This window comes from Melanotaenia boesemani, chromosome 9 (genome assembly GCF_017639745.1).
Source record: "Melanotaenia boesemani isolate fMelBoe1 chromosome 9, fMelBoe1.pri, whole genome shotgun sequence".
NCBI classification, from domain to species: Eukaryota; Metazoa; Chordata; class Actinopteri; order Atheriniformes; family Melanotaeniidae; genus Melanotaenia; species Melanotaenia boesemani.
The window spans coordinates 8,686,012-8,946,080 of NC_055690.1; the positions used below are offsets into that span (position 1 = coordinate 8,686,012).

General features: G+C 40.7%; 3 protein-coding genes, 7 non-coding genes and 2 pseudogenes across 10 annotated transcripts; 7 read left to right on the forward strand and 5 right to left on the reverse strand.

The window, feature by feature from the left end:
• Window positions 1-7,239: 7,239 nt before the first annotated feature.
• On the reverse strand, window positions 7,240-7,418 carry LOC121646783 (annotated as a pseudogene).
• A 7,328-nt stretch (window positions 7,419-14,746) lies between these two features.
• Window positions 14,747-14,928, reverse strand: LOC121646781. Its single transcript, XR_006011718.1, has one exon. It is a non-coding gene; the product is annotated as a U2 spliceosomal RNA (small nuclear RNA).
• A 28,360-nt stretch (window positions 14,929-43,288) lies between these two features.
• Window positions 43,289-43,467, reverse strand: LOC121646767 (annotated as a pseudogene).
• A 151-nt stretch (window positions 43,468-43,618) lies between these two features.
• Window positions 43,619-43,690, forward strand: trnap-agg. Its single transcript has one exon. It is a non-coding gene; the product is annotated as a tRNA-Pro (tRNA).
• A 1,258-nt stretch (window positions 43,691-44,948) lies between these two features.
• On the forward strand, window positions 44,949-45,020 carry trnap-agg. Its single transcript has one exon. It is a non-coding gene; the product is annotated as a tRNA-Pro (tRNA).
• Window positions 45,021-46,290: 1,270 nt separating this feature from the next.
• trnap-agg lies at window positions 46,291-46,362 on the forward strand. The gene has a single exon. It is a non-coding gene; the product is annotated as a tRNA-Pro (tRNA).
• Window positions 46,363-47,631: 1,269 nt separating this feature from the next.
• trnap-agg lies at window positions 47,632-47,703 on the forward strand. Its single transcript has one exon. It is a non-coding gene; the product is annotated as a tRNA-Pro (tRNA).
• A 1,270-nt stretch (window positions 47,704-48,973) lies between these two features.
• On the forward strand, window positions 48,974-49,045 carry trnap-agg. Its single transcript has one exon. It is a non-coding gene; the product is annotated as a tRNA-Pro (tRNA).
• Window positions 49,046-50,315: 1,270 nt separating this feature from the next.
• On the forward strand, window positions 50,316-50,387 carry trnap-agg. The gene has a single exon. It is a non-coding gene; the product is annotated as a tRNA-Pro (tRNA).
• A 4,659-nt stretch (window positions 50,388-55,046) lies between these two features.
• fat3a (FAT atypical cadherin 3a) lies at window positions 55,047-182,239 on the reverse strand. Its single transcript, XM_041994271.1, is given in 30 exon segments — window positions 55,047-56,405; window positions 74,026-74,139; window positions 75,912-76,624; window positions 78,459-78,612; window positions 78,796-79,042; window positions 79,318-79,548; window positions 82,117-82,271; window positions 82,434-82,568; window positions 84,471-85,272; window positions 86,111-86,308; window positions 87,772-87,915; window positions 90,406-90,543; window positions 98,241-98,455; window positions 101,343-101,732; window positions 103,264-103,497; window positions 103,691-103,844; window positions 103,991-104,187; window positions 107,045-108,416; window positions 108,513-108,722; window positions 108,724-111,242; window positions 111,332-111,542; window positions 113,662-113,937; window positions 114,993-115,132; window positions 128,749-128,959; window positions 129,401-129,715; window positions 133,906-133,967; window positions 135,933-136,256; window positions 146,635-149,961; window positions 155,262-155,323; window positions 182,201-182,239. Coding segments are annotated over 28 exon segments (13,767 nt in total). The 5' UTR covers window positions 149,945-149,961; window positions 155,262-155,323; window positions 182,201-182,239; the 3' UTR covers window positions 55,047-55,809.
• Window positions 182,240-197,332: 15,093 nt separating this feature from the next.
• On the forward strand, window positions 197,333-229,700 carry kcnj13 (potassium inwardly rectifying channel subfamily J member 13). Its single transcript, XM_041994286.1, has 3 exons — window positions 197,333-197,604; window positions 221,248-221,810; window positions 227,522-229,700. Exons 2-3 carry the CDS (start codon window positions 221,294-221,296, stop codon window positions 228,094-228,096), a joined length of 1,092 nt encoding a protein of 363 aa, XP_041850220.1. The 5' UTR covers window positions 197,333-197,604; window positions 221,248-221,293; the 3' UTR covers window positions 228,097-229,700.
• Window positions 229,701-236,287: 6,587 nt separating this feature from the next.
• On the reverse strand, window positions 236,288-250,955 carry efhd1 (EF-hand domain family, member D1). Its single transcript, XM_041994289.1, has 4 exons — window positions 250,247-250,955; window positions 244,836-244,983; window positions 241,646-241,780; window positions 236,288-237,802 (listed from the first exon to the last, which is right to left on the reverse strand). Exons 1-4 carry the CDS (start codon window positions 250,528-250,530, stop codon window positions 237,668-237,670), a joined length of 702 nt encoding a protein of 233 aa, XP_041850223.1. The 5' UTR covers window positions 250,531-250,955; the 3' UTR covers window positions 236,288-237,667.
• Window positions 250,956-260,069: the final 9,114 nt, after the last annotated feature.

A 260,069-nucleotide genomic window follows, 5' to 3' on the forward strand; every position in this document is an offset into this window, starting at 1 on the left:
TAAAACCTAATTAAAAGGTTAAAAAACAGCTATACAGATAAAAGCAATATACAGTGCACATACGTTAAAACTGGTAAAAGAACAGTGCTACTTTAAACTTTTAAAACATAGTTTCAAAGGATAAAAAAGAAGGGGAAGGGTGCAGCCCCCAGAAATCAGGTTCTGCATCCCTCTTGTCTGCAGGAGCGGGTGGGGGGGGGGGGCCCTTGTACCTACAAACGGGGCCTCCCCACCCCTCCAAACATTTGGTCTCTCGGGCCTCCTGTCTTGTGCTCAGGGGGGATCCCCCCCTTCCTGCTCCTTCCCTCCATCCACACCCGGAGGGCCAGGCCGCTGCTGCCTCGACCTTCCTCGTGTGGCTCCGGCTCCCTCGTCCGAAGAGGCACAGGCGATGCTTCTTCGCAGCTGCGTCCTAGGCCTGCTGCCTGCAGATGTTATTTCTTTTATCGTTTCTGCTGCCATCCGGATCACAGCTGCTGGGGGGATCTGCCTGTGCCTCCTTACCAGCAAGTTCCTGGAGGTCCAAATGGCGTCTTTTATGGCAGCGAGGGTGAGCCACTGTTTAGCATACTCCTCTTTGCTAACCTTTCCTTGGTGGCCCACCCCGTACAGCACCCACTGTACTGAGAGGACCTCCCTTGCTGGCAAGTTCGGGAATTGCAGGGAGCCGGCTGTTGCCCACAGGTCTACGGCAGCAGTGCACTCCCAGAGCAAATGTCTCACCGACTCTGGCGCGCCACAACCAGGTCGGGGACAGGTTGCGGTCGCTGACATGCCCCGGGAGTGCATGACGGCCCTGACCGGGAGGATCCCATGAGCCACCATCCACGACAGGTCCCGGAGTCTGTTTGGAAGGGCGGGGTGGCCCACGTTGCGCCAAACGGTAGAAGGCTCACCGAGGGTGAGACCGCGCACTAGACACACCGGTTCCCGCTCCTGCACACAAGAAACCATAGCACGGATGATTTGTAAGAACATGCACATCCTCCCCCTCCAATGTAAAATCCTTTAAAAACTTTTGTATAAAAGCATACATGGGTGGTAAGTTAAAAGACACGGGTACTTTGAGATTCACCGGTATTATTTTCAGCCTTCTTAAGTAGGATCCCATCCAGAACCCCGTCATTGCTGCCGACTTGGGGTTTCTGGAGGGATCCGTGGCCTGTCTAAGATGAATTGCAACATATCTACACCCAAGAAACAATTTCAGGTCTGGGACTCCTTTGCCACCCTTTTCTTTTGGCTTTTTCATTTCCTCCCTCCTTAGTTTCTCGCACTTTGAGCCCCACAAGAAGTGAAAAATGGCTTGATCCAGTTCTAAAAACACTCTCCTTGATGGAATAAAAACAGCACTGATCGATAAAAGCAAAGGTAAAATCACTGCTTTTATGATTAAAACCTTCCCTTCTATCGTCAGTCCTCTCAGTCCCCAGTAACCCAGTCTTTTCCTAACTTTCCCTAATACATCCGTCCAGTTTTTCTCCCCACCCCCCTCTTTGTCAAACTTAATACCAAGTATTTTTGTTCTGTCTGGGTCACTGTCAGTGGGAGTCCCTGGGTCTCTGTTGGATTCCATGGTCCGTAAAACTGCACACGAGTTTTTCCTCTGTTCAGTTTTGAGCCTGAAGCTTGCCCGAACCAGTCCGTTACGTCTAAAGTCCTATTTATTGATGACATATCGGTACATAGTATATTTACATCGTCCATATATAATATTACCTTATTGGTCATTCCTCCACTCCCAGGGACTCCCACACCTTGGATTCTTTGGTCCCTTCTCAAGCCTTCTGCCAAGGGTTCTATACAGGCAACATAAAGGAGGGCAGATAACGGACAACCCTGAAGGACACCGCAGTTTAAATCCACTGCTTTTGTAAGAAAACCGTTAACCACAAATCTACTGCTAATGTCTCGATAGAGCAGTCCCACCCAGTCCACAAATCTAGCTGGAAACCCCATCTTTTGCAGTACCTGGAACAGGTACTGGTGCGAGACCCGATCAAAAGCCTTCTCGAAATCTAAATTTAGGACTACTAACCGAATGTTTCTGTCTCTCGCATAACAGATGGTATCTCGGATCAGTATGAGGCTGTCGGTGATCTTCCTCCCGGGAACGGCGCAGGCTTGATCCGGGTGAATCACGTCTCTTAAAACCATGGTCATTCGTGTTGTTAAAAGCTTGCTAAAAAGTTTGCAGTCTACGTTTAAAAGTGTGATTGGTCTCCAATTTTTTAGGTCAGTCCTGTCTGTGTCTTTGTGAAGAAGCGTCACTATCCCTACTCTAAAACTGTCCGGAAGTCGGCTAAGAGTTTCAAATTCTTTAAAAACAACAAGCAAATCTGGTGCTAAAATGTCCCAAAAGGTCAAATAAAATTCCAAAGGGAGCCCATCGAGCCCAGGGGCCTTCCCTTTCTTAAACGTTGCTAAACATTTCCCGAGCTCAAAAGCTGTAAAATCCTGTTCCAAGGCCGCAGTCTTTGTTATTGTCTTTTCTATGTATTCCAGTACCTCATTTATTATTTCCTTGTGAACACTTTTTTCTTTGTATAAGTTTCGGTAATATCTTTCAACAGTTTCCAGCAGTTCTTGTGTATTATTTGCACTTTCTCCATTTTCTTTCTTTAACTTTACAAAACCTCCATCCTTATTGATAATCCTTTTGAAGAAGTACCTGGTGCATTTTTCACCTTCTTCGAGTTCACGCTCTCGGCTTCTTAGGATAATACCCCTGGCCCTTATATCTGCTATGGTTTTCATTTCACGCTTTAAATCTTTTATTTCTTCATTGAAATTTATCCCCAGTTCCACTAGTTTAAAGTATCGTTGTAATCGTCTTTGCAGCCCCATCATGCAATTTTGTTCCTTCGCTTTCTTTTTTTTACTTATTTTTTTAAAAAAAGTCTGGGTCCTTTCCTTCACCATCTCCCACCACTGTGCACGTGTGTTGTATAGGTCCTGAAGGGTCTGCCAGTCCTGATACTGCTCCCTGTACTGGTCGACGGTGGTTTGGTCCTCCAACAGGGAGCAGTTCAGTTTCCACAGACCACTTCCATAAGTCACACCCGAAGTTAGTGACAGCGTGCAGGATAGCATGAGGTGATCTGAAAAAAAGATAGGTGTTAATCTAGCATCACTTATCTGGCAGTCACGTGTAAAAAGGTAGTCTATACGAGAGGCTTTGGTGCCGTCACCACTGTACCAGGTGAAGCCCTCCTCTCTGGGATGCATTTTTCTAAAGCAGTCAGTCAATTTAAAGTCCTTACATATATTTTGTATTAAAACTGATGATTTGTCTACTTTCAAACCCTCCCCCGCCCCTCTTCTATCCTTATGGCTTAGAATGCAGTTTAAGTCCCCCCCGAAAACCAGTGGTGCCCTCCCCAGCATGTGGGGCTGCAGCTCCTCCAGAAGGTCATACCTGTCATTTTTGTCGTTAAAACCATAAATATTTAAGAGCTTAAAAGTCTGTCCCATAAAAGTCAAATACGCTAAAAGTGCCCGACCATCTCTCACCACAGTGCTTCCCTTCACCATTATCCTAGGGTTTTTTATTAAAATGGCCACACCGTCGTTTTTATTCTCATTTGATCCACTCCAGATAGAGGGATATGGCCATTTCTGCTCCATCCTCTTATAATGTTTCTGGAAGGGTAAGCCACACTCTTGTAACAAAATCACGTCGGAGTTATAGGACTGTAGACACGATAAGACCATTTGTGCTCTCAGTTCTGACTTTACACTCCTCACGTTTAATGTTGAGAGGGTGAGAGTCATTAATAGAATATGGAAAAGGTATGCCATTTGGGGAGTTTTGTTTACAGAGAGAGACAGAAGTAACCATTCTACGTTGCCAATACAGTTCTCTAAGTAATCTCCTGTGAGCGGAGCTCCTCTTTCACCTCCTCAGTTGGGAGGGAAGTGGTTTCAGCTCCACCCCCCCTTCGAAACCTTGGTGTGGGTCTCTGTTGTAAGGCGTAGTCCATTTTATTGTTTTTCGGGGTTGATTGTAGAGCTAGTGTTAAAAAAGAGACCTCGTTTGGAGAGTCAGGGGGGAAGACTCTGGTATCCCCCGCAGACGAACTATCTGAAGAGATACCTGTCCTTCCCCTCTTCTCCATTACAATAGGAGAGTCCGAAGACAACTCTGACACCGGCCTCTTATTTTGCTGACCCTCTGGAGGAAGGGCTTCATCACTATCATCTTGTGCTTCTTCCATCTCACACTCCATAATAGCTCCACCATTTGCCTGCATTTCCCCCTCTCCACTCTCTCCACTTGAGCTGGTTGTGGAAAGGGTTTCTGCAGGCTCCTCCTCCTCTCCCGCCTCACCTGATGGTTGTCCACCAATCTCCTCTCTTGGCGGGAGATTTGAATTTTCGGGTCTAGCTTCCTTAATTAGCTGCTCAACTAGCTCCAGCTGTCCTCCATCCTGATTCTTTTCCTTTCTTTCCTTTTTCAGTTTGTTGGCAAACGATTTTGGGCAATCCCTGAAGAGATGGTTTATTTCCCCACAGAGATTACACTTTCTGCCATTGGTACATTCCTCAAAGGTGTGCCCAATTTCTCTACATTTTCCACAAAACGTTTTATCACAAGCTTCTACCAGGTGCCCATGCTCACCACACCTGCGGCAGAGCTTGGGCTGTCCCTGGTAATGAATGTAGCCTCTGTTTTCGCCCAGCACTATCATATTTGGTAGGTGCTTCAGGCCCTGGAAGCCCAGAGGGTCTTGCCATTGTTGTATGGGGACCCTCCAGGCACAATTCCAGATGCCGTCCGCGTCCCTAACCTTGGTAGCCTGGCCTCTGACAGTGCAAAATCTTCCCAACCATATACATATATCGTCTGCATTTACCGTTTCATTGAACATTTTGACGATAACTGTTTTATAGCTATTGTCGGTTAGTTTCTCCACGTTAAATGCAGAGAATTGGGTCTTCACATTCTCAATCCTAATCCAAAATTCGGTCAACATAGCCGCAGAAACAAAACTTACGTCAAAACCTTTGCTGGATGGTAAAGTCAGTATACAATTTAAATCTTTTGGAAGAAAGTTTAACTCTTTCTGTATAAACTTTCTGGAAAAGTCTAGCCTTAGACATCTCATAAGATTTACCCTCTTCTTGTTTGAAAAGGAAGCGCACGCTGTGGTGCCTCCTCATGCCGGCAAAGTTAGCCGACATGGTGGAGGCACCACAAACTCAAAAAAAAGAAGTGAAACACACACACACAAAAAGAAGTGCTCAAAGAAAAACTTAAAAGAAACTTACCTTCCGTTTTCCTAAAGAAAAGAAGCTGTTAATACAAAATTAATGTGCAACATTACAACAAAGAAGAAACAGAATATAGCTGCTGAAAACACACAGTTTTCAAATTGCTTACAACTACTTATGAGCTGCAATAATTTAAAACAAAGGTTTCAGCACCAAATATCCTCCTCAAGTTCTGGCAAAACACATAGCCACAAGGCTAAAATTTCACCACCCAGGGAGGCGATCCGCTAGTCTTAGCCAAAAGGCCGAGAAGCGATAATCTTCCCCTGACTGGCACCAGACTCCCTTTTGTGGGCACGTAGCGCACTTGTGTCGGTGCCCTGTGTTGCCACTGGGAATGGCTAATTTGCACATCCGCCCATCCAGGCAATGCAGCCAGCGCTCCTTAATACGGGGGGGGTTAGGGAATGCTGAGTCCTCGTGGACAGAAATGAACGGGCAAGTGCTGCCGGTGTATGCAAAGTCGTGACGATGGACTTGTCACCATTTCAAAAGGGCTGCCGTCACGTTTGAGCTCATAACTCCCTTATTCTTGGACCAAAACATTCTGGAGTACCAGCGGAACGTAGTGAAATGCTTGACCCTCTTTCAAGTGTTTCATGCTGGAGTACCAGCGACACAATAAAGTATTTCAAGTTTCCACTAACCTCCACTCACTTTTATTCATTTTTAGAATTTTGTTCTAGAGTACCAGGGGCCCAAACGGGACTGTATGAATTTTTCCACACTCTGTTACTGTTCAAAGTGTTTCATTCTGGAGTACCAGGGACACAACAGTGTTTATTGCAGTTTTCCACTCACTTTTAATCATTTCTAATGTTTCATTCTAGAGTACCAGGGGATCAAATGGGACTTTGTGTATTTTTTCAAAGTGGTTCACTGTGGAGTACCTGGGGCACAAAGAGAACTTGGTGATATCTCAGTCATGCTTTGTCCAACGTATATGAAACTTTTCCCACATGTTCCCCAACATCCCATGAGTAGATCCTGTGGGTTCCAGCTCAATCCGTGGAGAAATAAGCCAGTTATGGCCTCTAAACGCCGCCGAGTTCACCCAGGCGTTCCTCCGCCTTCTCCCCGCGGCAGAGCACTCCCATCCCGGCCAGAGTGCGCTGCGCGGGTCGATCAGACAACTTTCGCTCATAACTCGCCGGCCGTTGGTCAGAAATTTCTGAAACTTTTCACACGTCTTCCTCAACATCCACAGAGTGTGTCCTGTCAGTTTCGGCTCAATCTGTTGAAAAATGACCAAGTTAAACCGCTGTCCACAAACCTTACCTGACATCCAATAATAAAGTCTTAGACTTGGAAAGTTGGGTTCAATCTGTCATAAACCAGCCATACTTCATGCTAGGCTCCCCAGATTTGTACCAGTTGTCCATTGTCAACCCCTCTATATGTGTGAGAGGCTTGACGAAAATCAGACAAAGTACAGTACAGTTATGGCATTCTGAAAACAGGTGTCCACGTCTAATACTTGATCATTGAGCCTCATAACTCGGTCATACTTGGATCTACAAAGCTGAAACTCCAGATCTAGACTCATGAAGCTCCAGTGAGTGTGTGATATCGATTTCAGCTCGATATCTGTAAAAATGACCACTTGATGGATGCTGTCCACAAACTTGACCTGACGCTACAATGTTAAAGCCTTAGACGTGTACACTGAATGTTTAAACAGTCATAACTTCTCCAAATGTGAAGCTAGAAGAGTGAAACTTGAACGTGTGGTTCCTTGCACCATGCACAACAAGTGTGAGGAGTCTGGGGTTGATCAGACAAGCAGAAAAGCATCGTTAAACTGGACATGTCTCCGTTTGAAGATGGCGGCCGTCACGTTTGAGCTCATAACTCACTTATTTCTGGACCAAGACAGCTGAGACTTCACAGACATGTTCATAGACAGCCAATGACTGCGTGTCTCCCTCTCCATGCAGCATGTTTGCAATTCTACAGCAATTTTGAAGAGTGCGCACCGCTCCTGGCAGCACTGCAACGCCAGGTCGATGCATGGAGTGAACGGAGCGAGCTCCTCGTTCAGACTCCCATTCCCTAAAAATCCATTTAATACGTAGCCCTCACATGGAGGACATATCAGATATTAAACTGATAAGAACAGATTTTTTTCTTTCGTAAGACTTTATTTACACATTGTTTCAACATTTACATTTACTTCACACATTATTTTACCCATTTCACGCATTGCCTGTATATTACTAGGAAAATCCATTCTTGATCTGTAAAACCTAATTAAAAGGTTAAAAAACAGCTATACAGATAAAAGCAATATACAGTGCACATACGTTAAAACTGGTAAAAGAACAGTGCTACTTTAAACTTTTAAAACATAGTTTCAAAGGATAAAAAAGAAGGGGAAGGGTGCAGCCCCCAGAAATCAGGTTCTCCATCCCTCTTGTCTGCAGGAGCGGGTGGGGGGGGGGGCCCTTGTACCTACAAACGGGGCCTCCCCACCCCTCCAAACATTTGGTCTCTCGGGCCTCCTGTCTTGTGCTCAGGGGGGATCCCCCCCTTCCTGCTCCTTCCCTCCATCCACACCCGGAGGGCCAGGCCGCTGCTGCCTCGACCTTCCTCGTGTGGCTCCGGCTCCCTCGTCCGAAGAGGCACAGGCGATGCTTCTTCGCAGCTGCGTCCTAGGCCTGCTGCCTGCAGATGTTATTTCTTTTATCGTTTCTGCTGCCATCCGGATCACAGCTGCTGGGGGGATCTGCCTGTGCCTCCTTACCAGCAAGTTCCTGGAGGTCCAAATGGCGTCTTTTATGGCAGCGAGGGTGAGCCACTGTTTAGCATACTCCTCTTTGCTAACCTTTCCTTGGTGGCCCACCCCGTACAGCACCCACTGTACTGAGAGGACCTCCCTTGCTGGCAAGTTCGGGAATTGCAGGGAGCCGGCTGTTGCCCACAGGTCTACGGCAGCAGTGCACTCCCAGAGCAAATGTCTCACCGACTCTGGCGCGCCACAACCAGGTCGGGGACAGGTTGCGGTCGCTGACATGCCCCGGGAGTGCATGACGGCCCTGACCGGGAGGATCCCATGAGCCACCATCCACGACAGGTCCCGGAGTCTGTTTGGAAGGGCGGGGTGGCCCACGTTGCGCCAAACGGTAGAAGGCTCACCGAGGGTGAGACCGCGCACTAGACACACCGGTTCCCGCTCCTGCACACAAGAAACCATAGCACGGTGATTTGTAAGAACATGCACATCCTCCCCCTCCAATGTAAAATCCTTTAAAAACTTTTGTATAAAAGCATACATGGGTGGTAAGTTAAAAGACACGGGTACTTTGAGATTCACCGGTATTATTTTCAGCCTTCTTAAGTAGGATCCCATCCAGAACCCCGTCATTGCTGCCGACTTGGGGTTTCTGGAGGGATCCGTGGCCTGTCTAAGATGAATTGCAACATATCTACACCCAAGAAACAATTTCAGGTCTGGGACTCCTTTGCCACCCTTTTCTTTTGGCTTTTTCATTTCCTCCCTCCTTAGTTTCTCGCACTTTGAGCCCCACAAGAAGTGAAAAATGGCTTGATCCAGTTCTAAAAACACTCTCCTTGATGGAATAAAAACAGCACTGATCGATAAAAGCAAAGGTAAAATCACTGCTTTTATGATTAAAACCTTCCCTTCTATCGTCAGTCCTCTCAGTCCCCAGTAACCCAGTCTTTTCCTAACTTTCCCTAATACATCCGTCCAGTTTTTCTCCCCACCCCCCTCTTTGTCAAACTTAATACCAAGTATTTTTTGTTCTGTCTGGGTCACTGTCAGTGGGAGTCCCTGGGTCTCTGTTGGATTCCATGGTCCGTAAAACTGCACACGAGTTTTTTCTCTGTTCAGTTTTGAGCCTGAAGCTTGCCCGAACCAGTCCGTTACGTCTAAAGTCCTATTTATTGATGACATATCGGTACATAGTATATTTACATCGTCCATATATAATATTACCTTATTGGTCATTCCTCCACTCCCAGGGACTCCCACACCTTGGATTCTTTGGTCCCTTCTCAAGCCTTCTGCCAAGGGTTCTATACAGGCAACATACAGGAGGGCAGATAACGGACAACCCTGACGGACACCGCAGTTTAAATCCACTGCTTTTGTAAGAAAACCGTTAACCACAAATCTACTGCTAATGTCTCGATAGAGCAGTCCCACCCAGTCCACAAATCTAGCTGGAAACCCCATCTTTTGCAGTACCTGGAACAGGTACTGGTGCGAGACCCGATCAAAAGCCTTCTCGAAATCTAAATTTAGGACTACTAACCGAATGTTTCTGTCTCTCGCATAACAGATGGTATCTCGGATCAGTATGAGGCTGTCGGTGATCTTCCTCCCGGGAACGGCGCAGGCTTGATCCGGGTGAATCACGTCTCTTAAAACCATGGTCATTCGTGTTGTTAAAAGCTTGCTAAAAAGTTTGCAGTCTACGTTTAAAAGTGTGATTGGTCTCCAATTTTTTAGGTCAGTCCTGTCTGTGTCTTTGTGAAGAAGCGTCACTATCCCTACTCTAAAACTGTCCGGAAGTCGGCTAAGAGTTTCAAATTCTTTAAAAACAACAAGCAAATCTGGTGCTAAAATGTCCCAAAAGGTCAAATAAAATTCCAAAGGGAGCCCATCGAGCCCAGGGGCCTTCCCTTTCTTAAACGTTGCTAAACATTTCCCGAGCTCAAAAGCTGTAAAATCCTGTTCCAAGGCCGCAGTCTTTGTTATTGTCTTTTCTATGTATTCCAGTACCTCATTTATTATTTCCTTGTGAACACTTTTTTCTTTGTATAAGTTTCGGTAATATCTTTCAACAGTTTCCAGCAGTTCTTGTGTATTATTTGCACTTTCTCCATTTTCTTTCTTTAACTTTACAAAACCTCCATCCTTATTGATAATCCTTTTGAAGAAGTACCTGGTGCATTTTTCACCTTCTTCGAGTTCACGCTCTCGGCTTCTTAGGATAATACCCCTGGCCCTTATATTCTGCTATGGTTTTCATTTCACGCTTTAAATCTTTTATTTCTTCATTGAAATTTATCCCCAGTTCCACTAGTTTAAAGTATCGTTGTAATCGTCTTTGCAGCCCCATCATGCAATTTTGTTCCTTCGCTTTCTTTTTTTTACTTATTTTTTTAAAAAAAGTCTGGGTCCTTTCCTTCACCATCTCCCACCACTGTGCACGTGTGTTGTATAGATCCTGAAGGGTCTGCCAGTCCTGATACTGCTCCCTGTACTGGTCGACGGTGGTTTGGTCCTCCAACAGGGAGCAGTTCAGTTTCCACAGACCACTTCCATAAGTCACACCCGAAGTTAGTGACAGCGTGCAGGATAGCATGATGGTGATCTGAAAAAAAGATAGGTGTTAATCTAGCATCACTTATCTGGCAGTCACGTGTAAAAAGGTAGTCTATACGAGAGGCTTTGGTGCCGTCACCACTGTACCAGGTGAAGCCCTCCTCTCTGGGATGCATTTTTCTAAAGCAGTCAGTCAATTTAAAGTCCTTACATATATTTTGTATTAAAACTGATGATTTGTCTACTTTCAAACCCTCACCCGCCCCTCTTCTATCCTTATGGCTTAGAATGCAGTTTAAGTCCCCCCCGAAAACCAGTGGTGCCCTCCCCAGCATGTGGGGCTGCAGCTCCTCCAGAAGGTCATACCTGTCATTTTTGTCGTTAAAACCATAAATATTTAAGAGCTTAAAAGTCTGTCCCATAAAAGTCAAATACGCTAAAAGTGCCCGACCATCTCTCACCACAGTGCTTCCCTTCACCATTATCCTAGGGTTTTTTATTAAAATGGCCACACCGTCGTTTTTATTCTCATTTGATCCACTCCAGATAGAGGGATATGGCCATTTCTGCTCCATCCTCTTATAATGTTTCTGGAAGGGTAAGCCACACTCTTGTAACAAAATCACGTCGGAGTTATAGGACTGTAGACACGATAAGACCATTTGTGCTCTCAGTTCTGACTTTACACTCCTCACGTTTAATGTTGAGAGGGTGAGAGTCATTAATAGAATATGGAAAAGGTATGCCATTTGGGGAGTTTTGTTTACAGAGAGAGACAGAAGTAACCATTCTACGTTGCCAATACAGTTCTCTAAGTAATCTCCTGTGAGCGGAGCTCCTCTTTCACCTCCTCAGTTGGGAGGGAAGTGGTTTCAGCTCCACCCCCCCTTCGAAACCTTGGTGTGGGTCTCTGTTGTAAGGCGTAGTCCATTTTATTGTTTTTCGGGGTTGATTGTAGAGCTAGTGTTAAAAAAGAGACCTCGTTTGGAGAGTCAGGGGGGAAGACTCTGGTATCCCCCGCAGACGAACTATCTGAAGAGATACCTGTCCTTCCCCTCTTCTCCATTACAATAGGAGAGTCCGAAGACAACTCTGACACCGGCCTCTTATTTTGCTGACCCTCTGGAGGAAGGGCTTCATCACTATCATCTTGTGCTTCTTCCATCTCACACTCCATAATAGCTCCACCATTTGCCTGCATTTCTCCCTCTCCACTCTCTCCACTTGAGCTGGTTGTGGAAAGGGTTTCTGCAGGCTCCTCCTCCTCTCCCGCCTCACCTGATGGTTGTCCACCAATCTCCTCTCTTGGCGGGAGATTTGAATTTTCGGGTCTAGCTTCCTTAATTAGCTGCTCAACTAGCTCCAGCTGTCCTCCATCCTGATTCTTTTCCTTTCTTTCCTTTTTCAGTTTGTTGGCAAACGATTTTGGGCAATCCCTGAAGAGATGGTTTATTTCCCCACAGAGATTACACTTTCTGCCATTGGTACATTCCTCAAAGGTGTGCCCAATTTCTCTACATTTTCCACAAAACGTTTTATCACAAGCTTCTACCAGGTGCCCATGCTCACCACACCTGCGGCAGAGCTTGGGCTGTCCCTGGTAATGAATGTAGCCTCTGTTTTCGCCCAGCACTATCATATTTGGTAGGTGCTTCAGGCCCTGGAAGCCCAGAGGGTCTTGCCATTGTTGTATGGGGACCCTCCAGGCACAATTCCAGATGCCGTCCGCGTCCCTAACCTTGGTAGCCTGGCCTCTGCAAAATCTTCCCAACCATATACATATATCGTCTGCATTTACCGTTTCATTGAAAATTTTGACGATAACTGTTTTATAGCTATTGTCGGTTAGTTTCTCCACGTTAAATGCAGAGAATTGGGTCTTCACATTCTCAATCCTAATCCAAAATTCGGTCAACATAGCCGCAGAAACAAAACTTACGTCAAAACCTTTGCTGGATGGTAAAGTCAGTATACAATTTAAATCTTTTGGAAGAAAGTTTAACTCTTTCTGTATAAACTTTCTGGAAAAGTCTAGCCTAGACATCTCATAAGATTTACCCTCTTCTTGTTTGAAAAGGAAGCGCACGCTGTGGTGCCTCCTCATGCCGGCAAAGTTAGCCGACATGGTGGAGGCACCACAAACTCAAAAAAAAGAAGTGAAACACACACACACAAAAAGAAGTGCTCAAAGAAAAACTTAAAAGAAACTTACCTTCCGTTTTCCTAAAGAAAAGAAGCTGTTAATACAAAATTAAATGCAACATTACAACAAAGAAGAAAAACAGAAATATAGCTGCTGAAAACACACAGTTTCAAATTGCTTACAACTACTTATGAGCTGCAATAATTTAAAACAAAGGTTTCAGCACCAAAATATCCTCCTCAGTTCTGGCAAAACACATAGCCACAAGGCTAAAATTTCACCACCCAGGGAGGCGACCGCTGTCTTAGCCAAAAGGCCGAGAAGCGATAATCTTCCCCTGACTGGCACCAGACTCCCTTTTGTGGGCACGTAGCGCACTTGTGTCGGTGCCCTGTGTTGCCACTGGGAATGGCTAATTTGCACATCCGCCCATCCAGGCAATGCAGCCAGCGCTCCTTAATACGGGGGGGGTTAGGGAATGCTGAGTCCTCGTGGACAGAAATGAACGGGCAAGTGCTGCCGGTGTATGCAAAGTCGTGACGATGGACTTGTCACCATTTCAAAAGGGCTGCCGTCACGTTTGAGCTCATAACTCCCTTATTCTTGGACCAAAACATTCTGGAGTACCAGCGGAACGTAGTGAAATGCTTGACCCTCTTTCAAGTGTTTCATGCTGGAGTACCAGGGACACAATAAAGTATTTCAAGTTTCCACTAACCTCCACTCACTTTTATTCATTTTTAGAATTTTGTTCTAGAGTACCAGGGGCCCAAACGGGACTGTGTGAATTTTTCCACACTCTGTTACTGTTCAAAGTGTTTCATTCTGGAGTACCAGGGACACAACAGTGTTTATTGCAGTTTTCCACTCACTTTTAATCATTTCTAATGTTTCATTCTAGAGTACCAGGGGATCAAATGGGACTTTGTGTATTTTTTCAAAGTGGTTCACTGTGGAGTACCTGGGGCACAAAGAGAACTTGGTGATATCTCAGTCATGCTTTGTCCAACGTATATGAAACTTTTCCCACATGTTCCCCAACATCCCATGAGTAGATCCTGTGGGTTCCAGCTCAATCCGTGGAGCAATAAGCCAGTTATGGCCTCTAAACACCACCGAGTTCACCCAGGCGTTCCTCGGCCTTCTCCCCGCGGCAGAGCACTCCCATCCCGGCCAGAGTGCGCTGCGCGGGTCGATCAGACAACTCTCGCTCATAACTCGCCGGCCGTTGGTCAGAAATTTCTGAAACTTTTCACACGTCTTCCTCAACATCCACAGAGTGTGTCCTGGCAGTTTCGGCTCAATCTGTTGAAAAATGACCAAGTTAAACCGCTGTCCACAAACCTTACCTGACATCCAATAATAAAGTCTTAGACTTGGAAAGTTGGGTTCAATCTGTCATAAACCAGCCATACTTCATGCTAGGCTCCCCAGATTTGTACCAGTTGTCCATTGTCAACCCCTCTATATGTGTGAGAGGCTTGACGAAAATCAGACAAAGTACAGTACAGTTATGGCATTCTGAAAACAGGTGTCCACGTCTAATACTTGATCATTGAGCCTCATAACTCGGTCATACTTGGATCTACAAAGCTGAAACTCCAGATCTAGACTCATGAAGCTCCAGTGAGTGTGTGATATCGATTTCAGCTCCATATCTGTAAAAATGACCACTTGATGGATGCTGTCCACAAACTTGACCTGACGCTACAATGTTAAAGCCTTAGACGTGTACATTGAATGTTTAAACAGTCATAACTTCTCCAAATGTGAAGCTAGAAGAGTGAAACTTGAACGTGTGGTTCCTTGCACCATGCACAACGAGTGTGAGGAGTCTGGGGTTGATCAGACAAGCAGAAAAGCATCGTTAAACTGGACATGTCTCCGTTTGAAGATGGCGGCCGTCACGTTTGAGCTCATAACTCACTTATTACTGGACCAAAACAGCTGAGACTTCACAGACATGTTCATAGACAGCCAATGACTGTGTGTCTCCCCCTCCATGCAGCATGTTTGCAATTCTACATCAATTTTGAAGAGTGCGCACCGCTCCTGGCAGCACTGCAACGCCAGGTCGATGCATGGAGTGAACGGAGCGAGCTCCTCTTTCAGACTCCCATTCCCTAAAAATCCATTTAATACGTAGCCCTCACATGGAGGACATATCAGATATTAAACTGATAAGAACAGATTTTTTTCTTTTTCTTTTTCAAGGTTTTATTGTACATTATTTCAGCATTTTACATTTGTACATTTTTTACCCATTTTACGTATTTCCGTACATTACTATGGAAAAAAGGAATCCATTGTTAATCTGCAAAACTCTTTTTAAAACCTAAAAACAGCTTTACAGTTAAAAGCAATATACAAAAAAACAAATACGTTAAAATCGGTAAAAAACAGTGCTAATTATTTCTTTAAAACCTGGTTTTAAAGGAAAGAGAATGCGGTTTCCAAAAAATCAAGCCCTCCAGCTCTCTTGTCTGCAGGAGCGGGGGGGGCTTCTGTTTTACAACGGGGCCTTGTCCACCCCTCCAAACAGTAGGTCTCTCGGGTCTCCTGTCTTGTGCTCAGGGGGGATCCCCCCCTTCCTGCTCCTTCCCTCCATCCACACCCGGAGAGCCAGGCCGCTGCTGCCTCGACCTTCCTCGTGTGGCTCCGGCTCCCTCGTCCGAAGAGGCACAGGCGATGCTTCTTCGCAGCTGTGTCCTAGGCCTGCTGCCTGCAGATGTTATTTCTTTTATCGTTTCTGCTGCCATCCGGATCACAGCTGCTGGGGGGATCTGCCTGTGCCTCCTTACCAGCAAGTTCCTGGAGGTCCACATGGCATCTTTTATGGCAGCCAGGGTGAGCCACTGTTGTACATGGTCCTCCTTATTCTCGTTTTTTTGGTGTCTCACCCCGTACAGCACCAGCTGTGCTGAAAGGACCTCCCTTGCTGGTAAGTTCGGGAATTGCAGGGAGCCGGCTGTTGCCCACAGGTCTACGGCAGCAGTGCACTCCCAGAGCAGATGTCTCACCGTCTCTGGCGCGCCACAACCAGGTCGGGGACAGGTTGATGTTGTTGACATGCCCCGGGAGTGCATGACAGACCTGACCGGGAGGATCCCATGAGCCACCATCCAAGACAGGTCCCGGAGTCTGTTTGGTAGGGCGGAGTGGCCCACGTTATGCCAAACCGCCGCGGCCTCCCCTAAGGTGAGGCCTTGTACTGGACACACTGCTTCCCGCTCCTGCACACAAGAGATCAGAGTGCGATGGTTAGTAAAAACATGCAGATCCTCTCCTTCAAGTCTAAAATCCTTTAAAAACTTTTGTATAAAAGCATACGTTGGTGGTAAGTTAAAGGATACGGGCACTTTGAGATCTACTGGTATGATTTTAAGTCTTCTCAGGTAGGATCCCATCCAGAACCTTGTCATTGCCGCCGACTTGGGGTTTCTGGAGGGATCCGTAGCCTGACTAAAATGAATAGCAACGTATCTACATCCCAGAAATAGGTTGATGTTTGGGACTCCTTTTCCTCCTTTTTCTTTTGGCTTTTTCATTACTTCTCTTTTTAATTTTTCACACTTTGATCCCCATAGGAAGTAAAAAATGGCTCGGTCTAGTTCTAAAAGGCTTCTCCTAGGAGGAATAAAAACAGCACTGATCGATAAAAGCAAAGGTAAAATCACTGCTTTTATGATTAAAACCTTTCCTTCCATCGTCAGTCCCCTAAGTCTCCAAAAGCCCAGTCTTTTCTTAACTCTCCCTAACACGTCTGTCCAGTTTGTCGCCCCACCCCCCTCTTTATCAAATTTAATGCCTAGTATTTTCTGATCAGTCTGAGTCACCGTCAGTGGGAGTCCCAGAGTCTCTGTCAGTCGCCATGGTCCGTAAAACTGCACTCGTGTTTTTTCTCTGTTTAATTTTGATCCGGAAGCCCGCCCAAACCAGTCTGTCCTGTCTAGGGTCCTGTTTATGGATGGCATGTCCGTGCACAAGACACTTATGTCATCCATATATAGGATGACTTTGTTTGTCAGTCCCCCACTCCCCGGGACTCCCACTCCCTGGATTCTGTCATCCCTTCTCAAGCCTTCCGCCAAGGGCTCTATACAAGCAGTATATAGGAGGGCAGATAACGGACAACCCTGACGGACACCGCAGTTTAAATCCACTGCATTTGTAAGGAACCCATTAACCACGAATCTACTGCTAATATCTCTATAAAGCAGTCCCACCCATGCCATAAATCTGGCAGGAAAACCCATCTTTTGCAGTACCCGGAACAGGTACTGGTGCGAGACCCGATCAAAAGCTTTCTCAAAGTCTAAATTTAGGACTACTAGCCGGATGTTTCTGTCTCTCGCGTAACAGATGGTGTCTCGGATCAGTATAAGGCTGTCGGTGATCCTCCTCCCGGGGACAGCACAGGCTTGATCCGGGTGAATCACGTCCTTTAAAACCGTGGTCATCCGTGTTGCTAAAAGTTTGCTAAAAAGTTTACAGTCTATATTTAGAAGCGTAATAGGTCTCCAGTTCTTTATGTCCGTTTTTTTCTTTGTCTTTATAAAGGAGCGTCACTATCCCTATTCTAAAACTGTCTGGAAGTCGGTTAAAAGTTTCAAATTCTCTAAAAACAAACGGGGCCTCCCCACCCCTCCAAACATTTGGTCTCTCGGGCCTCCTGTCTTACACTCAGGGGGGATCCCCCCCTTCCTGCTCCTTCCCTCCAACCACACCCGGAGAGCCAGGCCGCTGCTGCCTCGACCTTCCACATGGTGCTCCGACTCCCTCGTCCGAAGAGGCACAGGCGATGCTTCTTTGCGGCTGTGTCCTAGGCCTGCTGCCTGCAGATGTACTTTCCTTTATCATCTCTGCTGCCATCCGGATCACAGATGCTGGGGGAATCTGCCTGTGCCTCCTTACCAGCAAGTTCCTGGAGGTCCAAATGGCGTCTTTTATGGCAGCGAGGGTGAGCCACTGTTTAGCATACTCCTCTTTGCTAACCTTTCCTTGGTGGCCCACCCCGTACAGCACCCACTGTACTGAGAGCACCTCCCTTGCTGGCAAGTTCGGGAATTGCAGGGAGCCGGCTGTTGCCCACAGGTCTACGGCAGCAGTGCACTCCCAGAGCAAATGTCTCACTGACTCTGGCGCGCCACAACCAGGTCGGGGACAGGTTGCGGTCGCTGACATGCCCCAGGAGTGCATGACGGCCCTGACTGGGAGGATCCCATGAGCCACCATCCACGACAGGTCCCGGAGTCTGTTTGGAAGGGCGGGGTGGCCCACGTTGCGCCAAACGGTCGAAGGCTCACCAAGGGTGAGACAGCGCACTAGACACACCGGTTCCCGCTCCTGCACACAAGAAACCATAGCACGATGATTAGTAAGAACATGCACATCCTCCCCCTCCAATGTAAAATCCTTTAAAAACTTTTGTATAAAAGCATACATGGGTGGTAAGTTAAAAGACACGGGTACTTTGAGATTCACCGGTATTATTTTCAGCCTTCTTAAGTAGGATCCCATCCAGAACCTTGTCATCGCTGCTGACTTGGGGTTTCTGGAGGGATCCGTGGCCTGACTAAGATGAAGTGCAACATATCTACACCCGAGAAACAATTTCAGGTCTGGGACTCCTTTACCTCCCTTTTCTTTTGGCTTTTTCATTTCCTCCCTCTTTAATTTCTCACACTTTGAGCCCCACAAGAAGTGAAAAATGGCTCGATCCAGTTCTAAAAACACTCTCCTTGATGGAATAAAAACAGCACTGATCGATAAAAGCAAAGGTAAAATCACTGCTTTTATGATTAAAACCTTTCCTCCTATCGTCAGTCTTCTAAGTCCCCAGTAGCCCAGTCTTTTCCTAACTTTCCCTAATACATCCGTCCAGTTTGTCTCCCCACCCCCCTCTTTGTCAAACTTAATACCAAGTATTTTTGTTCTGTCTGGGTCACTGTCAGTGGGAGTCCCTGGGTCTCTGTCGGATTCCATGGTCCGTAAAACTGCACACGAGTTTTTACCTGTTCAGTTTTGAGCCTGAAGCTTGCCCAAACCAATCCGTTACGTCTAAAGTCCTATTTATTGATGACATATCGGTACATAGTATATTTACATCGTCCATATATAATATTACCTTATTTGTCATTCCTCCACTCCCAGGGACTTCCACACCTTGGATTCTTTGGTCCCTTCTCAAGCCTTCTGCCAAGGGTTCTATACAGGCAACATACAGGAGGGCAGATAACGGACAACCCTGACGGACACCGCAGTTTAAATCCACTGCTTTTGTAAGGAACCCGTTAACCACAAATCTACTGCTAATATCCCAATAGAGCAGTCCCACCCAGTCCACAAATCTAGCCGGAAACCCCATCTTTTGCAGTACCTGGAACAGGTACTGGTGCGAGACCCGATCAAAAGCCTTCTCGAAGTCTAAATTTAGGACTACTAACCGAATGTTTCTGTCTCTCGCATAACAGATGGTATCTCGGATCAGTATGAGGCTGTCGGTGATCTTCCTCCCGGGAACGGCGCAGGCTTGATCCGGGTGAATCACGTCTCTTAAAACCATGGTCATTCGTGTTGTTAAAAGCTTGCTAAAAAGTTTGCAGTCTACGTTTAAAAGTGTGATTGGTCTCCAGTTTTTTAAGTCAGTTCTGTCCTTGTCTTTGTGAAGAAGCGTTACTATCCCTACTCTAAAACTGTCCAGAAGTCGGTTAAGAGTTTCAAGTTCTTTAAAAACAACAAGCAAATCTGGTGCTAAAATGTCCCAAAAGGTCAAATAAAATTCCAAAGGGAGCCCATCGAGCCCAGGGGCCTTCCCTTTCTTAAACGTTGCTAAACATTTCCCAAGCTCAAAAGCTGTAAAATCCTGTTCCAAGACCGCAGTCTTTGTTATTTTCTTTTCTATGTATTCCAGTACCTATTATTATTTCCTTATGAACACATTTTTCTTTATATAAGCTACGGTAATATCTTTCAACAGTTTCCAGCAGTTCTTGTGTATTTTTTGCACTTTCTCCATCTTCTTTCTTTAACTCTACAAAACCTCCATCCTTGTCGATAATCCTTTTAGAGAAGTACCTGGTGCATTTCTCACCTTCTTCAATTTCTCGCTCTCGGCTCCTTAAGATAATACCCCTGGCTCTTATTTCTGGTATGATTTTCATTTCACGCTTTACATCTTTTATTTCTTCATTGAAATCCATCCCTAGTTCCACTAGTTTAAAGTATCGTTGTCGTCGCCTTTGCAGCCCCATCGTACAATTTTGTTCCCTTGCTTTCTTTTTTTTACAAATTTTTAAAAAAAAAGTCTGGGTCCTTCCCTTCACCATCTTCCACCAGTGTGCCCGTGTGTTGTATAAGTCTTGGAGGGTCTGCCAATCCTGATACTGCTCCCTGTATTGGTCGACGATGGTCTGGTCCTCCAACAGGGAGCAGTTCAGTCTCCACAGTCCGCCTCCAAAAGTCACACCCGAAGAAAGTGATAGCGTGCATGACAGCATACGGTGATCTGAAAAAAAGACAGGTGTTAATCTAGCATCATTTACCTGGCACTCACGTGTAAAAAAATAATCAATACGAGAAGCTCTGGTACCATCACCACTGAACCAGGTGAAGCCCTCCTCTCTAGGATGCATCATTTTAAAACAGTCCGTCAACCTAAAATCTCTACATATATCCCGCAATAAAACTGATGATTTGTCTATTTTAAACTCCTCCCCCGCCCTTCTTCTATCCTTACGGCTTAAAATACAATTAAAATCCCCCCCTAAAACCAGTGGTGCCCTCCCCAGCATGTGGGGCTGCAGATCTTTTAGAAGGTCGTACCTGTCATTTTTATCACTAAAACCATAAACATTTAAAAGATTAAAAGCCTGTCCCAAAAAGGTCAGATGTGCTAAAAGTGCCCTTCCGTCTCTCACCACAGTGCTTCCCTTCACCAGCACCCGAGGGTTTTTCATTAAAATGGCCACTCCATCATTTTTATTTTCATTTGACCTGCTCCACAGGGACGTGTGCGGCCATTTTCTTTCCAATTTTGTGTATTTTCTTTAAAAAGGTAGGCCACATTCTTGTAATAGAAATACGTCTGATTTTTTTTAATTTAAAAAGGATAAAACAGTTTGTGCTCTAATTTCCGACCTTACGCTCCTCACATTTAGTGATGAGAAGGTGAGGGTCATGAGTATGGTAGTATAGTAAAAGTATAACATTTTTTTTTTTTGTTTATCTCACATAAGGCATTTTACTTATAAAAGGCAATACCTATGTTATTTCATGTGAGCGAAGCTCTTCCTTGACTTCCGCAGGTGGGGAGGGGAGGGGTTCAGCTCCACCCCCCTTTCGGACTCTTGGAGTGGGCCTCTGTTGTAAAGACCAATTCATTTTATTTTCCTTCGGGATTGATTGTAAGGCCAGTGTTAAGAAGGAGACCTCATTTGGTGAGTCAGGGGGGAAGATTCTGGCATCTCCCTCAGACGAGCTGTCTGTCGAGATGCCAGTTCTCACCCTCTTCTCTATTACTATTAGAGAGTCTGAAGACAACTCTGATAACGGCCTCTTATTTTGCTGGCCATCAGGATGTTCCTTCACTATTCTCTTGTGTTTCTTTTATCTGATGCTCCATCACAGCTCCCCCCTCATGCTGCATTTCCCCATCCTCACTTGAATTGGTTGTGGATGAGGGATCTGCAGGCTCCTCCCCCTCTCCCACCTCATCTGAAGACTGTTCTCCAATCCCCTCTGTTGGCGGGAGATTTGAAATTTCTAAACCAGGCTCTTCAATTAGCTGTCTAACGGGCTCCAGCTGTCTTTCATTTTGTCTTTTAACCATTTTGTCCATTTTCAGTTTATTAGCAAAGGATTTAGGGCAATCTCTGAAGAGGTGATTTCTGTCTCCACAGAGATTACAAGCTCTGCCATTCGTACATTCCTCAAAGGTATGTCCCACTTCTCTGCACTTTCCACAAAACGTTACCTCACATGCCTCTACCAGGTGCCCATGTTTGCCACACTTGCGGCAGAGCTTGGGCTGCCCCTGGTAGTGAATGTAGCCTCTGTTCTCACCCAGTACTATCATATTTGGCAAGTGTTTCATGCCCTGGAATCCCTGGGGGTCCTGCCATTGTTGAATGGGGACCCTCCAGGCGCAATTCCAGATGCCATCCACGTCTCTTACCTTAATAGCCTGGCCTTTAACAGTGCAAAATCTTCCCAACCATACGCATATGTCCTCTGCATTTACCGTTTCATTGAACATCCTGACAATAACAATAACAAATAACAAAGGTTGCCAACATGGTGGAGGCACCACAGGCTCAAAAGGAAGAGAAACGTAAAACTAGAAAAGCAGCGTTTTAAGATATCTAAATTTTAAAAAAGCCTTAAAAATTACTTACCTTGCACCAGACTTTCTTTTGTTACCTAAGAAACAAAAGGCAGTTCAAGCAGTTTTACAAACAGTAATACAAAAAGGAAATATAGTGATAACTGGAACAATATTTTAAATCACCCACAGCTATGTTCTTGCTGCAATGATTGAAAACAAAACCCCAGCACAAGTGATATCCTCCCAAGTACTGGCAAAAATATAAGTCACAAGACTAAAATTTCACCTCCTAAGCAGGCAATCGCTGTCTTAGCCAAAAGGCTGAGAAGCGATAACCTTCCACTGACTGGCACCAGACTCACTTTTGTGGGCACGTAGCGCACTTGTGTCGGTGCCCTGTATTGCCACTGGGAATGGCTAATTTGCACATCCGCCCATCCAGGCAATGCAGCCAGCGCTCCTTAATACGGGGGGGGGGGGTTAGGGAATGCTGAGTCCTCGTGGACAGAAATGAACGGGCAAGTGCTGCCGGTGTATACAAAGTCGTGACGATGGACTTGTCACCTTTTGTCTTTCACTAGATTTATCACAGATTTTACAACACTCCTTCCTTCAATGCTAAAATTCTTAAAAACCCATATATTCCTTGCTTTCCAAATTGTATCTTTTGTACAGTTAACAATAATCCACCAACAATAAATATTCCCTTCCGGTTCTTTTTCTTGACAACCATATACAATTTTTTCGTAGGATAATGGGCATTTTTGTAAACTTTGAAGCCATGTATTCATAGGACGCCATACTCCCCTAGCAAAAGAACATGTCCAAAAAAGGTGTTCAATTGTTTCATCATCGCCACATGACGGCCTAGGACATTTAGGGCTCCGTGTTAGATTTCTTTTTTTTCAAAAAACCAGTGTCCGTAAACATTGGTGTACTATGTACCACGCTAGATCCTTATGCAAGTTGGATAAGCTTTTACAATTTATATTTCTCCAAGTTCTTACACATTGTTCTTCGGTCAGTTTTCCTATTGGCGTTAGTCTTTTTAAGTCATATAATAACTCCTCTATTTTTTTCCCTAGTTAATATTTCAGCAGGGATCTGAGCAAAATCAGGATGCACTTTTTTTTAGAAACAATTCATAAATTTTTGGACAGTCCTCCGAATAAGGAGTGTCCAGTTTTACCCTTACACCCCATTTCCTCATTATTCCTCTCCCTACCCAAAATTTTGCAAAGTGAGCCCACACTAGCTCCGTTTTTTCCATCAAGCAAGCTTTAAGTATAGGCGTCAAGAACATCGCATTTAATTTGGATTCTATTTCAGGTATACCGCTCTTCCTCCTTTCTCAAGCGGTTTGTACATAATTCCTCTTTTTATTTTCTCTTGTTTTGTTCCCCAAATAAAACAGTAAATCATTTTCCTAAGGGAAGCTATTACTTTATGTGGTGAAGGTTGTTGCAAGTTGTGCTATTGTGGAAATGACTTCTGTTTTAATTACTAAGACTTTCCCGAATAATGATAGTTCTCTGTCTTTCCCCTGATACAGTTTGCCTTGTAGCCTTGGTATTTTATCCGACCAATTTTTGATCTCCATATTTTTGCCTATTTGAATTCCTAATATTTTAATAAAATCCTCTTTTTCAGTGAGTCCCTGTGAGTTTTTTGTCTCTCTCCAATTGAGGTATAAGACCTCACTCTTATGTTTATTTAGTTTGGTGCCTGACTCCAGGGAAAAACATTCGCTCAGCCTTAGCGTCTCCTGAATAGAGTCATTGTTTGTTAAAAGAAGGGTTACATCGTCCATGTATAGACTTAACTTGGCTACATCTCCCCTGCTACCTGGGGGAGATAGACCTTTTATACTTGCGGCTTCTCTTAGAGCACATGCCAATGGTTCCATGGCTAAAACAAACAGAGTGGGGGAAAGAGGGCACCCCTGCCGCACTCCTGATTTTATTTCTAACGTATTTGTAAGGGAACCATTTATTAATATTCTACTTACAGCATTGTCTTGAAGAAGATTTAACCATTTCCTAAAAGTCCCATTAAAACCAAAAGTGTCCAGGGTTCTTTCTATGTAATGATGGCTTATGCTATCAAAAGCTTTTTCCAGATCTAAACTCAATATACACAGAGGTAGATGTCTTTCGTCACAATATAGAAATGCGTCTGTAACTAAAGCTAAGTTATCTGTTATTTTTCGGCCTGGGACCGCACAAGTTTGCTCCTTTCCTATTAACTGACTGACAATTTTTTGCAATCTGAAAAAGAGTGCTTTTGATAAAATCTTTGTGTCCACCCCCAGAAGGGACAGTGGTCGCCAGTTTTTGAGATCACTTTTGTTTCCTTTTTTAAAAAGTAAAGAAATCACCCCAGTACGCATGGATAGAGGTAGTGTACCTTTTTGGAAGGATTCTTTATACATGTTTAACATGGGTTCTTGCAATTGGTCCCAAAAGGTAACAAAAAATTCTTTAGGTAATCCATCTAGTCCAGGTGTTTTATTGTTTTCCATGCTAAATAAGGCTTTTGTCAACTCTGTTATTGTTAAGTCTGCTTCCAAGGATTCTTTCTCTATTTTTTCTAATTTAGTTTTTACCTTAGAAAGGAAAAAGTTAATTTCCTGTTCGTCTACATGTTTATCCCCATATAATTGGGAGTAAAAAGCATGAGTCACCCTTAATATATCCCTGGGTTCCGAAAGGGTGTTCCCAGTTTCATCTATTAACGACTGAATAGAATTTTTTGGGCGGAGTACTTTCCTGAAAAAATAATTTGTACACTTTTCATTTTCTTCTATATATTTTTCTCTGCTTCTTATCAAAAACCCTTTACTTTCCTCATTTAGAGCTGCCATTATTTCAGTTTTTTGTCTAGCGATCTCTTCTGCTGTCAGGTAACCTTGTTGCAGAAGTTCATAGTTTCTTTGTAGTTTTGCCTGTTTTCTATTTATCCATTCCTTCTTTTTTTGTACAATTTTTGCTCCTTCTTTTTTAAAAAAGGTTTTAGTTCTGTGTTTTAAGTCTTCCCACTGTAACCCACGTGACAGGTAAGTAACACTAGGCCAGAACACTCTAGGCTTGTAAGAGGGAGTGAAGAATAAGAATTGACACCGATTGAGTAAGAGCAAACGCAGAGGTAAGTTTTAAAGATGTCACTTGTATTAACACATGAATAATAAACAGTTTTTCAAATATGGCCGGCCTTCAGTTTTCCTATTTAAAGTGTCTCTTGTAAATCGGGTGCACCCTTCAAAAAAAAAAGAAATAAAATTGTCCCCTTTATTCACTCTGAGTCTTTCTCAGTCCTACCACACCGACAGGACGACGACAAGGAGGGAAAGAGGGTCCTCTTCAGTCCAATCCAGATGTTCACATGGGTGGCTCGCCATCTCCCATTTGGGAGAGCATCCAGAATCCAGGGTTTCCAAAAAACCCAGCCGGGAAAGAAAATAATTGAAACAGGTAAGGTTCTCAGGGTCGCTCCTCCGTGGTCCTCCAGACGCTCAGGTATCGGCCCAAAACAGTTCCCTTTCCTCCACAGTTCCTCAGAATGCACAATAGCAAGTATTTCCGGACTTTTCCAATTCCAACTTCTGTCTCTGTTCTCGTGCTCCACAGCTCAGTGCTCTGCACGCGTGTGTCTGCGCGTCTCTCTAACCCGCAGCAAGGGGGTGGGACATGAGCCGGTCTCTCCAATAGAAGTTCAACTACACTTCCATGAGCGAATGGGATTTCTTTCCTCTCACAGAAACACTGTTAAACGGACAGAGTAGACCTCTGGGATTAAATTAATAAATATAAAAAAATAAATATAAGATGAAATAAATACAACCATTAGTAAATGAATTAGACTATGTTCAATGAAAGAAAAAATAAGAAAACAAAATATTTATAACCCTTATAAAATATTTTCTTCTACTGAGGTAAGTAACAGGTTCTTGTTCTTTTTTTTTCTAACAGGTTACACTCTCCCCCTTTAAAACGTATGCACGTCCCGCTGCATGCTTACAGGGCTGCTGGGTAATAGCTGTCTGTTTTAGCTCTATGGGGATGTTTGTTAACCAATCCCTACTAGAATTATCATTTAGGGAAGTGGTGAGGGCGGTGCTCAACCCTTGAAATAAGGAGGTAACAACAGAAACTAGGGGGTTACCCAACTCAGGATAGTGAAACCTACGTGCTGGCCCACGCTGTCTGAGTGATCTCCTAAGATGAGTGTCTGTTTCAGTTTGTGTGTCTGTTTCAGTTTGTGTGTCTGTCGTCTCTTGGGTTGGTATCTCTGCATGATCTTTCACTTTTGGTTCTGTAAGACTTCCTTCTGAAGCTGTATCATGCAAGTCTCCAGGTGAATTATAAGCTTCCACCTCAAGTAGATTTTGATTTTCCCTTTCAGATATGTTCTGAGTCTCCATTCCAGGTGAGTTTCCTGTTCCAGTTTCAGGTGAGTTTCCAGTTTCCTCGTCAGGTGAGTTTTCAGTTTCCCTTTCAGCTATACTGACATGGTAGGGCTGACGTTTTGCTGGGTCTTGATCCTGATTACTTGGGACAGGTACAGGTGCTACACTGTTTTTTGGCATTTCATACACCTTGACAAACCTCCTGTCTTGAACGTTCGGTAAAGTAGCAGTTGCATACCAGTCATCACATGCGTCACAATCTGTATCAAAGGGCTCTTCATCTTGTTGAATGGCACTTTGCTGCCTTGTTCGGGGTCGTTTTGGAACGCTCTGCAGGTTTTGTTCCTCTCTCTCAGTTTCAGGAAGGAACCCACAAGGCAGTAAAAGGTCCCTATGTAGCGTCCGCAGTGGGCCTTCCTCCCTTTCTGGCTTCACAGAGTAGACAGGTAAGTCCCCCATTCGCTTGGTGACCACATAGACCGTGGACTCCCAGCGGTCTGCCAGTTTATGTTTGTTGCGGAGACGAAGGTTTCGGACGAGGACTCGATCCCCAACATCCAATGTAGACTCTCTGACAACTCTATCAAATCGCCTCTTGTTTTTTTTCTGCAACCTTGCGAGAGTTTTCAATGGCGACCTGATAACTTTCTTCCAGGTGAGATTTCAGGTTCCTTACATACTGAGAGTGTGAACTGGGCTCTATTCCTTTGACTGGTAACCCGAAGGCTAAGTCTAAGGGCAGCCTCGGTTGTCTACCAAACATCAACTCATATGGCGAGAACCCGGTGACATCATTCCTCGTGCAATTGTAAGCATGAGTGAGAGGTTTGACATGGTTTCGCCACTGAGTCTTCTCTTTGTCTTGAAGGGTCCCTAACATGCTGAGGAGTGTTCGGTTATACCTTTCGACAGGGTTACCCCTGGGGTGGTAAGGGCTTGTTCTCACCTTACGGATACCAGCTAATGCACATAGCTCCTTGATGGTGTGAGACTCAAAGTCTCTACCTTGATCGCTGTGCAAGCGTTCAGGAAACCCATAATGAACCAAGAAGTGTTCCCACAAGGTTTTTGCAACGGTACTAGCTTTTTGGTCTTTGGTGGGGATGGCTACAGCATATTTAGTGAAGTGGTCCGTAATGACTAGGATGTCCTTAGTGTTGTGGCTGTCTGGTTCTAATGAAAGAAAATCCATACAAACCAGCTCCATTGGTCTATTAGTTTGGATATTAACAAGCGGGGCAGCCCTGTCTGGCTGGGTCTTTCTCCGAACACACCGCTCACATGTTTTCACCTTCTTCTCTACCTCTGCGGCCATCTTTGGCCAGTAGAATCGTGCTCTGGTAAGTTCAAGAGTGCGCTCAATCCCTAAGTGCCCCATTTCATCATGGAGATTCCTGAGCACGATGGGCCTTAGGGAGACAGGGAGTACTAGCTGAAAAAGAGTTTGTCCCTCACACTCCCGTGTCCGGTACAAAATTCCTGACTTCGACTGAAGCCTCTTCCATTCCTTTAGGATCAACCGTTCCTCAGGAGAGTCTGCGGTGTGGCCTGCAGGTAAGTTTTTGGACTCCACCAGCTTGATAACTCTGTCAAGGACAGGATCTTGTCTTTGAAGTTCTCTGAGGTCAGATTCAGTGTACTTAGGTACTGTGGTGGCCCCATCATGTGATTCATCTTCCTCAAAGACAGCAGGGATTGCATCTGCTTGGATGGCAAGAGATTCAACATAACCATAGGAAGGTGAGAGCTCTTGAGCCTGCTTCACAGTATGTCTTTGACAGGTAGCTACAACTGTCTCTGGGGCTACATGTTCAAACTTGCCTATGGATGTTAATAGCTGGGAAGTGAATCTGTCAATCCTTTGGCTCTCTTCCTGCGATGCAGCATCATTTTCCAGGGCACCATGGTGTCTCCTTGACAACCCATCCGCATCCGCGTTCTGCTTACCAGCTCGATACTTGATGTTAAAAGTAAAGGTTGATAGTGCGGCTAACCAACGGTAGCTTGCAGCGTCAAGCTTGGCTGTGGTAAGTAGGTATGTCAAGGGGTTATTGTCTGTGATGACAGTAAAGGAGTTTCCGTACAGATAGTCATGAAACTTCTCCGTGATGGCCCATTTAAGGGCCAAAAACTCGAGTTTGTGCGCCGGATATCTGGCTTCACTGCAGGAGAGTCCTCTACTCGCATAAGCAATCACACGCAAGTTCCCCTCCTGCTCTTGATATAAAGCAGCTCCCAATCCTGTTGTGCTGGCGTCCGTATGGAGCACATAAGGAAGCTTAGGGTCCGCATAACCAAGGACTGGGGATGATGTTAGCTTGTGTATGATTGTCTCAAAAGCCTGTTGACACTCAGTATCCCAGCGTTCACCGAAGGGCTCTTTTGGACTGTAGTACTTCCAATCACTTAGACCAACCTTGGTTCCCTTCCGCCGTGGAGGATATCCAGTTGTAAGGTTGGTCAAGGGCTTCACAATCCTTGAGTAATCCTTGACAAATCTCCGATAGTAACCGGAGAAGCCTAAGAAGGATTGGAGCTCCTTTAAGTTCTGTGGTCTTGGCCAGGTTTTCAAGGCTTGAACCTTTTCAGGGTCAGTTTTCACTCCATCGCTGGAAACAATGTGGCCCAAATAACGCACCGAAGTCTGAAAGAACTTGCACTTATCGGGTGAAAGTTTCAAGCCATATTCACTAAGACGGTTGAGTACATGGGTGAGCCTCGTCTCATGTTCTTCAAGAGTGTCTGAAAACACTATGAGATCATCTAGAAAAACAAGGACCTCCTTTAAATGGATGTCACTCATGCATTTCTCCATGAGCCGTTGGAATGTGCTCGGAGCATTTGTGATTCCCTGGGGCATTCGATTGAACTCCCAGAATCCAAAGGGGCATACAAAGGCAGTTTTATGCTTGTCACTTTCATTCATCTCGATTTGATAGTACCCAGATTTCAGGTCCATCACGGAAAACCACTTTGACCCAGCGAGAGCGGAAAATGACTCCTCCAGGTTTGGTAATGCATAGGAGTCTTTTATTGTTTGCAGGTTTAATTTTCTGTAGTCCACACACAAGCGGACATCGCCATTTTTCTTCCTCACCACCACGATGGGTGATGAGAATGGGGACTCTGATTCTCGAATTATGTCAGCATCAAAAAGGGTTTGAAGGTGTTTTTTGACTGCTTCATAATCTCGAGGATGAATTGGGCGAGGCCTCTGTTTGATTGGGGTCTCATCCTTTAGCTTGATGTGGTGTTGGGTTTTGGTTGCATGACCAAAGTCAAGATCATGTTGGGCAAAGACATGAGAAAAGCTATTGAGCTTTGTTGTAATTCTTGCTTTCCACTCCTCAGGAAGAGAAGGACCAAAATCAAAGCTTTTCTCTGGAAGATCTGCCTCCGCCTGCTGAGAAGAGCACTCGACAACAGGCTTCTGAAGCTCCTTATCAACCACATGATGATTCTCGATGACAGCATCTATAACAGTCAGATCTGCGATAATGCAGTTGGTAGGTAAAATTATGTCACGTTCGGTTTGATTTCTAAGGAGAACAGGCAGCTTGTCGGAGCCACGCTCGGGTAAGGAAATGAGACAAGATTCCACAAACACACCACCTGGCAGGTTGGATCTGGATGGTTGCTCTAACAGGCCATATTTCTCTGTGTTGACTGAACTGACACACATATAGCCTTCAAGCAGCACTTTTTGTTTTGCTGGGAGGACTTTCTGTTCTCTCCCTCTTAGCTTCACAAAACCAAGCTTTCCACTCGTTGCCTGTTTTCTCCTCAGTTGCAGGGTACGAAGAACCTGATTGTAACCATGGCAAGGTGAGCTATGGGAAAATGAGGAGTCCTCACAACACTCATCAAAGAGAGGGTCTAGAGTGTTGGTGCCAATTAATAATGGAACACCACTATTTGACCGAAGATCAGGAACAATTAAAGCCAAGGTTGAAATTTCTGGCTCAGTCTCAAGAAGGGCTTTCGGGAACTTGAGGTCAACCTCCACATATCCCAGATAAGGAACAGGTTGGCCATTTGCTCCTTCAACTTCGAGGATGTCGCTGATGGGTTTGATAGGACGATCAGACAGGTGGGTCTGATAAAAGGACTCAGCCACTGTGGTGACCTGTGACCCAGTATCGAGCAAACAACTGCAGTCCACTCCAGCTACATTTACACTGGCTGTACATTTGCTTCCTACAAGATGTTTTGGCAATTTTCTTTCTTGTGTGATTCGGTGGGAGTAAATTGCAGGGTTTGGTTCGCTTGTAGATGGGGGACTTTGTGGTTGCTTGGCTTCCATTTTCCCCTCAATGGAAACCGGTTCTAGTTTAACCCAGGCATGGTAGGTGAGCCATTCTTGACTCCCCAAGCACGCTGTCTCTCCTTTAACTCAGCTTTTTTGGCCTGTACAAGGGTGGGATTAGGCATGTTGTTGCACGTGGATGCTATATGGCCATCCTCACCACATTTAAAACAATACCATGGCTTTGGTCTCACCATGGCTGTCATTTGCTGAAGCTGTCCTCCCGGCTGGGTATTTTTTGCCTTTTGTTTCTGTTTCATACTTGCTGTGGTTTCTTTTTTTTCAGGATTCTCTGGACTGCATGCACTGAGTTTTGCAACTTGAACCTGAAGTTCAGCGATCTGCTTCTGGATGTCTTTGGTCATAGCCAAAAAAGCTTGTTCTGCTTTCTGTGGCGCTCCAATATCCTCGGTGTAGGTTACATGTGCAGCCTGCACATTGGACATGACTTTAGGCTTGGCAAAACCAAGGTGCTGTTTCATTCTACTCGCTTTGTTAGCCTGTTTTTCTTCTTCCGTTCGCAGTAAGAGAAGAAGCTCTGCAAACGACGGTGGCTTTGTCTTGAGCTGCTCAAGCTGGAGACTGGTGATGAGGAGACTGTCCCAACACCCACGGCAGAATTGCTTTAGGAGTTGCTTGTCAGCATCATGAGCAGAAATTCCTCCTTTCGTGACCACATAGCTTAAGGCTGTATGAAGTTGCTGCAGGTAATCTGATGCTTTCTCCCCAGCATTTTGATTATGGTTCAAGAATCGTGCAAAAAGTTCATCCCCATCTTCAACTGTGGCATAAGCAGAATCAAGTAAGGTCAAGTACTCTTTTGGTGAGGTTTTGGGCCCTAATGACTTGATTATGTTTGCTGCTGGAGATGAAAGACTTTCAACAATTTTCCTCACCACTTGGGAGTCAGGAACTGACGGATCATTCAAGCAGAACTCCACACTGTTACGCCAGGTGTCGTAGTCGACCTCGAAGGCTGGCCGAGGAAGTCGCCCTGAGAACTGTTTAAGTTTACAAGGAGAATGAAGGTGGGATGAGATTTCACTGCTCCTGACAATGTGTTCAACCACAACACGCTGCACTTCTGGTGTGCTGAGTTGATCTGAAGGTAAGTGATAAGGGCTAGCTCTTTCCCTTCTTGGAGAGGGAAGATCTTTTACTTCCATGTCAATCTGGGGTCTGTTGGGAGTTTGACTCATCTCGCTGGGGGCGCTGATGAAGCTAGGGGCAGTAACTTGGATATCACTTTGCGTAAGGGGCGGATCAGTTCCTTCAGGATTTCCACCGGTCTCAGCGGGGGTTTCAGTTCTGATGGATTCACTGATCCTAGCCAGCTCCTTACGGAGGATATCTCCAAAATCCTTGCCGCTCGTTTTAGCCAAGTCTTTCAGCCCAGAGAGGTAAGTCTCTGTCACACTGGTACCCACATCACAAGCATAAATGCTAGCAAGACTCTGCACATGGTGGATAACCTCAGGTTCGGTAACACATGGTCTTCGGTAAGGTAAGCCAGTGGCTTCGAGGTCTTCTATAGCACTACCATTCCAAAACTCCACAATTGCCTGGGTAACAGGATCTGTGGTAGGTACTTTGATTATTCTAGAGACAGACCCATATTGCTTCAGAAAGTCAAAGATCTCATTGTCAACCTCAGTACTGGTTAATCCACTGATTAAAACAGCATTTGGGACTTTCACACCCTCTTTCACAATGATATCCATCTTGTTTTGTTTGATTTTTTTTTTTTTTTCAAGGAAAAAATGAAGTCAATGAACTTGAAATTAATTGTATGAACACAACCAAAATACCTGAAGGTGAATTTCTTTCTCCAAAAAAAAAGCACTCAATTACTCAAAAGGTGTCGAACTAACCTGCTTATGAGTGGAAATATATTAATTAAATCTCTCCAGCTCCTGGCTGGCTCGCCAAGTTTTTACAGTGTAACCCACGTGACAGGTAAGTAACACTAGGCCAGAACACTCTAGGCTTGTAAGAGGGAGTGAAGAATAAGAATTGACACCGATTGAGTAAGAGCAAACGCAGAGGTAAGTTTTAAAGATGTCACTTGTATTAACACATGAATAATAAACAGTTTTTCAAATATGGCCGGCCTTCAGTTTTCCTATTTAAAGTGTCTCTTGTAAATCGGGTGCACCCTTCAAAAAAAAAGAAATAAAATTGTCCCCTTTATTCACTCTGAGTCTTTCTCAGTCCTACCACACCGACAGGACGACGACAAGGAGGGAAAGAGGGTCCTCTTCAGTCCAATCCAGATGTTCACATGGGTGGCTCGCCATCTCCCATTTGGGAGAGCATCCAGAATCCAGGGTTTCCAAAAAACCCAGCCGGGAAAGAAAATAATTGAAACAGGTAAGGTTCTCAGGGTCGCTCCTCCGTGGTCCTCCAGACGCTCAGGTATCGGCCCAAAACAGTTCCCTTTCCTCCACAGTTCCTCAGAATGCACAATAGCAAGTATTTCCGGACTTTTCCAATTCCAACTTCTGTCTCTGTTCTCGTGCTCCACAGCTCAGTGCTCTGCACGCGTGTGTCTGCGCGTCTCTCTAACCCGCAGCAAGGGGGTGGGACATGAGCCGGTCTCTCCAATAGAAGTTCAACTACACTTCCATGAGCGAATGGGATTTCTTTCCTCTCACAGAAACACTGTTAAACGGACAGAGTAGACCTCTGGGATTAAATTAATAAATATAAAAAAATAAATATAAGATGAAATAAATACAACCATTAGTAAATGAATTAGACTATGTTCAATGAAAGAAAAAATAAGAAAACAAAATATTTATAACCCTTATAAAATATTTTCTTCTACTGAGGTAAGTAACAGGTTCTTGTTCTTTTTTTTTCTAACAGGTTACACCACCATTCACCCACTGAGTCATATAGAAAAAGTAGGGAAAGCCATTGTTGTAATTTTCCTTTATATTTTGTCACAATGAACTTATTCTTGAGAAGACTAGTATTTAGCTTCCAAGGGCCTTTTTTAGCTCCAAGAGTTCCTGGTAAGGAAAGAGTAGCTGTTAGTTTGTTGTGATCTGAAAATGGTGCTACCTCATTTTTGGCCTCGATTGGTAATATTCCTTTGGTTATGAAAATGTAGTCTATGCGTGAAAAACCCTCCCGTTTGACCAGGTATGAATCAAATTATCAGGGTACAAGTCTTTAAAGACATCTTTTAAATTACAGTTGGACATTAAATTTTTCAAAGTATATGAACTTGCGTCCAGTCGGGATGCTATGGATGTACCTGTTGTTCTATCCTTCTTCTCCATTATGCAGTTAAAATCACCCGCTATAATGACTTCCTTTGCACAGCAAATATAAGAATGAAGCATTTGAAGCAAGGTTATCCATTCCTGCAGGTCATTAGGCTCGTACACGTTAATAATTCTAAAGGGAAAACCATTTTTTTCCAGATCTACCAACATCATTCTACCATCCATTATTATCTGAGTTTTTTTAACAGACAAAAAAGTATTATTCATAAGGATGGCTACTCCTGAAGCTTTGTTTTTATTATCACCCGACCAAAAGGATTGGCCACAAGGCCATCTGTTTTGGTAATTAATATAACTATTCTTGAAGGCTATATGACATTCTTGTAACAAAAAAAGGTCTCCTCCTTCTGCATGCAGAGTTGAGAGAATTGATTGGCACTTTATAGGATCATTTATACCTCTTATATTAATCGACACTATTTTTAGCGTATTCTGGTTATTTGGAAAGGGTTGTTGTATATTTATTATTTAGTAGTTTTTTTTTTTTTTTTTATTTCAGCAAGGATAAAAACTCATACATCATGCAATTTTAAGGATATTTAGCTTTTTTCATTTTCTTTTTTTGTGTTTTCCAAAAATCCACACTGTCCGTTTGTGAGTCGCTAATTGCGGCTTCGCTACTTTTCATCATTGTCATTTCTGAGAATACCATTATGTTTTCAGGGTCTAAGTATGGGGTCGATTCAGATGGGGGAGGCCAGTTACCTTGTATGTCCAAATCCTCACCGGGGGAACCAGACGATGCGGGACGCGGCCGTCTCCATTGCTCCTTTGGTGGGGAACGAATGAACGACAAAGAAGACTTTGGTTTTCCCTCTTCGTTCTTTCTGTTCGGGTCAGTAAGGAGAGTGTGGGGAATTGGTAAATCCACAGGGGTCTGGTCATCAAGCACGAGGTCCATTATCATTAAGTCCAACAAGTCTCTATATTCCTTCAAAGTTGTTGGGGGGGTAAATTCCCTCTAATTTGATAATCTTAGGGTTTTGTTGCCTTTGCTTCTGATGTTGCCTGGTCCTGGGAGTTGAGTTCAGGAGTGGGGGGAAGAGGTCCGGCGTAGGGGGGGGACGGTCCTTCTCCTGCTTGCAGAAGATCCTTTACCTCCTGGTCCGTTGTCGTTGCGGGCTGTGGTATCTTTGTAGTATCCGGGAAGTGCCTCGCTCCTTCCGTGTCATTCTCCTGCTGGCTTGTGGGTGGAAGCTCGTTAGTGGACATCAATTGCAGGATGTCCTCGTCTCCACTAATCTCGTGCAGGTGTGGGTTTTGTCTGTCGCTCACCCTTTGTCCCTCATCCTCATCAATCTGTTCCCTTGCTTTATTGGCATATGATTTGGGGCAGTTCCGAAAAGAATGTGTGTCCGAATTACATAGGTTACACTTTTTTGGTAAAATACAGTCTTTTGTGGCATGTTCTGTACTGCCACAATTTCTGCAGTAGGTCAAAGTGCTATTTGACACCAGCTGAGATATAGAGCCACACTTTCTACAAGTCTTTGGCTGGCCTTGGTAAAAAACATAGCCTCTTATTGCCCCCAAGTTGTATCGTTTGGGGCAAATGATTAACGTTGCCAGTTGTTCCGTCTACTTGTAATTGGATAAAAAAAATGTCTTGCGCCAGTTTTAATTCTATCTTGGTCTCTTAATTCCATGCCCTTTAGAACTTTATACCTTAATGACAGCCAGGTGTGAATGTCCTCCATGCGTACCTGTTCCGAGTACATAATCACAGTGACAGATTTTGGTTCTCTTTCCGAAAGCGGGGTCATCGTCATGTTCTTTAGATATGGTTTGGAGTCCTTTTGAGCAGTGAATGCTTGAATGCATTTTTCAAATAGGTTGCGTGAAGAGAAGACCACCTCAAAGGATTTCTTTCCAGGAAAGGCAAAAATGAAGTCCAGTTGTATTGGTGTAAATCCCAGTCTGTTTTGAATAACGTTTCTGCTGAATTGTAAACGGTCCATTTCAATATCTCCTTGCAGATCAAGCGCACTGCATTCCGCGTGGAACCAGTGAAGTTAAAGGCCATCTCGTTGCAGCCGATGCAAACTCTCTAGGCAGAAAAAACCCAAACAACCACTTTTTCACTTTTTCAGGTTTTTATTGTTCCAGTCACAAAGTTCAACAAAAATTCCATCGGTCACATAATTTCAAAAACAACGACAAAGGGATTTTCTTGGCTAACTTTACATAATCAGGACTACCCAAAAGTCTTGCTGAATTTTCTTAAAACTAAGATAGATAATGAAAAATTAAATATTTAGGTAAAGGCAATAGATAAAACCAAGGAGGCCTGTGCTTAACTTTGCAAACCAGAGCAAAAAAAAATAAAATAATAATAATAATTAAAATGTTATAAGATATATACAAAAAAAAAGAAAAAAAAAAAAAACAGGCCACACATTTGGAAGAAAAATGGGCGAAAAAGACATTAATCAAGGATTTTGAAGAGGTTCCGCATATTTACAATAATTCAAACTCTATCGGTAACTTCCATTTTGAATACCTTTCTTTTTTTGATGTACATATCTTATCCCTGGTCATATATTCTTTAACCATATAAATTATAGATTTTACCACTGACTCTTCAGGGATTCTAAATTTCTTAAAAACCCAAATGTTTCTTGCCTTCCATAAACCATCCTTTACACAGTTTACTACAATCCACCAACGGTAAATATTATTGTACATTTTCCGTTCAGTTCACCATACAAGATTTTTTCATAAGACAGGTGAGTGTTATACATTCCTTGTAACCAAGTTGACATGAGGACCCACACTCTCTTTGCAAAGGGGCATGACCAAATAACGTGATAAACTGATTCGTTCTCCACAAAGAGGTCTAGGACACTGGGCACTACTTGTCAGATCTCTACTTTTTAAGAAGGCTCAGGTTGGTAGACATTGATGGACCATATACCAGGCCATATCTTTATGCATATTGTTTAGCAGCTAACAATTTACATTAATCCATGTTAATTCACACTTTTCTTTAATATATTTCCCCACTTCTGTTAAAGTTTGTGTGCAGTATAGTTTACCCTCCACTTTTTGTCTTGTGATTTGTCCTGACGGAATCTGCGTCAGGTTATGTTGTAAACTCTTCTGTACCATCTTATAAATATTAGGGCAATCTTCTGCGTAAGGAGTGTTTAAACTCACCCTTTTTCCCCATTTAAGCATGATTTGTCGTCCTGTCCAAAACCTTGCAAAAAAGGTCCATGCCGGCGTATTTTCTTTTTCCAGGCAAGCTTTAAGAATCGGGGTTATGAACATGGCCTTTAATTTAGAACCAATTTCTGGGGCCTCTCTTCCCCCCGTTTCTAATGGTCTATACATGATTTCTCTTTTCAGTTTCTCATGTTGGCTACTCCATATAAAACGAAATATTATTTTCCTCAGTGTGGCTATTGTCAAAAATGGTGGAGGAAAGGTAGCTGCTAGATGGGCCAATGATGCCACGACTTCTGTTTTAATTATCAAGATTTTGCCCAACAGTGATAGTTCCCTTTCCCTCCATCGATATAATTTCCCTTGTATTTTTGGGAGTTTAGAGTTCCAGTTTTTTGCTTCCATGTCTTTTCCTATGTATATTCCCAATATTTTTATAAAGTCTGTTTTTTCTACTATGTCCCTTGTTTCTTTAGTTTCCTTCCAATTCAAGTACAGTATTTCACTCTTTTGTTCATTTACTTTCATACTAGATGCTCTGGTAAATTTTTTACAGACCCTCAACGTCTCCTGTATAGAGATGTTGTCCGACAATAAGAGTGTTAGGTCATCCATACACACACTTAGTTTTACCTCTGTTCCTCTACTACCTGGGAGAGTTAGTCCTCTTATCCTGTCATTCTGTCTTAAAGCACAGACCAGCGGTTCAATGGCTAAAACAAATAGGATCGGGAAAAGAGGGCATCCCTGCCGTACTCCGGATTTTATATCCAGCGGTGCTGAAAGGGAACCATTAATCAAGATTTTACTTATACAACCTTCAAACAGAAGGTATAGCCATTTTTTAATTCCTTTACTACAAAACACTTTTTCTAATGTTGCTTTTATATATTTTTGGCTAATACGGTCAAAGGCTTTTTCGAGATCCAGACTAAGAATGCCAAGCGGTAAGTTCCTGTCTTGGCCGTACAAGAAAGAATCTCTAACGAGGGCGAGACTATGTGTTATTTTGCGCCCTGGGACAGAACACGTTTGTTCCACACCTACTATCTTCTAGATCACGTCTTGCAGACAGAAAAATAGAGATTTTGCCAATATTTTTACATCAACTCCTAATAAGGTTAAAGGTCTCCAGTTTTTTAAGTTACTCTTTTCTCCTTTTTTATATAATAAAGATATCACGCCGGTGCGCATAGTTAAGGGCAGGAGGCCTCTAGACCGAGATTCTTTATGTACCTGTAGTAAAATTTCTTTTAATTGGTCCCAAAAGGTAAGATAGAACTCTTTTGGGAGCCCATCTAATCCTGGTGTTGTATTATCACTCATGCTTCGTATTGCTTGGGTGAGATCTGCCGTATCCAATTCTTGCTCTAATAACTCTTTATCATCCTCTTCCAGTTTGGCTGTTATTTTTGAAAGAAAGGAGTCTATCTCGCTATCTTCTACGTCTTTATCTTCATATAATTTTGAGTAAAAGGAGTGAGCCTCCAAAAGGATCTCCTGTTGGTCTGTAACCTCTTTTCCTTCTGAATCATTTATTTTCATAATTATGTTTTTTGCACGGTGTACCTTTTTGAAAAACTGGTACATTTTTCATTTTCTTCTATATGTTTCTCCTTGCTTCTTACTAAGATACTCTTGCTGTCTTCATTAAGTGTCCCCATCATTTCCGCCTTTAATTTTGTTATATCCTCTGCAACAGGAAAACCAAGTTGCAAGAGGTTATAATATCTTTGTAATTTAGCTTGTTTTCTCGAGTACCGTTTCCTCTTATACTCCACCAGTTTCATTCCTTCTCTTTTAAAAAACCGTTGCGTTCTAAGTTTCAGGTCTTCCCACCATTCACATACAGAGTCATACAAAAATTGTAATGACAGCCATTGTTCTAACTTGGCTCTTGTATTTTTCAACCACATGAGCATTTTTTAGAAAACTGGTATTCAGTTTCCACGGTCCCGATTTTATCTCATAGCCATCCGACAATATAAACCTACCTGTCAACTTATTATGATCAGAGTAAGGTACTGGTGCATTTTCGACTGTAATTGGTGTAATGCCATTAGACACTAATAAGAAGTCTATCCGCGATAAGGAAGTTCCATTAGTCCATGTATAGCCTGGGTTATTTGGATACAGATGTTTAAAGGAGTCCTTTAATTTACTGTTTCCTATCATTTTTTTCAATTCATAAGAACTTGCATCTAGTCGTGAAGTTGAAGACCTTGTGGACATTTTGTCCAATTTTTCTAATACACAATTAAAGTCCCCTGCAATAATAGTTCCTCTTCCACAGCACATATAAGGTTGAAGTGTTTTTAACATTACCAGCCGTTCTTGTAAAACGGCAGGACAATACGCATTAATCACTTTGAAATGGATACCATTCATTTCCACGTCAAGCAGTAATAATCTACCGTCCACAATTCTCTGAACCATCTTTATTGTCAGTAGGTTGTTATTTAAAAGGATAGCAACCCCCGAAGCTCTGTTATTATTGTCTCCAGACCAGACTGATTGGCCATAGGGCCATCTATCCTGAAATTTTGCATAATTTTCCATGAAAGGTAAATGACACTCTTGTAGCAAGAAAATGTCGCCTCCATTAACATGCAATGTTGAAGAAATAGTTTGACATTTTACAGGGTCATTAATGCCTCTTACATTCACAGACACAATTTTTAAGGCGGTATTGACACTCAGTTGGGATATAATGTTTTAGAACTCATTGAGCCAAACTAGACCCAGTGAAACAATTGCCAAATTAAGTTAAGGGTTTTTTTACCCTCTTCCTTTTCTTTTGTCTCCTCACAAACACACCGTCTGATTTTACTAGGACATTGTCCATATCATCATTAACCATCATCATAGTCGTTTCTGAGAAGACTGCGATGCTCTGTGGGTCCAAGAAGGGGCCAGTGGTGGATGGGGATGGCCAATTGCCCTGCGAGTCCTGATCCTCCACAGGTGATTCGGATGACATGAGGCGTGGACGTCTACGTTGGCCTTTTGAACTGAGACCAGTTAAGGGTGGGTTTAGTGCTTCCTTTACCTTGTCAGCAATCTCCTCTGAAGGGGGAAACAGGGATGAGTTCTGGGGGGGTGGGTCTTCCAGGTTCTGTGTTTCAGGAATAAGATCTGCCATCATCGTATCCAAGAAGTCTCTGCACTCCTTGGTAGTCATTGGTTGAAGTATTCCTTTAAACTGGTCCTCCTGGGTCTCCTCTGCTGGCTTCCCAACTGCACTAGACATGCAGGGAGAAGACGCCAATGTGCGGGATTCTCAATAAGAGTGGAAGGGGGAAACTCTTCCGTCTGAAGGGAAATGCCTCTGTCATGGTCTGTCATCGCTTTTATAGTTGGGGGAGGAGTTTCCTCCTCCATCTCCTCCTCCTGTTGACTCGTAATTGGGGCCTCGTTGATTGGGGCAGCTGTTCCTCATTATCCTCAATTTCAGCATTGTCACCAGCTGATTGTAATTGTTGCCCATCTGGTGCATCTTGTGATTCCACTGCTCGGGCTTTGGCTTTGTTAGCATATGATTGTGGGCATGACCGAAAAGAGTGCGTTTCTGATAAACATAAATTGCATTTCCTGGGCAAAATACAGTCCTTTGTTGCATGCTCATTACTATTACAGTTCCTGCAATGAATACTGGTAGAAGCCGTGGCCAATTGTGACTGAGAGCCACATTTTCTACAAGTTTTTGGCTGTCCAGGGTAGAAAACATAACCTCTTATTGCCCCCAATTGGATAATTTGGGGTAAGTGAATAATGTTCCCAGTGTGTTCGTCTGTCTGTAGTTGGACATAGTTCCAATTCCATCTTGGTCCCGTAACTCCATGCCTCTTAAAACTTTACATTTCAAGGCTAGCCAGGTTTGAATGTCATCCATTCTTACCTGTTCTGAATACATGATCACAGTCACGGCCTTTGGTTCCCTCTCCGATAGCGGGGTCATTGTTATATCCTTCAGGTAGGGTTTAGAGTCCTTTTGAGAATTGAAGGATTGAATGCAACTCTCAAAAAGGGCGTGCGTAGCAAAGATCACTTCAAAAGTCTTTTTCCCAGGTAAGGCAAAAATGTAGTCCACTTGTATTGGCTTAAATCCAAGTCCTTTTTGGATAATCATCCTACTGAACTGTAGTCTATCCATTTCTGCATCTCCTTGCAAATCAAAACGTACTGCGTTCCGCCTGGAACCAGTAAAGATGAAGGCCATTTTTATATCCGATAAGTACTCTACAGGTAGAAGATAAGCCAAACAACCACTCAGGTGATCATGGTGTCTCCCCTGCCAGGTAAGTATGACTTGGACTGGCAGGAGACAGAGAGCTCCTTCCCGGGTGCTGTGCCCTGGCTGACGGAGCTGCATTGTGCCCCCTGCTGGAAAAAGCAAGCGGCTCTCCGCCCACGCCATCTGGCCCTTCTCCATCATCCTGTTTAGCTCCTGTCCCTCTATTTTGTCCTTCTTTTATTTTTCCTGTTTTGATTTTTTTTCTGCGTTCATGTACTTTGGCAGGGGTGCCAGGGTTTGTTTTAGGGCTAGGTGGATAGATGCAGCTATCAATATCATCGATAACAGGACCAGTATTGGCATCCATTGATACCGGCATGATGAGGTTGATATTTTTCCTTTACAGAGTGCTTCGTGGGGGGGCAAAAAAGACAATGAATGAAACAAGACAATGAATGAGAGCCAACCAAGAGTAGGTGTTGCTTTCGTTGAGCCAATTTGCAATCTTGACTTTATTTTTCTTTCAAACAATTGTGTAATGTAAATTTAAAATATTTTTAAAATAAAAAAGGAATAACAACAAAAATTCTTTTATAACATAATCTAGTTCACAATAGCTTCTAGTGCTTCCCTCCCAAGTGAAAGCGATCTTTCAATATTCAGTTTTTCCAGGGATTTTTGTTCACAACAACAAGGGGGTTTTTTACAATCATGAGCTCAAAGGGACAAAAAGGAAAGAAAAAACCATAAACACAAAGACATGAGAAAAACGTTTTCCTCCTTATGGCGATAATCAATAGCCTTAGCTCGTATCATTAAAGGAAAAATGAAAATGTTACAACACAAAAATGTAAATTTAAATATTTTAAATTGGGAAAGCAAAATAACGACAAAATTCCTTTGTAGCATAATTCGGTTCAGAGTATCTTCTAGTCCATTAGTCTTTTGGTAGTTTCCATTTATTATACAGATCTTTTTCAGTTCCACCAGTTTTATCTCTTGCTATGTATTCTTTGACTAGATTTATCACAGATTTAACAACACTCCTTCCTTCAATGCTAAAATTCTTAAAAACCCATATATTCCTTGCTTTCCAAATTGCATCTTTTGTACAATTAAGAATAATCCACCAACAATAAATATTCCCATCCGGTTCGTTTTCTTGACAACCATATACAATTTTTTCATAGGATAATGGGCATTTTTGTAAACTTTGAAGCCATGTATTCATAAGAAGCCATACTCCCCTAGAAAAAGGACATGTCCAAAAAAGGTGTTCAATTGTTTCATCATCGCCACATGACGGCCTAGGACATTTAGGGCTCTGTGTTAGATTTCTTTTTTTCAAACAAACCTGTGTCGGTAAACATTGGTGTACGCTAGATCCTTATGTAAGTTGGATAAGCTTTTACAATATATATTTCTCCAAGTTCTTACACATTGTTCTTTGGTCAGTTTTCCTATTGGCGTTAGTCTTTTTAAGTCATATAATAACTCCTCTATCTTTTTCCTGGTTAATATTTCAGCAGGGATCTGAGCAACAACTGGATGTACTTTTTTTTAGAAACAATTCATAGATTTTTGGACGGTCCTCCGAATAAGGAGTGTCCAGTTTTACCCTTACACCCCATTTCCTCATTATTCCTCTCCCTACCCAAAATTTTGCAAAGTGAGCCCACATCGCATATAATTTGGATTCTATTTCAGGTACCGCTCTTCCTCCTTTCTCAAGCTGTTTGTACATAATATCTCTTTTTATTTTCTCTTGTTTTGTTCCCCAAACAAAATGGCTACTTTCCAGCTAGCATGCTGCTTTACCCCCCGAGGCTTTGTCTTTGGACCATGGAACTGAGGGGAGAGCGCGAACACAGTCCCCCACTACCAGAAATTATGCAGTCGAGATTACCACATTTGGGGAATACGCAAGGGTCAGCACGGCCGGTTTCTGCGCTTATGTACTTTGGCAGGTGTGGCAGAAGATTGCCCTAATATTTATAAGATGGTACAGAAGAGTCTACAACATAACCTGACGCAGATTCCGTCAGGACAAATCACAAGACAAAAAGTGGAGGAAAAACTATACTGTACACGAACTGTACACCTGGTTCATTATGCCATTGTTTCATGTTGTTTTAAATCGGTCGTCCGCGCTCATCTGTGCTCTACATGGGAGGTCTCTTGGCTCGTTGGTCTAGGGGTATGATTCTCGCTTAGGGTGCGAGAGGTCCCGGGTTCAACTCCCGGACGAGCCCCTTTGCTTCACAGCGGTTCTGTTCATTGTGTGGAAAAAGTACAAACGTTTGAGAAACCAGTGAAAAGGCGTATGTAAATTTGATCTTAGCATTCATCCCTGTGTTAAGTTCAGTTCTTACAAGTACTTTGTCATGCAAGAGTGTGTTTCCAAAGCTACCACAGAGAAAATGTCAATGTCAGCAATCTCTCCAACTCAAAAAGCTTTGTCACCAAAGTAAATGCCAAACAAAACGGCGTGCTCACTAAAATGTCGATTCTTTTCAAGGATTTCCTAGATGAAAGAAAGGTAATTTTAGGTCTGCCATTTGACAACAGCATTGGTATTAAGATGGAGATGCATAAGCCATGCTTTTGATACAGTCAAGTTAAAGGCCTGTGGTGAATAACCAGTGGACAGAGAGCTATTAAAATGATTGTGCACAAAAGTGACACTATGGGTGTGAGAAGTCCTGTCCTGGACCTCCTGGAAGTCCTGGGTGAGCCCAATGCTTGCTGATTAAGACGCTGCTGTGTTCATGATCAACTACGTTATTAGAGCAGTGACTCTCACAAAACACTGACATTCTTCTGCTAAGTTTTCCTACAAAGCTGGAAGGCTCTCCTCACAGTTTCTTGCCACTCCAGATCAGCTTTTCTTTGTCAGACATTTGCCATCAGAAACCAACAAACTAAACAAACGCAAACGTGCAGCAAATCAACAAAAAAGTCCAATTAAACATGATAATTACTGACATGGAACACTCCCAAGATTGTGGGGAAGTTGCCTAGCATCCAGCAAGATACCTCAGTGGAGTACCGAACTGGCTTTCCCGGAGGGGGATGTGCTATGTCGGAAAAGAAGCAGATCAAGATCTCTGGAGCAAAGCACAGGACGTCTGGGTGGGCAAGACAGCTTTGGTAGGGACAAAGACAATAGAGAAACTGCCACTTGGTGAAAGTTTGGAGAGTACTGATCCAGTCGGGTGGAAGGTGAAGGTTCCAGAAACCTCATACAAAGGGCTTTGGTAGGCGTATGGGCAATGGGTAAGTGGTTGACATCCTTTGATCCCAGCCACTAGCCCTCGAATATTTTCCTATCTTTGTGCTCAACCTAGCTGACAGCTTCTGTGCTAAAACCATTTCCAGCATACAAAGTCCGTCTTTGTTGTTGCTTTCTTTCTTGATTTAATTTTCACACCTGGTTTATTATGCCATTGTTTCATGTTGTTTTTAAATCGGTCGTCCGCGCTCATCTGTGCTCTACATGGGAGGTCTCTTGGCTCGTTGGTCTAGGGGTATGATTCTCGCTTAGGGTGCGAGAGGTCCCGGGTTCAACTCCCGGACGAGCCCCTTCGCTTCACAGCGGTTCTGTTTATTGTGTGGAAAAAGTACAAACCGTCGTACAAACGTTTGAGAAACCAGTGAAAAGGCGTATGTAAATTTGATCTTAGCATTCATCCCTGTGTTAAGTTCAGTTCTTACAAGTACTTTGTCATGCAAGAGTGTGTTTCCAAAGCTACCACAGAGAAAATGTCAATGTCAGCAATCTCTCCAACTCAAAAAGCTTTGTCACCAAAGTAAATGCCAAACAAAACGGCGTGCTCACTAAAATGTCGATTCTTTTCAAGGATTTCCTAGATGAAAGAAAGGTAATTTTAGGTCTGCCATTTGACGACAGCATTGGTATTAAGATGGAGATGCATAAGCCATGCTTTTGATACAGTCAAGTTAAAGGCCTGTGGTGAATAACCAGTGGACAGAGAGCTATTAAAATGATTGTGCACAAAAGTGACACTATGGGTGTGAGAAGTCCTGTCCTGGACCTCCTGGAAGTCCTGGGTGAGCCCAATGCTTGCTGATTAAGACGCTGCTGTGTTCATGATCAACTACGTTATTAGAGCAGTGACTCTCACAAAACACTGACATTCTTCTGCTAAGTTTTCCTACAAAGCTGGAAGGCTCTCCTCACAGTTTCTTGCCACTCCAGATCAGCTTTTCTTTGTCAGACATTTGCCATCAGAAACCAACAAACTAAACAAACGCAAACGTGCAGCAAATCAACAAAAAAGTCCAATTAAACATGATAATTACTGACATGGAACACTCCCAAGATTGTGGGGAAGTTGCCTAGCATCCAGCAAGATACCTCAGTGGAGTACCGAACTGGCTTTCCCGGAGGGGGATGTGCTATGTCGGAAAAGAAGCAGATCAAGATCTCTGGAGCAAAGCACAGGACGTCTGGGTGGGCAAGACAGCTTTGGTAGGGACAAAGACAATAGAGAAACTGCCACTTGGTGAAAGTTTGGAGAGTACTGATCCAGTCGGGTGGAAGGTGAAGGTTCCAGAAACCTCATACAAAGGGCTTTGGTAGGCGTATGGGCAATGGGTAAGTGGTTGACATCCTTTGATCCCAGCCACTAGCCCTCGAATATTTTCCTATCTTTGTGCTCAACCTAGCTGACAGCTTCTGTGCTAAAACCATTTCCAGCATACAAAGTCCGTCTTTGTTGTTGCTTTCTTTCTTGATTTAATTTTCACACCTGGTTTATTATGCCATTGTTTCATGTTGTTTTTAAATCGGTCGTCTGCGCTCATCTGTGCTCTACATGGGAGGTCTCTTGGCTCGTTGGTCTAGGGGTATGATTCTCGCTTAGGGTGCGAGAGGTCCCGGGTTCAACTCCCGGACGAGCCCCTTTGCTTCACAGCGGTTCTGTTTATTGTGTGAAAAAGTACAAACCGTCGTACAAACGTTTGAGAAACCAGTGAAAAGGCCTACGTAAATTTGATCTTAGCATTCATCCCTGTGTTAAGTTCAGTTCTTACAAGTACTTTGTCATGCAAGAGTGTGTTTCCAAAGCTACCACAGAGAAAATGTCAATGTCAGCAATCTCTCCAACTCAAAAAGCTTTGTCACCAAAGTAAATGCCAAATAAAACGGCGTGCTCACTAAAATGTCGATTCTTTTCAAGGATTTCCTAGATGAAAGAAAGGTAATTTTAGGTCTGCCATTTGACGACAGCATTGGTATTAAGATGGAGATGCATAAGCCATGCTTTTGATACAGTCAAGTTAAAGGCCTGTGGTGAATAACCAGTGGACAGAGAGCTATTAAAATGATTGTGCACAAAAGTGACACTATGGGTGTGAGAAGTCCTGTCCTGGACCTCCTGGAAGTCCTGGGTGAGCCCAATGCTTGCTGATTAAGACGCTGCTGTGTTCATGATCAACTACGTTATTAGAGCAGTGACTCTCACAAAACACTGACATTCTTCTGCTAAGTTTTCCTACAAAGCTGGAAGGCTCTCCTCACAGTTTCTTGCCACTCCAGATCAGCTTTTCTTTGTCAGACATTTGCCATCAGAAACCAACAAACTAAACAAACGCAAACGTGCAGCAAATCAACAAAAAAGTCCAATTAAACATGATAATTACTGACATGGAACACTCCCAAGATTGTGGGGAAGTTGCCTAGCATCCAGCAAGATACCTCAGTGGAGTACCGAACTGGCTTTCCCGGAGGGGGATGTGCTATGTCGGAAAAGAAGCAGATCAAGATCTCTGGAGCAAAGCACAGGACGTCTGGGTGGGCAAGACAGCTTTGGTAGGGACAAAGACAATAGAGAAACTGCCACTTGGTGAAAGTTTGGAGAGTACTGATCCAGTCGGGTGGAAGGTGAAGGTTCCAGAAACCTCATACAAAGGGCTTTGGTAGGCGTATGGGCAATGGGTAAGTGGTTGACATCCTTGGATCCCAGCCACTAGCCCTCGAATATTTTCCTATCTTTGTGCTCAACCTAGCTGACAGCTTCTGTGCTAAAACCATTTCCAGCATACAAAGTCTGTCTTTGTTGTTGCTTTCTTTCTTGATTTAATTTTCACACCTGGTTCATTATGCCATTGTTTCATGTTGTTTTTAAATCGGTCGTCCGCGCTCATCTGTGCTCTACATGGGAGGTCTCTTGGCTCGTTGGTCTAGGGGTATGATTCTCGCTTAGGGTGCGAGAGGTCCCGGGTTCAACTCCCGGACGAGCCCCTTTGCTTCACAGCGGTTCTGTTCATTGTGTGGAAAAAGTACAAACCGTCGTACAAACGTTTGAGAAACCAGTGAAAAGGCGTATGTAAATTTGATCTTAGCATTCATCCCTGTGTTAAGTTCAGTTCTTACAAGTACTTTGTCATGCAAGAGTGTGTTTCCAAAGCTACCACAGAGAAAATGTCAATGTCAGCAATCTCTCCGACTCAAAAAGCTTTGTCACCAAAGTAAATGCCAAACAAAACGGCGTGCTCACTAAAATGTCGATTCTTTTCAAGGATTTCCTAGATGAAAGAAAGGTAATTTTAGGTCTGCCATTTGACAACAGCATTGGTATTAAGATGGAGATGCATAAGCCATGCTTTTGATACAGTCAAGTTAAAGGCCTGTGGTGAATAACCAGTGGACAGAGAGCTATTAAAATGATTGTGCACAAAAGTGACACTATGGGTGTGAGAAGTCCTGTCCTGGACCTCCTGGAAGTCCTGGGTGAGCCCAATGCTTGCTGATTAAGACGCTGCTGTGTTCATGATCAACTACGTTATTAGAGCAGTGACTCTCACAAAACACTGACATTCTTCTGCTAAGTTTTCCTACAAAGCTGGAAGGCTCTCCTCACAGTTTCTTGCCACTCCAGATCAGCTTTTCTTTGTCAGACATTTGCCATCAGAAACCAACAAACTAAACAAACGCAAACGTGCAGCAAATCAACAAAAAAGTCCAATTAAACATGATAATTACTGACATGGAACACTCCCAAGATTGTGGGGAAGTTGCCTAGCATCCAGCAAGATACCTCAGTGGAGTACCGAACTGGCTTTCCCGGAGGGGGATGTGCTATGTCGGAAAAGAAGCAGATCAAGATCTCTGGAGCAAAGCACAGGACGTCTGGGTGGGCAAGACAGCTTTGGTAGGGACAAAGACAATAGAGAAACTGCCACTTGGTGAAAGTTTGGAGAGTACTGATCCAGTCGGGTGGAAGGTGAAGGTTCCAGAAACCTCATACAAAGGGCTTTGGTAGGCGTATGGGCAATGGGTAAGTGGTTGACATCCTTGGATCCCAGCCACTAGCCCTCGAATATTTTCCTATCTTTGTGCTCAACCTAGCTGACAGCTTCTGTGCTAAAACCATTTCCAGCATACAAAGTCTGTCTTTGTTGTTGCTTTCTTTCTTGATTTAATTTTCACACCTGGTTCATTATGCCATTGTTTCATGTTGTTTTTAAATCGGTCGTCCGCGCTCATCTGTGCTCTACATGGGAGGTCTCTTGGCTCGTTGGTCTAGGGGTATGATTCTCGCTTAGGGTGCGAGAGGTCCCGGGTTCAACTCCCGGACGAGCCCCTTTGCTTCACAGCGGTTCTGTTCATTGTGTGGAAAAAGTACAAACCGTCGTACAAACGTTTGAGAAACCAGTGAAAAGGCGTATGTAAATTTGATCTTAGCATTCATCCCTGTGTTAAGTTCAGTTCTTACAAGTACTTTGTCATGCAAGAGTGTGTTTCCAAAGCTACCACAGAGAAAATGTCAATGTCAGCAATCTCTCCGACTCAAAAAGCTTTGTCACCAAAGTAAATGCCAAACAAAACGGCGTGCTCACTAAAATGTCGATTCTTTTCAAGGATTTCCTAGATGAAAGAAAGGTAATTTTAGGTCTGCCATTTGACAACAGCATTGGTATTAAGATGGAGATGCATAAGCCATGCTTTTGATACAGTCAAGTTAAAGGCCTGTGGTGAATAACCAGTGGACAGAGAGCTATTAAAATGATTGTGCACAAAAGTGACACTATGGGTGTGAGAAGTCCTGTCCTGGACCTCCTGGAAGTCCTGGGTGAGCCCAATGCTTGCTGATTAAGACGCTGCTGTGTTCATGATCAACTACGTTATTAGAGCAGTGACTCTCACAAAACACTGACATTCTTCTGCTAAGTTTTCCTACAAAGCTGGAAGGCTCTCCTCACAGTTTCTTGCCACTCCAGATCAGCTTTTCTTTGTCAGACATTTGCCATCAGAAACCAACAAACTAAACAAACGCAAACGTGCAGCAAATCAACAAAAAAGTCCAATTAAACATGATAATTACTGACATGGAACACTCCCAAGATTGTGGGGAAGTTGCCTAGCATCCAGCAAGATACCTCAGTGGAGTACCGAACTGGCTTTCCCGGAGGGGGATGTGCTATGTCGGAAAAGAAGCAGATCAAGATCTCTGGAGCAAAGCACAGGACGTCTGGGTGGGCAAGACAGCTTTGGTAGGGACAAAGACAATAGAGAAACTGCCACTTGGTGAAAGTTTGGAGAGTACTGATCCAGTCGGGTGGAAGGTGAAGGTTCCAGAAACCTCATACAAAGGGCTTTGGTAGGCGTATGGGCAATGGGTAAGTGGTTGACATCCTTGGATCCCAGCCACTAGCCCTCGAATATTTTCCTATCTTTGTGCTCAACCTAGCTGACAGCTTCTGTGCTAAAACCATTTCCAGCATACAAAGTCTGTCTTTGTTGTTGCTTTCTTTCTTGATTTAATTTTCACACCTGGTTCATTATGCCATTGTTTCATGTTGTTTTTAAATCGGTCGTCCGCGCTCATCTGTGCTCTACATGGGAGGTCTCTTGGCTCGTTGGTCTAGGGGTATGATTCTCGCTTAGGGTGCGAGAGGTCCCGGGTTCAACTCCCGGACGAGCCCCTTCGCTTCACAGCGGTTCTGTTTATTGTGTGAAAAAGTACAAACCGTCGTACAAACGTTTGAGAAACCAGTGAAAAGGCGTATGTAAATTTGATCTTAGCATTCATCCCTGTGTTAAGTTCAGTTCTTACAAGTACTTTGTCATGCAAGAGTGTGTTTCCAAAGCTACCACAGAGAAAATGTCAATGTCAGCAATCTCTCCAACTCAAAAAGCTTTGTCACCAAAGTAAATGCCAAACAAAACGGCGTGCTCACTAAAATGTCGATTCTTTTCAAGGATTTCCTAGATGAAAGAAAGGTAATTTTAGGTCTGCCATTTGACGACAGCATTGGTATTAAGATGGAGATGCATAAGCCATGCTTTTGATACAGTCAAGTTAAAGGCCTGTGGTGAAATATAACATGCCTCAGAAGACAGTAATGACAACCATTATAACAATGGATGGAGAACAAATGATGGGAGATGAAGATTGCAGAAACAGAATGGAAAGATTATTGAAATGGAGAACGTTTCTAAAGCTCCGTTTCCACTGATGGGTGCTGGTTGGGGCAGGTTGGGAACGCATTTTTTTGTGTTTCCAAACCGAAAACTAGGTAGGGTACCCTAATTTCTGACCTAACCCATCCTGCTTTGTTGGGACTCCTCCATTGGGATACCAATCTAACCAACCCAACCCGAAAGGGTCGAGTTTGACACATTGCAATCTGTTGATTGGTTGAGAAAAAAAAGTCACTTCCCGTGCGACTTGACATAAACACAAAGCAAGTATAGCTCTTAGTATACCGCAACATATTTTCTTTTTGTTGATTAAGTCTCCATTTAAAATGGCATTACGAAGCACCACCAAGACGAAAGAAAACACAAAGTGTTGGATGAGCGCCGTTCTCCTCCTTTGTTTCTGAGTTGGGTTTTGTTTATTATGGGGGTATTTTTCTATCTTTAATCAAGAGCATAATTGATTGCTTTGAGAGCAAGACTTCCGGCTTTCATGCTCAAAAATCATCTTGCTCACTTTCAAAACTCTGCTCTCACACTCAGAAAGTCCTTATAAGTTATAAAGTTCTGCCCTCTTTGAATTTTAAACTTGGCACCATGAATGAAAAGGACAGTACAGGAAAAGAAACCCACCACCAGAGACCAATTGTGTAAATGGTGTGATGAGAAAAGAAAAAAAATAAAAAATATATATATATATATATATATATATATATATATATATATATATATATATAAATAAAAAATTACTGTATCAATCCAAAACTGTTTACTGGAGGGGACTTTCTGAGTGTATGCTCAGAGTTTTGAGAAAGAGCAAGATGACATTTGAGCGCGAACATTGAGCAAACATTTACACTCTTGATTAAAGATAGTAAAATACCCCCATATTTATACTTTAAGAAGGGTGCTGGCATCATGCTGTTACATAGCTGAGGCATCTTTTGCTACCTGATTGATACTCCGCCTCTTCAAGTAAGGTTACAGTTAGCTGTGAGAATGCAACAAGAATACAGTTTACAAACCATAGCCACACTCTTACAGTCTCATCCCGACCCGCAACCGCTGGTGAAAACTAGGCTTAGTTACATAGGTATATGTAACTATACAATAGTTTAATTATTATTATTATTATTATTTTTGTAAAAGTAATTACAACTGCAGTGATGCAGACTCTGCATCGGTCTGGAAGCTGAGCAAAAAGGCAAAGCGGTCAATCTCCGCTCCTACCCTCAACTATGGTCATGAGCTGTGGGTAGTGAGCAAAAGAATGAGATCGCGAATACAAGTGGCCAAAATAAGTTTTCTCCGTACGGTGGCCGCACTCTTCCTTAGGGATAGGATGAAAAGCTCAGTGATCCGGGAGGGGCTCAGAGTCACTACTCCTCCACATCGAGAGGAGACAAATGAGGTGGCTCGGGCATCTGGTCAGGATGCCTCCTGGACGCCTCCCTGGTGAGGTGTTCCGGGCAAGTCCCACCAAGAGTCAGTGCATTTATGCATTGAGAGAAGCCAGATGAGGTGTCTTGGGCATCTGGTCAGGATGCCTCCTGGACGCCTCTGGTGAGGTGTTCGGGGCATGTCCTACCGGGAGGAGGCCCCTGGGAAGACCAAGGACATGCTGGACGGACTCGGCTGGCCTGGGAATGCCTCGGGATTCACCCGGAAGAGCTGGTGAATGTGACTGGGAAGATGGAATTCTGGGTTTCCCTGCTTAGGCAGCTGCCCCTGCAACCCGACTTCGGATAATGAATGGATGGAGATTTACAACTGATTTTGATTACATGAAATAATGTAAGTGACTTGTAAAAGCCTTAAAATGTGTAATATTATGCACTGAACAAATAAAACTTTGAAAATTGGGCTGTGGACAAGTGATATTTCGTTATATTTTCTGACCTGTGAAATTAAGACACCACATTGTTTTTATTGCTCATTAAATTTATACACACTGGTTTATTTTCTTACACAGCTTGTCTTATAAATAAAATAATACATTCAAGATTAAATAAATGTACAAAAATAGTCCCCATAACCATGATCCAAATTTTACAAATCTAGGTGAAATATTTGCTGGGATGTAAGATTAGAATGACAATGTGCACAAATATTCAGATAGAATTCACATGGATAGAATGTTTTAGGTGATGACCTTAAGCAATGAGGGAGAGGCAAAATAAAAAAAAAATGGAAATAGATGTAATTCAGTAGTCTTTACATATTAAATATAACATTCAAACCCCTAAAGAAAAAAAGACTCATCAGAATTGCATTGTCATATTTACAAAATTTACATTTTAATGACCAGCCATTCACTGTATCAGGATTTTTAAAAAAGCATATTTTCAACAAAAACAGGGCCCATTTGTCTCAAAGGGTCCTGTCCATAAAATTGTCACCTGCACTTGGATAATAAACAGACAAGTGGAGGTAAACTGATGGGCATCAACTCAGACTCTGGGCTGATAAAGCTTTTTGTCAATGGTTTTTAACACTGGAGAAATACTGCTTTTAGATTTTGGTGTTTAAAAAATAAAGATACTGTGTAAAAGACAGCTCATGCCTTTTTAAATATTTCTTTATATGGCATATGGTATTGGCAAGTTGACGATATATAGGTCACAAAACAACAGACCTGCTACTATTCTGCCAATCTAGGGTCAGGGTTTGAACTTTAATTTCTTTATCTTGCTTTTATGGTTTATTTAGTTTAACATAAAAATAAATATTGTAAAACATAAATATTGAGGTTTCAGATTATATTTCGTGTTTGACATCATTCTATGGACTGATGACTTATAAATGTTAAAAAATTTAGGAAATTGGGCATACTGACAACATCTATGAACATGCATGGAGTTGGCAGTGACATGTAAGAAAGTGTTGCAACTTCAAGTCAGTGTGACTTACCAATGTTTAGGGGAAAATTAAGTAAACTTTCTAACAGCAGACTATAGCAGCAAGCATATTCCATGTTTTAAAACAATTGTATTTTAATTTCAGCCAGGTGAAAGTATTTCAACTGCAGTTATAAAAAATTTTTTTTATTTGTTTAATTAAAAATTCATTAACTCATTAATTCATTCAATTATTTATGAATTCACCCTATCTATCTATCTATCTATCTATCTATCTATCTATCTATCTATCTATCTATCTATCTATGTATCTATCTATCTCTGTTGTGCCAGTTTTGTGTGCTCTAAACCCCAGCCCTTATTGAAAATCAAAAATATTCTTACTTTTAAACTTTGGGCTCAAGCTGGCATCTGGATTTTTGCCAGTGTAATATTTCACTGTGTTGTTTCTGGAGTATGTACATCATCATTTCTAAGCCAAGCTTTCTATATCTATAAAATTATTTTTCTTTTCCCTTTTTGTATGGGATAAGTTAAGTGTCAATTAAGATGTGTGTGTACAAATACCCGTGTGTGCATACTGTTCTAAAGTTACGCAAAAATAATAAAGAAATAAATAGTCATATGAGTTAAATCATATGTGAAATGTTTGGCGATTATTTTGTATTTTTTAAAAAATCATAAAAAAATTACAACTTAAAATAAAAATAGTAAATTCACAGCTTCACTTTGCATTTGTCACTGTTTAAAAAGCTGTAACATTTTGAATTATATTCAATTCGATATACACAAAACATTTTATATTTTACTCAATCAGGAATTTACAAATGTTTTATTTCCGTTTAACTTTAGACGGACATGCACACACATCTCATCTTACTCCATACTTGTTTTCTTTGGGTTTAGTTTCCACAGGGCTGTGAACTTTAACAGGATACAAAATGATGTAGTGATGAGGTCATGACATACAGTCCAACACAAAGAGGTTGTCTCATTTCTGTGACATCTAAGCTAAATGTGAGAGCTGAATCAGTATCTTTGGCTAAGTCACATTACTCACTTTTAAGCCAAAATGAACTCAAATTTAGACCAGACCTATTTACAGTTTTTTTAAGCATCTTTTAAACAAATAAAAGAAAAGAAAAAGAAAAATCCAAAGCGTTGGATCAAGTTTCTCCTCCTTAGACTTGAACAAATAAATAAGGCTATTCACTAAATGCTTGTTTGTTTTTCAATCACAGTTTAATTTTGACGATCATTATGGTTAATGCTCCAAAGCACAATGCATCACATGAATGAAATGAAAAATACTGTATTTATCCACAAAGAGAAACTTTAATGTTTTTTTTTTTTTCTTGTTTTTTCTCATAAGGGGAGGCTAAAAATTTTGAGAAATCAACATGAAATGGCACATTTTAGAAATGTGAATTAAGTTCAAAGTTTCAAACGGTGAAATATGAACATGAGCTCCTTCATCTTTAATATGCACGAATTGAAATTTGAAGTAGATCACAGTCCCCTGCACCACCTCCACATGGCATCTAGCATAAAGTGATCGTCATACCTGCAGAAATGCAGAATGTAAATAAAAGTATATTCCCTGTTTAACTGTTAATCATTTCCCCACCCTTGCTATATGTAAAGTGAAGTGAATTCTACAAAGCAGACAGAGGTTTAGATCATGGTCTGGTACATTTCTTCGCTTGGTCTGTGTACTGCATTGAAACATATTCAAGTATTCAAGTCTCTTCTGGATTATTCTTCATGTTTACATTCTATATCAAATCATTTCAACATTACAAGTAAATCCCCATTATAAGTAAAAACAAAATGCATTTGTTGCTCATGGTATGATGAAATTTCTCATAACACACATTTTCATGTCAGGACATAGTTGCATGGGACAATAGTATCCATGAAATGTCCTTTTTTTTGTGTGGCTATATTTTTTTGTATAGCTGGAGCATTATGAAGCATTGCCGATAAAATCTTTCTTCCCTTTCATTTGCTATCTGAAGCACTGACATGCTCCTTTGGTCCCACTGCACATGTATGCCTGCTTGCACATTTACACTTCAGTCTGTTGCTGTGAGTCAGTGATAATCGTTGCTCCCCGATGAAGATCAACATTTTCAAAATCGTTGCTACGTTCTGAGTCCAGTTCGCAAAGCACTGACATGTCAGAGGCTGGTGATGAGCCAACTGACAGGCGCATGTTTAGCCACAAAGATTCAGCAATGTCCCCATTTACTGGCATTACCCCACCTACTGGAGTGGTAGGTAGCTGGTGGGGAGGCAAGTATTGGCTGGGGTGAAAGTGTAGCCTCGCATGCTCATGACTCATACTGCTAGAGCTAAGGATGCCCTCCTTTGATATCTGGAGATTAGTAAGTAGTGGCTTATAGGGCTCAGGATATTCCTCTCCTGTGGGCAGTGGAGGTGGAGACTGGTCTTGGCTTAGAAACTCCTCATGGTGAGGAGGATAGTCACTGTCAATGTCACAGCCTCCCAGGTAGTAGTCTGATTCCAGTTCATGGCTGCCTCCTCCAAGGCAAGAGGTTGAGCCTACTGCATCACTGCCAGGACCTGTCTTGTAGCTCTGCACTTCTTCAGTGTCCAAAAGCTTTGTGCTTGGCATCCAGTCCGATGTGTCCCAGTGATATGCTGGACAGCAGAAAGAGTATATGGTTAGCAACAATCTTAACAATAAAAATATCAAGTCTCCATAGTCTCACTACAGCAGAGGTATTAAAAACTCTGGTCCTCAAGGGACGCTATCCTGCAGGTTTTTGTTGTTTCCCTGTTCCAATACACCTGACTGAAATAAACGGGTCATTGTAAAGAATGTGACAACAAGCTGATGGCTCCATTTGATTTGAATCAGGTGTGTTGAAGCAAGGGAAACAAACAAACAAAAAAAAAACTGCAGGACAGCGGCCTGTGAGGACCAGAGTTTGACACCTCTGATCTACAGTATGGAGATGTGCAACAAACATGCAGTCATAAAGAATCAGGAAATTTAGCCACAGTAGCATCAACATTACACAAAGCAAAAACTCACAATTAGGTTTGATGGCAAACCTAACCTCAATAAACTTCTACCAGTTAAACATATTTGGTTTTAACCGTCAAACATGTCCCTTAGTTGATTTCTGAATGAAGCTGGTAAGGAACAACCTGAACAGAAAACATTTTAAGACTGTGAAAGAGTGTGTGACATGCAAAACAGGACTCTTTAAGGATCTGCATGCTTCATGACTCAAGCCACATTCAGTGGGAAAAAAAACAACAAAAACAAACAAACAGAAAAGACCAGAAGTTAACTTTGTTTAGTTTTAGGAATATATCTTATCTGCTTGTTTTTTAGTACGGCTTCTCTCTAGGCTCTGAAAAAGCTTCGTCAGTCTACAATGCAAAACATAGCAGTTCTACACAGTGCCAATTCCAAAGCTCCAAACCTTTATCTTTAAACATAGTGAAATGCTTTTATTTAGCATCATATGAAATTTGGTAGAAAATGTTACTTTTTGGTCAGAAGGACACAAGGAAACAACTACCCATGAGAAAACAACAATGTTCACTCTTTTTATTTACTTGGACGAGAAAACACTGAATCCTCCATGAAATTGCACCTGTTGGTTTTCTAGTGTGTAGTTATTGCTCCTGTGATTTTGATAGTTTTTTTTTACTAGTATGTATTATATTTCTAAGTTCCTCTTTTAAGATGTTAAACTATGTTGGCTTGGCCTAGTGGTTTTTAGGATTATTTTTTGTTTTTTGTGTCTCTATCATGTCCGCAGCGCCTTTTTGGGTCTGTGCTGATCTGGATAAAGGAGGGTTGGAAGTTGAGACACTCAAAAGACAAACAATGACATTCATATATATATAAAAAACAATCAATTAAAAAAAATTAAGTGTTTTTTTTTTCATATTTCGGATATTTTTGATTCATTTTTAGTGTTTCCCTTGACATTTTTCCACTCTCCTACAGCGTTCAATAGAATTGTTATGCTCCAGGCAGATTATACAAATTAGGCTATGATATAATTTAGCGCCCTTTAGTGACTTTTGGGGCAGCCAATAGTGCTGAGGAGAAAACTAGCTAGCTTCCTAGTCAGCACATATCCACCCAAAGTGGCTTTTTTGAAGGCTAAATATTGTTGAGGTGCTAGCACAAGTAAGTAAAATTTATGTTCTGGTTTGAACACCAACGTAAAAACATAAACCAGACTGCAAACATTTCATTGTCATTGCATGCGTCCAAACATCACTGGCAAATACAATGAAGCACAGGCCATTGTAAAAAATACAACCTCTGGACTGGGTCAATGAGTGTTTGAGCAGTCAGGGAAACTGAAGAGCACATTTAAGGGAATTTCAAGGTCTCAAAAGGGTGAGGGTCCATGCCACATCATAATGCCTCTGTGTCCATCAAGGTGGACAGTCTGCACTAGTGTCATCTGTACTTTACTAAATAAGTATGAGTGCATAATCCAAGCTTTGGCTGAGATGGTAGCGAGTGAGTCTGATGTAGCGGGCAAGACACAGAGGCTACATGAGACATTTAAGCAGAGTTGTTGTTCTTGGTCTTGTGTGTGCTTTGGTGATAACAGGAGTTGTAGGTTTCTAACCTGTCCCTCCAGAGCAGAACAAAGAGTACAGATGACTGGCTCCCATGTAACTATTTCTTCACTGAACTCGGGCACACTATCCCTCTACCACCATTTAAATCCCTCCTTAAACTATTCTTCTTTGAGAAAGCCTTTGGTACTGTTTGACATCACAAATCAGACATTGAACAGTAAACATCCAACTTATCCAACTTACTTTATCTCTTCTTGTAAAGCATTGGGAATTTTGCTATGAAAAGTGCTACACACATAATGATTTATAAGATGGGCGTTGTTCAGGGTCTGAAGCCACCCTTAAATGTTAAGCTTATTTAAAAAATATGACTTCATTGATTTCATTATTGGCTTTAATGAATGTGGTGTTAGTGATTGCTCAAGCTTTGCTCAGCAATGTGTGGAACACAGTGAAGTTTCCCATTTGAAGTTCTGGCAGCCAAATCCGATCTGTTTATAAATTAAAAAAAAAAAAAAAAAAAAAAAGGACATAAGAAATGAAAAAAAGAAAACAGAAGGCATCTTCTATTCATGAGGCATCTCTAAGGCATCTGTAAGACATTACTAATATGTTTTACAGATAAAACACTTGCTAACTGTTTTAGTAAACGCTGTTTGAGTATGATGTTGAGTTCTGTTATTGTTGGTTTGCTCTGAAAATAGAGTTCAGTTTGTTCTGCAGTTTTTATCATTGAAAAGAAAAAGTGTAAATAATCATCACTGAATCGCTTCTGTCTCCCGTATACAGCCTGAGACAGGACAGGGCCGAAGTGGACAGGGCTGTCTGCTGCGGATGTTTCTGAATGATTTAACAGGAAGTCCGACCCTAAAAAATGAGTTTTGTTATGCAGGTCATCAAAACAGCTAAAATGAAGTTATTCTGCCCATTAAAGAGGACCTGGTACTCCAGAGACAAATAAGGTGAAGCAGATGTTTGGAGAAAGAGATTGAAAAGATCCAGACCAAGAAGCAACTCCTTCCACCAGAGGTTCTGATTTAGTTAACAAAGCCACAGGACCAGACAGATGACACTAAACAGCAGCCCACGAGGATGTGCATCTCATCACTTTTCATGGCAATAATGAAGGAGAAGACAGGCCAGATAAGTTTGGAGTTTATGTAGACTAAATAAAGAATTTGATACTTCTTTGCATTTCCATCTTGTCAGATTTCACTCTGAGCTTTGAATTCTCTCCTGGGTTATTCTACATGAAAGTAAAACTACAGAGTTAAATCATTTCCTGGTTGAATCAGTCTGCAGAGCAGCGATGGTGACCTCCTGGTTGGATCTTGGCTGGAGCCCTTTTGTGTGGACTTTGTGTTCTTCCTGTGATGTGTGATGCGACTGACTTCCTCCTACTGTCCAAAAAAAATCAAATTGGTGCATAACTCTAAGAGTGAGTATGAGTGACCCCAAATAGTATAAAGCAAGTATAGAAAATGGACAGATGAGCAGACCTGCAAGTTATCTAACAGAAAGTGGAATTAGGTATGTGTCTGTTAAAACATTTAGCGATTAAATTATCCCGAAGAACTCAGCAGGACTATGAGGTCATGGTACCTTTCCTCCATGTCCCACACAGGTTTGTGTATTAAATGACAATAACTGGAACATAACAATAACTGCTCTTCAATGTTGCTTTTCACTTATCATCATCATCATCATCATCATTATTTCACCACAGGCTGAAAGGAGCAACTGCTTATGTCATCTCCTGAGGGCTTAACAAAAAAAAAAAAAAAAAAATCCTACTTTGTGTGGATCGCTGCAAACTCTTGTCATTTGAAAGTGACAAATTACAGAGTAGTAATATACTCTCCTTTATAGACTGAAAAATGTTACTGTAAACTTTCTGAAGTCAAAATGGACTTTTTTTTATGACCAAAACTGGGAAAGTATGTACGCCCCAAAAATATTTAGATGTATGCAACTCATTTTTCTTGATACATCACAACTGACTTGGAGGTGAGCGCAGCTCCAGGATCGCCTCGTCTCCTCCCATTAATAAGTAAATAACAATAAATACATGGCATGCTTTTACCCTTAGCCCAAAATACAATGAGAAACACACCATAAACACGTAAAAAGAGTAGATTTTAACAGAATATGAAACTAATGTGGTTGAATCAAAGGTGGAGGAAAGATAAAATAGCACATGCACACTTGTAGCGTATTGAAGATGGGTATGCAGAGCTTACAAACTGTTGCAGCCTCAGGAGGAGGTTCAGAGATTATCCATCATCAGATAAACTTTCTTACTTACTGCCAACACATTGAAGAAAAAGTGGAAACTAAGCGCAGCGTCATGGACACGCTGTCCACAGCTATAGGCCTGAAGGTGGACATGGACAAGGTCAGTATCTCCACTGCAGCTGCTAAAGGAACAGCAGTCTGACCGCATTCTGACCAACACTGAGCTGGAATCCCAGAGAGACTTGGTGAAATATGAAATTAGTTAAGATTAAACAACTGACTTAGACTAACCATACATTTAGGAAATCATGAAGTGTTTTGTATTTGTTTTGTTCTCAATCAGTATGATCATCTGACGATGCTGTGTGTATGTGTGTGAGCTTCGCAGCCAGTACTCATTGATGAGTATTAACATCTTTACGTGACTTAAACAGAGAAAACTGATCCTTTGGAAAATTATGTTAAAATGTGGTTTAGTTTTTGTCTGGGTGTAAATCATCAGAGCAAATGTGTGATTTTTTTAAAGTCCATTTTGACTACAGAAAGTTTACAGAAACATATTTCAGCGTATAAAGAAGCGTTTCAGTACTTTGTAGTTTGTCACTTTCAAATGAGTTCAGAGTTTGCACGAGGTTCGATTATTCTCACGGCAGGTAAAAAAAATTTGCCTGGCAGTGCACACAGATCCACGCAAAGTTGTTTTTTGTAAATACCGACGTGTGCATAAAACAAGGCGGATGGAACTTATGGATGCGTATGCGGCATTCATGCTTTTTTTTTTCACTTTTTCTTTATTTTGAGATTTTTAGAGACCTTCATATAGCAGTGGAAGAGACATAAACATGGGCTGAGAGAAGACATGCAAAACCCAAAGGTCAGAACTAAAACCTGACTCAGTTGTGATCAGAACTTCAAAGTCCAAAGCTCAATTGGTTGAATTGGTCCACATTTTCACTTGGTTGTTGATTGTTTTAATTCTACATTTGGGTAAATGGTTAATATCATATTTGTTGTGATGAGACAAACTTAAAAAAACAAAAAAAAAAAAAAACAAAAACAAAACTTTAATGTAAAGTGACTAAGAGATATCAACAGGCTATTTTCTATTAGTGCTGGACTTTTCCAGACAGCTGACACCGTATGCCTAGCTTCTGTTATTATTCACATCACAGATATTGAACTGAATTTTGTGACTCACATTAGCTTCTCTAACAATTTAAAGCAAAACTACAAGGGTTGTCATATTTTTTGACAGAGGCAGTCTGTTTGGAGCTAATGACTATTACCAAACCAATTCTTTGCATCCTGAAAGCCAAATAAAGATCTTGTATTTCGGAAAACAGAGTGACATAAACTCTACACTGGTTTAGAAACAACAGCTGCTCACATCAGGGTCAGAAGGTAGGATTATTATGACCGGCAAGATCAAGTATAATTTTGTGACCTTCAAGTTTATAAAAAACTGGGTAAGTGTGGGATCTAATCCACCTAACCCTAAGAAGTTAAAACAGTATAGAAGAAAACCTCTGTATCGAGGCAGCAGTGTAACGGCGGATTATTGTTGCGCGGCGTCTGCGTGCAGTTGGCCACGGCGTAGCTGACACTAGAGCATAGGGGTGTGCTTCGTTTTGGTGTTGTGTTGCAGTTTCTCCTCCTAACCTGAAGATGGCACCAGGGGTGGTATCGGGCAGTAAACTCACCAGGTCGGTGTTCTTTTGATGGTTTACTTCAGTTCGGTAGGTATTTTCTGTTTTAAAACTACAGTGGCATCCAGTATGATTGAGTGTCTTTATTAGCTTGTGGAAGAAAGCGAAGAAATAATTCGATCAGCCTGTCATCAACTTGATCCACTGGTTATTGTTTTTAAAAATAGTGGTTACCACACAAATTCTATTCTATTCTATTCTATTCTACAGTCATTTAGCAGACGCTTTTATCCAAAGCGACTTACATTTGAGAGGAAGAACAACACAAGCATGAATTCAAACAAGATGGGACGTCATAATTAAGTGATAGTCAGACCGCTTTTGAGTCCAGTTGGACCCAGGTGCTGTCATGTAGTGCTAGTGCAGTGCATATAATTGTTTTTTTTTTTTTTTGTTTTGTTTTTTTGTTTGTTTTTTTTTTTTTTTTTAAATACAGGATCACGATTTCATCACACAATATCAACTAGGTCATAAGTGCATGATTTCATCACATAATATCAACTTGGGCATAAGTGCATGATTTCATCACACAATATCATCTTGGGCATAAGTGCACACAGCTTCTTCAGTACTTGGTTGAGCCAAAAAGCTGGACAAATCTTTCTGACTCATTTAGTTAAGCTAAATGTGGAAATGCTCCTTAAACAACTGAGTCTTTAGCTTGGTCTTAAAAGTGGATACGGACTCTGCGGATCGGACGGAGTTTGGTAGATCGTTCCACCACCGGGGAACAACAGAGGAGAAGAGTCTAGCTACTGATTTTGCGCCACGTTGTGGTGGGAGCACTAGGCGTCTTTCACTGGTAGAGCGTAAGTTTCGAGAGGGAGTGTAGCTCTGGATTAAGGAGTGAAGGTAGCCCGGAGCCGTTTGGGTTATTGTTTTGTAAGCCAGAAGCAGAGCTTTGAATTTGATGCGTGCTGCAACTGGAAGCCAGTGAAGAGCAATTAGCAGTGGAGTGACATGAGCTCTTTTGGGCTGGTTGAAGACCAGACGTGCTGCTGCGTTCTGGATCATCTGCAGAGGTTTAACTGAGCATGCAGGCAGGCCAGCCAGTAAGGAGTTGCAGTAGTCAGTGCGTGAAATGACCAGAGCCTGGACCAGGAGCTGGGTCGTGTGTTCAGTCAGGTAGGGTCTGATCCTCCTGATGTTGTAGAGAGCAAATCGGCAAGACCGGGAAACCGAGGCAACATGGTCCTTAAAGGTCAGCTGGTTGTCTACCATGACACCAAGATTCCTGGTAGAAGATGTAGGCACTAGTGTGATTGAGTCAAGCTGCACACTTATCTGTGGTGGTAAAGAAGGACTGGCTGGGAAGACAATAAGCTCAGTCTTGGACAGATTTAGCTGAAGGTGGCGATCCTTCATCCATGCAGAGATATCAGCAAGGCATGCTGATATTCGCATTGAGACGGTTGTGTCGTCAGGTGGGAAAGAAAGGAAAAGCTGAGTGTCATCTGCATAGCAGTGGTAGGAGAAACCATGAGAGCTAATGACTGCACCGAGTGAGGAGGTGTATAGGGAAAAGAGAAGAGGGCCGAGCACCGAGCCCTGAGGCACCCCTGTTGTCAGCCCATGTGATCTGGACACGCCCCCTCGCCAAGATACTTTGAATGATCTCCCTGTGAGGTAGGATGTAAACCACGAGAGGACAGATCCTGAGATGCCAAGCTCTAAGAGTTTGGAGAACAGTATATGATGGTTGACAGTGTCAAAGGCAGCCGACAGGTCCAGCAATATAAGGACTGAGGATTGACCAGTGGATCTGGCAAGCCGTAGGGAATCAGTAACTGACAGGAGAGCAGTTTCAGTAGAGTGACCTTGCCTATATCCAGATTGATATGGATCTAACAGGTTGTTGTCTTGGAGGAACTGTGAGACCTGACTGAAGACAGCACGCTCTAGTAATTTAGACATGAATGGAAGCAGTGAGACCGGCCGGTAGTTTTCAGCGAAAAGATCCAGATATCCGGCAAGACGTGATCCCAAACTGACCAATCACAATGGAGTACCTCCGTGTAACCGTCAGGGGGTGCATGTCAGGTCTGGTAGAGGTGCGCGACAAGCCTCTGCGGAGCTATGCCGAGCCTATGGGGGTTACACAGACACTGCGCGACCATAAGACCACTGAGGTGATTATTAGTTGATTGTTTTTTTTATTTATGTTTTCATAAACGGTACATACTGCTAAAATACAATAGTTTCCTACTCAACAAACAACAAAATTATTCTTGTCAGGCTCCCAATATAAAACTCAGAATAAGCCACAGCACCATCATAGACCAGCCCGCAGTTCCATTCTGGCCTACCCAACAGATTAATGACCAATTCTCCAAAGCTTGTTACATATTCCACAAGAAGCGAGAACTTTGTTCTCACAGCTGACCCAATGATTTCATACTTAACGATAAACTTCACGAGAAACTGCATCTGTGGCAGGGCAGTGTTGTGCATGCAGCGGTGTCCGTGTTGTTATATATCACGTTTTCATTTTTGTGCTTTCTCACTACCCCGATTGGCTGTTAATTCAACCTCACATCATCAGAAATCCAGAAATGACAACTTTACGCTTCACACGTTTCCACGCCAACTATGCCCACCTCAAACGTCCGACCAATCACAAAATACTTCTCAGAGGCCCATGAGAAGAAAGTTCTGCTCAACTAATGCGTCGAGATCAAGCCGCAAGACGTCCCTAACCACGTCCGTCAGAACAAAATTACGACATTTTCTTGCTTCTTGAGGAGCATGTAACAGGCCTAAGTGTACATAAATTATTCTAGATTAGAGGTCTCCTACTCCGTTCCTTGTGAGCTACCGTCCCTACTACAACACTAGTAGGGTCTCATACTACAGCACACCTCTGCACAAGCCTGTTAATGACCCAGTGATTTGAGTCAGGTGTGTTGCATCAGGGTAGAATCCAAAACCTGCAGGACAGTAGCTCATGAGAACCAGAGTTGGAGATCCCTGTGTTCTAGATCATCTCACCACCACCGAGTTCCAATAAATTTAACATTGTAGAGATTGCATGTTACTCTAAGCGATATGGTGAAGTATTTTATAAGGGGCCATTTGAGATATTATTCAGAATTACCCTTTCACAGACACGTGAAATTTAAGTTATTCACACATTATACTAAAACCTCTCGTATAGCATACTGAGATCATTCACATATTGTAGCGATATTAGTACAGCACAAGTCTTCATAAAGACTTTGTCTTGGTGTTCTCCAATTTTTTCCTCTTCAGTTTGGTTTGACAATGTGCTCCATTTATTCTACTGTGACTTTCCTTTAAACTGAAATGACTTTCAAGTGAAATTCGTCTCTCACACACACTAGCAGAACACCTTTCATACAGACTAGTGAAATGAGATTTCAGAAATTTCACTGTGAATAATTTTAGTATTATGTATGAAAGCGTTTCAGTGTATGAGAGGTTTCACTATAATGTATGAATGATTTCAGTATGATATACGAAAGGTTTTAGTATAATTTGTGAGTGACTTAAATTTTTTACATGTGTCTGTGAGAGGGTAATTCTGAATAATGTCTCAAACTGCCCCTCATAGTATTTTATCTTCACATGACCAATTCATGTAATTTCTGGCCATAGTGAATGTAAAATGTGGAGACTTAAGGTATTTGCCAAAAAACAAAAAGTAAAATATTCTAAAAGCAAATGTAATTAATGTATGTAAATTTGGAATACTGATCATGGTACCTAGGGCACTAAGACTACTTGCACTCTCCATTTTATGAACTAGTGTTGGCAGTTAACACATATTGGCTTAGCTAGGCAATTATTTATGTTTTTTCCCCCCTGGCTCTGTAATCATACAGCACGATTGATCAGAAATGGAAATTACAACATCACATAATACATGTTAAAGATACATGTTAACCAGAGGTCAGTGATTTTGTAACTAATCTGGTTGAATCACATTAACAATCCCCATGTTTGGAAATCATGGAAAATGTTAGTTTCCATGATTAGTTTCACGTACATCTCACAGCCAGCCAGGTTAGAGCTGTTCTGATGGGCAAACAGTAGGGAGGGAGGAAAAGAACAAGAACTCAGGCTTGTGGGGCCGTATTGGCAACACTTTTAAAATAAATTTAGCCATGGTTTGCAACTATAGTTACTTTAAATGCTATTGGCTTTTTTAAACAAATATGCAAATTCACTATGAGGAGAAATTGCCGAATGAGAGAAACATGGCATTATGACCACATGCATAATATTGAGTAAGGGGTCGTTTATGCTCAGTTATAGATACAGATGGAGATTTCTGTCTGTGTTATGCATTCATGTTGAGCATATTTCATCATATTTTCAGAGAGTTTACAGATACATAGGGGTGCTGCAAATGGAGCAGTACCCCTGGAAATTGTGGGGGCAGTTATGTACTGTGTAACTCACATGCAGACAACATAAGGAACAAAGAAGAAGACTTTATATTATTTATATATGCTGCATCGTTTTTCTGAGAATGGGCACTATGGTGATCTCCTTCACTGTTGCCATGTTTGCTGTTGTATATTGCTATTAAAATGGATGCTGGAACTTGGAGGCTAACTCTGTTCTGCCCCCTAGTGGATGTATTGCCTAACAACCATGCCAACATAAAGCATACATGGGGAGAATGTGGGTGGTGACGTTTGACAACGTTTGAAATGGACGTACCTATGTGTATTTAAAGTGAGCATAAATGTGCATTAAATCCTTACATCCTTCTCAAAAGAGCTCTAACCAGTCAGGTGTGGCTAAACCTCTGAGGCAACCTGTAGTGTCCGATACTGGGATGTTAAAGATATACCTTTTTAACCCTGTGATTTATGTAGTAGGATCTTTGTGGTTTAATCAGATTCCAATAGTTTAGTATACAGGGTGTTTGGAGGCTGAGTGAACATTGTTATGTGTATTGACCCCATTCTGGGCAGGACTTTTGCTTTGCCCACTCCTATCCTGTTCGATAGCATTCTTGAGAAATGGGACGTTGACTGTTAATCATCCATATGAATGCCAAGATGTAAGTTTTCCAGCAGTGTTTCATTCTAACTAGATGAACAAAGTAAGTAACTTTTCTTGTCAGTGAATTTGGTGTAATGAAAAAAATGAGAAAATTGGAAAAGAGGTATCTGAAATTCAACTGGTTGTGGTACTCCAAGGTGTTACTACTGAGCACTGGCATCAGTGGTCTTCTGACATATAAACAATGATTCTTGTAACAAAGGTTCGACTGATTGTTCATTAGGACCTTATAACTGAAGGCAGATTTAATTTAAGAGGAAACCAGTGAAGTTAAAAGTAAAACAATGACTAAATAAAAATATTTTCATGCATTGAAGCTGTACACAAAACATGCGAAGACCCGTGCAAACTTCATTACATAACAACACTGATTAGGGGAGTAGATATTGGGGAGTAGAAAAGTGACTGTAAACCTCTAAACCTGAACAAAACAAAACAGGCAGAGGAATAACACGCAAGCTTATTAACCAGTGATAATGTATGGAGGTATGCACTGTTGGTTATAGCTGCAGGTAGAGACACAGTGGGTAGACAAAATAATTTCTACAAAAAATTTCTGTTAGGGATAAAACCTTTTTTTATTGAAGATTTGATTTTCATTCACAAAGTGTTTAATTTTTTAAGTCTATTTTGCTTTTATTTGTAAATAAACCAGGTAGAAGCTGGATATTGACTTTATTATGAGTTGAAGTTTTATGTAAAAAACTAAAATGGTGAAGAATATTTAATTAGCCAACAGTTTTTCTTCCTGCACTTTGAGTTGTATGCAGGCTTTACTAAATTTCCTACATATAACCTAAAACATGAGCAGGAAAAACATCTACCCCATTACAGTAGACCTATAATATCTGTAATAGTAAGCTGGTCACCGAGGGACTCTGGGTGTCTTTTTTCTACTAAACTTCTTTAATTTTAACAAATGTTAATGTTCATGAGTTCAAACGAAAATAATAAAGAGTGCAGAGAATGCTGAAAGGATTCTGCATTTTCCTAAAGGTAGTGCAGACATGAAAGCTCAGCCTGTCCTTTTCCAGTTAGCATGCAAAGGAAGGTAAATTGAGGTTTTTATCAGAGAGTGCCCAACATTAAACTGCACTGATTAGATTTCACATAAAGTCAGATGGGCTAAAAAAAAAAAAAGGTGACGCAACATTAGCTCCAGACACCTTTTAAAGACGTTGCACTCATATGTAAAATACCAGAAAGATCTTTGGGTTAGACACAAATTAGCAAGCATGCATGCTAGCAAGAGTTTCCACTTCATTCTGTTTTCTGCTGCTTCGCCAATTTGAGGATATCAACTTAAACAACGTTTCCATGGCAAGCTTTTATTATCTTCCCTGTGCTGTAAGCTACACGGCCATCATCATTAGACACGGAGGGGTCTAATCATAAAAATGACTAATTTCTAAGATAGAATATAGTAGTCTAGTATTTACATAAATTTATAAATTTTACTTGAGAATTCAAGTTATTTTATTGGGTGATGAGTTATTTTGTCTACTCATTGCTGGACAGATGGGAAGATGGAAATATGAATAAGTAAGACTGGGACAGAAGGGAGGAAGAATGAGTGTGCTGGTGGTGGGTGTGCGGTGTAATGTGGTAAACAGGAGTGGGGGGCTGGTGGTCACCTTTGCTGTAGGTTTCGCTTTGGTCCATAACTGACACTGTCAGATGGAAAAACAAGAAAACACAGCTGCTTTTAGCAGTGGGCCATTGGCCCTAGTGTTTGAAATGTCAGGATAAAATAAACAAACATGAGTTGTAGAACGTTTTGTACAAATACTAGTAATAAATTCGTCATTAAACAGGGTTCAGGTTTAGTGTTTTTCTCTAAGTTACTTTATAAAGTTCCCATATAATACATTTTCTAATGCATCCTGGTGGTATTTTCATTTTTGCTCTTCAGGGGAAGATTTCTGTGCACTTTCTTAAAGTGTGAGACAAACCTCCAGGACAGTTAGCCAGTGCACTACATATTTGAAAGCTTACTACTTGAATAGCATAGTAAAATGAGTAAAAACGAACTATTATTGCAGACACACTGCCAAGTACAAGCTGACATAGAAACTAAGCATGTAGTTTACACAAATTGCCAAATCTAACAGCCTACAGTATATAAAAAGGTACAAGTTATACTTATAATTCCGATATGTCTGCTAATGTGTTTTTGGTCTACAACAAATTTCTCATCTGAGTGAGTTGTGTTATAAATGCCTTAATCTCTCCAATGTTTCCTCCTTTGCTGAGTTCAGGGTTTCTGTGGGGCTATTTAAGTTTTGAATGAACCCAGTGAACATCCACATGGAACCTTTTTAAAGTGCATTACTCTTCGGCTGGTAAACAACACCCAGCCACCTGTGGTGGGCTAGGTACTATTAAGATTCAAAACTTCTCAATGTGCCTACGAAGAATTGATGTTCTTCCAGCCCCCTAAATGAAACAAACTCTAAGATTTTCTTTAAGGTTTGGCTTAGCTGACCCAAAATGTTGAGCAAAGACTAGAAGTGCAACAGAAGAAACACAAAGAACATGAGACATGGTACCTTCACTTTCAATTGTGTCGACTGCATCATTGACCAGTCGAATGACGGTCACGATGGAGGCTTGTGGAGGGAAACAAGGAGCAGATAAGTTTTTGAAATACAGGCAATCAAAGTTAAAAATGCATGGTGCTGGTCAGGCTTTCCCCTCATATATGTGACAGTTGCTGGCGCTGTCAACAGATACGAATTCTCTGACCTCTTAGTGAATATGATGTGGAACAATTTTGCACACAAGATAGTTTAGTATAAACAAATAAATAAAGCAAATGCAACAATAATGAATTTGAAAAGTAAAGCGAGAAGAAATAAATATACAAAACACTAGCAGATTTTCACCATTTTTTTGTTATTTTAGCGTAGACCTTCTAAGATAACAACAGTGGTCAGTCTTGTGCAGCCATTTTAATAGTAAATATAATCTATTAATCCAATATAATAAAAATTAAACAAAAGAAACTTTGATGTAAGAAAAAATAAAAGCCACAACCACCAACACTATTTTGTGAGGGTGTTCGCTCTAAGACAGGGATCACCAACTCCGGCCCTTGAGGATTGCTGTTCTGCAGGTTTTAGATGTTTCCCTGCTGATGCAAATTAAATGATTCTCCAACAGGTTGTTGTCAAGTTCTGCACAAGTCTCTTAATGACCGATTTATTTAAATCAGGTGTGTTGCAGCATCTAAAACAAACATCTAAAACCTGCAGGACAGCAGCCCTGCAGGACTGGAGTTAGTGATCTTTGCTTTAAGACCAACTCATTCTCACCCCAACACTATCACAAACTGCCTTATTTTAATAACCTTCCAATGTTACAAATTAAGACAGAAAGAAGCCCTTATGTATGAATTTTAAAATGTTTGCATTAGTGTTGTCAAGCTGTGTATTTTAGCCAGACCATAACACATGAGTTGTGGGTTCCCAACTCTTACCAAACAGGTGTACTGCCTAGGCAAAACCTTGTGTCGTTAAACCAAACCATGAAATCCATTGCGTTAAAGGGAATGTAAATGGAAAAATTGAAGCTAATTTCCCTCAAAGCCGCCTGGAACTCAAGTCTGATTATTTGAAGTTTGGGACCCACCAACCCCCCATAAATCTTTATGAAGACTTTTGTTTACATAAGTAAACATTTCAATATAACCATGACCAACACTGAGAGCACTTTGGGCATTTCTCAAAGACCAATGAGATAAAATGGCAAAATGGCAGTATTTGATTAAGAATGAGAATGAGTTGGCAATGAAAAAATCTTTTGGGAGGGGGAAAAAAAACCTTTATGAACCCTGGGGAGTGACTCATTGTACTTATCTTTTTAGCAACATTTGAAAACAGACAAAACTCAAAAAATATTGCCTGTACATACATATTTTAATGTTTTATATTATAAAAACAATTTTCACCCATTCATGCAGTGCTTGTTTTATATAAATGCAACTTTTTTTAAATCATATACACCAATGAGCCAATTGAGGATAATGTTTGGTTTTGTATCCTCACTAAGGGCAGTGAAATGTGGCATGGACAAGCTGGGCCAAAAAAAAAAACTTAAGTTATCTGGGTGAGTGTTCTCCTTCAGCTACCACCACCCCTTACTTTCAACAATTTGGTGAAGAGAAAGCTAACAGAGGTCTGTACTACGAAGCTGGATTTTATCTTATTGAGGTAACTTAAGGGTTAACCCTGGGTTTTCCATCCTATGACGCTGGTACACTTTTTACTGGGGTAAATCACCATGGTAACTTAAGTTGAATGGCTAACCTGCTCTGGAGCAGGTTATGTTTTGGATGTTAACGAATCGTTAGAGGAGCACTTGGGAGAGAAAGAGTTTTTAGGGACAGATGCATCCTTTTGATGTCCCTGATGACGTTCTATACGAAAGCTAAAGATTTTCATCGGATGGACTGCTCTACATTTGTCAGCTGTTGGGCTGCAAACAAATTCCACTGTTTTCATCAATACAGTACAATAAAGACGGTGTGAGAAAAAAAAAAGCCTTGTCACTGCGCGCTGTGAAGAATGTTTTGTACTTGTTCTTGACTTGTTTCCAAGTTTGTTTAGCTCCACTAGGGTTGCTTCTGAAATGAGGTCAATAATAATGGTCAGACATGACAGATCCATGAATTTATGGAACGTACAACTACTCGTGCCGTGATGGTGAGGAATTAATATTCCAACACAAAGCGTGACACAGGGTGCTGAGCCTCAAAAGAACTGAATGGAAAATATAAAGGAAACGGCCCGAAATGTCTGAGCCATAATAACGTGAAATTGAGTGATTAGAGTGCTGTCTGTTTATGTTGTCTTATGAATTAATTTTATATAATCTCAAGAATTTACGCATTAACAGTTGGACATTTTTCTGACAGCCTTCCTTTCTGGCTGTTGCCGTGGCAACAGTGTTGCTTTTGGCCTGGATGATGTGTTTGAATTCTTTGTATTTTTGAAGAAAAATTGTCTGCTCCTCCATGATGAAGCAAGCTGCTCTGCAGGGTTTCTCAATTTCTGTGATTGGTCAGACGCTGCAAACACCACTCCTTTTATGCGAGCGTGCACCTATCGAGATGCAAAATCCTGGGTTAAATTTCCGAATTGATAACAAGCTTCGTAGTACCGCTTATCAGGTTTGTCTGGGTAAGTCAACCCAGGTAACAGAGAGATCTCTCGAGTATGTTAATACTGCTTCGTAGTACAAGTCTCAGATTAGCAGCAACTGAAATAGCCCACAGATTCTTCCCACAACTGTTTTCCCTACAGCTGCACTGCACTCAATACAAGTAATATTCAAAGGGTGATGAGATTACTCCATCTTAATTAGACAAAAAAAATATCTATGAATAATTTGTTCAAATAAAAGATTTTTAAACACAAAATCACTTAATGCAAACATACCATTATTCTACCATCTAAGACTTCCCCTTTTATGAGGGCAGCATTTTGGATAATGTGCTTGCGGTGTAGCTGTTTTTGGAAATAATGATGCAACTCAGGAGTGTGTCCAGAAAAATGTAACTTAAAATCAATAACTGAATGTCAAACTGAACCTTGGTTTCAGGATAACTGTTGAATAACTGTGGAAACGAACACTTTTTTTTACTGAAACCACAACATTTTCTCATCATTGCCTATGTGGTAAAAACTGATCAGCTACAAGTTAGGTTAGACATTCTATGGTTAGATATTTCAATTTCTGGAAATATTGCTATACTTCCTATGATTGGGTAACTTGAATGCTACTGTTCATTGTTTATTTGCCAGAGAATGATGTTTTATAGTTTTTAACTGTGCAGTGCTGATAGCAGCCTTTGCAAGAGGAAGCAGGAGCTAGCAGCAGCCCTTCATGGTAGTTTTGATGGTAGTTTTCTTCATGGTTTGCTTGAAATACCTTCAGCTGCATTTTCTCTAGTTAAAAAAAACTCACTGATTAAACAAGTAAAAAATACTCCCTTTTACAGATTTGTATTCTGGCCTGCAAAAATCACTTTCAGTTTCAGCCAAAACGAACAATAGATTCTGCTAAATAAAATAGCTATGGCTGAACACAGTATCCAGAAATGTAAACTGAAACTGTATAAAGGACGGACACTGTGGACATCTATGGTCAGAGGAGTCCTTGCTTGCGTTTGGGGAAAATGGACATTAAGTCCACATGCCAAAGATGACAAAGACCATAGATTCAGAGGTGTATAATGGAATTATGGAGAGAAAATGCTACAATAAATGCAAAGTATTTTACTGGCAGGTCCATTTTTATAACAGATGGACAATGCCATACGTCATTATTGTGCAACATGAAGAGGATGATCACGCAATGGTGACCACAGAGTGTCGAAGAGTTCAAATAAATTGAAACAGATTCCACACTCCAACAATTTGTATCCCAAAAGATGACAAAGTGTAATTTCCTTGTAAAATGAAGGGTTATGTAACACTAAGATAAACATACCATTGCCACCTGGTCAGTAAAGACACTGAAAATCATTTCTGTTGATAAAGATTTAAACAAATTAATAAATTACAGACTTCGGAAAACATTTCTGTAAAGGAGTTTTGTTGTTTCCTCCAAATAATTCGCACAATTTCTCACAAATTTGACAAACAACGGGAAGCAAAGTTTTAGAAAATAGAAGACACTTGGAACTAAATAATTTTTGCTCTTGCTGTGAGGAGTGGTCTTACCATTGTCGTCGCAGGAGTCGGACCGAAACGAGCTCAGTGACTGGACCTCTGAGTTACTGCCTTTGTTGCTACCTGAGAAACACGTTTCTTCTTCTGCCATGTCAACCATCTTCCCTGCAGGAAGAGATGAGGCGTCACAAGGGCCAAATTTCTAAACAGGCATGCAGAGTAGTACATGCTGGAAAAGTAAAACTGACACCACCAACTGTTGTTTGTCAGACTAATGGCTTTGCAGTAATACTAAACCTTTTCAGCAGCAGGTGAATCTGAGCTACTTAATTCAGTAAATACTTAGTAAATGATCTAACCTTACACACTGCTCAGCAAGAATATTAAAACCAGTGGAAGACATTGTGAGAAACAGTTCTCATTGGGTTATAAAGTAAAGTTCTGTGAGGAAATACACAACTGTGGGAAGGCAGACCCCAGCCCTCGACCAGCAGGGCCAAAAGGATCTATTACTAATGTCGCTGAACCAGCCACTGCAGGACAACCTCAGCTGTTCTTTCTACACAGCCTGACTAGCCAGGCCCCGGTGGAGGCATGAATAGGGCTTATTTAATATTAGATGGGTGATCATATAATGGTTGATCAATGTATCAGTTTATCCAAAGTGTTTATTTACTCCTTCACACAACACTCAGTATTTCTTATTCTGAATATCTATACAATTCTTGTGGGTGGTTTGTTGTTCTAGCATAGCAAGAACACAGTGATGGAGTTGACTGGGATTTTCATTTTAAAAAGCAAAGAAAGTTAGAGAATATTGCAGCTTGTTTTGCTGTGGATAGGTCTTGAAAGATATTCAGCTACATTTAAAGATGCAAGTTTTTTGTGTCATTCATAAGCATTTTAGGCTTTTGGTATTTCATTTTGCACTGCTAACATATCATGCTCAATGGTTAACTTCAGGGTTTTAGGGTAATATACAGAGGGCATTATCATCTTCACATCATTTTATAGCATGAAAAGTAAAAATGAAATATATGCAGTAAAATATTTTGTGAAAATAGATGACTTTACTATTTTATGGAAAATATTAGCTCACTTTGAACTTGATGGTAGAAATACTTCTAAAGAAAGTTTAAAAAGGGGCGACAATAGGCTGGAAAAGACTAATGAAAAACACCTGAAGGAGCATTTGTTAACTGGGTTAAGTGGCAACAGGTCAGTGACATGACTGGGTATAAAAGGAGCATTTTAGAGAGGCAGAGTCTCTCAGATGTAAAGATGGACAAATGTTCACCAAACTGAGACAAAAGAAGAAAATTGTGGAACAATTTTAGAGAAATGTTTCATTTTCAACATCTACTATGTTGTTTATGTTCTATTGGGAATAAAATATGGGCTTATGAGAACTGCAAAACATTGAATTGCTTTTATTTTATTTTATATCTTCCCTACCTTTTTTTGGAACTGGGTTGTACATCATTATATAAACAGCTAATATCAAAAGTTACCATTTCAACATTTTGCTGACAGGCTAGTTGTAGTGATATTATATTACAGTAATCTAATACTAATTACTCACTTTGCCTAAGTATAATCGTGCAGCTCACAGAGCAGACGTCAGCATGCCTTCAGATGTTTCAATTCTAATTTATTTATCCGCTTTGGTGCAGATAGAAATAGTCCAAATCATTTCAAAATACAACTCTTATTTAAATAGCAGGTAAAGTATTTTTTTGTTGCACTCTAAAAAACAAAGTTTTCCATCCGTCCATCCATCTGTCTGTCCGTCTGTCTGTCCATCCATCCATCCGTCCATCCATCCATCCATCCATCCATCCATCCATCCGTCCACCCGTCCATCCATCCATCCATCCATCCAGAAAGAAAGAAAGAAAGAAAGCTACCTACTTTAGCAGGTAGTTGTGCACACTTACCCTCATCGCTGCTCAGAGGGCTCTTGCATATAGAGTCACAGTCTGAGCGACAAGGTGACACTGGTGGTAGGGTTGGGGCCACGGTGCACACCACCAGCCCCATCGTGGTTGTTCCAGTCAGGAATCTCGGTGATTCTGGGTGAAAGGTGCTCATCTCAATGTGCTCCATGATGTGGCCATCTGACACCTTCTCTAGTTCGGACAGTGGGTCTCCTTGGAAACAAGGTCCATAAGCCACTGGCCTAACAGGGACTTGTGGAGGTCCTATTATCCCTGTCCCCACCACCATGGTGGGCTCTATTCCTGGCTCTGAGTACAGGTTTAGATGTTCTCCTGGTGCGCAATGTAAAGTCTTAAATGGTACACAGTTAGCCTTGTTGAGCAGTGCAGCAGTGGCCGGGTCCTGCACCAGAGACAGGTTGCTCCGCGAGTAGTTCTTCTGGAAAACTTTCTTGCGGAAACCGACGAAGACGAAGATGAGGATGATGATGACAAAGAGCACCACAGAGATGCCAATCAGCTCCTCCTTACCGACCACAGCATGACCAGCCTGCATGTCAGGGACAATGACGGGCCGCAGGCTGCAGCGCTGACCCACAAAGCCCGGTGTACAGTTGCAGTAGAAGGAGCCGGGAGTGTTGACGCAGGTGCCTCCATTCTCACATTCACCCTCTGGGTTGCCTCGGTCACATTCATTTACATCTTCCTCACAACTGCAGGATGGAGGGATTGAAAAAAAAAGGGGAAGAGATTAGCGTTATATTACCTCTGTTTTATGCCCTAGCAAGGACAGAAACCCAAAGAGTCAAAAAGAGAAGTAAAATGGTGGTACTATATATTGTACTATGAGACTGATTATATTTTGATTTGACTTTATTTCACCAATAAGTCTAGAAAGGAAACTTGTCTTTCTCTTCTTCACCTATGTGGACAATTGCTCATCTGATCCCCCAAACCCAAATATGCTCTTAAAAGCCTCCAGCTGATCCAAAATGCTGCAGTGAGGGTTCTGATAAGGATTGTCAGCAGAGATCAGAGTTTTTCAGTTTTATCTTTTCTTCACTGGATCCCTGTTAATTCCAGAATAGAATTTAAAATTCTTCTCCTCACATTTAAAGCTCCTAGTGACCAAGCTCCATCGGTCTTAAAGCTCTTAAAGATGACAGAGTTCCATATTTTTTCCAACAGAGCACTTCCCTCTCAGAAAGCAGGTTTACTTGTGGTTCTTCAAGGTTTTAAAATGAGAATAGGAGGCAGAACCTTCAGTTGTCAGACCCCCCTCTGTGGAACTAGCTCCCTCTATGGCTCCAGGAAGCAGACACCCTCTTTACCTTTAAGACCAGGCCTCGGACTTTCCCTTTTGATAAAGCTCATAGTTAGGCCTAGCTTGGTGACCCTCGTCCATTCCTCCATTTTGCTGCCATAGGCTTAGACTGCTGGGAGACGTCCCATCATGAACTGAGAACCTCTTTCCATTTTTGGCTCCCTGCTCTTAATTTGTTCATGTCTGAATATGACATTGGCATCATTAACTAGAATTTCTCTTCTTCTCTTTCAGCAGGTCTCGCTTGCGCTTGTTAACTCTTCAGTCCTGTCCACTCCACCCCAACCGATTGAGAAAGATGGCCGCCCTCCCTGAGCTGAGTTCTGCTGGAAGTTTTTTTTCTCATTAAAAGGCCATTTTTTTTCCACTGTCACCTGTTGGCCAGGTCATGCTAAGGATGGGGAACTGAATCAAAGACTAGATGCTGATGCAATCCGTTAATTTTCTTTAGCAAGGCAATTATTTTCTATGAATTGTTTTTTATGACCACAGTGATTATCAATTGGACTAATGTGAATTTGTTTTAATGTGATCACAATGAATTGGCCTGAATTGACTTGAAGTGCCTTGAAATTACTTTATTGGGAATTGGCTTGTAAAAATTCTTCCCTTTTAAAAATTAGTAGAATTTCTTTTTAGATTCACAAACAGCTACATCAGTTAATAAACACTGATATATTCTCCACACTACGTACAAAATATAGAAGCAGGACCTTTAAACTCCTCTTTGTGTGTGTAGTTCTTGTGGTAAAAGCCAATTCAACTCTAGGAAGAAAAAGTGAGTCATTGCACTCATAGAGCTGTTCTAGGAATGCTCTTCACAGAATTTAGCAACATTTAGTCGCACATAACTGTTTACTGCTAGTTGCTTGTAATACAATAAAATAAAATGTTGGCTTAGCTTCTCACGTAGATTTTCAGGATGCAGAGTTTCTACTTCATAAAATAAAGATTAAATACTATAAACTAAAAGTAGGAAAACAGTGCTTCCTGTCAGATAGATATGAAACAAAGCTTATTATTGTGGGTTTTCTTTGGGACCTCCATCTTTATCCACAGTCCAAAAGCATGCAAATAAGCTTCAATAGTGACTCTGAAGTGACCTTAAGTTTGAGTGCTCATGGTTATTTGCTTTAGTGTATGCATCACAGAGATAACCCAAAGACCAGCCTGTCCATGGTGTACCCTGAATTTTAGATTTGTGTGTTTGAACTGGAACTTACATCAGACCCCTGAAGCCTCTCCTGCAGCTGCAGAGGAACGCGTTGCCGATGGGCTTGCACACACCACTGTTTTGACAAGGGTTGGGAACACACACTGTTACCTCCATTTCACAGGTTCCTCCAGTGTACTGAGGATTACAGCTGCATGTGAACCCTGACAGACAAATAAGACAGAAAGATGGACAAGAATATTGTGTTAATTAAGAATGACATGCAGTAAATGCAATATTTACACACAATAACTCAAATATATCACACAAACACCTGCACACAAGCACACAATGCAAATGCATTCTGAAAAGTTGGGACTGAACTTGCACCCATTCCTATCACTTACCACCAGAGGGCAGACTGGTGCAGGTGGCGCCATTGCGGCAGGGTTGATGCAGGCAAGGGTCAGGGTACAGGATGCAGCCCAGTTTCATCTCAGTCAGTTCAACTACCTCTGCATACTGTAAAGGTTTGTTCTGCACAGGCAGCTCTCTGTTATTAAACATAATAGAGTCCAGACACCCTTGGAATCCGTTATGCACCCACGGGTCCTTCTGGGAGTCTGTAAGGCTGGGTAAGTTAGGAGACTGCACCTACCAAGTGATAGTTAAAAATTTAGAATTAGTGATATGAACAGCCTGAAATGGGCATACATATCGTATATCTATTTAGTACCTCTTCTTATATTTAGAGACTCATTTAGCAGGTGAAGCATCTTATTTAGATGTGCTTAAAATGTTATCACCCTTCGACCACATGTTAAGTTCTGCCATTTAAAAATTGTTATACATTAAATAGATGTTTGAAAGCCAAGGAGCCTGCATAATGTGCAACAAACTGAAAGCTCATTAGAGACTGAGGGACTGACCAGTGCACCAAAGTAGATAGTCCTGTCTCGAGGCAGTGTTTGTACTAATGATGGTATATGCCGTTGTTCAATGTAGCTTTCATCCAGCACCAGGCTACTGAAATTGCGATGTAGCTCCATCGCCACGGTGTGCCAGCTGCCATCATTGATGCGACGACCCAGCCCATCAGAACTGTCACCATCTCCATGGAAATCACAGGCTAGCTGTAAACACAGCTTCCCCTCTTGCAACTGTACCACACACACACACACACACACACACACACACACACACACACACACACACACACACACATACACTTTAATGTATTTAGTCATTTAATCAAGATATTTTTGTCTACTCATGATTCCTATAAACCTCATGAAATTCTATTAACCTCATTTAAGGGAAAGTATAGATCACAACAGAAGTCATTTAACGTTATCTTTCCTATAGAACAGGTTTATACTTTGTCCCTTTAATAAAAAAAACTAAACAGCCTTTTGTTATTTATCTGATTTGCAGGGTGGCTTGTCATTTCTGTCTCTACATAGTGGCACATTTATAATATTCCCTCCTGGCTGAACAACCTAAGTAAGTAGGCAAATAAATAAATACAGACCTTACATGCATACATTCATGATTGTATGTATCATACATACATGAATATATGTAACAGGGCAGAACTCTGCACAACAGTGAGAGCACAGGAGAATTGTAAATGTGTCACCATGTAGAGATAGAAATAACACAACGGTGTGTAAATAAGATTAAAACATGGGACTAGATGGATGGATGGATGGATGGATGTCTTAAGGGAGGATCGAAACTGCCAAAATAAAAAAATAAATATAGAAATATAAAAATGGCTCTATAAACAAATTTATGAGCCAATAAGTTACTCAAAAAATTCCATTAAGAAACCTATTAAAGAGACAAATACATATTTCTTTTTCTTATTTTCAACTATGATGATTGTCCAATAGGTAAGAATCTGACCCAAGGACACGTCTTGAAAGGCCGCCGACGTCATTTACATAAGATAAAAGGAGACAGAAATAAATACGTTTGGAAAAATAGAGAAAAAAATGCAAGATTGGATATAATGAGAATATAAATATGAAAAATAAAAAAAAGTGTCAATAAATAAATAAATAAATAAAATGTGAGATGACAAAACACAAATAAAACATTTTGGAGATAAGAAAAAATAAAAGGAAAATAATACAAAAATAAATACAGGCACAAATGTATAAATAAATTGAACAGAAAATGACTTGAAAAAGTAAATAAATAGAAATATTAACACAAAGTTAATGTAAAACAGTCGAAAAGGACAGAAGAAATATAAAGTTTTCTAATATTTTATAGGTTTTATAACCTATAAAATATATAAAATATTATAAATGTGCCACTATGTAGAGACAGAAATGATAAGCCACCCTGCAAATATGATAAATAACAGAAGGCTGTTTAGCTTTTTTAATAAAGGGACAAAGTATAAACCTGTTCTATAGGAAAGATAACATTAACTGACTTCTGTTGTGATCTATACTTTCCCTTAAGGTTTCTTTTTATAGGTTTCCTAATGTTTTTTTTTATTATTTATTGGCACATCAGTTTGTTTATAGAGCCATTTTTATATTTCATTATTTATTTTTAATTGGCAGTTTTGGTCCCCCACAAGAGAAAAATGCAATAAATCATGAGCTTCTAGTCATGCAGTGGAATAGGTTTAATGATGTACCCACTAGATGGCAGTATTACAGTACAGATAGTGTCCTGCTAACCTTTAAGCTAGGGGTGCCCAGGTCTGGTCCTCGAGATCTACCATCCTGCAACTTTTAGATGCAACCCTTCTCCAACTCACTTGAATCAAATGACTGGCTCGTTACCAGACCTCTGCAGAGCTGAATGACATGCAGATGACATCTTATTCAAGTGTGTTGGAGAAGGGTTGCATCTAAAAGTTGCAGGATGGTAGATCTCAAGGACCAAACATGGACACCCCTGCTTTAAGCGTTCTGAAAACATTACAATTTTATGTTCTGCCCTCATGAATTTTATATAGACAATCAATTAAAATTTTCTGCTTATATTTACTCTATAATGTAAGAAATATCATAACTCTGCTCCTCTTTTGGATTTATTAGGCAAGTTGACATATTAGTGTAATGCAGCAGATTAAACGATCTATATAACACAACCAATATGAGAGAATTTTACTTTCTGCTGTAACATATAACATGCTTCCCCAGCAGGAAGCTTACAGCAATAACAGAGGTACTTGGATACCATTAAAACTGTAGAACATTAACAAGAAAAAAAATAAAAATAAATAAATAAATGGGAATGACATGATTGCATGTTACCAACACAACCAAGCTGCAGGTTTGAAGGTTCAGGTGTGAGTGGTTTGTTTTACTATTTCTTTTTTAATCACTAGTTATAATCAGGTCAGGTGACCATGGCTTTCTGTTTTGATTGGCTGACTTTATAGCATGACCTATAGACTCTTTGATTAGCTAAAGAGATGTTGGTGTAATCTTCATAAATCTGTAATTGACTACCACCTGCCAAAAAACAGAAACATGTTTAGAAAATGCTACAAGACCATGAGTTATGTAAAAATAAGGTACTCTATCAACAAGTAAAAAACTGAAGGAGACTAGATCCTTTCATCTGCCATCTATTGGTTTCAACACTTTCCTTCCCCCACCAACCAGAGGTGATGATCTCAGCAAGTTCAACTCTCTGACTCTCCAGTCTTCTGACTCCAACTTAATGCAGTGGCAGCACAACTATGCATGTTTACGTACCTTGAGAATGATGCATTGCTCTGTCTGCATGTACATGATTACTCCATGGCTCTGCAGTGTCCTGATCCTCAGAGTCAGTTTCACCTCCATCTGCAGCTGGTCAGACAGTCTGTACTTTATGTAGCTGTTGCCAGAGAAACTCAGGGACGAATGGCCTGCAACCAGAACAATGCTTAATGTTAGTCTTCACTACACTAAATGCACTCTGTAGGGACGTTAATGTTTTGTTAAAGGCTGTTATTGCGTTATTATATTCATGCTGACATTTGAGTGATTCTTTTTTGTTTTGTTTTGGGTTTTTTTTATTGGACACACACCTGCACATGCTCCAAGTTTCCCAGGTGGACACTGGCATGCGTAGCGTCCTCTGGTGGCTCCTACTGAAATACATTGCATATCTGCTGGACACAGCTGGTCTTCACACTGTTCTAGCAGAACAGGACAACTGGCATCTGTGTGCACATCCACAGGGTCAGAAAGAAAGTACACTTAACACAACTATCAACTGAGAAAATCTGGGTGTAAAAATAATTTATTCTACTTTGAAACATTTCAAACATATCTGATTTTTTTGTATTGATTTGGAAATCTTTACAAAGTAATTCAAAGAACAGTTTTAAATAGTTTTAATCTGCTGCTTTATTCACCTAGCCTTTAGTGAAGGAAAAATGCTTCATAAGTTTGTTTCTAACTATCTGTCCTCATTTTTCTTGCCTTCAGTCTACTGAGAATTACGTAACCGTTTTACCTTTCTGGAAACCACACTTAGGGATTATGTGCACATCCCTCAGCTGAAAGAGCCCAGCGTCTCTCCCACAAAGTGACAGAATGATAGTTTGTGAAGAACATCCAGGTTATGTAAGTACCATGTTTTAGTTTTAACTCCCTAATGTTAATCAGATGCTTTATTTCCTAAACCTAACAAACTGGCTTTGTAAAGTTTGTATTGAAGCACAAAAATTAAGGAAATTAGTGTTTGGTGAATTATTTCTTTGTTGTAACAACACTTCTTGGCAATAAATCGCAATAAAGTCTGTTTAATTCCCTTTTAAATGGAGCCACATTTGTAATGAAAATGCATTTGTGGGATGAGCAGCAGAGCTGAGTATGTGGGGCACTTAATTTCTTGTTATTATACAAATAATATATTCACACAAATATATACTCAGATGGAAAAGGTGAAGATTCCCCTCTAGCTCAGGAATGAAGTCTTGCTCCAAGTGGAGGAGTTCAACTATTTTGGGGTCTTGTTCATGAGTGTAGGTGGAATGGAGCAGGAGGCTGACAGGTGGATCAATACGCTGGTCTGTCGTGGTGAAAAAAGGAGCTGAGCCAAAACGTAGTGTTCCTGATTCATATTCCTACCCACAGCTGTGATCACGAGCTGTGGGTAGTGACTGAAACAATGAGATCACAGATACAAGCGGGCAAAATGAGTTTCCTCGGCAGGGTGGCTGAGCTCTCTCTTCCAGATAGGGTGAGAAACTCAGTCATCCAGCAGGGAACTGCTGCTCCTCTGCATTCTATGACCACAGTAAAGTGGAAGAAAATGGATGGATGGATGGATGGATGGATGGATGGATGGATGGATGGATGGATGGATGGATGGATGGATGGATGGATGGATGGATGGATGGATGGATGGATGGATGGATGGATGGATGGACAGACTCTTGTTTGGTGTTGTTTATTGGACTGCATGATTGGAGTCTGAAGAAACAAGACTTACTGGCATTACTTCATTCTGTTACCCTCTGTTTTTGGTGCAAAGGATTGTTTGCATTTTCTCCACACTTTGGTTCTAAGACCAACCAACCACCGGGGTTCATGCTGAAAGATGCTGCTAGTCAGGCAACAATCAGACACCTAATTGTACCTTGGGTACCTGAAGCAAAAGTCAAGAGCAGATTGAGTTGTTTGGCATTGCCAGAGAAGATTTGGCAAGTTTTCATGGGCACAACCCATAAACTCAACTCTGCTGCTCATCCTACTAATTTTCTTTACAAATGTTGCTCCATTTAAAAGGGAAATAAACAGACTTCCAAACGTATTGTTAATAAGCTTTGTCACACTAAAAAATTACCTACACTCACTTCCTTACTCGTTGCAAGCTTATTACTTTCAGATGATTAAATGAGCTATAAAAGTTCCCATCCTAATGCAGTAGTCTGCATTTAAAGTTCCATTATCGTTCTTCTCTTGTTCCACATTAGATATGAATAGAGGAGTTTATAAGCAACTGCTGTGGTCTAATCTACTGATCAGCTCAGTTCAGAAGAGCATCCAATGCAGCATTTACAGCTATTAATATTCAGTGTTGGAGAGATACATAGACACATATTTCTGTCACTTACCATTGCACGTACAACGTGAGGTTCGGCGGAAGCGCGGTGAAACGAAGCTGAACCGTGGAGTGCTGTACGTGACCAGGTTGTGAGAATCCAGGATGATATTCTGTTCACATTGCGCTCCACGACACTCCAACCCAGAACAGTTTTTATCCAGGATAGCTGACACTCGGAGCACCTCCTCCAGCTTCCACCGTGATGTGCTGAGCTTCTGGGTGAGGTAAGCTGCCTTATAGTACCCACCTCCTACTTTTTCCACAGTGATAAGCATGTCAAGTTGTTGCGTCCCATCAACTGGCTGTAAGCTGAGCAGGTGCAGTGTGTCCTGCTGCTGAGATTGGGCAGCCTGCTGCATCACCTTCAAAATGCTTTTAAGATGCATTGCCACAAAATTTTGTGGTGCTACACTCTCAAAGCGAACCATTACCGCGTCACGTAGCATCTCGAGTGTTGCCTGCTCCACATGTATGCTCACTGGCACAGACACGACAAAGCGTCCATCACTAACACTGGCATTGAGAAAGTACCTGCCGGCATCTAACCCACCAAGAGCAATGATTTTTCCATCATGAGGACCGATCTTAAATAGACTGCGCTGAGCTGGGGTGGCATGACCGAAAGTCAGTGCATCGTAAGGGTCGGCATCAGTGGCGTGCAGTTGACCCATCACACCTCCAGGAAACTCGTCCTCCATAGTCACAATGTGAATTTCCAGTGGCAGTACCACTGGCCGATGAAGGCTCTCCTCAATGACTCTAACAGTGAGCATGGAGGTGGAGGACAAACAGGGAATCCCAGAGTCCGACACCTGGAGGAGGAGGGACAGCACAGGCCATGAGATAAAACAGATGAGCAACATCATGGACAAAGAGATGATAAACAAGAAGCGCACAGAGTTCAGTAATGTTTTTAAGTAGGTTTAGTTTTAAAGAAGCATTTGTTTAAATAAATTTAAATGAATTGTTTTTGCTTAATCCTCAGAACTAGCCCTGCTGTGCTAAAATCTAAATAGCAATAAAACAATGAGTAGGGCTACAAACTGTCCTCTGATTTCTCCTCCTTACTTTTGCTGTCCAATCTTGCTGAGCACCTCACTGCACTTTTCTCCCTTTCGTAAGAAATCCTCTATTTCATCACTGATGGCTGATAATGAGGTTAAACACTTGATTTTTAGTGAAGAGGGACTTACATGATTTTGAAAAATAGCTGGGACTTATTGTATTAAATATTGTCCTATCAAACACTGGATGTTCAAAGTATTTCTTTTACTTATTTATATCTGTCACAAATTCCATTGAACCTTTGATGTTTTAGAAATTTTCACTTGAGTTTGTTAGAATTTCTTTTTTAAGTATGTACATTTATATACTGTACTGTACATTACTGTACTTGCCACACATACAGTTTGTACGATGTACTGCTTGGTGATTGTCCTTTTTGCTTTTTGGTTAAATTTTAATAGCAAGGGACTTTAAAAACTTTCATGCTTCTCTTTTGCCCTGCATTGAGCTGTTTGTATTATTTTTAAGTGCATCTGTATTTTTTTCTTATATTGTGCAAATAACATTGAAATACTAAACATTAACCCATCATGAGCTCCAGGTAATGGTCCACTTGATGCTTTTCAAACTGATGTTTAACTCTACCTGTATCTGAATAACATATTCAGTAGCCAGGTCCCTTCTGAACACCTGATTGGCCACAAGAGTTCCATCTTTTTCCAACACAAACTCCCCGCCTTCGTTTCCTGACAGGATGCTGAAGGAAAAAGGTGGCCCGTTGTGAGAGGAATCCTGATCGATGACTGAAAACTGCAGAATGCTTGTGCCAATTGGCTTGTTTTCCTGGCAGGAGTTGAAGGAAATGTGAAGAATGGGTAAATTATTACTATATGGTAACATTATTCAATATTTCAACCACAAATAGATTTCAAAGGTTAATACTTAAGGCATAAAAATCTATAAACAAAAAGTTAATCACATTTAGACTCAGACCTCAGGATATAAATTCTGAAAAGAGATTAAAACAGTTAATTGTGAGTATTTAATGATTAACTACTTGTATTTAATGCTGCATCTACTGAAGGTCATTTTCAAAGGTGTGTCAGGAACTAAATTCAAGATTTATCTTGGTCCTTTCCTCGAATTTTCCTCCTTTTTGTTTTGCTCTCCACTAAAATTGTCTTATCTTTCAAGTGTTGACACACTTGGTGATCATAATTAAATCAAACCTGCCCTGTTCAACCGAAAGGACCGTGCATTCTGTTAGTGCACAATCTTTGATGTCTAAATGTTTGGAGGGCAGATTGTAGATATTTGAAATTCATTCTGTACCTTTGCGCATACAGCTATGTGATCACATCTATGTGATTTTGCACATAGTAAAATATTCATGGCTATTTGTCCATGTGCCCATGGATATGGACACATTTTTTGGATTGTCTATTTTTTTTCAGGTTTGGAAAATCAATGTCCAACAAAAATTCCTGTCATCTTTAGACGGAGGTAATCTGCGACATATTCCATGATTCTGAATTTGAAAGAAAGTCCTTGTTCTTAAGTCCAACATCTCCTCATCACAACTCACAGCTAAATCCTGCCTTTGCTACCGGCTCATACCAGAGTAGTCTTGTTTGGACCAAAAGTATTTAATGGGCCAAAAGTCCTGGCTATTAGCAAAGAGGGAGACCCAGTCAAGCCCTGCTAAAGCCCTGGAGGCGAAAGTGGAAGCGCAGTGGCCCTGGCACACACTCGCTTCCCAGTCTTTTGCAGTAATCTGGGTTTAAACTGGGCCTTGGCTCAGCACATATGATTTGCCATTATAGGACATTTAACTGCCTCTTCTACTTTTTATTCAGCAGTATAACCTTTATTTATTTAACCAGGTAAAAAATGTTTGAGAACCAGTTCTCATTTGCAAACATGACCTGGCCAAGAGGCCCCAGCAGGAATAAATAACGTACATACATACAAACATACAACTGTGCATACACAAGAACCACAATACAACAATACAAAAATACACCTAACAACGCAGACTATATAGGCATGTCTTGTAAACGTAACACTCCAATTTGGGCACTGCTCCCTGAATCTGTCAGCAGATGTGTCGAAGCACTGATTCTTCTGGTATGTAAACATGAGCTGCAGAGAAAGAGCCTGCAGAGGCTTTAAGGGATTTAGACTTTGTGCAGATTTACTGTAGTCGAAATTATACTGAACTAAACCGTTTTTCTGAACTAACAGACCACATTGTCATCCTAATTTTAATTTGGGAAAGTCAGATGTTTTCCTTTATTTTGTTTTACCTGTATGACAGTAGTGATGTTAGCTGGGGAAAAGATGGGTGGGTTGTCATTGATGTCAGATATATCTATGTTGACCAGTGCAGTGGAAGACATTGGTGGAACTCCAGTATCCTGTGCTCTGATGGCCAGCGAGTAGCTGGGAACCTAAACAAACAAGGGTAACAATAAAAATATTTAAAATAAAAAATATTTAAAGAATAAACAAAATCTACATCCAGCTGTGATCGCAAATGCATCACTCAGCATTCAGGGTGTTTGCAGAGCTGTTATGTTAATTACACCATAATCAATCACTTTATGAACAAACATCATCTCAGTCATTCATATTTCTGAGCTTAACTATAGCACACTGAACAAAGTGTACAGAATTATTAGGCAAGTTGTATTTTTGAGGATTAATTTTATTATAGAACAACAACTATGTTCGCAATGAACACAAAAGACTCATAAATATCAAAGCTGAATATTTTTGGAAGTTGGAGTGGGGCTTTTTTAGTTTTAGTATCTTAGGAGGATATTTCTGTGTGTGCAGGTGACTATTACTGTGCATAATTATTAGGCAACTTAACAAAAACCAAATATATACCCATTTCACTTATTTATTTTCACCAGGGAAATCAATATAACAACTCAAAATTTACAAATATACATTTCTGGCATTCAAAAACAAAACAAAAACAAATCAGTGACCAATAAAACCACCTTTCTTTGTGAGGACACTCAAAAGCCTGCCATCCATAGATTCTGTCAGTGTCTTGATCTGTTCACGATCAACATTGCGTGCAGCAGCAACCACAGCCTCCCAGACACTGTTCAGAGAGGTGTACTGTTTTCCCTCCCTGTAGATCTCACATTTGATGAGGGACCACAGGTTCTCTATGGGGTTAAGATCAGGTGAACAAGGAGGCCATGTCATTATTTTTTCTTCTTTTAGACCTTTTCTGGCCAGCCACGCAGTGGAGTACTTGGATGCATGTGATGGAGCATTGTCCTGCATGAAAATCATGTTTTTCTTGAATGATGCTGACTTCTTCCTGTACCACTGCTTGAAGAAGGTGTCTTCCAGAAACTGGCAGTAGGACTGGGAGTTGAGCTTGACTCCATCCTCAACCCGAAAAGGTCCCACAAGCTCATCTTTGATGATACCAGCCCATACCAGTATCCCACCTCCACCTTGCTGGCGTCTGAGTCGGAGTGGAGCTCTCTGCCCTGTACTGATCCAGACACGGGCACATCCATCTTGCCCATCAAGACTTACTCTCATTTCATCAGTCCATAAAACCTTAGAAAAATCAGTCTTATGATATTTCTTGGCCCAGTCTTGACGATTTATCTTGTGTGTCTTGTTCAGTGGTGGTCGTTTTTCAGCCTTCCTTACCTTGGCCATGTCGCTGAGTATTGCACACCTTGTGCTTCTTGGCACTCCAGTGATGTTGCAGCTCTGAAATATGGCAAAACTGGTGGCCAATGGCATCTTGGAAGCTTCACGCTTGATTTTCCTCAGTTCATGGGCAGTTATTTTGCGCCTTGTTTTTTCAACACGCTTCTTGCGACCCTGTTGACTATTTTGAATGAAACGCTTGATTGTTCGATGATCACGCCTCAAAAGCTTGGCAATTTTAAGAGTGCTTCATCCCTCTGCAAGACATCTCACTATTTTTGACTTTTCAGAGTCCGTCAAATCTCTCTTCTGACCCATTTTGCCAAAGGAATGGAAGTTGCCTAGTAATTATGCACACCTGATATAGGGTGTTGATGTCATTAGACCACACCCCTTCTTATTACAGAGATGCACATCACCTGATATGCTTAATTGGTAGTAGGCTTTCAAGCCTGTACCGGTTGGAGTAGAACAACATGCATAAAGAGGATGATGTGATCAAAATACTCATTTGCCTAATAATTCTGCACACACTGTAGTGCTGTTATCAAAATCCCTTATAACTTATAGCAATAACCTAGGGCTAACTGCTCATCAATAATGTTTAACGTTAGCTAGTGTGCTAATGTTGTTAACAATCGTCAGCATTGCCCTCTGATTGTGTATCATAACATTAAAACATAACATTTTTCTTATTGAAGATGAACACAAAAAACGCAAAAAGCAAAAATTTGCCCCCAGCCCAGGCAATTAAGACAATACAGTTGTCATAGATACTTGTCGCTTTATCTGATGTAGCAACTAGTAACAACTGATAAAGACGGTAAAGTAGGGGTATCTCATTTCCTAGGGGAATGTTTTCACCCCTTCATCCTTCCCACTTTATTTTAAGAGGTAGGAAAAACAAAGGGTTGGGGGAGGAGTAAAAAAGAGAAAAGGGATTTGGTTAGGTTTAGAGTTAAGCATTCAGTTGCAATGTTTGCCCAGATGAGTGTGTGTCATTGGTGGTTTCGCCTCAGTGAGATGGTTCTGTGGTTCAAATCCAAGCTGGTTCTTTTCTTTGGAGAGTTATTTATCCCAGTGTGCGTGTGGGTTCTCTCCAGGTACTCCAACTTATTCCCACAATCCAAAATCACACACACTGGGTTAACAGGTTGTTCTAAATTTACTCTAAGTGTGAGTGGTTGATTGTGTGTTTTCACCCTCTGATGGAAGAAGGTATAGAAGATGAATGGATGTGTGTGTTTTCTTACTGTCTCTCGATCCAGCTGCTTGTTGACTTTCATAACCCCACTTAGTGGTTCAATGAAAAACTGGCTATCCTGGTCTCCACTGACAATGGAGTAGAGGATGGCTCCGTTCAGTTGACTGTCACCATCCTCGGCTACCAGCTGCAAACACAAACATACAAAGATATGGTGAGAGAAAGTGCCGGAAAAGGGTGGAGTGAATCTACAAGTCGGGAATGAGGTCCTGCCCCAGGTGGAGGAGCTCATAGATCTCGGTGTCTCGTTCACGAGTGTGGCAAGGATGGAGTGGGAGATTGACAGTTAGATCGGTGCGGCGTCTGCAGTGATGCGGACTCTGCATAGTAAAGAAGGAGGTGAGCCAAAACACAAAGCTCTCGATTTACCACGAGCTGTGGGTAGTGACCAAAAGAACAAGATCGCGAATTCAAGTGGCCGAAATTAGTTTTCTTCACAGGGTGGCTGGGCTCTCCCTTAGGGATAGGGTGAGAAGCTCGGTGATCCGGCAGGGGCTCAGAGTCACTACTCCTCCACATCGAGAGGAGACAAATGAAGTGGCTCGGGCATCTGGTCAGGATGCCTCCTGGACGCCTCCCTGGTGAGGTGTTCCGGGCAAGTCCCACCAAGAGGATGCCCTGGGGAAGACCCAGGAAATGCTGGACGGACTGCATCTCTTGGCTGGCCTGGGAACGCCTCAAGATCCCCCCGGATGAGCTGGTGAATGTGGCCGGGGAGAGGGAAGTCTGGGTTTTCCTGCTTAGTCAGCTGTCCCTGCAATCCAACTCCGGATAAGTGGCAGAAAATTGATGGATGGACTGATGGATGGATGGTGAGAAAAAGTCACAATTTACACATCTTATAAGTTGTATAATAAGACAAATGTAAACTCTACCAACTAATCAGTGAATGAATGTTTCCATGGTTACAGTGAACTTCATATTCGCATATATGATTCTAGTCCTTCAGAGATACTTAATAAGCAGGTTATTTTTGTTGTATACCTACATTTGCACAGGTAGGATCATACAAAAATGTTTATGATGAGTATTATTAGAATAGTTCCCATTTTTTGTCTTTTTTTTCTTCCTGTCTCTTTATCATAAATAAACAAACATGTCTTTAACATGACAAAAAGGTGTGCTAACAGGCTGGAAAAACTCATCAGGCGGGCGGGCTCTGTGGTTGGCATGAAGCTGGACTCCCTGGTGACAGTGGCAGAGAGGAGAACACTAAAAAAACTACTGGCTATTGTGAATGATGCCAGTCACCCTCTGCACACTGTCATCAGTGCACTGAGAAGCCTGACCAGTAACAGGCTGCTCCTCCCCAAGAGTAGGACCAGCCGGCTCAGAGACTCCTTTGTCCCCCGAGCCATCAAACTGTACAACTCTGCATTAGTCAGGAGGGGGAGAAGGAGGGGGGAGAGGGAGGTTTGCAGTCCGTCTGATACAACACATGCACAATAACCCATACAAACAGTTGCAATAACTTATACGTGCAATAGTGAACTGGGAATCTGTACCACCTCTACTGTGTGCAATGCTTGTTTATATTGTTTTATTTAACTTATCTTATTGTTATTTATTGCATTCTATTTGTGCTTTTCTTGCACCTTGTTGCCTCTATTTTGCTTTGTACCTGTATATATTGTGTCTTGTGCTTGTCCTGCTTTTTACTGTTGGTGTTGTATTGCTGCTGGTACCCAAATTTCCATGAGGACTCTCCAAAGGGATTAATAAAGTATTTCTATTCTATTCTATTCTATTCTGTTCTATTCTATTCTATCACCAACCAGTTTATGCTTCTTGAATCCTGATCAAAAACGCGTCACTCATCAGTCAGGGTGTTGGCAGACCTGTTATGGCAGAGGTGTCTTTTAAAAAGGAAATTTGACCGATCACTGTTGTAAAGTGCTTGCTAAGTATTAATCATTGGGTTACAGCATAAAGATGGCTTTTTCTTGGGAATTGACACCACATAAAATGAAGACAGCATAAAAATTACAAAAATATGATGATTTATCATTTGAGTTCAACTGTTTGTTCTTGATTATCTCTACCTCTTCTACCAGGATGTAAACAGTCCTTTGCTTTCTCCTGGTCCTCCTAAAATCCACAATCTTTCTTTTTTGTTTTTTTCTTTTCTATTTTTTTTTTTTTTTTTTTTTTTTGTAATGTAGATGAGTTACTTGTCCATCACTGATACACCACACCACTGCAGAGTCAAAATAATACCTTTGACCCAGTAATGGCCAAATAGGGCCACTTTATTTTTATTCTATCCCAACTTCCTTTGAAACCAGGCAGCATTTATTATTTCTGAAACATATCATTTTTATTCAACATTTAGATAACAACATAAATAAAATGGCTGCAGATTGCTAACCAGTGACGCTGTTGGACAGGTGGCGTGTATAAAGATGGAGTAATAAAGAGATGGAACTACTTGTGGTTGCCAGAAATAATCAAATTAGGACTCTTTTGGGTAACTGTAGAGGGTGGGCTGCCATCTAATGTGCTGGCCTAAACAGGAAAAGGAAGAGTCTCCAACGATAATTTAATCTTGGTAGCTTAGCTCCTCCACATCAAGAGGAGCCACATGAGGTGGCTTGCACTTCTGGTTTGGATGCCTCCTGGACACCCATTTGTTGAGCTGTTCTGGGAATGTCCAACTAGGAGGAGACCCTGAGGAAGACGCTGGCAGGACAAGTCTCTCAGCTGCCCTGGGAACACCTCAAGACCCCTCCGGATGAGCTGGAAGAAGTGAGTGAGGGGAGCGAAGTCTGGGCTTTTCTGTTTAGGCTACTGCTCTCGAAGATGAGGATGGATGGATGGATGGATGGATGGACGGACAGACGGACAGACGAATGGATGGATGGATAAATGGATGGATGGATGGATGGATGGATAATAATATAATAATAATGCATTTTATTTCTTGGTGCCTTTCAAACACCCAAGGTCACCGTACACAAAAATAAAAAATAAATAAAAAGACAATAAAAACATAAATTACATAAGAGTTAAAAGAGATAACGGACATTGATATAAAAATTACACAAAACAGTCAGTATACATGGGTTATAGGGAGTATGCCAGTTTAAACAGGTGGGTTTTGAGTGCAGATGTGAATGATGGAAGGGAGTTGATGTTCCTAATCTCGGATGGAAGTGAGTTCCAGAGCTGGGGAGCAGAGCGACCGAAGGCTCATGGTAGAGAGACGGGCAGAGGGAACAGTAAGGTGAATGGAGGAGGATGACCTGAGAGCACGGGAGGGAGTGGCAATATGGAGGAGATCAGACAGATAAGGAGGGGCCAGATGGTGAATACCTTTGAAAGTGAGGACCAGTAACTTATAGTTAATTCTGTATTTTATTGGGAGCCAGTGGAGTTGTTGAAGGACAGGGGAAATATGTTGAAAGGAAGAGGTGCGAGTCAGGATACGAGCAGCAGAGTTCTGGAGAAGCTGCAGTTTCTGAAGTGATTTATTGGGAAGACCGAAGAGGAGTGAGTTACAGTATTCGATGCGGGATGTGACAAGACTATGGATAAGGATTGCAGCAGCATGTGGAGTGAGTGAAGAGCGTAGACGATTGATATTACGAAGGTGGAAGTAGGCAGACCGAGTAATGCTATTGATGTGGGCTTGAAATGATAGGGTGCTGTCGAGAATGACGCCGAGACTCTTGACCTGAGGGGAGGGGAAAATGGTAGAACTGTCAATGTTGATGGAGAAACTGTGAGATCTGGTTAGAGTGGAGGGCGTGCCGACAAGTAGAACTTCAGTTTTATTGCTGTTGAGTTTGAGAAAATTGGAGGAGAACCATGCTTTAATTTCCTGGAGGCAGTCGGAGAGAGAGGAAGGAGGAAGAGAGGAGTGCGGTTTGGAGGAGATGTAGAGCTGGGTGTCGTCTGCGTAGGAGTGGAAGTTGATATTATGTTTACGGAAAATGTAGCCAAGGGGGAGAAGATATGTGATGAACAGAAGGGGGCCCAGGACTGATCCCTGGGGTACACCGGCAGAGACAGGGAGTGACTCTGAAGTGTGGGTCTTGAGTTGAATAAACTGTGTGCGGTTAGAGAGATAGGAGGAGAACCAAGTGAGAGGAGTATGAGAAACACCAAGGGCTGCCAGTCTATTGAGGAGGATGTTGTGTGAGATGGTGTCAAATGCTGCACTGAGATCTAAGAGGATGAGGATTGTGAGAAGACCGGAGTCAGCCGCCATCAGCAGGTCGTTGGTGATTTTTAGCAGAGCAGATTCTGTGCTGTGAAAAGGACGGAAGCCAGACTGGAATTGTTCATAAAGGTTATTGTTAGTGAGGTGTTTGTGGAGCTGAGAGGCGACAACCTTTTCCAGAATTTTGGAGAGAAAGGGAAGATTAGAAATGGGACGAAGGTTATTGAAGTCAGATGGATCAGCACCAGGTTTTTTGATGATCGGAGTGACAGCAGCAGTCTTGAAGGCTAGTGGAACATATCCGGTGGTGAGGGAGGAATGAATGACGGCAGTGATGTGAGGAACCAATGAAGGGAGACAAGCTTTGACGAGCAGGCAGGTGGAAGGTTTGGATTTCAGAATCAGTTCAGAAATATCAGATGGGGATGGAAGAGTGAAATCTGAGAACGGGTGTGGGATAGAAAGAAATGGAGGTAGAGGGTCTGTGATGGAGACAGCAGTTCCTCCAGTGGCAAGCTGTTGATGGATGTCAGAGATTTTAGAGGTAAAGAAGGACAAAAGGGAACTGCAGACGTCAGTTGAGTAAAGATGAGGAGGGAACATGTCCGGAGGTTTGGTGATATTATTGAACAGTGAAAAGAGAGATTTGGAATTTCCTTCATTAGAGCAGATTAAACCAGAATAGTATGTGGATTCTACTGAAGCAATACAGTCCTTATACAGAAGAATGTGGCTATTGTACATGTCCTTGTGAATGGTGAGTCCAGTTTTCTTGGAAAGGCGTTCAAGCCGGCGTCCTTCGGCTTTAAGTTGGCGCAGGGCAGGAGTGAACCATGGAGCAGAGCGGGAGAAGGAGACACATCTGTGTTTCAGTGGAGCAAAGATGTTTAGAAGGTTCTTGAGGTTGCCATTGTACTGAGAAACTAAATTATCAGGAGTGGAAACATTGCAGGGAGTTGGGAGGTTATTTATGGCAGAAGACAGTGTGTCAAGATTGATATCCTCAATTTTCCTGAAGGAAATTAAACGGGGAGGGTGGGTTTTATAAAGAGACACACTTATTTTAAAGGAGATTAATTTGTGATCGGAGAAGGGAATGTGATGGGCTATAGAATCTGTGGGAATTACACCAGAGCAGCAAACCAAGTCCAGAATATGATTTTTGGAGTGAGTAGAGAAATTTATATATTGGTGCAGTCCAAAACTGTTTAGACAGGAACCAAAGTCTCTGGAAAGAGGATTATTGTCCTTGTCCATATGAATGTTGAAGTCACCAAGTATTATCAGATTTGGAGAGAGTGAGGATAGATGGGCCAGAAGAGCAGCAAAGTCATTCAAAAAGTCCTTGTTGGATTTAGGTGGTCGGTACACAATACATAGAATAATAGGAGATGAACCAGAGAGTTGTAAGGCCATGTATTCGAATGAATTAAGCGCCAGAGCCTCAAGTGGCTTTACTTTCCACTGCTGGTGGTGAATCATCGCGAGACCACCCCCCCTACCGGAGCCGCGAGGTTTACACATGTAAACAAACTCAGGTGGAGCGGATGAGTTCAGATGAATAAAGTCATTGGGCTGTTGCCATGTTTCAGTTAAACAGAGAAAATCCAACTTACAGTCCGAGATGAGATCCTGGATGAGATCCCCCTTGTTTGTAAGAGAACGGATGTTGAGCAGACCGAGGTGGAGTGTGGTGACGGGGTTAGCCGACCTAGCCAGGCGGGCTAACACAGCATGATCAGCTGCACGGCAAATCCTCAGATTCCCGGGATTCACCCCGCGCCGATGGAGTCGAGGAGAAGAGGAGCGGCGGGGTTGGCCCACAAAGCCAGCGACAGGTACAAGGCAGACATCAGGAGGATCCAGGGAACGCCAGGGCACCGCATACGATCCAGATCCCAGTTGGAAAAGCGAGGAGAAGCGAGCCAGGGATGTCTTAAGCCTCACCAGATGACCACCGCGTTTGCCGCGTTTGCGGGAGCGTCTCTGCCGCAGGAGGAGGGCCGACGCCCTGAACAGGTGAGCCGGAATGCCCGATAGCAACGGGGGGAGAGTTGTATGATGGCTGTAGCAGACCGTTGATGGAACTCCAGCATTATACTGAAGTTCCAGAAGAAACTTACGATCATACATCATCAGACATTCCGAAAGAAGTGAGCCCAAGCATAAAATCAGCAAAAACTTAAACCAAAGGGAGAGCAACAGACGAGCAGCCACGTACACCGGCGCCATCTTTCCTAACAAAAAGGTAACTCAATACCAGCTGGAGGATGGATGGATGGACGGACAGACGGACAGACGAATGGATGGATGGCTGGATGGACATATGGATGACGCTTAGTATAGTATTTTATTCGCCCTTTCCTTAAACACCAAGGAGACAAGAGGCCCAAGTGGATTTGTCCACAGTTCCTACAATGACCACGCCTGTGTTTTCCCATATGGGTATTAAGTTGGTTCTGACCGGGTTTCAGCTGGGGCCCATTTTGTTGAGGGCCTATGTGGGGCACATATTTCTAAAAAAATATGGGCCCTGTTTAATTTTTCCCTGTTTATGGACATGCTAGCTGGACATGTTACACATATGTAGTCTCTAGGTGATTTCCACATGGGTCATCAGAATCCACTCCTTTACTAGTGGTCCTAGGCTTTGGGCAGGATGCAATGAAATGGCTCATTTCATCACAGTAGATGCACTTTCCAGACAAGGTATCAGACAGACCCAGATGCATAGGTTCTGAGGTTAATGCTGTGGCAACTATGGCAAGATCTCCTGAGAAGAGAACAGACTGCTCTTTCTTTATGTCTCTCTTCCCCATTTTGTCTCCATCAAAATGCTTTTTATTCATCAAATGATTTGAAAATAATGGAGGGTTTTAAAAACTATGCTCTTTATTACTCTTCATTCAAGACTAAAGGTGTAACAAAGACCTAACAATCATACAATATGTTTTAAATAACAGTTAAACTTGGTGGGGTGAGCGGATAAAAGGTGGAAATAAATCGGGAAGACATTACAAGGGTTAAGAGGTTGTTAATATTTTTGCAAGAAAATAAAGAGGCTAAGGAGGTCTGTGTATTGCAGGGGTGCCCAAGTTCAGTCCTCGAGATCTACCATCCTGCAACTTTTAGATGCAACCCTTCTCCAACACACCTGAATCAAATGACTGGCTCGTTACCAGGCCTCTGCAGAGCTGAATGACATGCAGATGACATCTGATTCAGGTGTGTTGGAGAAGGGTTGCATCTAAAAGTTGCAGGATGGTAGATCTCGAGGACCGGACTTGGGCACCCCTGGTGTATTGAGAGTTGCTAGCTCATCATTAATTTGATAATGGCACAAAAACACTACTGGAACACTAATTTCTAAAAGCCTTTCTAGCCTAGTCAACTACTAGCAGTGCAAGCTTTATTGCAAGGCCCCCGACAACTCCCTTAACATAGGTTTACCAGACATTTAATAGATGACCAAGAATGTTCCACCTCATGACTTAACCACTGCTTCAGTGGTCCAATAAAGTGGGAAAAAAGATACATCCTGGATACCTGGGTACCCCCAGAAAGATTTAATAAAAGGACCAACACTTACACTTCTGCACCACTTCAATCCTCAGGCTTCAGACTTTAATGAAATGAAAACCTGACTCATTTTTTTAACTTACCTGTAGTACAAATTCTCCAATGTTGGCATTCTCCGACACCACTGCTGTGTACAGGTCATGACTAAATATTGGTTCGTTGTCGTTGACATCTGTTAGGTTTATGTTCACTGTAGTAATGGCAGTCAAAGCTGGCGTGCCGCCATCACGAGCTTCCACTGTTAGGAAATAGTCTCTGCAGGTTTCGTAGTCCAGAGGCTGGGAAACTAAAATGGCACCTGAGTAAGTGTGAGGAGACAGAGATAAAAAATAAAGAATTAAATGCAATATCAAAAACTAGAATTAAAAAAACTTTAAAACTTCTGACAAATGGTTCATTTAAAGAGTTAAAGTAAGGCATTCATTCTTTTACTAGAGTCTGGCAAAATCATCATCTGAGTAACAAACAGATTTAGAGGTTATTCACTGCAGGAAAAAAAAGAAAGAAAAAAAAAAGCATTTAATGTAGGAATGTAGTCAGTGTAGGGACTTGAATATGCATTTTTAGTGTTAATTTAATTTCACTGAAAAAACGAACATGTCATGATGATATGAAGTAATCTGTTTATCATCAATAAAGTGATAATCTTGTAAGGAGGAAGGGAGAATTCTGGAGAGGCAAGAAAAGAAACAGTGAAGGCTTAGTTACTTTTTGGGGGGTAACTGAAAGAAATGAAGGCCACAGGGGTTGGACACAAGGCAAGCGCAGAAAAATGGTCATGTGATTGGGTGGTTATTGTACCTCCCCATTACATTTCTCAATCAGAGCCAGTCCATGACAAGATAACAGCAAAATGCTGAATTTCAAGCTTTAGAAGAATAAAAAAAACAACAATGGATAATATCACGGTAGTGATGTAAGTCGTTTTCTTACAGTCAGTGTTTGCTTTACAGGAATCACCCACTCCGGTACTCGAGATGTACCATCCTTAGTGTTTAGTGTTTCCCTGGTAAAGCACACCTGATTCAAATGAAAAGGTTTGCAGAATAGCACCTCTGAACACACAACACATCCATTGAAACCTTGAAACACCGGGTGCCACTCCTGCCAGCTAAGAACAGGAAATTGCGGCTACAATTCACACAGACTCACCAAAACTGGACAATACAAGATGGAAAAACATTGCCTTGTCTGATGAGTCTCTATTTCAGTCCCACATTCACATGGTAGGGTCAGAATTTGGTGGAAACACCATGAAAGCACCGATCCATCCTGCCTTAAATCAGTGCTTCAGGCTGCGTCGGACACACCACAGCACTCAGACTGCTGTAGTAAAGGTCTTTAATGCCATCTGCTTGAGCACAGATAGCAGAAACATTTCAGTCCCACTACTGCTAGATTTAAGTGCTGCATTTTACACAGTCAACCATAACATCTTACTAGACCGGCTGAACTGGGTAGAACTTTCTGGCACTGCAATTAATTGGTTTGAGTCCTATTTAAAAGACAAGGACTGCTTTGTGTCTATAGGTAACTATGAATGAATGAATGATTTTTTATGGTCATTGCACAACAATTACATCAATAATCATTGGCAGTGAAATTTTTAGATCCTATGCTCTAACAATGCTAAATCTGAGCAAACTAAAATAACCTGAGGCGCTCCCCAAGGCTCCTTCCTGGGGCCACTGCTGTTCAACATCTACATGTTGTCACTAGCTCAAATGATGAAAAACAACTAAATTGGTTACCACAGTTATGCTGAAGACACACAAATCTACATAATGATCTCACCAGGAGACTACAGTCCGATCCAAACTATGAATAACTGCATTGATCAAATTAAAGCCAGATTTTCATTCAATTAAATGAAGACAAAACTGAAATAATAGTTTTTGGAGCCAAGGAAGAAAGATTAAAGTCCAGTACCCAGGTTTAAACAGCTAAGGTTGAAACCAACAACCAAGAGAGAAATCTGGGAGTATTCATGGACTCAGACCTGAATTTTAGCAGTTATATTAAGACAGCTGGGAAGTCAGCCTAATATCACTTAAAGAAGGATTATAGGACCGATGACTCAGCAGGATTTAAAAAAACTTGTCCATGCATTTCTCTTTAGTGAACTGGACTACTGTGATGCTGTCCTCACAGGTCTCCCTAAAAATCCATCAGACAGCTGCAGTTAGTCCAGAATGCTGCTGCTCGAGTCCTTAATACATTCAGGATCTTCTGGTTCGTTATGAACCAACCAGATCACTCAGGTCAGGTCTACTTTGTGTTCCAAGAGTCAGAACTAAACGTGGAGAAGCAGCGTTCAGCTTTTATGCTCCTCACATGTGGAACAAACTCCCAAAAAACTGCAGGCCCAACGTGGCCTGGTTTAACCACTACAGCCTACCTGAGTATTGTTGCTGACCATGTCCATCCCTTTATGACCATAATGTAGCATCCTCTGATGGCTACGTCCAGCAGGATAATGCAACATGTCACAAAGCTCAAATCATCTCTAGCTGCTTTCTTGAACATGACAATGAGTTCACTGTACGTCAACGGCCTCCACAGTCACCAGATCTCATCCAATAGAGCAGCTTTGGGATGTGGTGGAACGGGAGATTCTCATCATCGATGTGCAGCCGACAAATCTGCAACTGTGTGATGCTCTCATGTTGATATGGAGCAAAATCTCTGAGGAATGTTTCCAACACCTTGTTGAATCTAGTACTCCAAGAATTAAGGCAGATCTGAATGTAAAAGGGGTGGACTTGATAAAGTGAGTGTAGATTTCTGTAACCTAGAGAGGGTGTTCCTCTACAACAAAGATTTTTGATGGATTTTTTATCTGAGCCAGTGAACAACAGTCTAAGTGACATGAGAATATTGCCCTAATGTCTTTGACACAAACAAAACTTTTTAAGATCTCATATCATCAGTGCTGCGGGTCATGAATGACATAAAGATTTTAGTTTTACTGAAACCTGCTAAATAAAGGTGTATACCCTTTATATAGCCTTTAGAAGCTCAGCCACGAAGTTCCACAGATGGAACTGCAGCCTGAAGGACTTCTACAAAGACCAGAATTCAGGGTCTAAATACTATAGCAGAATAATAAATTTGCTCCCCAAAATGAACATGTCTTCTGTTCATCATTAGAGTCGACAGTATAGTCAGCACACTTCCTCACTTACCAGTCAGTGGGTGGATGTGGAACTTTCTGTGCTCGTTGCCTGATCTGAAACTGTAAGTGATCTCAGCATTGGTCCCGATATCTTTGCTGGCAGCGTACACTCTCAGAACCTCGGTGCCTACTCGCACATCCTCCGGCACCGTAGCCAGCTGATCCCGGTGTTCAAACACAGGTGGATTGTCGTTTATGTCCAGCACGGTTATTGTGACGTTGACCAGTGAGTAGAGGGGCAGTGGTGAACCCTGATCAGATGCACAAACGGTTATCTGATGAGTCGGCTGGACTTCACGGTCAAGAATGTGTTCCAGGGCAACTATGCCTGTGAACTTGTCGATTGAGAAAAACCCTCCAGCGGAGTCAGCAAGGGAATAAACCACCAACCGACCTGGACCTGCTGCACAGACATAAGAACAGAATCACATCCACATTAAAAGTTCAATATGTCTGAAAGGAAATTATTTCTAGATAAGCATTTGTCTCATTTTGTCATGTCTCTGAAGGGAAACAGACAAAAATGGCAATTTAATTCAATTTTAGATGACACTACACACTTTTTCTATTAAAAAACAAGTAGTAGTATGAGTCTGTTTAGCTCGGGAAACAATGCACACTACTTTATATGACGCAAGTTTAGCATGTGACTAGACAGATGCTGCTGTAGACAAGTAGTTTATTTCTGAGGTTATCAACAGACGTTTCCTTGTGTTAAGGATGAGAAGTTCCCAGGTGGCTTCATACTGTCAGAACGACACACACTGTGGTCTCTCTTCATTACCCACCATAGACCATTACCATTACGTGACCATTACCTGATCAAGATATGTTACCAGGGCAAGATACTGCATGTCTTGTCATATTTTCCTTGTCTTTTAAGTTTTGGTTTGGTTGTTAGTCTGTTTTCATCATGTTTTTTACAAATTTACCCATGTTTCACTAGTAGTCTTAGAACTATACCCTCCCCCTCCCTTCACAGTCTCCCAGTTATTATTATTGTTATTGTTGAGTCATAAATGCTGTAATTTCTAAAACGCCCCATCGTTATTAAAATTTCTTTACATTTTTGTATCAAAATGTCCCCTTTAGAATGTCTCAGAGGCATCTCATTGTTAGTATGCAGCCTGTATAATTCTATGTAATATATAACATGACATGTTCAGTGTGCTGATAAACATTCTTCGATGTAAAGGCAGCTTTTCTAACAGTTTTTAATCAGTCAGTATTTAAATTCAGAAAAAAAGCCTTTGGATGAGGGATGGACTTTGGAAACATATTATTTTGGTCAAATTACATCTTAGACTCATGTAAATATAAAACCTATCCAGTTTCAAATTTTAGTGAGGTTATTGCTTTTTATGGTCAACTGTGAATCTTACATATTCTAGATGTTTGTGTGTTATATACATTACTTTTTGCAAGAACCAAACAGCTTTGGATAAAGGTGGTGCACATTTATACAGAGACATTTAGAACCTAAGGAGGTTTCTTGGACATACTTTTTAAATCACATATAGTGTTCAGAGAAACATGCATGTGCTCAATAAGCTTCCCTTTTTATTTGCAAGCTATGACTTTCTTTTCACTTTTTACTTGATCTTGTTTTAAGTTTGACCAACCAGAAGGCAAAGCAAGAGCGAAAAGAATAGCAAATAAGGCAGACATGCAACCCAGCAGCCAGAGATTCCTTCAGGAAGTTCCAGGGAGACAGACAAAACAACAGCCTGCAAGCTAAACAAGCATTAGGGGATCCTGATAATAGGGAATTACAGTAGTCCAGTCAAGAAGCATTAAATCAATGGACTGAAACAAAATCTGGCTTATTTAAAAAAAAGAAGAACTGGGTAGCTGATTATTTTCACAAGAGAATACTGAAGTTCCCAGTGATTGTAAGAGCAGTAATACAACTAGCAGCATTAGAGACTCACCTTCATCGGGATCTATGGCCTGAATGCGAGTGAGCAGGGCCTTGGTGACTGTGTCTTCATAGACACTGGTAGAATAATGTGGCAGAGTGAAAATGGGCGGGTTGTCATTTACATCAGTCACCGCCAGGTGCACCTCAGCATGACACCACTGCCCTCCTCCATCAGTTGCCTGAGCAACTAGTCGGTAACTGGGTGTCACCTCATAGTCCAGACTCACTGCTGACTTGATCTCACCTGGACAGGTATGAAACAAAACAAAAAAAAATATATAAGATATTGGAAACTAACATTGTGTCACACTAACTTTTAAATTATATTCAATGAAACAATTTACTTTCTGCATTTTACTTCAAACTGGTTTTATCTGTGCAACAAGTAAATAAAAGGAGAATTTGAACTATGTTTTCAAAGCTAAAGGTATCTGTACCAGTGTCTGGGTTAATGCTGAAATCCTGGGATCCATGACCATGTAGTGAGTACTGGATCTGACCACTAATGCCCACGTCTGCATCTGTAGCTCCAACCCTCAGCAGCACACTGTTGACTGGGAGGTCCTCTGGAATATAAGCTGTGTACCTTGCCTGCAAAAAGGTGTGCAGGCACACACGCTTCAGTGAAACTGGAAACTCAATAAATAACTTTTACCAAAATTTCCAACAGCTTTCTTTACCATCGTTTCTTTGGTTGAATAATAAAAAAAAAAGCAACAAATTATTTTAACAATCACCTGGTCACAAATTGGGCTGTTGTCATTGGTGTCTATCACAGTCACCTCCACCACCGTCTGGGAAACAAAGAGCCCATCGCTCGCAGTTACATTAATGACGTAGAGGTCACGTTCCTCTCTATCCAGTGGCCCCTTCACATACATCTTACATTCACCCTGAACCAGACCGAGGGCAAATACACCACGATCGTTTCCACCTGGACAACATACAGCCAGACAGAGCAGATGACACGCAGGGTTATCATGGAAGAGAGCTTAATCAAAATATCACAAACACACTGTCAGTGCAGTAACAATTAAATGTTAACTGGAATTAACTGCCCCTCTTAGTATACGGTGCTTTTTTTCCTATTACTTATACACACTTGCTGGTTAAAGCCTTAGACTTAAACAAAGGTGTGCTGGGGACATTTTTACATATAAAGGGGGAAACCAGAGATTCAATCACCAACCTCCAAGCTGAGTGCCACATGCCCCAAAAAACTTAACACTTTCTAGAGGATTAAAGGATAATTTAAAAGTTGAAGAAGTTGTTACTGCTATGGGCACTCACAGCTGTATAAAATGAGTTTACTACAAAATTCTTATAAATTACTTATGTAACCTTTCAAAAGGATATAAACAGTGTTTTTGAGTTTGATTTTTATTAGAGCATTTATTATTGCATACTGGACTTTGGGAAAACCTTCTAAATCTGCCACTTGCAGCTGTTCAATAGATCCTATACGTGATGTTGATAAAACATCATTTAGTAAATAAATTCTTTGCAAAATGATCAAGCCATCAGGTTTTCTCACAAAGCCAACAAAACAAAATCTAATGGTCTTCAAAAAGATCTTTAAGGTCAAAATGGTAAATTCATACATCAACCAATAAGTGTCGTAAGACAGGAAAATAACATCAGGTATGGAATAGAACAAAGCTCATAGCTTTTATGCAGGTTTTAGTGTGGATAGTACCAGGCGGACTCTCCATTTGGCCACTTGGATACCCAAACTGTGTCAAATTATGCTGTTTCTGTATTTCCTCCAGAGCTTCTAACACGGCGTATTTGGTTTTTTGAAATTTCTTGGACATGTTTATGGCTTTTATCCTTCGTTCTAAATGGATAACGCTGTTCGATACTCGCTCTTTCCGGTGCGCTCATGTGCATAACTACAGCAAAATGGCAATGATGCTCCTTTGTTTACGCGCAAGCATTTATACCTGACAGATAAAGTGTCGTTCAAGTGTAAGATATCGTTGGAAAGCTCGTAAGATGTAAAATTTGACCAAACTTTATTTACACTGCCAAGATCCACAACAAGACAACAAAATGGCTGTGAATGGGAGCATATGACATGTTAGCGCATGACACAGTTTCACGATTATGGATTACTCCGCTGTGAGTTTTGGTCGAAGAACAGTGTGGATAGACTGAAATTTACCACAAAAAGGTAAGGAAATAAAAAATATCACTGTTTGTGAGAATAGCTTTGGGTTTTGGTGCTGTATTTGGTGATAAACATGCTATCTGATAAGGCTAGCTGTGATATGAGAAGGTTAGCTTTGTGTTTGTTTTGAGACTGACGTGAGGTGCTTGGCGAATATCTTTTATGCTTGGTATCATATGAAAGTGCAGCTTTTCTAGTTTCATTTGATACCCAATATGTTGGGGTGGAGTGAACGGATCACGCGTTGTGTTGCATTTTGTTTCAGGTGTTACTCGTTATTGTGGCGCTGTTGTTTGTGGAATACTTATTTTAAAGTTATTAAACAAATACTTTGTTGACTAAATGCACTTGATTTAGTGGCATTGGGTATTATACCAATTATACATTATAAATAAAATATCCTTACATCACTAAAGTAACTTTTTTACACACATGAACTTGTGTTTACACCTGTTGGACCCACTGGTGGGTCCGTCGGGCTTAAGGGGTTAAGTAATTCTTGGTGCAGGAGAGATTGGAACACATTATTTAAAAGCTCCAATTCGTTTGAGTAGTGCAGTGTGACCGCAAACTCGGTACGAGAGAATATTACACTCCCCAACTAAACAGAGTCCCAAATCGGACAGATTCTAGCAAACTATCCTGGTGTGAATGCACACTTAATGAAAAACTGAATTGGATCAGTGAAGAATTTCTTTGAGATTTTTAGTAAGTAACTTTCTCCACTTAGAAACAGGGTAGAGGGAATCTCAGCTAGCTAGCAACCACATTGCTAATCTGTCAAATACTAATTTATACAGGTTACAGGTTAACATCAAAGTTTTCATTATATTAGGGTTCTGTATCATTAACATTAAAAATGAATCAGCTATAGTCCTTTATCGGCTCTAAGCAGAGTTTGATAGATATTTCACAGACATTAACAGATGTGAAATGAATGCAGTTTGTATGTGACTTATTTGATTAAGTAATGTTTGACAGGCAGTAGCAGCCCAAGGGTTAGGAGCAGAACAACGTGACACAGGGGAGGTAGAGGAAGCGGGAGAGTCAGGTGGAGGAGCAGGGGAGGCAAGTGGCATAGGAGACAATAAAATAAAACAAAATACCAACAGCCAGAATGAAAATTGTGTCACTGACACGTTTAACTTAATAGTTCATGTACATACTGGTGAATCATAATTTGTGCTGATTGGTCTGTGTTAATAATTAAAAAAATACATTGGCATCAGTTACAGGAAGAGTGATATTACATTACTGGCCATTCAAGTTTGCACAGTCATCACAACTAGTGATTTTATGACTTTTAATCCTCCTAATAAAATAGAAACAGTTTGGACAAATAAATATTATCATCCAAGTAGGCAGTTGGTGACATGATGTGTATACATGCTGCGATATGATCGAGTTGATGTAGAACAACATAAAGTACATGCTCCATTCACTTGTGCTTGGAAATCTGAAGTTTACCCTGGTCAAGGTCAGTTAACACCAAATATTTAAAGAAATTAAATTTTCTATATTTGGGGTAACGCCATGAGGTGTGACATGATTTGTTATACCATTAAAACTGAAAACTTTTTGTCTCAGTTTTATGCATACATTACATTTATATGTTACTTACCAGTGATGTGGTAAGTAACATGCTGGTTCACTGCAGAGCTGTCATCATCCCTTGTATTAAGCACAGCCACCACTTCACCAGGGGGGTCACTTTCCTTGACTGAGCCGAAGTAGCGGTTCTCTATGAACTTTGGAGGGTTGTCGTTGATGTCTGACACTGACACTGTCACAGTGGTAGTGCTGGAAAGAGACAGGGTCTCCCCAAGGTCTGAAGCCACCACTGAGAACATGAATGATGGGTTGGTCTCATGGTCAAGGTCCTTTCGTGTGGAGATCCAGCCAGTGTTACTATCAATGCTGAAAGTGTGAGCCAAGGTGTCTGAATTCCACTGTGACTGGATTAGTGTCCCAAGTCTGTATTTCACTTGGCCATTGACCCCGGAGTCTAGGTCACGTGCTTGGACTTGAATGATTCTGGTTCCAACTGTAACTCCCTCCATTACAGTAGTAACATAGGAACTGGCCTCGAAAGCTGGTTTGTTGTCATTTAGATCCAAAATTTTGATTTCAACATCAACGGAAGTCATAGAACCCAGCTTAGTCTGTTGTGCTGTGGCAGTAACTTTGAAGTAAAATCCTTCAATCACTTCATGATCCAAGGGCTTATCGAGTTTGATCACTCCTGTATGCTTTTCTACCAAAAAGACCCCATCTTGGTTATTTTCACTGGTTTCCCCATTAACCATAGCAAAGGTAGGGGAGAATGAGGTATATTCAGAAGGAATGTTGAGGCGAATTGTTCCTATGATTGAACCAATGGGTGTGTTCTCTGGTATGCTAAATAAGTAGTGATGCTGGCTGAAGGTAGGTATAAAAGCATCTAGAGAAAGAACATGTATGTAAACAGGCACTAAAGAGTGTCGAACTGGATTTCCTTCATCTACAGCCTTCACAAAAAAAGATAAAACAGAGTTCCTGAGGAGGCTGAAGCTGCCTTTTGTCACCATCCAACCATTATCTGGGTCAATCTCCAAAATATCTACCACAGGGACATGTGCCTCACTGTAAAGTGAAAACGTCACTTTTGCATTAGTGCCATCATCGGGATCATAAGCCTGGATCTGTGTCACCAAAAAACCTTTAGACACATCATGTTTGAGTGAAGCTCGGTACTCTGTGGCTAGAAAGCGAGGTGCATTATCATTCTCGTCTAAGAGGTTGAGGTGTATTGTGCAATAGGAGACACGTCCACCTGAATCCTGAGCTGCTACTGTAAGAACAATGTCCTTATTGTCAGGGTCCTCGCGATCAAGTTTTTCCACTGTGCTGATGCGGCCACTTGCATCGATGCTGAATTTGTCATTGCCCACATCATTAAGAAAGGAATAAGTGATTTGGCCAAACACTCCAGGGTCTGCATCTGTTGCCTTCAACTGGAAATTAAAAAAATAGTCTTTGTCAATAGATAGGCTTCATTGTTTCCAGAGAAACTCTATTAAGACAATAATTACTGTATCTCAAACACTTACCTGCATCACTACAGTTCCCACAGCAGCATTCTCTCTCAGTTCTGCTTCATATGTATTCTGTTCAAACACTGGACTATGTAGGTTGGCCCCCAGGACCTTAACATGAACTTGTGCAGTGCTGGTGAACACCCCATCAGACACTGATACATTGAGGCTATAGGCAGGATCCAGTCTTTGCTTCCGGTGGCTGGACAATGTGATGATTCCTGTGTTTTTTTTCCATCACAAAGTTCATTCTTTCATTTCCAGACAAAATGCTGTACTCCAAATGGTCAAAATCGAAACTGTCAGCATCTGAGGCCTGGACGCAGGTTATAAAGTGACCCCTTGGTGCCAACTCGCTCACATGTGCCTCATATAGCAACTGGTTGAAAACTGGAGGATTGTCATTCATGTCGTTTAGCATGACACTCACTAATACTTCACTACTTAGTGCTGGGAAGCCATTATCAGTGGCTCTGACAACAAAATCATAATCCTGAACAAGTTCATGGTCTAGCATGCGTGCTGTAAGAATTAATCCACTGCTACTGTCAATGTGAAAATAGTCTGTGCTGTTGTGCACATGTGAGAATATCTGGTAGCGAAGAACACTGTTCTTCTCTGAGTCTTTGTCCGTGGCAGTGACTTGAAGTACCGGCGTTCCAATCATGGCTGTTTCAGACAACACTACCCTGTAGGACATCTTCTTGAAGATAGGTGGGTTATCATTTATATCCAGGACAAACACATCTACATCAACCTCAGCATGGGCACCAGTCAGGCAGTCTGTGGCTCTTATGGTAAGGTGGTAAGACGAAGTTGCTTCATAATCCAAAGGGTGAATGACACTTACAATTCCAGTATCAAACCCGATATCAAACTGAAAAGATGGATCCCCATCAACAATAGTGTAGATTATGTTCTGATTTTCAGAACTAGTAGCATTGATGCTGATGATAGGTGTGTGTACATCCACATCCTCATTCACAGATACATAATAAAATGACTTGTCAAAAACAGGCATGGCTTTGTTGACAACAGTAATGGGAAACTCAACAGTGGATGAGAGGGGCTGATAACCACCATCTCTGGCATAAATCACCATTTGGTATTCTACATTAGACAAGTCAGACTCAAAAGACCTCTTGAGGGTGATACTACCCGTCTTCTGATTAATCTCAAAGTGATTGTGCTCATCCTTGAGATAGTAAGACACCTCTCCATTGATGCCTTTGTCAATATCGACTGCAAGTACTTTGAAAATGGGCGATCCTGGTTCAGCTTCCACTTGAACAGCCGCATAATAAGGAAGTCCAATAAACACAGGGGCATTGTCATTTATGTCCTCAACTTGAACTTTGACCATAGCTCTGGCCACATGCAGATGATCATACTCCCTTCTTGCCTCTACAATCAGTTCATAGAATTCTTGCTCCTCACGATCAAAAGGTATGCCTGTGGTCTGGATTACTCCAGATGTTGAACGAATTCTGAAATGTGTACCAGCATTTAGCAGCAAGTACTTTAGTGGCTCATTGAGACGGTTCCCCACAGCATTGACCACAGCCACTTTGGTGATATTTGATACATTCTCTTTAATAGATGAGAAGTAAATGCTATGAGTGAAGCTGAGATCAGAGTCCAAAGCCTCTTGGACATGTATGGTCACCAATGCTGTGCTGGAGAATTTCCCATCTGAAACTCTGACACCGAAGCGAAAAAGCTCTTTGGAGAAGTTGCTGTTTTTGACTACAATAATTCCACTGGTGGGTTTGATGGCAAAGTTCTCCAGCACTCCATCATTCAGAGAGTATGTGAGCTCCATTGGGACATATTTGTCAGGGTCTATGGCTGACACCTGCAAAGCTTCTACTCCAACATAGGTGGGGAGTAGCAGGACTGTTTCATAGGCATTCTGGGTGAAGAAAGGTGGGGAATCATTTGAGTCTATCACTTGTATTGTGACCTCAGTTGGACTATCTGCTGTCAGCTGTGGTCTCCCTTTGTCCCTCACATTGACATGGAAGTGGAAGAAGGCAAATGTCTCATGATCTAAATTAGCAATAGTCCTAATGGAACCAGTTCCTGAGTCCACAGTAAAGAACATTTTTGCAGTCTCCTCAACAATTTCATAGACCAACAGAGCATTTTGGTTATGGTCAGCATCAGTGGCCCTGATCACTAAAGGTAAGTTTTCTGAGTTCAAAACCACACTGTTAACAGGAGCAACCTCATTGATGCTGCCATAATAATGATGCTGCTGGAACACTGGCGAGTTGTCATTCTCATCCAGTACATGGATTAACACAGTAGCATTGGAAGTCATACCAGCCATGTTAGCAGCTTGGACTGTCAGAGTGTAAGATGCTGTGGTCTCATAGTCTAGAGGCTTTTGAGTAGTAATGACCCCACTATACTGATTTATCTGAAAAGCTCGCTGTGCATTGCCCTGCTTGATGTCATAAGTGATGGTAGACTGGCTGACAGCACTGACTGCGGTGACGTAGGTCCCAACCATTGCATTCTCTGTGATCTCATTCTGATACTCAGGTTGAGGGAATTTTGGACCGGCATTGTCAGAGAGAGTGACAGCAATACGAACAATTGTGGTAGTGGACAAGGGAGGAGTTCCATTGTCAGTAACTCTGACAGTGATAACATAGTGTCCCACGCTGGACAAGTCCAGGTGATGTGCAACACTGATGATGCCCAAAACTGGCTCCATTTGGAATGCATTTCCAATGTTACCTGTTTGAGAGTTAAAAAAGGCAAAAGTATTATCAGTGAAGTCAAAAATGAATTTAAACATATAGTATTTTGGTGGTAAAGATTTTTACCTGCTTCAATGGAGTAGTGTAGCTCTGCATTCTTGCCTTTGTCTTTGTCCAGTGCAGTAACCTGGACTACAGCTGATCCCACTGCTGCTGACTCATAGACTAAGCCTTCATACAGAGCACTGGTAAATATGGGCACATGATCATTGATATCTTCCACTTCTATGAGCACAAGAACAACATTTTTTCTGTATGGGAACTCTTGGTCCTTCACCTGTAAGAAAATAAAGTAAAACAAATCAAAATAAATTCTGGTCTATTGTCAGTTTAATTCCTGTCTAAGTAGAGATCATAATACAGAATAAAAGGAGTCTAATTTGTTAAAAGATTAGATTGTTTTTCATTCAAAGGTGTGATTAACATATAAAAAAATGCATGTAGATATTTTAGTTTCTTTTTCTGATTTGATATGAATGGAAATTATTGTGTTAAGCTTCATCTATGCTTTGCATTAAATATGCATATGCATATAGATAGAGCCTTTTGTGAGTCCTCTGTGTCCTTTATGTGGACATTTCAATCCATTTTCAGAGAGCTTGCAATTGCGTAGTAGAGCGTAGTATCACCGGAAACTGCAGAGACAGTCTTGCACAGTATAGTTGATGTGTGACAAGCAAAAGTAACAAAGAAGAAGAAAAAGCTGTGATGTATTCAATACTCTCACTGACCACCACTGTCTACTGCGGGGCAACTTTTTTATTTGTCTCTTTCTAAGAATGCACATTATCATGTGCTCCTCCACTGTCACCACGTTTGCTCCTGTCCAAAACTGACGTTGGAACGCGGAAGTGAACTCTGAACTCTGCACTGCCCTCTGGTGGATGCGTTATCTAATAACCATGCCAACAAGGAGGATGCATGGCAGTATGTGGGCAGGGACTTTTGACGTTTGACATGGACATGGCTATTTACATACATAAAGGGAGCACAAATGAGGCTTTAATCAGCATGTGATTGCATCACTCACTGGCTCCTGAATCAAATCTTATCAAAATCAGATTAGCAAACATTCAATTGTTATCCAGTGAATTGATTTAATACTCTCTTAAGATCAAACTTTTGATTTAAACCCTTATGCTGGGCTCACACCAAATGATTTTCACGGTCGCAGACTAAAAACGGAAGTCTTTAGGACATCTTAGGAGTTTTACTGGAGTCACAGCGCGCTCCCGTCATCTCGGTCGTTAGGTGTGAGCTGGTAATCTGCGCTGTTTAACGTCAATCTTTCTCCAGTCTTGGATCTGCGACAATTTCTAACATGATAGATATTATCGCAAGTCGCAGTGATGAAACATGATCAACAACCAATAGATGAGCTCTGACAAAAACGGAAACAGGAATCCCGACATTCAGACCACCGGCAAAAAAGGACGGGAAAAAAGAAAAAAAAAAAAAAAAAAAGCGGTGATGAAACGTCGTCAGTGGACTGTCCAGAAAGAGGAGCGGGTGGTTATTAGAAGTAAATGTCTGCTGTGGATCATTTATGTGTTACAGTATAATGATCTAACAAATAAGAGAATAAAAACTCATTCATCCCTCCAGTTTCTGATGAGTCGGTGTAACACCTGGTGGAGATGCAAAGCCACACTTAATAATGATGATGTGTAATTCCCTCCTGGAGGGAAACTCTCTCCTTGCTTGCTTTACTGTGTGCAGATCAGTCCTGTTCCATATCAACTGTCCAACATGTCACAAAAAATGCTAAAAGAATCTAGCTGCAGTCTTGTAATTTGTGACCCTATAGATTCACAGTCTTTGTCAAATCTCAGTCTGAGACTAGGCTGAGACTTAAGACTCTAAACATTGGTCTTTAGATGTGAGCTGGTAGTCTTTCAGAGTCTTGTGCAAATCTTTTAAAAGTCTTCTGGTGTAAGCCCAGCCTTAGTCGAACTCCCAGATATTTAATAGAGCAGTGGTTCCCAACCTTTTTTCCTCAGGTACCTACTTCATGCATATACTAAAATGCCATGGAAACCTCTGCTCCACCACATGCTGAAACCATGCTTGGTTTTAGGCTTTCAAAAGTGAGATTCTCACCATATATATTGTATTCTTGTTGAGTCTTGTCCTTTGATAAAGCCAAAGTTAAACAAACAATATACAGCCTTACTTTTTTTCCCCCTTAAAATAGGGACAATTTGTGGACATTAATCACAATGGCTCTAATGTTCAAAACCTCAGGGACCCCCTCTGCTCTTTGTGAAACCCCCTTGGGGGGTCCCGGACCCCAGGTTGGGAACCACTGTAATACAGGACCCAAGATTCAGGAAGGTATGCACATAATTCATACATATACACGAGTGAGACAGATCTCAGAACAAAGTATGTCTTACCATAACAGTGAGAATATGCTCAGCACAGGCCTCATGGTCCATCCTCTGAGTAGTATAGATGGTGCCAAGTGTAGGGTGGATGCGGAACAGACGCATGCTAGCGAGGTCTATGGAGCTTTGGAGAGAATAGGTAAGCTGGTGATGAGCATCATGGTCAGTTGCCAGTATCTGGGCCACCTCCGTGTCTGGTGGTGTATCTTCAGAAATGGTGACCTCGTAGGTCGATTGTGAAAAGATGGGGTCGTTGTCATTGGTGTCCATAACATTGATATGAATCTGGAACATGCAAGCCATGGAAAAGAGACAAAGGAAAGAGAAAGGCAAGGGGTTAAAGAGTCATCATTGATTAAGATGAGCTGTTTTGCTTATGAGTTTCTCCTCTCCTAGTGTGGTGTGAAAGAAAATATATCTATGACATATGAAACGCCCTTTTTAGTTGTGTTTTTAGTTGTGGCCCTCTGATATATAGGTTCTTTCAACTAAACTTCACACATTTCCTGGATGGTGATCTCTGATGATATTCCCAGGGATCTGTTGGAGCCAATCTTCCAGTTTGGAGATCATTGACTTGAGCACTCTGACTACAGTTGTTTAAGCACATTCACTCTTAACAACATCCGCTTTCAGTGCTTGGTATTTTTCAAGTATCTCTTCCTCTTGATATTGCCATTGTTTAGGATTGCAGCATGCATCAGAACTGCATTCTTGTTTAGTTTGTTAACCAACATAGATGGTGAGCCACCACCAGTTTATTCAGACGGAATTACATTCCAAGTCTTTGCTGTATGTCCTGGTAAAGTGGATCATTGAATCGATGTGTCACTCAGTATTGGCATACAGCTCGATGACATCTATGTAGAGGATGCTCGACTACGGAACTGTTATTCAAAGCTACTTTTTGTGATGAACTCACTTAGGGAGTTAAAGCCTATCCAGAACAGTAGTGGGGACATGGCATCTCCCTGGTGATCTCACCTGATTGTGCCTTGTACAATTGGCTTTTGATGAGGGATCTTAGTGTCCTGTAGATGTTGTACAGTTCCAAGCATTACAGTATCCATGTGCGCAGCATTGAGTCATAGACTTTTTGCAGTCAATCTAAGCAATGCACAGTATTGTATGTCTGGTCTTACAGTCTTGTGTGGTGGCTCTGTCCAGTTGATGGTGTTACACTCCTCCAGTGTTACTTCCAATTCCTTACTGAGCCCCACATACAGATGCAGGTTATTGATTAATAGGAAAGAACAAACCCTGTTCTTTCAAAATTGAAATGTTTCAAATTTTAGACACACAAATAATTACAATTTCGTGAAATAAAGGATGAGCATTACCTGGGAATATGCAATGTTAGTGCCATCTGTGGCCAGCACCGTCAGGTTGTAGAAGGCACACTTTTCAGCATCCAACGGTTTGGCGATTATGATGGTACCCACAGCCTTTTCTACATCAAATGTGCTGTCACTGTTTCCACCTGCTCAAAAGAGGGAACATCAGATAGTAAGAAGTGATAATAGTAAGAAGTCTAAATCATACACAGGTACTGCCAATGCAAGACGGTGTGGAATTATAAACACAAAAATCAGTGATTACAATTTGGATGAAAACAACAAATCTAATGACAATATCAGCCTGTATGATTTGACGACCAAACAAATTATGTGATTTAATCAAATCAGCCCATGCATAGATGTGGCATCCCATTCTCTCTGATAGCAGTTGGCCTACAGTGCAGATGAAAAGATGACCAGTCCATTTCAGTTTAAGGAGTGGCATGTCTGGTGTGCAGTGCATGATCCAGCAAGCAGAACCAGGTGGAGATTGATGTCATGTCAACTGAAGAAGAACTGATGGCAAAAAACAAAATAAAACAAAACAAAAACAACTAATAGCAATACTTTTTCTTCAAGATAATGAACACTGACCAGGGAGATGTCCTGTGGAAGATTAAAGTAGCTGGATCACATGAAAATACAATATGATAGCTGCAGCTCAGACTGGCAAAGAGATGACTAAACAAAACAAAACACAACCTGTAAGTTTAACAAAGCCAATGCAATTACTGTGGTGTTTGCAGGTGTCACACCATATAGCAAGTCATCACTGACTGAATAACACCGTTTTGCACGAGAAATGATCATCATATACACCAATTAGCAAAGTAGGCGTCCAGAAAATGATCAACTCATTAGTCAAAAGGTAATAACTTCCTCTGAAAAACTAAATTTAGCACAAAAAGTAAATTTTTCTATATTGTAACAATGCTTTTTGGCAGTACACTGTATACAATTGGAAAGGAAGACTGCCTACACTTCTGAAGAGCTGACAGGATAAAAAAACAATCTTCTTATGGTGTTGTTTTCTTGGATACCAACTTCATGGCCCTCACATCCATTGTTATAAGGAACTCTGGCTTTAATTTGGAGGCTCCCTAGGGCTCCCTTCAAATAATGCTGCAACTTGGTTTTATGGAGCACCACCCTGAAGTTGTCCCAGGCCCTATCCGGATCAGTCAAACATGGGAGCAACACTTGGAGCAACTATCAAATGACCACTGTAGCAAGGTTCCTTCTCACAGGTGCTGCTAATCAGGTCATTACCTGGGGTACCAGAGGCTCAAAACCAAAGCCAGCAGCAGATTTTTTTTAAACAAATTTACTTACTTTTTGTGCTAATTATTATATCTCTAGCATGATTCAACTGGAAATAACAGTGATAACAATTAAGTTCTTTTCAACCACTACAGACTTGTGGCCAAGCAAGACAGCTGAACCATAAATTAGACTGATGCACACTTGGTTGATGGTCTGATTGCACTGAAAAGCTTTGGCTTTCAAACATCATATTTCCTCGAGAACCATGCTGGAGAGAACATAGTATTATGATTAAGAGAAGCACTGGCAGCATGTGACCACCAAGTAGTGTCAGTTTGTTTTCACAACATACAACGGCACAAACATTTTCAAAGCCATGGAGTGTTTTAGTGATGTGTAAATTAATATTGGTCCCTTTTTGTGATTTGTTGGAGTAAACCACCTAAAACATTACTTTCATATGTAGTTTCCTTTTCAAAAGAGGTTATTCAAAGAATATGTTTCTTTAAGACCATTACTGGAGAAAAGGTGCAATATTCCTTTAAAGTGTATTGTTGTTCTATTTATCTTATTTACTTTTGCTACTGAGGAAATGGCAAGTTTGCAATCATGCAAATAGTGTTTTTATTTATTTTCCAAAAACACTGGGTATCTAGTTGTTGCTACTGGTCTGTATTTTTAAGTTGAAATGCAACATTCAGCATTATCTGTTATTTGTGTGTATTTACACTACGGTTCAAAAGTTTGGGGTCACTTTGCCATGGGATTCAATAGGGAAGTGACCCCAAACTTTTGAACGGTAGTGTACGTTGATAACCAACCAAGCTGAAGCAAAATACATTTATTTACCATATTGCAACTGAAATCATAACATTGATCTCCACAATTGCAATTGATAAATAAAATCAAATTTATTTATAAAGCACTTTTTATATTAAAAGTAGCATCAAGTGCTTTACATAAAAACTATTTTGGCACACTAAAAACAAGTCTTCACACACCCAAGTATAAAACCTAACCATTTTAAAAACACACCTGATCATAATCTCTCTCTCTCAAATGCACTCATGCACACACACACACAGAACATGCATGCACCCCCCCACCACCATGACAACCACCCATACACTCCATCCTAACTTGCACTCTAACCTCTAGCTTCTGTCTCTTTAACTGAATATTAATATGGAGCTAAACATCTGGCTTGATGCTGCTGTGAGGAAACAATTTCTTGGGGAGGCGTTCACATTGGGAGCCAGCCCACTCATGACCACAGAGGCCACCTCCACTGGAAACCACCTAGATCAGGGCAGGCTGGGGTCCACACCACAGCCATAGGGCTGCAGTGCAGGACACTCAGCCACCCAGACAAGGATGATCACTATGGCAATAACCCCGCCGATCAAGCAAGCATAGCCCCCAGCATTAAGGATACCCATAAGGAATACACTGAAGTTTAAAATATTAAACAATAAAATCAAATAAAAGCAAAAGATATTAAATATAAATAAAGGAGTTCATAAAAAGTGTAGTTGGGTAAAACAAAACTACAAAAACAGAGAGCCAAATAAATAGGTAGAATTTAAAATAAATATAAGTATATAATTAAAAATAAGTAATAAATAAATAAATCTATGAAATGATCAAATAAATATGATAAAACTCAAATTAAATCAAATAAAAGTTTAGCTATAAACTACTAACTTTCCTAGCCAGAGGGGTAGATGTTTCCATCACTCTGCAGATGACAGGACTCTGAGCCTCTATGTTTAATAGCCGATAATAATAGTGAGTTTTTTTTGTTATTTTATGGGTTCAGGTATCCATAATTTTCTCCTCCTCCTCTAGAAAATATTTGTCAATAATTACAAAAGTTTTGATACATTCTTTTAGGCAATTGTTTTGTGTCATGCCAGTGAATTTTGTTGGTTGATTGGTTGGTAGTTAGTTAGTTCATTGGTTGGTTGGCTAGCTTGTTAGTGGGTTGGTTGGTTGGTTGATTGCAACATAAACTAACAGAAGGAATGAACACTGTTTAGAGTGGTGATTCCATTATCTTTGCTAGGGGGGTGTAAAAGCACTAGATCTAAAATACAATCCTCATACCACTCTATGCTCAGTGCAGATGAGTGTGGACTCACTGAAGCATGTGTGTGCATGATGGCATCTTCAACACCTTCCACAGGATGCTGACTAAACTGTAGTGGCTCCTAAAAGTGATTCCCCTTGTTTCTTAGGCGAGCCTCAAGTCAGTTACTGCAGGACTTACATTATGTTTTGAAGATTCTTTAGGTACTGGAACCAGGTAAAATGTCTTCCACAACACTGGAACTTTCTCCTGACTCAGACTAAGGTACCAGGAGAATCCCTGGTGAAGTGAGGTGCTGTAAAAAATATACAGGCCACTGGTCTTCAGGGCCCTGGGGCTGAAATCTGGTCCTACAACTTTGTTTCTGCTCAGTCTCTCCAGTTGCTTCTTCAACTGACTACGAGAAACTGACAGACTGGAGTGGCAGGAAGAGGAGGATTCAGTGTGTCCTGATGTGAGGGAACGTGTTTGTAAAGCTGTGTTAAGATCCATTACACCAGAGCAGGATGACATTATAAAGGAGTGACAGAAAATGTAAGGATCCAGGAAGGATGTAAGGTCTGTATAGCTGGAGGAAGGTGAGGAGAGTACAGAGGATCATTGTGAACTAAACCTACTGTAAGACATGCTTACAACCTGAGACCACCTCTTTAAAGTCCTTCTTGTCACATGTTGCCACTGAACAATGACTGCCAAAACATGGTCTGTTAATCCAAATAGAAGACAGGCAGAGGAGCTGTATGTATTTCTTATGTTTGCACAGAATAAATCCAATTACTTATTTTTGCTGGAGTAGATGAAAAAAATGTTCAAAAGTTGTAGTAGTAGCAGAGGGACCATTAGAAAAGAAAAGAATTAAGAAGAAAATGGTTTTATGTTTGTCCTTTCTAGCCAGTGAAGCTATTCCTCAAAGTCAGTTTCTGGGCTAACAACTCTTTGGACATCAGAATTCCCTAATGAAGGAAACATTTTCTTGGAAAAGAAAACACAAGAAATGTACTAAAGTGTTTTCTTCTGAATGCTGTGGGAGGACTGCCCCCAACTACACATCTGAGCTGTCGACCGTGATGACGATCATCTGGTAAAGATAGGCTGTGAAGCATTATTTGAGATTCTGGAGGGCTTCCTCAGTTGTTGTGATGGACCACTCAAAAGTAAACTGATGAGAGGTCAGAGCCTGAGGAGAGGCAGCCACAGAGCAAACAAAATGTCTGTAGAAAAGAGCAAAGCCCAAACATTGGATTAATTGTTTGTGGAATTGTTATGGTGGTGGCCATCACTGACCTTACCCAAATCAGCTTCCAGCTGTTACTGTCATGGTTTATGGTTTCTGTTCTGACTTCATGTGTTTAGTTTTAGACATGTTTCTAGTTTTTGTTCTTGGTTTTTAGTGTTCAGCGCTTAGTCTTGTGTTTCTTTGGTTTCTGTTTGTTGGTGCACCTTGTCTGATTGCTCATGGACATCACCTGTGTTTAATTTGTCAGTCAGTGTATTTAAGTCCTGGGTTTTCAGTTACTCCTCTTCGGAACCTTATGGTTGATCTCTGTTGTGTATGGTTTCCTCCCTGTAATGTTTGATTCCCTGTTCCTGAACTTTTGGGAAATAAACCCTCTGACATGCACCAATTCTGCCTCCTGTCTGAACTATCTGCATTTAGATCTTCACCTCCGCTGCTACATATAACAGTTTCAGGTAATCCTGGTCACAAGATTCATGTTTAACAGAAGGCTCTGGAAGACTCAGTGTTCATGTTGCTCACTGCTTGAGAAGCTGAGAATTACATCAAGATAAACAAACTGGTTAAGTATGTCCCAGAGAACATCATTAACGAGGCTGAAATTTGGCTGGGGGATAAATGAACTATTTCCCTCCATGTTACAAAACAAACCCATTCACATCTCCATCTGGGAACAGAAAGGAATTACACACCTCTGCCCCTTATTTTCAGACAACCAATTTATATCCTTTCACACTCCAGTACAGCAATATGGGGCTGGGAGAAACCAATTCCATCAATATCCACAACTGAAATTCATAATAAAAGAAAAGACCCTTCTAAAAAATAAAGCATTAGAATCATCTCCATTAGCTGAAAGAATTAATATCAATGATTATATAAAAACAACCTCATCTCCTGATTATACCTATTAATCTCTAGCTTAAACCCTAAAATAACACTCCCAACAACTAAATGGAAAAATTACTTGGATCTTTCTCCCAATCCCGATCTTTGGGAACAAATCTGTAAAAACATCTCCATGACCATGAACACCAATTTGCAGCTTATACATTATAAAGTTTCACAGACCTCACATCACTCTTACATTTGCTGTACCGCTTAATCCAATTAAGCGGTCGCAGGGAAGCTGGAGCCTATCCTAGCAATTAGCAGGCGAGAGGCAGAGTTACTCACATCACTCAAATCAAAATGTTTAAAACAGGACGGGATGATTCAAATACCTTGCACATCTCCATGCCAACCAACTTATGTAGACCAATTCATAAAAGTCACAGAGATCAAGATCAGAGAAAGTAGTTGTTATTTTAACAATTCAATAGCAAGTGTTAAGATGTTATGTTTTTTTCTTTTCTTAAAACAATCCCTCACCTTAACAAAGTAGCTACCCCAACACGGTAGGAGGATGGGCAAATGTTTTATAGCTAGAAACAGTTAAATGCCACTCCAGTGCGGCCAGTGCACCAGTCTATCTGAGCCTGTGTTCACCCAAAATTAGTGTTCCAGTGAGTTCAACTCACAAGTGTTTAATGTGGTTGTCTGATAGTTGATGCCTTGATTTTGTCAGTCACCTGACCAAGGAAGCGGTCAGCCAGGGCATTAGCCGTCAGTTAACAGGGAAGAAGGTCAGTCCTGTGATGAAGCTAGTCTGAAAGTCTTTGAAGTTCACATTGATGTAGAGCACAAGTTCAGATGTTTGCATGGATGTGGAGAGTCAAGGATATACTGCAGAACAGAAACAGTACTTTGTCTCATTAATAACCTTCTTTCTGTCAGTAAGCCTGGTCTTTTAACAGGTAGTAAGTTAGAAAATGTCCAGTCTGTCCACAGTAAATTCAACGACTCCCACAAATCCCAGTCTGACATTTGTTTGAGGAGATCTGCATTTATTCCCCTTCTTTCAGCTGAAGGCTACTGGAACAAGCTTTTTTTTTGTGGGTTTGAGGGTGGGGGTGGTAGTGGGGGTGGCTGTGGTTCAGGCGGTGGAGTGGTCTTCCAGTTGGAAGATCAGTGGTTGATCCAAAGCCAAAGTATGTGTCAAAGTGTCCTTCAGTGAGATATTGCTCTCAATATGCTCTCCAGTGTGTGACTGTAGAGAAAAAGCTCAAAATATCTGTAGTGTGCATACATATAAAATACACTGTGTATGTATAAATGGTGAAATGAGAAACACATTAAAAAGTGCTTTACAAGACCAAGATAAGGTGCACCATTTACCATTTATTTAGTGTGGCAGGCGGCCTCATTAAAGTTGTCATCCCATCAATATGTGTGCAGTTTACTCAAAGACAACTGCAAACATTTCCTCACCTTTCTGCAGCAACAATCACCTCAAAGTTGTCCCACCAGTTAGAGAGCTGATCTGGTCTTGTTCACAATGGCAGACATGGGCAGCAGGTTCTTTGTCCAATTATGTAGCAGTGATCTCCATATCGTATTCTGACACCCCAGTTCCTTAATATGGTAGGCAAGCAACTATACATTAATGTTTTGTTAACAGGACACATTTTACCCCTGCCTTTGCCAAGTAAACAAAGGGGATAAATATTTATATTCTGTACCAAAAAGTTGGCTGTTCACACAACACTGGATCCAGAATTGTAAAGAATTTGATTAAATTACTTTTAAGATTATTAAACAACAATTAGCCAAAATGCACAAAAATTGCACTGTTGGTTAAAATAACCATGTTTATGTGGGCAAAGGTTATCCTACTACTGTTCAAGATTGATTTATGTGAACATTTCACCAAAATTTCCCTGAGGGCTCTCTGAAGAGATTAATAAAGTATTTCTATTCTATTCTATTCTAACATTTTCAGAGCCAGCCCCTGTGTAATCTGTAAAAGGAAAGGTATTTTATACTCCTGCACTCGTTAAATGAGTTCTACATATACAGTATAGTTTGGCCTTCAAATGATCTTTTGCATCCATTATACACTTAACATTCAGGGTTGGTAAATTAATGTTAGTGGTTTAATGAAGAGAAAGACAAAGCTAAGCATTAGAAAACATAGTTGTCATCCTTGGCAGTGGTACACTACAGTAGAGGGAGTTCCATTGTTTTGTTTTTTTTTTAAGAAAATGTGACCAGACTTGTGTTCTGACCAAAATCAAACTTCCCAGCCTCCACAAGAAAGCCAGTGCCAAGGTTCTGGGGAGAAGAGTACAGCAAAAGGGTTTGAAAGCCCAGGATATAACTATAAATCTAAGTATTTACTTATGGTCATGTGCTCAAGCTTTCAGTACCAAGCCACTTATCTATCATGGTCCATTAGCACTAATGTTGTGGCTAAGGCATTATCAGCGTTTATTTCTCTCTATTTGATGTTCCAAAAGTCATTTAGACCGACAAAGGGTCATATTTCTTCAAAAATATTGAAGTTGCTGCACATAATATCACAATCACTTGTCTACATACCACACCCAAAGTTAAGGTACGTTGGAGAGATTTCATTAAAACTAAAGTTTGTCCTGTGTGCATACTGGACATAGACTGGGAAGAGGGGCTGCTGTTATTGTTGTTGGGGCCAAGGGAGTCTGTGCAGGGGAGCAGGAGAGGTTTAGCCCCAATAAGCTGGTCGCTGGACATACTGTGTGAGGATCCTTGGCTGCATTGAAAGACAACAGTCTCCAAAGAAAAAAGTGATTGGCAATGTGAATGGTTTAAGCCTTGAATGCTTGTCGCTTGCAGTCTGTTGAAAGAGAAACTCAGTGTGTGAGTTAAATACTGTAGAATGGATGTATTAGAGCAAAACAGAGGAATTTAGTCTTAGTGATCAGGCTCTCGACGTGACATCTTTTCAGGCAAAATATACTGACAGTTGTGTTGTTACTGAATCTATCAGACCTTAACCATTTAGCTGAAACTCCTGGACACAGACAATCTAGATAGCTTTACCATATGAAACTGTTGTTATGAGTGTGCTACTGTCTATTGTGATCAGAATGGGGTGAGCCCTGCTCTTGCTTTCTTTCAAGAATGGGAGCTTAATGGAGGGCCTGGGCCCTGAAGATGATCTGTTGTACGGTTGGCTGAAAAAAATCTCTCTGTGGCCTGAATAACCTGTTGTCTCATCCTTTTAATATGGGTGAGTGGAGTTAATTGCTAACTCTGGTTTGTTTAGAGACGTTCAATCGCTCACAAATTGGAGAGAACATAACGCTTATGTCTGGTATGTGCAGACAATTAAGTAGTCTTTGTATTATATGTTAACTGAGAAGCAGAAATTGCTGTGAGAAGAGGTTAAGTACACGCTTCAATATAGCATTGTTGCTTCATCATCATCTAGTTGAAATACTCCTTGTAATCTGGTGTATTCTGGTAAATTTGATACACTGAAAGAGTACCGGCAGGTTCCATCTTCCAAGCATCTGCAAAAGAAGTCAGCAGTTGTTCCTCCATCCTTCTCTCATGGTCATGCCACCTGGTTCAAGCAACATTCCAGGTGCTGATGAATAGAGTAGTTGCAAACAGGAAGGGTTGCTCTGTTTATGTTGATGACCTTGGTGCTTTGCAGCAACATTTGGCATATTTGTGTGTTATTAGACAGACTGGTGGATTACTATCACGGGTTATTATCAATCTGGCAAGTTCTGAGATTGTCATGGCAATGGTTAGTGACCTTGGATGAGTCAAAGGTGAAGTGGTTCTCATTTATGCCAAGATTGCAGTGATTGTGGTATAGTGACAACTTCCTAAAAAAATCAAAGGTTCTAAGGTCTACTGAGGCATTATAGAGAGTTCTGTAGGAACTCTTTAATTGTAGTATTTCTTTTAGTAGAGCCATTTAAAGCCAATATGAAATTTTTCTGGTCCTCTTCTACTCAACAAGACTTTGATAATGTTTTCAAAGGATGTTTATGCTTCAGGCGGAAACCAGCAAAGTTGGAGTGTCATTTTTCTGGGAGGATGACAAAGGTTAGGCATGACCTGGTTGCTTCTTCTCTAAAGAATTAAACATCAGTGGAATTATTGTGTGACAGAGAACCAGGCTTTGGGTTTAATTTGGTCTCTACAGCACTCTAAGGTGTAGTTAGGATCCTCACCACCTGTGATAGCTTATACTGACCAGAAATGCTCTGACCTTTTAGATGTCCCTGAAGTGCCCAAACCAGAAACCGATGAGATGGTCAGTTGCAGGCACAGGATCTTGACATTCGGCATACTAATGGAGCAAATAATCTTAATGTGGAAATTTATTTGAAGTTAATTTAGCAACAAGATGCTGTCTTGTCGATGATGTACTTTGACCTGGATTCACTCTGTCAGTTTGCTTTTTGGGTATCAAAGTTCTATTCTATTCTATTCTACAGTCATTTAGCAGACACTTTTATCCAAAGCGACTTACATTTGAGAGTAAGAACAACACAAGCATGAATTCAAACAAGACGGGACATCATAATTAAGTGATAGTCAGACTGCTTTGAGTCCAGTTGGATCCAGGTGCTATCATGTTGTGCTAGAGGCAGTGCATATATATATATATATATATATATATATATATTTTTTTTTTTTTTTTTTTTGCAGTTTTTGTAAGTCATTTTGTTTAAATACAAACATCACGATTTCATCAAACAATATCAACTTGGGCATAAGTGCACACAGCTTCTTCATTACTTGGCTGAGCCAAAGAGTTGGACAAATCTTTCCAACTCATTCTGTTGAGTAGAAGAATTAAGCTAAGTGCAGAAATGCTCCTTAAACAACTGAGTCTTTAGCTTGCTCTTAAAAGTGGATAAGGACTCTGCGGATCAGACGGAGTTTGGTAGATTGTTCCACCACCGGGGGGACAACAGAGGACAACAGTCTAGCAACTGATTTTGCGCCACGTTGTGGTGGGAGCACTAGGCGTTTCTCGCTGGCAGAGCGTAACTGTCGAGAGGGAGTGTAGCTCTGGATTAAGGAGTGAAGGTAGACAGGAGCTGTTTGGGTTATTGTTTTGTAAGCCAGAAGCAGAGCTTTGAATTTGATGCGTGCTGCAACTGGAAGCCAGTGAAGAGCAATTAGCAGCGGAGTGACATGAGCTCTTTTGGACTGGTTGAAGACCAGACATGCTGCTGCCTTCTGGATCATCTGCAGAGATTTAACTCAGCGTGCAGGCAGGCCAGCCAGTAAGGAGTTGCAGTAGTCAATGCGTGAAATGACCAGAGCCTGGACCAGAAGCTGTGCAGTGTGTTCAGTCAGGTAGGGTCTGATCCTCCTGATGTTGTAGAGAGCAAATCGGCAAGACCGGGCAACCGAGGCAACATGGTCCTTAAAGGTCAGCTGGTTGTCTACCATGACACCAAGATTCCTGGTAGAAGATGTAGGCACAAGTGTGATAGAGTCAAGCTGCACGCTTATCTGTGGTGGTAAGGAAGGATTGGCTGGAAAGACAATAAGCTCAGTCTTGGACAGATTTAGCTGAAGGTGGCAATCCTTCATCCATGCGGAGATACCAGCAAGGCATGCTGATATTCGCATTGAGACGGTTGTGTCGTCAGGTGGGAAAGAAAGGAAAAGCTGAGTGTCATCTGCATAGTAGTGGTAGGAGAAACCATGAGAGCTAATGACTGCACCAAGTGAAGAGGTATACAGTGAAAAGAGAAGAGGGCCAAGCACCGAGCCCTGAGGCACCCATGTTGTCAGCCCATGTGATCTGGACATTCCCCCTTGTCAAGAAAATTCAATTTTTTTATCAATTAAGCCCTACCGGCCGGTAGTTTTCAACCTGGGCTGGGTTGAGTGTGGGTTTCTTCAGCAGCGGGGTAACCCGAGCTTGCTTGAAGGCAGAGGGGAAGACACCGGATTTAAGAGAGGAGTTGATAATATGGGTTACTGCAGTTTTGATTGTAGGTAAAATGCTCCGCAGGATGTCAGAGGGAACAGGATCAAGAGGACAGTTGCTGTGTATGGCTGGTAGTAAGGTTGTACGATTTCTATTTTTGTTTTTTTTTATTTTTAATGCTGGCCATAATGGTAAATACCTTGCTGGGGCCCAGACTTTATGGGGGTGGGGTGTGATGGCTCCAGCTATAAAAGCTGATATTTGAGTGTTGACTTGTGTATTCTGTGTAAAGGCTGATGTGCCATGGCCAGAGTGGGTGGTTTCATTTATCTGGAGCACATCCAATGTACTCAGATTATAAAAGGCTAAGCTCTTCAGGCCCAATTTTACTCAACGCAGAAGACGGATATGCAGATGGATGGATAATTTCATCCATCTCCCATTGGCGTAATTGGTGCGTTTTTAAGGGCCTTGCAGATCCATGGCTTCACACAGCAAACACCAGTAAACGAAGGGTAAGTGTTGAGCTTTACAGCTGACATGCGACCAGCGAAAGGAACAAACCAAAGAAGATGAAGAGGAACAGGAGGAGAAGATGACAGCAAGGACAACAACTGTGGCGGAAGCTTTTGAAGAAAGGCTATGCGAGTGTTCAGGACGTGTCAGGCAGTTGCAAACAACTTTATAGCGATGCATTACCACCACCAACCGGTGTCCGAAACTGATGTCAGAACGCAGGAGTGAACTCTGAACTCAGCACTGCCCACTGGTGGATGAATTGACCATGGCAACATAAAAGAGGCATGGAAGTATAAACGGCGGTGATGTATGACAACACTTGAAATGAACGTAAATATTATGTACATAAGGGAGAATAAATGGACCTTTAGTGTCTTCACTTGTTTGCTGTTTTGTTTGTTTACACTTCACTGTACTGATACACATCCACACTTACACAATTAATACTAGCTCCACATTTTACAACATTTTTAGACCTAACCTATATTTGTGTAAATAAATATTATTTTCTGTTGGAATTTTACCTGTCCTTTACTATTTTTATCACATACTTTGCAAGCAAACACACCTTTTTCACCACTAGATCTGAGCAGGGCGTCTACGCTGGCTGATGGGAAATAAAGTAGCACATAGCCTCTATTTACTTGTTGTGCATTGCTGTAATCATTTACATACAGAATTTTTTTACATTTTATCTGAACATTGACAAAGAAGCCCTACTTAGACTCTGTGTAACATCTGCAGTATTTAGTTTTTAGTATAAAAATATATATTTTTTGTCCTTTAATGCCTTCACTTAACCATAACAATTCACTTGATTACTGTGAAACACACAGAAGCACATCCACACACTGAGTGGGCCAGCATAAACTCTTCCATATAAGCACATCCAGCAAGCCTGAGATTTTGTGTGATGCAATCCTTTCTGCATCTCCTCAAACTATACGAAAGCAACAAGGATGACAAGAATGAAGATGGACCAGCAAAAGGAACAGAAGAGGAGAAACACAGGAAAAGAACGACAGAGATTACAGCAAAAAGTGGGAGTGATAGTTGGAAGCAAGATACCTTCTGATGAACAGTTCCTGGTACAAGCTTTCTGCAGAATATAGAACATCTCAGGGAAAGACCTAACACCTTCCACGCATGAAGCATTAAGGAAAGAGCAGAGGGAGAAGTTGAGACAGGGAAGACAGACATGCTTTAAGAAGGACAAGACTAAATATTACTGATCGGCAAAGAAGATGTGGAAAGATTACCGAGGGAAGAATGACTTCTGAAGGCCTCTTCTGCCAACAGGAGTTAAATTTAGCCAATGTCTTAAAATGGCATCTATCGTACAGACGTGAACAAAGTCTAGCCCAGAAAAAAACACTAAACATGTTTAAGTATAGAATCAAAAGCATTTGTACCTTTTTACATACACTCAAAAGATGCATCCACTGTGTGTGAGCAAGTCATGCAACATCACTGTCAATTTTACTGAAGATGTTTTGTAACAGCAAAGGAAGGTGTGTTTGACCACAGGCTGTTTCTTGCTGGTGAGTGGAAAGCCTAATGGAAATTTACATTTTAATGGCCAATGGCTGGGTTAGAAGTCCTACTGCTGTAACAGAAGTGGGGTGGAATAAAAAACTGAGATAATGTTGGACTTCTACATCCAGACTGATAAACTGAGGATCACTAACTTAGCAGACACTGAAGTGGTAAACAACCTACAGAAATAGGAATGAGCAGAACATGCAGTGCAGTCATAGTATCTGAGCTAAGTTTGTATATGTCCACCCCCTGCCATACACAGAGCCGGGGTAAAGCCATAAAGTATGAACTTAAAAAACTAAAAGCTTTCAATAGCATCATCTTTACTTAAAGGTGAATTTACCTGTGATGTCGAACCACACCGAGCCTGAGTTCTGTTGTAGGGACACCACACCCACAATTTCAGCCACCTTGTCATTCTCCATGATGGTAAAGTTGTAGAACGGCTCATCAAAGAGGAACGGTAAAGTTGATGGAGGTGGACGACTGATCCACTCAATGTGAAGACGAGCTGTTCCAGACTTCTGAGGACGCCCACTGTCTGTCGCTTTGATCTGAACAGAGAAGAATAAAAGTGTAAAGGTAAAGATATAGCTGCTGAGCTATAGTGTGCAGAAAGATATAACTCTGAGAATTCCACAAACACGTTTTTCCATTTTCTAAGACTGCTGCTGTCTGGACCACTGGACTTCTACGGTCCTAGAGAGTTTGTTAGACCTATTTTCTCAGTTAATCCAACTGTGGTCACAGCAGCATTAAATGGAACAGATTTCTGATTCCCAAATGCTACATATAAATGTTTTACAATTAGAACTTAGAAATTCCTAAATCATTATCCTAAAAAAATAGACAAAAGACAACAAGTCTGGGACAATAATCATGGAGGACGCAGGACTAAAATATAGCATCTATCCATGTTTAACTGTAAGACTGAGTTTGAAATTGAACTATAAATGTCCTAAAACTTGCAAATGTGATTGATAATTGACTCATACAGTGAGGATGTTGTAGCCTCCTGCAGGGAAGGCCTTCCGCGATGATACTGCTCCCGTCTTGGAGTCAATGAAGAATTTCCCGTCCTCATTGCCGTCCACAATGCTGTAAGAGAGGTCGCTGTTGGGCCCATCGTCGTAGTCGTAGGCGAACACCCGATAGACGGGCTCTCCCTTCTTAGTACGCTGTCTCTCTGGAAGTTTGACCTTGTAGACTTTCTCATGAAATGTGGGTCTGTTGTCATTTTCATCTAGAACCTGGACCATAACCCAGACTGTACTCTGCTTGGGACTAGGACCACCATCTGAAACCAGCACCTGTGGAAGCAGAAAAAAGTGACTCACTGTAGATATACATAAAAAACACATACCCATCCACACATTTGATCCTTTTAAATCCACAAATATGCATGAATGAACCATGCATTAAGCTGTAATTGTAATTTTTAATCTAAGTAGATATGTTTTAGGATTCTATGTTAAATACAATTGACTGATGAGTCTATGAAAAGTTGTAAAACACATTTGGAGGCTGTGCTTCCCTTGATGTGACTAAGTGTGTCTGTTTTGTAAACTTGCTTGTCAATGAACAACTACACTGGCAGGATCTTTTAAAGTTCAGGACACGTGGTGTGGTAAACTGGATTTATTCAAGAATAAATCACCCAACAGTCTAAGAGGATTACAATACAGGACAGAAGATGCAGGGCAGAAAAAAGAGGGAAGAAGTGAGAATGTCGGGCAAATGCTTTAGCTAGAAGCTTCTGCATGAACCAAGATTACAAAGTAACTTCAACATCAACTCTGGGTTTTCAGTGTCATGAAGGTGGAAACCAGGCCTGACAGAAAAGATCCTGATGTTGCACTGACAGCTGTATTCTTCATTTACCATCCAGAAACTGATATAAATAAACAAGTAGGATGTCTTCTGTAAATTATGGCTCATCTGCTGGGAGTGTTTGTCAGATAACAACACATTTGTTTTCTTTTTCCATTCTTTCTGTCTTTATTTTTTTTACAGTAAGACAATTAATATACTCATTTAGCAGACACTTTTCTCCAAAGCGACTTACAGTGGTTAGACAGTAGCGTTAAGGACCTTGCCTACGGACTCAACTGGAAGGTGTTAATATTCACCCCCCTGTGGGATTCAAATGCTGGCCTCCTGCATGGCAGACGGATGCTCTGCCAACTGAGCTATCCAGCTACCAGCTGGCAGCAATCTCTTAGTGGAAATACTGTTGTGATGTCATTAAAGTAAATAGGTTGTTTTAAGTGTTTTTTACATATTAAACAAAATTATTTGGCAACTGCATGAACTACACTGAGTCATGTGATTAATTGTGATTTAAAAAATGTGAAATCTCTGATGTGTACACATAAATCATTAAACAATTTAAATATTTCAGATGGGTTTTTGATATTGTGGTACACCCATGGGCGTAGACTTATGTAACGATGGTAGGGACATGTCCCAACCCATGTCCAACAAGCTCTGAATTGTCCATCCCATTTTCTGTCACAAACAGCTGAGAGCTCAGTCTGCGCCTTATCAGCAACAAGTGATTGCTCCTATAAGTTTCACCTTATAACCCATTTTCAGCTGATATGATTAACTCTGTTTTTCTGTTTCTTGCTGACCCCGCTGTCGCTAGCTCTGGTGGCAAAAAGCAGTCTTCAGCAAAGAAAAGAAAGGAGGACATCAGGAGTTATTTTAGGGCGAGTCAATGTAAAAGTTTAAGCCACAAAAAGATAATAAATAAATAAATAAATTAAACAATAAAAAAATCGGTCATTAATATTGGTGATAACAATAGTCACTGAGTGAAAAACTCGCCTTAGCATGAATATGTCTGCATCTCAGTGAGAGGAGGAGATGCTGAGGCAGGTGGACGTACAGTAGGCTAAATAAGTTAAATTTAATCAGTCATAATAAAGCACACTGATGTGTTTTACCTGATCTTCAAATAATACTGTAAAGACTTGCAATCTGTGCAGTTGCAACGAGTCAAAATGATCATAAATACATTTTATTTTCAGAATTCCTACAATTATAAGATTTATGATGAATTGGGATTAAGAGATTAATGTTAAAACTGTAAGGAAGATAAAATTATGTTTATAAAGGGAGGCAAGAATAAATAAGTTTTTACTTCATCCTGCTCCTTTTCGGGCTTCATAGTAACTGTTACTTTTTCTTTAACACAACTGGAAAGTCCTGTGGTGGCCAGAATTTGGCCAGATGTCAGCTTTGGGCCTGGAGGCTGACTATGACAAGTATTTAGTGGCTCCTTATACGGGAAGCCTGCCTAATGGCAATTTCCTTGTGGGTCACATGTGGTGGTCATGTGGCTGAGTTCTGGCAACCACACACACATTTAGTCAAAGCCGTAGGTCAATGCCAAGTTTGGGCTGAATTATTTGGGTGAAACATTTTTTTTTCCCTATCTGGGTTTTAATGTGGCGCCAGTGTGTTATTTTGTCAGTGGATAAATGCGACACTACCAGACACCACAGCGAGAAGAGCAGAGGCAGGCGGAGAGGCAAGGTCACAGGTGAGGTCTTTATGTTATATAAGTAGTTGTATTTGTTTTATCTTCAACTCATAAGTGTACAAAAATCATTCGCTCCTGCCTTCAGTACAGACAAAAACCTTTGATGCCAATCCTTCAAGAGAATATTTTTGAAAAATAACTTCTCTTAGTTTGAATTTTCTATCTGGATTAAATTACATGACATTGCAGATAAACATTTATCATAAGTGCCAAAAAAAATAGTCTTCTGAGGTCATCCGTCAGCCACTTTTATGTCCCTACACCCTTTCCATAGGACACAGCTAAGTTTACACACTGTATACTGCTTATTTATGTATATTGTGTTCATCATACAGCATCAGTGTTTCAGAGTCCCCTTATGTTTGAGTCAATGAGCTGATTGCTTTGACTTTTTATCCTGTAATCTCTTAATTCTGGGTTCTTCCCTTTCGATAGGGTGTTTTTTATCTACGACTGATCTGCCTTTTTAACCAGAGCAGCTTCACTGATCAGGGCTGGTGCTAGACTTATTTCTAGGTTGGCTCTGTAAATTATAACTTAAAAGGACATGAAATATTTAAAATAACCTAGATTCAGAAATAAAGTGTTGAAGTGATGTGTTTTAGTGTACGGAGTGAGTTTATGGAACAATCTGGATAAAGAAACTAAAGAAATAAAATCAGTTATTATGTTTAAATAGATTGTTAAAGACTGTGATAAGAAATATATTGAATGAGGTTAATTTGTTTTGTTCTGTGCTTTTTTGTAGATAATAAATGAAGAATAAAATGTGAAGTATCTTAAAAATCTGCAGCTTATTTTGGTTAAATAATATTAGTTAAATAAATTGGACTTATTATTGTTTTAATTATTTGTGTGTGTGGGGCAGATTAAATAAGATTTTCTCTTCCTTTTCATTCAAGTGTTTGAAACTTTTGTTGTATTGATTGTTTTGTTTTAGTTAAGAATGAAATAAATATTTTAAATTAAAAAAAAAAAAGAAAAAGCTAAGAAATGATTTGTTTTTCCACAAGCAGAGACCAACATCATGTCACTTAAACGTCTCCTCCAATAAGGCAAGGCAGGCCGAGGACGAGCGAAGACATCAAGCCAGCTACAAGTAATCCTACTAAGTGCGTAGTCACGGCTGTCTTCAGAAGACCATGACATGGAAAAAGTTCCATGCTTCTTAATCTAAGTGAGCAACAGGTAATTATGTTGGCTTATGAAGAATTAAAGCCTGATATGTGTAAAAGGGGAAGCTCAGCTGCAGTTATAAAAGGGCAAGAAATAGCTTGGCACATCATAGTTCACTGATTGCACACATAAGAGCTCCACTAACACCAACATACCTGTTGGTATCATGCAGCAGCTGCTTTCATTTGCACCAGAAAGCAAAAACAGTTCAAATATTTGTAGTACTCATGTACAACCTTCATACAAATGTGAGCTGTGTAGTTCCCGTAGCTGCTGCAAACAAGAACACACCACTATCAAAATCTCATCTAAAACTGGTGAAAGTAAAACGTGTTTGGGATTTTAGTCCAATGATTTCACTGACAAACAACTCTGCATGCTAATTAGCTGAGTTCAATGAAAAAAATGGCAGTTTGTGGCCTAGTTATGATATTTTAATGCTTGATAAACAATGAAAAGCAAAGCACAAAAGATGAAAACATGGATTAAGTGTTTTAGATTGCACAAAAAGGCCGTTCTGACTAGGATAACTCCTGAGAGGGTAATGACAAAAGGCTCTAGGGTTAACTCGATAAAAAGATTAACTAGAAAAAAAGACTAGAGTCATTTTTGTAATTGGTTTAAAATTATGACCGGAGCAAAAATGTCTCATTGTGTTAAATTTCTGTCGTCTCCTCCTCTGCTCACTTCTTTAGTGGAACAGACTATGACTTGAGGTCGGGGAGAGGAATCAAGGATGCACATGATGAGGGAATTGAATACGAGTCGTGGCCTCACCTCTAAAACATGCTCTGCTTGCTGCTCTCGGTCCAGTTTCCGTGATGTTGTGGTGATCAAACCTAAGAGACAAAATAGACAAAGCCATTAAAAACTCTTATCGATCTCTCTCTCAAGCACACACACGAGCAAACACAAAAACACACACACCACCCCGGTTTCCATTCACTAGTGTAGCAGACTCCCACGTGGAGAAATAAGAAGCTATTTAACCCTTTAACATTTACACTGTAAAAAGTGAAGGAAAATCATTTCCTTGGAATTTGACTTGATGAAAATAAGAGTTATGATGTTAAAGAAATGGATTAGGTGCCACTTATTCTAAACAAATAGAGGTAGAGATTTCTCAGTCAGGATTTTTATGAGATCTAGTAATTAAAATTTGCTTCACCAAATGGTTGAGCAAGGCATTACAGGGACCATTTTAACTGTTACACAGGACTTGGGATTGTAGCACCATGACTCAGATCATTTCATTCAACTCAAGAGTGTTGAAACAAAGAAAAATTAGCAACAAAAACCAGATAAGAATTACTACAAATAAGGAGGTGCCATGCAGGGTTTGTTAATCTAAAGGCCGACCGACATCTGGCAGGAGCTTGGAGAAACATCCCAGATTTATCTAGTTAGTTCAAATGGGGGTCACAATATTCAGCCAGTCTGAGTTTGGTTTCACACCGCTCTTAGTCAAGTGAACTGAACATTTTTAATAACGTATTTCTCAGCTTCCCTGAGGTGGTGCTGCATCAAGAATTACTGAAGGAGAAAACAAGACAAACAAACTCACTCATCTATTGTTGAATGGGGCAACTTCAGTTTCCGCCACATAAGTTGTAGTCTGCTTCCTGCATTTGGCTTATTTGAAGCAAACCGAGGGCTACGTTTTCAGGCGGTTTGGTTGTGCATTCACACCCCCTCAAACGTACCAGACTTTATGAACAAACAAACTAGGATTCAATTCAGAGGGGCTGGTGTGAATGCACCCTAGCAGGAGGATCTCAGACCTCTCCTTCATCCACCTTCCTACCTCACAATGACAACAAAAGGCTAATCTGTCAATTCAAACTCTTCTTTGGCGGTTGGGTTGAAGGACTTTTCAGATCTCTTTATAAATAAGATAAGTCCCAACTTTCTCTGAGCCATAACCTTACTTTTACAAACCAGTCTAGGAATTTAGAAACTGTGTTTTACTCGTCTCCTGACCCTAAATAGGACAAAGGGGTAGAAGATGGATGGATGGATGGATGTTTTGTTATGGTGCCAAATAGTGGATCCTTGCAGCTCCTGATATTCAAGTTAATACCAAAGTTAGTTAAACATTTGCTTTAGTGAATAAATCAAACTTTCATCAAACATCTGGTCCCTGAAGTTATAAAGACTTTTTTTTGCTTATTTACATCTACTAATTAAATTTATTATGTATTCCATTTCATTCAGACATCTTTTTGCATGGACAATGTCCATTTATTTATTTTATGATAAGCTATATGCTTTGTCCAATCAGTACTTATACATGCATTTATTTTTCAAGGTGCAGTCAGTAATGTTTTCCTTAAAGACACTATCAGTTTGGTTTGATTTATGTTTCCATGATTCACACATGAAGATATCTTCAGATTTAGTAGATGGATGTGTTTTTCCACAGAAAAGTCCAACAATAATTATTTAAATCTTAAAACTTTATCTCACTTCTCCTTACAGAGAAGGAAAGCATGCACATTATTTGAGAAAACCCAGGCATTATCTCAGCTTTTAGCAAGATAAAAACAATTGGTAGCAGACTTTTCTTTAATTCAGCATTCATAACATCTGTCTTGGCCACTCTCTAAGTTTTCTGTCTTAGTCGCGATAACAGAAAAACATGGTTTCATCTGGCTCAAACTTTATAATCTGTAGATCCCTGAATTTAATGCTGTATTTGTTGTTGTTGGTTTTTTTAATTTCTAGAGGAAATACTTCACCAATATGCACCCAGAGCATAATATGTAGTGTATGTAAAATTCTTGTAAGTCTTCATTAATACTCACCAGTTCGGGAGTTAATAGTAAAGAAATTCTGTGGGTTTCCACTAATAATACGGTAGTTGAACCAGTCCGTGGAGGTAGTGGGTGAGGCATCGGGATCTTGGGCCTGGATATGGATTATTGAAACATCTCGTGGTGAATTCTCGGGCACTGAGGGCCGGTACAGTGGCTGGGAGGTTAGGGGGGCATTGTCGTTGACATCCTCCACCTGAATGAACACCTCGATACTGGTGAACTGAGGAACCACACCACGGTCGCTGGCATACACCGTCAGCCAATAAGAATCCTTGGTTTCTCGGTCCAATATATCAGTGGTGTAGATCACCCCTGCAAAATCAAGAGACAAGCCCAGTAAATAAAAAGGTAATAATAAAACAATACAGAGGTTTTTTCTGTTTTTGATGAGACATTTATAATCCAGTTCCAGAAAGCTGTGATGCTGTTTGCAGGGAAAATAAAACAAGAATGCAATTATTTGCAAATATCATGAACCAAGATTTAATTTGGGATGGCAGTGGCTCGTTGTGTCCTTGGGCAAGACACTTCACCCTCCTTGCCTCCAGTGTTGGCATCGCTGGTGAATGAATGTGGATGAATGTTCACACCGGCAGCCACGTTTCCGTCAGTCTGCACCAGGGCAGCTGTGGCTACATAAGTAGCTTACCATCACCAGGTATGAGTGAGAAGTGAATGAATAATGGATACAATGTAAAAGCGCTTTGGCTGCCTTGAAAAGCATTATAATAAATATAATTTATTATTATTATTTTTAATTTACAGTGTGACATAGAAACACGTCAAATGCTGAAAGATGCTTTACCCCTTCATTTTTAGAAGTCTGTGTTATTATTTGAATGTTTTTTTTTTTTCGGTTTTATGTTTGTTTAATTGGTTTTCTTCTTGTGGAATAGTTCATTCAACTTGTGTTTACTGGTTGACTGCTATAGTACTTATTGTTCTACTGCTTATATTTATTTAATCTGATTATTGACGTGCAGTCATCCATGTGGTTTACTGTTGAAAGCTGTTTGTTTTGTGTGGTTATCTGTTGAACAGTGATAGCAAGACTGTCACTCTGTTGTCCCTAACAGGACAATAAAGTTTATTCTGATTTGTGAAACATATTAATTAATACCGGATTAAATACTGCACAAACACAAGGCGGTGTAACAGTTTATGAGCAAATTGACACATTACATGTAGAACGATTAGAGGTGTTGAGTTTAATTGTTTCTATGATGCACTGCGATGCTGATGTGTACGATTCTGCACCGATGCAGCGACAAAGCATAATCGATTATAATAATGTAGAGAGGTAGAGATGTTTCTTGATTTTCCAGCAGTGGAACAATAAAGTTCTCAAGCTAAGAAACAACGTAATTATTTACATGTTTGTGTTTGAAATGTTCATGACATGCAGGCTGATTTCTGAAATAAAGGGTTCATAATTATCTAACTGCTTGCATTCATTGATGAAAAAAGTAGCAAATAAAACTGAGGATGAACCACAAAGTGATGCATCATGGGATCAAATCAAATCATTGACAAACATAATCGAATCTTGAGACCAGTGAAGACGCACAGCCCTAAAAACAATAAAACCATCGTCCTGATCATGTTTCACCATCATATCTCCTGTGATTGATTGCTCTTGTACTCATGCTGCAGGTGGCTGCAAACACCCCTCAGCTAGCAGAAGGAGACCGAAACTACTTCAGACACAGTGACATCTGATCAACACTGTTTTTTAATGTGTACATTCTTAGTGAAGTGTACTGATCACTTTTCATGTTTGGAGCAAACGTTCTGTATTTACACTCAATCACAAGTGCATTTTGTCCTGTAACATGAGACAATTCAGAACTAGCTACAAGCCTGGTGAAATCAGAGGAAAAATGTTTGTGCTAGCCACATACTGGGCAATCTGAGCCCCATCTTCTTGTTTATTGCTCAGTGATTAGTGTTCATTACAGTCACTGCACTTCTTGTGTAGATTATTTGGTCCAAGTTCAAGCCATTTTTTTCTGCATGTGAGCCAAGATTTGTGTAAATATTTATTTCTAGTCTGGGTTTGCTTTATGTTAGATTTCGCTTGCTAATTAGATCCTACTGTTGTGTTCTATTGTTACTCCACATGCAGCCACAGTAACAAATCCAGTCAGGTATGTTGGGCTGTTCATTATAACCAGTGTTGTGCTACTTACTGGAAAAAAGTATCTAGCTACAGTTACTAGTTACTTCTTTAAAAAAAAGAAACTCAGTTACTTTGTTAGTTACTTACACCAAAAACAAATGTGTTACTTTTAAAAGTAACTTATTATTATTTATTATAATTAATAATATTACAATATATTAATCATCATTATTTAGGTCAGGCCAGCTAATGATTTGAAATAAATTAATTAAAAAGTTAAAAGTAACATAAGAGCTGCTCAACAATTATATATATATATATATATATCATATATACATTTTATATATAATATTTATCACTTAAAATATTACTTATATATTATATAAATGTATTATGTAAAACAAACTGACCATGTAACACCCTACGTCACGTCCGGGGTATGTAAATGCAAAAAAAGTGTTTCCATTACACTTTTGCGATACACTTCTATATCGAGATGTCTGGTAAACATCCTCATGAGAGCATAAAAAGGTTTTTTTCTTTTTTTAATGTCTTTTTTATATAAAAACTTCTTATCACTACATTAAGGAAAGGCTAAAAACAAACTGTGAACCCAGAGATAAAATATAAATGGTCCCTACCACTTGTGTGTGGGGAGCTTCAGTATGCTGTTAGGATTCAGTCACTTGCGTGGAAAAAGAAGCATGTAAATGGCAAGCTATTTAAATGGCACAAGCATGCATCATGTATGGTTATAAACTTACCAGCAACACCAGTGCCAGGCTTTTGTCTACTCCATTGTGCAATGAAAAATGGTGTGCTTGTGCCCAGGTTTAGGCTGTATATACTGATTAGCAAATTGATCTCATCTCTGAGGTGTGGAAAAGGTTGGACCTTAGGAAATGCACACCATGTTAAACTCTACCCTGCTGTTAGGTATTAGAGGTGAGGACAGTAGAGTGGAAATAGTGTGGTAGTATGTGTGAAACACATGCAGGGAAATGCAGCAGGTTTTCCTTTGAAGAACAGAGATCGTGAGAGAGAATTGAAGCACAGCTTGAATAGTTCAAGGCCCCAGAGATCTTCTATGTGATCATCAAATAAATAATTGGGGTGTCTCCTTTATGATTATCAACAGGGTAATTAGGGGTATTCTTTATACAATTACCATCCTGGTTTCCTCTACATGATTATCTCCACTACTATTACCCAGAGGAACCCGTTTAGGAAATAGAAGCTGAATTATATCAAAGAAGCCATGTAACAGCACAGTTTTCAATCTTTCTTTCTGTGTGAAATCAACCTTACTGCATCAGTATTCATCAGTTTCTGCTCTGAACATCTCTGCTAACATTTTAGTTGCTTATTTTGATAGCTTGGGGAAGTTTTGCCTTTCTGAATCCAATAATTTTTTTGATTAAAATCGTTGAGTCTAGTTACTGTTGGGCCGTAACTAGGATTTTTCGCAACATACAGAAAGATAATCAGTAAGATGAGAAGACCATGCATTCAGTAAAAGAAATTGCCCTCCAGCAGCATCCAATTCCCCAAACAAAATTCTGTGATCAACTGCGATGCTGGAGTGATTTCTCCTTATATGTCGGGCACTTTTAATATCTGTTATATGAATAACAATGCCAGTGGAAGAGTTGTATATAAGCAGGATCAGCTGACTGAGCCCTCCAAAACAAAACTAATGAAGATAATAACACATCAAATCCTCCACAAATTAAAGACAAAACAAAAAAGATTGAGGGCAGGAGCAAGGCAGAGAGAAAAGCAGAGGAAATTCAAGCTATTTCTTCCCTCTGTCACCTTGGCAATTTTAGATCACTACGAAACAAAATGGACGAGCTTAAAGCACCAACTACACAGCAGGAATACCAAGAACACCGAGGCATGGCTGCAAGGACATATCCCAGACACTATGTGTCTCTAAACTGCTCCAAGACTATACTAACTGACCTAGACATTAAAAAGAGAAGGAAACAAAAAGCAAATGAGTTGCAGAAGGAGAGGATCTGCATCAAGGACAAGCTGTTAGCTCGGTTTACATCCATATTATCCACCAGGAGCGTTACCGTGTTATTCTGAAAGTAGGGCTGGGCGATCACATGATCGTGCTTAATGATCGTGATAAATTTCTGGTCGATCACGGTGATCAGCTGTGAGTCTATTTACTCGATCAAACATGGCGGAAATAATATTAATAAAGGATTAGCGTTATATAGTGCTTTTCAATGCACCCAAATCGCTTTTACATTGTATCCATTATTCACTCACTCCTCACTCATACCATGTGATGGTAAGCTACTTGTGTAGCCATAGCTGCCCTGGGGCAGACTGATGGAAACGTGGCAACATTCATATCCATATTCATACACTAGCGATGCCAACACTGGAGGTAAGGAGGGTGAAGTGTCTTGCCCAAGGACACAACAACAGATGACTGGGGAAGTGGTAATCGAACTGCCAACCTTCCAATTATTGGACGACCTGCTCTACCACCTGAGCCACTACCAATCAGGGTCAACCTTTTCCTGCTCCACTTTCAGGGCTGTCAACTCTTGCGCATTAGCCATGAGACTCACGCATTTGAGAGGCTTCACATGCTCTCACGCTAAACCTCAGATTTCTCACGCTGAAATACACATCAAGAGCAATGCCGGCTAATCGGGAGGTTTGGGGGGATTCCCAGTGGGCTGTATTACTCTTGGGCCAGTAATCCGGTGAAACAACTAAATAAGTGGGAATGGTCCTCCGATATATTTCATGTAATTATCCGAGAAGAATAAATAGTTGTGATGTGCGGATCAATAGTGAAATATCTATTTCTTCTATACCAGCATTTATATAACTAAACTTTCAGGATAGGTAGGAACTACGTCTTCTTCTGTCTGCAGGCAAATGTGAAACTGTCGCATCGCAGCAGAGCGGTTCATTCTGACATGCAGTGATAAGCGGAGATATTTCCGCTTTACAAACAGCAATTTTACTCATATTTATTTATATTTACAGAAATGCATTATTATAAGTGATTGTTGGAAACAAATATGTTTAAGAAAATTATGTTGAAATTTATTCTCCAGTAAATGTCACCGAGTCATGTTTTGTATTGAACCTGCTGTCTGACTGGGAACTGTCTGATGGGGAAAGGGCTAAAATATCTACACAAAGCTGAACTGTTTTTACTGCAACGTCTGAGTGTCAAATTATATCAGTGACAACTTTGATGAATTTCTGATCGTAATAATCGGTGTTGTTCTAAATGCTGTGGAGTTGGGCTACTACAGGTTGGGGACCCTTGAAAATCCTGGATTGAAAAGTTTTTCTTTGTGTTTCATTTTAAAATGTCTAATTATGATAATAAAAGACAGTTTGCCTGACTGAAGGTGCATACAGACTCAATTTTGCTTTATAATAATGGATTTTTTAGAGGCCCTACCACCCACCTAAAATTGTACCGAATGGTTCAGTCCACACCAGCAACAGTGGGTCGGTTTAACCAAGTTACACAGTGCAGCCAGACAAAAAAGTACACAAGAAAATGAAGTGAGGGGCAGCTTCTTATTAATTTCTTAGAGAGGTGAGCAGCACCTGAACTAAAATAGTGTTTGAGCTGATATCAGCAGCAGTTGTCTAGGCAACATGTTAGGATTCACTCAGGGACAACAGATTGATTACTATTAGGAATTAATTGAAGTTGTTACCGCCTCACGATAAAAACAGTTCCAATTAGTCCCACTGATCAATCATGACATATTTGGTATTTGGTATCAATGGATTCCACAATCGTGGAGGATTATGAATCTGCTCCTGACACCGTGTTATCTGATAAATTTAATGCACCAGACTCTGAAGTCTGTAATGTTGATAACAAATGATCTACCATGAATAGGAGAATTTTCCAACTTTAAGGCTGCAATGATTGATCATAAGTCAGAGTGTGGTTATTATATCACCTACTGTTGGTGCTTTTGAATCAGATTTAATACCTTATAAAATATCTAACCTGGAAAAAGGGAAAAATGTCTGTTTTACAGTTATTACTGCATTAATTCATTCAGTGCATTAAAAATAAGGGAGAGACATGAATCAGAAAGTGGCTCTGTGACAGACTGGCAGACCTGCCTCTCGCCTGCATGGATAGGCTCCAGTATGGGATAAACTTTGTGCCACTGGGGAGCGAATCTGAATTCTTTATATTTGAATTTGAATCATTCAATTTGAATCTGAATATGCCTGTTTGAATAATTGCTTCAAAAAACAAAGATTCAATATCAAATATGGTCATTTGGATTCAGTTTTTTAAATGTGTATATTGGTAAAGTTGAAACTTTTGTATTTGAAAAAATTAATTCCCTAATTCATTTCCATAGTTCAGTTTCAGTTCTCTTCATTCAAATTCAGATCTGAAATACAAATTCAAATCTGAAATTCAAATTCAGATCTGAAATTCAAACTTTTGTGCCACACATCCGGGACCTGACGTGAGGCAAAACAAGTCGATCGCAGATGGAGTAACGTCAGTTCTGTGCAGTTGTTTTTAATGACTACAAGCAGGGGGAGGGTGAGGGGAGGGTGGCGGCGGGGAGAGAGAGAGTGAGAGAAATGGAGAAACGCTGAGATCCAGGCCAGCCACTTTCGCTACAACGGCAGTTACTGTTCCTGCAATGGCACTTGCCGTTTCTGTAGCGGTAGTTACCGTTTCCTCAACGGTCTCAGCGGTTTGCCACTGTGGGCTGGTTGCAGACTTTTCACATTAGTGGTAACTCCTAATACAAGAAAAATATGCGTAGGTTTGCACAGATTAATCTGCACCTCAAGTGACGTACATACACCATGTAAGCTATAACGTGCCAGCTTTTTTTGCATTGGTTTGGAAACATTTTAGTAATATCGCTTATTGATAACAATAAACGTGTCACTATTTTTTTTAACACATAAAAATATACTACATATATATGTATGTGTGTCAGGTCCCGGATGTGTGGCACAAAAGTTTGAATTTCAGATCTGAATTTGAATTTCAGATCTGAATTTGAATTTCAGATCTGAATTTGTATTTCAGATCTGAATTTGAATGGAGAGAACTGAAACTGAACTATGAAAACGAATTAAGGAATGAATGTTTTTTAAATACAAAAGTTTCAACTTTACCAATATACACATTCAAAAAGCAAAGATTCAATATCAAATATGGTAATTTGGATTCAGTTTTTGGGACGGACGGATGGATGGATGGATGGATGGATGGATGGATGGATGGATGGATGGATGGACGGACGGACGGACAGACGGATGGACAGACAGACGGACAGACGGATGAATCAGAAAGCTTTCCAGACTGCATCTTATAAAATACAGAGTAGAATAAGTTGAGAGTAAGACAGGACGTACAATACAAAACATGACTCGTGTGTTTGTTGGTGTATCCTAGCAAATAGCTTATTTTATAACAATTCTATATACTGAACTTCCAGCACCCCTTTAACATTGTAAAATCAGTATTGGCAAAGATTAACATCATGGACCACATGATACATAGCTCTGGAGAAATTATTGTTGTGAAATTCCCTCTGTCTTGTCTTATTATCCCTTCCTTTTTTTGTAGTTGAGTTGTTTCCTGTTTTATTTTAAAGTTTCTGTTGGTACTTTGAAGACCTATTTGTATACCTTTTTTACATTTTGTTACTCCTGAGTGTAACTGAGTGTGTAAATGTTAGGTTTAAACTAGCACAAAATGAGTCAACATGAAGTTAGCCACTCGACCAAAACAGCTGTCAGTGGTGTCATCGTTTGCAGCCATTGTGCTGTACGAGCAGCATTCAAAGAGGAGCACAAGTTTTGCTTGAGTTTGAATTACAACAGGGCTTTCAGGGGGGAGCTTTTTTTGGGTGTCTGCTTTCACAAGTCACGTGCATGTGCATTTATTTGCTCATATTAGTGCATGGTTGTGCATAGGGCCAAAAGTTATTACTGACTGATTATTAATGATTTAAACATTTTAATTTGGCATTATCTCTATGAGAGAAGCTGATTTCGGGCATGTAAGTGCCCTGTCACAGTGGTGAATTGAAAATCCCTATTATTTATGAAGATTCTGATAGTGATCTTATTTAATTTGCTTTATTTATTTTGCATGTTAGTAAAATATTGAAATAATCTTTAGTTTTCAGTACAGATGCTTTAAAACTGGCAGCATAAAAAAGTGATAAAAATTAAGATCAGACCATATAAAAAAATATATTGTGATCTTTTTTTTTTTTTTTTTTGTCATATCACCCAGCCCCGTCTGAAAGTGATCTATATCTTGCCTGGTACCAGTTCCAATGTTGCCTTAGACATCACCAGCTCAGTCGTTGCTAGGCAACAAAGACATCCTGCCAGCTTGCATTCATCAGGAAAATCAGAACATAATCCGGTACTCCTCTTCTCCACCTACACACCCATCATTCAGCAACAACTGGTCACTAAATGTGCTTAAAACCTAACAGTCATACTCACTGTTACGTCAGAAGCTAAAACAAATAACTGTTTATACAACAGATTATTTCATTGCCACTGTTACACATTAAGTAACAAAGTCAATCAAGCTTTCTTGGTTAAAGACTCAAACGGAGATTTTAGCTACAAGTTGACTAAAAGTTAGGGGTACTTTTAATCACACTTATTTTTTCAAGTAACTGAAATGGTTTAATTACACCAGGATTGTCTGTCCTTCCACTTTTCTCTGAAGACATATGAAAATAGGAAAATTAAAAACATCTGGCTTTAGATGATCCAGTGGGAAAGTTCTGCTGCAAGTGATGATGCAGTGGTGGTATTCACCCGTGTCAGTATTAATCAGTTTCTGCTCTAATCAGCATTAATGGAAGTAAAAACACCTGGATGCACAGACTAATCAGGATAGCAGTAAATTGGCTTTTGTTGGCTGATATTTGTGGTCCTAGTACTTATTCACTTTCCATCTCACTTTCCCACCACACTGCATTTGTGGTAACAATTAAATCTATCAGCCAAACAGAAATCTAAAGTACTAAAAGCCCTATACTAAAATTATGAGGACTCTTAAAAGCTCTCCATCCAGACCAGCACATTTTGTTTAGTAAAAAATCTTCTCATACACTTATTAGTTCCTTAACCCCTTCATCCCTGGCCACATTTTCAGGAAGAAAAACACCTGAAAAGACATACCCATAGTACACATAGACTGGCTCCACGATAATAAGGTTCATATTTGTGTTCTTGGTGTCTAGTGACATCTAGGGACCTCAGACAATGTATTCCTAGTGTTAAAATCATTTGACATAGAAATGTGAAATTTCTATCCATGCCTGTTTTTACTTTCCCTATCTAACAGCAGATAGTAGCTGGCTAACAATGATTCCCTGCACACCAATGCCATGGATCACCATCAGCAAAAATGTCATTTCTAAACATTAACGTTTTCAGTAAAACACACTTTCAGTCTAACCTAATCAATTTAGTTTGAACAGGCCTACTAGTGCAGAGTTACTTCCGGTTTCTGATGTCAGTTTCAGATAGCAGCAAACATGGTGCAGGGGAGGAGATGAAGACATAAAAGCATAAAAAAACTGACATAAAAAGCAGTACAGTAGACAGTGTTGGTCTATGTGGCCATTAAATATATCACTCTTTGTTCTTTTTTGCTCCATTCACTGGTTTAGCTATTCTGAGCCACACTGACCCCATTGGTTTCCAGTTGTACTACTTTGTTTGCTACATTTGGGTATGCAACCACAAGTTCTCTGAAAATGGATGAAGAAGAAGGAAAGCTTCGTCTGTGTGCCTATTTGTATTTAACATTGAGCATAAATGAGGTTTAAGTGAGTCATGATAGTAGCTGTTGTAAAATAAAAGTTAGATTTAAAGACCTAATTTCCGGAAGTTGTAAAGTTTTCTAAACTAAAACAGCAAACATTATAAAAAAATTTATAAATAAAATAAAAAAAATATCATTATTAAAAAATTATATTGTATAATTAATTAAAAATTTCACATTCAAAATTGAGGAATTGCAACTAGTATCCTGTGTTCCTATACTTTTAAAAAGTTTTATTAAGAAGCAGGCTTAAAAATCAAATTCTAAATTAGTTTCTATTTACTTTTCTTATGGTTTTTTCCCTTCAGGGGTTGCAACAGCAAATCATCCACTTCCATCTGACCCAGTATGGAAGTCACAGGATGCAGTTGCATGTTCTTTTGGCACATGTTTTTACATCGGAAGCCCTTCCTGACGCAACCCTCTGCATTTATCCAGGCTTGGAAATAGCCCTCAGAGATCACTGGATTGTGTTCCCCTTGGGGCTGCAGGTGCTGGGGACTGAACCCGGGAGCACAGACAAAGCATGCACTCTACCACTGAGCTACATCCTTGGCAAATTAGCTGGTCAGACTGGAAATTATTTCCGTTGTAACTGAATCTATAAAACGTTACAGCTTTTCTAGAAATGAGGTTTGTGGAAATTCATTCACCATATTTTCACCCTTCAGCAACAATCAGTTGTAAACATGACAAGAAGAGGAACATTTTCAAACAAAACTCACCAGTCTCTTCATCGATGGAAAACCGTCCAAGCCCACTCCCATCACGGATAGAGTAGTGGATTTCTCCATCTCTACCATCATCGTCATCATTAGCGCTAACTTGGAGTAAAGTAGTTCCGATGCGGGCATTCTCTTTAACCAATCCTGTTAAGGCAAAGTGGGAAAAGTATGGAGCGTAGAGGTTTTCGTTCACATCTATGACTTCCAACTCCACAGACGTGACAGAGAGAAGAGAAACAGGCCTTCCCTTGTCTTTGGCTTTCACCGTGAGGTTGTAGAACTGTTTGGTCTCATAGTCAAGCTCCTTGGTCAGACGTATAGCTCCACTGATCCGGTCTAACTCAAACCACCCATTGTGATCATTGACCAGAGAGTACCGGACCTGACCTCCTAAGCCCAGGTCTGGGTCCTGGGTTTCTAGCCAAGCCACCACACTTCCAACTGGAAGATCCTCCAGAGCCCTAGCTTTATACACACTTGGGATAAATAACGGGGGACAGTCATTTACATCCTCCAATGTGACTTTCAATGTAGTCACAGCGAACTTACGACTCCCTCTGTCTGCTCTGTCCCGAGCCTCAATCTTCAGGCTAAAAGTAGAGCATAACTCCCTGTCTAGTTGGCCAGAAACATACACTATCCCATTAGTGGCGTTAATGTCAAACTGGGTGGTGCTTGTCAGAAAAGAATACACAATCTCTCCACTGGCTCCAAGATCTTTGTCAGTGGCCTCAACCTGGATGATGTCTGTACCTATGGCAGTGTTTTCAGGTATGACTATGCTATAGCCTTCTTCTTGCAAAAACTGGGGTGCATTATCATTTGTATCCTCTATATGAACAGTAAGCAGGCGCCAGGCCATTTTCTGGGGGACGCCAAGGTCATAGATAGTCACGTTGAGAAGATAGTGATCTCTCTTTTCTCTGTCCATGGGCAGAAAAACACTGATGAGGCCAGTCAGTGTGTCAATGGTAAAACAATTGTCAGTGTTTCCATCTGAAATAGAGTATAGAATCTGACCATTAAAACCTGTGTCTCCATCATAAGCATTCACCTTGAAAACACTTGAGCCAACCTTTAGGTCTTCCTGCACAGCAATATCTGTGGGAAATGTTTTGTCAAACCGGGGTGTTTGCCGATTGACAGAGAATAGGTCAATAAAACCTTCCTCGAGTTTAAGTTTGGTACTAGCTTTGGATTTTTTGAGTAACTTCTCTGCTAGTTTTAGGGCTACCCTTGTTTCTTTACAAGTAAACTGCTTGGGAAGAGATTTTCCATGAATAACAGAGATATTAACAAACATTGCGTCAGAAAAGCTCTCACCATCTGTGGCAGTTATTTTTAGACTATAGACACTATTCTTTGGACTTAAGGTGGCAAGGGAATGTCGCAATGTAAGGACCCCTGAATCAGGGTTGAGGTCAAAGTGCCCCTGCTCATTTCCTGAAATGATCTTATATTTTACAAGCTCTAACTCATCTATATCAATTGCAGACATTGTAGTAATAATTTCACCCATTGGGAAATCTGCAGAAATGACTCCCTGGCATGCTACTTTTTCAAATATTGGCTGATTATCATTTACATTTTCCAAGTGGATTGTTACATTGACTTCACTCTCTCGCCTGTAAGGTGACCCCCAGTCCGAAGCTCTGACGGCAAACACAAAGATCTCCGGTGAGGATTCAAAATCCAAATCTGTAGTGGTGCTAATAACACCAGAAAACTGATTGATCTTGAAAGGTAGTGGATGAAGGCTGGATATGCTGTAAGTTATATATCCATTTTCACCTTTATCTTTATCCACTGCAGATACTGTTATCACATTGGTCCCAACTGGTACGCTTTCATTGACAAAAACTTCATAAGAATTCTGGGCAAATATCGGCGTGTTATCATTGGCATCTTCAATGGTTACCTGCACTTTAACTCTGAGATCACTGTCTGTTTCCAGTACCTCAAGATTAAAGACATCCTGGGACACCTGAGTGAACCAGCGAGTGGTGGAGATCACACCTGTTAAGGTATTCATTTGAAAAAAAGCTGAATCTGCACAAGGTATCAGGATATATTCTGCATCATCAGGTTCTGGCCTTATTTTAGCAGCACCTACGATTGTGCCTGGTGGTGAAAATTCATCTAACCTAAAATCATATAACTCCTGCTCAAAGTGAACTTCATCATTCAGCCTCTTATTTAACAGAATGTGGAGAACCTTTTCAGTAGATAACTTCTGTGGGGTTCCTTTATCTTTAGCTTGCAAGGTTAAATTACATCCATCAGGGAAAATCTCCCAACTTAATGTCTCTGAAGCTTTTAGGACAAACTCATTTTCTCCATATTTTTCTACAAAAAACTGTCCTGAGGGATCCCCACCCACAATGGTGACTGAATCAATTTCTCCATTTATGCCATCATCTAGGTCTTCAACAGTTACCATGGCATAAACGGGGTTTTTATCCAGCCTTGAGGTGCTGAGAGTGACTACATTCATTACTGGTGCATGCTCGTTTACACGCTCTACATGTACAAAAAGCTTGGCTGTGCTGCTAACCCCGTTATTTCCATACAGCTTCATGCCACGGTCCACCGCCAGGATTTCTAAGTCATAGCGGTTCTGCTCATCAACATTAAGCTTTCCACTCAGATAAACTACTCCGCTAGTTGGGTGTACTGCAAACAGTTCCATTTTCTCTTTGAAAAAAAAGTAAAACTCTCCATTGGAACCAATATCTGCATCAGTGGCAGTTACTTGTGCTATGCTTGTCCTGAGAGGGGTGCTCTCTGCTATAGTGACAGAGTATGTGGTGGGTGAGAATAAAGGTCGGAGGTCATTCATATCCAAGACCTGGATGCTGACTTTAGTCCAGGTCTCAAGAAGGGAATCTCCCTTGATGTAGGCCTTCACTGTCAATACATAATTATCCTGAATCTCTCGATTTAAGATAGCTGCGTTTCCTCCCTTGGTCCTTATGCGCAAGAAACAGAAGTCACCGAGCACATACTCCTCTGCCTTGAAAAACCCCTCTTCATCTCCTGAAGTGATTCTGTATCGAATCTCCCAGGAGCGTTTGTCTAAGTGAATTCCCATTTTAATTTTACTGTTGGTATAGGTCCGTGCTGCTGAGTTTTCATAGATCGTAGCATGGTAGACGGGTTGAGTGAATCGGAAGTTGGATCCATCATCACGGGCTTCATGGATGTTCTGGCTGTAGCAGGCAGTTGGCTTGGAGATCAGGAAAAACAGCAGGAGACCCAGGCCGAGGAGAGGGGCTTGCATGCCTGTCCATTTGCCCATATTCAAATCCATCCCATTATAGCTCCATCCTGGAAATGACAAAGAAAGATGGGGAGACAACAATGAGTCAGAGAAGGTAGTTCAGCAACATATAAACAACTAGACATTTCAACTACAAGTCTCTGGTTTTTCATTGGACATCTAAGATTATGAGAAATTATCATTTAGTGAGCTGATGAGATTTGCAAGGTAAAATTACATCACTTTCCAAAGTTATCCAGCCTCCTCCGTCTCAACTTTAGATGATGTTATATTTACTGCACCTTGAAGAAGGGAATGTGTAACTCATTTAACCCATAAAAGCCCAACATGACACATTTGTCACATACATTTTCTGAGACATTTAGCTTCAATTTATGGTATAAACTTTGCTCAAAATCCTGTTGAACACAGTCTGATACTCGACTTCTGTCCCCTAATAGATACCCAGAAGCAGAAAACCATATTATAATATTTTTAATATATCACATGGTAATAAATTGTAGACACCCACCCCCAAAGAAAATTTAAATTTTTTGTTACATTTTGTTAAAGGGCCAAATAAAGACCTCATATTAAAAAATATTTTAAAAAAATGGACTTTTCTTGACTTTTCTTACCATTTTTTCGAGGGTCGGGCCTTAACGTGTTAATACTGCTTTTTAAAGTAAAAAGTTATGTAATTTATTTATTTAACCTTTATTTAACCAGGTAAAAAAAAATGTTTGAGAACCAGTTCTCATTTACAAACATGACTTGGCCAAGAGGCCCCCGCAGGAATAAATAACGTACATACATACAAACATACAACTGTGCATACACAGGACCACAATGCAACAATACAATACAAATTAAAAAAGCGCAGAGTGAGTACAAATATATAAAAATGAAGGGGGAAAGGGAGTAGAACACAGTATATAAGGCGGATCTATGTGAGAGAAAAAGTAGTGGAGAAATGTTTGTACATAAGGGAGAGTCAGCATCGTCAGCAGGAACAAGTATCTACAATAATCTGTTGAAGTCTCTGTCTAAACAGAGAAACAGATTTTAGAGCTGGAAGTTTGAGAGTGTTCTGCAGTGTATTCCAGTCATTTGCAGCGGCAAAGTGGAAGGCGTTACGGCCGAAAACAGTGGCGGTTTTGGGAATGATGAGCTTAATAAATTCAGTTGACCTGGTGTGATAAGTGCTGCGAGCGAGGTGGAGAAGAGATGAGAGATAGAAAGGTGTCTTGTGTAAGATTGACTTGTAAATAAAAAGAAACCAATGATGGAGTCGCCGAGTGTGAAGGGAGGGCCAGCCCACCAATTTATAGAGATCACAGTGGTGGGTGTGGAAAGGGGCGTTTGTGGCAAAGCGTATGGCTGAGTGGTAGAGAGTGTCTAATTTTTTAAGGGCTGCGCTTGGTGCCATTTTATAAATGATGTCGCCATAGTCAAAAATTGGTAGTAAAGTCAATTTGACTAAAGTGCATTTGGTTGCGTGAGTGAAAGAGGCTTTATTACGGAAAAGAAACGCTAGTCTGGTTTTTATTTTGGCTTGGAGATTATTTATGTGGGTGACGAATGACAGAGATGAATCCAGCCAGATGCCCAGGTACTTATAGGAGTTGACATAATCCAAAGCCGTGCCGTCTAGGCAGGTGAGTATTGGTAGGGTGCCAGCGCCAGTTTTCCGACTAAAAAGGATGCACTTTGTTTTACTGGAGTTGAGGCGAAGGTGAAGGTTGTGGAAGGACTGCTCTACTGAAGTGAGGCTGAGTTGATGAACAGCTGCAGCAGCTTGTGGGGAGGGGCCGACTGAATACAGAATGGTGTCATCGGCGTACAGGTGGATCCGAGAGCTGCCAGCAGCTTTATCTATGTCATTGATGTAAATGGAGAAAAGGGTGGGGCCCAAAATAGACCCTTGAGGCACACCTTTGGAAATAATGAGTGGTTCTGACATGATATTTTCGCTTTCACTAACTGGGCACGGTCAGAAAGGAAGCTGGAGAACCAGTCACAGCAGGAGATGGACAGACCAATACTGGAGAGCCTTTGTAGAAGGATCTTATGGTCAACTGAATCAAATGTCTTGGCAAGGTCAATAAAGGTGGCTAAGCAGACCTGCTTGGAGTCTAGTGCTGTGATGACATCATCCAGGACCTTCGCGGTGGCTGTTATACATCCATGGCCAGGCCGAAAGCCAGACTGCAGGTCAGATAGAATGTGGTTTGAGTCAAGGAAGCAGTTTAGTTGTTTGAGCACTTGCTTCTCCAAGACCTTGGCTAAACACGGAAGTATGGAGATGGGTCGGTAGCAGTTTGGATCCGTGCCACAGCCACCTTTGAAGAGTGGAGAAACCATGGCTAATTTCCAGTCGGAGGGGAGGATGGAGTACTGTAAGGACCTATTAAACAGACTTGAGACAGGTGCTGCAATAATGTGAGCAGCTGCTTTCAAGAACCTGGGATGAAGACCATCAAGGCCAGCAGATTTGTTTGGATCCAGCTTAGTGAGCTCATCCTGCACTTCTAAGATGGAGAAAGGTGAGAAGGAAAAAAGTGTGTTGTTCAATGGAGAAGGCTGAAAATCTAATGAGGCTGAGTCGACCTCACTTGCTGAAGCCAAATCTGGACCTGAGACAGGGGAAACTTGGGTCGCATTGACGAAGTGATGGTTGAGAAGTGAGGCCATGCGAGCCTTATCAGTAATAACAATGTCATTGAATATCATAGTAATCATGTAATAACGCTGTACTAGCACGTTTTTTAATGTACCATATCTGGACAAGGAAACATGACTTCTAATTGGAGCTTGTAAACTTTTTACAGGACATAAATTCCATGCTCCAAAGGTTAAGTACAATGCCAGTTTAAAAAAGCCAGGATGCTACGTAAAATGTAAATAAACACATATTGCAATGATTTGCAAATCTGCTATAGTGTGCACTTATGACCAAGTTGATATTGTGTGATGAAATCGTGATCTTGTATTTAAACAAAATGACTTAAAAAAAAAAAAAAAAATTATATGAACTGCCGCTAGCACTACATGACAGCACCTGGGTCCAACTGGACTCAAAGCAGTCTGACTATCACTTAATTATGACGTCCCATCTTGTTTGATTACTTACTCTCAAATGTAAGTCGCTTTGGATAAAAGCGTCTGCTAAATGGCTGTAGAATAGAATAGAATAGAATAAATCTCATAAAACCATATTTTATTCCAGATTGACATAAGTAACATATCAGATGTTGAAAATGAGACATTTTACATTTCATGGAAAATATTAGCTAATTTTGAATCTGATGGCAGCAACACATCTGTAAAAAGTTTGTAACAGGAACAACAAAAAGCTGGAAAAATAATTGGTACAAATCACAAATAACTGACAGTGAATTAGGCTAATAGGTAATAGGTCTGTAAGATGACTGAGCATTTCAGTGAGGCAGAGGTTCGCCAGCTTATCAGAGGACAGGTGAAAAGTTGCATCTCTGATGGTACGGGGCTGCATTCATGCCTATGGCATGGGCAGCTTCCACATCTGTGAAGCTCCATCAATGCTGAAAAGCACATGGACGTTTTAGAGCAACATCTTTTCTCCAATCCAGACAACGTCTTTTTCAGGGAAGGCCTTGCAGATTTCAGCAAAACAATGCTGAACCACATCCTGCATCCATCTCAACAGCATGGCTTCACAGGGGAAGAGTCCGGCTGCTGAACTGGCCTGCCTACAGTCCAAACCTTTCACCAATTTAAAACATTTGGAGCATCATGAAAGCAAAAAAAAAAAAGAAAGCTAGAATCCTGCATCAGACACGTAGCTGTCACATGATGTTTATTTTAAACATGTAGTCTACCTCGTCTTCGCCTCGTATGTTGAACCCTCTCACTGGAAGTTTGATGTGTTTTTCAGACACGTTTTAACTCTCAAAACAAAGTGTGAATGCCATCAAGAGAATATTGTGGGGGATTTTGGCGTATTTTGTGGAGGGCTCCATCCACACATTTAGCTGTGCTGCTCATTCCACAGAAGCACCATCCTTACAAATTATTCCTCAACATAAAAGTGACTAATCCAGCTTTCCAACCATGTGTAATACAACACGAGTTGGTATTATTAAGGGGTAGAAACAATCAACCAAACAGAAATCTCCTTTCATTTTTGTGTTAGGTTTATTTTCATTTCTGGGACTTGCTGTTTTACATTCTGTGTGTGAGTTCATAAATATTTGTCATAATAACATAGCTCATGTACTCAGAAAAGGAAACCAAATGAGCAGCGATCGGTGTCCTCAATACTTTTCTCTATATGAGAAAATACATCATCATCACCAGCTGCTGTCTGCCCAGTGCATCACCAAGCTGAAAGTCAAGTATCTAACAGAAATACAAATACATGTGCACAGAGTGGTACAGCAGCTCTGACCTTAAATCTACCTGAGGAAATACTATAAAAACTCTCACACATGCACACAACAGCTGTGCAAATAAAGGGTCAGCACACACCATAATACAATGTTACATTTTTTTTGCATGTTTTCTGTAATAATATGAAATACTTGTAGAATTTTCAGATATTTGTGCTATTTAGAAAAATGTCAATATCAAAATTGCAATTTGTTGTTCCTTTAAAAAATAAAAAAAAGTAAATTTACATTAAATAATTAGGCAGAGGGACACGTTGCCAAATGTGTTTTCCACATTTAATACAAATAAATGAACTCATGGTGGTTAAAAATATTTTCCTTAAATACATGTGGGCCATAAACTGAGATAAAGTAAATAAATCACAGTATATTTTTCTGAAGATTGTGCAAGTCTACATGTTTGGTTTATGGGAACCACCTGCTGTCAGTCGCTAGTAGTGCTTCTGCCTATGAAACCAATATAAAGAGATCAGTGTTAATAGTGTCAGTTTTATCAGTGGCATGTGGCATCACCGTGATGGTGTTTCCATAAGCTGCTTCCGTCCATTTATACAGGATTTGTAAAACAGACTGTGCTTAAATAAAGCTAGTACTTAAATAATTAGTAATGTAACAATCTTTTAAGCTGCCTTTTTTTATTTTAAATCCGTTTATTTGCTGTTTGATGACATGAAGGTTCAACTAATCTAAACTATTTAAGCTGATATTACAATTTCAAGCAACGTTCTGTCTAGTTTTTACGGTCCTTAGTTATATTTGTAATTCAAGTCTGTCATCAGTTGAAGTTTGTTACAGTCCAAAGAGGAATTTAAGAATCAGGGAGGAGGATAGTCCTGACTGTCTAGGAGTCATCTTAATAACTAGGTACAGGGATATTTTGTGAGGCTAATACTCTACAAAGAAAAAACAACAAGTTCTACATGTAAAACATTACTCACCACTTTGTCAAGCAAATGTCAAGCCTCATTTAATGTCATCATGACAGGAAGCTACAGCAATTCTAGCAGAGAAAACAGAAAAACAAGACAGGGAAATCAGGATCTTCGGTTTCTATACGCATAATTAATCTCAAGGGTCAATTCTGCAACTGCAGGAGGACAGAAAAAAGCTGCAGCATACCTAGCCTTCAAATCACCTTTCAAGCCCCTCATTTAGAAAAAGATAGAATCTGATCAGACTGATGGTGGTATAATTGGGGTTCAGCAAAAAATGCCATTCAACTCCCAATCCAAAAATGTGTACAGAGCTCACAGCAGGGCCTAAAATTCAGTGGGATTGTGAGAATCATTGTTGCAGACATTTATGAGGAGATCGTTTAACAAAGTTGCGCAAGCTGTTTCTGCATGACTCCATAAGGTATGCAGATTTGAACCTGAAGGCATCATCAGGCCTGGTTGTTCAGAGCTGCAAACTCAAACTAGCCGGGCCAGTTACGTACTGGTCCCACTGAGGTAACGAGAGGCAGGAACCTTCAGTCTTTCAAAATATACCTCCATCAAACAGTTAAAAGAACTTAAACACTATAACAAGTAATATATAAAGCAAGCAGAGCAGAACAAAATTAATCACCAGACTAATTTCACCTGTAAGCTTTGATCAAATGTTTCTGTTCATTTCTATTTCAAATCTTGTTATGTTTGTTCTCTGAGTTTTGGTTTGGCTTCCCTGAGTTCGGCTTTGGTTTCTGCCTTCTATGTCAACACATATTCCATGGTAGGGGTGGGGAAAAAAGTCTCTCTTTTTTGTATTAGACAATTTGTTTGCGATGCAGATCTGGACGATTGGGTGTACAAATGTTTAATTTTATTAATTTATTTTTTCAATTGTTAGTCAATAAATCAATGTTGAGGAACGCAAAAGGCGGAACTAGAAATTGTGGATGTGCAGCACCCGGACAGTCTGCGGCATGAACGTAACACACGACGGCTGAGCGTGAAATCCAACCGCAACTCTCTGCATTATAAGCCAACGTATGGAAGTACTCCGCCTTCTGTTGGTGGCCTTGCTTTCTTGCAAAGTCTGGTTCTTTTGGGGAGGTGTGGGTGCACAAAAAATGCTCTGATGTGGATCAAAAAAGCAACAAACTTGGGTCTTGGTTTGCTTTAGGTACCAAATACAGGGAGTGGACTACAACTTAAAGGGTATTGTGGTATAAAAACAGCCAAAGTATGTGTGCATTTAGGCAACAAGCTGCTCTGGCTGGGAGAAATGGTTTAAGGTCAGACAGGGAGGAGGAGTTCTGACAGAAATATGGTCAACCCAACACCGCTGGGATGCAGCTCCATGGTTTGCGCTGATGTGGTGGAACCAGAGGTTGTTCTGTATTAACCAGTAGATAAGCGAAGTTTCTTCTTTCCTGATTGTTACAACAAATATGTAAAGCCATGCTACACGTTTCCACTCAGAAAGTATTAGTTGAGCTGTCACACATGGAAAAAAGATGCATCAATAATTGTTTAACAATCGCATGGCTTAAGATTCAAGCGAATGCAACAGATTTATTCTGTTGCATTCGCTTCCTGTTTTCCTGCCACTTCGGCTCATCTGTTTTCTGATGACCTCCCCCTCAGTGCTGGCCTGTGGGATTTCATTTATCCTTAAATTAAGACATTAAAAAAAAATCATTAATATTCTGTAAAAAGATTAGAGATTAGAGAAAGATTAGATTTTCTGTTAATGAAGCATATGCCTACATTGTTCTGGATTACATTTACACTCTGTAAATAATTAAAATAAAAATAAACTTAAAAAAAAAATGAAAATAGTTATAAAAGACATAATGGCTCATAAAGTGGACACAGTTCACTTTTTACAGATTTTACCTACTCTATGCCACTAGTTTTGTTTGTCTTGTGTTTTTTTTTTTCTCCTTAGTAATTAGTAATAACTACATTTATCTTGTGTTGTTGTGTTACTCACATTGTCCCAGAACTGATTCCTTTTAACAACTTTATCAATAAATCCCCCATTATAAATGAATTATTGCATGGCACTACAGCTGCCTTGTAAAGACAAAGCTTCTTCTGAAAATACACCATATCAACTGTAAGGCAAATCAGCCAATTACATAAAAAAAAAAGAAGGGAAAGCTCAAAAACATCATCTTACATCACAGTTTTTTGCCCTTCTATAATTTTTAGATGAGACATCCTACAGTATGATTTCATCCCTGTTTAAATATTATTATTTGTGAGTGAATTTCTCCCTAAGCTGTTTGGCGCAGAAGAAAACTCTGCAGTCTATGCAGCCACATAGTATTGAGAGGAACCAAACTGTGTAGGCCTCACTAAAAGTGGCCTATATTTGTCATAAACTGCAGTTCTGTTAAGGATTAGGTACATCCTCTATCAATTCTAAGTCTTAAAATGAGGTAAATACAACCTCAGATGAACGACTTACACCCTGTCATCTACCTAACAGAGGAAGATGCAGAAGCAGTGTATGAAAAACTAAGTAAGCCTCACAAATCAGTAGCTTGTCAATCCATTTTTGCAGCTTCTCTGAGCTTCCTAAGGTTGTGGCTTTAGGGTAAACTCATTTGGACATCCCCTCCTTGAAAGGGAAAATTGTCTTGAGTGTTCTCAGTCAGAATTTTCTTTTTCACTCTAGAATAATGGACTCCAAATTGTTTGGAATCACCTTATAGCACTTCCAGCTTGATGGGCTGCAACGATTTCTCTTCTAGGACTATTGCTGACGTCCCTCCTCCTTATCATTGTGTTAACGCATATAAATGCACCAGGCCAGCAAACTGCAGACTCCATGATGATCACTTTACTCTAGTACATTAGATTAGCGGCACTTGGCTGCTACTTACACTCTAAATTTCAACTGAAGCAGTGATGGTGTCCATAGCATTTTCATACACTGCTTCCGATATAAGAAGGTGTTTTTAGCCTTTTTTTTACTTTTAAATGCTTATCCAAGAAGTGAGAAAATTCTTATATGATGATCAGGATTAAATTAGTCTGAGCAGATATGGCCTTATGTTTAACCATAAGAAGCTAGCACCACCGGGCTATCCTGCTTAGCTTGTTATGACTAAAAACATCAATTTCCTACACTTATCCCAATGCAGGAGGCTGGAGCCTATCCCAGCAGCACATCCCGGACTGGATGGGGACCAAAAACAGTGAATATTAAAATCTTCTGAGTTTAAAAAATAAATAAATAAATTTGAAAACTCCACCTCCATTAAGAAATTCAGAGTGTTTAGAATAACTTACATAAAGGTGTTTTTCAGATTTCACTCTTAATGTCACTGTTACTACGTCTTTGCGCTAACTTTAGAATCACGTTTTGCTTGAGAACTTCACGTTTTGTTTGGTTCAGACACAGTCTATTGAGTTCGCTGTGTGTAATCCTGCCAAAGCAAAGCTGGTGCTGGCAGTTGGAGGGGTCCCATAAATTGCAGGGCTTTATATTCCATTACAAACAAACAGGCAAACTTTCAAGATTAATGCCAGTTCAGCTGTTGAGAGAAAAGATTTGCTGCTAGCACTTTACTGTCAGGGGCGATCCCCAACTGTGATCTGGAAAGTCTGTACTCCTCAAGTCAGAGCACAGTGACAGGGATCGAAAATTTTTGGTCCCACATGCACATACCTCTATCCAAAGCACGGTTTGTCTCTGAGAGAGAATCAGCATGTCCAGAAACTCAGTAGATAATGGCTTGTCTGTCTATACCCATATGGACTTTTTTGTCAGGTATGGTAAAGGTCTAGCTGGGGTTTACTTTGTAGCTAACAGCTAATTCCAGTTGTCTGGCTCATTCAAAAAGCCTATATAAGGTATTTTTATGCCTGCCTTCATCATTAATACAACCCCTACTCCAAAAACAGCTGTGTAAAATGTTGCTAAAACCAGAATGCAATGAGAAGCATCACTCATAAACCAATATATCAATTAACACAGAACATGAAAAGCATATCAGATGTTGAAAGTGAGACATTTTGTCATGAAAACTATTAAATCATCTTGAATTTGATGGCCAGCCCAGCACACAGACTCTTCTACAATGAAGGGTTAGGGGTAGTGGTAGTAGTATTGACTTGCTGGAGTATGCAAGATTTTCCCTTGAAAAACGTTGATGGTTCTTTTCCAGATATTCAAGTAGGCATTTTTATTGACTTAAATGCAGAGATGAGACTTTTGAACTGAGCACCAATAAGCAAAGTAAATCAGGAGTTCAGTAAGATGATCCTCAGAAGGGTAATTGTAATGGTTCTGTAACTTTACACCATGTCTGTCTTCAGCTACAAAGCAACTGCTGACTGTGATTAAGTTTTTTTCCTCTGAAACTTAACCTGACTCCCCCAGTGGTTCCTAAGCACCTGGGATTATGATAAATCTCCACAATGACCAGGTCTACTTTAAGATCTGGCCTCCATGAAAGTGGTCTTTCTAAAATATGGCCATTGCTTAAAGAAAAACAACTAATCTCATATTACAAGACTGTAGAATAGTTTCGACTCATGGTCTTTAGCCTTTTTAGTAACTTACCCACAAGCACACAGAGAGACATGCGAACACTGAGCTGCAGATCCATTCCTGTAAATTTTCGATGAAATTTGAGTGTGTGGCCCATAACGTCCCTCCTGCAGTGGCTTTCTTTATGCAACTCTGGATCTTGCTGAATGTGTGCATCAGACTGGAAACAGTTTGTTCACATCCCACTGCCTTCATTAACATTTCACTCTCCCTCTCTCCTGCTATTTCAGATTAATTACACACATACATACACCCATTTACAGCCCGAGGGCAGCTATAGCCTCAGTGTCTTACAGCCAGTTGAACAACACTCCAGGAATCCTAAGATTTAGTTCTAAGGGCTCATACACACCAAGCCAAAAATCATCTGTCAGGCATGTCTGGGGTGACCATGAACATCTTTCAGTGTAATGCACTGTCAGCATTGTCTGACTCAGTTGATGTGGTTTTCTTTTCAGTCAGTTCAATATAATGAATAGCCATCAGATCTGCTGGTCAGAGAAGTCATTCTACATAAAGAAGAGAGCAACAGCTAGCTTAACATATCACACATCATTTCATTTTACAATTAAAAAGGTTATGTCGATGTGTTATGTGTTATGTTTGTGTTTATGTGAGGTGGTCAACCAAGGTCAATGTTAACCAGAGAGTGTGAGCTGACATGTTCTTGTTTGCTAGAAAAAAATCATTACATTTGTGAAACTAATTAATAATACTTCAAGGATTTTAATGAAGTCATAAAAAAGGAGAACAAGCCAATTATTTCACAAATAAATCAAGAAAAGTGGCTTGTGAACCTTTTGTTGGGATCACAAGGAGTGGAGTCAAAGCATAACAGATTTTGCAGAGATAACTTGATTAAAAGCTTTTGAAATCACTTGGTTAGGGTCCTTTATCTCTTAGCTTCTGTTGTTTTGGGGGTAAATTGAAGCCCATGGTTGCAGCTGTTTTCTTATTTTTCTCATCAAGATGGCAGTTTTTAGGCAAAGACTGTGCTCTAACAAAGGGTCACAATACAGTGAAAGGAATGGTTGTGGCATTGATGCCATAAAACAGAGGTCACCAAATCTGGACGTCTTAGGTTAGTGTTCTGTAGGTTTTAGACATTTCCCTGCTTGAACACACCTGATTAAAATTAAAAGATTCTACAAAAGCTTGTTGCTGCACTAGCTTCTTAACAACCCATTAATTTGAGTCAAATGTGTTGCAGCAGGGAAACAAGCAAAACCTGCATGACACTGGCCCAAGAGGTTCAGAGTTGGTGATCCCTGCTATGAAAACACCATCATGTGTACTTACATGACCAGCAACAATGCAGGGTTGGTTATGAAGATTCTTAGGGCTGGCAAATGCTTACTGTGAATGAAAGCATACACGTAAACATTTCTACCACAGCTGTGTCCATACATTCTGCAGACGACAGAAACATAGCCAAAACGCTCAATACTGGAGGTCACCACTACGGGCAGTACACAACACTTAGACTCTGAAATAGTGAAAAGGACAATCTATGAGGTCACATTGTATTTCTGGGGCATCAACCACCAAAACACTTCCAATTCGTTTTCAGTTGTTAAGCCTATGCGTGTTTATCACTGTGGAACAGGAAAAAAAAAATCATACAGATGCCGGTCGATGCAGACTGAGAGTCGGTCTACAAACCTTGTGTTTATCCCTGATCTGTCGTGTTCATGCCCGTTTGCATGAGCATCTCTAGTGTTAAAGTCAATATTGTAACTTCTGCATGCAACACGTTACCTTGTGCCAATGCGAGCGGCCATGATTTGTATGCGGACGCGTTGCTCACAGCAAGTATATCCCAAAACTTAATCCCAACTGCTTTCACTCACCCACATACATGTAACGCTGTCCAATCTAAAAGAAACAGTAGCTACAACCTTCGTTCTGTGACTCAGGATGTATTTTTGCTCTCTATACCCAAAGTCAGACTTGAAATGGGAAAGCGAAGTTTTAGATATGCTGCTCCAACAGCTTGGAATTTGCTGCAGGATATGCTATGTCTGGGGGAACTGGTCTCCTTACACCTTTTTAAAAGTAAGTTAAGTGCATTAAATGACAAGTCTTTAGGTTGTAAATGTTTGGACTAATATTATTTTGTAACTTGAAATGTTGATGTATGTTTGTGATTTTATATGTAATTTTATTGGTGGTTTTGGTTTATTTTTAACTTGGTTTGCTGCTGTCTTGGCCAGGACACTCTTGTTAATGAGATTTTTAATCTCAATGAGGTTTTTTCCTGGTTAAATAAAATAAAATAAATAAAAATATAAATATAAATACATAGAAGTCACAGGCTTTCACTGCTTTCATGTACTTTGCCATGTAGAAGCTAATCTGAAGTACCACATACTTTCACAGAACTGAGTCAACACACTTAGGATATCTGAATATACGCATTAAACAGCATTTTTCAGGCATGTGGAACTTGAATCTAAACTTTGTCTGTCTTTGGATAAAATTATTTATTTGGGTTTGTTTTTTACCACTTGGTTTGCCAGACATATCGGAGCATACGAAACTCATGTGATTGAATTCAGGCAACTGCTAGAAAAGATTGGTGAACTTATCTTACTACCTCTTATTTTCTGTCAATATGGCAATTTCAAACTTAGCCAAGATAGCACCGGTGCTAACACTACTGACAGGTCTGCTGACAGGGGTACTACTATGACACAAACTATGACGAATCAACATCAGAGATTTCAACCAACAAAAAAAAAAGACAACAAAATATGATGAGGCATGTCTTGCTCTAGGCTTGGCCAGGTAATGGTCAATACTGGGTAATGAAGCGAGACCTTCGTGTGTTGTATGTCTCAAAATATTAGCATTTGACAGTATGAAGCTAAACAAGTTACAACACCACATCTCATCCTGAACACAAGGAAAAGCTTGTTAATTACTTTAGAAATAAACTACTCAACTGTCATATATAGCTGAATTAAAGCAGCATATGTCTCATTGAAAGCTCAACTCTCCTTTTTGCAGTTTGCAGAGTTTCCTGGTTTAAAACGTCTCATGCTATAGTAGAGGAACTGATAATTCCTTCTGCCACTGACAATGTTTTAGTTATAGTTAGCAGCCAATAAACTAAAGACTATTTCGTGGCACGTTTCTTCATACTTTTCTTTGTAAGCATCGTGGTGCACATGGTAGTGGGCATTACGGGGGCTTGACATTATGGTTATCGATGAAAAGGAGGCCTTACAGAAAAAGTAAGGTCAGGATTGGTTGACATAAACTTTATGGTCCTAATTTAGAGGCCAAACAGCCTGGGGAACGTTTTGCATTTAATCCTGAAAAGCGAGAGACCATTAACCTGGAAAAGCTGATTTGACAGATTTGCAACAGAAAGGTGGCTGTCAGCAGTGCTACTACCACTAATCTGACAATTCATCTACACATCCACCACCCCACCAAGTTTGCTGACATAAAATCTGAGCGGCGGCAGCAGGTCCTTCTCTGGCCATCACCACAGCTTTCAAAGAACAACTCAGTAAAACCATGATAGTATCTGATGATGCAGTTATTCAACACACTGGGAAAACCAGAATTTAAAGAAATGTTGCACAAGTTTCCTTTTGGCTGTGATTCTTCTTAAAGTTTGTGCATTACTACATCATGATTAGGGTTGGGTTATCATTGTGACATAAAAATAATTAGAATTATTTGTATGTTAAATATTGAATTTTGTATATAAATGTCATGATTGTGACAGCCCTTATCACAAAACGAACATATTAAGCAATAGAGGCATAAGACTGGATTAGGGAGCACACTGCTGCATAAAACTAAACTTAAATGACACAGAATCCAACACCAATGTCTGATTTTGGACCAGACCCAGTCAGACTTTGAGCTGACTGGGTCAGTGAAAATGAGGAGTCTTTGACTAAAGATGAGCATATGACAAAGACTTAGCTGTCAACTCAATGAGATTACTTGCCAATCAATTTAAAAGAGTCACATGCACAATTATCTGCAGAAATATATGCAATGTGTTTATTATTTTGTTTTATTTTGAGGTTTTGTTTTTGTTTGTTTGTTTTTGTTTTTCAAAAAAATCAACTGAGTGAACAGCCTCAAGAAGCCACAATTCCATTATTTCTGCCAGGGATAGTAGTACCTTGAGATACAAGTTAAAATCTAAGTCAGTTGCATTTGGGTCACTTGTACTCTGTGTTCAGAACAGTGAGCAGAGAAATGGCTTACATTACAGGCTGTTACATAGGAGACCCCAAAATGGACTATACACAGATAAAAATGAAAAAGGTACACAATACCGCTTTGGGCATCTGAGCTTACACAACCACCATTCAACAGTAGTGCAGCAGTTACAGAGAACAATAGCAGACCCACTCTCATACTCATGCACCAATCAATTGCACAAACAGTGGTGGCAAAGCCACTGACAAAGTACAAAGTATACACCAACAGGAAACCCCACAGTCTTGATGAAGAGGGGAATCCGCAGAAACCGCCCATTTCTCTCCCACGCTCTCTTTCTCACATACAAACAAAGAGAAAGGAGGGGGGAGGTGCCTCCAGGGTGACGGCATTTGGCACAAAGATGTGCACAATGCTCGAGGGACTCTGGAGATGAAGGAAAAGTGGAGAGAAGCTGTAGGGGGAGGCGGAGGGGTTTCATTAATGCCGTTTCCAAGCAAGCAGCCAGTGGAACAAGGCGGTCAGGGAGAACAAAACAAACAGAGAGAGCACTTCAATGTCATCTTAACCCTCTCCTCTTCCATGGGGAGTGCTCAACAGAAAAGGTCTGCCACAGCCACTGCAGGAAGTTGTACAGCAGCTCCTCTCCAAAACCTCATGCATGTTATCTGCAGCCATGGGGTCAGAAGACACACATGCAATGTCAGCAAGGTCAAGCCACAAGGCTGAGGAATATATCAGACAAAATAAGTACAGATCATGGCAATCCAACTCGGTCCCATGAGGGCCATAGTTCTGCAGGCATTCAATGTCTCCCTGCTCCAGCACACTTGACTCAATTGAATGAGTCATTGTGCCGAATTTCATAGGCTACTGTATCCATTTAATTTGGGTCAAAACATGACACAACCTGTTTTATGATCTGGACAAGCAAAGAGTTGTTGCCATGGAAGTACCAGTTCTTTGGGGCTGGAGCTAGTGCTAGTATAAACAGAAAGAACTGGTTCTAAGGGCGCATTCACACCAGGTTGGGCCAGGGGACTCAATATGATCACTGAAGCAGTCCAAACTGCCTGGATGTCACGCAGTTACAACAACTGCTTGCTAGGGGTGGTATTACCCCAAAACAACCACTGACCAAGAAGAAAAAAATCTGGCTTGTTGATTGGCCAGGACCCAAAACCACAGATAAGCAATGGAGAAACACCATGGCTAAATCCCAAACTGCCCCCCTACCCTTACACACTAAAGGACCATTTATGCTTCCTTACGTGCGTAAATAGCAATGTCTGTTTCAAATGCTGTCATGCGTTGCTGTTCTCATACTTCCATGCATGTTTTACATTGCCATGGTCATTAATTCAATTCCTCCACTAGCTGGCAGTACTAAGTTCACTCCTGCGAGCCAATGACAGTTTCATATACCATTTGGCAGTGGTAATGCATCGCTATAAAGTTGTTTCCAACCCCCCAACACGCCCTAAACATTCGCATATAGTCTTTCTTCAAAAGCTCACGCAATTTCTACAGTTGTTGTGCTTTGTTGTTTCCTTCCTGAGTCTCTTCATCTTCTCTGGTTTGTTTCCTTTCCTGGTCGCATGTCAGCTATTCTTCCCCAAGATTTCCAGTGATATCGCTCTGCCTTCTGCGTCAAGCGAGGGATACCTAAGCTCCCTGAACATGGACCAAATTACGCACATAACCGACTCAGAAGACCATCCATCTGCGTATCCGTCTTCTGTGTTGAGCATAAATGTGCTTTAACCTTCCATTTGCGCTTTCTCAAGTGGACCGTTCAGCCTTCGAATAGCAAGTCTGCAACACTCCACAATCACACAAAATTTGCAGCTGGTGCCAAGGCAAAATGGAGGTCAAAACAGCCTTCAAACATGAGTTCTGCATGTGTCTTGCATGTTTGTCACACTGATAGAAATTAATCAAAAGTTTAGGAAGATAAACCAAAACTACCAAATCTTACCTTTTGCTGACATTTGATGTGATGTAAGCACAATTAGCAGCATTAATTCGTTTTATTTGAAAATGTCAAATGTTAATGGGGTTGAAATATTTGTGGAATCACTTGAAAGTATTTGAAGTATAATGTAGCTCCTGCCATTGTAATGGTGGCTGAATTTATGATATTTCAGGAACAGTGGAAAAAAGGTGATGAGCAGTGCGGCTCTGCAATTTATACAATAACCATTACACTAAAATAATACATTTTGGCATCTTTGTGTTGCTATGGCAACAAGTACTTTCCTTTTCTGGTGGAGTGATGAGGGCATCTCATTCCTGCCCATCTTATTTATATCCTCCCCTGCTAATTAAAGTGGCCTCCACAGCTGTGAGTGTGACTTCATTGGGAGTGAAACTCAGCAGTAAAGGAGTAGTGTGTAGGGGGCGGTTTGGGATTGAGCCCAAGTTTCTGCAGTTAGGGGTTCTGTTTACTCGTTGTTCAAATCTAATACAGCTTTCACAAGAATCTGTATGAACACCAGGCGAGGCAGCGAGATATACTGGATGGTCTGAACCCAGACCACCGGTTTTCAAGCAGACCAAAGTTCACTTATTTGGTTTGCACCAGAGAACTAAACGAACAGCACTATTAGTGGAAGTGGACCAAGATTCAGTCAACCAAACAGTGCCAGTGTGAATGTGCCTTCACATACAAACCTGGAATAGAAGCAGAGATCTACCAACACATTTATTATTTTTATGATATCTCAAGACCAAAAAGCTAATTTTCTTCCAAAATCCAGTTATGTTCTCTTTATTTTGAGAAATGTATATATTTTTTCTCAAGATAAGCGCCTACTTTAACTGGTTATAACAAGCTTTATTTCCGCAAGATCAAGAGACGATGAAAGTGAACCTGAAAATTAGTAGTTAGCACTTAATTTAATCTAAATTATTTAATTTAATCCAGAATCTAAAACAGTAAATTAAGAAATATGTTTTCTATTTGCTTTCCTCAACTCTGACAAAAAAAAGATCTGTTTTATAGTTGTTTAAAGAAATAATTTAGTAATTCAGTAATCCTGAGAAACAGACTTTTTCTCTAAATACTAGCATAAATTATTTAAAATTATTTAAAAAGGCAACTCAACTTTTTGAAGCACTCTTGCACTCTTCCCTAGAATGCTTTCATACATGCTTACAAATCCTCCTATACACAAAAATGCTTTTATAACCACAGGTATGTTGGGAACTCATCTTGATAATAGTCATCTGTTGGTTAAACTGGACTTCTACTCTGAATGCCAGTTTCACCACATCAGTTTCCTTTTCCAGATAGCCACACCCCCCAACTCAACAGAGAAAAGCCATAGGCTTCAATCATTCTTTTGTCTTTTTCAGCCAGCATCTCCAGTGGGAGGGCCATGCTCTCTTTCATGTTTGGACTCTCCGGCAGGAGGGACAGACTCTGAGGGAGAAGCACGTCCATCTCATCCATACTGCTTCTCCACATGTAAAGCGTACAAACTCTGCTCAGTCCAGCTCTACTCTTGAAAAGCCAGCAGCAGAATCCTGCCCAAGACTCCCTCTGCAGCCTGAAGTAATACTGATGGTGTACAAGTGAGAGTTCTTCAAAGAATGACATCGCTGCAAGAGCAACAAAGAATGCACCAGTTTTCATCTTCCAGAGAACAAGGACTGAACAGTAGAGGCTGCACACTGAAAGAACACCATATCATCTCCATCGCTTACTTAAAGGACTAAAGGATTGTGGTAATAAACAAGGAAGATGGTCATTAGCATTATTATGAGCTGTGCATGACTAAAGATCTGAATGTTTCATTATACTACACATGTACTGCTTTAATATATTCTTTGAAGTTTACAATTGTAATTGTGTTTAAATAGTGAGGTTAATTTGGATCACACTATTAGTTATGAGCTTGCATGCAAATTGACTGTCCTTTGTTTAACCTGACACCTTAAACCATACACAAATATCTGAACTGGTTCTTTGTAACAAGAACTCTTCTTTCATTCCCATATGTTTTGTACTGCATGATGTCGTGGAACAGACTTCTTGTGTGTGCCAGTGGTGTTTATTACAGGAAGTATAAGATATTCAATAACTTTTCTAATTTTACTTAATTAAATTATTACCTTTTACCAATGTGGACAAAGAAAAGTCATATGATTATTTTAGATTTTACAGAATTGTGCTGCAGATCACTATTTCCATTCTACCATTTGTCAGCCAGTGTCAGCTAATAACACCAGTTTCCTTCTCTCCTCTCATCTTTGCTTTCATATGCTGTATTTTTAAACAACTAATTTAACAATAAATACACATTTTTTTATATATTTTTTTTTTTCGTTCCTGCTATAAGACAGCACAATAACTCAGAAATAGCAAACTAACGTATGAAGGAAGAACCATTTATCCATTTATAATCTTTATTTTGTGTTATTTCAAAAGAACCACTCTCAAACCACTTTTCTAATTTCATTAAGCCTCTTAATACCGTGAAAACAGAGAAAGTCTCTTTGCATTTCAACACTGATTAGTATATTTATTACAAAAATCTAATTTGTTTTAATTTTTTTTAATCCTGGCCTCTACATAGAAAATTCAACGATCAAACAGTACATGAAGCCAGTAATGTAAGCATGGATAAGAATACGAAAGAATTCACACCTTGTTTTTTTTGTTTTTTTTTTGTTTTGTACTTTGACATGCGAGGTGCTAAAAGATTGTCCAACAAGTTTGCAGGGGATGCAAGTAAAGTACCTCCCACAAGATGCATTGATCCAAATCATCCTGACTGGCCAGAATGATGAACTGGGTTAATCCCCTCAGTTTTTACGCTGCCTGTTGAAAGTTTACCACTCTGTTGGAATTCTTCAGGATTGTCTGCACTATTTTCTCTTCCCTTCTTAGCTTAACAATCCTGGAAACCTGGAAACCTTGGCTATTCACACATTTCAATTTGCCATTTTCCTTTTTATGTTTCCAGACTAAAATAAATCCGACAGTGACATGCTACATTATGAAGACAGCTCATTCCCCATCAGACTTGTCAGTGCAGATGTTCAGTAACACTGTGTCTAAACTAGTGTCTAAACTAGGAACTCTGAGTAAAAAAACTAAATAATATATAATTATTTGTCAATGTCATTGTCAATGTCAACTTTATTTATATAGCACCTTTAGAAACCTGTGGCCAACCAAAGTGCTTTATAGTAAAACCAGCCATCAACAATAAAAAACAATAAAAGCAAAACAATAAAAAGAAATAAGTGAAATAAAACAAATAAAAGATCCAGTAGAGGCATTTATATGTACAAGTTCTAATAGTTATATTTCATGAGATGATTCTGCATCAACATATTTTATTTGGCCAAAACCTGCATGATACTTATCATTTATAAACACTGCACCATGACAGGGTCCCTCTGTGGATCAGTGAGGTACAACAAACATAAAACAATAATTATCTAAATAATTTTGCCCACTTCTCCCACTTACAAAGATGAATCTGAGCAAAAAAATGTAAGTAGACTTTTAGCCATTGATGCTCACTGATGCTAACTGAGCAACTCTGCCATTATATTTAGCAAGTATTCAGATGCATCTACAGACTCTTTCAAAAAAGTGACTACTGACAAATCTAGTAATGTTTTAGCACCTTGGAGACTTATGGAGACTAACATGAAAGCACGTCTCATTCTAATTCTTCTCAATGAGTAGCAGTGCTGACGCAGGCTTTTCTCCCGTCCCAAAGCTCTCACAGAAGGCCTGATGTTGTGCTGAAATAAGCATGGTGCCTTTTACAGCAGGGGTGCTTATTTTGGCACAAGACCTGTCCTCGCGCCACAGCCCGTCGCAGCTACAGAGCAAAAGACGTTTATAATTTTTTGGCAATATTCTATCCATTAGCATTGAATCATACAGCACCACACACTTTGTATCAAAGCCTAGCAATAGTAAAACACTCTTCTATAGTTAAATGAGTAATCTGTAAAGAAGTCCATTCCTGGGGACGTGACTGCATCCCAAGGCTGGAAACCACACTGCACAACTTTGTGTGTGTGCATTACGAGTAGGACTGCAACTAATGACTATTTTGATGGTTGATTAGTCACCGACTATTAAAATGACTAGTCGACCAATCTGATTATGTATTGCATAATTATTAAATTATTCTGATTTCACTTTCAGCTTTGAAATCTTGCATAAGTTTATGTAAGTTCAACGTGCCTTGTCTTTAAATGTTCGAGCATTGCAGACGTACTTCCATGGTACGCAAGGTCCACTTTACAAATCTCACATGTATTTAATTTATTTTGCAAGTTTAACGTGAAGTTATTTTAGACTTCTGACGTCCTCTGCCGCTGTTTTATTCCCTGCTCGGCTGCTCTCCATATTTTTCCCCTGGCGGACTTTATTGCGCATGTGCAACGCTCAGCAGAGATAAGAAAAGAAGACAGTGTCTCACTCTACAGTTAATTTTTTCTTTGCGCATGTACATAGTGCAACTCTCAGCAGAGATAGGAAAGAGGATGATGTCTCACTCTGTAGATTTCTTTTTGTTTTGTTTTTTTGTTTGTTTTTTTCTTGTTTTTTTCAGACAATAGTCAACAGGTAAATTCGTTGTCAACTATTTTTTATTGTCAACTATTGTCGACAAAGCTGACTAATCGTCGCAGCCCTAATTACGAAACAGCTGTGTTTTGCTTTACGGCGCAATGCCAAAGGCCAGCAACTGGATATCAATACACTGACCATTATCAAAGGAAGAGGGGAAATAGAAAGAGAGAAAGCAACAGAAAAAAAGACAAGAGTCAACATCAGACTGACTTTTACTGGATGGAAAGATCTCAGAGAAGAGACAGAATGCAAGACAGATGCTGAATCAGCTGTTAGGGGTCAACAAAATGCAGAGCAAAGGAGGTTTATTCACTGCAGCACCGAAAACTTAACATTATTAATATTACAGTCTGTCTGCAGCCACCATCATGTCTCCCTTAGTTTTACTTTGTCAGAAAATACTAACATGACAGGCGACTCACTATGTGTTACAATTAGTGCCAGACCATTTGTGGCCATTATCTATAAAATACAACTCTATCAAAGATGACATCTTTTTTGACATTTGAAAAAAGCATATATGCTTTTTTTATTATTATTATTTTGGTACATATATGATATATGCCATGATATATTTCATGACAAAGAAAATATTGGAGTAAGAAAAATGTCATTTAATATTACTGGGCATTAAAAGGCTGTAAAAATAATGTTTAGCTAACTTCAGTGATGTTGGTTATATAAGGCATACACCTAATATATATTCTTCTACACACACTTTAACCTACTTCTAATTTGCATCAGCAAGAAGTACAAAACAAGAAATATTTAATTAATTCATCATTCATTTATACAATTGGTTTATAGATTGACTTTATATTTAAGGTTATATGTTTTAATTTTCCAGATATTTAATGCTTTGTTGCATGTTTTTGGAAATTCTTCTGTTTTAAAATGATGTTGTAAGGATTAATGAACCAAAAATTAAGTTAATTTTTTCATTATATATTTTTAAAAAAATCGGACGATTAATCAGTAATCGGAATTTTTTTCTGCGAAATATCGTTTCGGCCTAAAAAAAATCCATATTGGTTAGGTCCAAATGATAAACTCATGCAAGAGGTGAGTAGTTATTAATAACTTAATAACTAATTATTAATAACTTAGATTGTTACAATCTGCTGACAATGAATCAAGTTCCAGATGCTGTTTCAGTCTCAGACGTCCGTGTTAACCTGGTGTTTGGCGGAAGTTCCTACACCTGTCATGAATCTAAAAACTACCTATCATTAAATGTTCATGCAGCCCTTTTATTAACAGATGGATTAAAACTTGAGAGTCTACAAACTGCCAGCTGCAACTACACCATCACAGTGAAAATTTATGTTTATCAAACATCTATTGTTTTGAGTTTTTTATTCTGAATCCAAGTGAATCTGTGAGGATTCATTTCTGATAAATTAAAATATTCTGGACATTATAAAAGATAAATATATGTCGGATAATTAAATACATCTTGTTTAAGCAAAAGAAGCAATAAAACTATGAAAGCAGTTAAAAATATGAGGAAGAATATTTATTTATTACAAGAACAATAAAATATATAAAGACTTTACTGGATCTGATGGCAGATCTACTCTGAAACGTCTGAAAAGAGTGAAAAGTCCTGAATGTTTAGACTGAATCTCTGCCCGAAGAACACTGAGACTCATAATCAGAGAACAAACATCACAATCTGGTGGATGAAAGTGATGTTCTCATCTGCACGTGGGAGTTTCATCCAGATCGGTACAGCTGCATTTAAAATCATGAACTTATTGTGTCTGTAGCCAGTAACCTTTTCTACGCAAATTCTCAGGTGTACCATCTCACCTGTTCATAGCTGACACGTTGTAAATGTAGCCATCTTTACTTCTGCTCACATAAAGCTCAAACTTTCCTTCATGTCCAAACCGCGGTCAGGAAGAGTTTCGGGAGAAGTCCACTTTTCTCTGGGACACATTTATCCAGTGTATTCACTGCACTGCTGCAAGATGGAAACGGAGGATGAAAATCTGCTGGCTAACTTTTCTATTTTGTGATCTAACCACAAAGCTGCTGCAGCAGCAGAGTAAATAGCTTGGGATAAAAAATGACAAGATTAAATACTGGTCATAAATTCGGAATAAGACAGAGATTAAAAAGTTGAGAGCTACTGATGAACTGATGTAAACAGACCACATGTACACCCAAAATGGCAAAAACTCCCACAATTAATTGTGTTGATTACATCGCTATATAAAACATTGTGGTGTCGTATGTACAGTAATGTCAAAGATCGTGTTTTTGTGTGTACTCTGTATCTGATAGATGTAAAATATGATGAAGCAAACACATATGGTGTAGTAACTGAATGATAGCATGGAATGGATAGAAATACCAGACATAATGAATATGATACTCAAGATGATGGACGCAATGACAAGGGTATTTCTTTTTTCAGGGTGGTGGATGACATCTCATTTATAATGACATCAAATTAAATGAGCAGCTAAGCACAAGAAAGAGGTATAAGATAAGATGGTAGGCTGTTAAGATGTTGTGTTGAGCAAAGCTAACCTTTGTAGTAACACTACTTGTTCACAGTGAGGAAAAGAGAAGAGGAAAGACTAGGTCTGACACAGCTTAGGGTGTTTGAGTCAGCCTCTGGCCTTAAACTGGTAAATGTCAGACTGACTAGCTGTATATGGTGATCAACATAAATAATCAACAGAGTGGGTGAAATCATAAACATTAAATTATCTTATAACACTCCTGCAACAATGACAATAAGTTATAAAATGAGACTTAGTGGTCTAATTCTACAAAATAAAAATAAATCAAACCTCAATCACACACACAAACTAAATTATCTCTTCCAAGACACAGCAGTGTCTTAAAAGGCTCAGATGGCTCTTGATAGAATCTGAGAGTGGGATTTCCTCATAAAGAAAAGATAGTGTTGGCCCTGGAAGTAAATCTGGCCATGATAAGGCTCCGTCTGCTTACTGACACAGCTTGTACTCGACTGTAACATCAAGGTTGATCTGGAAAACCAAGGTAAGCGTCCTTCTTTGATGATCAAAGTCGGTCTAAATCTTTTCTTTTCACCTTAGTAAAGATTACTAGATAGACACAGCTGATCTTGTGTTCTTGTGAAAAGAACGATTAACCCTAAAAGGTTACATTACATTTCAGCATGTGAATCATATCACGGCAGGGTTGCAGGGGAAAAAGCAGGGAGAGAAGGGAGAGAAGGGATGCAGTGATGTTTACAACCTGGATGACGTTATTGCCATGTCAGGAGAAACCAATGGAAATTTGTTCCTTCAGGGCCAAAAGGACAGAAAACTTATAAGTCAAGCCAAGGTTGCACAAAGGTGTGATCTACAATCACTCCTGAGAATTAAAATTGATATCCCAGGCCCTTTGTTCTCAGCCATGTGCTCTTAGGCTTTCACTTTTACACACAGGCATATGGCTGACTTCCAACAACACAATGAGCAGAGAAAAACACCATTATGATGCTCTAAAACAAAAATATGACCTCTGGTATTACTTAAATATCAACATAGAATAACTGAAAAGTAAGTAAATAAGTCACAAATTGTAGCCTAAAGCATAAAATGCTATTTAACTTTTTAATTAGTCTTTCCTGGATGTTTTGGTATTTTGATCTCTCTTATCATCCCATCCCACACTTGAACTGCCGAGTCTGCAAAAACAAATATTTTTGGCCATAACAACCTGGAGATTATGATTCATAGACAGGATGATGTGCAAGATGTAAATTAAAAAAACATAATGCAATTATTTACAAGTGTCATAAACCAAGATTTTATTCACATTTTAACATAGAAAAATATACCAAATGTTGAAGATGGGACTATTTAATAAAAAAAGTGTCAAAAACACACCTTAAAAATGTTGGGAGAGGGGCAGCAGAAGGCTAGAAAAAGGAGGTGGTACATAAAATAAACATTTGCCGGAACATGTTGCAGCTAATTAGGTGAATTGGCAACTTGAATGTAAAATGATCTGGTATAAAAAGGGCACTTCAGAGAGACAAAGTCTCTTATATGTAAAGAAAGGCAGAGGTTTATCTATCTGCAAAAAAAAAAAAAAAAAAGAAAGAAAAAAAGAAAAAGTCTATACTTGTAGAGCGATGTCAAAAAAATGATCTTCAAAATAAAATACTTTGAATTAAGCCCGACTGATTTATCGGCAGTCCGATTAAATCGGCCAATAATAGCCATTTTCAAAATCAAAAACATCGGCTGCTGTTTTGCCGATTAAACGCTGATTTATTCTTAAGTTCTCATAAAACAGTAAATACTGTTTGTTCTCGGAGTCGTGCAGAATGATGTCGGTGTTTGTCCACTAGATGGAGCTCTGACTCCATTCAATCCCACAGTCATCCCCCCCTGTCTCTTCAGCAAGGGTAGCTAGTAGCTACAGTAGTGAGCTGAGTGGAGTTTGCCGACAGGGAAGTTTATAATAATGTTGTGAAATTAATGACTCAGCATGTCTCCAGTTTCAGTTTAACTCTGTTTGCCATTTGTAATGACGAATGACGCATGCTTTTTATTTACGCTGCATTGTTAAAGTTGTGCTAAATTAGGTGCTCCCCGACTATGTTAGCAATAACATCGCTGTGGTTATCCCAACCTAGCATAGCATTAGCTAAGTAGCCAGTAACTGCAGAAATAACGTTAAGTGTACAAAATATCTGAGAGTACAGACGCAGTGATGAACGCAGTACAGCGTTCATCACTCTGTCAGCTGCAGGTTGAGGCGTTTTTTAGGAGGAGAGATGTGAATGCAGAGTAGGGCTGCAACTAATGACTATTCTGATGGTTGATTAGTCACCGACTATTCAAACAACTAGTCGACCAATCGGATTATGTATCTCATGATTATTATAAATGGATCTTATTTTACTTTCAGCTTTGAAATTTTGCATAAGGTTGAGTCTGACGTGCCTCCTCTTTAAATGTTTGAGCATTGCAGACGTACTTCCGTGGTACACAAGGTCCGCTTTACAAATCTCACATGTATTTAATTTATTTTGTAAGTTTAACGTGAAGTTATCCCAGACTTTTAACGTTTTCCGCTGCCGTTTTCTTCCCTAGTCCGCCACCATATTTTTCCCCTGGCGGACTTCACTGCGCATGTGTAACTCTCAGCAGAGATTAAAAAAGAAGACGATGTCTCACTCTGTGTTTTTTCCCCTCTTTCTGCATGTGCATTGTGCAACTCTCAGTAGATAGGATTAGAAGACGATGTTTCACTCGGTAGTTTTTTTTTCTATTCTATTCTATTCTATTCTACAGTCATTTAGCAGACGCTTTTATCCAAAGCCACTTACATTTGAGAGTAAGAACAACACAAGCATGAATTCAAACAAGATGGGACGTCATAATTAAGTGATAGTCAGACTGCTTTGAGTCCAGTTGGACACAGGTGCTGTCATGTAGTGCTAGAGGCAGTGCATATTTGCCGACAATAGTCGACGGCTAAATTCGTTGTCGACTATTTTTATTGTCGACTATTGTCGACAACGTCGACTAATCGTTGCAGCCCTAATGCAGAGCAAAGAAGGTTTATTCACTGCAGCACCGAAAATTTAACATTATTAATATTACAGTCTGTCTTCAGCCACCGTCATGTCTCCCTTAGTTTTACTTTGTCAGGAAATACTAACATGACACGCTGTAACAGAGATATGGTAATGCCAAACCATTTGTGACCATTATATATAAAATATAACTCTATCAAAGATGACATCTGTTTGACATTTGAGAAAAGCATATCTGTTTTTTTTTATTTTGGTTCATATATATATGCCATGATATATTTCATGGCAAATAAAATATTGGAGCAAAGAAAATGTAATTTAACATTAAAGGACATCAGAAGGCTGCATAAATAATGTTTGCCAACTTCACTCATGTTGGTAATATAAGGCATAAACCCCTAAATATAAAGATAAAATTAATCAGTACAACTGATAGTTACATTCAGTAGAAAAATTGCAAACGCAAATTTTAAAATAAAATGCCCCACACTTAATACATATGTTTTTGTTGTTGTGTTTTTTACTGATGCATATTATGTTTCTCTTATTAAATTAATACCTAACTTTTTTTCAGATGGCACAAAGTGGACAAAGCAAGGTGTGGGACTGCTACACTAAGGAAATCTCTGGTGATGTTGTCTGTAATATTTTTAAGAAGCTTACTGCAGTTTTGCACATTATTTTGTACTTGAAAGTTCTTTGTTCTTGAAAGTTGTAGAGTAAAAAAAAATAGACAACTTTTTTTACAACTTTTTAAAAAAGTTTTTCTACCTGTACTTTAGCCTACTTCTCATTTGCATCAGCAAGAGATACAAAACAAGATGTATTTAACTAATTCATCATTCATTTATACAATTCATTTATAGACTGACTTTTTTTAAGATTATATAATTTCCCAGTTATTTAATGCTTTGTTCCATGTTTTTGGAAATTCATCTGTTGTAAAGTTAAACATATACTAAAGGACAAAATATTGTGAAACAGTAAAATGTTCTGCTCTAATTCATTATTTTTGGTGTAAGCATTAAGGAACCAAAAATTAAGTTAATTTATTCATTATATATTTTTAAATTAATTGGACGATTAATTGGTTATCAGAAATTTTTTCTGCAAAATATTGGAATCGGCCTCAAAAAGATCCATATCGGTCGGGCCCTAGCTTGAATATTCCATCATCTACAGTACATAATGTCATCAAATATTATGGAAATCTGAAGACATCTCCATGTGAAAGACATAAACCTATCTATGTTGGATTCAGGTTCACATGTGATGCTGCATTAAAAACAGACAAGATTCTGTCATAAATGTCTGTATAGGCGGAGGAACACTTCCAGAAATCACCATCAACACAGTTCACCATGCCATCCACAAATCCAAGTTAAAACTCAATCACCTACAAAAAAAAAAGCCGTATGTGAACATGATACAGAAACACTGCCTGTCTTCTCTGAGCCAAAGCTCATCTAAAAAGTTCTGTAATCAGGAACATCAAAAGTTCAAGTTCATTTCATTGGAAATCATGGACCCATAGAGGACTATAGAGGAGAAGAACCCTCTGGCTTGTTATCAGCATTCAGTTCAATGACCTGCATCACTGATGATGGGGGTTCATCAGTGCATAAGAAACTGGCAACTTGACCATATAAAAAGACTATCAATGCTTCCAAGTATGAAGTGAACATGTTTAAGAATAAATATGCTCCAATCCAAACATTTCTCAAGGAAGGCTTGTATTATTTCTACACAGAAATGTTAAACCACATCTATTACAGCAGTATGGCTTCACAGTAGAAGAGTGGTGAACCTACAGCCTACAGTTCAGGCCTTTCATCAACTGAATACAATTAGTGTTGCATGAAATGCAAACACAGAAAAAGAAGAATCAAGACTACTGAGAAGTCAAAATCCTATTTGAGAAATGACGGGATACAGTCCTCTCTCAAAGGCCCAGAAACTGGGATTCTTGTGGCCCAGACATTTACAGCCCTGTCCCAACTTTGCTTTAGATGTGTTGCTGCCATCAAATTCAAGAAGAAATAATATTTTCATCAAATATATAACTTGTAAAAAGTAATATGTTTTCTTCAATTTTATTATCCTTCTCATATTTGTATCTTCTTCCTCAAGTTTAACAGGGAATAAAGGATCAGAATAAAGGTCATGTAGTTTTCTACCAATAAATCCATGAAAGGTCTTAAAATTCACTGCCTCCAGGACACCGACATCCCACCAGGTCAGGTTGGGGAGGAAATGTCGGCTCTTATATGCATCAAAACTCCTCTTGATGGCTGTGCCTTGTTCGAGCACTCGCTGCACCATTTTCTGTTTGGTTTGCCAGTGAGCTGCACAATTCTTCAAACAGATCCATGAACAACATTGTTATCTGGGCTAATGTTATGAAATCTTACCCAGAACTGTAACAGGGAAGAAGTGATTGAGGCTCAGGGTGCAATTTGAATTCTTTGAATTTTCTAAGAAATCTGTACATCCACATGCAAACATTTACAAAAAAAAAACAGGTTAAAAAAAACTTATCAGCTTGACTTTTTTATCAAGACGACAAATAGTCTGTGAAGACTCAATGTGATAACGTATGCAGACACGCAGCAGCACATACATACAGTCTGCAATCTGCATCTTCATGTCTTGCCTGAGAAATAGTTACTACTTAAAACATATTAAAAGGCAGGGAACTGTTTTTAACTGAATTGTGACATTTCTCTTCTGTTTTTCTCTTAAAATACTCAAGTTAGGTCCGAAATCACAGGTCACAACTAAATGATGATGGGGGATTGGTTCTACAAGGTGAGGGAAAGTGACCCCACTCCAAAAGTTTGAATGTTATAAATAGGCCTACTGCAATCCCTTTGTCTTGGCCAGGCAAGTGGCTAGCTTACTCTCCTGCTTTCATTACAGAAATGAATGCCTTCACTTATCTCAAAATGTCATCACACACATCCTCATGTTTTTCTTCTTTGAAAGTTGACTCTTTCAGCTGTTCTTGTATTACATCTTGTATTATGTATGAAGCCTCCATTTTTCAAATGTGCATCTTAAAACTACTATAAAAAAAAAAGATGTCTACAACCACTGGTTGGTCTGTATTTTTTCTTCATCACAGTTTGAACAGAATTCTTCTTATATATGACTCTTTTTTTGGCAGCAGTAATGTGCAAATACACATTTTTTTATTCTAAAGTTTTAAAGTACTGTACTTATATAGTGCTTTTCTAGTCATATGTTGACTTTTACACTACGTCACATTCACCCACTCACACACATTCATACAGAACTTCTGCTGTTATATACTAAGTGCGTTTTCATCTATCACACATTCATACCCAATATGCACATTGAGAGGCAACTTGGGGTTCGGTGTAATAATGAATTTAAAGGCCCATTTATGCTCAACACAGAAGACGTATACATAGCCGGTCAGTTTTGTCAGTTTCCTGCGCCGGTTACGCTCATAATTTGGACTGTTTCCAGGGAGCTTAGCTATGACTTACGCAGAAAATAGAACAATACCACCAGAAATCATGGGGGGCAGTGCTGAGCAGAATAGCTGACATGCGACCAGCAAAAGAAACAAACCAGAGAAGAAGAAGAGAAACAGGAAGGTGAAAAAAAAGCAGAAGAATGAAGACAAGGAAAACTGTAGAAACTGCGTGAGCTTTTGAAGACAGGCTATGTGAGTGTTTAGGGCGTGTTGGGCGGATGGAAACAACTTTATAGCAACACATTACCTCCGCCAACCAGCATCTGAAACTGTCAACGGATCACAGGAGTAAACTGAACTCATCACCGCGCACTAGTGGAAGAACTAACTTAATAACCATGGCAACATAAATGATGCATGGAAGTATGACGACGAAACGTTTGAAATGGACACCCCTATTTATGTACGCAAGGCAGCATAAATGGGCCTTAATAGTGATTAGACGCTAACTGAAAAAATACTGATTAAAGTCAGTCAAGCAGAAACAAATGTGCTTCTGAGTTTGTCAGATCAGTGAGAAATGCATTATTAAATACCCGTCCAAACATGAATAATTAAAAATATTACCAAGTATATGAAACTAGGTTTAAAAACGACAGCGTAAATAACCAAGCAGCTTAGATGTGAAAACACACATTCACATTGTGCTGATGCCCAGGCTCTGGGGAGGATGCTTCATTCCAATTTTCAGCCCAGTTCTTCTGTAATTTGGCATTCATCAGCCTTTTCTCCTTGTTTTTATTCCCTAAGAATGTCTTCTTGACAGCAGTGCTTCCATGATGATCATTTATGATCAGGCTATAGTAATCAATAGATAGATCAACTGAAGTACACATGTATCTCTAATGGCCTGTCGCAGGTCCTTTTGCTTACTTTAAATACTGATCAGTTGCTACAAAAAAAAATTTTCAGGCCTGCCACTTTTCCTTTAGTTTCCTACTTATCCAGTTCTTTCCATTTTTCTAAGAACACAATTCACAGCATGCTGAGCTGTGCCATATCTTCAGCTAAATAGCTCTTTAGAAATCATTGTACTGGTGCAGAAATGCTTTTCAATTCCTGTCAAACTATCAGATGTGGCAACAAAAGAAATGGGAACAAACTGTCTTTAAAAAAGGCTACAAGTAAGAAAATGATTAAAGGTACAATTTAAAACAGGCTTCAAGTTGTGTGTTCACACAACCCTTCAAAAGAAAAGAAAAATAACTGACTCAGATGTGGTTAAGTGGCTTACCAAGGACTGAGCAGAAATTAAGTGAAAATGCTCGATGTCAAAAAACTAACTTTAAAAGAACTTCGGAAAATTTGAACTACTGTTCAGGACTGTTTTAAACGATAAGAATAAACTGTGGAACAGCTACGGCTACGCTGATACACAGAGTACATCTATGGCTCACTGGAGATTAATGCATTGCAACCCACCAAATATAACATTGTAGTGTCAATGCCAAATCTCTACATTTGCCTTAATTTCAATCAGGTTTCAATATGTAGTTAAAAAATGTCCTGTTTCTTACAGAGAAAAGTCACAGCAGAGAAACAGCTGTGTCTGCACAGAAATACACCACCACAAACTCCTACTGGGTCTTAACATATGAAAGACGGATTATTTTGCATAGTCTCTATAAACCGTTTTGGGTCTTATTTTGTTTTTGTTGTTGCTTTGTACGTTTGGCGACTCCAACACACAAAATATTCCAAATCTTAAGAAATTATAATGGTCCTTAAAGGAATGTGAGGAGGTGAAAGCCACTCAGCCGGCGCTATAAAACACTAAAGAAAAGAAGGTGATGGAGGAAGTGGAGGAATAAGATATGACTAGGCAGGGGCTGAGGTGTTGGGGAAAGAGGAGGGGGGGCAGAGCTGTAACACGGACCAGGACAACAAGTGAAAGGACAGCTATGTGCTTGCTCGGCTGCCAGCCAGCCTGCTGAAAGGTGAGAGCAGAAAGCTCCCACACTCACTTTTCTTCTCTCACAGAAAGTAGCAGATATGTCCACAGCTATGTGGTAACCAGATAAACAGACGGCCAAGCTGTAGAATGAACGCATCCATCACTGTCTATTACTCCATCTTAATGGCTTTTGCAGATTTCTCACAATGAAAATGACAATGAAGCTCCACCCTGTCGATCATTCCTTAACACAATACATTTAGTATGCACTCTCATACCCATACAACCTTATTTTATACATCCATATGTTTTCAATGAAAGCTTCATGAACAATTTGAGCTGCTGCTTCTTTGTAGGAACACATACCACCTTCAAAACTGAAAAATGTCTAAAATGCACAGCTATCTTAAGGATTCCAGGCAGTAGAATTTCACATCAGGCAATGATATGGCCTATTGTAGGACTGTAGGCTACAGTGTGATGGAGGTGTTCAAAATGAAGGCGCAGCAAGGGAAGCCAGTTGTATTGGGCCTTTTATTCTGTCTTATTTCATTTAATTTATTTTACCCCCATTAAGCAGAGTATTAAGATGTTGTATTTCAGGTATAATCAGTACATAACTGCACCAGTTGAGAATGTATGAATGAAACATAATCCACTTACCTGGAGTCAGTTTATCTTCAGCAATGCAAGCTTTAAACCGTATAAAACCAAAGACATATATCCCCCACTGCGATTAGGACCGCGACCGCAACCCTGGAGCCTGCTTTTCCACAGCTGTCACTGCTCAAATGTTTCGGTCAATACCATATGCATCGCTGCGTGGACCCACACAGCTGCAGCACGGTGCAAAACCCAAGTATCACAGCAGACGTTGCATGCCTTAGGTCACACAGCTGAAACAAAAAACGTGATTTCATCGACAATGGACAGCCTGTCCACGCAATCACACCGCGTGTAAGTCCGCACACCTCCTACTCTGCAGTCGTATTTCAGCTGGCTCTGCGGCTCTATCCACGGAACTCACCCGGCCATGCTGGTATCACGGTGAAAAAAGTCCATCGAAATCGGTACCATCCGCAGCGCCGACAGAAATGCTGCGACAACGAATGGCGGCTGACAGAAGAGCGCGAGCAGTTCCCCTCTTTCCTCCACGAACGTTAATTGTTGCTGGAGCTCATGAAAGGGCCGGGTCGTCTGCAGAGATGCGGGGGTACCGCGCAGCCTGTCGGATGTCTGCTGTGCGCGCATGTGTATGCGTGTGCATGTATGTGCCCGCGCGCTTGTGTTCGTCTTTAAGAGGACATCCTCATTCCTACACATTCACTAACAGGGGACCAGTTATTAACATGTTCTCGGACCACTTTCTGTCCTGCTTGTTCAAGCAGATATCATGTGTGAAACCCTCTGGAGAACTTTGCTGCCAAGACGACACAAGCAGGTGTCAAGCAAGGGAAAAATTCATGCTGAACAGTGCCTCCGCAGGCCAGTGCTGTCATTTATGCTGCACCACACACACACACACGCACACACGCACACGCGCACACACACGCGCACACACACACACACACAGGCATATATATATATATATATATATATATTAGATTATTATATTAGATATATATATATTAGATTAAATTTTATTGCCATTGTACATGTACAGATATCCTAAATAATAAGTTAACAGTATGTACACAGTATGTCAGTAATTTACAAGTGATTTACAGAGTGGGTACTATCAACATATAAAATTGTTATGTGCCTTGTAGTATACTATAGGTAAGACTTATGGACATATTTTACAAGATGTAAAATGTACAGATGATACGCTGTGCTATACAGAAATTCAAGTGAATGGACAGTAAATAGTTCATTAGTACAGGCGAGGCACATTTATTTGTATAGCAGCACATTTCATGTAGAAGACCATTCAAAGTGATTTGCATAAAACATTAAAAGCATCACAGATGATGCAAAGAAAACATTTAAAAAGTAGTAAAAGGCAGCAACGAACAGCAAAAATCACAATAAAATCATAAATTACGTTAAAATGATTAAAAGCAAAATAAGTTAAAAAGTTACCGTGCAGATTTCATGCATAAGTGCATGAGAAAAGAAATGTTTTTAACCTGGATTTAAAAATCTCCGGTGGCCTGACTCATACTGTCTCGCTTTATGCAGATGATCTTTTACTATACGTCACCAACCCTATTACAACTATCCCTAGGGTCCTTGAAATCTTGCATGAATTTGGTAACATATCTGGGTATAAGCTAAATTTGAATAAAAGTGAATATTTCCCCATCAGTTGTAATGCCAAAGAATATCCCAATCTACCATTTAAGATGTCCACCGAACTTTTTACCTATCTCGGTATAAAAGTCACCAGATCCTATTACAGTCTATTTAAAAGCAACTTTGCCCCTTTGCTGGAACAATGCCAACAAGATGTCAAAAGATGGTCCATTCTGCCGCTTTCTCTTATCGGGAGAGCAAACTCTGTAAAGATGAACATTATACCAAAATTTCTATATTTGTTTCAGGGATTACCAGTTTTCATACCACAGTCTTTCTTCAAGAAATTCAATCAAACAATTTCTTCCTTTATATGGAACCACAAATCGGCTCGCATAAGAAAAGAATTTATGGAGAGACCTAAAGATAAAGGTGGCCTTTCCCTTCCAAATTTACTTGCGTATTATTGGGCAGCAAATTTTAATGCAATTTCTCTGTGGTTAAAAGATTTTCATGGCAAGACTCCTGCCTGGCTCCAAATTGAAAAGTTTACAAGCAGCCCACATTCACTCCCTGCTCTACTTTGTGCACCTTTACCACCATTGGTGAATAATATTAAAGATAATATAATTGTAACTCAATCACTACGTATTATAAATCAGTTCAAAAGATACTTGGGTATTCAAAGAACCTCTATTCACTTGCCAGTAATACATAATCATCTCTTTCAACCATCCCTGATGGACAATGGCTTCAAAATCTGGCATGACAAGGGCATCCATAGTATTGAGGATCTTTATATTAATGATACTTTTGCTAGCTTTGCGCAACTATCTAGAAAATTTAGTTTAACCAGCAATCATTTTTTGCGATATCTGCAAATCAGGGATTTTACCCGTAAAAAGTTTGGCAACTTTCCAACACTTCCTCCACCTTCCTGTTTAGATTCCTTACTAAGGGTTAACATGCTGGAAAAAAGGAGAATTTCATTTATTTACTCCCGTATTATGGACGCTTGCAACCCCTCTATATCACATATTCGAGAAAAGTGGGAAAATGACTTGGGGGTTCAGATGTCTGAGGATGAATGGGACGGTGCTCTGAAAAGTGTCCATTCTTCTTCTATATGCTCAAGACATTCTTTAATACAGTTCAAAGTGTTACATAGGTTACACTTCTCTAAAGCTAAACTGGCAAGAATATTCCCTAACATGGACCCATTATGCGACAGATGCAAACAGTCTCCAGCTACCTCTTTTCACATGTTCTGGTCCTGTCCGAAACTTGTTCCATTCTGGTCCTCCTATTTTGAAGTCATATCTAATGCGTATTCCTATAATATTTCACCCTCTCCCATGATTGCAATTTTTGGACGGTTTTTCGATCCAACTGGATCAGTCCCTCCACTTTATCTGCAGAGGGTAATTGCCTTTTCATCCTTGCTAGCTAGACGCTTGATTTTGTTGAAATGGAAGGCTGTTGATCCTCCAACATACCACTACTGGATTCGGGACATTATGCAGAATGTGAAATTGGAAAAGATCAGATGTACCCTCAATGGCACTATCAATGGATTTCATAGGACCTGGGATCCTCTCATAACTTATGTGAAGAACTTACCTGGTATAGAGTTGGAACTCTGAGTGTTTGTACCTGCAATTGATTATTATCATAATGAGTACGGTTAGGTGCACCTGTGGCTGTTGATTCTTTTGTGTGTGTTTTTTTTATTTTTTATTTTTTATTTTTTATTTTTTATTTTTATTTTTATTTTATTTTCTTTTTTTTTTTTTTTTTTGTGCCTTTTTTGTTCTGTTTCTTTTTGTTATCGTTTGTAACAAGTCTGTCTGGTTAATTTAGTCGGTCTTCTGATTTCGTTTCTGAGGGGTTTGTTTTTCTATGTTTGCCTGTATTATTTGTGATATTCCATGAATATGATGGTTTGAAGGATCACTTGAAAATGAAAATAAATAAAGTGTTTAAAAATCTCCACTGGCAGTTTGTTCCACTTCTTTGCAGCATAACAGCTAAATGCCTCTTCTCCATATTTAGACTGGACTCTGGCCTGGACTAGTTGACCACAGTCTTTGAATCTAAGAGCTCTGCTCTGATTAGTCACCTTTACAGTGAGGTATAACCGGTAAGGATCATGCTTCTGTAGAATGAGCAACACAGCTAAACATGTGGTAGGACCCCGCAAAAATGTTCCAAAATCCTCTGCAATATTCTCCAACTGGAATAAACTCTCCTCCACAGATAACCAGCATAATGTGGATTAAATGCATGAGTGGAACAGATTTGCTGATTTTTTTTTTTCTTCTTTTGGAGATCTGGAGCTATTCAGACAGGCTGCAGATTCCCGGGTCAAACGACAAATTTGCCTTCAAGGTCACATAAATCACATCACTGCACACTGAGCTGCACCAACATTAGGAGCTTACAGTATTGTACAAAGGGGGGGAATGGGTTTACTAAATATGTTCAACTAAACTGAACTTTAGTTGCTTGCAGCATTTCGTGGAATTTTTCCACACCGATGCCTTCGTTGTCTGAACACTACCAGATGATCTTGCTGTAAATGTGTGCAGAAATTTCCTGCATGAGTGAAGTAGTGTGGATTTTGTATGTTTTTCAGTGACCTATTATGCCACACTAAAATTCAAGCCCTGAAACTTTTAAACATAAATGAATGCTCAGTTAAATTGTAAAACACTTTCTTGCTCAATTTGAATAAGTAAACAATTGAGCTGAAGAGTCCGACAGTAAATCCAAGCTGTGCCAGGGGCTTTATGCTGTCAGGACAATCTGTGTCATGCATTCACAAATTGCTTCAGAGCATCAGTCCAGCAGAGGCACTGCTAATTTGCAATATGTGTTAGGTTAAATCTCAGTTGACTGATATGTAAATGTATGTGAAGCATGTAACCAAAAAGTAAAAAAAAAAAAAACACTTTAGACAGTAATTCCTGAGTTGTGTCATGTAAAATATTGATATAAGGTATTAATAATTTAAATAAAATACCCTTTTAAGTGTTTTATTAGACACTAAAAAAGTTAGAATTGCTTTTTTGTGAAGTTGTGGTCCAAAAGTACATAAGGTATTTTACTGACAATAAACCAACAACCAATCACTAGATGGCAGAGCAAGCCTAGTGATGTTACGTCTGGTAAATCCTCACATGTGTGGATTTGTTGCATTAAAGTTCCCATGTGTAACAGAAGTTAAACACGGGAACTCACTTCACTTGTTTCTATTTCATTTACATTTTCTATTCATTGTTATTTTTTACTTTGAGTAAAATACTTTTAAAAGTATATTTAATGAAAAAGACACTTTTTAAATTTAACACCCAACCCTAAATACTATGTTCAAGTTGGTGGGATTGTGTCTATCACTGTATTAAAATACATGTTGCAGATGTTTTTAATCCAGGATTATGTGCATACATCTGATCTTTGAGGCAAATTGGGCAACATACTATGTGTGATTTATGGTTTCTTTCACATTTTGACCCCTTGCCAGAGGTATGCCTTTATAGAAAAAAAATGAAAAGCTTAAAGTCAGATTGTCTAAATAAATTCTAAAATATGAACAGTTTAAAACTCTACTTTGCAGTTACAATGCGTAAAACGGCTAAATATCAAAAATATTGTATGTACAATCCAGCTCATGATGCATTTCAGAAAAGAGGTGAATATGAATTTCAGAAGGAGAAATAAGTCAAACACTATCTCCATCAATGACAACAGACTTGACTGGAAATGCTACACTGCCTGTTTACAGGAAAGAGACCATTTCTGAGAAAGCGCTTCCACTATCTGTAACCAAATAAGTATCTTGTAGAAGTCTATTAAGTGCAATCATTGATTTTAAGCGATCTGTTGGCACAGAATTAACACAGCCAGTGACTCAAAAAGGCCCTTTCACATAAGTCTTTTTAAGCTGGAGTTTGTAATGGTTTCTCCTGATGACCCGGAAATTCAGCCACACACAGATCTTAAGGTTTGAACAGAGTATGTTTTTTAGAGCAGGAGGAGTGGTAGAGAGAACTTGGAGCTGTCTGATGGAATATGGTAGGATCTGGGCTGACTGTGTGTCGCCAGAATCTGCAAGAACTCCAGGCTTTAAAGCATGAATTCAATATCCAAAAACGTGGTCAAGAGGGCAGGCAATGGTCATACACAAAAGGCAGATACAAGGCTACTTATCAAGGGGGTGGAGGGCAAAAACTGGTCATTCCAAGCAGGGGTGAACATCCAGGCAGGCTATCAACAAGGGGAACAATCCAGCGTGGGCAGGGCAGAAGCAAAATCCAGGGACGTGACCAGGTCAAAAACAGGGGGTCTGCAAATACAGGGAAACTCAAGAACAAGACAAGGTTAGATGACCATCTGGCAGGGAAGCAGAAGTAGGGTGGGGAGCAGGTGTGGAGAATGAACAATAAGGGCAGGTGGAGCAGCTGAGCTTGATTGCAGCAGAGCAGCAAACATGACAGGAGCTGATGCACCTTTGTTGTGTATTTTATCATGTGTGCAGATACAAAGGTGGACAGAGAGTTGAAGTAGATCCGCTGCTCATTCATTTCTGAGCCTGGAAGGGAGGTAGTAACAGAGTCTGCCTCTGCGTGTTAGCATTGCAAAACACACCACTTTAACCAAAGGTGGTGTTGTGACACTGTGACACTGGCTTGATGTGTGATAGCACACAGTGATGAGGGACTGTAACACCTCTGTTTGGCATGTGTGAATTACAGAAGAGAAATAGCAGTGGGGTAATTAGGACTTTGTTTAGTTTTGTTTAATTGAAGGGTTAAAGGAAAAAGGCTAAAGAAATTGAAAAACTATATATATATATATATATATATATATATATATATATATATATATATACATACACTGAAGAGGATGAAGAAAGCTGGTTCTGTGCTGAGGGCAGAACTGGAGCTGACTGTCAGGGTTGATCTTAGCCTTTATGGGTTTCTAAGCATAATTTGATTTGGAGCTCCCTTGACTACCACAGCACCGCTGGTGCTTGATGATTTTATACACTGTTAATCTAACACACTGTGTGTTTCTTGTATGTGTTTCTTATGAAATTCATTTCATGAAAGTCATTTACTTTTCATGTTCTGTTTTATTTTCTTCTTATTTATTTTATTACCATTATCTATATACCTATTTCTTTGCTTTTTGGTAGTTAAATTGTCATCGTTGCAGTCTCAACTTCGGACTCGGCCGCATGGGAAGAGAGGGGCGGACCTGTAACCTGATCACTACCTGATGGTGAATTGACTTAGATGGTAGGGGCCCAAATATGCTGTGAGGGTGTTCTGTCAGAAAATGCTTTAACTCCCACCTCCATCAGACCTTCAAGCATGTCCTGGGTAAAGGGGAATGCAGTCAAGCTGAAGAAGGAATCCTGTGAGACCATATTGGTCTGTAGGACACTAGAGACAGCTGATGGCTTTGGCTGTTGCAAAAGCAAAACCTTGGGCATGGGAGGTTAAGCTCTCAATTCGCTGGTCAATCTACATTCCTACCCTCACATTTATTCATGAGTTAGTGACAGAAAGATTGAGATCGCAAAAACAAGTGGCTGAAATGAGTTTCCTCCACTGGGTGGCCTTTAGATAAGGATGAGCATCTCTGGGAGTGGAGCTGCTGCTCCTCCACAATGAGGGGAGCCAGACGAGGGGGCTCAGGCATCTGGTTAGGGTGCCTCCTGGACACCTTCCTGGTGAAGTGTTCCAGTCTCACCAGTAGGATGCACCAGGGAAGACCCAGGACAAAGTCTTTCAGTTGGCTTGGGAATGCCTTGTTCTTGACTTCTTGCTCTAGAGTGCTCCATGGTGCAAAATACAAAATACTATGCCCATGCACAACAGAGGCCATAGCCTGTAACAAGTATTGATTAAGCCAATACTATTTGTGTGCCAATCCTGCACTTTTCACAGTTGGCACCAGGCGTGAGGAAAATGACCTATAAAAACAAACTTTTGTGTGCATTTCTATTTTTACTTAAATTATTCAATAACATATATGTAATTATTATTATTTTAAATCAAGATATCTTGACATTTAAAGTGCACTTGAGTTCCCACCTGGGTGTTGGGGCCCCAAGCAGCTGCATATTTCCCTTATGCCTTGGGCCAGCTGTGCTGAAATGTTGCAAAAGCTGCTCAACATAATGGACAACACTGCAAAGACTCTCTACTTCATTCTGATGACACAACAGTGTATGGCCAGTCAAAGGCTACTTCAGAACGAAGAATAGTACAGGGAGTTACCTGACAAGAGCAATAGCCACAATGACATGTTTATTAAGCTAAATAGATTAATTTTAAAAATCTATATTTTTGATCCCTGAGAGAAATTATAATGTTGTAGTAAGTTTTCTTTTCTTGATTAGGAATAATCAATAGTCAAAATCTATTTCAGAAGGGCAATGGGAGCTGAAGGAATGGCTTTCTGTGTTGGATTGTGCTTGAAGAAGCCTCTGACTGAACATACTTTGTTGTAAAGTGTGTAAAGAATTTTTTTATTGTGTTCAGAAGCTTTTGCAGCTTTTTTTCTGGATAATCAGCTTCAGGAGCTTCAGATCAGTATAGAATCAGAACTTCTTAGTCAGCTCTATAAGTCTCTGTGTCATGATCTGGGTTTTAGGTTTAGTTTTACTGCCCTGTGTTCATTGTGTTGTCTGGTTTCATGTTTTTTTTTTTTTTTCCCTTGTGTATTCTGTTTTGCTTTCTGTTTCCTGTTCATTAGTTCACCTGGTTTGATTTGTTCATTCACTTCACCTGTTTCTCATTTGTCTCTGTGTATGTATACCCCTCAGTTTCATTTATTCTCTGCTAATCCATTTGTAGTCTTCATGTGTTGTAGTTCTTTTCCCACGTCATGTAGTCTCACAGTTTTGCCCGAATTGTGTTTTTGTAAAATTAGTTTTATTTGTTTATTAAAATCTTATTCTGCATCCATCTGCCTCCTCTGTAAGCCTGCTTTTGGGTCCACACCTCCAAGCCTTTGCAACCTTGACACTCTGATGCTGTTGCCCCAACAGATGGCTGCGAAGCAGACTGAGCTTTCCCCAACAAAAACATGTGAAAGATGAGTTTTCCTGCAGACATTGAAGGGTGTCTGCTTCCTTAATAAGTAGAGTCTGCTTAGTTATTTTTTTAGATGGCCTTTGTGTTGCATTTTTTCAATTTAATTCTGAACTCCCGGGTATCTTTATTCCTCCTGCACCTCCATCGCTTCCCCCAGGATGAACATAGTGTTTTGCTTACTCCTGTTCCTCCAAAAACCCATAATCATCTGTTATGTTAAAAGCAAGCTAAAGACTCAGTTGCTTAAGGAGCATTTCCACACTTAGCTTAACTCTTCTACACAACAAAATGAGTTAGAAAGATCTGTTCAGCTCTTTGGCTCAACCAAGTACTGAATAAACAGTGTGCACTTATGCCCAAGATGATATTGTGTGATGAAATTGTGATCTTGTATTTAAACAAAATGACTTACATATATATATATATATATATACACTGCCTCTAGCACTACATGACAGCACCTTGGTCCAACTGGACTCACAGCAGTCTGACTACCATTTAATTATGATGTCCTATCTTGTTTGAATTCTTGCTTGTGTTTTTCTTACTCTCAGATGTAAGTCACTTTGGATAAAAGCATCTGCTAAATGACTGTAGAATAGAATAGAATAGAATAGAATAGAATAGAATAGAATAGAAAAGAAAGAGTATGTTTTTGTTCAAGTTGAGGTGATTGTTTCCAAACCATCTCACAAACCAATTCTCTGTACTCAGTTTCTTTTCCGTCACTGATACACCCCACAACTGCAGAGTAATCAGAGTATTTCTGCAGATGACAGGACTCAGAGGTGTATTGGACATCTGAGGTGTTAGTGTGAAGTGAAATGGTGAGAGTACATTTTTTTGTGCTGGTCTTGTACTGCTGACCATCTTCTGAGATACACTTATACACTGTTGTTTGCAAAAAACATGCAAAACAATGTGTTCAGTGCAACTGCCTTTCTGAATCCACTATTTAAGTTACTGTTATACAACTTCTGCTGAAAATTAAATATCTTCTAGGGTAAAATTTTAGGTTATATAGCTCCTGACAGAAACTTTAGATCTTTGGACATCATTATCCAACATGATAAATTAGAATTATATAGCAGTCCAAGGACAATCCTAACCATGAACCTAAAAATAGATTAAGATCTGACAAAATGAAAGTATTTTATACCCTGGAAATAAGAATAAATTGGTTTATACCTACAGTCATGGACAAAATTGTTGGTACCCTTCGGTTAATGAAAGAAAATATCACAATGGTCACAGAAATAACTTGAATCTCACAAAAGTAATAATAAATAAAAATTCTATGAAATTTAACCAATGAAAATCAGGCACTGCTTTTCAACCATGTTTCAACAGAATTATTTAAAAAAATAAACTCATGAAACAGGCCTGGACAAAAATGATGGTACCCTTAACTTAATATTTTGTTGCACAACCTTTTGAGGCAATCACTGCAATCAAACGATTCCTGTAACTGTCGATGAGACTTCTGCACCTCTCAGCAGGTATTTTGGTCCACTCCTCATAAGCAAACTGCTCCAGTTGTCTCAGGTTTGAAGGAAGCCTTTTCCAGACGGCATGTTTCAGCTCCTCCCAAAGATGCTCAATACGATTTAGGTCAGGGCTCATAGAAGGCCACTTTAGAATAGTCCAATGTTTCGTTCTTAGCCATTCTTGGGTGATTTTAGCTGTGTTTTGGGTCATTGTCCTGTTGCAAGACCCATAACCTGCGACTGAGACCAAGCTTTCTGACACTGGCCAGCACATTTCTCTCTAGAATCTCTTGATAGTCTTGAGATTTTATTGTACCTGCACAGATTCAAGACACCCTGTGCCAGATGCAGCAAAGCAGCCCCAGAACATAACAGAGCCTCCTCCATGTTTCAAAGTAGGGACGGTGTTCTTTTCTTCATATGCTTCATTTTTCCATCTGTAAACATAGAGCTGATGAGCCTTGGCAAAAAGTTCCATTTTTGTCTCATCTGTCCATAGGACATTCTCCCAGAAGCTTTGTGGCTTGTCAACATGTAGTTTGGCTTTTTTATGATTTGTTTTCAACAATGGTGTCCTCCTTGGTCGTCTCCCATTAAGTCCACTTTGGCTCAAACGACGACGGATGGTGCGATCTGACACTGATGTTCCTTCAGCTTGAAGTTGACCTTTATTCTCTTTAAAAGTTTTTCTGGGCTCTTTTGTTACCGTTCGTATTATCCGTCTGTTTGATTTGTCATCAGTTTTCCTCCTGCGGCCACGTCCAGGGAGGTTGGCTACAGTCCCATGGATCTTAAATTTCTGAATAATATGTGCAACTGTAGTCACAGGAACATCAAGCTGCTTGGAGATGGTCTTATAGCCTTTACCTTTAACATGCTTGTCTATAATTTTCTTTCTAATCTCCTGAGACAACTCTTTCCTTTGCTTCCTCTGGTCCATATTGAGTGTGGTACACACCATGTCACCAAACAGCACAGTGACTACCTGTAGCTGATATATAGGCCCATTGACTGGTTACAAGATCGTAGACACCTGTAATGCTAATTAGTGGACACACCTTGGATTAACACGTCCCTTTGGTCACATTATTTTCAGTCTTTTGTAGGGGTACCATCATTTTTGTCCAGGCCTGTTTTATGAGTTTATTTTTTTAAATAATTCTGTTGAAACATGGTTGAAAAGCAATGTCTGACTTTCATTGGTTAAATTTCATAGAATTTTTATTTATTATTACTTTTGTGAGATTCAAGTTATTTCTGTGACCATTGTGATATTTTCTTTCATTAACCGAAGGGTACCAACAATTTTGTCCATGACTGTATATGGAAATTCCTCCAGCTCTGTTCAGTCACCCCATGCTGTCCTCACCACCAATTAGTATAAAACTCTGTAGAATAAAAAGCAGCCTGCAGATTTTTTGTTATTTGAACAGATTGTGAGTCACTAATTTTATGAGGCGGCAATAACAGAAATTATCTCTTTGAAACGTAGTTAATACAATGACAAATGTAATTGCAATGTTATATATAGCTTGGTGGATAAGAATAAAAGAGATGTATTTTAAATAAAGACAGATATTAAACACAACACTGACAAGGCAGTCTCATGTTCTTACATGTGCATTAAGCTCCTTGAAGGGTTTAATTTACCCCCTGGGGAAAAATACACAAGAAAGAGAGGGGAGGGAGCAAGTGAGTGGAAAAGTGGAAGTGAGGAGCGACATATTTCTCAGCGGTAGGTGAATGAGCCCTCCCTTACTCTTCAGACTAATGAGAGAGAATGAAGGCAAAGTTACAGTAAAACAATGACAATGTCTCACAGTCTAAAAATGTCATCTGTCACCTTAATTTAAGGCATTCAGACAGTTTCAAAACAGCCATGAGACTGGAGGGGCCATCAGTTGCAAAAACAAAAAGGCCCACCCAACAATGATCTGATCTGACCTGATCTATAAGGTATAAAGATCAAATGAGTTTGATTAGAGCTGAAGTAAAACTATCTAGTTCTGTTCCAGATTTCACCTTTAAACTTTCAGCCCAAGAAATAATGGGCAGAAAAAGTCCATTTAACAAAATGTAAAAATAATCATAATAATTTGCATATATATATATATATATATATATATATATATATATATATATATATATATATATATATGAAATCGAGGAAATAAATGGACATGACAAAAAAGATTTCCATTCCCATTTTTATCTATGAATATATGCAGACACCATCCTAGCTAGTCATCTGCACAAACAAACATCATTCGCACAACAACTAATGAAAGCAACAGAAAATGATTGCAGTTTAATCAATTGTAAAAGACATCAGTGAGGAAGGGAAAATTAAATCTATTTTATTTGGTAGTTTCAGAACAAACACATGAATGGATCAAAGGAACAGAAACAATCCACTCTGAGGATCAAAGCAAAGGACCCTGTATATGCAAAGAAAATAAAAAAGAAGTGGTGGGAATTGCAGATTAAAGAAACCACTTATCAGAATATGCAAAGACATCAAAGCTGTGGGTGGAGAACTGCAGTAACTCCCGCTTTATCGGCAACAAATACAATACACAGGACAGCCTGTACTGTAGAAAGCCTCATAGCCCCCACTAGTTAACATGGGGAATGTCTGGTCAGTAAATAACATATCAGTACATCCATCCATTTAATATATCATCTACTTCTGGGCTGTCAGGGGATGGATCACAGCTGATACCAGGTGGGAGGTCCCCAGTCCAACTCAGAGACAACCAATCACTCCCCTGAGCTCACTCCTAGAGTCCTTTTAGTATAACTAATTAACCCAGCACTGTGTGAGGAAGCTGGAGTACTGGGAGAGAGCTAACACAAGGACAAGGTGGTGTGTGCAAATGCACACAGAAAGTCCCCAGCTGTGGTACCTGAGAGGTGACGTTGCTGACTATCACGCCATGGTACCTTCAATTACAATCAATGCTTTGTAGGTCAATACAGAAAAAGAAAACAAGACAACAAGTGTACTTTTTATTGGTACAAATAGATGTCATGTCAATAAAGCATAGGAGATCACCAGGACTGATGAGGTGACTGATGGATGTTTAAAATGAACTACCATCTTTTTTTTTTTCCTTTTTTGTCCTATCTGACCTTTTTTTCCTTTGTCAGTTATTATTGAATCCGTGTTAGTGTGTTCAAGGGGCCAGGTAGTAGTATTTGACAATTGATTTCAGAAGAATTTAAAACATTTGTCTTAAATTCTTATTTCTTTATTGACAATAAAAAAAATCTACCTCAGATTTCTAAAAAATATGAAGACCTAATTTTGAGGAGACAGTTAGATTTCTATTTATAATTCATCTCTTTTCAGAACTAAGACAGTAGTTCTAGTTTATTCTTACTGGCAACTTGTATACAGATAGCACCTCAGCTGTCTTTAGGTATTTTTGCAATGCTTTGATAATTTGTTAGATCTTGCAACATTCCCAGTTGAAGACAGAATTACAAAAAACTATGCAGACAACTTTTGCGTAGGTTTTAATGCTTCTTACAAGGATCTACTACAAGGTCATCGGAATCTCACTCAGACTAGAGAAGCGAGGCGAAACAACAACAACATGAAAGAGGGTAGCCCATCCTGGAAGACAGAATACACTGTAAAAAATATATATAGCTGTAGTGCCAGAAAAATGCCAACAAAAATCATCAAAAAAAGCTCATTTTAAAATTAGAATAAAACTATATAATAAAAATACAGCCTATACATTTAATTTTATATGGAATTGTTTGTTATATTTTAATGTTTAATGAAAGACATTAGCATGTGTAATAATAATTAAAAGGTTAACAGTGGTTCATTTTCATAACAGTCCAGGGACATAAACCAGGGTCCCTCTATTCCAAGTCAGTTGCACAGAATATGGACTGGAGACCCCTGGGTCAAAATCTCCTAAATTGGTGGAAAATGAGAGCCATGATCCTGTGGGACTTCCAGATACAGACTGACAAGACTGTAATGGCTTGCGACTGGACATTGTGATCATAGATGAGCAGCAGAGGAAAGCTGTTGTGATCGATGTAGCCATTCCCAAAGATGGCAATACCAGGAATAAGGAAAAGTGGAGAAATACCAAGGATTCAAGGTAGAGCTGGAGAAAGCGTGGAAGGTGAAGGCAACAGATATACCCATGGTCCCCTCTCTCTCTCCATATATACATATATATATATATATATATATATATATATATATATATATATATATATATATATATATATATATATATATATATATATATATATATGTACATTTAGTGAAATATGATGATGAGAAGAAAAAAGTACAATTACAAATTACAAAATACAAAAAACAAAATGTAAATTTTGCTCTTGCTAAATTATTGAATAGACTGATATATGTACTGTCACTGTTGCTCAGGGTTCAAAGACCAGTGTTGACATTTGGTCAACAGTCATGTGGCCCCTCTGTTGTTTTCTCTTTCTTTCCTTTTTTTGTTGAGCAAGAAAGCTCAGTGACTGATTGTTATTATTGGGGCTAAATATTCAGTTTTCTGGTTAACACGGTGATGCAGTAACATTGTCAGTTGTTGATTAAAATTAGAACAAAACATTTTGAAATTATGTGCAAAAGATTTCCATTATCATTGCTATCATTACTTTTGTTATTGTTGTTGTATTAAACATCAGAACATACCATAGAATAGACAAAAACAGGACCATGGATGTACGCACACAGTTTTACACTCAGAGATGAACCCCTTTATAACAAAAACAAATTTCTCTCAGCAGAAGCTGCAGGACATCAACCAACAGCAAACAGCTCCTTGAATGAACTGTGACATGGTGTACACCCCCGCTCCGTCACACACACTCCCCCTCTCCACACACACACTCCTATATCTTCTGTCTTCCGGGAACACTAATAGGCTCCATGCAGAGTAATGTGACCAATTGAATCATCCTCGCCACAGAGCTTGAAGCTGCATATTGCAGCAGAGTACAGAGCGACACACTCTGTCACACACACACACTTCGGCTTCCACGCTCAAAGAACTTGCCTCACTTTTTTTTTTATATGACATTTTTCTCGGCACTGCTTTGGGACTTTAAACCATATCCTTTAAGGAACTTGGCATTCTTTCCATTTGCCTTATCTTCGTTTTCTGCTGTGCAGACCTAAAACCTATTCTTAGGTGAACAGGTCAGAGGGCCCCTGTTTGCCTCCTGAGTGCAGCTCTAGGTGAGTCCAAACTCCACTGTATGATGCTAGCCATGGGATGAGGCACTGATACTTTGGAAATAAGTGATTGTCTTTGGTGATCTAATCAGTCCTGTGGATAACTTGGAGGCTAAGCCAATGTAACACATTAGTAAACCAGATTTCTCAGATTACCGCAATTATTTTAACTTTATTGGTTCTGATCATTATAAAAATGACTAAAAAATTTATTTGTATTTTTATTAATTTAAACCATTTCTGCAGTCTGTGGGTAAAGCATTCATGGGTAATCCACTTGCAAGCTTAGACAGAAGTCTATCTTTAAGTCAAAACAGCAAATGTTCTCATTTTTTATCATTACAGTGAGAAATTATGAGGAAGTTTTTGTTTTATGTTTCAGAAATGTGCGTTTTGAAAAAGATAGAACAGAAAAGGTGCACAGCTGTTAAATGAATGTTACATAAACCTTTCTGCACCCCTCTAAGAAAATGATAAACACCCTTCTTCACCAAGTTGCCCCGTTCACTTTTTATGTAAGCAGAGAAAGCTTAAAGACAGGAAAATGGCAGACTGAGAAAGACCACATAAAGCTTTGACATGTATGAAACGATTACAGTAAATGTTAAATAGTTCACTTTTCTTTGGGGCCTTTTTAATGAAGCTTCACAAAGCATAACAGAATACATAACTCATCTGAAGGTAGTAAAGACATTTTTACTTCCGCCAAAGCAGAGGTTATGTTTTCTACGGTGTTGGCTTGTCTGTTTGTTTGTCTGTTAGCAACATAACTCAAAATGTTATGGACAGATTTTGATCAAATCTTTAGAAAATGTCAGATGTAGAAAAAGGAACAAGTAATCAGATTTTGGGGGTGATCCAGGATTTTTTTTTAAATGATTTTTTTACAAGTGAGAGAGAAAAGCAATTTTGCAGATATAGATAGTGCCCAGAATCATTGGCCAAAAATAATGGGGTTGGTAACCAGGTGGCTGTTGGGCCTTTTGGGGTTTTTCTCAGGTCAGTGACCCCATGGCTTGGCGGAGGTCTGTGTTCTCTGAGTGCTTCTGGTTATTTCATTGGATTTTCTAATAATTTAAATGACATTATACTAACTAATGTTATGGTTTTCAAACCCTGTTTAGTAAACCTGCAGAAATGCTCAGTCAGTCATTTTTAACTTGTGTAAACAATGTGCATACATGAAAAGAAACAAGCATTACATTGCAAACACAAGAAAGTTTTACTTTCTCAAAGAACTGAATTAGAAACTCATTTCAGTAATATTTTTGTTTTACATGTGCAGTGATCTGTTGGTTTGAATTTGATATATATAAGTACCTTTACCTGAATTGGACAGTAACTATTTGGACATGAATTGAACTTGTTTGCTTTTTCTGTAAAAATTAGTTCTTTGTGACCAAACTGAACTGAACCGAAAATTAACTCATGAAGCTGTTAATGGTCAACAGCAAGATGAAGAAAATCTTTCCATGCTCTCAAACTGTTAACTTTTTCTTTTTGTCTTTTTGTCTGTCAACTTTTTCTTTTTGTGAAAACACTTGGGTACATTTAATAATATACTCAATGTACTGCTGGATAAAATATCCAGTAGACTTAAGAAAAATGATATGGCTATGCTTACAACAATGCTAGCGGAGCAACAAGACATCACTCTCAATTTTGATCTTGGCAGTGTTTGACAGTATTCTCTAAACTTGAGTAAAGACAGACAGAAGGAGGACAATGTACAAATTGGAAAAGGAAATTGGAAACAAATAAAGAAAAAGTAAAACTACAGCAGAAAGTCAGGAGTAAAACATTAGCAGACTTATGTGAAGAATCCTAATTTGATCTTCCTTACACATACACAGGTCAGCTTAACTTTGTACCCAGTCAAATCCGAGTGCTTGTGTGTTTTGAGGGTTAAGCAGGACAAAGATTGCATGGTGAGGAAAGGAATATTTTCACACCTAAAATTCACTTTTATAATATGCTGATGTAGATTTTCATTGATAAAGGTCATTGTAATTATGAACACTTAAATTAGCATTCATAATTACATAAGCTGGACTTAACTACATAAACCTGGTCTTATTTTTGTTGGTCCTTGAAGATATTTTACGTCTCATCCTAAAGGATTCTACAGCTCAGAAATGAAGTTTTAATCTGATTGTTGGTTGTCTCCCATGCTGAGTCTGTCCAGTTTCCCAATATTGATTCAGAGATGTCAATAGGAGTCATCTTAAATGGGTAAAGATAATTAGAAAAATGTCTGCATGCATTATACAATCAATACAGCTAAGAAGAGGTAGTGGAGGTGTCAACCATTTTTCCAAATCCATAGCAACATTGTAGATTATACTTTTGTAGATTTTGTGTATAATTTGCCTTGTGAAGGCAATATTAGGAGGTAGAAGATGCCATTTTTTGATAATTTAAACTCACACTGAAGCATACACTCTTGCTAAATCCTGCAGGAAATATCTATAGAGATGGTTTTGTCCATGTATGTTCCGATAAATACCCAAATGTGAAGACAAGGTGAAAAGTTGTTGTAGTTGCAAAAAGTAAATGGGTACATCATCAGCATATAGTAATATTTATATTTCTCCTCTTTTAAAGTTAGTCCTTTTATATAACTGTCATCCCTGGTAAGTTGTGCAAATGGTTCAATACTTATATCAAAAAACTGGAGTGACAAGTACAACCCTGTTTACATCCGCTTTCAATAGGAATTCAGTCTGATATCGGACACTGGTTCACTTTAACTGAAGACTGGTATGGATATTCTGTTTGTGTCCATATTATAAAATTAGTCCAGAATTGGAATCATCTTAATGTTTTTGGCATCAAGAACTAATGTCATCATCACATTCTCTTCCTCAGCTTGTGGACAGGTAGTTGAATTTAGCAATCTTCCAATATTGCTACCAACATTCAGTCCCATAATGAACCTATCCACCTATTTGTTGTTGTTTTTAGTTTTGGTTTTTTGAACCACATGGGCTGATTTTTGCTTTTTTAATCAGGGCTAACAGCCTGTTTGTAGTAACTTATATGCTGCATTCATTGCCACAAGCCCATGAAAGGTTTGGATCTAGATAGTTTTTCATTTCAGTTTCATTAATGTAAAAATTCCTTATTATTCAAAAGCAATGTGTTTAGTTGTTGCTATGTGATCAATATTCCATGACTATGCCAGATGTACATGACCAGGTAAAGTGACTGGTATATTTTTTGCATCTTCTGTTTTGTGAAGGTCGGATTTTGAGGTCAAGGAAAGATCAATTCTGAAATAAGATGGATTATTGTAAAGATTATAGGATAATGATAAGGATAAACCTGATAAAAAGTCAGGCTTATTCTTGTTTAGAGCACATACTAAATGTAAATGACAACACAGATGTTCTGTCCATCCATTTCATATGATAAATGTCTCTTCAGAGTTTTTATAGACCACAGTGTTGATCTGTCAGTGTGGATACTCCTTTTTGTCCGATTGATGCGAAGAGTAAAGCTGCATTTATACTCGCGCGGCGTCTGTGTACGGTTGAGCTGCCGTAGATGACCTTGATGAAATGTCCTCTCTCACTCGAACATACGGTTACGGCACTGTGTTGTTGTTTTCCTTACGAATCTGAAGGTGGCAGTAGGGCTGTTATAAACAGGTAAACCCCACAGCGCAGAGTTCTTTCAGTGAGTCACTTCAGTTCTGAGAAGAAATTTCCTGTTTTACAACAATGGCGGCCAACATGGTGTCTTCCTGAGCATGTGGAAGCAAACAAAGCCATAATTCTTCTGTTAAAAATTTTTCAGTGCAAACAAATGAAAAGTGAGAAGATCCAAAAATCTGGAAACATGATTCTAGATTTTTATAAAATGACCAATCATAATACGGGTAACTGTGCTGTGTAGCAGAAGTGCATGTCAGGTCTGGAAGAGGTGAGCAGTAAGCCTCCGCATAGCCTACAGCACACATAACCAACTGTACGCAGACGCCGTGCAAGTATAAATCCAGCTTCCCACATCTTATCTGCACAAGTTTATGAGTTTATTAGGGAGGGGGTATTCTTATAAGAATGTTTTCACATATAGTCTAATCCCATAACTTGCAAACAAGTATGTTAGAATCCAAAAACCAACCTTGCACAAGGAAAAGCAAGGGAGTGTAAATGTGTGGAGTAGGAATAGGGGCAGAACATAATTTATTGCCTAGCCCAACTGTATTTTGCCATATATGTGATTAGGTATAGAGAGGAAGCTATGTGTTTCGAGTAAGTCAGTTTTTTTTAGTTTATCCCCAGACCTTAAGAGAGCTAAGCTTTCATCCTTGTAGAGGTGATGTCATCAAACATGTGACTGTATTGAAGTTGGACTAATCAGCCATTAGACAGCTGTTTTAACAGTTATGAACTCTATGACTGGCTAAAACAAAAACAAAACCAAAAAAAAAAAAAACCCAGGAAACAAGAAAAGGGAACCATGCTTGAAGACATGGATTTCTGCTTCACACATTCTCTCTGTGCGTGTCAGACTTTTAGAGAAAATCATTACTGCACGCTATAATATTTTGACAGACCTACATAAGACAAGTTGTTTTATATCCACTATTAAAAGTATCAGCCATCTGCCATAACTGTAAGGTATTGTCATTTAATGGAAAAACATCTGCAACAGCACACCATTTAGTCTGCATAAATTCAACCTTGGTTGCATACGACAACTTTAGAGTGACAACTTCAAAGTAATATTAATCCATGCATTCACTCATTTTCTTCCACTTATTTCCCTGACCCAGAGGGAGTGTTCCACCCTTTCTTGTTTGAGAAATCGTGGTCTTGGAATAAGAGGAGCTGGTTTTCATCCTGGCTGCTTTAAGCTCATCTGTTAACTGATCCAGTTTGAGCTGAAGGTCATGGATTGAAGTAACTAACTGAACCACATTATCTGCATTAAGCAGTGATGAAACACCAAAGACCCCTAGTCAGACACCCTCCTGTCTTGGATGATACCTCAAGGTCTTGTCCTAGGTCACAAACAGGATCAGGGACAAAATGAGTAAATATTTTCCATGAAATGATAAAATGTCTCACTTTCAATGTTATTTATATATGTTTTACTGGGAATAAAATATGGGCTCATGAGATTTGCATTGAATTGAGGTTATATATATAAACATATATAGAGCGAGTAATTAGTTTGGATGCATTTCCCATTAAATCTAATAGGAAATTGTGTCCAGATTTTTGAATGGTAGTGTATATAAATAATAAATAATGTTATATAGTGACTGGTGGAGAAGACGAGTTGAGAGCCATGACCATGCAGGACAAGCTCCCTGCAGACTAAAGAGACATTCCTGCTCTGCATGTCGCTATGTTGCTCAGACCGATTCCCTGCTGAGAGCTGCTCTAATCTCCTGGCAACAATATTGACATAGAAATAGAAACTCTGTAGAGCACAGTTCTCTAGCTGTCTGACTGTTAGGACTGCCAGCACATACATCTGCTACAGTATAACCTCTTTCAAATATAAGGTTATACTTCTTGGGACTTTGGGTGTAAAAAAAAAAAAAACACAAAACAAACAAAAAAAAAAAAAAACACTTTTTTTTCCAGGTCTTATTTTAGAACGGAGCCAGTGTGCATCAAGGCTAAACATCTTGGTCTTGTCTGTCCAAAGAACTTTGTACACAGAGATAGTTGGTTTGCAAACTTAAACTGTGCTGCCATATAATTTTTCTGGCAATCCTTCCAAACAAGTCATATTTATAAAGCCTTTTAAAAATACTGTTGTGAAGCCTCAGCCACAAATTCATGAATTGCATTTGATTAGCAGCCCCTGAACACTAAAAACCCATAAATTATATTTAAAATGCTTTTTTAGGCCTATAGAGTTTGATATATATTTCTTGCATCTTATGAGCTTTGCAACTTAGAGTGAACTTTCTGGCTATGAGGTGTACACAATTGGCAACGGTCTTTAATATTGTTCACTTGTGAATAATTTTTTCCACTGCACAGTTGTTTTGAAATAGTCTCATGAATATTCCTTGACTGATGAGCAGCAACAGTTGCTTCTCTAAGATCTATGTTGGTGTTTAATACAAACCTGAATGACGCAGATAAACAAACTGCCAAGACCTCTGCTTTTATGAAAGTGGTGATATTTTTTGTGATTTTTTTTTCTTTTTTTTTTTTTTGCGTATTAAATCAACAGCTCCTGAATGCTGCCAAACCTATGGACTTATAGAGAAAGGTGCACATGTTTGTATATATATATATACATATATATATATATGTGTGTGTGTGTGTGTGTATATTAGGGGTGTCAAATGATTGAAATTTCTAATCAGATTAATCACAGCTTACAAATTAATCATGATTAGTCACCATTCGTGACCATGCCTGCATTTTTACTGTATTGTATCAACAGAATGAGCCAATGCTACAATTCTATTACTGTTAACTGACCTTCACTTAGATAAACGTCAGACGTCCAATGGTCAGTAAATGCAGCATGTAATGTACTTCTATATGTTGTTCTAAATCATCTCTGCCATGTTCATAATTCAGAATTATGCAGCATTATTTCATAAACCGTCTCCATGGGGAAAATTTCTGTCATAAAACCAGCAGATGTGACGACTGAAGTTAAACAGCCAACATTGATGAAGAAACTCTGATAAAACTGATGATCTGGCTAAAAGCACATTTTTCCTTTTATCATTGAAGTGTAAGTGTTTGTGCAGCAGTGATAAAGGTCCTACAGCAGCATCACCCAAAGTAAACACCTGTTGATAAAATAGATCATTGGCAGTTGGTTTTACAAGTTTTTCTTAGATTTTTTTTTTTTTTTTTTTTTTACATTAGATGATCAGTTTAGTTGTAATAATCAGTTCAATATTTCATAAACTCTTGACCTAAAAAATGGTCTCACTTGTGCTAACCTTTTCCTGGCCAGTGCTCCTGTCTGGCCCCCCACCAGAACTTTTCTAGACCCACCCCTGCATAGCTGAAGCATAAACCACTACTTCCAGCCAACTACTGTGTTGGAGAAGGTCCTGCCAAAAACATTACTTTGGGGTAAATCTACTAGTTTCCTTCTTCTCAGCTTAACGATAAACGTAAAGTCCATCAGCTGATGTCCATCAGCTACAATGACTACCATCATGATTCACGGAACAACATGAGAGGAAGGAAACAGCTGCTGCCCAGAAACGACCAGAGAGCCACTAAAGCAGACACCTGTGTGCAAAACACCAGATAAGTTAAACAAAAAAAAAAAAAAAAAAAAAAGGAAAAAGTGCGGGTGTGGAACCCTCTCACCAGGAAAAGAGTGTGTGTTAAAATAGCGTCATACACGGACGGGACGTCCATGGGTTGCTTCATTAATTGTATTTATTCTCAAATCTATCCATAGACCCAGCCAGCTCATCTTTTCCATCTTTCCTCTCCAGTTCCCGCTGTCAGAATAGAGAAATGATGGATGTATGAGGCTTGTTAAAAATATTAACTCAATTAATTACGTTAATTAGTTACTGCTGTTAACGCATTACTTTTGACAGCCCTAATATATTAATAAATTCTTCCCTCACTCAACCTCTCACCTCCCCTGGGTAGGCTGGATGGTTGTTCATCTCAAACTCGGGTCCTTTACCAGAGTCCTGGGAGCTTGAGGGTCCTATGCAGTATCTTAGCTGTTTCTAGGACTGCGCTCTTCTGAATGGAGACGTCTGATGTTTCTCCAGGTATCTGTTGGAGCCACTTCTTCAGTGTGGGGACATGGCCCCCAGTGCTCCGATGACCACTGGTACTACTGTTGCCTTCACCTTTCAGGCTTTCTCCAGCTCTTCCTTGAGTCCTTGGTATTTCTCCAGTTGCTTGTGTTCCTTTTTCCTGATATTTTGATGGGAATGACTACATTGATCACCATGGCTTTTCTTTGCTGCTTATCCATGATCACAATGTGGTTTCTTCAGTCCTCATTCTGCACAGATGTTTCTGTACACCATGCAGGCTACTTGTTTATGGCGTTCAATTAATTCTTTGCCTGCCAGTATTTTGAACCCTGCTGTGAGGTGCTGAATTGTTTCAGGGGCCCCTTTGCACAACCTGCACCTGGAATCCTGCCTGGTGTGGAAGATATGGGCCTCGATTATCCTGGTACCCAAGGCTTGCTCCTGTGCTGCCATGATTAGCGCCTCTGTTCTGTCCTTCAGTCCAACCCTCTCTAGCGATTAGCCATCAGCCACTTCAGCTATCTGTTGGTGGTACATTCCATGCAGGGGCTTGTCCTCACATGATGGTTCCTCCATTTCATTGTCCTCCATGTTCCATTGCCTGTGGCATTCACTCAGTGCTTCATCCCTTGGGGGCATCTTTCTGATGTATTCATGTAGCTCGGATGTTTCATCTTGGATAGTGGCTTGGATTGTGGAATGCCATTTGTTTGTGGTATGCCAAGGTACTTGTAGTTCTCCTCAACATCTATTATTCTGCCCTCTGGGAGTGTAATGCTCTCTATATGGACTACCTTCCCTCTCTTTGTTACCATTTGGCACATATTTCTCCAGTCTGAATGACATTCTGATGTCCCTACTGTAGATCCCGGTGGTGTGGATCAGTGAGTCAATGTCTCGCTCACGCACAGCTTGATGTCATCCATGTAGAGGAGGTGACTGATGGTGGCCCCATTCTTGAGTAGGTAGCTATTTGCTGAGGGGGTTCAGCCAATTAATGCAGAACAGCAGCAAAGACAGAGCATCTCCTTGTATTCATCTGATGAAAAGCTGTGCAATTGGCTCGAAGCTGGCCTCAAGACTGGTCTACCACAGCCTAATTGGGTTTGCTACAAAGGCTCTTACAGTGTTGTTGATCTTGTACAGCTACAGACATCCAGGATCCTTGTATGTGGCATTGAGTCATAGGCTTTCTGGTAATCAATCCAGGCAGTGCACAGGTTTGTCTGTCCGGTTTTGCAGTCTCGGGTGACAGATTTATCAACCAGCAGCTGGTGTTTTGCTCCTCTGGTACCTTTACCAATGCCCTTTTGTGTCTCTTATGTATTGATCCATGTGCCCACTTATCTTAGCTACTATGATGCCTGACAGGAGTTTTCATGTTGTGGAGAGACAGGTTATCAGCCAATAGTTTGATAGGATTGTTCCCTTTTGGAAATCTTTCAGTATCAGGACTGTCTGTCCCTTGGTCAGCCATTCAGAGTGGGTCGCATCCCTCAGCAATTGGTTCATTTGTGCCACTAGGCACCCATGGAGTACAGTTAGCTTCTTTAACCAGTGGGTATAGATCATGACCAGGCAAGGTGCTGTCCAGTTCTTCATACCTGACAGTCTTTGTTGGATGTCCGCCACGATGATGGTTACTGGACATTGTTTAAGAAGGGCACTATGGTCCACTCTTTGTTGTTTTAACCGCTGTACTTCATTGTTATGTGATGCCTCCTTCTCCCATATGTTTTTTCAGTATTGTTCAGTCTCCAGCCTTGGTGGGTTAGCATGTGTGGTATTACCCTGCCACTGGGAATATACTTTAACTGGGTTAGTGGAGAACAGAAGGTTTATTTTCCTGGCCTCTATTTCTCTTGTGTATCAATCAGTCATGCAGCCAATGCTTGGAGTTTTTGTTTGGAAGTTTCCACAGCCTCAGGTATGGACATCTGCCTGTACCTCTTGGGTATCTATTTTGTTGTTGTACCCTTTTGGAGTTCTGACATTTGATTAACTTCCCTCCAAGTAGCCTTGATTTTGGCTTCTAACCTCATCTTCCATGGTGCCTCCATCTTGCCCATCATATTTATTGTTATGTTGGCCAAGCATTGCCCGGACCATTGTTGCTGTACTGTATATCTACTCATTGGTTTCAGTGATGGTCACAGTAGGGATACTCAATCTCTAGGAGGGGAGTTGATGTTAACTCCCCCTTGCAGTAGCATTAGCGTGTTGTACCTCTTCAGTCTCTGTCATAGCAGCTGCTTTTTGCGGATGTTTGAACACTGAGCTATGAGTTGTTTTGATGTCATTGTAGCATGTGGGTATCAAAGTATCCATATATCCCACATTCTCTTCATGTAGCCCTCTCATTAGGGTTACTAGAGTAGTAGCATTCCAACAGTGCCTTGTTTGCATATTGTGTCCAGTGGCATCAATTTTGTGTTCCAGTAGCCCATTTCTCACTATAATACCCTGGTTTCTCAGTACCTGACGCACTCCCTGAATTTTTGTTTGTGCGTCTGGCACAAACCTCTCGGGTAGGAGGGTCTTCGAAGAAGTCCTTTTCCATTGGACAGTGATTTTTTTAATTCACAGTTCAGTGACCTGGCTCTTATGCAGTGTTAGCTAGCAGACTTTTCGAGGCTAATGGCTACACCAAGGCTTCTTCACTCATTAAGTATATTGGATTCCTACGAGATCGAAAATGAGTATTGATCATTTATTATATCAGTACTTAGACACTTTGTGTTTAAATATAATTAAATTAAGCTATATTTGAATGTAAATATATTAGCTTTCACCTGATCACATTAACTAACTTTCTATCTATATCTAAAGTAGACATATTGCTAGTCTACAGGGAGCGTTTTGGGTTAATGGACCGATGCTGAGACCATGTCAAACTCATCCTAATGGCCCATTCTCATTACTGGTTAGACATGCAGGTATGTGTTATATATTTCCATGTATATTTAATCAAATTGTGAACATAGCAATGAAATACATCTTTACAAATTAGCCAAGTGGAGTGTAAATGAGCCATCACTCAGCTAACCCATATTTAACTATTGTGTCTTTGTACAGCAATATTACTCTGTGGGATCTCAACAGGACTAAAACAAACCTAAGATAAAGTCTTAAATAATACTGTTTATCTAGTTTAACCACAGCATGTCTAAGACCTCAAATTTACATCAGACAGCCACCAAGTTGCAAACTTTCAAATTTTCATGTTACAAGGTTTATTTAGCCAGGTAAAATAATGCACTCTTTTCTGTATTCCAAGATGTTAAACACACTTACTTAGAGCCTGCTGCTCTTATATTATTAGTTCAATGAAAAAAATATACATGTGAGAAAATTGATGCATTTTTTAAATATATCCCTGCAGGACAATAAGGGTTGTAATAAAATTTTACATAATTTAACTGTTCTTGCAAAGAGTTTGCCAAGACCTGGATCAATTGATGCTGGTTGAACATAATGCATTGAGATCATTTATCTTCCGTTACCTTCTGGCTGTAGGAGGAAGTACTAGAAGAAATCTTGCAGAGGATTCAAGCAAGTTTTATCTTGACTTTGAAAATTAAACTCTAAAATTAGACTCTTTTAGTAGTTTCTCAATATTGGCAGTACATCACCTCAACATCTCATCTCACCAGAGCTCAGTTACCATCTACAGGAGTTGATTTTCATCCTTTGGTTATCATCTGTAGAAGCATCAGTGTGTCAGATATTGTTAGTGTCACTGTATGAAATCTGGGATGCCTCACTTGGAAGTGATACTGGTGTTGTTCTAATGTATTTGAAATTAAACTCAATTAATTTACGTAATATGTAACATCTAATTAAAAAAAGAATAAAATGAGAAATACTTGTTTTATTTATCTATTTCTCACATGTAGTGTAGAAGAAGATCATCTCTTAACACATGCAGAAGTGCAGACATGCAAAGAGTGTAGTTCTAGGAAATGTGATGATGCGTACATGTAATTAGTAAACCATTTGGTTTGGCATCTGTTCCACACACAGAAGTCAGCAGCTGCTTTCAGGTGCTGTCAGAAGTCTTTCAAGTTTCTCTCGTTGACAGAAGTAGGTCTCTGTGTGACTGTCCAGTTAATTCCTGCATCACATCTGCTTATACTTATCCTCGGCAGCTCCTATTGGAGAAAATGTGAATGAGAATATGTAAAAAAGACTCAAAGCAGTTGTAGATAACCAAGCATGCTGAAATAATGAAACATTTATTATTAACAGTCATAAAATGTTATGACTTATATAGATTTGTGTGCATATATTTAAACATTAATTCATTAAAACAGTGTAACAACTGACTCATAAGCCATGACAAAAATGAAAACAAGACAGGGTTTCAACCAAATATAACATTAATTTATTAACAAATAAAGAAATGCCCAAGAAAGTATAAAGATATGAGGTGTGAAAGTCAGTAGTATCAGTGTGTCAGCAGATGGATGAGTGTCAAATAGTGCCATGCAGTGATGAATGTGTACAACTCTAACTACTATGGCCCAAGGCTAACCAAAGAAGTCATGGTGCCAACAGCTAAAAGAAGGAAGGAAGGGGACTGACACACTCAATCAGCTGTTTGAAGAGCTGGCCAGGTGTTCCCAGTCATTCTGATTAACACCCACCAATCCCTACAAAAGAATGTAAAACAAGGAAAAGGAAACAAAACCATGCTCAACCAATACACGATGGCTGTCACAACCCCCCACCATAAAAGTGAGGTTCCAACCCAGGAACCACACAGACTGGTATACAACATTAAACATGTGCAACAATGAAGCAGCTTACAAGAGCAATGAAGCTCCACAAAAGCTATAGACTATACATTTGGAACACAAGACAACATTAAATGGACCACATTTGTTGGCACAACTGACCTGAAGCATAGTTCCATGTCACCACTCAGCCTCCTCAGCAACCTGGTACTAGTGGGAAGCAAATTAAGAGGGAAAGGGGATAGAGGCAGGAATACAAATGGCAGAATAAGCAGTCTAAGGCAGTTATCAGTTAGGGAGAACAACAGACAATGCCTCAGCAACTAAATTGTACGAACCCTTCACGTACCAGAGGATCAAACAACACTGCAGCAGCAGCGACCATCTTAACTATCTCTGGTTCGGACACTTACTGGAGTTAAGAAGCGTCAGTGGGTTATGAGCCATGTGCACCACCAGCACCATGTAAATGTCAAAATGTTTCACGGACCAAACCAAAGCTAGGGTCTCCTTTTCAATGGCGGAGGAGTTTAACTGGTAGAAATTAAACTTCTTACGAAAAAAGCTCACAGGTTTATCGAAACCCAGGTCATCATCTTGGAGGAGGACAGCCCCCACCCCCACATGGCATCCACTTGAAGAGAGAATGGAAGATCAAACCGGGGCGCTGGCAAAACAGGAGCCCCACACAGCAGCGACTGACTGTGCACAAGCAAAAGACCACACAAACAACGTTTTACCCTCCAGCAAATCAGAGAGGGGGCTACCACCTCAAAAGAATTACGACAAAAACTCCAGTAGTGTTCAACCAAACCAAGGAACTGCATAAGTTCTTTTTGGGTTATGGGTGTGGGTACTCCTCAGCTGCCTGGATTTTAGCCTGCACTGGCCAAACAACACCCTGCCCAACCTCGTGGCCCAGATAGATCACGGTTTCTCACGCAAACTCACTCTTGGCAAGAGTTAATGGCGAGATTTGCTTCAGCCAAGAGGCACCTCTACTGCCTCACGTTACTACCAAATTCTGAGCTGGCACATCAGCACACATGCAGTTAAAAGCTCAGAGAAACTAGTCTCGATCTCATCAGGCTGTTTTCTAACAAATGGGAGAAAGGAAACCACAGGTTTGTCATCAGCCCACACATGGTCCCCAGGCACACCATTGGCCCAGTATCAACGTAAGATCATTAACAGGCAGTGCTGGCCGCAAACCAACAGTAACCTGACCCTAAAATAAATCTGAATAAACACTGGACAAAAAGACCTAAGATCCGGAGAGATCCAAGAGGATACAAGTCTCCGTATCCGTGGCATATTCTGACTGTTTCCAGGGATATACGGGAAGAACGGTCGGTAACAGATCCTATTATAGGATACCCTCCGTATACACATCTATAGCAAATCCTAGTATAGGATATGCCGCAGATACACATATGTGATAGATCCTAGCATTGTATACCCTCCATATACACAACTTTAAGAAATCATAGTGTGTGATATTCTCTGTATACACATCTGTCGCAGATCCTACGTCATATTCTCCGCATTCGTATCTGTGACAGATCCTATGAGATATCCTCCATACATACGTCTGGGACAAATCCCATAACCCAACTCATACACAACTTAAATTTGCCCTCTCTGGTGACCCTCGTCCATTTTCCATCCATCCATCCATCCATCCATCCATCCATCCATCCATCCATCCATCCATCCATCCATTTTCTTCCGCTTATCAGCAGTTGGGTTGCGGGGGCAGCTGCCTAAGCAGGGAAACCCAGACTTCCCTCTCCCCAGCCACATTCACCAGCACATCCGGAGGGATCCCTAGGTGTTCCCAGGCCAGCCGAGAGATGTAGTCTGTCCAGCGTGTCCTAGGTCTTCCCCGGGGCCTCTTTCCGGTGGGACGTGCCCGGAACACTTCACCAGGGAGGCATCCAGGAGGCATCCTAGCCAGATGCCCGAGCCACCTCATCTTGCTCCTCTTGATGTGGAGGAGTAGCGGCTCTACTCTGAGCCCCTCCCGGATCACCGAGCTTCTAACCCTATCTCTAAGGGAGAGCCCGGCCACCCTGCAGAGAAAAGTCATTTCGGCAGCTTGTATTCGCGATTTCGTTCTTTCGGTCACTACCCGCAGCTCATGACCATAGGTCAGGGTAGGAACGTAGATCGACCAGTAAATCGAGAGCTTTGCCTTTTGGCTCAGCTCCCTCTTCACCACGACAGACCGATGCAGAGTCCGCATCACTGCAGATGCCGCACTGATCCGCCTGTCGATCTCCCGCTCCATCCTTCCCTCACTCGTGAACAAGACCCCGAGATACGTAAACTCCTCCACTTGGGGCAGAACCCTATTGCAGACCCGGAGAGAGCACTCCACCCTTTTCCGGCTGAGGACAATGGTCTCGGACTTGGAGGTGCTGATTTTCATCCCAGCTGCTTCACACTCGGCTGCGAATCGCTCCAGTGAGAGCTGAAGATCACAGCCCGATGAAGCCAACAGAACCACATCATCAGCAAAGAGTAGCCTTGGCAGAGTCCAACCCGCACTGGAAACGATTCTGATTTACTGCCGGCAATGTGGACCAATCTCTGACACTGGTCGTACAGGGACCGGACAGCTCGTACAAGCGAGTCCGGCACTCCATACTCCCGGAGTACCCCCCACAGGAGTCCCCGGGGAACTCCACAAAACACATGTAGATTGGTTGGGCAAACTCCCATGCCCCCTCAAAGACCCCGAAGAGGGTGTAGAGCTGGTCCACTGTTCCACGACCGGGACGAAAACTACACTGCTCCTCCTCAATCCGAGGTTCGACTATCCGATGGACCCTCCTCTCAAGCACCCCTGAATAGACCTTACTGGGTAGGCTGAGGAGTGTGATCCCCCTGTAGTTGGAGCACACCCTCCGGTCCCCCTTTTTGAAGAGAGGCACCATCACCCCAGTCTGCCAGTCCAGGGGAACTGTCCCCGATGTTCACGCGATGCTGCAGAGGCGTGTCAACCAAGACAGCCCTACAGAATCCAAAGTCTTAAGGAACTCTGGGCGGACCTCATCCACCCCCGGGGCCTTGCCACCGAGGAGCTTTTTAACCACCTCAGCGACCTCAGACCCAGAGATAGGAGAGCCAGCACCAGCTACCCCAGACTCTGCTTCCTCATCAGAAGACGTGTTGGTGGGATTGAGAAGGTCTTCGAAATATTCCGTCAACCGCCTCACAACGTCCTGAGTCGAGGTCAGCAGCCCCCCATCCCCACTGTACACAGTGTTGACGGAGCATCGCTTTCCCCTCCTGAGCCACCGGATGGTGGACCAGAATCTCCTCGAAGCCATCCGGAATACATTCTCCATGGCCTCTCCAAACTCCTCCCATGCCTGAGTTTTTGCCTTAGCGACCGCCAAAGCCGCGCTCCGCTTAGCCCGCTGATACCCATCAGCTGCCTCTGGAGTCCCACAGGCCAAAAAGGCCCGATAGGACTCCTTCTTCAGCTTGACGGCATCCCTTACTGCCAGTGCCCACCAATGAGTTCAGAGGTTACCGCCACGACAGGCACCGACAACCTTATGGCCACAGCTGTGGCTGACAGTAGAGGCACGGAACACAGCCCATTCGGAGTCAATGTGCCCCGCCTCACCCGGGACATGGTTGAAGCTCTGCCGGAGATGGGAGTTGAAACTCTTTCTGACAGGGGACTCCGCCAGACGTTCCCAGCAGACCCTCACAACACGCTTGGGTCTACCAGGCCTGACCGGGATCCTCCCCCACCATCTGAGCCAACTCATCACCAGGTGGTGATCAGTTGACAGCTCCGTCCCTCTCTTCACCCGAATGTCGAGGACATGCGGCCGCAAGTCCTACAAAGTGTCGGTCATCGAACTGCGGCCTAGAGTGTCCTGGTGCCAAGTGCACAGACACTCTTATGTCTGAACAAGGTGTTCGTTGTGGACAATCCATGATGAGCACAGAAGTCCAACAACAAAGCACCACTCGGATTTAGATTAGGGGGGCCGTTCCTCCCAATCACGCCCCTCCAGGTCTCGCTGTCATTGCCCACTTGAGCATTGAAATCCCCCAGCAAAACGAGGGAGTCCAACCAGTTACCCCCCCCCCCCCCCCCCCCCCCCCCCCAAGGGTACTCTGAACTGCTATTTGGTTCATGAGCATAAACAACAGTCAGGACCCGTCCCCCCACCCGAAGGTGGAGGGAGGCTACTCTTTTGTCCACCGGGGTAAAGCCCAACGTACAAGCGCCAAGTTGGGGGGCAATGAGCATGCCCACACCTGCTCGGCGCCTCTCACCGGGAGCAACTCCAGAATGGAAGAGGGTCCAACCCCTCTCGAGGACAGTGGTTCCAGAACCCCAAGCCGTGCGTCGAAGTGAGTCCAACTATATCTAGCCGGAACCGCTCAACCTCGCGCACCAGCTCAGGCTCCTTCCCCGCCAGAGAGGTGACATTCCACGTCCCTAGAGCTAGCTTTTGCAGCCGAGGATCAGACCGCCAGGGTCCCCGCCTCTGGCAGCCGCCCAGCTCAAAATGCACCCGACCCCTATGGCCCCTCCTGCAGGTAGTGAGCTCATGGGAGGAGAGGCCCATGTCACCCTTTTGGGCTGAGCCCAACCGGGCCCCATGGGCAAAGGCCCGGCCACCAGGCGCTCACCTCCATGCCCCACCTCCAGGCCTGGCTCCAGAGGGGGGCCTGAGTGACCCACGTCCGGGCAAGGGAAACCTTGGTCCTTGTTTTTTCATCATCATAAGGGTTTGTCCATTTTTACCCCTTTAAATGACAGTTTGTTTGAATTACTTATTTACTAATTATTCACTATAACAGCATGGCAACAGAAACTCAGACGCCGGGCTGCAGACACGCCAGATCATGTCTGTGACACAATGCTGTGAAAGCAGGTGCAGGGCTCTATCAGTCCAGGAGAGACAAGAATGGAGCAACATTTTGTCATCCAGTAATGTCCTAACCAGCAGCGGTCAGGGTCCACAAACGTTAACTCTCCGTCCTTCAAACGCAACTTGCCAGTATCTTTATGAAACGTCACGATCAACGGCAATGTTGCATTTAATTTTAAATAGGTTGTCGCCTGTCTTTCTGTCTTGATTACCTTACTTACATACTTGATACAGAGTGGAGAGAGGATAGACTTACTAGCTTGATACACATTTAATGATCAGAGTGAATGGTGAATAATATTTCTTGCAATAAAAACGATTTAGGAAACTATCTGTGACTGAAACAAATTGTGGCATCATCCTGTGGACACACAAGAGCTGCACCCGCCCTCTGAAACGTTTGTGTCATGTAACATAATTAAGCAATCATCTCCCTTCTCTCCACTGATCAGGTCTAATACAACAGCTGCAGCCGACCGAGTTGCAGGTACTGTGTTAGAGCCGAGACACGCCAGATCACGTCTGTGACAGGGCGTTGCTGTGAAAGCAGCCTGCAGGCTTATTGAACGATGTAGAAAACGATCTGTGGACTTTGACTGTTTGAAACAAAATGTCGCATCATCTTTTGGACACACACAAACTGTAAGAGCTGCACCCGCCCTCTGAAATGTTATGTTTGTGTCACGCAACTGCGGCCGACCAAGCTGCAGGTTCCGTGTCAGAGCCGGTTGTCTTAGCAACGTGTCACAGCGAGTGATATTAAATAGTTCACTCAGCTGCTTCTTGTGAAAAACTTACGATTTTAACAGTAAAAAACAACAATAACGTATTAATAATTGATTTAATATTTATTTATTTCGTAAGTGACCATGGTATAAGCAGGATAATGCCCTTCAAGGTGTCCAATATCAGAAACGGTCTGACGCGAACTCCTCTGCGTGGATACGTCATCCGGCATAAATTTTAAAATACATAACAAATCCCAGAACCCAACTCGTACACAACTTAATTTTGCCCTCTCTGGTGACCCTCGTCCATTTTTACTTTTGTTTGAATGACTTATTTACTAATTATTCACTTTTTTATGTAAAACAAATATAACAATTTTAGTTTTTAATATGTCTAAGATTAACAAAAAATAAATAAATGGAAAATAAAAAAAAAATTTTTCATTGTATATTTACTGTAGTATCAAATGCTTCTTCTTGAGACTTATGAGTAAAACTGTTCCATTGATTTTGATTACAACTATATATTTTAATTTAATTGTAATACAGTTTAAAACTATTCATTATTTAATGTTAGCATTTCATAATGGTATGCATAGGAACTTGTAGAGTTTTCATGCCCACGTCAGAGATTGAGCGACCTGTTTCAGACGTTTCTGAGAACGGTAACACAGAAGCCTAAATAAAGGAGTCAAAAGAAACTGTATGATGAGTATTTTAAATCACACTTTAACCTCGCTCCCCAGAAGAGAGAAAAAACAATGGCATAAATAAATGGCAAAAAAGATCTAATCCACCTGACAATGCCCCGCCCTGCATTGCATCAGTTCCCACTACGTCTGAGAGAGCCGGTTGCACAGGAACGGCCACACAGCCCCCTCTTAGACTGCACAGCAGCTCCAGACTTAGTCCTGGCCTGGAAGGAATTACAGTCAGCCTTCACATGCCCCTTTTTATGACAAAAATACTAGATCTTACTAGCATTACACTGGCCCCGGTCACTCACATCAGGTCTACCTGAAGGAGACTAACGCACGGGCCCAGAGTCGCCTCCAGAGTACGTGCACTAACATCAAACTACTCTTGTGCATCAAAACATAGTCATCGGTCAAAGCAGCCACCCCAGCTCACTTTGTCACTTTCTAATTACTTATGTGAGTGGCAATATTCAGAATTTTTAAATTGCTCCAAGACCATCAAATCACACAATTTGTCAAAAGTGACAAATTCTAGATGTGGTTGGTTCACAGCTTTCTTTCACGTCCGAAGAGGCTGCCGATAAGCTTCAGGAACCAATTCATAAGCTTTCAATTTTGTTGATTTAACCACTGCATTATCTAGATATTTTGTGGGTGACAAGAGAAATACGTGTCCTGCACCCAGTCAGCCAGCACACACTGCAGCAGGTATGTGCAGAATCTAACCACTTCCGCGTGTCCACCAAATGCTCAAACACTGAAGTCTCAGGCTTTATCATTGAATTTTGACAATAGCAGCAGATTATTTAACACATTGAATTGGGTCTGGTGCCTTGTAGGTACCAGACCAAGTGAAGAGCCCTCTTAATCCAGAAATGAACCAGCTGCAACTTTGTCGTTCAAATCCAGCTTGTACTGCTGCAAGGACAACTTTGCCTGCCCAATCTGGCAGTGCATCTTTTCCAGGGCCAACTGTGTCTCAAAACCAGGCCCAACCAATTTCAGAGGGCCATCACAAAGGCTTAAAATGTTTCTAGCCTCTGTTATTTGAATTTTAAAAAAAGAAACAGATCATTTGGTTTTAGCAGTAGTAATTGTTAAGCCGCGTTTTCACCAACGGGCATGGGTCGTGGTGGGATGGTTAGGGCACAGATATGGTTTATAAACTGTAATCTCATTGCATTCCCACAGCTAACTGTAAACTTATCTGAGAGGTGGAGTTTCAGCCAGATAACGACAGATGTCACAGTTTGAAATAGCATGATGCAATCGCAGCCTGACACCTTCTTGATTTGGATGGTCTCATCAAATTTGCTACCCTATACAAACAGCCATTCTTGCATTGTTTTGTTTTTTTTGTTTGTTTGTTTTTTAATGTAAGGTCAAACAGGAAGTGACTTTTTCAACCAATCAACAGATTGCAGTGTGTCCAGCCTTTTGGTCCAGATCGGTTAAACTGGAATCCCAACGGAAGTATTCCAAAAAAGAGGGACGAGTCAGGTTGCGTATTAGGGTACCCTTCCCTGTTTTTGTGTGTTGAAACATGAAAAAATGTGTCCGGGCCAGCCTCGACCCAAAAGTTGTAAAACATAGGCATTAAAATGCTTCACAGCCAGGCTGTGAAACATTTAGATCAAAATGTAGCATTCCTTAAACACAAGCTGAGAACCATGAAAAGTACTTTAAAAATCCATAAAACATAACATAGGAGTGTTTTGCCACAGCACACTGACATCACGGTACAGGAAGTGTGTCTCACTGGCTGATCTTCAGCCTAAATATTGTGCAAGCCTCTGATATTTTTCAGTTCTGCTGAAGTGTTTTAACATTTACCTTCAAGCTCTTCTATGTACCAGAAAAGAATTTTTAAAAATTATACAACAAATAATAAAAAATGCCACGTGTATATCAATCTGCATTTTCTCCATGAATTTAAAATATTGTGCTGTAACAAATACTGACTTTTATGAATCAATCTCTCTAGCAGACATGATACTGCAATGAAGGAGTTGCATTAATTTAGCTTTCCTCTGATCACAGAGGCCAGTTTGGATAACAATCAACAGTCTCTCTTAGGTTTTATCACGTTTTGCTCAGGTCCCATGGTGATTCATTAGGCTAAAGGGGGATTTGAAAGTTAAAACACAGAGAAATTAGCTCAGCTGAGTAAAAACCGAGACTCTACTGATTCCCAGGAGTAATTACCATGCATGTTAAAGACAAATCTTAGAACATATTCTGTACCTGCATATCTAATCAGTAATGAAGATAGGCCATTAGGATGAGGTACTAGTGGGTATCAGAGTCCAGAACCTGTTGACAGCCGAAAAAAATAGGAACAACTACTCTCTAGACATACTTCAGAGCTATTTGTAGATGACATGACAAATTAATCTTTTAGCCATAGCCATTGTTTACTAAGTAACATGTACAGTAACTGTTTTCATTCAACAATCACAATGACAATCACAGTTTTAATCTTCACACAAAAATATTCATAAACACAAATCAACTAAAACATGGAGCCTGATTATCATTTAATATTAAGTCCAGACTCAGGATGTGACCCACTTCTCCTTACTATTGCGGCAGGTAAGGTTTAACAGGTGTAGCTTATGTTAGCCTCTTAGCTACAGATAGCTAGCCAACCAGTGTAACGCTACATTCGCTAGTTCTTTCAGCGAATGTTAAGTCAACAAAACAAAACATAACGCTACCAACAGAGCCTTCTTAACTCTCACTACCCCAAAAATCATTCAGGAAATTTACTAGCCAGATACAGTAACTTTAAATAGTTTAGAGGTATTTCTCACCTGGAAAACAAAAGGGAAATGACTGTGCTCGACTAATCTCTGAGATTATTAGAGACTCAGTGCAGAAAACCAGTAACTCACAGTCTCTATGCGTCATCATTGCATCGTTACTGCATCTGTCTAAATCAGCCCATGTTAATGATAAACTAAACACATTTCACAGAAAATAAATTCACATTGTATACAAAGATCACCTCCATTCTGTTACAGTTCTTTACAAAATGAAAGCGATGCTTGTAAAATTTCAACAATGTGCAATTGCGAATTGCAGGTGTTGCCATTGGATGATGTTTGGTGCATTAGCTGTCATTCTTGTAAAATCTCGTCCTGCAAGACTCCCTGGTCACGTGACCCCAATTCAAAAAAAAAAAAAAAGAAAAAAAAATGCAAAAAGTGTTTCCATTACACTTTTGCAATATACTTCTATACAAACACGTCTGAAAAACCACCTCATGAGAGAGCAATATTTAGGTTTTGCTCAAATCGGGGGGTAATGGAAACGCAGCTACTATGTGGGCAAACATTAGTGGGCATCACACAGACAAGGGCTCTACTCTGGACCTAAAACATTCCCTGTAGACTAGCAATTTGGCTATTTTAATTATAGTTATAAGTAGGAAGTTTTGTACAATGTACATTGTTTTTCAATCCAGTTCCTCAGGACCCACTACCCTGAATGTTGTAGATGTGTTCCTACTCCAACACACCTGATTCAGATTAATGAACTTCCTCATCAAGTTCTCTGCTAGTCTGTTAAAGAGCCATTCATTTCATTCAAGGTATGTTAAAACAAAGTTACCACTAAAACTTGCAGGGCACTGGGTCCTGAGGACCTGGATTGAAAAACACTTCACTAGTGCTAAATCCTTCAGAAACATCCTTAGCAGACGTCTCTGTCCTCTTTGTCCCTGTCCTGTCTCAGCCTGTATACAGGTGACAGAAGAGATGAAAAATTTATACTTTTTCATTGATAACAGCTACAGAACAAACTGAACTCTAGTTTCAGGGCTAACCTAAATTTTTAACTAAACAGAATCTAGCAAGTGTTTTGTCTTAATATATTAGTAAAATTGATCAATAATAACCTAATTTTTGCTGTTAACTAGCTGGAGTTAGTGACTACTACACACTTTGATCTTTAAAAAAACAAAAACTCCCTATTTATCCATTTAGATCACAGAGTTACATGTGACATGCAGCTGCACATGCAGTCAGAGTGTCAGGTGGGAATGAAAACGTGCAGCGGTGATAAGCAGACTGGATTTGGCTGCCAGTTCTTGGAATAGGAACCTTTGCTGTGTTCCAGACATAGCCGAACACAGCTCAAACAATCACTAGCACCACAATCATTAAAACCAATAATAAAATCAATAAATTCATGATTTTATAAGGGGGTGGGGGCTTAGGAATATTTTAAGGTTCTTAGGCTCCAAACCCCCTAAAATAGGCCTAACAACATCCATGATGTAAAGAAGGAGCCTTATGTGAACATGATATCCCTCCATCTTCACTGGACTAGGGCTCATGGTCCCAACTTTGTGGTTGTAGTTACATAACATCCTTTTCCACTATCACTGCTGAGCTGTTGTTGTTGCTGATGATGTTTTTTAATGGTTTCAATACTGAACCAGCACTAAATGTAAACTTTATGTGTCACTGAATTTGTTAACTTGTAAGTTGCACTATAACTTTATTAAATCTGTGTCCTGTATTTCCAAGAAAAGTAAGATGTCTTTTTCCATCCCTGTGCAACCCGAGATGAAATGTGTAAAATCCTATTATCAAGTTAATGAATATTCACTTCTGTCCATCTAATACCAATGAGCCACAAGAACACATTTAAGGTGTAAAAACAAATCTTTTATAAAGAACATTAACTTCAAGAACAACAAAGCAGGGAAAGGTACTTTCTTAATCTTGTGCTGCACTTTTGATTGTTCTACTTTAAGGGAATACAACATTTTCAAAAGAACATTAAGGGGAATCATCATAAGGTGAAGGTTTGTGCCGCTAACATCCTCTTTTTTTCACATTTTCATTTCAGAGTCATTCTCACCCTCATTTAACCTGCTTCACATCAGTCTGCAACTATGACGACCAAATCCAATAGCAGTGTGTTGGCTGGCAAGGCTTCCTCCTCTCCTCTCTTGTCCTCTCCACCTCGTCAACGCCTTGTCACAAAAGACGGACGCTGTACACTCCGTCCCCCGCCCTGCCCTTCAGGCTCATGGCCCAGGGTCTGGAGCAGAGCCTGGCTGCTGGCCCTGCAGGACTTGTGGGGACTGTTGGTGAGTCTTCGCTGGAGATGGGTTCTCCTGGCCTTCTGTGCCTCCTTCGTGGCCCACTGGCTGTTGTTCGCCTGCCTCTGGTACTTGCTGGCCCATCTCAACGGAGACCTTGCTGTGCAAGATCACGATCACCCCCCACAAGGTCATATTCTTTGTGTGAAACACATTACAAGCTTCACTGCTGCCTTTTCCTTTTCTCTGGAGACACAGCTGACCATTGGCTATGGTACCATGTTCCCCAGTGGAGACTGTCCCAGTGCCATAGCACTACTGGCTGTGCAAATGTTGCTGGGACTTATGCTGGAAGCTTTCATCACAGGTACAACTCTTTAACCCTTTAAAATCTCAATAACAAAAGACACACAGACTCACAGCTTGATTTAATCAGTACACAATGGCGGAGAAACTAGACTCAAAACCCAAACTTATTGTGTCAAAGAGAAAGAATATTTTATCAGGATAACATCACTGACTGTCAAAGCTTTAATCTTGTTACTGTATATGAAGCAAACGTTTATAAAGCACATAGAAACTATGAAACAGTCATCAAGTTATTGACCGAACAAAGTGTGCAAAATGTTCCAAACGGCTGCTTAATTTTATATGTAGAGGACCTTACAGGAAGAATAAATTAAATCACCTCACAGACTGTTTTTAAATCACTTCATGATTTCACCAGATGATGCTGTGTTTATGCAAACAGAATTTAATAGAGCAGCACTACAGTCTGAGTTAATGGGTTGCTTATCGGTCAGAATCTTGTTTTTAGCTAATTAACAAAAGAAAAAGAGAAATGTGTGAATGAAAGAAGCTTCATTGGAAATTTGACTGTATACACGTAATATACACTTTCACTTTACGTGCATTTTGTTACCTTTTATTACTGTTTCATTGAAATCTGGGAGCTGATCCAGGTTCATTTATCTGGCTCTGTTTCTCTGACTTTGATTTTGTCCCAACTTCAGATTTGCTTGCTCTGCAAGTGACATGACAAACCATTTGACTACACCTTAAAAACGTGATTCAGAGCTTTATAAGAATCACAGAGTAAAATCTTAGTTGCACATATACACATTACACAGCTCTGAACAGGTTTAACAGTTTGTTTTTTGCATTTGTTGTTTGTATCTGACCTGCCTGTGACTGCAGATGTAAAGTAGCCTTTTGGCTAATTCTGGCATATTTAGTTTAATTTCATCGGCATGCACTGTAACTTTTCGATAAATTAAACAAAACCAACCAACAAACAATCAGAGATAAGTCTTGTTAGTCAAATAAAGAAATAATTAGCATGATGCACAGGGATGTGGTGGTTAGCACCATTGCTAGGTGACAAAGTTCCTTGTTCAAAACTTGGCTGAGGGCCTTTCTGTGTTTTGTCATATTGTCTCTTTTTTTCTGGCTCCTCCTCCACCTTCTTACTTCATCTTCAGTACAATTATTGACTAACTGTTAACAAAACTAGCACCACCACAATTTCAGCTATGTCTGTCATTATCATGTAAACAACACATAAGAGCAACAGTGCATATTGTAACAAAAGCCACAGAAACGCTGGTTCACAATCTGATGTCACGAGCCAAACATAGTTGTTATTCTGTCTGCACATAAATGGTTGTTCTGAAGTATCTGAAAGGTTTGATTTTAGAACCAAGCATTTACGAGTGAATGAACGAGACACACAGAAAAATCAGCATTTCTCAAAATAACCATCTACTTGTAAAAAGAATTTTTTTGTGACCGGTACCATTGCAGAAATAGTTTTAATAGTGAGAAGTATGTCTGCACGTGGCCCTGACATGACGTACAGCCCCTGGCTAAAGAAACCAGCTGGCAGCACAAATTAACCAGCTGCTAATGTGTTAGCAGTTTGGCAACAGCCAGATGGATGAATCTTCATTCCTTTCTTCGTGTTTAAATTATCTAACCTATTTTATTATTATCATTACAATTTCTTGTTTGTAGTGCTGTATTACTGGACAAGTTTTATAACCAGCAGGATGTATGGCTGACGTTCTGCTGAGCACAACAGCCCAGGATGCTCTGTTAAATTTTCTAAACTGGTAACAAAACACAGATGGGTGCTTCAGCTGAGACCTTCACATTTTTATGTTGAATGGAAATCAAACCGAGCAGTTAATAGAGTATTTGAGATGCCTCATTCCACTGGATACATCCACAGGTGGTGGTATCATTCTCCATAAAATCATTCTCCTCTCAGAGGCTTTAGCCAGATTATGGGAGAATATCCTGTGGGGTCTAGTGATGGGAAAGATATGCCACTTTTCTGTTAATAGATCAACTGTCAATAACCTCAGCAACAATAAGTGTCTTCATTAATGTGCCTTTTAAAGTTTCCGTAAGATTTTTTTCCTGGAAGAGCTATCGCTTAGCCAATAATTTTCCTCAAAGTCCTAATGTAATGTAGGATAACAAAAATATGACCATTTCATTTGGTTAAATATTTATTGATTAATTTATCCCACCAAGAAATTGAATGGAAAAAATGAAATTACTTACCATATTGACACACATGGTAACATCTTATTTGGACATACAGACAGACAGACATACACACATACAGATAGATAGATAGATAGATAGATAGATAGATAGATAGATAGATAGATAGATAGATATAGACAGACAGACAGACAGACAGACAGACAGACAGACAGACAGACAGATAGATAGATAGATAGATAGATAGATAGATAGATAGATAGATAGATAGATAGATAGATAGATAGATAGATAGATAGAGACAGACAGACAGACAGACAGACAGACAGACAGACAGACAGACAGACAGACAGACAGACAGACAGATAGATAGATAGATAGATAGATAGATAGATAGATAGATAGATAGATAGATAGATAGATAGATAGATTCAAGATTCAAAGTGTTTATTGTCATTTGCAGGAAACAAGTTACCCTGAATTCTTACTTTGCCATCCACATTGAATGCCACAAAAAAAAAGTAAACAGAAAAAAACAGATAAACAGAATGAGTATAAGAATGAGAATTTGTTTGTTCATGTTATTTTGGGCATAATATGCTTTAAAATATTAATAAACTGTGCTGAACAGTAGATTGGTTTAAAATTACAAATCAACTGGCAAAATGCAAAGCTGTTGTGTTATTGTTAAGAGCCAGGATTTCCCTGTTTATGCTGAGTCTTAATTAAGGTTGTTGAGACATAACAGCATTTTATGAGCAAAGTTTAAAAACATCCTTCTACATCACTCAGACTCCAAATTCAGCTGTGGTGATGTGACATTACATAGACCAGGGGTCACCAACAACGACTTGAGGGCTACAGTCCTGCATATTTTAGATGTTGTCCTGCTGCAACACACCTGTGTCATTTACAGGCTTGTAAAGAACCTACAACAAGCTGTTGGAGAACCCTTTCATTTGAATCTTGTGTGCAGCAGGGAAACATCTAAAACTTGCGGGACTCCCTGAAACACATGTCTCTATTTTATTTCTGCAGGAAGCCTCTCTTCACAACCTTCTGTAGCATCTAGACTCTATCTTTCTGAAGCATGTATGTTCTGTTGCAGTGGTTAATTTGACAGGATAAAGGTAGTTGATGAATCATAACGTATATATGCACACATGCATTTGTGAGTCTGACAAGTTACAGTAAAAGACATTTTAGGAGATATCTAATATTGGAATAAATTATCAGATAAATAAATAAAATTTAGGTTTCTACAAACTTGGGTGAGTATCTGATCTTTATCCAACCTCTGGAGAAGAGGTTTCAGTGAAAACAGGATTGATGTTTTACTTCTGCAGCTGATAAAAAAAAATCCGGTTTTGTGAAACAGTACCAGAAAATAACTGTCAGTCTCTTTACCATTTTAAGAATCAAAGCTTTCTAAGTATATGCATGTCTGCAGCTATTTAAGGAGCTTGCCCTTGTATTTGTAGACAGTTTACAGTGCGATTTCTGATGTTTCAGTATGCTGTGGAAGATCTTTCCTGCTAAAGAACCACAATTTGAGTTGGTGGCCCCAGAGTAAAATGTGTAAAAATTCAGGTCAGAGAGAAAACTAGTCAATCTCAGACAGGGGTAGTCGCAGTTTTATATGTTTTATATGTTTTATATGTTAGAGTACCTCATTCAAATGAATGAGTCACTGAGCAGAACTTGATATGCTGTTTATTCATTTAATTTCAATCAGATGTGTTAGAGCAAGTAAACATGTAAAACTTGCAGGACTTGCGCTCTTGAGGCCCAAATTTGCCTGCCCCTGATCGTAGAGATGTGCAATGCTGTCTTCTGCAAGATGAGTTTCAGCTCATGTGCTCAGCAGTTGATTGTTTTTTTTCATAAATTTCCACCTGTGGCTCCTTTCCTTGCAGTGGAGCCACAAATACTTGAGTGATAAGTTTAGCCTTCTGTCTGAAGCAAGGTGTTTGGCCAATCCAGGAGTGCTGAAACAATGGCGTCAGTGGATCCATTAGGATGTTAATGAACTCAAAACTAATGAAAAAAAAAAGTTTCTGTTGAACACAAGCATGAGCCAGGGTCAGGGGTTAAAATAAATGGAGATGCCAGTCACCTCATATAGAATGATGATAAAAATTAATTCAATATATAATCTCTTACTACAGCCAACATGAAATCTAAAAGCATGTCTGTACATTTTATGTCTTTGATAACTGTTGCTGTCTTGTTTCCATTAGCATGTATGGAAAACAAAACATATTAGCATGACTGCAATGAGCTAGACTTGCCTTTCTAAATTTAAGTACCTCTCTAGATTTATAAGGTCATGCTTGTCAGGACCGAGGTTCTCCACTTTTAGTTTCTTCATCACAGATCCCCTCTCAAAAGGATTTGGGAGAAAGGTTGTTAAAATAACAGGTAACACTGCCCCAAAGCTGAATTGAGACGTGAGGAGAGAGTGGACATGTAGAGAAGGTTCTTTCGCTTTTTCTTTTTTTTTCTTTACAGAGTCATTTATTTCTTAAAAGACCATTTACAGAGATTATGTCCATATTTCAAACACCAATTTGTCATTTTCTATTATTATAATTTCATTTCAGTACTATTCTAATAATGATGCTCTTTTGTGGGTTGTGGAAGATATCAACCTGGCTCTCTCTACTGGCCAACTGTTTTTCTGCAGATTTTGTCCAGATCACGCAGAGAGAGCAAGAGAAAACTGAGTCAAAGGAAGAACAGTCCAGTTATCATGCATATCAGACTATTACTTTCTGAGTAACCCTGCTAACAAACAAACACGAGGGCTCAGTTAAGTGCAGCATTTGCAGATTTATTCTAAGTGAAAATTTAAAGGTCTTATTTTGTGTTTGCTCCTATTTTTCACTAATTTGCCTCTGGAGGATTTTCCTTTTTCAGAAAACAAACAATAATTATTTCATTACTAACATGCTGCCAATTGCAATAGTTAAAGAAAAATTAAACACAGAACAGAAAAAAATACCAGATTCCCCTTTCAAATAATTTCTAAATGTCAGCCCATCATTAATATTCCAAGGGACCATTTTCTGCTGAAGCGCTGGATAAACATTAAATTTTATGGTAGCACAAAACCATTTATTCACCTGAACTAAGACCTGGAACATTAAAATAACACTTAGCAGTATTTAATAAAAGAAAATTATCAGGTGCATTTAGAATATTTTGTGGTTTTCAATCTTCCCTATCCATAAATCCTTTTTTTTAAATACCAGCTTAATAATATTCAGGGTTTTAGACAGGCTAAAATCTACCCTGGAAAGGGCGCCAACCCACTCACTCTTAGACTCAGCTATTAACCTAACAGGCATGATTTAGTGGGTGGAAGCTGTGGAGAACCAGAGAGAACCCCCACATGCACATGGACAACATACAAACTGCACATAGAAAGGTCTCCACTGAGGTTTGAACCAGGATATGACAGTGCTAACCACCACATCACTGTTTGATTTCATCTGCTGTAAGTTTGCTAAAACCCAAATGTTTCATCATCAGATTGTATTAAAGTTTCATTATCTTAACTTCTAGGTGCTTTTGTAGCCAAGATTGCCCGTCCCCAGAAGCGGGCCGGAGCTATCCAGTTCAGCCCCCAGGCAGTGGTGGGCCAGCACCAGGGCCAGACCTGTCTAATGGTAAGAGCGACCAATCTGCTGCCACAACCTCTGGTGGACGTAAAGGTGAGTGCTGTGCTCTATGAGGAGCACGAAGGTCAGGCTCTGCATCAGACCTCTTTGGACTTTCACTTGGACCATTTGGGCCAGCAGCCATGCCCCTTCTTTATCTTTCCACTCACTTTTTATCACCCCTTGGACCACCAAAGTCCCCTCTACCCCACCCTGTGTGAAGGCTCATCTAGCCACTTTGAACTAGTGGTCTTCTTAACAGCCTTGCAGGAGGGAACTGGCGACTCCTGCCAGAAGAGGACCTCCTATCTGCGCCAAGAAATTCAGTTTGACCGCCTTTTTGTGCCCGCCCTAGGGATGGATGCTCGGGGAAGGTACATGGTGAGCACTCAGCACTTTGACACAGCCCACTCAAAGGAACCTTTGAACAAGGACTGTGTGGTGCAGATCAACGGTGATGGCAGCGACAGAATGGAATGAGGATGGCGAAGGCAAAGGCAACGCCTCATACGGACAGCAGGAAGTTTCTGATGCACATTGATATTTTGTCAGGATATATTTGATTGAATTTGGTAAAACTGAATTTATGTTTTAACATTTAAAATCAAAATCTGTGTCAAACATAGGAAATGTTGAGCTACAACAACTCCTCCCTACTCGCATTTCTCAGTCTGAACTCATCTCGTACTCATATCCTCTTCTCGCCTCCTCTCTCTTCTTTCTAACCTAAGATGCAAGTGAGCGAGGCATGGTACAGATACAATAAGTGATAAGGTGAGCAAACAGGTGTTAAGTGGACAGCCCATATTAATTATACTTTGAGCCCAGCCTCACCAGAAATTAAAAATATAAAAAAATTTTCGCTCATGCAATGCATATGTTCAAAATCTAGAGTTCTAATTGTAAGATGATGTTATTTTTAGAGATTTTTTGGGCCAGTCTGTGCCACGAGTTCATGGTTTGTGACAATGTGTAGTTTTCTAACCCTAACCAGATAGTCTTTTACATCTAAACCAAACCATATAAAATTCATATATACAGTGAAAAAGAAAAGTACATAATGGTGGAAGTAAAAACAAGATCTTGTGAAAGACACGATTTAAATGAATAATCTGTCACTTGAAAGTCAGAGACTTAATGCCGTTGACCACCATTCTTGCATTTTCTCTGTAAAAGGACATTCATTTTGCTAACTGATGACTTTCTCTACTTATGTTCACCCCTTTAAAGTCTGATCTAAGGAAAAAATAGGGAGAAAAGTCTTAATTTTTAAAATCTGAAGTCTTTAGTATGCCCTTTAACAACATTTTAAAAAGTAATTATATTATTATTTTTATTTTGTCAAAGTTTTTGTAGGGCATTATTGTGTTATTATTGTATCCACCAGGGGGCAGAAGACAAGTATCAGATTGTGTTCGACAGGGTTTCGAGCAAAGTTTTTACCATAAAATGATGCAAAAGGTCTCAGAAACTATATGTATCAAGTATGATACATACAGCTTTATAAGGTTTAAGAGCAACAGAAGTGAAAGATTTAATATGACTTGAACATGTTGAGTACTATATACATTCACTGTAAATTCACATTCAGTTTTAGGCTGCTACGAATACTCATCAGAAGCTTTTTAAAAAAGAAGATCTTCATATCTTTCATAAATCAGTTATCTAACATTACAAGGCATATGACTCAGTGACTGATAACATTATACTTATTAATGATTGATTTGTAGATTAACAACATTGTTTTGACAAATCATTGCCTAATAAGTTGAGCAAAGCTAAATTTCTATATATTATACTCAACTTGTCCAAAAATGAATGTCTCTAGTTTTAGCAACGAATGCAAAGAAGTTAGAAAGAATATTAAATTTGTGTTTGCATTTGAGAAATGTTCTCTTCATTAAATGTTGTTTATATGATTTTTTTCTGTGTTGCTATAAAGAAATCATTTAGTAACTTCAGACAAGTGAAAAAATGTTCCACAAAATATGATTGTGAAGAAAGAGATCTCCACAAATCTCACATGCTTTAGTGCCTTTGTACAGTGTAAATGACAGGAAATAAATATTTTCTAAACAAAGTGAGAGCTATGTAATTTGGCCTGTGTGTCGTCCTTTCTGTTTTGACTAGAGATACTGAGTGTGTTCGTGTATTTAAACAATGCTGCTCTCTGCTGGTGTAAGCAGTTTTTTCTTGTAAACCAAGATAACTGAAAAGTTAATTGTTATCAGAAACTGTAGTACAAACACTGACTGGCAGTGACTATCAGGTCAGCCTTCTAGTATCAGGTTGGATGCCGTTTCCCTTCCGAACTGCCTTAATTCTTGGTGCCATAGATTCAACAAGGTTTTGGAAACTTTCCTCAGAGGTTCCGCTCCATATTAACATGACAGCATCACACAGTTGCTGCAGGTTTGTCGGTTGCATCTATGAGGAGAATCTCCCATTCCACCACATCCCAAAGCTGCTCTGTTGGATTAAGATCTGGTGACTGTGGAGACCACTGGAGTCCAGTGAACTTTATTGTCATGTTCTAGAAAGCAGGTGGAGATGATCTGAGCTTTGTGACATGGTGCATTATCCTGCTGGAAGTAGCATCAGAAGATGCTCCACTGTGGTCATGAAGGGATGGACATGGTCAAGAACAATACTCAGGTAGGCTGTGGTGGTTACTACCACGTTGGCACTAAGAGGCCCAAAGTGGGCCAAGAAAATATCCCCCACACCAATACACCACCAGCAGCCTGAACTGTTGATCAAGGCAGGATGGATCCATGTTTTCATGATGTTTCTATCTAATTCTGACCCTACCATCTGAATGTGGAGCTGAAATGGAGACTCATCAGACCAGAACTCAGAGGGATAAAGATGCTAGATGGGAAGCTCAGTTGAGCATCCTGCATATGTCCAGAAATGTAGTGCACCCTGCTGGGACAGGGACTCAGTGGTGGCTGCTCACCATGAAACTTTCTGGGATGTAAATAAGTAAATAAGTCACAGGTGTCAAACTCCAGTCCTCGAGGGACGCTATCCTGCAGGCTTTTGTTGTTTCCCTGCTCCAACACACTTGACTGAAATTAATGGGTCATATGTAAAGAAGTTGACAAAAAGCTGTTGGATCCATTTAATTTAAATGTTATGTTGGAGCAAGGAAACAACAAAAACTTGCAGTATAGTGGTCATCGAGGACCAGAGTTTGACACCTTTAGTTAAATTATCGGTTAGAGCAGGGGTGTCAAACTCTGGTACTCGAGGGCCGGTATCCTGCAGGTTTTTATATTGTTTCCCTGATCCAACACACCTGACTGAAACTAATGGGTTATTGTGCAGAAGTTGACAAAAAGCTGTTGGATCCATTTGATTTAATTCTGGTATGTTTGTAGCAGGGAAACAACAAAAACCTGCAGGATAGCAGTCATTGAGAACCAGAGTTTGACAACGTTAAGTTATTGGTTAGAGAAACTGCAGCTGTCCAGGAGTTCAGCGAACAAACTTGAATGAGGTACATGAGAACTGGACAATTAGACATCTACAGTTCTAGTAATGATACATGACTGGATAATTTAGCATTTTTGTGGATCATGAAACAATAAAACATACTACTCCACATTTACCCTCCTTGTTGGTGGTTGCCCTTTCAAGTTCAGGTCTTGTATCAGAAGCCAAGGAGCTTGAGGGTTCTGCACAGTATCTCAGCTTTTCCTGGTACCGTGATCTTCTGGACAGAGATCTCCTGTGGTGTTCCTGAGATCATCTAGATTCACTCTTAACTCTCCAGGGGTCTCATTTATAACCGTTGCGTACGCACAAAATGGGGCCTGAAACTGGCGTACGCCTCTTTTCACGCAAAGGTTGTGATTTATAAAAAACAAACTTGACGTGAAAATGTGCGGTCTTTCACGGCAGCTCTGACCCATGCGTACGCTGGTTTTGGAGGCTGGGGGAATTGGCGACACAGATGGAGAGGTGGGGAATTAACAACACACTGCATCCAGAGTCCTCTTGTGGCAGCGTGGGGTGCTGTCACCATGTCTCCAATTAATTTTGCGCTCTGGCTGTATGACCGCAGATGTGATTTCGGCTCACTGGTCAGCGTGCATGACTTCAACCCGGCAAGAGTTCATAACCCGTCTCCGCTGTCTATGCGTCCTGCTACACTCTTCCACATCCAATTTCTCTATATTGCAGGAGAACAGGCCGACATTAAAAGGCAATTTGCAGCAATGTCCGGTTTTCCTAATGTAATCGGCGCAATTGACTGCACTCATATTGCTATAAGGGCCCCATATGTCGATGAATTCATGTATGTCAACAGGAAGCATGTGCATACTATCAATGTTCAAGTCATATGTCAATCCAACATGATGTTGACAAATGTAGTTGCACGATGGCCTGGCTCTACACATGACTCTTACATCCTAGCGCAAAGCAGTGTAGAGAAGAGACTGCAGGCAGGCGCTGTACGTGATGGCTGGCTTCTTGGTAAGACAATAACTTTATATTGACAACCAGCTTAGCCAGATGCAGACCACTGATGCACTGTTTCATTGAAATGCAGGGGACAGTGGCTACCCCCTCCGGCGCTGGCTCCTGACCCCCTTCCCAAACCCCCAGAGCGCAGAGGAGACCCTGTTCAATACCGCTCACTCCCGTGCGCGCTCAACTGTAGAGCGCGCCATCGGCCTTTTAAAATGCCGGTGGCGGTGTCTGGATGCGTCAGGGGGTAGATTATTGTACCATCCCCAAAAGGTGCGCAGGATCGTGAGAGCGTGTGGCGTGCTGCACAACCTGGCACTGAGGCACGGCATCCAACTACCTCCTGGCCTCCCCCCTCCTCGGAATGCCGACCCTCACCCACAGCCCCCTCCCAGACACAGGGAGTTCCAACACGGGGCACGGCTCCGTGAGGAGGTCATGCAGCGATTAAGCAGACAATAAGGTTCACTTTTTCACAAGCTCTTTTAATGTGTTTGAAATGTCGAACATAATGTCACACAAATTATGCAGTGTTGTTCTGATTTCCTTCAGTTCATTGATGGTTTCTTTTTGATCTCGCCATGGTCCGCTCTGTCCCGCTCACAGAGTTAACTGAGGTAACTATGTGTTGCCACTCACGACACTTACTCTTATTTGTCACGCCACTACTGTGGCTACCAAACAAAATAATTTTTCGACTCTCCACCTCACTCACTAATGCATCGATTTCTGCCTCTGTGAAGTTGCGTTTTTTGGTTCGCTTCCCTGCGGTTGCCGTTGTTCATGGATCACAACATGGATCAGCTGGCTCATTTTAATACACGCTGAGGTACTTTGCATTGACCATTTATGGTGGAAAGTGGGTGTGTAGTGGGCGGAACATGAGCCAAATTCACCTGCGCAAACTTCAAGGACGAGTGTGATTTATAAAGGGGAAATTGCTTGCACCTGTGCGTACGCACGGTTTTATAAATCAGAATATTTTATGGCGTACGCCAACTTCCGGTTTTGGGCGTAAGTACACTTTTAGTAAGAATCCTACGCACAGTTTTATAAATGAGACCCCAGATCTTTTCAACCTACTCTTCCAGTATTTTTATTCTTCTCCTGTTCCTTCTTGATGTTGCTGTTGCTTGGTATAACCCCAACCTTATTTTGAATTTGATGGCAACAACACATCTAAATCTCAGATGTAATGATGGGAACAGGTTGAATCTGAGACGAACTGCATCTAAAAAATGAGGAACAATTTCAGAAAAATGTTCTCCAACATAAAATTGCGAAGACCTTAAAGATCCCACCATCTACTGTGTATACATAGCTGCTCAATTTAGTCCTACGAGGGCTGCAGCCCTGCAGGTTTCCCCTGCTCCAACACATCCAACTCAAATTAAATGGATCCAACAGCCTATCAAGTTCTTTACAATGCCTCATAATTTGAGTCAGGTGTGTTGGAGCAGAGAAACATTGAAAACCTGCAGGGCTGCAGGACCAAATTGAGTTGCCCTGATATATACTATCAAAAAGATTCAGAGAACTGGGAGGAATCTCTGTGTGCTCGGAAAAAGGCAGGTCTTCTAAAAACAGAGATGACTCTCTACTGGAAATCCCTGTGTGAACTCCAGAACATTCCCAGAAACCCAGAATTGGGATTGTATTACTCCTGCTTTCTGTTGTGGTTTGCTGACCACTACAATATCTGATAGCTTTTAACAGTTAGATCATCTGCATCTCCCAGTCCTACTTCTAGGCCTACCCTCTGAAATGTTCCCCCAGCTTCTGAGGTTTTACCTACTTTGACTTTATGTACTTAGCAGATGTCCTGAATCCTATCCCAGCCACTTGAGTTATAAAAGTCCATGCATGGCTCAGGTAAACCTGCCTGAATTTACACCCCGCTACTACAGTATGTGCTGGAGTCTCAGAGGCCACTAACAGGATTTTTATATCAGTCACGAATAACAAAAGATATTCCAATAATGCTTCCAAGCCTCCTTCATTAGTACCTTTATTAAAGTTAAATGTTTCTATTCCACAGGGAGCAGAACAACAATTATCTTTACAAGTGCCCAAAATATACTTCACTTTTTAAAATATGTTTGGCAGCTTACAGTTCTCTAATAAAAACTGACAATATAGACAAAAAAACAAAAAATTACATTATTAATATTATTATACATCTATATTTGCTACAGATACAGCACTTTTACATGCTTTGAACTCTTATCTGATTTAGTAAAGTACACATTTTTATCATTATGACACATCATAGCAGAAAATGCACAAGACTAATAAAGGTTGCATCCACTGAAAGAAATTCATGCTGGTACGCTGTCAGCAACACTGAAGGAAACTGTCATTGTTCATTCCTCCGGCCCTTTTCTCCCCACGTAAAACAACCTGCCTGGCTTTTCAGTGCAATAAACAACATTTAGTTTAACATCAGATGTAAAATCTGCTATTAATCAGCTCTTTACGTTTATAATATGGAAATGTGAGACAGTGAGCAGAGTTTGTTCTGAACGTGGTCAGCTGTGCTGCAGATGTAGCACCAGACCTGTGGGGATGCCTACATCTATTTACTTAAAGCGCTGGATCTTTTCTGAAAACACGTAAGTGGTCAGTACATGGTTCTGACATCCGAAACGTTCTTTTGGAGCATCTTGATGTGCTCAGATTCAGTAGCTGTGCTTCATTTTTTAATATTGTCAGAAAAACAGGATATAGGTGTGAATATATAGTGATCCAGGTTTCTTCAAGGACACCTCTAAGCTTTTCTTTTTAACCTCTCTGGTCTGTTTTATTCTCTGTTTAGATGATCCAACGCTGCTTCAATAATGTTGAGCTGAAAGCTCATAGGAGTATTTTTCACTCCAATGATTTTTAGCCCAGTTCTCAAGTAAATTTCTACATTTTCCCTTCTTTACTGATGATGCTTTGGCAACAGTAGATGGATTAGCTAAGGTTCTGTGTTAGGTCTTAGCTGGGTTTTGTTCGTAGGCTTATAGATCATTCATTAAGAACATCACTTTTCTTTTGTTCCTCCTATGTTATGTGTAGACACATCCACCCCATCAGCTGCCTTTTTAAATGCTTGAAGTAGGTTGGTGTTACATGGCTTACACCATGAATTCCTCTGAAAATGTTCACAAACAAGTACCAAACTGAAACTAATGCCCAAAGAAAAACAATGAAAGACATCTTAGGACTATGTTAGGAGATTATTTTAAAAAAGAGGTGAACTCCCTAGAAGCAAAATAAAAACAACCTTTGCACGAAGGATGCTCACAGTTAAAACAGGATGTAAATGAGTCACTGTCCACCCCACAGCTTTTACATCTCAGCTGGCTTGATATGATTTGAGCTACTCTCAGCCAGTGGAAACAATCTTACAGCATCTTTTAAGACTAAAAAGCTTTAGGAGGCATATCAGGACTATCAGGACATTATAATGGCCTTCAGGGCTTTTGAATATTGCAGAGAAATTTAATTAAATGTAAGGGCTTTCCAGAGAGGTCACATTAGTTCAAAGATGTTAAGCATTGCATTATGGGAAAAGTGAAATATTAACTCACTGTAGGAGCCATTTATCAGTTACCGCATATGCACTATGATGAATTGTTGTTAAACCTGTTAAAATCTCTGATCTACTGTCCACAGTTTCCAGTTTACTTGAGTCATGAGTGATTTATTGTTATTCTATGCTTGAAATAAGCTTGTAAAAATATAGTACAACATGAAAGATACGTAATTCACTAGCACATATGTTATTTAAAATAGAATATCAAATCTAACTTTATTCAGGTTCACAGTATGACTAAGCAACAATTAGTGAGGTTGTTAACATTTGGAGGTTTACAGGACTGAGACACTGTAGTGTAAGATTCGTGTACATTATTTGTCTTTTCTTTTGAAATAAAACAGGTAAAAACAGAAATAGTGTGGTTTTTCATTTTTCTGGCTTAAACCAAAAAAGAGAAGAGCAAAAAAAAAAAAAAAAACAATCAATGCATCCTTCATTCATTCAGAGCTCACAGGGGAAATGTAAAACACAGAAAACAAGCGTGTACATTTAATAAAACAGAAATGATCCTTACATGGAGAGATCATGACGAGACGCCAAGAAGAGTTGCAGATGTGACCACAACTCATACTTCAGTGATGAGTTAATTCACTGGTGCATTATTGCTGGTGCAAATCTTCCATTTGTGAGTAAACCAAGTCCAGATCACTCCTTTAATCTTGATATGTTGACAGATGTTAGTGTTTATTTCAGTATTCTTGGCGGTTTCCTACCATCCTCTACATGTAAGGACCACTTCTGGGTCGTGTTGGTAAAAACTCAAACATCTCTTTATCCATTTTTGTTCTGGGCTCAAAATCAAAATCACATTTTTTATTTTGGTTAAGCTGAAGAATATAAAACCACAAGATTTCTGTTTATTTCTTCTTCATGTGAACAGACAAGCTGCCTGAGTGTAAACTGTAACAGGAGAGTGTGAGTGTGTGGTGTGTTTTAATAATGCAGAAATCTGCTGCTGACACCAGTTTACACAACAAATACAAAGAACAAAAAAGCTTTTTAAGGATATGTTATTAATAAATATGTTTCCTTCTTTCTGGGAGTCGAAGTATACGCATATCAACCACAATAAACTCAGGATATGGTTAGCACAGCTTAGCATAGAGACTGGATATTCGGGGCTATAATGAAAGTGCCTCTTATAAAGCAGACTAGAGCAGCATGGTGCTGCTACTGACTAGAACTCCTAACCTTCTTTGGAGGCAACTGAGCTCCAAGTGGTTGTAAAAAGCTCCACATTTTCACTAAATCCTTGTAGATGATGCATGAGATCCAAACAAACTGGCTCATTTCTATCTCACCAAAACTGTTATTTCTTTAAAGAAAACCCTTTTTAATGTGAATCTGATATTTGGTGGAAGGGGATTTTGTTCATGTGCATCTTGAGAAGTCAAATAGCTGTTAGAAGCCAGTAAATGTTTGATTATTTGATGCGCTAAAAGTAAAAGTCAGAGCCAATCTAAATGTTAACTATTATAGTATTGCTCCTATTATCTTTTTTTTTTTTAGATACCATGTCCCTTAGCTCATTGGTTGTACCATAGATGATCTTTGAAAGAAACCCACGGGATAAAACAACATCCCATGAAGAAACATGACCATTATGAAAGTGCATTATGAAAAATGCTTCACAGACAACAGAGCACAATGAAGACAAAAATCACTGAACAAAACAGTTAAAATTTCCCTTCTGGCACCTGGAAGGACGAGAAGAACAAACAAGTCCACAGGAATGGTAAATAAACCTTGGAGATACCACTATATCCTTACACATCTAAAGTAGTGTTTTATAGCATTGCTGCAGAACATCTGGAATGACTGAACATGTGAGCAGGTATGTTAGGAGTTTTTTCTTTCAAGTATTTCAGTGAGTTTCTACTCTTTTGCATCTTACTATTTTGTTAAATCTTATTCAGAGTGATGTTTATTATGGTATGAGTGGCGTGAGAAGCTAATTTTAAAATCTGTTTCAGGATTGTTTTCTGAGAGGGATCATGAGCAGAAAGTGGACTGCAGCTGCTTGAAGGCGGCTTGTCGCTGTTTTTTCTCCACTTCCTGTCTCTTGCGCTCCTCTTTTTCCTCTCGGATCTCGGCCTCAAACTTGCTGCCCTGAGACAAAGCCTGTACCTGGTGACACAAAATGACATTAGCACAAATCATCCTTGAGTCTGAGCTTAAAGGCACATTGTGTAACACTTTGTGTTGTTTACTGGTCAAAATCAACATCTGCATGTATATATGTGCAATCATTGGTGTATTATGACCTCCGCTAATGATCTAAAACATTCTCGTAAGTAAAGAATTTTAGATTTGTTTTTACATATGACGGGTAAGCTGGCAGGGCAGCGCCATTATGGTCTGCCATCTTGAAAATACAGCTGCCATCAGGGGACAATTAGCACCAACTATGCGTTTTCCCTGCGAGCCAGCGCGGGTGAGACGGGGAGAAGAAGATAACGACAGCGGCTTACTATCCTGGCAAGTTGGAAAATCTGTTAAATTGTTATTCACAAAAATGCAGGACCATGCATATGCAGCAGCACGGGGGCCGTTTTCTCCATCGCCAAGAAAGAGAAAAAGGGCACTAAAACGTAACGTGACCAGACGATGCAAAAAGAAAAACATCAGGCTAGCTTTCCCCAGGTGGAAGGAGCTCAGTAAGGAGAAAGATTTTAAAAGGGATGCTGAAGCTTTCTCCTCGACAAGTGAGTCAACGGTTCTGCCTAAATTAGCTTAAAGTTAACTTTCTTCACTCAGTTTTGTTAGACAGTGTAAAAAAAAAAATAAACTCATGAAACAGGCCTGGACAAAAATGATGGTACCCCTAGAAAAGACTGAAAGGGACCTGACCAAAGGGACATGTTAATCCAAGGTGTGTCCACTAATTAGCATCACAGGTGTCTACAATCTTGTAATCAGTCAGTGAGTCTATATATAGGTGCTACAGGTAGTCACTGTGCTGTTTGGTGACATGGTGTGTACCACACTCAACATGGACCAGAGGAAGCAAAGGAAAGAGTTGTCTCAGGAGATTAAAAAGAAAATTATAGACAAGCATGTTAAAGGTAAAGGCTATAAGACCATCACCAAGCAGCTTGATGTTCCTGTGACTACAGCTGCACATATTATTCAGAAAATTAAGATCCACGGGACTGTAGCCAACCTCCCTGGACGTGGTTGCATGAGGAAAATCGATGACAAATCAAAGAGACGGATAATACGAACGGTAACAAAACAGCCCAGAAAAACTTGAACTTCAAGTTCAAGGAACATCAGTGTCAGATCGCACCATCCATCGTTGGACTTAATGGGAGACGACCAAGGAGGACACCATTGTTGAAAACAAATCATAAAAAAGCCAAACTACATGTTGACAAGCCACAAAGCTTCTGGGAGAATGTCCTATGGGAAGATGAGACAAAAATGGAACTTTTTGCCTTAGAGGAAAACACTGGAATATTCTAAAGTGGCCTTCTATGAGCCCTGACCTAAATCCTATTGCACAATTTTGGAAGGAGCTGAAACATGCCGTCTGGAAAAGGCTCCCTTCAAACCTGAGACAACTGGAGCAGTTTGCTTATGAGGAGTGGGCTAAAAATACCTGCTGAGAGGTGCAGAAGTCTCATTGACAGTTACAGGAATCGTTTAATTGTAGTGAGCCTCAAAAGGTTGTGTAACAAATTAAGTTAAGAGTACCATCATTTTTGTGCAGACCTGTTTCATGAGTTTTTTTTTTTTTTTAAATAATTCTGTTGAAGCATGGTTGAAAAGCAATGTCTGACTTTCAATGGTTAAATTTTATAGAATTTTTATTTTTCTGACTTCTGTCAGATTATTTCTGTCACCATTGGGAGTTTTTCTGTTATTAATGAAGGGTACCAACAATTTTGTCCGTGTCTTTATGCTCCGAAACGTCTCCAGTGTTTCAGACTCATGGTGCTTGTTGAACTCATCTTCAGGTTTTCACAACCAATGAATCTTAATGTTTTTATTTTTACTGATAAAACTCTGATCTTAGATTTGTCATTTGCTTACAGCAAAGAAAAAAATCCATGTGTGGTTCCAGGAATTAGATCAAATTTTGTGTTTTTATTTCTTTAGAGACATTATTGACTGAGTATGAAATTTTTAAAATGTAAGAAAACAGTGTTATCAGCCACCGGTAAACCTGCATGCCTGCTGTTAATGTAATATTCCAGAAGGTGGCAGCAGAGGACCATTCCCATGCATCAACATCAATCGAAGTTGCCTTAGAAATGTATAAATTCATAAGAGGAAAATTAAAGTTTCCTTTTATTGAAATCCAGATTAAAATCAGATTCCTTCTACCAGCACATACTGCCACCTGTTAACACTAGTATGTTGTCACCAAACCAACTAATGGAGGCTAAGCTGATGTACTTTTTCTATGAATCAGTATTTTCAAATGTGCTTTGTAATTTGGTGGAAGCACCACTACTGCTCCCCTACAAATCCTGGAAATGGAAATCTATGGATAGACCTTCAAAGAGCAGTTCACACATGGTGGACCAAGAACTTCAGCAGGCAAATGAGAAGACAGAAAATAGTTTCCCTTTGTGCTTTTGAAAACTGAGTCATCTTGTATTTTTGTAAAACAGAAATGGAATTTTTTATCAAACCTTGTTGTGCCACTATAGACAGATGTCTATACTATAGTGTCAGGAACCAATCAGTTCTCAATCTTGAGCTTTTATATGTCAGTCTTGTGTGATGCAGTTAGGGCTGAACAATAAAACAATCTTGAAATTAGATTGTGATTAAATTTACTGTAATAAGCATGAGTCTATCCCAGGGGTCACCATCTCCAGACCTCTTGGGCCAGTATCCTGCAGGTTTTAGATTTTTCCCTGCTGAATCAAATGAAACGGTTCTCCAACACCCTGATGTCAAGTTCTGCACCAGCCTCATGATGACCCATTAATGTGAGTCAGGTGTGTTGCAGCAGTAAAAAATCTAAAACCTACAGAACACTGATCCAAGAGGTCCGGAGATACTGATCTCTGATCTATCTAGTTAATCCATCTATAGACATCTGTAGAGGTTGGTATCAGCCCCGTGCTATGAGCATGTACTCGTTCTCTGTATTAATAAAAGTGTTCAGATACTACAGAACCCGATACCATTGTGAAAAAACTAGAGCTGTCAAAATGGACACGTTAATACAAAGGGATTAATCTTTGGAAATAAAAAAAGTTATTTCTCGTGCCATATTAGTGTGTTAGAGGTGAACTGGATCCCCCAAAAATCACTTTATCCTCCTTATTTATGAAGTTTCTAATAAATTTCCAGCCTACATTTAGAGGATGGCTAAAAAATGCAATGACCTGCCAACAGACTGAGGAAAAAAAAAAAAAGACAAGCAGGAAAATATGAGATAACAAGTGAGTCTGAGCAAGAGACTGAACTCATGTTGGCTTTAGATGACAAACAAGACTCCACTATATCAGTCAAACAGAAGTGGTTTGGCTTCAGTAAACTTATTCATACAATGAAACTTAATCTTCGGTTGGTGACTAGTTTGTTTGATCACCTGAAAAGGTACCAACCCACAGACTATGTGGTAATCATGAAAGTTCAGCTAAAAGTGACTGAGTGCAGCAGATCTTGCAGCTGTGGCTTCGGTCCATGTGAAAAGCATCAAAACAAAGCAAAAAGATTACAAATTGATACCCATCGCTGTCCTTATTAGCATACTTTTGAAACGGACAGCATTAATAAACTCTTTATTGATCAGGACTGAGATTAAATTAATGTGGAAAATAACATCATGATCATACGTCTACTGCCACATCACCCAGGCCCTAGTTGTAGCTGACACTGCAAATTACAAATAAAACCTGAACCTACGTTTGATGAATTGAACTAGTGAGAGCTAAACTAATATGATCCATATTATATAGGCATAAAGGTTATCTTAAATACATATAAACATCCAAACTGTCACCATACCTTGGCTTCGAAGAAGTCTTTGGCCCCCATCACTCCCTCAGTGGAGACGTTGATCTCAGACAGTCTGGCGAGAGCCATCAGGCCACTCTCCTCCTGCAACTCTCCGGCTGCTGCTCTACGGAAGATCAGCAGGAACTGCCAAAGGATCGATTGTTCAAGAATGTTAAGAATGTTTTTTATTGCTGTGTTCATGCAAAAAACAATACATTTGGCCACATTTCCACAGACCTACAACCACAACAAAGTTATGCTCCAGATGCTCTTCTCACCTGCACCCATCAAGGATTAGGGATGGGCTGATTCACTATTTAATCGATTCATAGTGATGCGACAGGTGCTGATTCAATTACAATTCAGAAATGTTCGAAACTGATTGTTTTTCATAATAATTACGTGAAAGGAACTAAGCTGGAAAGTGTGGCAGGAACATAAAAGTTGTTTGTGCCGCCCGGACATATTAAAGTGTCCAGCCTTCGAAAAGTAAACAACAGAGATACCAAGAAGGTGGCAACTAGTCTTGCAGTCACTGTTAATGTGCACCACATCTACTCATCGGGTTTGTAGACTAGCGTTTGAAAGCATTTTGGTTTTTATGGAGATGAGAAAGGACAAAGCTTATTCCATGTCTGTAAGTTGGTTAAAGCCAAAATAAAATATAATAATACTACAAACTTGCGGCAGCACCTTATGTGTTCCCAGCCCTGGTTAGAGGAGGAGAAGATGCCGCCGGTGCTTTCCCATGGAAAAAATATGTTGGATATGTCTTGGATTTATTTATGGCTTCACATTAAAAAAAGAGAATGGAGAGAAGTTTGTTTACTTACTTTAATTAATGGATATTGAATGGATTTAAAAGTATGAAGTGGCCACAGAGCGAGGGAAAAAAAGAAAACCCTGAATGAGGAAAAAATGCAATGAAAATCCTGAAAATCGTTTAATAATCAAATCGAAACACCCTGAATTGTAATCAAATTGTTCAGAACCAATGGTGGCACACTCCTATCAATGATATGTTTTTCTGTTCCAGCGTACAGTACAGTATCAGCTCAGAGAAAACATAAACTGTTTTCAAAAGTGATGTGGGAATGGAATCTAGAAGGCAGGTTGTTGGCTTTAGTTGGGAGAAAACTTGACTGAGTACCTTTGCATCATCCATGACAAAACTATCCAGTGTTTCCTCGGGTAAAAACAAAGCTTCAGATAATTTAAATTTAACCTTCTGTTGAGATAAAAGTTTGGATCAAATAGCATTGATCTTCCTTCTAAAATGGTCTGCAAAGTCCTCACAAGCAGCTTTGGCTAGTGGCATGGAGGACTTTTTAAAATCCGTATTTTTTTAAAAGATCTATTGTTTTATAAAAAGAATTTAGGTTTGTTTTTACTGTCTGCAATGAGATTGGAGAAGTGAAGTGTTATGGCCCGTCTAACTGTTTTATTGTAGATTTTGAGTAAAAATTTCTAAGTGAATGCTTAATTTTGTTTTCTTCTATTTCTTTTCTGCTCTCCTGCAATTTCTGAAATTGAGGTTAGTGATTTCTTTGTTTTTCCATGGTGGTGTAGGTTTGGATCATCTTGCTTTTTTTTTAAATGGAGCTGCAGCATCAATGGCTAAGTTCGGTTTCCTGGTAAAATGATCAACAGTAAAATCACATGATGCAGGTAAAATCTGAGCCGGAGTTTGACTTAAATTGTCAATAAAATTTGCAGCCACTTCAGAATTTATATATCGCTTCCTCACAGTTCTCACCGAGGCCTCCTGTTGGATAAAGTCAGGGATGTTTGAAAAATTCACCAGTAGTGGTCTGACACAACCAGGTCAACAACAGAGGACACACCAGTCAACAGGCCATGTGATTATGGCTGAGGTATGACTAGATCCAGGATGTGTCCTCTGTTGTCAGTAGGCTGTGTGACATGTTTAAAATCTAGACAGCTGAAAAGATTTAAAAACTCCCTCAAAAAAGGATCAGAGCTGTTGTCAATGTGTATGTAAATATCACCAGTTATTAAAGTTTTGTTGTGTTTTGGCTTCATTTTTAATTACAGACAGTATCAGTGTTACTGCCCAACACATAAAAACTCACATCTAGCCCGATGTTAGCGATATTACAAAGACAGAAACATAGTTTTTAATGTGCTCCTTTTGCTTTAGTCCAACATTTCCAGGGGATAACCACTTTGCTAACTTGACAGCAAACTTAAAACATTTACTCATGTGACACAACAGCACGGCACATAAATATGGTTGTATGTTCTTATTTGAGAGCATACACCCTTGTTTTTGTAGCATATTTGTGTTTAGTTTGGGTGATCAGTGTTAGTGAGTGATCTGGTGAAATCACTCAAACACTGTAAAGTAAAACCAAGGCACCCATAGGCAGTCTTTTCAGTTTTTTCAGTCCAAGGGCAGAAAGTTTAGAAAGAGTGAAAACAAGGATGTTTGCTCTAAAATAAAAAAATAAAAAAACAACTGTCCTCTTGATATAACATAGTAAAATTCCCCCATACCATAAACTATGATGAACTGCAGTGGGTCTGTCTGTGGAGTTGGAAAAGACTGTAAAGGAAGAAGTGCCAGTTATTACACCCCACTAGCAGGCAGCTGGCATTTGTCAAGGCAGGAGAGCAGCCCAAGCCTCAACTCAGAGCTCATGCTGGCCAGACTGAGGGGTGGCAAGCCCGCTGCCATCCTGTAGAAGTGGGCTGCAGAGGCTTTGCAGGTTGCTCACTCCAGAGACTCTACACTGTACTGGGCTTAAGTGGGCCAGCAAAGAGGACAGCCATCAGGGCCGTAACTGACACAGCCGAGAGAGCTTCCAGATGGCTGTGAATGAAGAGGGTTGAGCAGAGGTCTAATGATGCTGGGATGCAAGCCAGGGTCTGATCAACCCTGGCTGGTCGCCTGGGCAAGGGTGTATGATGTTGTGAGACCCGAAATACCCAATGAACTCAGGATACATCACTGATGATGCGTCCCAGTGCATCTGTAGGATGTATAGTTTACCTAGTCCCCAGTCCTAATAGTTAAATTTAATATCTGATTCCTAATAACAACACAATAACATTTTGTGAAGCCCAGTGGAAGAGGCATTAATGTGTCAAAATATCTTACCGTCTTTGCACAAGTATTAAAAAATATGTGAAATGAACAAAAGCAAACCCAGAACGGCTGGCAGAGTCAAACTCTTACCTCTCTGAAACTCAGTTTGCCATCAAAGTCTTCGTCCACCTCTTTAATCATGTTCTTGAGGCCAAGGTGGGTCTGTGGAGCTCCCAGTTTCTCCATCATCAGTTTGAGTTCCATCAGGTCAATGAAGCCGTCTTTCCCTGTGTCATACCTACAAATGATAAAATACCATCAGTGGGCTGAAAGCATCATGACAGAGTCTGTGCTCAGTCAGGCTTTTATATCTTTTTCTTCTTTTTATCCACTTTTAGTTTTACTTTCACTCAAAACCATCATAATTAGAGACATGCCAATCTCACCAAACTGGAACCCACATGAGGCCTTAAATAGAGACCAATTATCAGACTGTTTAGCATCAAACTCACAAATTTACATTTATATTTACAAATAATATAAAGTGATTAAAAAACTAAAAATCACTGCCCATTTTTAGGGCTGCAAATCCCCAGGGGTGCCTACGGTGGCTTTCTTTTTTGTCCTTCATAACAGCTTGTAATTTAAATAGATTTTCTAAAAAAATTTATGTAAAAATTTACAAATTTGTGAAGTGAAATGAGAAAATGCGTTTACTTAAAATTAATTTCTTTATTCTTATTAAATTCTGCAACCAAAGACTGGCATGTGAATCTTGGAAACTGCTGTGTGTGTGTGTGTGTGTGTGTGTGTGTGTGTGTGTGTGTGTGTGTGTGTGTGTGTGTGTGTGTGTGTGTGTGTGTGTGTGTGTGTGTGTGTTTTGTCCATGTGTATAACTGATGCTCTGTGAACAGTACAGGCTCATTTCTTTGTGTGGACAGCTTGAATCTCTGTGTGTCGAATTGCTCAAGTAAACCCAACCCCCTTCATCACCCAAAGAAAGTCATCTCCACAGTGAAGCATGGTGGTGGCAGCATAATGCTGTGGGGATGTTTTCTCTCTAGCAGGGACTGGGAAACTGGGTCAGAAATCAAGGAATGATTGATGGTACTCAGTAGGGAAATTCTTGAGGAAAACTTGTTTCACTCTTCCAGAGATTAAAGACTGGGACAGACAGGACAACAACCCACAGCCCACTGCTAAAGCAACCATAAAATGGTTTAAGCCATTTCTCATCTCTGAGAACCTGCATTTTGTCTTAAAGATCGCCGTAAATCAGCAGAATCCATCCAAATTGAAGAAGCTGGAGCAGATTTGCTTGAAAGAATGAGCAAAAAATAACTAAATGTGCCAAGGTCATAGAGACATGTCCTCAGAGGTGGTGCAGCAAAACAAATATATAACAACCTCCCCTCAAAAAACCAAAACTATTTAAATTACAGGTCGTAATAGGAAAAAAGAAAAACACTGAGGGGGTGAATACTTGTGCAAACCACTGAATGACTGGCCCAGCTTTGGTTTCCAGACAGGAAACTGAAGTAGCCAAAGTATTGAAGCTGAAGCTCCTGGCAGCTTCAACTTACATGATGTTTGGAGATCATATCAGAAAAGTTTAAGTATAATTAATCATAATGAAAATACAAAAACAGTAAATGAAATTAAATTCCTCTGTGTGATCTTTGGACTGCAAAATCTTTTGGAAACCACAAGTTAATTATGTTCAGGGAAGGTTGGCACGGAGCATAGCCATCCCGGAGAAAAATAAGGCACATACTAAACCTGAAAGCTCCGTATACTTTAGAGGTGTGGGGAAATACCTATAAAGTAATATACAAACAACCAATACAATGCAGAAAAGAGCAGTTAGAATGATAAATAATGCAGGATACAGAGATCACACAAATGAACTCTTCTCAAAAATACAAGCTCTAAAATTTCCAGATTTGATTTAGTTTAAAAGAATGTACAAAAGGCAAATAGTAAATAAATATATGCTGTTTTGTGAAGAACATTTGGGTTGTGTGACAGAGATGGAGTGTTATAGTATATTGTAGAAACGGGTTAGGGTCAAATAAGTTCATACTTCTGCATACTCCGTTTCAGACATGAAGACGTAAGTATTGCTAATGACAGAACTTAAACGTCAGAGGAATAAAACTTCTGGGTGGGTAGAAATGGAAAAAAGTTCAAACAGCAAAGTTGGATGGATTTTTTTTTTTTTTTTTTTACTTATGTTAAATCCCTGATAAGACAGTGCTTACTGAAGTTTTGTAAAAGAGAAATGACTGACCACAGCTGGGCAGCTGCTACGCAGAAGTAACTAAAAAGAAAATATCCAAAGGCTCTTTGACCTTAAAACAACAAGACCGCCTGATGATTGTCGCTAGTTATCGATTCCTGGGAGTCACTGTTGTCTGATCATCTTTTGTGTTTCGTTGTCTGAATAGCAAAGCTACAACAGTTAATCCCATTTGCAGGTTGAAAGCAGCGTGTTTATGAATGATAAGCTAATCAGCATAAGTGATTACTGGACTGTCCTCCATGATGCAACAAGACCCGTTTGTGTCCTCTGATAAATCCAGCTCACCTCTTTTCTAGTAGGACATTTTCACCATTAAAACCCCAAAATTTCTCGGCCTGTTTTCATCCAGATTAATGAAGATTTATGATAACTGTGCAACAGCAGTTACATGATGATGTAATAAAAGTAACATGTGCAGTATTTTACCTGGAGTTTTACCAGAAGTTAACATGTTTGGGTTTTTTGTTTGTTTGTTTGTTTTTTTGGCCTCCTTATACCCTGCTCTGTCTAAATCCTTCTTTCCCTTGTTGGGGGACTGTAGTGCCCCCTACTGCAAAGTCCCTGTAAGATTTTTTTTTTTTTAAAAAATGTTTTTTCACATAAGAAGTCTTTACAACATGCGTGTTCCTCAGATAGTTGTCAATTTTAAATAACATTTACTTAAATCTGAAAGTTTTCCCATGCAGCTTATGTTGAGAGTAAGTGATGAAGTGTGAATGACTGGTAGGTCTGAACAGACCACATTTACCTTTGGGGTTCTTCTTATTTTCATAATTGTTTTAATCATTTTAATAATAATAATAATAATAATAATAATAATAATAATAATAATAATAATAATAATAATAATAATAATATCCATCTATTATCTAAACCGCTTTTTCCAGTGAGGGATCGGGGGTAAGCTGGAGCCTATCCCAACAATTAACAGGTGAGAGCCAGAATACACCCTGGACAGGTCACGAGTCCATCACAGGGCCAACACAGAGAGACAAACAACCATTCACACTCGCACACACTCCTAGGGAGAATTTAGAGCAACCAATTAACCTAACATGCACGTCTTTGGATGGTGGAAGGGAGCCGGAGAACCCGGAGAAAACCCACGCATACACAGGGAGAACATGCAAACGCCACACAGAAAGGCCACCGTTCATATAATTCCAATACAAATAAGAAAGTTGGGACAATGTATAAAATTTAAATAAAAACAGCAAAAAAAAAAAAAGAAAAAAATTTTTTTTTTCATAAACCCATATTTTATTCACAATAGAAAACAACATATCAGATGTTAAAACTGAGAAATTTTACCTTTTTTTAAACTATTAGCTTTATTTTAATTCAATGGCAGCTGTAAAAATTTGGAACAAGGAAAACAAAAGGCTGGAAAAGTAATTGGAACAAATAAAAATAACTTAAGGAGAATTTACTAATTAGGTTAAAAGTAACATGACTTGGTATAAAAGGAGCATTTCAGAGAGGCAGAGTCTCTCAGATGTGAAGATGGACAGAGGTTCTCACTAATCTGAAACAAGATTGCATTTTAATCTCTGTTAGATTACTGTAAAAGCTTTTTTAAAACCCTGGACAGAGTACAGACCGTTCAGAACTCTGCTTCCAGGCTTTTAACCAGATCAGAGAAATATGATCATATTACACCTATTTTAGCATCATTACAGCAGTACTACCAGTATGTTTTAGGATTGATTTTAAGATTTCATTGATTACTTTTAACACACTCAGTGGTCTCTGTCCCTTTTATAATATGACCCATTAAACAGTAAATGGGCACCATGCGGCCCTCGAACAGAGGTCTGTTATCTGTTTCAGTCACTCGGCAGAAAACAAAGGGGGTCAGAGCTTTTTCAGTCCCGACCCTGAAGCTATGGAACACCCTGCCTGAGGAAACCAGGTCAGCTGACTCTGAGTGCTCGGAAAACGTAACATAACATTTTCAGTTCCAACATTTTATATGTTGTTTATGTTCTATTGGGAATAAAATATGGGTTGATGAAATTTGCAAACCATTAAATTCTGTTTTTATTCACACATTACACAACTTTTTTTTAGAATTGGGATTGTAAGCTTGATGTGTTGATGGTGGTATCATCTCATTAGTTACAGTTATTGATCTCTCTACATATGCATGTAGCTGTAGGCGGCTGTAGCTCAGGAGGAAGAGCAGTCGTCTTTCAACCGGAAGGTAGGCGGATCGATTCCAGGCTTCCACTGACTACATGCCGAAGTGTCCTTGGGCAAGACACCTAACCCCACGTTGCCTCCCGATGTGCCTATCGGGGTGTGAATGTGTGTGTGAATGGGTGAATGTGATAAGTAGTGTAAAGCGCTTTGAGTGGTCAAACTGACTGGAAAAACGCTATATAAGTACAAGTCCATTTACCATGTAAGTAAATTAATATATATTATTATTTATTCAGAGTAACTGGTAAATGCTTTCAGGTGTGTTTGAGGGTTTTTCTGACATGCACCCTTTTCTTTTGCTATGCTTATGTTTGTGTCAACAGTAAGAAATAAACATGATCTCTGGGTACAGCCAAATGTTGTACTGTGATTTTATTCCTTTTTAAGCAAGTTGGTAATCAATTTAGTTGTTTCTTGTGTAAAATGGTCATTATTTGGATTTTCTCTTAATAGCACACATGGAGCCACAATGAGGGACAAACTGCCTCAGACATCTAATCAGGCCTTCTCCACACAAATTCGATAAATATATACAAGGCCAAACACCACATTGGAAAAAATAATGAATACATGAATTAATCAGTTAAAACACCTTATGCTCACCATACTCTACTAACCAATTGAATTTTAATTTTGACCCATTCAAAGGGAGCTAGGACTATTATTCCTTCACACTGCCCTGCTGATATTATTCTGGACATGTGTGATAAACCAACTTTAAATCCTCTTTTTTTTTCTTTAGACAGATTTAGAGTCCATGTAAGAAGAAACTGAGACCACTTCAGCTTTACAACAGCTGCTCAGAGCAATTCCCCCCATAATGAGACGACTTTAGATGGACGAGATGAGGGGGGACATCCTGCAGGATGACGCGGGCCTGTAGTGACTCATTTTGAATCAGCCTTTTGCAGCAGGCTTCGTGTAAAGAACAGCGCCTTAATCTGATCACGAGCAGCCCAGCGTGCTCGTTCAGATCCAATCCCTGCGACTACATGTAAACACATCGAACCGCATCAACACGCTTCAGCAGCGAAAACAAAAGAAATCGTGTCCTCACCGCTTGAACATCGCCTCCATGTCCTTAATTTGCTTGCGGGAGAATTCCTTGAACTCCGTGTAGGGATTGAAGACCCTGGTCGCTCGAGGAGCTGCGGTCCCATCATTGATGTCCAACCTGCGGTTCAGCACGGCGGACAGCTCGGACGGAGAATCGCCGCTGGCACTGTCGGGCTCCTGCAGTTTACTTCGCACCGGGCTCCTTTCGGGCTCAGGCCTCGGTTCAGCCTCCTGCGTAGCAACGAACCGCGACTGCAGCTTCCTAGCTAGCTCATCGGATGCCATGCCGAGGATACAACGCTTCTCTGTGAAGCTGTCAATAGGAATGGTGCGTGCGTGACAGTTAGAAGTGCCTCTAGTGTCATCTGCTGCGAGCCGCTGACAAATCACACCACACCACTTCCGGTCGCACTTCAGACTAAGAGGCTCTGACCCAGATTTTATTCTCTGGACTGATTTTAACAGACATGTTAAGCTTTGTTTGTCTTCTTCGTGTGTTTAATTCTTTTAAGTAAATGAATGAATGAATGAATGAATGAATGAATGAATGAATGAATGAATGAATGAATGAATGAATGAATGAATCCTCATCCAGAAGAGGGCAGTACAGCTCCAAGATTCAGAATGGTGGTGTTGATTGGATGAGCAGGATAGATACTCTGCTCTTGTTTTGAGAAGTCAAACTCTTGATTTAGAATCACTCAGAGCTTTTATTTAAGCCAATTTGAGCAATTATAAATAGTTTGTAGGTTGGTAAGATTTTTTTTATTATAATTCCATAAAATCCTTTTTTTTTGGCATTTTATGTTAAAAAAGGGTATTTCACTATGTAAAATTCTCATCAAACCTTTAAATAGACAGCTGAACACAGAACCACATCAATCAAATCCAATAAAGTGTTAAAATTTTATATTTTCAGACATATTTTAACTTATAAATGGGGAATTCTGAAAATGTTCACACTTTGGTTTGGTTTGCTTTCACACTGCACCAGGGGCAGTTCTAAGGGGGGTCCAGGGTAGGCCAGTTGCTATTCCCCACCCCCCAACCCCTATGGTGCCCCCTTGCTGAGGGCAGAGTCAGAGGCATTTCATTTTTTTTGCTGTAATTTCACCTGACACAAGATGTGGAAGCAAAGGGTGACTCCATTTTCAAGCCGTGTACCTCAGGTTTAACTAGTTCACTCACATATGTAACTGTCTTGTTATAAGTCTAAAAAAATTAGGACTGTTAAAATTAGCACGTTAATACAAAGACATTAATTGGTGGAATTAACACTTATTTTTTTTAAAACATATTAATGCATAAATAACTAATTATTACTCAAGCCATATTAAAAATCTGAATTTGACATCTCATTGAGAGAAGCTGATTTTGGGCATGTAGGTGCATTATCACAGGGGTGAACTGAATCCACAGAAAACTACTTCAAGTGTTTTTATTTCCTTTTCTTAGTTTTTTTTTTTTTTTTTTCTCTTCTGGTCAACATTTCCTTCAGATATTACCCAGACCAGAAAGGACCTGCCAGAACTGTCATGGACCCTAAAGCCCGGTGTGTTTTTTCCTTTGTGTTCCTCCTTCACTTTCCCTTGTGTAGATTATGCTGTATTCTCTTGGTGTGTACAGGAGTGTTGGTTTTGTGTTCTCAAATGCCATTTTGTTTTTTTCTGTATATTTTGTATGTTTTAACAGCTTCCATGTATTTTATTTTGTACTGTGTCAAATAGTCATTATGTTGAAGGTCATGATTAATATAATTCCTCCTGTTACCTCACTTCCTGTGCCCGCTAAAATTGATAAGCTAACTGGACTAAGTGATGGTGCGTTCGCTACACAAAGTTAAAATAAAAGGAAACAGAAAAGAAACCATTTGTCCTCTAACATTTACATCCTGTCAGAAGAAGCGGAGGACCTGGGGATTTGGAGCCCCAGGCCTCTACAACCAGCAAAGTTCGTTCAGTCAGGGTGAGCAGAGTTAAAGCCACACTAAAAATAAAAACTTTTAAAACAGTTTATTTCCAAAAGTATAAGAAACCTTCTGGTCTCAGTCTTTAAAATGTTCCTTGCAAATGTCCTTGCATGAGTACACTGCCAGTGGTCTGGGCAGGTCCTTGCCGACACACTTCCTCCTCAGTCCGCACACCTCTTCTCTGACGTGACGCATCGCTCTCCAACAGCCTGCAGAGATAAACGTACACGCGGCAGTCCACTGCTTCACTGCTTTGCTCCTTCCGCCTGGCCCTGCAGTCAGCGCTTTACTTTGAATCTGTAATGTTTGCTGGTAAATGTACTCATGCTTATTTCAGGCTGACGTGGAGCTCCTGCGGCCCAGGGCTGAGTAACTGAACCCACAGATTCCAGGTTGGCTGTTGCGTTTCCGGTTTGCATCCACCCTCCACTCTCCCACGGTCCCGCGGCGCGTCTCATGCTCCAGTCTCAGCAGCGTCCCTTGTCACGCTGTTGGCTCTGCCTAAAACCTGTAAGAAATGCACACACCTGTCTCCAATTGGGCTCATTTGCTAAGGGTTTGATTGGGCTTCCCGAGGGCGTCAATAAAACCACTACATCGCACTCCATAAAACCCAAGGTCTCACATACAAAGTAAATTGACATGCAGTAAAATCCAAATATAAATCATACAATAATTAATCAATCACATTCTCTTTAGCCCCATCACATGTGCTCAATGGCTTTTTTCACTACCAAATTCAGTGTGTGCACAAAATAAGATACATGTTGCACTTGTAACATCTGTGCACAGGCAGTTATATTAGGTGCATTATCATCATCAAACATGTGACTTGTTCTGTATCCCCCATGAATGCAGAAGAACACTCTTGGCCTCCTTCAGATGTTCACCTGTGTGTGACATAGGAAATTTGGACACTCCAAGGACAGTGGTGGCAAGTTGGTTGTTTTCATTAACAAAGGGTTATGTCACTGCCAGGTGGGCATCCATGTTAATTGAGATCCACGTATCTGAAGTTAGGCTTGCAGCCTTGGCCTTTTTCACCTCATCAATTGTTTTGTCCTTGCTCTCAACATACCTGGACTTCAGCATTGTTTTCAATGTATTTCCAGATGGGAGAATGCCATTGGGCTCGTGTTTCTTCATTAAACTTCAGAAACCACCATGATTGAAAAGGGTTGTGAATCCTTCACAATCAGGTCAACAAATGCCTCATCCAATTTCTTTTGTTTCCCTGTCGTGGAACAACAAAAACAAACACTGGGTGGGGAGGACTGTTGATATGCAACTTTTGCTTTATATTGTCAATATTAGCATTAATCATACGTGTGTGAAAATATGTAGATGTATAATAAATGTGTTTTTTTGTTTGTTTGTTTGTTTTTGTTTTTTTTTGTTTTGTTTTGTTTTGTTTTGTTTTTTTTTTGTTTGTTTGTTTTGCTCAGTTTTACACCCTCAGGTGTAAAATGAATGTAAAACATTCATTGTAAATAGTAGGCCTAATTAAAATAAAATGTGTACCAAAATTTAATGGCTTAACAGTTTCTTCTGGGATTAATGAAGTATTTTTTATTCTTAATACAGTTAATGTATTGTACAATACATAACAGTATAATACATAATGTAGTCAAACCAGTGCTGGCTGACTTGATTCAGCACTGGACTGTGTTACGCTGAACTGATGGAGATCAGGATGTTTGGTCATTAGGTGTCTCCACATTGTTGTGAGATTATTATTATTATTATTATCAAACTCAGCTTTATTGTCAATTCTGCAGGATGTACAGGATAAACAGAATTGAAATCATAGTTCTCTAACCTTGATGCATGAAATACAAAAAAATAAGCCAATAAACAAAAATAAAACAAGTACTATCAGTAAGTAAATAAAACATGATAACAAATAGACAAGCCGAATTACAGTTGGTGCAATAAATGTTTATGGTTATAGTGCAAATAAAGAAGACTGCGTTAGCTTATCGTCTGGTTAAAATGATTAAAGTGACCGTGTGCTTGTTCCTGAGGGCATCAACCTGAGGGTGTAAAACGTTCAAGTGTTGATGGGGGGTGTCAGAGTCCAGGGTGTGTTTGTGGAAGGGGGGCAGAGCGGGGAGAGAGTCCAGCCTCCTGACAGCCTGGTGGACGAAGCTGTCCCTAAAGGCAGATTTATGGTTGCGCGGCGTTTTGTCTGCGTAACCGGCGTAACCTCGGCGTAGCTTCACAGAGGCTCAACGCACACCTCTTCCAGACCTGACGTGCATCCCTGCTACGCAGATGGTTACACGGAGATACTCCCTTGTGATTGGTCAGTTTGGGATCACGTGTTGCTGGATATCTGGCTCTTCTCGCTGAATCTGTGTGGTAACCACCATTTTTAAAAACAGTAACCAATGGATCAAGTTGATGACAGGCTGATCGAATTATTTCTTCATTTTCTTCCACAAGCTAATAAAGACACTGAACCATACTGGACACCACTGTTGTTTTAAAACCTATCAAACTGAAGTGAACCATCAAAAGAACTCCGACCTGGTTAGTTTACTGGCTGATACCACCCCTGCTGCCACCTTCAGGTTAGGAGGAGAAACTGCAACACAACACCAAAACGACATGTATCCCCTACGCTCGAGTGTGAGAGCAAACTCACCAGCGTCAGCTACACCGTAACCTGCTGCACGCCGATGACGCGTGAGCATAAATCTACCTTAAGTCTACTGGTCCTGGCCCCCAGGCTCCACAATCTCCTTCCTGATGGCAGCAGGCTGAAAAAACTGTGTGATGGGTGCGTGGGATTTCTCGAGATGCAGAGAGTTTTACTGGTAAGAGGTGTAGGTGTTTTGCAGGGAGGGGAGAGAGGCTTTGACAATCTTCTCAGCTGCTCTCACAATGCGTTGGAGGGTCTTTCTGCAGGATGTGGAGCAGGCACCATACCACACAGTGATGCCGCTGGTCAGGACGGTCATGATGGTGCCGCTGTAGGTGCACATGATGAGGTCCAGGGCTCTAGCTGTCCTCAGTTTGCAGAGGAAGAGGCACTAGTTGGCTTTCTTTGCCAGTGATATGGTGTTGATGGTCCAGGAGAAGGGACATGCACACCCAGAAACTCGGTGCTGCTCACTCTCCACACTGTAGCATCATTAATGATCAGAGTTGCATGCTGGGGGCACATTCTCCTGAAGTCCACAACAATCTCCTTCATCTTCTCCACATTCAGAGAGAGATTGTTGTTCACACAACAAGCCCAGGTGGTTCACTTCGCTCCAGTAGTCTGTCTCATTGTCGTTGCTGATGACCCACCGCAGAGTGAAGAAGAGGGGGATCAGCACACATCCTTGGGAGCCCCTGTGTTCAGTGTGGTGATGCTGGATGTGTTCCTGCCAAACCGAACTGCCTGTGGTTTCCTGGTCAGGCAGCCAGTTGCACAAGGAGGTGTTAATTCCCAGCTTGTCCGGTTTCTGAATAAGCTGTTGGGGGATAATTGTGTTGAATGCCGAACTGAAGTCTATGAAGAGCATTCTGACGTAAGAATATTTTGTGTCTAGATGTGTGGAGTAGTGGTGCGCGGGCCGCCACCTAACCCGCGGGTTCCGCGGGTTACCCGCGGGTCGGGTTGGGGCGGGTCAAAGAATTTTCGCTTCACCGCGGGGCGGGTTGGTGTGGTTTACTATTCTGAAATATCTAGTTCTATCTATTAATTTTATTTTTTGTCAAACTGAAAATAAAGACCTTAATCAGTGTCTACATTTTGTTACTATAATATGTAAGACAAAATATTTATCAGTTATTTAAACACAGGTCACGTTTTATAACGTAATGTCCACGTAGGCGCGTAGTAGGCTACGCAGACTACGTGCAGAAAGCGCCAAGCAGACAAGCAGCAAAAGATGGAAGTGTTGAATAATCTTCGTTTGGGAGTTTACCTCCTTAAAAAGAAGAAGGAGGGTCAAATGGCTAAATCACAGATTTGGGACAGGTTCAACGAGGTAATCAGTGCAGACAACAACAGCAGCATTGGCTATGTGCTTTATAAGACTTAACGCTTAAACGCTTTAAAACACTTTATTAATTTGCCTATTTATGTTTATAGGCTTAATGTTCAAATGAAAATACATTTTGTGTTGCCAGTTTCCAGTGCCAATTTAGGAGACCATATGCACCTTTCTCAGACTAAATAAAAGCATTCGTCAATGTCGTAAGATGTGTTTTAATGGGGCGGGGCGGGTCGGGTTGAAAAAATAGAAGCGGAGGTGCGGGGCGGGTTGGTGCGGTCCAATTTTTTTAAAAGAGCGGGACCCGCGGGTCGGAAAAAACCCCGACCCGCGCATCACTAGTGTGGAGGGCTGTGTGGAGGGCAATACAGATGGCATCGTCAGTCAAGCCTTTGGACCAATATGCAAACTGGAAGGGTTCCAGGGAGGGTGGGAGGACAGACTTTATGTGTTTCAACACTAGCCATTCGAAGCACTTCAAAAGAATAGAAGTGGGGGCTACCGGCTACCGGGGCTCCCCCACTCCTGAAACAGGAGGGCGACGACTTCTTCAGGACAGAGATGATGGTGGTGGTTTTGAGGCAAGTGGGGACAACAGCCTAGCTCAGCGAGACATTGAAGGTGTCCGTGAAGACAATCGAAAGCTCCCCGACATAGTCCTTTAGCTGTTACACAGGACCCTCAGGAGACAAGAGCAGGTTAACAGATTTATTGAGAACCAGAACTCAGAGGAATGAATCATACAGATACCAATGCTGGAAGTGGTACTGGGGGTGCTGAAGCCAGGAACGGAGTGGGAGTGCGTCCTTCATGAGTAGGTTAAGGTCCGACAATGAGTGACTGAAGGGCTGGTGTTTATGTAGGACTGGGGAACAGAGGAACACAGGTGTGGCAGGTTGACTGGATTGTAATGAGTGGATCAGGAACAGGTGTGGAGGATGAGGGAGGTGAGGAGTGAATGGAGGAGCAGAAGACCAGGGAGTGCTGTAGGATCAGGGGAGTGGCCGGACAGATTGTAACAGTACCCCCCCCCTCCAGATGGCCGGATTCCAGACGGCCGGGAGGACGACAGGAGGGCGGTGAGGACAGGAGTCGGAGCCCTGGCGGACGACCAAAAGGGGGAGACAAAAACACCCCAACGCCTCGGTGGGCGTCCAGAAGGACGGGAAAACCTGGACCGGACTGCTGGAGGACGGCCCGGAGGACGAACAGACCAGGGCTTGGACGGAGGACGACCCGGAGGACGAACAGACCAGGGCATGGATGGAGGACGACCCGGAGGTCGAGCAGACCAGGGCCGGGTCATGGAGGGAGGACGACCCGGAGGATGAGTGGACCAGGGCCAGGGCCGGATCTCTGGAGGATGACCCGGAGAACGAACAGACCAGGGCATGGATGGAGGACGACCCGGAGGTCGAGCAGACCAGGGCCGGGTCATGGAAGGAGGACGACCCGGGGGACGAGCAGACCAGGGCCGGGTCTTGGAAGGAGGACGACCCGGAGGACGAACAGACCAGGGCATGGATGGAGGACGACCCGGAGGTCGAGCAGACCAGGGCCGGGTCATGGAGGGAGGACGACCCGGAGGATGAGTGGACCAGGGCCGGGTCATGGAAGGAGGACGACCCGGGGGACGAGCAGACCAGGGCCGGGTCTTGGAAGGAGGACGACCCGGAGGACATGTGGGCCTGTGGTTGACCCCTGGTGAACGGGCTGGCTTGCACCGGGGCTCTGGCGACCCGGCTAGGTGGATCTCTGGCAGCGGCGGAGCAGGCTGGACCTCCGGCGGCTGGGCAGGCCGGACTTCCGGCGGCTGAGCAAGCTGGACCTCCTGCGGACGGCCGGAGGACTGCGCAGGCTGGAGTTCAGGCGGACGGCCTGAGGACTGCACGGGCTGGAGCTGGAGCTCAGGCGGACGGCCCGAGGACTGCACGGGCTGGAGTTCAGGCGGACGGCCTGAGGACTGCACGGGCTGGAGCTGGAGCTCAGGCGGACGGCCCGAGGACTGCACGGGCTGGAGTTCAGGCGGACGGCCCGAGGACTGCACGGGCTGGAGCTGGAGCTCAGGCGGACGGCCCGAGGACTGCACGGGCTGGAGCTGGAGCTCAGGCGGACGGCCCGAGGACTGCACGGGCTGGAGCTGGAGCTCAGGCGGACGGCCCGAGGACTGCACGGGCTGGAGCTGGAGCTCAGGCGGACGGCCCGAGGACTGCACGGGCTGGAGCTGGAGCTCAGGCGGACGGCCTGAGGCATGCGCCGGCTGGAGCAGGGTCTCTGGCAGGCGCGCTGACTGGAGCAGGATCTCTGGCGGGCGCGCTGACTGGAGCAGGATCTCTGGCGGGCGTGCTGACTGGAGCAGGATCTCTGGCAGGCGCGCTGACTGGAGCAGGATCTCTGGCAGGCGCGCTGACTGGAGCAGGATCTCTGGCAGGCGCGCTGACTGGAGCAGGATCTCTGGCAGGCGCGCTGCCTGGCGCTCTGGGAGGCACACCGACTGAAGCTGGAATGCAGGGAGGGGTGCAGACAGGAGCTCTGGAAGACAGAGACGTATTAGTAATATTGCTGGTGGGCGACCGAGAGGTCGCACAGACAGGTACTGCGTCTCTGGCGGGCGACCGGGAGGTCGCACAGACAGGAACTGAGTCTCTGGCGGGCGACCGGGAGGTCGCACTGACTGGAGCTGAGTCTCTGGTGGGCGACCGGGAGGTCGCACTGACTGGAGCTGAGTCTCTGGTGGGCGACGGGAAGGTCGCACTGACTGGAGCTGAGTCTCTGGTGTGCGACCGGGAGGTCGCACTGACTGGAGCTGAGTCTCTGGTGTGCGACCGGGAGGTCGCACTGACTGGAGCTGAGTCTCTGGTGGGCGACGGGAAGGTCGCACTGACCGGAGCTGAGTCTCTGGTGGGCGACGGGAAGGTCGCACTGACTGGAGCTGGGTCTCTGGTGGGCGACCGGGAGGTCGCGCTGACTGGAGCTGAGTCTCTGGTGGGCGACGGGAAGGTCGCACTGACTGGAGCGGGAAACTGGAAGGACCCCGAGGCTGGAGAGGAGCGTCCCACTTGGGGACCCCCTCAGAGACCGGAGCCACAGGCGGAAGAGGAGCGCAGCAACCATCTACCTCCTCGTAGACAGGAACTGACAGGCTGGACAGAGCCAGGGGCTGGAGAGGAGCGTCACGCTCGGAGACCCCCTCGGGAACTGGACCCACTGGCGGGAGAGGATCGTCGAACCCGTCGACCTCCTCGAAAACAGGAGGTGACAGGCTGGACAAAACCAGGGGCTGGAGAGGAGCGTCTTGCTCTAAGACCCCCTCGGAGACTGGACCCACTGGCGGGAGAGGAGCGCGGAAACCATCCACCTCCTCTGAGACAGGAACTGACAGGCTGGACAGAACCAGGGGCTGGAGAGGAGCGTCTCGCTCTGAGACCCCCTCGGGAACTGGACCCACTGGCGGGAAAGGAGCGTCGAACCCGTCGACCTCCTCGGAAACAGGAACTGACAGGCTGGACCGAACCAGGGGCTGGAGAGGAGCGTCTCGCTCTGAGACCCCCTCGGAGACTGGACCCACTGGCGGGAGAGGAGCGTCGAATCCGTCGACCTCCTCGGACACTTGTGCTGACCTCGGACGGGTGAGCGCCGGACAGGACCGTTGCGCTGGTGTCGGACACTGTAGAGCCGGGACTGACCGGGGAGCAGGCGTCGGAGGCTGCAGAGCTGAACCGGACTGGGAAGCAGACATGGGAGTCTGTAGGACCGGGGCTGTTCGTGGCTGTGGCATCGGACGCTGTAGAGCCGGGACTGACCGGGGAGCAGGCGTCGGAGGCTGCAGAGCTGAACAGGACTGGGAAGCAGACATGGGAGTCTGT

What these genes read in the sequence shown, in the direction of transcription:
- kcnj13 (XM_041994286.1), top strand. Translation starts at nt 221,294, where the DNA reads ATGACGACCAAATCCAATAGCAGTGTGTTGGCTGGCAAGGCTTCCTCC. An exon ending in GCTGGAAGCTTTCATCACAG is followed by an intron (nt 221,811 to 227,521) that starts GTACAACTCTTT and finishes CTTAACTTCTAG; the next exon opens with GTGCTTTTGTAGCCAAGATT.
- efhd1 (XM_041994289.1), bottom strand. Translation starts at nt 250,530, where the DNA reads ATGGCATCCGATGAGCTAGCTAGGAAGCTGCAGTCGCGGTTCGTTGCT. An exon ending in GCAAACTGAGTTTCAGAGAG is followed by an intron (nt 241,781 to 244,835) that starts GTAAGAGTTTGA and finishes ATCCTTTGGCAG; the next exon opens with TTCCTGCTGATCTTCCGTAG. An exon ending in AAGACTTCTTCGAAGCCAAG is followed by an intron (nt 237,803 to 241,645) that starts GTATGGTGACAG and finishes TTGTGTCACCAG; the next exon opens with GTACAGGCTTTGTCTCAGGG.